The 277,800-nt window shown below is 32.2% G+C and overlaps 3 protein-coding genes and 4 long non-coding RNA genes across 9 annotated transcripts; 5 read left to right on the top strand and 2 right to left on the bottom strand.

Annotated features, from left to right (window-relative positions):
* Nucleotides 1-56,113: 56,113 nt before the first annotated feature.
* Nucleotides 56,114-263,122, bottom strand: LOC107993146 (titin). The gene is given in 136 exon segments (XM_062077058.1): nt 56,114-57,803; nt 58,059-58,364; nt 58,550-58,747; nt 59,543-59,647; nt 59,741-59,818; nt 60,365-60,515; nt 60,600-60,754; nt 60,929-61,228; nt 61,410-61,855; nt 62,137-62,406; nt 62,574-62,715; nt 62,876-63,166; nt 63,291-63,445; nt 63,917-64,295; nt 64,700-64,969; nt 65,108-65,544; nt 65,838-65,970; nt 66,079-66,147; nt 66,562-66,850; nt 67,154-67,469; nt 67,844-68,207; nt 68,348-68,500; nt 68,588-68,701; nt 68,809-68,856; nt 69,292-75,865; nt 75,958-75,983; nt 76,329-82,925; nt 82,928-83,716; nt 83,719-88,083; nt 88,909-99,288; nt 102,358-102,411; nt 102,949-103,015; nt 103,197-104,069; nt 104,248-104,317; nt 104,395-104,620; nt 104,745-104,933; nt 105,064-105,168; nt 106,836-106,910; nt 107,878-108,098; nt 108,365-108,459; nt 108,527-108,627; nt 108,797-109,256; nt 109,603-110,375; nt 110,785-117,705; nt 131,601-131,730; nt 131,897-132,063; nt 132,825-132,981; nt 133,057-133,395; nt 133,730-134,462; nt 134,707-135,046; nt 137,093-137,279; nt 137,471-137,642; nt 137,768-138,287; nt 138,560-138,961; nt 139,090-140,092; nt 140,211-142,912; nt 143,219-143,473; nt 143,555-143,698; nt 143,909-144,425; nt 144,647-144,786; nt 145,523-145,695; nt 145,795-146,017; nt 146,387-146,788; nt 147,548-147,949; nt 148,891-149,034; nt 149,437-149,691; nt 150,350-150,892; nt 151,312-151,892; nt 152,493-152,970; nt 153,228-153,773; nt 153,885-154,157; nt 154,454-154,597; nt 154,715-154,972; nt 155,163-155,306; nt 155,505-155,734; nt 156,096-156,334; nt 156,777-157,125; nt 157,513-157,850; nt 158,299-158,520; nt 158,923-159,140; nt 159,453-159,727; nt 160,105-160,147; nt 183,849-184,033; nt 184,123-184,318; nt 191,572-191,649; nt 192,168-192,348; nt 192,424-192,521; nt 193,672-194,190; nt 194,734-194,919; nt 195,753-196,496; nt 197,479-197,698; nt 198,384-201,359; nt 201,709-201,872; nt 201,948-202,151; nt 202,342-202,539; nt 202,841-203,072; nt 203,589-203,932; nt 211,631-211,805; nt 213,724-214,008; nt 214,587-214,801; nt 215,285-215,465; nt 215,907-216,191; nt 216,942-217,108; nt 217,202-217,504; nt 217,903-218,296; nt 219,541-219,983; nt 220,066-220,432; nt 221,010-221,459; nt 221,672-221,799; nt 221,884-222,067; nt 222,163-222,339; nt 222,420-223,028; nt 223,955-224,137; nt 224,366-224,557; nt 224,968-225,224; nt 225,862-226,109; nt 226,471-226,649; nt 227,047-227,169; nt 242,016-242,213; nt 247,132-247,379; nt 247,886-248,111; nt 248,221-248,374; nt 248,457-248,635; nt 249,224-249,743; nt 254,025-254,233; nt 254,404-254,595; nt 254,842-254,964; nt 255,049-255,290; nt 255,700-255,814; nt 255,880-256,065; nt 256,664-256,873; nt 256,968-257,068; nt 258,532-258,706; nt 259,258-259,371; nt 260,615-260,807; nt 261,438-263,122. Coding segments are annotated over 136 exon segments (74,361 nt in total). The 5' UTR covers nt 261,623-263,122; the 3' UTR covers nt 56,114-57,600.
* Nucleotides 110,277-131,078, top strand: LOC114576903 (uncharacterized). The gene is made up of 4 exons (XR_009830528.1): nt 110,277-110,398; nt 117,752-121,907; nt 122,537-123,979; nt 124,101-131,078. It is a non-coding gene; the product is annotated as an uncharacterized LOC114576903 (long non-coding RNA).
* On the top strand, nt 163,347-165,294 carry LOC133666420 (uncharacterized). The gene is made up of 2 exons (XR_009830532.1): nt 163,347-164,615; nt 164,783-165,294. It is a non-coding gene; the product is annotated as an uncharacterized LOC133666420 (long non-coding RNA).
* Nucleotides 170,606-174,465, bottom strand: LOC133666417 (ataxin-8-like). Its single transcript, XM_062077061.1, has one exon. It carries the CDS (start codon nt 172,760-172,762, stop codon nt 172,478-172,480), a length of 285 nt encoding a protein of 94 aa, XP_061933045.1. The 5' UTR covers nt 172,763-174,465; the 3' UTR covers nt 170,606-172,477.
* Nucleotides 216,191-217,644, top strand: LOC133666418 (uncharacterized). Its single transcript, XR_009830529.1, has 2 exons — nt 216,191-216,701; nt 216,968-217,644. It is a non-coding gene; the product is annotated as an uncharacterized LOC133666418 (long non-coding RNA).
* On the top strand, nt 242,413-246,825 carry LOC133666419 (uncharacterized). 2 transcript variants are annotated; one of them, XR_009830531.1, is made up of 2 exons: nt 242,413-245,450; nt 245,535-246,825. It is a non-coding gene; the product is annotated as an uncharacterized LOC133666419 (long non-coding RNA). The 2 variants fall into 2 exon arrangements; XR_009830530.1 differs by having other exon boundaries at nt 245,531-246,825.
* Nucleotides 263,123-265,821: 2,699 nt separating the features above from the next.
* LOC107993199 (muscle M-line assembly protein unc-89) lies at nt 265,822-277,307 on the top strand. 2 transcript variants are annotated; one of them, XM_062077060.1, is made up of 9 exons: nt 265,822-267,329; nt 269,884-270,281; nt 270,825-271,047; nt 271,138-271,425; nt 271,755-271,882; nt 271,976-272,148; nt 272,611-272,965; nt 273,411-273,837; nt 274,422-277,307. In XM_062077060.1, the coding sequence occupies exons 1-9, from the start codon at nt 267,248-267,250 to the stop codon at nt 276,620-276,622; spliced, it is 4,275 nt and encodes a 1,424-aa protein (XP_061933044.1). In that variant the 5' UTR covers nt 265,822-267,247; the 3' UTR covers nt 276,623-277,307. The 2 variants fall into 2 exon arrangements, with proteins under 2 accessions (XP_061933044.1, XP_016904994.2); XM_017049505.3 differs by having other exon boundaries at nt 265,825-267,329; nt 269,902-270,281.
* The last annotated feature ends 493 nt before the right edge of the window (nt 277,308-277,800 follow it).

Genomic DNA, 277,800 nt, shown 5'->3' with positions numbered 1-277,800 from the left:
ATGGTACAAAAGACCACTCATTGTTTCGTTTGAGCTTGAGGTCAAGTTTGAAATCGAAGAACGAATTTTATCCATTTAAAAATCGCTATATGTTTTTCATGTTTATATCGTGTCTATGATTCGATATCGGATAATATTGACAGAAAAGTAGCACGTGGCGCGATAATTAGCACGATCGTGCTTTTAACGCAAGGTGTATCGAGAAACGGTAGGCTTCGCTTTCAAAGTTCAGATTTATGCACTGGAAAGGGAGATAATTTTTATAGAACGTAACGCGGTAAGATACACTATGAAAAGTGATGAAAGGGAATTGTACCAACGGAAGCAACAATGGTGATGTAATTATGTTATTGTTATTTTCCGTTTTCTCAATCTCACTTTCATTTCCTTCTTTAATTCTTCGCTAATATTTGGCTAAAAGAATCGAATGAATATTTGAGTCAGTTTTAGGTTTTTGGCATTATTATTTGAAATGAAAATCTAATATTTAAAAAATATATTGTTTTCAAATGATTTTACTAAATGTTTGATTATTTTACAAACGATAATTGGATATAAAAGATTGTAAGAAACACAAGTTTCTTCTCAGATCTAATAAAATATGAAATTTCTTAATTAAATTCAGTAAATTGTAATCTTATTGATTAGTATCACTGTTAAAATTATAAAATGCTTTTATTAATCAATACAAATGAATAACTATCGTTTTCTTCGAAATCTTCAAAATATATAAATATTGATATACAAATTAATATTTTATGTGTATTAAAGATTACAAGATCGAAGAATATAGGAAAAAGGAAAAAAATATATTCGAAAAATATAATACATATAATAATAAAATAATTTTTTTAAGTTTAACTTATATTCTTTCCATGCTATTAGTTTTTAATGAAGGTAATTAAAAAAATAGAGATAATAATTAACGATACGGTTATTATGAATTACAAAAAATAACCATGCAGGTTTTCTAAGTGTAAAAAGTCCTTGATTTATGCTCTATATATCTACATTTATACGCCAAGGACTATACGTACTAAGGATAGTGTTTCTACATTTTCTAAAGTTTTTGAGAATTTTATTTTTAAATCTTTGAATTTTCAAATTGTTGAACTTTAAAAATATTCAACTTTTTAATTTTAAAACTATAAATTTAGAAATTATTTAATTTTTAAATTTTTAACAACTTTTCTGGATTTACATATTACATTTGAAAATTTTAAATTTCCAAAATATCTATAAAATTTCTTAATTTTGAAAATGATAAATTTTTTCATTTTCAATTTATTAATTTTAATAAATTCGTAAAATTTCAATTTTTTATTCAAGTGTTAAATTTTTGTTAAGAATAAATTCGTTTCCCTTCTTTAAATTATTACGAACCGACGTTTTCTCTGCAAATTCATTAACACAAATCGTTATGAATAGAAAGCCGAATGTCTGAGGTGATCCATCAACCAACTTCGATGAATCATTGAACGTCTTAATTATTTCTTAAGTTTTTGTGTTACACAAAACAAAACCGTATGATTGTCGAAATCTTTGCATAATCTTTCGATACGAAAGTGGGTATGCTTGTGAAAAAAGAAAAAAGAAAAAAAAAACAAGAAAATGACCGCGAAAATCATTACCGCGATCAATGATTGATAGAAGATTTATCGTTAATTTCATCATGCAATAGATTTATTTCATTTAAAATGAAAATATTTTTTTTAAATATAATCTCATTTATATTTTTTTTTACAATAAAGTAACGTAATATTAAAATCTGAAAATGTATATATTTAAAATTTTATTTTTAATCTATCATCACAAGATTACATTTAAAAAAATATATCGGAATTTTAAAAAACAGCTTCTGAGTGAAAATGAGTAAATTTACATAATTTAATCTCGATGCATGTATCTTAATTTATTGTTCTAATGTTAATAATTTTATTTACTATAATTTGAATTAGAATATTTTTGTGAATTATTATGTGCATAATTCCATGATTTGATGATTTCATTGAATGAAACTAAACGATGAAATTAAATTAAAATTATTAAAACTGCATTAAAAAAGTAGCGATTTGGAAAAAAAGAATTAATTACAACTTGGATTCAATTATTTAATTATTCAAATTGCATTGAAAAACTGTATATAAATCAGCAAATTAAAATTGTATCTCACTACTTAATTTGCATATCGCTTTATTTCAAGGTATGGATAAATTAAATCATTAGATTTTCTAAAGTACACATTCCATTAAATATACGTAAATATTACTTATATATATAATATTATAAATTATGTTTTTAATAAATACTTTATTGTTTTATATTTTTTTTTTTGAATAAATATAAGATAAATATAAAATAATTTTCATATAAATATAAATGGGAAAATTAGAATATGATAAATATCATAATTAACACCTAAATAATTGAATATCTAATCTAATTTATAATGATAAATCATACAGTGAATTATATATTATTATTATTAACATATTTTCAATATTGTGTATATCTCAACGATTAGTTTATATATTTAAATACTTGTTTTTTTTATGCTAAATAGTAGTTTCTATTTTACATAATCATCGGCCTCGATGTGTAATAATTATCCTGATGCACTCTCCAGTAGGAGGATCTATATATCTAAATTCTTATGATAAATAAATTGGAGGAGGATATGTGTATATCTAAAATCACAAGGCGGTCTTATATGATAAATCGATTTAATCGTTTATTAATTATTAGTATTAATATATGCACGAATAAGCACATAAATAATTTCATAATCAATCAAAGTGTTTATAAAACTTGTTATCTCGTATTACTGTTATATTACTGTTATATTACTGTTATTATATATAAATACATATATATACATTTAATTTTTTGATGTTTTCATGTGTATAAGTCTCAATTATTAGAAATTGCTACGAGTTTCATCATTGTAGACAATATTTTTCCCCTTCTATCGGAGTGTTTGGCCTCCACTTTTGCTCGAGGTTGAACATAGACTGTTCAAAGAAACGATCTAGAACAAGGGCAATATTATTGCGCCACGAGATATCCTTCTTTTCTCCAAATCTTTACGATATTGCTGGAAAACTTTTTAGACAAGTCTAATTTTCCATTGTTATTTTATTTTCATAAATGTTTTCTTGCTAATCGCACGTGTTTAATCAATTTGAATTATGACCTGTTTTTATCGATTGGAATCGATACAATTAATGCATAAAGATTAAAAAGTGATGAAAGAAAAAAATGAGAAAGGGAAGAAGGAAGAAAGATCGAGTGTTTTAGCATATAGGGAATTTTAGTTGAATGTACTGTATGCAATTTTTGAATTATTATTCGTGAACGAGCCGACCGATAAAGTTGTCGTTGTTCATATCGCGGCAACACCGTGAAACCAATGTAAAAATTATACTACTAGACCACACCTGCGATGCAAGGCTAGATTTTTATCTGATTGCCAATATGCCAATACGTTGAATTTATTTTGTTATATTTTATATTTTGTTATATTTTATACTTTGTTATATTTTATACTTTTTGTTATATTTTATACTTACTTTTATACTTTGCAAGTAAATTCTGTGACAAAATGATAAAATGATATACGATTTTAGTGGACTAATCTCAAAATTATATCTCAAAAAAAAATCATATGATTATAAATCAAATTTGATTCACTTACTACAAAGAAAGATTAATATATATGATACAGTTAACAAGAATGCTGGAAATTATTATTTTTTGACTATTTTTTTAAATATAGCAAAACTTGATATTTTTTATTCATTTATTTCTTTCCTAATATGATAGATTTTTGCGATTAAATTAAAATTCAACATATAAAAAATTTTTTATGTGAATAGATCAAATTTGTAAAAAAAATGAATAAAAATTATATGTATATAATTTGAATATATTGCATTAGTTTCGTGAAATATTGTCGTGAAAATCGTAGATTATCATTTTGTTATAGATTTTAATTTTGATGATTTTTCGCAATTATTTCATTCATCAACAATATATTATAAAAAAGATTATCATCAATTGTTTATGACTCATCGCGATTAAAATAAAAAAATTGAATAATTCATTTAGATTTATTCGATATACCATGAGTAATATACACCATTGTAATTTTAACTATTAATTTGATTAATCATCGTGTGTAAAATTAAAATTTATATCGATGGTTAATTGTTAAACACTTTTAAGTTATATGCCATTGTTTCTCTTCTAAATCACCATATAAAAACACGTTCCGCATAAAACAGGGATATGGTTTTAACGATATCCATCATAAACCCGTCTGTTCTTCCCAAGTGTGAAGTTCTCTCACGTGCTAGTAATTTATTATCCTCGATTTCATTCTACGTTTAGAGGCGTGACGAACGAACACATTTACATTGCATGTTTATTTTTACAATACAACTGTAGAATAACGAAAGTATCTCATTCAATGACAATATCACTTTAATACGGAGGTAAGATTAACTTGGTTACTTAAGTTAAACGGAATTGACAATATTAACAGGCTTCGTTAATGTGTTAAATGACTGAAATAAGAAATAAAATGAAAAATAAAAAAGTTAATTGTTGGAATAATTTTATATCAATGATTTCTTAACCTTTTTTTTATTGAGAATTTAACATCTTTGCAATCTTTCGGGTATAATTTCGTCCATTCGTTTTCACCCTCTTTCCGAGATCTTGAATCACTTTCTGGTCACGTGGCTAACCTACTTTCCAAGCTCTTACACGGTAAGTGATTCTGATTAAGTTATTCTGAAGTAAGTTTGCGATGTATTTATAAAAATCATTATGCTCTGTTGAGTTTAATAAATGAATTGATAATTAGTTTTGTAAGTAGTGTTGAAATTGAATATTTGACAATTAAAATTAAAAAAAATTCATATTTTAATGAACATATATATAGATTACATGTGGAATAATTTTTTTATGGAAGTAAAATCAAATTTTAAATACAAATTTGCCTAGTAATTTTTCTTTTACTTAACATTAAATTTTGAATATTTTTAATTCAAAATTTTAATTTAAAATTAAGAAAATTATTCTATATTATACTATTATAAAATTATATTTAAAAAAATTGAAAATATATATAAATTGAAACTTTCAGTGTTGATTTTCGAAAAAATTGCTCAATATAGATTCCATTATCCTATATATACTCACAAAATTTCATTAAAACTAAAAACTATCTATTAATATTTCATTAAATAATAAAAAATAATAAATTTAAATACTACAAGTCATCATACGTTTAATAAATATTTAATGCATAACATTATGCAGCATTAATAATATGTATAAATTTCTTAAATATTTATTAAGATTGTAATATAATACTTAACTTACAAAAAAAAAAATGATTTGAATACATATCGAGAAAACAATCGAAAAAACATCATTATGCATATTTACTATAATTATTCTATATCACGATACTATTCAGAATACTATTTACATTTTTATATAAAAATTAATATTGTTCTAATATTATTCTAATGTTAATATTATTCTAATGTTAAGGATTAAAATATTATTCTAATGTTAAGGATTAAAAAATAAGATTATAATTATAAAATACCGATTCATATGAAATTGGAATAAAAAAAAATTGAATTAATATAATTCAAGGTAACAGATGAAGATCATCACCTTTGGTAATTGTCGATTGGCAATCATGTGAATCGTTCATACCTATGGGCGTGTCATTATTTTTTTCTCGCGTATTACCAATTCAAATAAGATTGCCACAATATCATGTACCGGAGGCCTGTCTGGCTAAAGACCAATAAAATCATCGATTGTTGAAAAAAATCGTTCGGCTGAATACGCGTTAATTGTTCATTTAAGAATTATGAAAGATGTTTGTCACAAAATACATAACATTATCAGATATTAAAAAAAATGAATATCCGTATACATAATACATAATACATATTATATTTTATTTTATTGTTCTATTCATATATTATAATATATTAGCTATATATCACAGAATATTATATTAGATATATTAGTTATATATTAACAAAATAATTAATTTGTAAGAAATTGTATAATTATCGTTCTACAAAATATAATCCAAAAGTAAGTATGAGAACTATCCCTGGAAAGGATGATATCGAAAAGAAGGAATGAAAGAACGATAAGAGGATTTTCTTATGGATTTATTTTATTCCTGGCTTTGTGTAATTAAGTTCTCCCTAAGATATGACGTTCATTGTTTTATATTTATAGAAAGTGAAAAGTTCATACAGTTATTTAATCCATTTTTCAAGTTTCTGGAAATAATTAATATATATATAAAAATATTTAATTTATTAATTTAAATCATCGATAAAAAAGAATTTTATTTTAGTTAATATATTTTCTTTAAATAATTAATGTAACAAATAGAAATGCATATATAAAATTAAAATATATAAATCAACAAAATTGATTAATTATGAATAAACCTTGAAGAAATAATACAAAATAATTATTGTTAGCGTTGCACTATATATAATTGACATGTGAAGGTAATCTATCATAAAACAGCACAATTTCCATTCTATGTATATATAAAATAATTTTATGCAATCGGAAAAATTAAAAGTAAATAATATTCAAATAATACGTTAACTGTAAAAAACTAATCTGTGATATAATTAAAGTTTTTTCATTAAAAATTATATGTTTCATATATATTTTAATATCTTAATAATTAATAATATGTAAAACGTTGTTATAACAGTTCATCTGCAATCTAACAGTATATTTCGAAAAGTTAAAAATCTAAGCTCACATTTCTTAATTTTAGAAATCAAAATGAAGATTATATCGTAAATATAAAAAAATTTTATAAATATGTAAAAATTCTTAATTCATTTAATTAATAAATTAATATATCAAGTAATAGATATTGATTATCTTTTCAAAATGAGAAAATAGCAAATTAGAAAATCAATTTTTTTATATAAAAGTTTACTGATTTTCGAATAAATTTTTTTCTTGATAAATATTCAAATTTCTCATAGGAAAAAAAGAGAATTATTATGAAAAGTTAAACTTGAATATAAAATTTAAATTAAATTTTAAATTAATTGTATAATCTACTAATTCTATATAAAACAATATTTTATATTTTACATATATATTTATATATTTTACATATATTTTACATTTCTTGGAAAATAAAATAATAGGAAAAAAAAATTTATTAATTAGAAATAAATAAAAATAAATTACTTCTTATTTATTTAAATTCTAAAATCAATAAAATTAATAAATGTATTTTTTTGAGTATATAAGTTTATAGTTATATAAAATTATTAAATAATTATTATTTATAAGAATGATTTTAAGTAAAATTAATAAATTTAATGAATGAATAGGTTTATAAAAATCATTATATTAGTATTCATTAAATTAGAAATTAAAATTCATAATTAAATAATTGATTTGTTTTAATTAATAATTAATTTAAAAAATATAAATATTTCATACTTAAATACGTATTCTTTCGAATATCTTGTCTGTGATCATTCGATGCAAGTTAGAATAAAGATAAGAAATAATGTAACAAAGACAGAGATAGTAAAAATTTAGCAATTAGCGCCATCTTTAAAGTGTCACAAAATAATTAAATGTAGAAAAAGATACAAACAATAAGATAAAGATAAAGATAAAATAAAGAATCAACTTTCAACACCATCTCTTGAGTGTTCTGTTTGTTTTATTTGCGGCACTCTAGAGATGGCGCTAATTCCTTAATTTTTATTTTATATCGATCTTTTATTCATTATTGATTCTCTTTATTTTATCCTTAGCACATGATTATAGATGTATATTGAAAAATTTAAACGAACATTTGAATATGAAATACTTAAATATTATGATATTTAATTCTAATTTTTAATTATAAATAAAATGATCTAATGAAATAATTTATAAATCTGTTCATTCACTAAATTCATTATTATATAATTTGAAAAAATATATTATTTTTAATAATAAAAGTTTTATAATTTGATAAAATCATTTGCAAAAAGAAAAATTAGAAAAGTAAAAATTAATATAATTTAGAAGAAAGATTGAGAAAAATCTATTTAAAAAATTCATTCATAATTATTATAGATTTTTTTGAATTTTTTTGATAGAATTTTTCATCAAAAATTTGAGATTATATTAAATTTTTTCCAACGTTTACAATGTAATTTAAAAAATGATGTCATAGACTCTTATTAAAATATTTCTTTTATAATTAATTAAATTATAAAATTATAAAATTAAATTATAAAATTATAAAATTAAATTATAAAATTATAAAGAATTTAGAGAAAGATTTATTCTCATTTCCATTTTCTTTTTTATAATTTTTATTTTATCTTACATAAGATCATGTATCAATCATTATATTTTTATGATTGTAATATGCATAAATTTAAAAATCTAAAAATAAAAAAATAATAAAAATTTATAAATTGTTATAATTATATATTTATGGTTATTTTGTGGTATATTATGGTTTTTTCATTTTTCGCATAAAATAATAGATAGAATATTTTATCAAGAAATGTGAATCCGAAATTAATCAAAAAACAAAAAAAAATTTAATTTTAAATTTAATTTTACTCCATAAAAATATTAATTACAATATTAATTATTATATATAGCATTGTAATAAATCATTAGATTTATTAATTAACAATAAATATCTAAGAATTAATAAATTATAAATCATTATATTAACAAATTTGATTTTAATACAATCGATAAAGATCGTATTTTTTCGTTGACTTTCGACAGTTGCGTCGGTCGTCTATAAATACTACATAGGTCGCGCGAAAATAGTCATTCTTAATGGACTTTTCGTAACATACTGATCGCAATTATAATATATTAACTAAATTTTTATAACACAGCAATAAATTTTCAATATTTTAAAAATTTCTTTTTATATTTATTTTCAACAAACATTAAATATTGTTTTCATAAATTATATATATACTTAATGTTTATTTATTTTAATTTTTTATTAATATTTATTGTTTTAGTTACATATTCATTAAGTTAAACATTTATTTTTTAGTTTATTTATTTCTTTAATTACATATTTATACATATACATTTATTTATTCATTCTTTTTATATATTTCTTTATTTATAAATTTTATTTATTCATTTATTTTTAATTCTGTAATAATTTACAACGATGGACAACGATGGACAACGATGGACAACGATGGACAACGATGGACGATAATGGACGATGATGGACAACAATGGACAACGATGGACAAGGATGGACAATGATGGACAACGATGGACAACGATGGACAACGATGGACAACGATGGACAACGATGGATGATAATGGATGATGTTGAACAACAATGGACAACGATGGACAACGATGGAAAACGATGGACAACGATGGACAACGATGGACAACGATGGACAACGATGGACAACGATGGACAGCGATGGACAGCGATGGACAGCGATGGACAACGATGGACAACGATGGACAACGATGGACAGCGATGGACAGCGATGGACAGCGATGGACAGCGATGGACAACGATGGACAACGATGGACAACGATGGACAACGATGGACAACGATGGACAACGATGGACAATGATGGACAATGATGGACAACGATGGACAACGATGGACAACGATGGACAACGATGGATGATAATGGATGATGTTGAACAACAATGGACAACGATGGACAACGATGGACAACGATGGACAACGATGGACAACGATGGACAACGATGGACAACGATGGACAACGATGGACAACGATGGACAACGATGGACAGCGATGGACAGCGATGGACAGCGATGGACAGCGATGGACAGCGATGGACAGCGATGGACAGCGATGGACAGCGATGGACAGCGATGGACAACGATGGACAACGATGGACAACGATGGACAACGATGGACAACGGTGGACAACGGTGGACAACGGTGGACAACGATGGACAACGATGGACAACGATGGACAACGGTGGACAACGGTGGACAACGGTGGACAACGGTGGACAACGGTGGACAACGGTGGACAACGGTGGACAACGGTGGACAACGGTGGACAACGGTGGACAACGGTGGACAACGATGGACAACGATGGACAACGATGGACAACGATGGACAACGATGGACAACGATGGACAACGATGGACAACGATGGACAACGATGGACAATGATGGACGATGATGGACAACGATGGACAACGATGGACAACGATGGACAACGATGGACAACGATGGACAACGATGGATGATAATGGATGATGTTGAACAACAATGGACAACGATGGACAACGATGGACAACGATGGACAACGATGGACAACGATGGACAACGATGGACAACGATGGACAACGATGGACAGCGATGGACAGCGATGGACAGCGATGGACAGCGATGGACAGCGATGGACAGCGATGGACAGCGATGGACAACGATGGACAACGATGGACGATAATGGACGATGATGGACAACAATGGACAACGATGGACAACAATGGACAACGATGGACGACGATGGACAACGATGGACAACGATGGACAACGATGGACAACGATGGATGATAATGGATGATGTTGAACAACAATGGACAACGATGGACAACGATGGACAACGATGGAAAACGATGGACAACGATGGACAACGATGGACAACGATGGACAACGATGGACAGCGATGGACAGCGATGGACAACGATGGACAACGATGGACAACGATGGACAACGATGGACAGCGATGGACAGCGATGGACAGCGATGGACAGCGATGGACAACGATGGACAACGATGGACAACGATGGACAACGATGGACAACGATGGACAACGATGGACAACGATGGACAACGATGGACAACGATGGACAACGATGGACAACGATGGACAACGATGGATGATAATGGATGATGTTGAACAACAATGGACAACGATGGACAACGATGGACAACGATGGACAACGATGGACAACGATGGACAACGATGGACAACGATGGACAACGATGGACAGCGATGGACAGCGATGGACAGCGATGGACAGCGATGGACAGCGATGGACAGCGATGGACAGCGATGGACAGCGATGGACAGCGATGGACAACGATGGACAACGATGGACAACGATGGACAACGATGGACAACGGTGGACAACGGTGGACAACGGTGGACAACGGTGGACAACGATGGACAACGATGGACAACGGTGGACAACGGTGGACAACGGTGGACAACGGTGGACAACGGTGGACAACGGTGGACAACGGTGGACAACGGTGGACAACGGTGGACAACGGTGGACAACGGTGGACAACGATGGACAACGATGGACAACGATGGACAACGATGGACAACGATGGACAACGATGGACAACGATGGACAACGATGGACAACGATGGACAATAATGGACAACGATGGACAACGATGGACAACGATGGACAACGATGGACAACGATGGACAACGATGGACAACGATGGATGATAATGGATGATGTTGAACAACAATGGACAACGATGGACAACGATGGACAACGATGGACAACGATGGACAACGATGGACAACGATGGACAACGATGGACAACGATGGACAGCGATGGACAGCGATGGACAGCGATGGACAGCGATGGACAGCGATGGACAGCGATGGACAGCGATGGACAACGATGGACAACGATGGACAACGATGGACAACGATGGACAACGATGGACAACGATGGACAACAATGGACAACGATGGACAACGATGGACAACGATGGACAACGATGGACAACGATGGACAACGATGGACAAGGATGGACAAGGATGGACAGCGATGGACAGCGATGGACAGCGATGGACAACGATGGACAACGATGGACAACGATGGATGATAATGGATGATGTTGAACAACAATGGACAACGATGGACAACGATGGACAACGATGGACAACGATGGACAACGATGGACAACGATGGACAACGATGGACAACGATGGACAGCGATGGACAGCGATGGACAACGATGGACAACGATGGACAACGATGGACAACGATGGACAGCGATGGACAGCGATGGACAGCGATGGACAGCGATGGACAACGATGGACAACGATGGACAACGATGGACAACGATGGACAACGATGGATGATAATGGATGATGTTGAACAACAATGGACAACGATGGACAACGATGGACGACGATGGACAACGATGGACAACGATGGACAACGATGGACAACGATGGACAACGATGGACAACGATGGATGATAATGGATGATGTTGAACAACAATGGACAACGATGGACAACGATGGACAACGATGGACAACGATGGACAACGATGGACAACGATGGACAACGATGGACAACGATGGACAACGATGGACAACGATGGACAACGATGGACAACGATGGACAACGATGGACAGCGATGGACAACGATGGACAACGATGGACAACGATGGACAACGATGGACAACGATGGACAACGATGGACAACGATGGACAACGATGGACAACGATGGACAGCGATGGACAGCGATGGACAGCGATGGACAGCGATGGACAGCGATGGACAGCGATGGACAGCGATGGACAGCGATGGACAGCGATGGACAGCGATGGACAGCGATGGACAGCGATGGACAACGATGGACAACGATGGACAACGATGGACAACGATGGACAACGATGGACAACGGTGGACAACGGTGGACAACGATGGACAACGATGGACAACGATGGACAACGATGGACAACGATGGACAACGATGGACAACGATGGACAACGATGGACAACGATGGACAACGATGGACAACGATGGACAACGATGGACAACGATGGACAGCGATGGACAGCGATGGACAACGATGGACAACGAAGACCGCGATTCAGTTTATTATTTTAATTTTAATTGAACTTTTAAAGATATATTGTATTTAAATGTATATAATTTTTATGCTAAAATTTTATTTATATTTTAGCATTTTATTTCTAAGTCATGTATTTCTTAAGTTTCAGCTTTCATATTAATTTGTTTAACTTTTAATGTAAATATGTTTGTCATGTTCTTTTTTATATTAACTTTTTTAATATAATATAATATAATATAAACTGTTGATTATTTATTTAATTGTTGCTTGTTAATTTTTTTTTGTGGGTCTCGATGCGTAGTCACCTCCTCGTTGGTGAGACCCGGTAATTGGCATCATTTTATAAAGTATTGATTTTCAAAATTCTTTATTGTTTTATTTAAATTTTATCTCATTAAAAAGTTTGGAAATGACTTAACTTTAAAAATATCAGATAGATTTTATCAACAATGGAAAATGATGGCAAGCCAAGAACTACGCACATTTGCAGTCCAGTATAAATTTTGTACAATTTATTTAATTATTTTGATTTTAATTTTTAATTAATTAAACTGGACTGCAGATATTAGTTATAAGTTAATGTATTATATAAATTAGACTAAGTGTATTGTAATAAGTGCGTTCCCGTTTATTGTAACAAATATCAAGATATAGTAATTTCCCTAATTTAAAGCGAAAAGTAAAAATTTTTAATTCTCTTATTTATCTTTTATATTCTCGCTTTCCGTTTTCAGTATTTTTTATCTCGAGTTTTTAATCTTATAATTATTCGAATCGTTTTTCACTTTCTTCTTCAATTTATCCTTTTAGTCATTTTATATTTTCTTCTTTTCCTTCGTCGCTCATTTCAAGTCAATCTCATGTCATGCAACAGTGGTAGGAGTCGTTGGGCCGGTGCTCTACTTCCGGTGGCCAGTTAAGGGTCCGCGCTCTGATCGATTGGTACCTTCAGGTACTCGATTAGAGTTAGGTCTTGTAGTGGAACGTCGTCTTTGTAATTCGGCTATGGTGGTCAGGGTTTTATGCCTTGCTCCTTCCTATGTCGTTGGGACATAAGGCGTTCAACTATTAGGCCGCTGTCGTAACCCTCGACTGGTCACGACTGGCAAGTATCATCTGTCCATCGATTTTCGTAAGTCCATTGATGTAAGTCGTGATATAAGAGCGACAGAGTTGATTTTTTATTGATCTTGGCTTTTTCTTTTAATGCTTATTATTTTTTTGGCCTTCAATTACTTTTTGAACTTTTTAAATTTTCTTTTTTTATTGAAGTTTTGTTTAATATAAATAATTGCATTTTCTTCCTCATTTTATTCTTGATTATTTTATATTTTCTTCTTTTCTTTTGTCGCTTACTTCGAGTCAATCTCATGTCATGCAATAGTGGTAGAAGTCGTTGGACGGTGCTCTACTTCCGGTGGCCAGTTAAGGGTCCGCGCTCTGATCGATTGGTATCTTCGAGTACTCGAGCAGAGTTCGGCCTCGTGGTCGAACGTCGTTCTCGTAAATCGGCTCCGGTGATCAGGGATTTATTCCTTGCTCCTTCCTGTGTCGTCAGAATGTAAGTCGTTCTTCTGCGAGGTCGGTGTCGTAATCCTTGATTGGTCACGACTGGCAAGTATCATCTGTCCATCGATTTTCGTAAGTCCAGTGATGTAAGTCGTGATATGAGGGCGACACAGAGGGTCGATTTTCCATCGATCTTTCTTCTTCTAATACTTATTGTTTTTTTGGCCGGTATTTAGTTGCCTTTTAAACAATTTGACTTCTCTCTCTTTTATGAAGTTTTATTTATTATAAATGATTTAGTGTAAACGATTTTAAATTTTTCTTTTTTTCGCTTTAAGTTAGACCAGAATATTCTTGATACGAATAATATTAATAAAAATGTTGTAAATTTAAATGTACTGTAAATTGTAGATTTAAGATTAAGATTAGATTAAGTTAGTATTAAGCTATCATCGTTAGACAACGTTGGACGTCGTGGGACGACGATGGACAACGTGGGACATAGTTTTTAATTTTATTGTATATTTTTTATAATTAATACAAATTTTATATGTGATATACGTATATTACATACCGAAAAATGTAAAAAATTTTTATAAAAATTTTTTGCGTGTCCATTAATTTATATAATTAATATTTATTTTATGTTTCAGATTTTTTAATTTTTATAGAATATTTTATTGATATTTTATGTAAATTTTTGTTCACTTATTTTGTTGAATTTAATCATTAATTTTTAATGTTTTTTTTATTTGTTATTTGTTATTTGTTAGGTTTAGGTGGGTCTCGATGCGTAGTCACCTCCTCGACGGTGAGACCTGGTAATTGGCATCGCTTTCCAAAATTCTTTTCTTCAAAATCATATATCACAAAAATTACTTCATTAACATTCGAAATATTTTAAATTTTAAAATATCAAATATATTTAATCAATGATAATGTGGAAAGCGATGGCAAGCTAAGAACTACGCACATCTGCAGTCCAGTATAAACTTTGTATAATTTATTTAATTATTTTGATTTTAATTTTTAATTAATTAAACTGGACTGCAGATATTAGTTATAAGTTAATGTAATATATATATTGGATTAAATTTATTGTAATAAGTGCGTTTCCGTTTATTACAACAAGTATCAAAATATACTTCCTAATTTAAAGCGAAAAATAAAAATTTTTAATTTTCTTATTCTTCTTTTATATTTTTTTTATATTCTCGATTATTTTAATCTCATGTCATGCAACGGTGGTAGGAGTTGTTGGGCCGATGCTCTACTTCCGGTGGCCAGTTAAGGGTCCGCGCTCTGATTAGTATCTTCGAGTACTCAATTAGAGTTAGGTCTTGTGGTAGAACGTCGTCTTTGCAATCCTATGGTGGTCAGGGATTTATGCCTTGCTCCTTCCTGTGTTGTTGGGACATAAGACGTTCAACTATTAGGCCGTTGTCGTAACCCTCGATTGGTCACGATTGGCACTATCATCTGTCCATCGATTTTCCTAAATCCATTGATATAAGTCGTAATATGAGAGCGACAAAGAGGGTTGATTTTTCATTAATCACGTATCTTTATTCTTCTTCTAATGTTTATTATTTATTTGATCTGCATTTACTTAATTTTTGAACATTTTCAGTTCTCTTCTTTTAATTGAAGTATTTTGTTTTAGTATAAATTAATAATAGTTTGAATTTTTATTTTTTTTGCTTTAAGTTAGACGAGAGTATTCTTGATACGAATAATTATTAATTATTAATAAAAATGTTATGTATTATAAATTATAGATTTAAGATTTTAAAATATAGTTTAAGTTAGTTTTAAGCTATCATCGTTGGACAACGTGCGATTAATTAGCGAGCGAATGTAAAAAACTTTTGTAAAAATCGTTGTAAAGATCCATTATACATTAATTCAAATAATTATGTCATTTCATTAATGTATTTACAATTAATGAATATTTCTTTTATATTTCTTTTAATATATTTATGTATTGCTATTAATTAATCTTTTATATTTTATTTGTTATTTTTCATATTTAATTTATTTGAATTAATCATTAATTTTAATGTTTTTCTTACTTTTTAACCTTAGGTGGGTTTCGATGCATAGTTACCCACCTCCTCGTCGATGTAACCCGCAATCTGCAGTCCAGTAAACTTTATATAATTCATTTAATTATTTTGATTTTTAATTTTTAATTAATTAAATTGGACTGCAGATATTAGTTATAAGTTAATGTATTATATGTATTAGATTAAATTTATTGTAATAAGCGCGTTCCCGTTTATTGTAATAAGTATCAAGATATACTCTCTAATTTAAAGCGAAAAATAAAAATTTTTAATTTTCTTATTCTTTTTTTATATTTTTTTTATATTCTCGATTATTTTAATCTCATGTCATGCAACGGTGGTAGGAGTTGTTGGGCCGATGCTCTACTTCCGGTGGCCAGTTAAGGGTCCGCGTTCTGATTAGTATCTTCGAGTACTCAATTAGAGTTAGGTCTTCTGGTAGAACGTCGTCTTTCTAATCCTATGGTGGTCAGGGATTTATGCCTTGCTCCTTCCTGTGTTGTTGGGACATAAGGCGTTCAACTATTAGGCCGTTGTCGTAACCCTCGATTGGTCACTGGTGAGTATCATCCGTCCAGCGACTTTCGTCCACCGATGTAAGTCGTGACATGAGAGCGATAGAGAAGATTAATTTTTTAAATTTTTTCTTCTTTTTCATCAATCATCGGACTTTAGGTGTTTTTTAATACTTTTTATTCTTTTGGATCGCATTTGATACGTTTTTGAACATTCGTATTTTAAATGCTCTTTATATTGTAATTTTGTTTATTAGTAATGATTAATATTTTTAATTTTACTTTCTTCGCTTTAAATTAGATGATAGTATTTTTGATACTGATTCTATGTTAATAGAAATGTTATATATATTTTGGATTTAGTATTAACATGTTATTATTTAGATAATTTAAGATAACTTAATATCTCGATGGACAATATGGGACAACATGGGACAACATAAGATGACGATGGACAACATAAGATGACGATGGACAACGGGGAACGACGTTGGACAATGTAGGACAACTTGGAATGACCTTGGATGACGATGGACAACATGAGACTTAATTTTCAATTTTATTATATATTTCTTATAATATATACATATATAGTACAAAGCGAAAAATGTAAAAAATTTCTGCAATAATTTTTATAAAAATTTATTGCATGTTTATTAATTTATGTTATTAATCTTTATTTTGTGTTTCAGATTTGTTTAATTTTTATATAACATTTTTTAATGTATTTTGTTTTGTATTATTGTATTTTTTGTATTATTTAATGTATTTCTTAGCTTTAGGTCTCGATGAGTAATTATCTCTTCATCGGTGGTAATTAACATCGCTTTCCAAACTTTTTATTCTTCAAAAATCTTTCATTCTTCAAAAATTTTATTCTTCAAAAATTCTTCAAAATTCTTTTCTCATTTCTATGGGAATTGGAATCCTTTTCTCAATTTTATTTTTATGTTTTATAATTCGTTATTTTCGTCGCTTTTTTCGCGTCACTGTGAATCATCACAAAAAAATTGCAAGATTTCATCGGACTGATGTTCTACTTTCGGTGGTCAGTCGAAGGTCCGCGCTCTGATCGATTGATATCTTTGTATATTTGATCAGAGATAGGTCCTGTATATTAAATGTCGTCTTCGGTAATTCGACTTCAGTGGTTTTAGAAAGATTTTAGTTCCTTCCTGTAAGTCGTTAGGACTATGTCTTGGTAATTCGGCTCAGGTGGTCCTGAAATGATTTCTAATTCCTTCTCGTGGTCGTTGTGGACACTATGCATTTAATTACTAGGCCGCTGTCGTAACTCTCTGCTGATCAACAAGGTTATCATTTGTTTGATGATTCTTGTAAATCGACTATTATATAAAATTTAAATTTTCTTAATTTCTTTTTTTTCTTATACAATTTTTTTATTGTGTCAATAACTTTTCTTCGTTTAAAGTGGGTATCTTTAATATCAAGTGATATCAATGGGGTGCATGAATCTTTGATTTAGTATTATTATTAGGTGTAAATTAAGGTAGATTTAGTATTATTATTATTAGGTCTAAATTAAGATAGATTTAGTCTCATCGCTGGACATTGTGGGATAAATTTGTGGGGTAAAAAATATAAAAAAAAATGCTGTAAAGATCATTGTCAAGTTCTATTGTATAATAATTCAAATAATTATTTCCTTTTATGTATTCATAATTCATATTTTTTTTATATTTCAGATTTATTTAATTTTTATATTTATTTATAATTTATATTTATATTTATTATATTATATTAATATTTATATTTATTATTATATTTATATATTTTATATTTTTTTTAATTTGTTAAAGTTAATAATTAATTTTAATTTTTTTTTTTTTAGTTTTAGGTGAGTCTTGATGCATAGTCACTTCCTCGTTGGTGAGACCTGGTAATTGATATTGATTTTTGTATTAATTGGATTAATCTTTGAAAATTTTCTAAAAATTATTCTTTAAAAACGATACCAAACTAAGAATTACGGAGTGTCTACAGCTCAATTTAAATTATTAAATTCTTTTTGGATATTTTGGATATTTGATATTTTGATATTTCGTCTAGATTGAGCTATAGGTAGTATTAGGATTTTTGATATTTTGCAAAATATCAAAATCAAATTTATATTTTTATTTATTTGTTTTACATTTAAGATTTTTAATTTATTTTTATTTCATATAATTGTTTTTATATTTAATTCTTTTCAGATTCTTTTTTTTCAGGTTCTTTTTTTCAGATTTAATTTATTCTTACATTAAATTATTTTTTACATTTCATGCATATTTAATATGTAATATATATAATATATGTAATATTTGCAGTTCAATTTAAACATTCCATTTAATTATCTTGATCAATTGTTGATATACATTGTTGATATAGTTGATATATATTGTTGATATGGATATAGTATAATATGGACATATAGTATATATGGACTGCAAATACAAATAAAATCTGTACCAAGATATTATCGTTTTTATTTTATTCTTCAACAATGTAAATACTAAGTAAGTATGTAAGTATACTAAGTAATTTAAACATTCCATATAATTATCTTGATCAATTGTTGATATATATTGTTGATATGGATATAGTATAATGGACATATAGTATATATAGACTGCAAGTACAAATAAAATCTATACCAAGATATTCTTGTTTTTTATTTTATTCTTCAACAATAAATACTAAGTAAGTATAATAATAAATACTAAGTAAGTATAAACATAAATTTTTGAAGCAACTAAAATATCCCCGATGAAATTAAGTTGCAAGTTGTATTTACTATACGCATTTCGTATCAAAATATTCTCCCTAACTTAAAGCGAAAACAAAATTATTTTACTTATTCCCAAATGATTTCTTTTCTTGCCATTCCATCACAAATTCCCATTTATATTTAAAGTATTCGTTTATTTCTTCTAGAATATATTCCTTTTTATTTATTATTTTAAGATGTTTGCAAATTTTTCGTCGCTTTTTCTAAATCACTGTCAATCACAATATTGCACTGTCATGCAATAGTGGCAGGACTTCCATCGATTTTCGTAAGTTCATTGATGTAAGTCGTATGGGGACGACAGAAAAAGTTGATTTTTATCGATCGTAAGTTCTTCTTCTAATGCTTATTATTTTTTTGGTCTGTATTTACTTGCTTTTTGACTTCTCTTTTTTTTTTATTGAAATTTTATTTATTATAAATGATTTAGTATAAATGATTTTGAATTTTTCTTTTTTTCGCTTTAAGTTAGACGAGAGTATTCTTGATACGAATAATTATTAATTATTAATAAAATTGTTATGTATTGTAAATTATAGGTTTAAGATTTTAAAATATAGTTTAAGTTAGTTTTAAGGTATCATCGTTGGACAACGTGGAATTAATTAGCGAGCGAATATAAAAAACTTTTGTAAAAATCGTTGTAAAGATCCATTGTACATTAATTCAAATAATTATGTCATTTCATAATGTATTTATAATTAATAAATATTTCTTTTATATTTCTTTTCATCTATTTATTGTTTTTAATTAATCTTTTATATTTTATTTGTTCTTTTTTTATATTTAATTTATTTGAACTAATCATTAATTTTAATGTTTTTTTTTATTTTTTAGGTTTAGGTGGGTCTCGATGCGTAGTCACCTCCTCGTCGGTGAGACTCGGTAATTGGCATCGCTTTCAAAAATCTTATATCACAAAATTTATTTCATTAAAAAGTTTTCGAAATATTTTAAATTTATAAATATCAAATATATTTCATCAATGATAGTGTGTGGAAAGCGATGGCAAGCTAAGAACTACGCACATCTGCAGTCCAGTATAAACTTTGTATAATTTATTTAATTATTTTGATTTTAATTTTTAATTAATTAAACTGGACTGCAGATATTAGTTATAAGTTAATGTAATATATATATTGGATTAAATTTATTGTAATAAGTGCGTTTCCGTTTATTACAACAAGTATCAAAATATACTTCCTAATTTAAAGCGAAAAATAAAAATTTTTAATTTTCTTATTCTTCTTTTATATTTTTTTTATATTCTCGATTATTTTAATCTCATGTCATGCAACGGTGGTAGGAGTTGTTGGGCCGATGCTCTACTTCCGGTGGCCAGTTAAGGGTCCGCGCTCTGATTAGTATCTTCGAGTACTCAATTAGAGTTAGGTCTTGTGGTAGAACGTCGTCTTTGCAATCCTATGGTGGTCAGGGATTTATGCCTTGCTCCTTCCTGTGTTGTTGGGACATAAGACGTTCAACTATTAGGCCGTTGTCGTAACCCTCGATTGGTCACGATTGGCACTATCATCTGTCCATCGATTTTCCTAAATCCATTGATATAAGTCGTAATATGAGAGCGACAAAGAGGGTTGATTTTTCATTAATCACGTATCTTTATTCTTCTTCTAATGTTTATTATTTATTTGATCTGCATTTACTTAATTTTTGAACATTTTCAGTTCTCTTCTTTTAATTGAAGTATTTTGTTTTAGTATAAATTAATAATAGTTTGAATTTTTATTTTTTTTGCTTTAAGTTAGACGAGAGTATTCTTGATACGAATAATTATTAATTATTAATAAAAATGTTATGTATTATAAATTATAGATTTAAGATTTTAAAATATAGTTTAAGTTAGTTTTAAGCTATCATCGTTGGACAACGTGCGATTAATTAGCGAGCGAATGTAAAAACTTTTGTAAAAATCGTTGTAAAGATCCATTATACATTAATTCAAATAATTATGTCATTTCATTAATGTATTTACAATTAATGAATATTTCTTTTATATTTCTTTTAATATATTTATGTATTGCTATTAATTAATCTTTTATATTTTATTTGTTATTTTTCATATTTAATTTATTTGAATTAATCATTAATTTTAATGTTTTTTCTTACTTTTTAACCTTAGGTGGGTTTCGATGCATAGTTACCCACCTCCTCGTCGATGTAACCCGCAATCTGCAGTCCAGTAAACTTTATATAATTCATTTAATTATTTTGATTTTTAATTTTTAATTAATTAAATTGGACTGCAGATATTAGTTATAAGTTAATGTATTATATGTATTAGATTAAATTTATTGTAATAAGCGCGTTCCCGTTTATTGTAATAAGTATCAAGATATACTCTCTAATTTAAAGCGAAAAATAAAAATTTTTAATTTTCTTATTCTTTTTTTATATTTTTTTTATATTCTCGATTATTTTAATCTCATGTCATGCAACGGTGGTAGGAGTTGTTGGGCCGATGCTCTACTTTCGGTGGCCAGTTAAGGGTCCGCGTTCTGATTAGTATCTTCGAGTACTCAATTAGAGTTAGGTCTTCTGGTAGAACGTCGTCTTTCTAATCCTATGGTGGTCAGGGATTTATGCCTTGCTCCTTCCTGTGTTGTTGGGACATAAGGCGTTCAACTATTAGGCCGTTGTCGTAACCCTCGATTGGTCACTGGTGAGTATCATCCGTCCAGCGACTTTCGTCCACCGATGTAAGTCGTGACATGAGAGCGATAGAGAAGATTAATTTTTAAATTTTTTCTTCTTTTTCATCAATCATCGGACTTTAGGTGTTTTTTTAATACTTTTATTCTTTTGGATCGCATTTGATACGTTTTTGAACATTCGTATTTTAAATGCTCTTTATATTGTAATTTTGTTTATTAGTAATGATTAATATTTTTAATTTTACTTTCTTCGCTTTAAATTAGATGATAGTATTTTTGATACTGATTCTATGTTAATAGAAATGTTATATATATTTTGGATTTAGTATTAACATGTTATTATTTAGATAATTTAAGATAACTTAATATCTCGATGGACAATATGGGACAACATGGGACAACATAAGATGACGATGGACAACATAAGATGACGATGGACAACGGGGAACGACGTTGGACAATGTAGGACAACTTGGAATGACCTTGGATGACGATGGACAACATGAGACTTAATTTTCAATTTTATTATATATTTCTTATAATATATACATATATAGTACAAAGCGAAAAATGTAAAATTTCTGCAATAATTTTTATAAAAATTTATTGCATGTTTATTAATTTATGTTATTAATCTTTATTTTGTGTTTCAGATTTGTTTAATTTTTATATAACATTTTTTTAATGTATTTTGTTTTGTATTATTGTATTTTTTGTATTATTTAATGTATTTCTTAGCTTTAGGTCTCGATGAGTAATTATCTCTTCATCGGTGGTAATTAACATCGCTTTCCAAACTTTTTATTCTTCAAAAATCTTTCATTCTTCAAAAATTTTATTCTTCAAAAATTCTTCAAAATTCTTTTCTCATTTCTATGGGAATTGGAATCCTTTTCTCAATTTTATTTTTATGTTTTATAATTCGTTATTTTCGTCGCTTTTTTCGCGTCACTGTGAATCATCACAAAAAAATTGCAAGATTTCATCGGACTGATGTTCTACTTTCGGTGGTCAGTCGAAGGTCCGCGCTCTGATCGATTGATATCTTTGTATATTTGATCAGAGATAGGTCCTGTATATTAAATGTCGTCTTCGGTAATTCGACTTCAGTGGTTTTAGAAAGATTTTAGTTCCTTCCTGTAAGTCGTTAGGACTATGTCTTGGTAATTCGGCTCAGGTGGTCCTGAAATGATTTCTAATTCCTTCTCGTGGTCGTTGTGGACACTATGCATTTAATTACTAGGCCGCTGTCGTAACTCTCTGCTGATCAACAAGGTTATCATTTGTTTGATGATTCTTGTAAATCGACTATTATATAAAATTTAAATTTTCTTAATTTCTTTTTTTCTTATACAATTTTTTTATTGTGTCAATAACTTTTCTTCGTTTAAAGTGGGTATCTTTAATATCAAGTGATATCAATGGGGTGCATGAATCTTTGATTTAGTATTATTATTAGGTGTAAATTAAGGTAGATTTAGTATTATTATTATTAGGTCTAAATTAAGATAGATTTAGTCTCATCGCTGGACATTGTGGGATAAATTTGTGGGGTAAAAATATAAAAAAATGCTGTAAAGATCATTGTCAAGTTCTATTGTATAATAATTCAAATAATTATTTCCTTTTATGTATTCATAATTCATATTTTTTTTATATTTCAGATTTATTTAATTTTTATATTTATTTATAATTTATATTTATATTTATTATATTATATTAATATTTATATTTATTATTATATTTATATATTTTATATTTTTTTTAATTTGTTAAAGTTAATAATTAATTTTAATTTTTTTTTAGTTTTAGGTGAGTCTTGATGCATAGTCACTTCCTCGTTGGTGAGACCTGGTAATTGATATTGATTTTTGTATTAATTGGATTAATCTTTGAAAATTTTCTAAAAATTATTCTTTAAAAACGATACCAAACTAAGAATTACGGAGTGTCTACAGCTCAATTTAAATTATTAAATTCTTTTTGGATATTTTGGATATTTGATATTTTGATATTTCGTCTAGATTGAGCTATAGGTAGTATTAGGATTTTTGATATTTTGCAAAATATCAAAATCAAATTTATATTTTTATTTATTTGTTTTACATTTAAGATTTTTAATTTATTTTTATTTCATATAATTGTTTTTATATTTAATTCTTTTCAGATTCTTTTTTTTCAGGTTCTTTTTTTCAGATTTAATTTATTCTTACATTAAATTATTTTTTACATTTCATGCATATTTAATATGTAATATATATAATATATGTAATATTTGCAGTTCAATTTAAACATTCCATTTAATTATCTTGATCAATTGTTGATATACATTGTTGATATAGTTGATATATATTGTTGATATGGATATAGTATAATATGGACATATAGTATATATGGACTGCAAATACAAATAAAATCTGTACCAAGATATTATCGTTTTTATTTTATTCTTCAACAATGTAAATACTAAGTAAGTATGTAAGTATACTAAGTAATTTAAACATTCCATATAATTATCTTGATCAATTGTTGATATATATTGTTGATATGGATATAGTATAATGGACATATAGTATATATAGACTGCAAGTACAAATAAAATCTATACCAAGATATTCTTGTTTTTATTTTATTCTTCAACAATAAATACTAAGTAAGTATAATAATAAATACTAAGTAAGTATAAACATAAATTTTTTGAAGCAACTAAAATATCCCCGATGAAATTAAGTTGCAAGTTGTATTTACTATACGCATTTCGTATCAAAATATTCTCCTAACTTAAAGCGAAAACAAAATTATTTTACTTATTCCCAAATGATTTCTTTTCTTGCCATTCCATCACAAATTCCCATTTATATTTAAAGTATTCGTTTATTTCTTCTAGAATATATTCCTTTTTATTTATTATTTTAAGATGTTTGCAAATTTTTCGTCGCTTTTTCTAAATCACTGTCAATCACAATATTGCACTGTCATGCAATAGTGGCAGGACTTCCATCGATTTTCGTAAGTTCATTGATGTAAGTCGTATGGGGACGACAGAAAAAGTTGATTTTTTATCGATCGTAAGTTCTTCTTCTAATGCTTATTATTTTTTTGGTCTGTATTTACTTGCTTTTTGACTTCTCTTTTTTTTTTTTTTTAATTTTATTTATTATAAATGATTTAGTATAAATGATTTTGAATTTTTCTTTTTTTCGCTTTAAGTTAGACGAGAGTATTCTTGATACGAATAATTATTAATTATTAATAAAATTGTTATGTATTGTAAATTATAGGTTTAAGATTTTAAAATATAGTTTAAGTTAGTTTTAAGGTATCATCGTTGGACAACGTGGAATTAATTAGCGAGCGAATATAAAAAACTTTTGTAAAAATCGTTGTAAAGATCCATTGTACATTAATTCAAATAATTATGTCATTTCATAATGTATTTATAATTAATAAATATTTCTTTTATATTTCTTTTCATCTATTTATTGTTTTTAATTAATCTTTTATATTTTATTTGTTCTTTTTTTATATTTAATTTATTTGAACTAATCATTAATTTTAATGTTTTTTTTTATTTTTTAGGTTTAGGTGGGTCTCGATGCGTAGTCACCTCCTCGTCGGTGAGACTCGGTAATTGGCATCGCTTTCAAAAATCTTATATCACAAAATTTATTTCATTAAAAAGTTTTCGAAATATTTTAAATTTATAAATATCAAATATATTTCATCAATGATAGTGTGTGGAAAGCGATGGCAAGCTAAGAACTACGCACATCTGCAGTCCAGTATAAACTTTGTATAATTTATTTAATTATTTTGATTTTAATTTTTAATTAATTAAACTGGACTGCAGATATTAGTTATAAGTTAATGTAATATATATATTGGATTAAATTTATTGTAATAAGTGCGTTTCCGTTTATTACAACAAGTATCAAAATATACTTCCTAATTTAAAGCGAAAAATAAAAATTTTTAATTTTCTTATTCTTCTTTTATATTTTTTTTATATTCTCGATTATTTTAATCTCATGTCATGCAACGGTGGTAGGAGTTGTTGGGCCGATGCTCTACTTCCGGTGGCCAGTTAAGGGTCCGCGCTCTGATTAGTATCTTCGAGTACTCAATTAGAGTTAGGTCTTGTGGTAGAACGTCGTCTTTGCAATCCTATGGTGGTCAGGGATTTATGCCTTGCTCCTTCCTGTGTTGTTGGGACATAAGACGTTCAACTATTAGGCCGTTGTCGTAACCCTCGATTGGTCACGATTGGCACTATCATCTGTCCATCGATTTTCCTAAATCCATTGATATAAGTCGTAATATGAGAGCGACAAAGAGGGTTGATTTTTCATTAATCACGTATCTTTATTCTTCTTCTAATGTTTATTATTTATTTGATCTGCATTTACTTAATTTTTGAACATTTTCAGTTCTCTTCTTTTAATTGAAGTATTTTGTTTTAGTATAAATTAATAATAGTTTGAATTTTTATTTTTTTTGCTTTAAGTTAGACGAGAGTATTCTTGATACGAATAATTATTAATTATTAATAAAAATGTTATGTATTATAAATTATAGATTTAAGATTTTAAAATATAGTTTAAGTTAGTTTTAAGCTATCATCGTTGGACAACGTGCGATTAATTAGCGAGCGAATGTAAAAACTTTTGTAAAAATCGTTGTAAAGATCCATTATACATTAATTCAAATAATTATGTCATTTCATTAATGTATTTACAATTAATGAATATTTCTTTTATATTTCTTTTAATATATTTATGTATTGCTATTAATTAATCTTTTATATTTTATTTGTTATTTTTCATATTTAATTTATTTGAATTAATCATTAATTTTAATGTTTTTTCTTACTTTTTAACCTTAGGTGGGTTTCGATGCATAGTTACCCACCTCCTCGTCGATGTAACCCGCAATCTGCAGTCCAGTAAACTTTATATAATTCATTTAATTATTTTGATTTTTAATTTTTAATTAATTAAATTGGACTGCAGATATTAGTTATAAGTTAATGTATTATATGTATTAGATTAAATTTATTGTAATAAGCGCGTTCCCGTTTATTGTAATAAGTATCAAGATATACTCTCTAATTTAAAGCGAAAAATAAAAATTTTTAATTTTCTTATTCTTTTTTTATATTTTTTTTATATTCTCGATTATTTTAATCTCATGTCATGCAACGGTGGTAGGAGTTGTTGGGCCGATGCTCTACTTCCGGTGGCCAGTTAAGGGTCCGCGTTCTGATTAGTATCTTCGAGTACTCAATTAGAGTTAGGTCTTCTGGTAGAACGTCGTCTTTCTAATCCTATGGTGGTCAGGGATTTATGCCTTGCTCCTTCCTGTGTTGTTGGGACATAAGGCGTTCAACTATTAGGCCGTTGTCGTAACCCTCGATTGGTCACTGGTGAGTATCATCCGTCCAGCGACTTTCGTCCACCGATGTAAGTCGTGACATGAGAGCGATAGAGAAGATTAATTTTTTAAATTTTTTCTTCTTTTTCATCAATCATCGGACTTTAGGTGTTTTTTTAATACTTTTTATTCTTTTGGATCGCATTTGATACGTTTTTGAACATTCGTATTTTAAATGCTCTTTATATTGTAATTTTGTTTATTAGTAATGATTAATATTTTTAATTTTACTTTCTTCGCTTTAAATTAGATGATAGTATTTTTGATACTGATTCTATGTTAATAGAAATGTTATATATATTTTGGATTTAGTATTAACATGTTATTATTTAGATAATTTAAGATAACTTAATATCTCGATGGACAATATGGGACAACATGGGACAACATAAGATGACGATGGACAACATAAGATGACGATGGACAACGGGGAACGACGTTGGACAATGTAGGACAACTTGGAATGACCTTGGATGACGATGGACAACATGAGACTTAATTTTCAATTTTATTATATATTTCTTATAATATATACATATATAGTACAAAGCGAAAAATGTAAAAAATTTCTGCAATAATTTTTATAAAAATTTATTGCATGTTTATTAATTTATGTTATTAATCTTTATTTTGTGTTTCAGATTTGTTTAATTTTTATATAACATTTTTTTAATGTATTTTGTTTTGTATTATTGTATTTTTTGTATTATTTAATGTATTTCTTAGCTTTATTGCATGTTTATTAATTTATGTTATTAATCTTTATTTTGTGTTTCAGATTTGTTTAATTTTTATATAACATTTTTTTAATGTATTTTGTTTTGTATTATTGTATTTTTTGTATTATTTAATGTATTTCTTAGCTTTAGGTCTCGATGAGTAATTATCTCTTCATCGGTGGTAATTAACATCGCTTTCCAAACTTTTTATTCTTCAAAAATCTTTCATTCTTCAAAAATTTTATTCTTCAAAAATTCTTCAAAATTCTTTTCTCATTTCTATGGGAATTGGAATCCTTTTCTCAATTTTATTTTTATGTTTTATAATTCGTTATTTTCGTCGCTTTTTTCGCGTCACTGTGAATCATCACAAAAAAATTGCAAGATTTCATCGGACTGATGTTCTACTTTCGGTGGTCAGTCGAAGGTCCGCGCTCTGATCGATTGATATCTTTGTATATTTGATCAGAGATAGGTCCTGTATATTAAATGTCGTCTTCGGTAATTCGACTTCAGTGGTTTTAGAAAGATTTTAGTTCCTTCCTGTAAGTCGTTAGGACTATGTCTTGGTAATTCGGCTCAGGTGGTCCTGAAATGATTTCTAATTCCTTCTCGTGGTCGTTGTGGACACTATGCATTTAATTACTAGGCCGCTGTCGTAACTCTCTGCTGATCAACAAGGTTATCATTTGTTTGATGATTCTTGTAAATCGACTATTATATAAAATTTAAATTTTCTTAATTTTCTTTTTTCTTATACAATTTTTTTATTGTGTCAATAACTTTTCTTCGTTTAAAGTGGGTATCTTTAATATCAAGTGATATCAATGGGGTGCATGAATCTTTGATTTAGTATTATTATTAGGTGTAAATTAAGGTAGATTTAGTATTATTATTATTAGGTCTAAATTAAGATAGATTTAGTCTCATCGCTGGACATTGTGGGATAAATTTGTGGGGTAAAAAATATAAAAAAAAATGCTGTAAAGATCATTGTCAAGTTCTATTGTATAATAATTCAAATAATTATTTCCTTTTATGTATTCATAATTCATATTTTTTTTATATTTCAGATTTATTTAATTTTTATATTTATTTATAATTTATATTTATATTTATTATATTATATTAATATTTATATTTATTATTATATTTATATATTTTATATTTTTTTTAATTTGTTAAAGTTAATAATTAATTTTAATTTTTTTTTTTAGTTTTAGGTGAGTCTTGATGCATAGTCACTTCCTCGTTGGTGAGACCTGGTAATTGATATTGATTTTTGTATTAATTGGATTAATCTTTGAAAATTTTCTAAAAATTATTCTTTAAAAACGATACCAAACTAAGAATTACGGAGTGTCTACAGCTCAATTTAAATTATTAAATTCTTTTTGGATATTTTGGATATTTGATATTTTGATATTTCGTCTAGATTGAGCTATAGGTAGTATTAGGATTTTTGATATTTTGCAAAATATCAAAATCAAATTTATATTTTTATTTATTTGTTTTACATTTAAGATTTTTAATTTATTTTTATTTCATATAATTGTTTTTATATTTAATTCTTTTCAGATTCTTTTTTTTCAGGTTCTTTTTTTCAGATTTAATTTATTCTTACATTAAATTATTTTTTACATTTCATGCATATTTAATATGTAATATATATAATATATGTAATATTTGCAGTTCAATTTAAACATTCCATTTAATTATCTTGATCAATTGTTGATATACATTGTTGATATAGTTGATATATATTGTTGATATGGATATAGTATAATATGGACATATAGTATATATGGACTGCAAATACAAATAAAATCTGTACCAAGATATTATCGTTTTTTATTTTATTCTTCAACAATGTAAATACTAAGTAAGTATGTAAGTATACTAAGTAATTTAAACATTCCATATAATTATCTTGATCAATTGTTGATATATATTGTTGATATGGATATAGTATAATGGACATATAGTATATATAGACTGCAAGTACAAATAAAATCTATACCAAGATATTCTTGTTTTTTATTTTATTCTTCAACAATAAATACTAAGTAAGTATAATAATAAATACTAAGTAAGTATAAACATAAATTTTTTGAAGCAACTAAAATATCCCCGATGAAATTAAGTTGCAAGTTGTATTTACTATACGCATTTCGTATCAAAATATTCTCCCTAACTTAAAGCGAAAACAAAATTATTTTACTTATTCCCAAATGATTTCTTTTCTTGCCATTCCATCACAAATTCCCATTTATATTTAAAGTATTCGTTTATTTCTTCTAGAATATATTCCTTTTTATTTATTATTTTAAGATGTTTGCAAATTTTTCGTCGCTTTTTCTAAATCACTGTCAATCACAATATTGCACTGTCATGCAATAGTGGCAGGACTTCCATCGATTTTCGTAAGTTCATTGATGTAAGTCGTATGGGGACGACAGAAAAAGTTGATTTTTTATCGATCGTAAGTTCTTCTTCTAATGCTTATTATTTTTTTGGTCTGTATTTACTTGCTTTTTGACTTCTCTTTTTTTTTTTTTTAATTTTATTTATTATAAATGATTTAGTATAAATGATTTTGAATTTTTCTTTTTTTCGCTTTAAGTTAGACGAGAGTATTCTTGATACGAATAATTATTAATTATTAATAAAATTGTTATGTATTGTAAATTATAGGTTTAAGATTTTAAAATATAGTTTAAGTTAGTTTTAAGGTATCATCGTTGGACAACGTGGAATTAATTAGCGAGCGAATATAAAAAACTTTTGTAAAAATCGTTGTAAAGATCCATTGTACATTAATTCAAATAATTATGTCATTTCATAATGTATTTATAATTAATAAATATTTCTTTTATATTTCTTTTCATCTATTTATTGTTTTTAATTAATCTTTTATATTTTATTTGTTCTTTTTTTATATTTAATTTATTTGAACTAATCATTAATTTTAATGTTTTTTTTTATTTTTTAGGTTTAGGTGGGTCTCGATGCGTAGTCACCTCCTCGTCGGTGAGACTCGGTAATTGGCATCGCTTTCCAAAATCTTATATCACAAAATTTATTTCATTAAAAAGTTTTCGAAATATTTTAAATTTATAAATATCAAATATATTTCATCAATGATAGTGTGTGGAAAGCGATGGCAAGCTAAGAACTACGCACATCTGCAGTCCAGTATAAACTTTGTATAATTTATTTAATTATTTTGATTTTAATTTTTAATTAATTAAACTGGACTGCAGATATTAGTTATAAGTTAATGTAATATATATATTGGATTAAATTTATTGTAATAAGTGCGTTTCCGTTTATTACAACAAGTATCAAAATATACTTCCTAATTTAAAGCGAAAAATAAAAATTTTTAATTTTCTTATTCTTCTTTTATATTTTTTTTATATTCTCGATTATTTTAATCTCATGTCATGCAACGGTGGTAGGAGTTGTTGGGCCGATGCTCTACTTCCGGTGGCCAGTTAAGGGTCCGCGCTCTGATTAGTATCTTCGAGTACTCAATTAGAGTTAGGTCTTGTGGTAGAACGTCGTCTTTGCAATCCTATGGTGGTCAGGGATTTATGCCTTGCTCCTTCCTGTGTTGTTGGGACATAAGACGTTCAACTATTAGGCCGTTGTCGTAACCCTCGATTGGTCACGATTGGCACTATCATCTGTCCATCGATTTTCCTAAATCCATTGATATAAGTCGTAATATGAGAGCGACAAAGAGGGTTGATTTTTCATTAATCACGTATCTTTATTCTTCTTCTAATGTTTATTATTTATTTGATCTGCATTTACTTAATTTTTGAACATTTTCAGTTCTCTTCTTTTAATTGAAGTATTTTGTTTTAGTATAAATTAATAATAGTTTGAATTTTTATTTTTTTTGCTTTAAGTTAGACGAGAGTATTCTTGATACGAATAATTATTAATTATTAATAAAAATGTTATGTATTATAAATTATAGATTTAAGATTTTAAAATATAGTTTAAGTTAGTTTTAAGCTATCATCGTTGGACAACGTGCGATTAATTAGCGAGCGAATGTAAAAAACTTTTGTAAAAATCGTTGTAAAGATCCATTATACATTAATTCAAATAATTATGTCATTTCATTAATGTATTTACAATTAATGAATATTTCTTTTATATTTCTTTTAATATATTTATGTATTGCTATTAATTAATCTTTTATATTTTATTTGTTATTTTTCATATTTAATTTATTTGAATTAATCATTAATTTTAATGTTTTTTCTTACTTTTTAACCTTAGGTGGGTTTCGATGCATAGTTACCCACCTCCTCGTCGATGTAACCCGCAATCTGCAGTCCAGTAAACTTTATATAATTCATTTAATTATTTTGATTTTTAATTTTTAATTAATTAAATTGGACTGCAGATATTAGTTATAAGTTAATGTATTATATGTATTAGATTAAATTTATTGTAATAAGCGCGTTCCCGTTTATTGTAATAAGTATCAAGATATACTCTCTAATTTAAAGCGAAAAATAAAAATTTTTAATTTTCTTATTCTTTTTTTATATTTTTTTTATATTCTCGATTATTTTAATCTCATGTCATGCAACGGTGGTAGGAGTTGTTGGGCCGATGCTCTACTTTCGGTGGCCAGTTAAGGGTCCGCGTTCTGATTAGTATCTTCGAGTACTCAATTAGAGTTAGGTCTTCTGGTAGAACGTCGTCTTTCTAATCCTATGGTGGTCAGGGATTTATGCCTTGCTCCTTCCTGTGTTGTTGGGACATAAGGCGTTCAACTATTAGGCCGTTGTCGTAACCCTCGATTGGTCACTGGTGAGTATCATCCGTCCAGCGACTTTCGTCCACCGATGTAAGTCGTGACATGAGAGCGATAGAGAAGATTAATTTTTTAAATTTTTCTTCTTTTTCATCAATCATCGGACTTTAGGTGTTTTTTAATACTTTTTATTCTTTTGGATCGCATTTGATACGTTTTTGAACATTCGTATTTTAAATGCTCTTTATATTGTAATTTTGTTTATTAGTAATGATTAATATTTTTAATTTTACTTTCTTCGCTTTAAATTAGATGATAGTATTTTTGATACTGATTCTATGTTAATAGAAATGTTATATATATTTTGGATTTAGTATTAACATGTTATTATTTAGATAATTTAAGATAACTTAATATCTCGATGGACAATATGGGACAACATGGGACAACATAAGATGACGATGGACAACATAAGATGACGATGGACAACGGGGAACGACGTTGGACAATGTAGGACAACTTGGAATGACCTTGGATGACGATGGACAACATGAGACTTAATTTTCAATTTTATTATATATTTCTTATAATATATACATATATAGTACAAAGCGAAAAATGTAAAATTTCTGCAATAATTTTTATAAAAATTTATTGCATGTTTATTAATTTATGTTATTAATCTTTATTTTGTGTTTCAGATTTGTTTAATTTTTATATAACATTTTTTTAATGTATTTTGTTTTGTATTATTGTATTTTTTGTATTATTTAATGTATTTCTTAGCTTTATTGCATGTTTATTAATTTATGTTATTAATCTTTATTTTGTGTTTCAGATTTGTTTAATTTTTATATAACATTTTTTTAATGTATTTTGTTTTGTATTATTGTATTTTTTGTATTATTTAATGTATTTCTTAGCTTTAGGTCTCGATGAGTAATTATCTCTTCATCGGTGGTAATTAACATCGCTTTCCAAACTTTTTATTCTTCAAAAATCTTTCATTCTTCAAAAATTTTATTCTTCAAAAATTCTTCAAAATTCTTTTCTCATTTCTATGGGAATTGGAATCCTTTTCTCAATTTTATTTTTATGTTTTATAATTCGTTATTTTCGTCGCTTTTTTCGCGTCACTGTGAATCATCACAAAAAAATTGCAAGATTTCATCGGACTGATGTTCTACTTTCGGTGGTCAGTCGAAGGTCCGCGCTCTGATCGATTGATATCTTTGTATATTTGATCAGAGATAGGTCCTGTATATTAAATGTCGTCTTCGGTAATTCGACTTCAGTGGTTTTAGAAAGATTTTAGTTCCTTCCTGTAAGTCGTTAGGACTATGTCTTGGTAATTCGGCTCAGGTGGTCCTGAAATGATTTCTAATTCCTTCTCGTGGTCGTTGTGGACACTATGCATTTAATTACTAGGCCGCTGTCGTAACTCTCTGCTGATCAACAAGGTTATCATTTGTTTGATGATTCTTGTAAATCGACTATTATATAAAATTTAAATTTTCTTAATTTCTTTTTTCTTATACAATTTTTTTATTGTGTCAATAACTTTTCTTCGTTTAAAGTGGGTATCTTTAATATCAAGTGATATCAATGGGGTGCATGAATCTTTGATTTAGTATTATTATTAGGTGTAAATTAAGGTAGATTTAGTATTATTATTATTAGGTCTAAATTAAGATAGATTTAGTCTCATCGCTGGACATTGTGGGATAAATTTGTGGGGTAAAAAATATAAAAAAAAATGCTGTAAAGATCATTGTCAAGTTCTATTGTATAATAATTCAAATAATTATTTCCTTTTATGTATTCATAATTCATATTTTTTTTATATTTCAGATTTATTTAATTTTTATATTTATTTATAATTTATATTTATATTTATTATATTATATTAATATTTATATTTATTATTATATTTATATATTTTATATTTTTTTTAATTTGTTAAAGTTAATAATTAATTTTAATTTTTTTTTTTAGTTTTAGGTGAGTCTTGATGCATAGTCACTTCCTCGTTGGTGAGACCTGGTAATTGATATTGATTTTTGTATTAATTGGATTAATCTTTGAAAATTTTCTAAAAATTATTCTTTAAAAACGATACCAAACTAAGAATTACGGAGTGTCTACAGCTCAATTTAAATTATTAAATTCTTTTTGGATATTTTGGATATTTGATATTTTGATATTTCGTCTAGATTGAGCTATAGGTAGTATTAGGATTTTTGATATTTTGCAAAATATCAAAATCAAATTTATATTTTTATTTATTTGTTTTACATTTAAGATTTTTAATTTATTTTTATTTCATATAATTGTTTTTATATTTAATTCTTTTCAGATTCTTTTTTTTCAGGTTCTTTTTTTCAGATTTAATTTATTCTTACATTAAATTATTTCATGCATATTTAATATGTAATATATATAATATATGTAATATTTGCAGTTCAATTTAAACATTCCATTTAATTATCTTGATCAATTGTTGATATACATTGTTGATATAGTTGATATATATTGTTGATATGGATATAGTATAATATGGACATATAGTATATATGGACTGCAAATACAAATAAAATCTGTACCAAGATATTATCGTTTTTATTTTATTCTTCAACAATGTAAATACTAAGTAAGTATGTAAGTATACTAAGTAATTTAAACATTCCATATAATTATCTTGATCAATTGTTGATATATATTGTTGATATGGATATAGTATAATGGACATATAGTATATATAGACTGCAAGTACAAATAAAATCTATACCAAGATATTCTTGTTTTTTATTTTATTCTTCAACAATAAATACTAAGTAAGTATAATAATAAATACTAAGTAAGTATAAACATAAATTTTTTGAAGCAACTAAAATATCCCCGATGAAATTAAGTTGCAAGTTGTATTTACTATACGCATTTCGTATCAAAATATTCTCCCTAACTTAAAGCGAAAACAAAATTATTTTACTTATTCCCAAATGATTTCTTTTCTTGCCATTCCATCACAAATTCCCATTTATATTTAAAGTATTCGTTTATTTCTTCTAGAATATATTCCTTTTTATTTATTATTTTAAGATGTTTGCAAATTTTTCGTCGCTTTTTCTAAATCACTGTCAATCACAATATTGCACTGTCATGCAATAGTGGCAGGACTTCCATCGATTTTCGTAAGTTCATTGATGTAAGTCGTATGGGGACGACAGAAAAAGTTGATTTTTTATCGATCGTAAGTTCTTCTTCTAATGCTTATTATTTTTTTGGTCTGTATTTACTTGCTTTTTGACTTCTCTTTTTTTTTTTTTTTAATTTTATTTATTATAAATGATTTAGTATAAATGATTTTGAATTTTTCTTTTTTTCGCTTTAAGTTAGACGAGAGTATTCTTGATACGAATAATTATTAATTATTAATAAAATTGTTATGTATTGTAAATTATAGGTTTAAGATTTTAAAATATAGTTTAAGTTAGTTTTAAGGTATCATCGTTGGACAACGTGGAATTAATTAGCGAGCGAATATAAAAACTTTTGTAAAAATCGTTGTAAAGATCCATTGTACATTAATTCAAATAATTATGTCATTTCATAATGTATTTATAATTAATAAATATTTCTTTTATATTTCTTTTCATCTATTTATTGTTTTTAATTAATCTTTTATATTTTATTTGTTCTTTTTTATATTTAATTTATTTGAACTAATCATTAATTTTAATGTTTTTTTATTTTTTAGGTTTAGGTGGGTCTCGATGCGTAGTCACCTCCTCGTCGGTGAGACTCGGTAATTGGCATCGCTTTCAAAAATCTTATATCACAAAATTTATTTCATTAAAAAGTTTTCGAAATATTTTAAATTTATAAATATCAAATATATTTCATCAATGATAGTGTGTGGAAAGCGATGGCAAGCTAAGAACTACGCACATCTGCAGTCCAGTATAAACTTTGTATAATTTATTTAATTATTTTGATTTTAATTTTTAATTAATTAAACTGGACTGCAGATATTAGTTATAAGTTAATGTAATATATATATTGGATTAAATTTATTGTAATAAGTGCGTTTCCGTTTATTACAACAAGTATCAAAATATACTTCCTAATTTAAAGCGAAAAATAAAAATTTTTAATTTTCTTATTCTTCTTTTATATTTTTTTTATATTCTCGATTATTTTAATCTCATGTCATGCAACGGTGGTAGGAGTTGTTGGGCCGATGCTCTACTTCCGGTGGCCAGTTAAGGGTCCGCGCTCTGATTAGTATCTTCGAGTACTCAATTAGAGTTAGGTCTTGTGGTAGAACGTCGTCTTTGCAATCCTATGGTGGTCAGGGATTTATGCCTTGCTCCTTCCTGTGTTGTTGGGACATAAGACGTTCAACTATTAGGCCGTTGTCGTAACCCTCGATTGGTCACGATTGGCACTATCATCTGTCCATCGATTTTCCTAAATCCATTGATATAAGTCGTAATATGAGAGCGACAAAGAGGGTTGATTTTTCATTAATCACGTATCTTTATTCTTCTTCTAATGTTTATTATTTATTTGATCTGCATTTACTTAATTTTTGAACATTTTCAGTTCTCTTCTTTTAATTGAAGTATTTTGTTTTAGTATAAATTAATAATAGTTTGAATTTTTATTTTTTTTGCTTTAAGTTAGACGAGAGTATTCTTGATACGAATAATTATTAATTATTAATAAAAATGTTATGTATTATAAATTATAGATTTAAGATTTTAAAATATAGTTTAAGTTAGTTTTAAGCTATCATCGTTGGACAACGTGCGATTAATTAGCGAACGAATGTAAAAAACTTTTGTAAAAATCGTTGTAAAGATCCATTATACATTAATTCAAATAATTATGTCATTTCATTAATGTATTTACAATTAATGAATATTTCTTTTATATTTCTTTTAATATATTTATGTATTGCTATTAATTAATCTTTTATATTTTATTTGTTATTTTTCATATTTAATTTATTTGAATTAATCATTAATTTTAATGTTTTTCTTACTTTTTAACCTTAGGTGGGTTTCGATGCATAGTTACCCACCTCCTCGTCGATGTAACCCGCAATCTGCAGTCCAGTAAACTTTATATAATTCATTTAATTATTTTGATTTTTAATTTTTAATTAATTAAATTGGACTGCAGATATTAGTTATAAGTTAATGTATTATATGTATTAGATTAAATTTATTGTAATAAGCGCGTTCCCGTTTATTGTAATAAGTATCAAGATATACTCTCTAATTTAAAGCGAAAAATAAAAATTTTTAATTTTCTTATTCTTTTTTTATATTTTTTTTATATTCTCGATTATTTTAATCTCATGTCATGCAACGGTGGTAGGAGTTGTTGGGCCGATGCTCTACTTTCGGTGGCCAGTTAAGGGTCCGCGTTCTGATTAGTATCTTCGAGTACTCAATTAGAGTTAGGTCTTCTGGTAGAACGTCGTCTTTCTAATCCTATGGTGGTCAGGGATTTATGCCTTGCTCCTTCCTGTGTTGTTGGGACATAAGGCGTTCAACTATTAGGCCGTTGTCGTAACCCTCGATTGGTCACTGGTGAGTATCATCCGTCCAGCGACTTTCGTCCACCGATGTAAGTCGTGACATGAGAGCGATAGAGAAGATTAATTTTTTAAATTTTTTCTTCTTTTTCATCAATCATCGGACTTTAGGTGTTTTTTAATACTTTTTATTCTTTTGGATCGCATTTGATACGTTTTTGAACATTCGTATTTTAAATGCTCTTTATATTGTAATTTTGTTTATTAGTAATGATTAATATTTTTAATTTTACTTTCTTCGCTTTAAATTAGATGATAGTATTTTTGATACTGATTCTATGTTAATAGAAATGTTATATATATTTTGGATTTAGTATTAACATGTTATTATTTAGATAATTTAAGATAACTTAATATCTCGATGGACAATATGGGACAACATGGGACAACATAAGATGACGATGGACAACATAAGATGACGATGGACAACGGGGAACGACGTTGGACAATGTAGGACAACTTGGAATGACCTTGGATGACGATGGACAACATGAGACTTAATTTTCAATTTTATTATATATTTCTTATAATATATACATATATAGTACAAAGCGAAAAATGTAAAAAATTTCTGCAATAATTTTTATAAAAATTTATTGCATGTTTATTAATTTATGTTATTAATCTTTATTTTGTGTTTCAGATTTGTTTAATTTTTATATAACATTTTTTTAATGTATTTTGTTTTGTATTATTGTATTTTTTGTATTATTTAATGTATTTCTTAGCTTTATTGCATGTTTATTAATTTATGTTATTAATCTTTATTTTGTGTTTCAGATTTGTTTAATTTTTATATAACATTTTTTTAATGTATTTTGTTTTGTATTATTGTATTTTTTGTATTATTTAATGTATTTCTTAGCTTTAGGTCTCGATGAGTAATTATCTCTTCATCGGTGGTAATTAACATCGCTTTCCAAACTTTTTATTCTTCAAAAATCTTTCATTCTTCAAAAATTTTATTCTTCAAAATTCTTCAAAATTCTTTTCTCATTTCTATGGGAATTGGAATCCTTTTCTCAATTTTATTTTTATGTTTTATAATTCGTTATTTTCGTCGCTTTTTTCGCGTCACTGTGAATCATCACAAAAAAATTGCAAGATTTCATCGGACTGATGTTCTACTTTCGGTGGTCAGTCGAAGGTCCGCGCTCTGATCGATTGATATCTTTGTATATTTGATCAGAGATAGGTCCTGTATATTAAATGTCGTCTTCGGTAATTCGACTTCAGTGGTTTTAGAAAGATTTTAGTTCCTTCCTGTAAGTCGTTAGGACTATGTCTTGGTAATTCGGCTCAGGTGGTCCTGAAATGATTTCTAATTCCTTCTCGTGGTCGTTGTGGACACTATGCATTTAATTACTAGGCCGCTGTCGTAACTCTCTGCTGATCAACAAGGTTATCATTTGTTTGATGATTCTTGTAAATCGACTATTATATAAAATTTAAATTTTCTTAATTTCTTTTTTCTTATACAATTTTTTTATTGTGTCAATAACTTTTCTTCGTTTAAAGTGGGTATCTTTAATATCAAGTGATATCAATGGGGTGCATGAATCTTTGATTTAGTATTATTATTAGGTGTAAATTAAGGTAGATTTAGTATTATTATTATTAGGTCTAAATTAAGATAGATTTAGTCTCATCGCTGGACATTGTGGGATAAATTTGTGGGGTAAAAAATAAAAAAATGCTGTAAAGATCATTGTCAAGTTCTATTGTATAATAATTCAAATAATTATTTCCTTTTATGTATTCATAATTCATATTTTTTTTATATTTCAGATTTATTTAATTTTTATATTTATTTATAATTTATATTTATATTTATTATATTATATTAATATTTATATTTATTATTATATTTATATATTTTATATTTTTTTTAATTTGTTAAAGTTAATAATTAATTTTAATTTTTTTTTTTAGTTTTAGGTGAGTCTTGATGCATAGTCACTTCCTCGTTGGTGAGACCTGGTAATTGATATTGATTTTTGTATTAATTGGATTAATCTTTGAAAATTTTCTAAAAATTATTCTTTAAAAACGATACCAAACTAAGAATTACGGAGTGTCTACAGCTCAATTTAAATTATTAAATTCTTTTTGGATATTTTGGATATTTGATATTTTGATATTTCGTCTAGATTGAGCTATAGGTAGTATTAGGATTTTTGATATTTTGCAAAATATCAAAATCAAATTTATATTTTTATTTATTTGTTTTACATTTAAGATTTTTAATTTATTTTTATTTCATATAATTGTTTTTATATTTAATTCTTTTCAGATTCTTTTTTTTCAGGTTCTTTTTTTCAGATTTAATTTATTCTTACATTAAATTATTTTTTACATTTCATGCATATTTAATATGTAATATATATAATATATGTAATATTTGCAGTTCAATTTAAACATTCCATTTAATTATCTTGATCAATTGTTGATATACATTGTTGATATAGTTGATATATATTGTTGATATGGATATAGTATAATATGGACATATAGTATATATGGACTGCAAATACAAATAAAATCTGTACCAAGATATTATCGTTTTTTATTTTATTCTTCAACAATGTAAATACTAAGTAAGTATGTAAGTATACTAAGTAATTTAAACATTCCATATAATTATCTTGATCAATTGTTGATATATATTGTTGATATGGATATAGTATAATGGACATATAGTATATATAGACTGCAAGTACAAATAAAATCTATACCAAGATATTCTTGTTTTTATTTTATTCTTCAACAATAAATACTAAGTAAGTATAATAATAAATACTAAGTAAGTATAAACATAAATTTTTTGAAGCAACTAAAATATCCCCGATGAAATTAAGTTGCAAGTTGTATTTACTATACGCATTTCGTATCAAAATATTCTCCCTAACTTAAAGCGAAAACAAAATTATTTTACTTATTCCCAAATGATTTCTTTTCTTGCCATTCCATCACAAATTCCCATTTATATTTAAAGTATTCGTTTATTTCTTCTAGAATATATTCCTTTTTATTTATTATTTTAAGATGTTTGCAAATTTTTCGTCGCTTTTTCTAAATCACTGTCAATCACAATATTGCACTGTCATGCAATAGTGGCAGGACTTCCATCGATTTTCGTAAGTTCATTGATGTAAGTCGTATGGGGACGACAGAAAAAGTTGATTTTTATCGATCGTAAGTTCTTCTTCTAATGCTTATTATTTTTTTGGTCTGTATTTACTTGCTTTTTGACTTCTCTTTTTTTTTTTTTTTTAATTTTATTTATTATAAATGATTTAGTATAAATGATTTTGAATTTTTCTTTTTTTCGCTTTAAGTTAGACGAGAGTATTCTTGATACGAATAATTATTAATTATTAATAAAATTGTTATGTATTGTAAATTATAGGTTTAAGATTTTAAAATATAGTTTAAGTTAGTTTTAAGGTATCATCGTTGGACAATGTGGAATTAATTAGCGAGCGAATATAAAAAACTTTTGTAAAAATCGTTGTAAAGATCCATTGTACATTAATTCAAATAATTATGTCATTTCATAATGTATTTATAATTAATAAATATTTCTTTTATATTTCTTTTCATCTATTTATTGTTTTTAATTAATCTTTTATATTTTATTTGTTCTTTTTTTATATTTAATTTATTTGAACTAATCATTAATTTTAATGTTTTTTTTTATTTTTTAGGTTTAGGTGGGTCTCGATGCGTAGTCACCTCCTCGTCGGTGAGACTCGGTAATTGGCATCGCTTTCAAAATCTTATATCACAAAATTTATTTCATTAAAAAGTTTTCGAAATATTTTAAATTTATAAATATCAAATATATTTCATCAATGATAGTGTGTGGAAAGCGATGGCAAGCTAAGAACTACGCACATCTGCAGTCCAGTATAAACTTTGTATAATTTATTTAATTATTTTGATTTTAATTTTTAATTAATTAAACTGGACTGCAGATATTAGTTATAAGTTAATGTAATATATATATTGGATTAAATTTATTGTAATAAGTGCGTTTCCGTTTATTACAACAAGTATCAAAATATACTTCCTAATTTAAAGCGAAAAATAAAAATTTTTAATTTTCTTATTCTTCTTTTATATTTTTTTTATATTCTCGATTATTTTAATCTCATGTCATGCAACGGTGGTAGGAGTTGTTGGGCCGATGCTCTACTTCCGGTGGCCAGTTAAGGGTCCGCGCTCTGATTAGTATCTTCGAGTACTCAATTAGAGTTAGGTCTTGTGGTAGAACGTCGTCTTTGCAATCCTATGGTGGTCAGGGATTTATGCCTTGCTCCTTCCTGTGTTGTTGGGACATAAGACGTTCAACTATTAGGCCGTTGTCGTAACCCTCGATTGGTCACGATTGGCACTATCATCTGTCCATCGATTTTCCTAAATCCATTGATATAAGTCGTAATATGAGAGCGACAAAGAGGGTTGATTTTTCATTAATCACGTATCTTTATTCTTCTTCTAATGTTTATTATTTATTTGATCTGCATTTACTTAATTTTTGAACATTTTCAGTTCTCTTCTTTTAATTGAAGTATTTTGTTTTAGTATAAATTAATAATAGTTTGAATTTTTATTTTTTTTGCTTTAAGTTAGACGAGAGTATTCTTGATACGAATAATTATTAATTATTAATAAAAATGTTATGTATTATAAATTATAGATTTAAGATTTTAAAATATAGTTTAAGTTAGTTTTAAGCTATCATCGTTGGACAACGTGCGATTAATTAGCGAACGAATGTAAAAACTTTTGTAAAAATCGTTGTAAAGATCCATTATACATTAATTCAAATAATTATGTCATTTCATTAATGTATTTACAATTAATGAATATTTCTTTTATATTTCTTTTAATATATTTATGTATTGCTATTAATTAATCTTTTATATTTTATTTGTTATTTTTCATATTTAATTTATTTGAATTAATCATTAATTTTAATGTTTTTTCTTACTTTTTAACCTTAGGTGGGTTTCGATGCATAGTTACCCACCTCCTCGTCGATGTAACCCGCAATCTGCAGTCCAGTAAACTTTATATAATTCATTTAATTATTTTGATTTTTAATTTTTAATTAATTAAATTGGACTGCAGATATTAGTTATAAGTTAATGTATTATATGTATTAGATTAAATTTATTGTAATAAGCGCGTTCCCGTTTATTGTAATAAGTATCAAGATATACTCTCTAATTTAAAGCGAAAAATAAAAATTTTTAATTTTCTTATTCTTTTTATATTTTTTTTATATTCTCGATTATTTTAATCTCATGTCATGCAACGGTGGTAGGAGTTGTTGGGCCGATGCTCTACTTCCGGTGGCCAGTTAAGGGTCCGCGTTCTGATTAGTATCTTCGAGTACTCAATTAGAGTTAGGTCTTCTGGTAGAACGTCGTCTTTCTAATCCTATGGTGGTCAGGGATTTATGCCTTGCTCCTTCCTGTGTTGTTGGGACATAAGGCGTTCAACTATTAGGCCGTTGTCGTAACCCTCGATTGGTCACTGGTGAGTATCATCCGTCCAGCGACTTTCGTCCACCGATGTAAGTCGTGACATGAGAGCGATAGAGAAGATTAATTTTTAAATTTTTTCTTCTTTTTCATCAATCATCGGACTTTAGGTGTTTTTTTAATACTTTTTATTCTTTTGGATCGCATTTGATACGTTTTTGAACATTCGTATTTTAAATGCTCTTTATATTGTAATTTTGTTTATTAGTAATGATTAATATTTTTAATTTTACTTTCTTCGCTTTAAATTAGATGATAGTATTTTTGATACTGATTCTATGTTAATAGAAATGTTATATATATTTTGGATTTAGTATTAACATGTTATTATTTAGATAATTTAAGATAACTTAATATCTCGATGGACAATATGGGACAACATGGGACAACATAAGATGACGATGGACAACATAAGATGACGATGGACAACGGGGAACGACGTTGGACAATGTAGGACAACTTGGAATGACCTTGGATGACGATGGACAACATGAGACTTAATTTTCAATTTTATTATATATTTCTTATAATATATACATATATAGTACAAAGCGAAAAATGTAAAAATTTCTGCAATAATTTTTATAAAAATTTATTGCATGTTTATTAATTTATGTTATTAATCTTTATTTTGTGTTTCAGATTTGTTTAATTTTTATATAACATTTTTTTAATGTATTTTGTTTTGTATTATTGTATTTTTTGTATTATTTAATGTATTTCTTAGCTTTATTGCATGTTTATTAATTTATGTTATTAATTTTTATTTTGTGTTTCAGATTTGTTTAATTTTTATATAACATTTTTTTAATGTATTTTGTTTTGTATTATTGTATTTTTTGTATTATTTAATGTATTTCTTAGCTTTAGGTCTCGATGAGTAATTATCTCTTCATCGGTGGTAATTAACATCGCTTTCCAAACTTTTTATTCTTCAAAATCTTTCATTCTTCAAAATTTTATTCTTCAAAAATTCTTCAAAATTCTTTTCTCATTTCTATGGGAATTGGAATCCTTTTCTCAATTTTATTTTTATGTTTTATAATTCGTTATTTTCGTCGCTTTTTTCGCGTCACTGTGAATCATCACAAAAAATTGCAAGATTTCATCGGACTGATGTTCTACTTTCGGTGGTCAGTCGAAGGTCCGCGCTCTGATCGATTGATATCTTTGTATATTTGATCAGAGATAGGTCCTGTATATTAAATGTCGTCTTCGGTAATTCGACTTCAGTGGTTTTAGAAAGATTTTAGTTCCTTCCTGTAAGTCGTTAGGACTATGTCTTGGTAATTCGGCTCAGGTGGTCCTGAAATGATTTCTAATTCCTTCTCGTGGTCGTTGTGGACACTATGCATTTAATTACTAGGCCGCTGTCGTAACTCTCTGCTGATCAACAAGGTTATCATTTGTTTGATGATTCTTGTAAATCGACTATTATATAAAATTTAAATTTTCTTAATTTCTTTTTTCTTATACAATTTTTTTATTGTGTCAATAACTTTTCTTCGTTTAAAGTGGGTATCTTTAATATCAAGTGATATCAATGGGGTGCATGAATCTTTGATTTAGTATTATTATTAGGTGTAAATTAAGGTAGATTTAGTATTATTATTATTAGGTCTAAATTAAGATAGATTTAGTCTCATCGCTGGACATTGTGGGATAAATTTGTGGGGTAAAAAATATAAAAAAAAATGCTGTAAAGATCATTGTCAAGTTCTATTGTATAATAATTCAAATAATTATTTCCTTTTATGTATTCATAATTCATATTTTTTTTATATTTCAGATTTATTTAATTTTTATATTTATTTATAATTTATATTTATATTTATTATATTATATTAATATTTATATTTATTATTATATTTATATATTTTATATTTTTTTTAATTTGTTAAAGTTAATAATTAATTTTAATTTTTTTTTTTAGTTTTAGGTGAGTCTTGATGCATAGTCACTTCCTCGTTGGTGAGACCTGGTAATTGATATTGATTTTTGTATTAATTGGATTAATCTTTGAAAATTTTCTAAAAATTATTCTTTAAAAACGATACCAAACTAAGAATTACGGAGTGTCTACAGCTCAATTTAAATTATTAAATTCTTTTTGGATATTTTGGATATTTGATATTTTGATATTTCGTCTAGATTGAGCTATAGGTAGTATTAGGATTTTTGATATTTTGCAAAATATCAAAATCAAATTTATATTTTTATTTATTTGTTTTACATTTAAGATTTTTAATTTATTTTTATTTCATATAATTGTTTTTATATTTAATTCTTTTCAGATTCTTTTTTTTCAGGTTCTTTTTTTCAGATTTAATTTATTCTTACATTAAATTATTTTTACATTTCATGCATATTTAATATGTAATATATATAATATATGTAATATTTGCAGTTCAATTTAAACATTCCATTTAATTATCTTGATCAATTGTTGATATACATTGTTGATATAGTTGATATATATTGTTGATATGGATATAGTATAATATGGACATATAGTATATATGGACTGCAAATACAAATAAAATCTGTACCAAGATATTATCGTTTTTTATTTTATTCTTCAACAATGTAAATACTAAGTAAGTATGTAAGTATACTAAGTAATTTAAACATTCCATATAATTATCTTGATCAATTGTTGATATATATTGTTGATATGGATATAGTATAATGGACATATAGTATATATAGACTGCAAGTACAAATAAAATCTATACCAAGATATTCTTGTTTTTTATTTTATTCTTCAACAATAAATACTAAGTAAGTATAATAATAAATACTAAGTAAGTATAAACATAAATTTTTTGAAGCAACTAAAATATCCCCGATGAAATTAAGTTGCAAGTTGTATTTACTATACGCATTTCGTATCAAAATATTCTCCCTAACTTAAAGCGAAAACAAAATTATTTTACTTATTCCCAAATGATTTCTTTTCTTGCCATTCCATCACAAATTCCCATTTATATTTAAAGTATTCGTTTATTTCTTCTAGAATATATTCCTTTTTATTTATTATTTTAAGATGTTTGCAAATTTTTCGTCGCTTTTTCTAAATCACTGTCAATCACAATATTGCACTGTCATGCAATAGTGGCAGGACTTCCATCGATTTTCGTAAGTTCATTGATGTAAGTCGTATGGGGACGACAGAAAAAGTTGATTTTTTATCGATCGTAAGTTCTTCTTCTAATGCTTATTATTTTTTTGGTCTGTATTTACTTGCTTTTTGACTTCTCTTTTTTTTTTTTTAATTTTATTTATTATAAATGATTTAGTATAAATGATTTTGAATTTTTCTTTTTTTCGCTTTAAGTTAGACGAGAGTATTCTTGATACGAATAATTATTAATTATTAATAAAATTGTTATGTATTGTAAATTATAGGTTTAAGATTTTAAAATATAGTTTAAGTTAGTTTTAAGGTATCATCGTTGGACAATGTGGAATTAATTAGCGAGCGAATATAAAAAACTTTTGTAAAAATCGTTGTAAAGATCCATTGTACATTAATTCAAATAATTATGTCATTTCATAATGTATTTATAATTAATAAATATTTCTTTTATATTTCTTTTCATCTATTTATTGTTTTTAATTAATCTTTTATATTTTATTTGTTCTTTTTTTATATTTAATTTATTTGAACTAATCATTAATTTTAATGTTTTTTTTTATTTTTTAGGTTTAGGTGGGTCTCGATGCGTAGTCACCTCCTCGTCGGTGAGACTCGGTAATTGGCATCGCTTTCAAAAATCTTATATCACAAAATTTATTTCATTAAAAAGTTTTCGAAATATTTTAAATTTATAAATATCAAATATATTTCATCAATGATAGTGTGTGGAAAGCGATGGCAAGCTAAGAACTACGCACATCTGCAGTCCAGTATAAACTTTGTATAATTTATTTAATTATTTTGATTTTAATTTTTAATTAATTAAACTGGACTGCAGATATTAGTTATAAGTTAATGTAATATATATATTGGATTAAATTTATTGTAATAAGTGCGTTTCCGTTTATTACAACAAGTATCAAAATATACTTCCTAATTTAAAGCGAAAAATAAAAATTTTTAATTTTCTTATTCTTCTTTTATATTTTTTTTATATTCTCGATTATTTTAATCTCATGTCATGCAACGGTGGTAGGAGTTGTTGGGCCGATGCTCTACTTCCGGTGGCCAGTTAAGGGTCCGCGCTCTGATTAGTATCTTCGAGTACTCAATTAGAGTTAGGTCTTGTGGTAGAACGTCGTCTTTGCAATCCTATGGTGGTCAGGGATTTATGCCTTGCTCCTTCCTGTGTTGTTGGGACATAAGACGTTCAACTATTAGGCCGTTGTCGTAACCCTCGATTGGTCACGATTGGCACTATCATCTGTCCATCGATTTTCCTAAATCCATTGATATAAGTCGTAATATGAGAGCGACAAAGAGGGTTGATTTTTCATTAATCACGTATCTTTATTCTTCTTCTAATGTTTATTATTTATTTGATCTGCATTTACTTAATTTTTGAACATTTTCAGTTCTCTTCTTTTAATTGAAGTATTTTGTTTTAGTATAAATTAATAATAGTTTGAATTTTTATTTTTTTTGCTTTAAGTTAGACGAGAGTATTCTTGATACGAATAATTATTAATTATTAATAAAAATGTTATGTATTATAAATTATAGATTTAAGATTTTAAAATATAGTTTAAGTTAGTTTTAAGCTATCATCGTTGGACAACGTGCGATTAATTAGCGAGCGAATGTAAAAAACTTTTGTAAAAATCGTTGTAAAGATCCATTATACATTAATTCAAATAATTATGTCATTTCATTAATGTATTTACAATTAATGAATATTTCTTTTATATTTCTTTTAATATATTTATGTATTGCTATTAATTAATCTTTTATATTTTATTTGTTATTTTTCATATTTAATTTATTTGAATTAATCATTAATTTTAATGTTTTTCTTACTTTTTAACCTTAGGTGGGTTTCGATGCATAGTTACCCACCTCCTCGTCGATGTAACCCGCAATCTGCAGTCCAGTAAACTTTATATAATTCATTTAATTATTTTGATTTTTAATTTTTAATTAATTAAATTGGACTGCAGATATTAGTTATAAGTTAATGTATTATATGTATTAGATTAAATTTATTGTAATAAGCGCGTTCCCGTTTATTGTAATAAGTATCAAGATATACTCTCTAATTTAAAGCGAAAAATAAAAATTTTTAATTTTCTTATTCTTTTTATATTTTTTTTATATTCTCGATTATTTTAATCTCATGTCATGCAACGGTGGTAGGAGTTGTTGGGCCGATGCTCTACTTCCGGTGGCCAGTTAAGGGTCCGCGTTCTGATTAGTATCTTCGAGTACTCAATTAGAGTTAGGTCTTCTGGTAGAACGTCGTCTTTCTAATCCTATGGTGGTCAGGGATTTATGCCTTGCTCCTTCCTGTGTTGTTGGGACATAAGGCGTTCAACTATTAGGCCGTTGTCGTAACCCTCGATTGGTCACTGGTGAGTATCATCCGTCCAGCGACTTTCGTCCACCGATGTAAGTCGTGACATGAGAGCGATAGAGAAGATTAATTTTTAAAATTTTTCTTCTTTTTCATCAATCATCGGACTTTAGGTGTTTTTTTAATACTTTTTATTCTTTTGGATCGCATTTGATACGTTTTTGAACATTCGTATTTTAAATGCTCTTTATATTGTAATTTTGTTTATTAGTAATGATTAATATTTTTAATTTTACTTTCTTCGCTTTAAATTAGATGATAGTATTTTTGATACTGATTCTATGTTAATAGAAATGTTATATATATTTTGGATTTAGTATTAACATGTTATTATTTAGATAATTTAAGATAACTTAATATCTCGATGGACAATATGGGACAACATGGGACAACATAAGATGACGATGGACAACATAAGATGACGATGGACAACGGGGAACGACGTTGGACAATGTAGGACAACTTGGAATGACCTTGGATGACGATGGACAACATGAGACTTAATTTTCAATTTTATTATATATTTCTTATAATATATACATATATAGTACAAAGCGAAAAATGTAAAAAATTTCTGCAATAATTTTTATAAAAATTTATTGCATGTTTATTAATTTATGTTATTAATCTTTATTTTGTGTTTCAGATTTGTTTAATTTTTATATAACATTTTTTTAATGTATTTTGTTTTGTATTATTGTATTTTTTGTATTATTTAATGTATTTCTTAGCTTTAGGTCTCGATGAGTAATTATCTCTTCATCGGTGGTAATTAACATCGCTTTCCAAACTTTTTATTCTTCAAAAATCTTTCATTCTTCAAAAATTTTATTCTTCAAAAATTCTTCAAAATTCTTTTCTCATTTCTATGGGAATTGGAATCCTTTTCTCAATTTTATTTTTATGTTTTATAATTCGTTATTTTCGTCGCTTTTTCGCGTCACTGTGAATCATCACAAAAAAATTGCAAGATTTCATCGGACTGATGTTCTACTTTCGGTGGTCAGTCGAAGGTCCGCGCTCTGATCGATTGATATCTTTGTATATTTGATCAGAGATAGGTCCTGTATATTAAATGTCGTCTTCGGTAATTCGACTTCAGTGGTTTTAGAAAGATTTTAGTTCCTTCCTGTAAGTCGTTAGGACTATGTCTTGGTAATTCGGCTCAGGTGGTCCTGAAATGATTTCTAATTCCTTCTCGTGGTCGTTGTGGACACTATGCATTTAATTACTAGGCCGCTGTCGTAACTCTCTGCTGATCAACAAGGTTATCATTTCTTTGATGATTCTTGTAAATCGACTATTATATAAAATTTAAATTTTCTTAATTTCTTTTTTTCTTATACAATTTTTTTATTGTGTCAATAACTTTTCTTCGTTTAAAGTGGGTATCTTTAATATCAAGTGATATCAATGGGGTGCATGAATCTTTGATTTAGTATTATTATTAGGTGTAAATTAAGGTAGATTTAGTATTATTATTATTAGGTCTAAATTAAGATAGATGTAGTCTCATCGCTGGACATTGTGGGATAAATTTGTGGGGTAAAAATATAAAAAAATGCTGTAAAGATCATTGTCAAGTTCTATTGTATAATAATTCAAATAATTATTTCCTTTTATGTATTCATAATTCATATTTTTTTTATATTTCAGATTTATTTAATTTTTATATTTATTTATAATTTATATTTATATTTATTATATTATATTAATATTTATATTTATTATTATATTTATATATTTTATATTTTTTTTAATTTGTTAAAGTTAATAATTAATTTTAATTTTTTTTTTTAGTTTTAGGTGAGTCTGGATGCATAGTCATCTCCTCGTTGGTGAGACCTGGTTATTGGCATTGCTTTCCAAAATCTTATATCACAAAATTTATTTCATTAAAAAGTTTTCGAAATATTTTAAATCTAAAAATATCAAATATATTTCATCAATGTATGATACTGTGTGGAAAGCGATGGCAAGCCAAGAACTACGCACATCTGCAATCTAGTATAAACTTTGTACAATTCATTTAATTATTTTAATTTTTAATTAATTAAACTGGACTGCAGATATTAGTTGTAAGTTAATGTATTAGGTTAATAAATTTAATCAAATTTATATAAATGCATCCTCCGTATCGAGATATACTCTCTAATTTAAAGCGAAAACTAAATATTTTTAATTTTCTTACTCCCTTTTTGTATTCTTTTCGTTTTCATTATTTTTCATCTCGAGTTTTTATTCTTATAATTATTCGCATAGCTTTTCACTTTCTTCCTCAATTTATCCTTTTAGTCATTTTATATTTTCTTCTTTTCCTTCGCCGTGTATTTTAATCTCATGTCATGCAACAGTGGTAGGAGTCGTTGGGCCGGTGCTCTACTTCCGGTGGCCAGTTAAGGGTCCGCGCTCTGATCGATTGGTACCTTCAGGTACTCGATTAGAGTTAGGTCTTGTAGTGGAACGTCGTCTTTGTAATTCGGCTATGGTGGTCAGGGTTTTATGCCTTGCTCCTTCCTATGTCGTTGGGACATAAGGCGTTCAACTATTAGGCCGCTGTCGTAACCCTCGACTGGTCACGACTGGCAAGTATCATCTGTCCATCGATTTTCGTAAGTCCATTGATGTAAGTCGTGATATAAGAGCGACAGAGTTGATTTTTTATTGATCTTGGCTTTTTCTTTTAATGCTTATTATTTTTTTGGCCTTCAATTACTTTTTGAACTTTTTAAATTTTCTTTTTTTATTGAAGTTTTGTTTAATATAAATAATTGCATTTTCTTCCTCATTTTATTCTTGATTATTTTATATTTTCTTCTTTTCTTTTGTCGCTTACTTCGAGTCAATCTCATGTCATGCAATAGTGGTAGAAGTCGTTGGACGGTGCTCTACTTCCGGTGGCCAGTTAAGGGTCCGCGCTCTGATCGATTGGTATCTTCGAGTACTCGAGCAGAGTTCGGCCTCGTGGTCGAACGTCGTTCTCGTAAATCGGCTCCGGTGGTCAGGGATTTATTCCTTGCTCCTTCCTGTGTCGTCAGAATGTAAGTCGTTCTTCTGCGAGGTCGGTGTCGTAATCCTTGATTGGTCACGACTGGCAAGTATCATCTGTCCATCGATTTTCGTAAGTCCAGTGATGTAAGTCGTGATATGAGGGCGACACAGAGGGTCGATTTTCCATCGATCTTTCTTCTTCTAATACTTATTGTTTTTTTGGCCGGTATTTAGTTGCCTTTTAAACAATTTGACTTCTCTCTCTTTTATGAAGTTTTATTTATTATAAATGATTTAGTGTAAACGATTTTAAATTTTTCTTTTTTTCGCTTTAAGTTAGACCAGAATATTCTTGATACGAATAATATTAATAAAAATGTTGTAAATTTAAATGTACTGTAAATTGTAGATTTAAGATTAAGATTAGATTAAGTTAGTATTAAGCTATCATCGTTAGACAACGTGGGACGACGATGGACGACGTGGGACATAGTTTTTAATTTTATTGTATATTTTTTATAATTAATACAAATTTTATATGTGATATACGTATATTACATACCGAAAAATGTAAAAAATTTTTATAAAAATTTTTTGCGTGTCCATTAATTTATATAATTAATATTTATTTTATGTTTCAGATTTTTTAATTTTTATAGAATATTTTATTGATATTTTATGTAAATTTTTGTTCACTTATTTTGTTGAATTTAATCATTAATTTTTAATGTTTTTTTTATTTGTTATTTGTTATTTGTTAGGTTTAGGTGGGTCTCGATGCGTAGTCACCTCCTCGACGGTGAGACCTGGTAATTGGCATCGCTTTCCAAAATTCTTTTCTTCAAAATCATATATCACAAAAATTACTTCATTAACATTCGAAATATTTTAAATTTTAAAATATCAAATATATTTAATCAATGATAATGTGGAAAGTGATGACAAGCCAAGAACTACGCACATTTACAGTCCAGTATAAATTTTGTACAATTTATTTAATTATTTTGATTTTAATTTTTAATTAATTAAACTGGACTGCAGATATTAGTTATAAGTTAATGTATTATATGTATTAGATTAAATTTATTGTAATAAGTGCGTTCCCGTTTATTGTAATAAGTATCAAAATATACTAATTTCCCTAATTTAAAGCGAAAAATAAAAATTTTTAATTCTTTTATTCACCTTTTATATTCTCGCTTTCCGTTTTCATTATTTTTTATCTCGAACTTTTATTCTTCTAATCATTCGAATCGTTTTTCACTTTCTTCCTTGATTTAACTCTTTTGGTTATTTCATATTTTCTTCTTTTCTTTCGCCATGTATTTTAATCTCATGTCATGCAATAGTGGTAGAAGTCGTTGGGCCGGTGGCCAGTTAAGAGTCCGCGCTCTGATCGATTGGTATCTTCGAGTACTCGATTAGAGTTAGGTCTTGTGGCGGAACGTCGTCTTCGTAATTCATTGTGGTCCGGGATTTATGCCTTGCTCCTTCCTGCGTTGTTGGAACATAAGGTGTTCAACTATTAGACCGTTGTCGTAACTCTCGATTGGTCACAACTGATAAATATCATCTGTCTAGCCATTCTCATAAGTCTACTGACATAGGTCGTGTTGAGGCCTACAGTGAATTTTCCTTCATTTCTTCGTTATTTTCTTTTTTTTGGGGTTCTTATATTTCTTCCTTATTAATTCTTTGCATTTGCATTTCTTATATTTTGTTTGTATATATAATAGTATAAGGTATTTGACTATCTATTAAATAAGTAATAATTTTTAATTTTTCTTATTTAAATAGGAGTGTATCTTTGATACGAATGAGGCCAATGAGATAATAAGAATGGTAGATTTAATTTAGTATTAAGTATTTAGTATTATTTAGATTAAATTAGATTTAAGCCTCATCGATGGACAACGGTGAACAACAATGGACGACGTTGGGCGTTCGATGGAGGACGTTGGGCAACGATGGACAACGATGGACAACGATGGACAACAATGGACAATGATGGACGACGTTGGATAACGATGGACGACTTGAGAATCTTCAATTTTATTTTATATTTCTGTCATTAATACGAGTGTTATATATACATATATATGTTATACATATATTGCGAAGCGAAAAATGTAGAAATATTTTTGTAAAAATTTTTGTAAAAATTTATTGCATATTTATTAATTTAAATGATTATAATGATTAATATTTATTTTATATTTCAGATATATTTATTGCTTTATGATATTTTTATATGCTTTTTATTTTTGTTTAATTAATTTATCTAATTTAATCATTAATTTTATTATTTTATTTTTTTAGCTTTAGATGGATCTCGATATTTATAAGATTTTCTTTAGGTTATTTTTTGGTTATTATTTATTTATTTTATTTAGGTTATTATTTATTTAGATTTCATATATGATTTCGGAGTTAATATAGACATTGAAAACAAATTATACAAATTATAAACAATAATATAGACAATAATATAGGATTATCTTTAGAGTACTGCAAATGAAACACAAAAGTAAAATTAAAAATTAAAAAACAAAAGAAAAATTAAAAAGACAAATAAATAAAATAAAATAGAATAAAAATTAAACATCCGCGCTATCTGTTGATTATTTTGTTTGTTTCATCCACGACATTCTAGGTAGCCCTTATGTCACAATTTTTATCCTATTTCTGTCTTTTTTTCATTATTTCTAATTTAATAATTAATTATAAAAATAATAATATAATAATTTACAAATTTATTAAATTTTAATTATTAATTAGCAGTCAAAAAGAAATAAAACTCTACAATATAAAAACAAATTCAATATTGTTGAATGCTATTTATAAAAATAATTAAAATTTAATATAAAAGAAAATTTATTGGTTTGATATTAAAAAGTTCTTTCCATCAGAACAATTTTATCTTTCTATTAGTACAGATATTTACTTACACAGAAATTTACTTATATATACAACAGGGAGAGGAAAAGATATAATAATCAACAAAAATAAGAAACATCAAAAGTACCGTTTGCAATAATTTAATTCGCAAAAAAATTGATTTCTTACAATATAATGAAGTATGCGACACGCAGTTGGTGAACGTTGTTGTTGTTCTTGCACCTATATTTTGTTACGTCTCGCGACACCAACCACGCGTGGCATTCCCTCGTTTTCTCTAGTCTCTTCAAATAACCAGTCGTACGAGCATCAGCAATGATGCCGATCACATTAACGAACGATTTTAATTAATTAATAACGGTAATGGTAACGTGTAACAATTAAACATAATATTATACATTTACGAATAAATAATCCTAAAAGTAATCCTCGCAAACTCGGGTAGGAGTAAACGAACGTTTCTTTCCGTTCGTATTCATGATATAAATAGAAAAGGTGGTAGATAGGGTAACGAAAGGGATAATAAAGGATTGGTAGAGAAAGGGTTGTTCAATTAATCCTTAATCACTCTAAATCGCTTCTTTACATATGGTACTCGATTGATTCTGATCGTTTATCACATTCACCGACGAATCGAGTCTCGGAGAAGTTTAAAATTTTCTCGTCGAATGATTGATAATAGAGCTTCTCGTTTACCGAAAGGAATATCTCGAGGAAATCAGGATATTCTTTTTTTAAATACAATTCGATGCGACTGAAAATTCGTTCGTTTGATTTGCGTGATTGAAAGATAAAATTTTAATATTTTACCATCTTTAATAATTCAAAAAAAAAAAAAGAAGAAACGTTATACTGAATGTTCATGATATCGACTGATATTATTTATTATAAATTTAATTTAAAACTAATTAATTTTAAATAATGATTATATTTAACGAAATTTAAATTAATTAATTAAAAATGCTTACTTAGATATCATGAAAATTATCGATAAAGTTTCTTAATTTTTTTTTTTGACTTACGAATTTTCAGTTACATGGTTATTAAATCATGGCGATTATTTCGTGAATCGGAAGAAATAATTCTTCCATTTGTGTTTGATTCCAAGTATGCGTGAGGAAGTCTTGGTCCGTTAAAAGATGAGAAAGAAAATAATAATAATAATAATATCATTATTCTATGCTGACTAGATTCTACACCCATCCAATAGTGATCCTTAAAATAAATCTAGTCTCTATACGCGTGATTCTAAAAGAGGAACGATGTAACAATGTCATTAATCTTTCGTATATTATACGTATATACGGTGTTCACGCGAGAGATCAAACGTCGAAAATATCTGACGCTACAACAAAAAGTTTCGTTAAAGAGGAAAATAATTTTCGATTTTTATAGAAATATGATTCTCTCAAATTTCGTTGAAGAAAAAAAAAATAGAAGAGAAGAGAAACGAAATATCTCGAAAAACGCATTAAATTAATAAAAAAAATCTGTCCATTATTGTTTCGTTTTCTTTATCTCGCTAACGCGTTAAATTATATGGTCCTCGATAAAACGAAGAAAGAATGTGAATTTCGTTCTTAGTTTTTCACGCCGTAATCGTAAAAATGCTTATTCGAAAAGTTTCTTAGCATAATGCCAAATGCGGAAGAAGTACTCGTCTTGTCTAAGAAGTCTTGCTCTCGCGTACGAATGGATGTCGGCGTCCATGTTATGCTCACGTAACCAAGAACTCGTGTTCTCTGTACTGAAACTGACCGATGCGGTTTCACCCTTTTCGGTCATTTCTGCGATTGGCTCCACTACGGCTAATTCTAGAAAATTAAATGAGAATATAAACATTTGCAGAAATTTTTATACATTGATATATAAACTTTTAATATTAAAAAATTTTTCGAGCATCTTTTATTTTTGAAATTTGTGAAATTTAGAAATTTGAAAATGGAAATATTTTTCAAATAATTCAAAATTTCCTTTTCAATGTCTCCAAAAAATTTCAAATATTTTTTAATTCTTACTAAAAATATGGATTCTTAAAAAGTAGTAAAATAAAAATATTGGAAGCTCACCGGAAACTGGTATGATTTTAACAGGTTCATCAGACTCTAGAGGATCACTGAGACCGACTTCGTTTTTGGCAAAGATCCTGATCAGATACATGTGATTCTCCTGAAGATCTCTGATATTTAATTTCTGTGTATCTGCGTTCACTCTGCCTACTTCCATCCACATAGTCTTTTTTGCATCCCTAATAGCAATTTTGTAACTTTCTAATGGCGCACCGCCATCTGATTCCGGCCTGCCCCATGAAATAACGACTGTGTTTGCTGCAATCTGCCTGATTTCTAATGGTGCAGTTGGTGGTGATGGAACATCTATGAATATGAGATTAAATTTATACGTGATTTTGAAAAGCAATTTTGAAAAAAACGAAATAAAAATTTTAATTTTTATTTTTATATGAAATTATTTTTATATGAAATTAAAAAATTCAAACGGAAATTTTATTAAGTTTAAATTTAAATTTAAATATTATTCAAAAAAAGAAATAAATATTTACTGGCATGTGTCATCAAGGTAACTGGTTCTGAGTTTGTAGGTAAGCTGAGTCCCATGTTGTTCTCAGCGAAGATTCTGAAGATAAATTCGCTCTCTTTCAAATTCTCTATACAATATTGAAGTGTGGTAGCATCCAGAGTGACAACTTTTGTCCATCTCGCTCCTTTTCCAATCAATGGCCTCTTTTCGATTATGTAACCTGTTGAAGCAAGTGAACATTATATTATTTTTTCGCAATTCTATATGTACAATTTTAATATTATTTAATCATTGATTGTATGTATATTTATTAGTTGATATTTTTCAAGACATATTAATTCTTAATAAGAATGAATCACGGCATTGCAAATATATAATTCTGAACGATTTATACAATCGTTCCAAATTTTTATAAATATCTAAAAGTAATCAATATTGATACATTAGTAATTGACGTTTTTGCTATTTTGAAGATACAGGTATTATATTTTCGTTCTATCCTTGTTCCTCATACTTGATATCAGTATAAACATAACACGTGTCGACTTGTGATTTGATTCTTTTCGATTTCTTGTCTTTCGTATTAATTTAATGAAATTAATAATTAATATATTAATAATTTTTCGACATATATGGGCTAATTTTTGTATAGAAAATGTCGAATCAAATAAAACATATAAAAATATGTGATTCTATTTTAAAAAATGGGATTTGAAATCTTCAAATTTATAATTAGAAAAATCTAAAAACAATACAAAAATTCAAGTTCTTCTCAAATATTATTTGATTAGTCTACATATTTACTAAATATTAATATTAAAAATTTGACTACGATAACATTGATACAATTTAATATTACGATATTAAATAATATACCAATTTTAAATCCTTATTCTTTTGATATATAATCTTTAAATAAATACTTGAAGAATATTTAAAAATCATGAAAGAGATTAATAACATTTTATTTTATTACTTTTATTATATATATTTTATATATATATATTTTAATTACCTGTGAGTTCTGTTCCTCCATTGCTGGCTGGTGGAGACCAACTGAGCGTTACGCTCTTGCTGGTAACATTTATCACTTGTACATGTTGCGGACTCGATGGTGGTGCTACAAATCAAATGTTATTTATTAAATAGATCGAACGATGTTTAATAATTGTAAGTTTAATAATAATGAGAGTATGTTTTGTGAATAACTTACTTTTGCTGATAATTATTTTCGTCGGCGGAAATATACCAAGCAGAGCGTACATAGTGCTTTCGGTCATTTTTGTTATTTCTAAGCGATAGCGAAATTAATAAATAAGCAGTAGTAAGCAATTGAAATGCTGGATGATTTATATTTGAAATTGTTAGAAATGCTAATTAAAACATTTAATAAGTATAGAGTACTTCGAAGCTTTGCAAAATTATTGTATTATTTTTATATTATGCGTTATAATCCCTCGAGTGATTACGATTATTTATATCATTACGTAGCCAAAATAGGAATATATTTAAATTATAAAAATTATCATATTATTTATTTTATTCAATGTATATATTAGAACAATGTATGTATCAAATAAAAAAAAGATAGAATATGATAAGAAATATAATAGCAGTATAATATAATAATATTATATAAAATATTAAATATAAAAATTAAATAATTAATAAAATAATTTCTAACAGTATGAAATTCAATTTTAATAATGACTCTCGAGAGGTTAAATTTCAATTTCGAACAAAATCGAACAAATTAATATCATTATATATTTAATTAAGCTTAGGCAATTAATATTATAGTTTTCTACATGATTAATTTGATTGCTGCATGACTTACTGATTCGTCTGCCTGGTGCAATTGGTTCTTCAGCCACGTAAGGAGGACCAGTACCAACGCTGTTCTTAGCTGTTATCCTAAAGTTGTATGGCACATCTGTCTTTAGATTCGATACGCCGAATTGTGTCGTTTCGTGCTTTGTGCTGCCGATCTGTAAAATATTTTAATGTAAATAAAACAATTGAATTTTTATTTCTAAGAAAATATTCATTGAAAGCGAAGAATTTTTATCAACTTTTTGCCAAGCTTTCTTCGATTCTTCTTTAATCTCGATGATGTATTCTGTTATTGGTGTTCCTCCATCATTTTCTGGAGGCTGCCATTTTATCGTGAACGATGTTTTCGTCATTCCTGATACTTCCAGAGGTCCTCTTGGTGGTCCAGGTGGTTCTGCAAGAATTGTTAATATTTAAGCAAACAATTGCTGCTTTATTTTAAAAAATTTTAATAGAATTATAAAAAGTAAAGAAAAGAATGAATTAAATATAAAATAATATTTATGTGTGTAATAAAATTTAATCCATGTATCGTTTAAAAGTTTATTAATATGAAAATTCAATTTACCGAAGGAAGTCCTCATCTTGACCGTTTCCGATTCCAGAGGTTCAGAGGCTCCAACAGCGTTCCTAGCGATGATTCTGAACTTATACTCGGCATTCTGTTGCAATTTGTGCACGCAGAAACTTTCTACTTCTTTATCAATATCGACCACCTTCGTCCAAGTCTTGCCAGGTTCATATTTCTCGATCGTGTACTTCTCGAGTTCGATTCCACCATCGTCTTCCGGTGGTCGCCATTCGATAGTGACACGATCTTGTCTGATTTCTTTGAAGACCACTGGTCCTTGAGGCTTGCTAGGCTTATCTATGATAATTTGAAAGAAAGAAAAATAGGAAAATTACAAATTAACAATTCATATTTAAGATTAATTAATTCCATTTCATTTTTTTTAATAATATGATCAATGAGCCGAATTAATTGATAATTAATATAATATAATAGTATATAATATATAATAATAAAAATACTTAAATAACAATAGTACCTATAACTCTAAGGTGTAATTCAACTGAAGAGCTGCCAGCTTCATTCACAACCTTCACCGTGTAAGTGGCGCTATCTTCCCTGCTAAGCGAAGAAATAGAGATGGTAGATGTATTTTCCACCGTTTCAATAGACACACGATTGTCGACTATTTTCTTGTTGTTCTTCAACCATGTTACTTCTGGTTTTGGGAATCCGCTCATCTGAATCTCGATCTTCCATTGACCGTTCACGGGAAGATTTTGACTTGCCAGTGTTTCATCGTAAGTGATCTTAGGCAGCTCTTGCACCTTCAACTCGCACGTTGTCTCCGCTGTTCCTATATCGTTCTTTGCTTTCACAGTGAAGCTTGCCGATGAAGTTTCCGTTGTCCTCGTGATGGTATACTTGGACACACGGTTTTCGTACGTGATACTGATATCTTCGAAAATTTCTCCATTTCTTAACCTGATAGAAATTATTAATTTTATTGATATATATATTTTATTGATTTTATTGGTTAATTTTTGATATTGCCATTTTAAAATTTTACTTCTTTATGAAGGAAAAATAATTTTGATTGGTATTTCATTTCAATTTCAAAACAATAATTTAATAATGAGTAGATTGTCTGATACAGATGTATAATCAGATTAAAATATAAGAATACAGAATGATAAATAAATGAAAGAAAATTTAAAAAATATAAACTATAAATAAAAAATATATTTTCGACTCAAAATTCATACCAAGTAATCTCAGGAGCTGGTATTCCACCAATGACGCAAGTTAAACTGACAGTTTCTCCAAGGCCAACGACAACACTCTTCAAAGGTTCTAAGATAATTGGTGGTTCTGCAACCAATGGTTTTGTTATCTTTATGTATGGAGAAGTTGGTGATGTTTCGCCTGGTCCAGCTTCGTTTGCAGCTGTTACACGGAAGGTATATTCTTTGTTCGTAGTTAATTTTGTTACTTTATGAGTTGTTTCTTTTATCGTTTCTACAACTTTGGTCCACCTGTAAATTAAATAAAGGGATGTAATTTTTGCCATTTACGTTCATCATTATCAAAAATAATTTATAATTTAAAAAGTTCATTAAGTAAAATTAATTCATAGATTTATTTTATTGATATTTATAAATATTTTGAGGATAAGTTAAAATATTAATTAATTAACACTTACGTAGTTTCAGTCTTTTCTTGGTGCTCCAGAATATACTCGACAATAGGCGAGTTTCCATTTGAATCTGGTTTCTTCCAGTGAAGCGTGACACTGTTCTCAGTTATTTCCAGTGGTTCTGGTGCACCAGGTGCACTTGGTACCTCTGCAAATACATATATAAAAATAAAAATAAAAATAAAAATAAAAATAAAAATGAAAATAAATATATAACATAAAAACAGAATTTCTCGATAAAAACACGATTGTTTAATTTTAATTTCAAAAGAAGAAAAGAAGAAGAAAGCAGGAAAAAAGATACTCACGAACGATGACGACATTGATTTCTATGCTAGCCTCTCCAACATTGTTCATTAGTTTCAGAATGTAATCACCAACATCTTCTTCTTGAATCTTTCTGATAGTTAAGATCGCGGATTCTTCATCGATCGATGGCACAACACGTTTCGATTTCGTAACCACATGACCATTCACTGTCCATTCATCGTTTGGTTTCGGTGTCGCGGTGAATTTCACTACTATTTCAAGGTCTTCACCCTTTCTTACCTTGTACTTCTTGGGTGTGTCTGGACTAATTTTTGGTGCCACTTCAATGACTAAAATTTTAAAGAAATCATGATAAGTGTTATTTCGATTGATTAAATTATTTAAAAATATTAAAAGTGCCATTTGATAAAGAAAAAAATATTTAAATATTTAAAATATTTAATTCTAGATTACCTTCAACTCTTAATTTCGATGATGTTTTCACATTTGTTACAGCAGCTGTGTATTCTGAAATATCTTTAGTAGTACATTTTTTTACTATCAGTTTCTTTACTGTGCCTTCATCGACGATACTATATTTTGATGATTCCTTAATTACTTCCGATTTCCTGTAATATTATTATATTTTATTATGTTTGTTTATATATGTATATGTTTAATTAGTTTTATTTCAGTAAATGATATTTTCTGAATATATCTAAACGAATCTTAAATTTATTTATTATTTTTTTTTTTAATAAAATAATGTATTTCTTATCATTAATAATTCTCCATAAAAATTTTTTGTCTTTTATACGATAAATTTTACAAAATTCATTTTTTAAAATATTTGACTAAACCAATGATTTTTATTTTATGAACAAATTAATATTTATATATAAAATACTAGATCGATTAATATAATATATATACAATTTTATTAGAAAAAAAAGAAAACTAATTTTATCTTCAGTTAATATAAATAAAAGAAAAACTATCAATACTATCAATACATGGAATAATCAAATTTCATTTACGTGTTTTACATATTGTACATATTGAAATTGTTTTTTTATTTTTATTATAATATTTCTTCTTACCTCATCCATGTAACTGGAACATCTCGCGATATTTCAATGACGAAAACGGCATCTGCATTCAACGGTACAAGTGTGACATCTGGTAATCTAGTGATGAAGTCCACACCTGGTTCTTCCACGATCAACTTGGCAGATGATTTTTGTTGACCGACTTCGCATGAATAAACACCCGCGTCTTCCGGTTCCGTGTCATATATCTTTAATCTCTGCCTCTTGCCATCTATCGACAGTTGTACGTGTTCGGAAAATTGTAGTTCTTGGCCATCTTTGAACCATCGAACCAAAGCGTCTCCTTTTGTCAATTCTATCTCGAAAATCGCTCTCTCGCCTCTTGCTATCGTCACGTCTTGCATCTTCGTGATGATTTCTGGTGGTAATTCTAGAATAATTCATAAAATGTCGATAAATTATTATAAGAATAAATGATAATAACGACGGCTTTGGGATCATATTTATGAGAAGAAATTTTGTGAAAATAAAATGGAATTAATAATATTAGAATATTTATTTTAAATGCCACTTAAATTGTATTTATTTTTTGGAAAAAACAATAAATAAAATTAGAAATGATTAACGATTTTAGAATAAGGAGAAAAAGTTTCAAAATTTCTTTATTGTGAAATTTTCATTTATCATATTAAATTTGGGATTGAGTTTTAATTCTAAATTTTAGAAAAAATCCAAGAAGAATTTTAGTAATTACGTTGATTAATAAAAAGGCATAGACTTAATCTTATGATTCATTAATTTTTACAATAAATTAAATAGAAAGTTAATACTTGCCAATAACAGTGACTTCTGCTGTACATTTCTCATCCATAAGGGTGCACGTGTATTCTCCTTCATCATGGACAGATGTGCTTCTAATTAGTAATTTTCTAATGGTGCCATCTTTCACGAATTCTAATTTTTCTTTACTTGGTCCCAAGGATTCGCCATCCTTGAACCATTTCACGTCCGCTGTCTGCGACGTAATCTCAACTTCCAAAATGGCGATCTCACGCTCTTTTACTTCACAATCTTGTAACTTCTTCACGAATTCTGGTTTGGTAGCTGTAATATTATATATTCAGATCATATAAGTATTTTAATTTCTTTTGACAAAAATTATTCAAACAAATTGTATTTGTATTCCATGAAACGCGTATGTATCGATTAGAAAATATTTGTTTAATTAATTACAATTCTCACCTTTTACAGTAACTTTGCTGGATGTTGATTGATTCTTCACAGTGCATTTATAAGTTCCTTCATCAGTAGGACTAGTTCTCTTGATTATCAACTTGTGCACTCGTCCTTCTTGAACAATTTCACGATGATCCATTCCACTGATCTCTTTATCGTTGTGCCACCATTTTGTCGATACCGTATGCGATGTTTCGCAGATCAATTCCAAGGTCTTGTATTCGTCGACGATCATTTTCTTCTCCAGAGTTTTCGTGAATGTTACTTTTTCCACATCCACCGTAACCTTGGCACCATGAGAGGCTTTTCCAACTGGATTACTAGCGATGCATTTATAATCTCCTGCATCCACTTCTGAATCCGCGTTCCTGATCTCCAACACGATGTTTTCACCGTCATAAGTTTCAATGATATTTGGCGATTTTTCCAAAGGTTTATTATTTCTGTTAAAAAAAATTTAAATAATGTTTTTTTCTAACTTTGTATTCACGTATTTGTTATTATTTGAATAATTATTTGTTGCATATTTTATTTAGTGAATTTTCAAGTTTTAATAGAATTTTACAATGAAGAAACAAATCAAAATCACATTATATAAATTCGGGCTAATCTTTTAATTATAGTTTCTTATTTTAAGATCTTTCTTTTTAAATAATACTTTCGTATTTCTTTCTTTTTTCATGTTACAAAGGATTAAAAATTTTATCTTTAAAAATAATAAAATAAGTAATAATACCTTAACCACGTGACTTCTGGTACAGGATTTCCAGTAACCTTCGCGACTAATTTGAAGGTACCTTTTTGGGGAACAGTAAGCTCTTGGAATCGTTCCGTAAAAAGTGGCGGTTCTGGTGCTCCGCTTGGTATCTCTACAAAAAATTTATATATTTAAGATTTTCCAGAGTTATTCAATAAACGTAGAATTATTGAAATATTAAGATACACAGTGAATAAATGCAAGCAGAAGCATATCCTACCCTTGGTTAAAGTGTAGTGTTCGTACGCATGTTGTTGGAAGCTAATGGTCAGCGAAGGATTCAAGTTTACTGAAAAAATGATGTAGCGAAGCAATGAATTTTGCAGTATTAATATATTATAAGCATGATGTAATATTGTTTAGATTAAGAAAACATTTAAGATCGAGCAAAAAATGTTAAAGAAAATTTAAATAGACTCTCTAACAAAAATATGAACCATTCAATATCTAAATTGAGCAATTTTTTGATTTTTGTATCATAATATATGTCATGTCAATATATTTTAATTTTTTAAAAATCAAAGAAATTAATTTAATGAAAATTGATCAGTTTAGATATCAAGATTGTGAATATATTGTCATATATTGAAATAATTTTATTATATATCGTTTATTGAATAATTTAATATTAATATGAGAATAAAAAGCGAATAATAAGCTTTTTATGGCAGCAGGTTAACATTAACATATTCAATGTTCTTACTTTCAACTGTCAATGTAGCTTTCGTTTCAACTTTGCCAAGATCGTTAATAGCTATGACAGAATAATCTCCACTATCAGATACTTGGGGCTGAATCAACGTTAACGTATTCACGTGGTCATCTTGTTTCGGGATCAGATCCTTCAATGGTTTACCATTCTTATACCAAGTCACTTTAGGAGCTGGATTTCCTACGATTTGTGTCGACAATACTACGGTTTCACCTTCTCGTATTACGTATGATTGCAATGGTTCTAGAATCTCTGGTGGTTCGTGTTTATCAGTCTTCACCTGTGTGATGTTAAATTCAAATTATTTCAAATTGTACCTTTAGAATATAGAATTACAAAAAAAAATTATTATATATTCAAATTTAAAGAGAAATTAATTTAAAAATATTATTCTAAATTTTGTATCTTCAAAGAAAATTAAAAAAAAATATATTTTTGTGTATTGTATTTAAATAGAAAAAATTTTTAAAATATAGATACATAATAGATTAATAGATAGATATATAAAAAGATTAATTGGAAAAGAATAAATATTCAATAATAATATTATCAAATTAATAATTATTGTATTCAAATTACAAACCTTCATAGGAATCTCAATGGTAGCTTCACCTTCCCTATTCTTAGCGACGATGGTGTACTTTCCTTCTTGCTTCTTTTGCACTTTGGTAATTTTAATCACGCTGCAGTACATATGCATATCACTTTCAGTAGCAACTACGATGTTTTCTTTAGTTGTGATCTGCGTATCCTTATAGTACCACGTTATTTCAGGTTCTGGTACTGCTACCAATCGACATTCCAATATTACATCTTCACCCTCGTTGACGTATTTTGCTTTTGGTTTTCGAGAGAACGTCGGTGGTATTCCTTCCAAAATATCGGCGAGCGATGATTCTCTGCAGAAATTATATAAAATATAAAATTCAGTTTACATATACTTTCAAAAAAAAATAAAGTTATTGTATAAAAATTTTTAAAAAATATTATCAAAATAATAAATGTAAATAAAAAAAACTAATGTTTGAAAGAAATTAATTTTTATTTTATTATATATTTTAGATTAAAAAGAAGATTATAAAAATATTATAATATTCTTGTTACATTAGATGTAATCAGATGCATAAAAAAAATTAAATATTAAAGAAATAATGTAAAATGAAAATGATAAAATTTATTAAAAAAAATTTACTTTAAGAAAAAAATTAAATTCATAAAGAAAAAAGAAATTGATGTCTGAATTAAAATAATTTCCATTTATAAAAAAGAATACCTAGACAAACTCTTTCTGGATGGACCAGTCAGATCTGACCCATGATCAGAAAGAGGCGCTTCCACGATCAATTCCGTAGTACTAGAAGCAAAACCAGCAGCGTTTTTGGCAACACAGGTGAAAGTGCCAGCATCTTCAGGGAATACTTCCCTGATGATCAGAGTTGCTACGTTATCATCATCGTAGTACATTTGGAAATCAGCGGACGGTTTAATGATAGCAGTTTGTCGGAACCATGTTATCTGAGGCCTTGGTAATCCTTCCACTTGACATTCGAATTGAACTGTATAACCATCTGGTGTATGAATTGGCTGCAATTTTTCGATGAATCTTGGTGCTGATGTTTTCTCTCCAGGTCCAGGTTCTGCAACATTGAAGATTAATTTATCATCAAATTAATCCAATTAATTAATATATTATGCGTGTATTAAAAAAAGATAGAAATATTTTCAAAATTGTTTTCTTCAAATATATTTCTGTACGCATAAATAAAATACGACATACTTTCAAATACAGGTAATTTGTCAATTTTCTCGTGTAATTTGCGTTGCAGATAATGAGTATAATGGACTTCGTTGAGAAGATATTGCGCTGGAACCCAACCTTTTTCTTCTGTCAAATGTTTTTTCACGAACCACCAATCCTGATTCGTATGGTCTGGAAAAAAATGCACAACGAATAGTAAATGTTGACCCAGTTCTATGATATTATACCATTTTAACGCGTAAAAAGATAAATGCTTACCGATAATGTAAACTCTTTCTCCTTCAACGAGGTTAATGGCTTCGTCGGTTTCTGCCACATACGAGCAAATCGAGAACATTGTATCGCCATCGCGTACAACATATTCGATTTCTTCTATAACATTTCGATCGTTTTCAAATATTTATTAATATTCAAAATAAAATAAACTTGATAAAAATAAAGTGTTCCACATGTTTTATGCGGATAGTAAAAATACGTACCTCCCTCTGAAATATCTTCTTCTCTGGTGATACTAAGCGATGCCTCTTCTGCAACGCGTTAAACGAAGTATTATAATAAAGGTAAGTATTAATCATACAAATTGATTAACACAATCATCTATTGACATAACAATTAAAATTGAAGCGACGATATACTATACAATATTAATCATACTCGTTCTTGACGAGGTATAAATATCGTTAGATCTATAACTATTCTTGCTAGAAATTTATTACAATGTTCTAATGCTATTCAAGTACGTTATACAAAGTACCGATATGCTTTTCATTCGCAATGGATTAAGAAGCAGGAGATTTTTAGGCTTCTTTTCGATGGCATAGGGATATTAGGGGCAAGCATACTCACTAAAAGCACCTTATAACCTGACGAAGCATGTTAATGTTTCTATATTATAGCTGAAAGCACGTTACATCAGATTAAACGTTATCTGCAAAATCGGTAATTGTGAAATTCCTTCCAACCTTCTTCATAAGTGGATACGCGTCTTTTGGCCTTTAACTTCAACGCCAATGTTTCGTCAATTTCCTCTATGGAGTATTTTCTTTCATGTTTCAATTTCAGTTTCACGTCACCTTCCTCGACATCTTCCACTTTATATGGTTTAGGTACCTTCTTCTTCCTCTTTCTGAGTGGAAGCTTCATTTCGTCAGTTTCCAATTCCTCGATACTGTACTGATCTTTGGCCTCTTCATCCGATTCTATGATTTCTTCTATGATAGGCCCGGAATCATCTTCGATTTCCTGTATTATCTTGATCGTTTCTTCTCCAGCCTCTTCAGAATATGTCATTGGCCGTTTCTTGGGCTTCAATCGAACTTTACCGGACATCGAAATATCTTCTTCCTCATAGGTGTTCAATGAAATTTTGAATTCTTGTTCTACATCTTCTTTGGTCTTTGTGGACCGTGGTCGGAACGTTACGTTTTCTACTTCAGTCACTTCATTAATATCTGGCCTTGGTTTTCTCTTTGGACGTAATTTTCGAAGAGTAACATCTTCGTAAATCTCTTCGATCGGCTTAGGAGGCTGTTTCGGAGGTTTTCGTTTCACGGTGAATTCTTGTACCTCTTCTTCTTCTTCAGGTTGTTTCATTTCTTCGAACTTTTTAATAGTTAGTTCTTCAGTCGCTTCCTCTTTGATTTCAGGTTTCTTCTTCTTTATTTGTATTTCAGTTGATACTTTTTCTTCTTCTTTTGGTTCCTTGGGACTACGAAGTTTTTTTATGGTCACGGCAGTTTCTTCGACCTCTTCTGGGATCATCGGTTTCTTTTCTGATTTCTTTTTTTTCTTGATGGTAAATTCTTCGGGCACTTCTTCAGCCTCTGTAGAAATAAACTTTTTGATAGTTACATCGGCAGCTTCTTCCTCAACAACTGGTTTCTTCTTTGGCTTCTTTTTCAGAGATACTTCAACTTCTTCTGATTTCTTTTCTTCTTCGACCGGTTTTGGTTTTGTGATGGTTACTTCAGTGATTTCTTCTTCTTCTTCTACGATTGATTTCCTCTTCGATTTTGGTCTTAGTACAATCTCCTGAGGAACTTCCTCTTCTTTCTTTTCTTCTTCAACGATTTTTTTGATCGTTACTTTATCGGCAGCTTCTTCTACTGTCGGCTTTTTCTTCTTAGGTTTTTTCATTTCTATTTTTTCGGTTACTCCTTCAGGTATTTTTTCTTCTCCTTTTGGTTTTTTAAGTGTAAGTTCTTCCGTTACTTCTTCTGAAACCGGTTTCTCTTTCGGTTTCTTTTTCTTCAATGTCACTTTTTCTATTATTTCTTCTTCTTCCTTCTCTACAGAAATTGGCTTTTTAATAGTCACTTCATCGGAAACCTCTTCTTGTACTGATTTCTTTTTTGGTTTCTTTTCAACTTTTTCGATTATTTCTTTTTCTTCTTCTTTTGGAATTGGTTTTTTTAGTGTAACTTCCTCAGCTATTTCTTCAGAAACTGGTTTCTCTTTAGGTTTCTTTTTCTTTAATGTAACTTCCTCTATAATCTCTTCTTCTTCTTTTTCTATAAGTACAGGTTTTTTAATAGTAACTTCATCAGCTGCCTCTTCTTCTACAGGTTTTTTCTTTTTCGGTTTCTTTATCTCTACTTGTTCGCTTACTTCTTCCGGTACTTTTTCTTTTGCTACTGGTTTTTTCAATGTAATCTCTTCCTTCACTTCTTCTAGAACTGGTTTCTCTTTAGGTTTCTTTTTCTTTAATGTAACTTCCTCTATAATCTCTTCTTCTTCTTTTTCTACAGGTACAGGTTTCTTGATAGTGATTTCATCAGCTGCCTCTTTTTCTGCAGGTTTTTTCTTTTGTGGTTTCTTTATCTCTACTTGTTCGGTTACTTCTTCGGGTACTGTTTCTTTTGCTACTGGTTTTTTCAATATAATCTCTTCCTTCATTTCTTCTAGAACTGGTTTCTCTTTAGGTTTCTTTTTCTTTAATGTGACTTCTTCTATAATCTCTTCTTCTTCTTTTTCTACAGGTACAGGTTTTTTGATAGTAACTTCATCAGCTGCCTCTTCTTCTACAGGTTTTTTCTTCTTCGGTTTCTTTATCTCTACTTGTTCGCTTACTTCTTCGGGTGTTTCTTTTGCTATTGGTTTTTTCAATGTAATCTCTTCCTTCACTTCTTCTAGAACTGGTTTCTCTTTAGGTTTCTTTTTCTTTAATGTAACTTCCTCTATAATCTCTTCTTCTTCTTTTTTTACAGGTACAGGTTTCTTGATAGTGATTTCATCAGCTGCCTCTGCAGGTTTTTTCTTTTGTGGTTTCTTTATCTCTACTTGTTCGGTTACTTCTTCGGGTACTGTTTCTTTTGCTACTGGTTTTTTCAATATAATCTCTTCCTTCATTTCTTCTAGAACTGGTTTCTCTTTAGGTTTCTTTTTCTTTAATGTAACTTCCTCTATAATCTCTTCTTCTTCTTTTTCTACAGGTATAGGTTTCTTGATAGTGATTTCATCAACTGCCTCTTTTACTGCAGGTTTTTTCTTTTGTGGTTTCTTTATCTCTACTTGTTCGGTTATTTCTTCCGGTACTTTTTCTTTTGGAATTGGTTTTTTCAATATAAGCTCTTCGTTCACTTCTTCTAAAACTGTTCCTTTCTTTTTCTCTAAAGTCACTTCTTCTAGGATTTCTTTTTCTTTGTTTTCTACAGGAACTGACTTTTTAATGGTGATCTCACCAGCTGCTTCTTCCTCAACTGATTTTTTTTCTTTAGGTTTCTTGATTTCTATCTGTTGTATTACATCTTCAGACACTTTCTCTTTTAATTTTTTTAATGTAATTTCTTCTTTTATTTCTTCTGAAACTGGTTTTTCTTTTGGTTTCTTTTTCTTAAGTATTATTTGTTCAGGAATTTCCTCTTCATTCTTTTCCTCCACGATAGATTTTTTTATAGTGATTTCATCAATATCTTTTTCCTTCACGGGCTTCTTTGCCTTAGGTTTCTTTATTTCTTCAATTATTTCCTCAGCTATCTTTTCTTCTGGTTTCTTGAACGTTACCTCTTCCTCTTTTTCTTTAGGTTTCTTTAGTTTTACTTTGCGCTTCAGAATGATCTCTTCTGCTTCTTCTTTAGGTGCCGTAGGAGTTTCTTCTTCTTCTTCCTTCGCTGGAAACTCTTTGATGCCTTCATCTTCAGGTTTATCTTTCTTCCATCCTTTTAACGTTACTTTTTCCGGTTCTTTCTCTGGTTTTTCTTTCTGAGGTATTCTAAACTTAACTTCCGGTTCTTTATCTGGTTCTGGTGGTTTAGGTTCTCCTTTTATCAAAAGAATTTGTTCTATTTCTTGATCTGGTTTTTTCTTTTTCTCTCTTTCATATGATTTTGGTACTGGTTCTGGTGCCGGTTTTTCTGATTCCTCACGTTCTTCGGGCACATATTTTTCGAGCTCTGGTTTGTCAAACTCCAATGGTCTTAGTTCTTCGTGTTCTAATTTCATCTTTGGTTTTTCCTTCTTTCCTGGCTTAACTTCCTTTTCAGATTCTGGTTTGACTGATTTCTTCAATGGTTCTTCAATTTTTTCCGGTTTCTTTTCAGGAATCTTTTTTAATTTCATCATTTCAGATTCTGCTTTCTTTTCTTCTGGAATCTTGCCTTTTCCAATAACTAACTTTTGTGAATCTTCTGGTTTTTCTGCAGGTTTCTTTGGTGGACGTTCATATATCGATTTGTCCTCTATTTTTTCCAAAGGAACTTTTTTCAATTCTTCGAATTCTTGGTCCAATTTTTCTAATTCTGTGACTTCTTTCTTGGGAAGTTTAATCTTCTTCACTTTCCTCTTTAGAATTTCAAGAGCTTCTTCAGTATTTCTAGACAAAATACCCGTTTGAACTGGATTTTCTTCCAGTTCGCTTATCTTTGGATATTGTATTTCAGGTGGATAATCTCCGACAAATGTAATTCTGCTTCGTAACATAATTTTCGGAAATTTGGGTTCTTCAATTTCCTTCTTTTTCGGAATCATTACTTTCTTTAATTTAATTGCAGCAAACTGAACAGTTTCTGTAGGTTCTGAATACTTTAACTTCGTAGGTTTGATCTCTTTTCTTTCGATTTTCTGAGGTATCAGTTTCTGCAAGGATTCTGGTAAAGATTTTTTTACTTTCTTCTTTGGTTCCCATTGTATCTTCTCAGGCATAGGTTCCAGTACAGGTCGTTCATATTCTGGTTCTATCCATTCTTCGATATCATCTTTCTTAACTATTTTCTTTTTCTTCTTCTTCTTTATTTCCTTTGGTTTCTCAGGAATTTCTTCGATCGATTTCTCTTCTGGTATTTTTTTCTCTTTCTTTTCTAGAGCTTTTTCTATTGAGACTTCTTCAACTGTAATTTTTTCATCTGATTTTTCTTCGATAGATATTGCTTTATGTTCATCAGGTTTTTTCGTTGATAATTCTTCGGCAACAATTTCTGAAATAATTTCAATAGTTTCTATAGTTTCCTTTGATATAATTTCTTTCTTGGGCTCGATTTTCTTTGGCTTTTCTTCTACTATTTCTTCTATTCTTTCTTCGAACTGTTCTTCTTTCACAACGATAGGTTTCTTTTCTGGTATTTTTTTCTTTTTTAATTTCTCTTCCTTTGCTTTCTTTTCTTCTGGTTTTATTTCTTTTGGTTTCTCTTTTTTGAGTTTTTCTGCCTCTTCTTTTAATTCAAGTTTTTCTTCAGGAATTTCTTTCGGTTTTTCTCCAATCTCACCGTTCGTTACAATTTCTTTCTTTTCCTTTTCTTTGAGTACTTTCTTTATGGAAACTTCAGTAATCTTTGCCTCTTCTTCCACTTTTTCTTCTTCTTTGGGAACAGCTTTTTCTTCTTTTGATTTTTTCTCTTTTATCTCTTCTGTTTTAACTTCAGGAATCATTTCGGTTATCTGTATCTCTTCCTTAGGAAGGATAGTTTCTTTAGCTTTTTTCTTTTTCAGTTCTTCTGGTGTTATCTCTTCTATTATTTCTTCTATTTGTTCCTCTTCAGTATCCGTTGGTATAAATTTCTTTTTAGGGGCCTTTTTCACAGTTACTTTCTTCTCTTCTACTTTTTCTTTCTTTTCTTTGATTACAGCTTTATCTTCTTCCGGTTTTTTTACTTCTAATGCTTTTTCTGCAGTTGTAGGAATGACTTCGGTAATTATGATACTCTCTTGAGACGTGACTTCTTTTTTTGCTTCAGTTTTCTTTGGTTTTTCTGTAATTAATTCTTGTACTTCTTCTGGCTCTTCTTCTGTTTGAGGCATAGCTTCTTTCGGTGCTTTCTTTACTTTTACTTCCTTCTTTGGGACTTTTTCTTCCGTTTTCTTAATTTTAGTAGCTTTCTTTTTCATAAGTTTAACTTCTTCAGGAAGTTTTTCTGTTATTACTTCCGAAATCATTTCAGTTATCTCAACGCTCTCTTTCTCAGTTGGTTTAGCTTTTTCTTTTTTCACTTCAGGTTTTATTTCTTCTATAATCTCTTCTTTATCTTCTGTTTCAATCGTTGCAATTGGTTTTTCTTTTTTCTTTGGAACTCTTTTCATTTCTATCTGCGTCATCTCTGTCTTTTCTTCTTCCTCTTCTGAAGGCTTGGGCTTGCTCTTTTCTGGTTTAAATTTCTTTTCAGGTAACAGTTGTTCGACAGAAGTTTCAGTAATAATTTCAGTGATTTCTATGCCTTCTTGAGGTATGACATCCTTTTGGATTTTTTCTTTAACAGGTTTTTCAATAACGATTTCTTCAAGTTCCTCTTCAGGAGTTTTTCCTTCTGTGAAAATCGCTTTCTTCTTCTTGATTATTTTTTTTGTCGGTGTTTCAATGATTTCCACAATTTCACATTCCTCCATTGCCTTTGCTTCTTCTACTGTTTTTTGTATAACTTCTTCCACTATTTTCTTCTTTTTATCTTTTGGTTTCTTTTTAATAATCTTTTGCATTGGAGTTTCAATAATTTCAATTATTTCTTCTTCTTCTTCAACTATTTCTTCTGGTTTTTTGGGTGCTTGTTTCAGATCAATTTTCGTTATTTTGATCTTTTCCTTTTCTTCTTCCACGATAGATTTCGCTTTTTCTTTCTGTGGTTTTTCGATTACGATCTCTTCAATAATCTCTTCGGGTATACCGTCATCTTTTACTATCTCTTTTATTTTCTTCACTACTTTCTTTGTAGGTGTCTCGATCACTTCTACTATTTTTTGTTCCTCCATTTCTATGGTTTCCTCGCGTGGTTTCTGAATTATTTCTTCCACCACGATTTCTTCTCCTCCTTTCTTCATAGGACGAATCTTCTTCTTAATAATTTTTTGGGTTGGTGTCTCGATCGTCTCAAAGATCTCCTCTTCCTCCTTAATAATGACTTCTTTCTTTTTCTTCGGTATCTTTCGTACATCATGTTCAGTGATTGTCACTGTTTCTAGTTCCTCCATGATTGGTTGTGCTTCTTGTTCATCAGGTTGCTCTATTATTATTTCTTCTACTTCCTCTGTTACTTCATCTTTAGTTTTAAGAGGTTTTTTCTTAATAATCTTTTTGACAATCTTTGGTATTTTCTTGATTTCCTCAACAATTTTCTGTTATTTATAAAAAATTAATTTCAATAAATTTTGTATCTATAATTAAAATAAAAAATATAAATAATTTTAAAATCGATTATAAATCTTACCTGTTCTACAACTTCCTTCGTGATATCTGTGAAAAAAATAAAATGCTTTAGATTTGATCTTAAAATAAAATATCTCGTTCGAAGCTTTTCTTTATAACATATCATACATTATTTAACAAATAAACGAAGATAGAAAATAATAGAAGCGTATAAACAAAATGCTTATAAACATATATACCGATTACAAGTTATGTATATAGTATAACATCAAGTATATTTGTCCATCATGTCTTTGTTTTTTGTATTGTTTAAATCGTAATATCATTTATGCTCGATAAATGAAAACTGGCGTATATATATATATATATATATATAATATAATTGTAGGCTATGGTGATAGTATAATTGTAATAGGTAAGAAATGGGCTTACCTTCCGTCACTTTCTCGTCAGCTTTTGGTTTTGTTGGTCTTTTGTGTTTTGGTTTTTCGTGTATTTCTTGTGTAGTGTCTTCGTGAAGTTCTGTTGTTGCTGTTAATGGTTCTTTACCTTCCTCTTCCACGACCACCTCTTCGGTGATCTGTTCTTTACCTTCGCGTTTTCTTGTGACGCGCTTTTTGCGCACCATTTTCTTTGTTCCGTCCTCATTCATGATCTCGCTTGTTATTATCTCTTCTTTGATTTCTTCAACGAGCATAGGTTTCAATTCGACCGATACGGCTTCGAGTTTATCCTCGACAATTTCTTCGACCGTTACTATAGGCTCTATACCCTCTTCTTCTATCGTTATCTCTTCGACAACTTTCGGTTTCTCGTTTCTCCGTTTCGTTGTGGTTTTTTTCTTTTTAATTTTTCGTTGTTTCTTTTCTGGTGTTTCTTCCGTGTTCACGGTCGTAACAATCTCGACAGTTTCAACAACATCGTCGTCTTTGGGAACGAATTTTAGATAATACTTAGATTTCTTTTCTTGCTCTTTTTCTTTTTCAGATTTCTTCCAAGGTTTCAGTTTAATTTTCTCTGGCTCCTCTTTTAAAGCTTCATATTCAGGAATTCTTCTTTTAATTTCTTCTTCTTCTTGAGATTCTCTCGATTTTGGAACACCGGGTACTATTGGAACAGCTTCAGTTTCCTGAGCCGGTATTTTGTGTTCTTTCTTCAGTTTCTTAGTTAGCGTCTTTTTAGGCATTTTCTCTGGTTTCTTTGGATATTCTAATTTTTCTAGTTCTTCTAATTCTATTTCGGTTGTTTCTATTTCGTATGGTTCGAATGGTTTTAATTCAGGATATTCTTTCTCTTTTTTCTCTTTTTCAGGTCTATCTATTTCATCTTTTTTCTTTGCAATAGGAACAAGCTTTTCTGAAACACTTGGAACTTTTTCCGGTATTTTATTCAATTTGATTACTTCTGGCTCCTCCTCTTCCGCAGGCCGAGGCTTTCCTTTACCTATTTTCAATTTTTTCGGTTTCTTTTCTTCTTCTTCTTCTTTGAATTTAGGCTTACGTTCATACGATGCTATTTCTTCTTCTTTTTCTAATGGAATTTTCTCTAATTTCTCGAACTCTTGATCCAGTTTTTCCAATTCTGTTATTTCTTTTTCTGGAAGTTTTACTTTCTTGTGTTTCACTTTCTTTAGTTTCAATGCTTCTTCCATAGTGCGAGATAGTTCACCATTCTGCACATAATTAGGTTCAAGTTCAGTGATAATAGGATATTTGATAGATGGTGGCCATTCATGTTCCGTGATATGACTGCGTAATAAAACCTTAGGGAACTTGATTTCATCTTTATCTTCTTTCTTTTTTGGTTTAATAGGTGCTTTTTTTAGTTTAATTCGTGCAAACAGAGGAGTAACTGGTTCCTCAATTTTCGGTTTGATAGGTTTCTGTTCTTTAATGGTCATCTTCATCAACTTTGGTTTTTCACCTTTAATCTTTTCAACAAGTTTCTTTTTCTTCACTTTCTTTTCTGGTTTCTCTATTAGAGACTCTTCAAGTTTTTCCAGAGGTAATTCTTTTTTCAATTCCTCGAATTCTTGATCCAGTTTTTCCAGTTTGGCTATTTCTTTTTCCAAACGTTTTACCTTCTTCTTTTTAGGTTTTGATAAAATGGCAGTTTCTTCAACATTGCGAGATAAAATGCCATTTTGAACTTTGTTCGGTTCAAATTCCTCGATTTTCAAATATTTTACAGCTGAAGGCCATTCTATAGGTGTAATTCGACTTCGAAGAAGAACTTGAGGAATTTTTTCTTTCTTTTCTACGGGACGTTTCACAGTTGGAGTTTTACGCAATTTAATTTGTGCAAATTGAGGTTTATTCGTAGGTATTTCTTGTACTTCGAGTTTCGTGGCTTCGACTTTAGTTACTTTGAGACGTTCAAGTTTAACTGGTTTCTTAAGTTTTCCTAATGGAACTTCAAAAATTTCAGGAACTTCTGGAATTTCTTCTTTTTCTTCTTTAGGAACAGACACTTTCTTAGAAACTTTCTTAGGAATTTTCTTTTTAACGATTTTTGGTTTACTTTTCTCGGTAACAATTTCAGTTACATCTTCAACTACTTCTTTCACTTTTGTTGGTTCCACACGTTCTAGAGTAGGAAGTGCTCTTACAGTTTCTTTCACAATTTCCTCGATAGGACCTTTAGTGATAGTTGTGACAGGAGATTTGCCTTCCTCTTCAACTAGTACAACTTCTGTCACTTGTTGTTTCTTTCCTTTACGTTTTATTGTCTTTTGCTTCGTAATTTGCTTAGATTTACCTTCCACAGTCATTTCTTGTGTGACAATAACTTGTTTACGAATCTCTTCTAATTCATCTGATTTAACATATTCTGGAACAGATAGAATTTTCAGACTTTCTTCGATTATTTCTTCTGTAGGACCTTTGGTAATCGTTGTAACTGGAAGCTTTCCTTCCTCTTCAACAGTTATAGTTTCGATCACTTGTTGTTCTCTTCCTTTTTGTTTAATTTCCTTTTTTTTAATAATCTTTTTCTTAGGTTTGCCTTCCTTTATTTCTTCAGCAATAGTCACTTGTTCACGAATTTGTTCTGTCTCTGATGGTTTCATTCGTTCTAAAATTGGTGATAATTTTATCATTTCTTCAATCACTTCTTCAACCGGGCCTTCAGTGATAGTTGTAACAGGTTCCTTTCCTTGTTCTTCAACTGTAATAACATCAGTTACTCGCTGTTCTTTGCCTTTGAGTTTGATAATTTTCTTTTTAGTTGTCTTCTTTGGCTTATCTTCTTTAGTTATTTCTTGAATGACAGTGACTTGTTCACGGATTTCTTCTACTATACCTAGTTTAACAGGCAAAGCTTTTATTGTTTCTTCAACTATTTCTTCAATAGGACCATCAGTGATAGTAGTTATTGGAGGTTTGTCTTGTACTTCAACCGTAATAACCTCTGAGACTTGTTGCTCTCTTCCTTTTCGTTTGATTGTTTTCTTTTTAACGATTTTTTTAGGTTTACCTTCTTCAGTTACATCTTCAATCACGGTTACCTGTTCACGAACTTCTTCCACTTCTGTAGGCTTGACGTGGTCAAGCGAGGGAAGTGATATTATAATTTCGTCAACTACTTCTTCTACTGGAGTTTCAGTAACAGATGTGACCGGAGCCTTTCCTTGCTCATCAATAGTAACGAATTCAGTCATCTGTTGCTCCTTTCCTTTACGTCTAATTACTTTCTTCTTCGTGACCTTTTTAGGTTTGCCTTCTTTGGATATTTCCTCTCTAACAGTTACCTGTTCCATTACCTCTTCCATTTCCGTAGGTTTCACCTTTTCTAGAACAGGAAGAATTTCAATTGTTTCTTCTATAATATTCTCCATAGGCCCTTCTGTTATAGATATCTGAGGAGATTTCCCTTCCTCTTCAACTGTAATCACTTCTGTCACTTGTTGTTCTTTTCCACGGCGCTTAATGATTTTCTTTTTTGTAGTTTTCTTTGGTTTACCGAGTTTCGTTATTTCCTCGGTGACAGTAACCTGTTCCATTACCTCTTCTACTTCGGTAGGCTTAGCCATTTCTGGAGCAGGAAGAAGTTTTATTGTTTCTTCAACAATTTCCTCTAGTGGTCCTTCTGTTACAGTTGTCTGAGGAGCTTTCCCTTCCTCTTCAACTGTAACCACTTCTGTCACTTGTTGTCCTTTTCCATGTCGTTTGATAATTTTCTTTTTAGTAGTCTTCTTTGGTTTACCAAGTTTCGTTATTTCCTCGGTGACAGTAACCTGTTCCTTTACCTCTTCTACTTCGGTAGGCTTAGCTGTTTCTAGAGCAGGAACAGGTTTTACTGTTTCTTCAACAATTTCTTCTAATGGTCCTTCTGTCACAGTTGTTTCAGGAGCTTTTCCTTCCTCTTCAACTGTAACCACTTCTGTCACTTGTTGTTCTTTTCCACGTCGTTTGATAATTTTCTTTTTAGTAGTCTTCTTTGGTTTACCGAGTTTCGTTATTTCCTCGGTGACAGTAACCTGTTCCTTTATCTCTTCTACTTCGGTAGGCTTAGCCATTTCTGGAGCAGGAAGAGGTTTTATTGTTTCTTCAACAATTTCCTCTAGTGGTCCTTCTGTTACAGTTGTCTGAGGAGCTTTCCCTTCCTCTTCAACTGTAACCACTTCTGTCACTTGTTGTTCTTTTCCACGACGTTTGATAATTTTCTTTTTAGTAGTCTTCTTTGGTTTACCGATTTTCGTTATTTCCTCGGTGACAATAACTTGTTCCCTTACCTCTTCTACTTCGGTAGGCTTAGCCATTTCTGTAGCAGGAAGAGGTTTTATTGTTTCTTCAACAATTTCTTCTAATGGTCCTTCTGTCACAGTTGTTTCAGGAGTTTTCCCCTCCTCTTCAACTGTAACCACTTCTGTCACTTGTTGTTCTTTTCCACGACGTTTGATAATTTTCTTTTTAGTAGTCTTCTTTGGTTTACCGAGTTTCGTTATTTCCTCGGTGACAGTAACCTGTTCTTTTACCTCTTCTACTTCGCTAGGCTCAGCAGTTTCTAGAGCAGGAAGAGGTTTTACTGTTTCTTCAACAATTTCTTCTAATGGTCCTTCTGTCACAGTTGTTTCAGGAGCTTTTCCTTCCTCTTCAACTGTAACCACTTCTGTCACTTGTTGTTCTTTTCCACGTCGTTTGATAATTTTCTTTTTAGTAGTCTTCTTTGGTTTACCGAGTTTCGTTATTTCCTCGGTGACAGTAACCTGTTCCTTTACCTCTTCTACTTCGGTAGGCTTAGCCATTTCTGGAGCAGGAAGAGGTTTTATTGTTTCTTCAACGATTTCTTCTAATGGTCCTTCTGTTACAGTTGTCTGAGGAGCTTTCCCTTCCTCTTCAACTGTTATTACTTCTGTCACTTGTTGTTCTTTTCCACGTCGTTTGATAATTTTCTTTTTTGTAGTCTTCTTTGGTTTACCGAGTTTCGTTATTTCCACGGTGACAATAACCTGTTCCTTTACCTCTTCTACTTCGGTAGACTTAGCTGTTTCTAGAGCAGGAAGAGGTTTTATTGTTTCTTCAACAATTTCTTCTAATGGTCCTTCTGTCACAGTTGTTTCAGGAGCTTTCCCTTCCTCTTCAACTGTAACCACTTCTGTCACTTGTTGTTCTTTTCCACGACGTTTGATAATTTTCTTTTTAGTAGTCTTCTTTGGTTTACCGAGTTTCGTTATTTCCTCGGTGACAGTAACCTGTTCCTTTACCTCTTCTACTTCGGTAGGCTTAGCAGTTTCTAGAGCAGGAAGAGGTTTTATTGTTTCTTCAACAATTTCTTCTAATGGTCCTTCTATCACAGTTGTTTCAGGAGCTTTCCCCTCCTCTTCAACTGTAACCACTTCTGTCACTTGTTGTTCTTTTCCACGTCGTTTGATAATTTTCTTTTTAGTAGTCTTCTTTGGTTTGCCTAATTTTGTTATTTCCTCGGTGATAGTAACCTGTTCCTTTACCTCTTCTACTTCGGTAGGCTTAGCCATTTCTGGAGCAGGAAGAGGTTTTATTGTTTCTTCAACAATTTCTTCTAATGGTCCTTCTGTCACAGTTGTTTCAGGAGCTTTCCCTTCCTCTTCAATTGTAACCACTTCTGTCACTTGTTGTTCTTTTCCACGACGTTTGATAATTTTCTTTTTAGTAGTCTTCTTTGGTTTACCGAGTTTCGTTATTTCCTCGGTGACAGTAACCTGTTCCTTTACCTCTTCTACTTCGGTAGGTTTAGCTGTTTCTAGAGCAGGAACAGGTTTTACTGTTTCTTCAACAATTTCTTCTAATGGTCCTTCTGTCACAGTTGTTTCAGGAGCTTTTCCTTCCTCTTCAACTGTAACCACTTCTGTCACTTGTTGTTCTTTTCCACGACGTTTGATAATTTTCTTTTTAGTAGTCTTCTTTGGTTTACCGAGTTTCGTTATTTCCTCGGTGACAGTAACCTGTTCCTTTACCTCTTCTACTTCGGTAGGTTTAGCTGTTTCTAGAGCAGGAAGAGGTTTTACTGTTTCTTCAACAATTTTTTCTAATGGTCCTTCTGTCACAGTTGTTTCAGGAGCTTTCCCCTCCTCTTCAACTGTAACCACTTCTGTCACTTGTTGTTCTTTTCCACGTCGTTTGATAATTTTCTTTTTAGTAGTCTTCTTTGGTTTGCCTAATTTTGTTATTTCCTCGGTGATAGTAACCTGTTCCTTTACCTCTTCTACTTCGGTAGGCTTAGCCATTTCTGGAGCAGGAAGAGGCTTTATTGTTTCTTCAACAATTTCCTCTAGTGGTCCTTCTGTTACAGTTGTCTGAGGAACTTTCCCTTCCTCTTCAATTGTAACCACCTCTGTCACTTGTTGTTCTTTTCCACGTCGTTTGATAATTTTCTTTTTAGTAGTCTTCTTTGGTTTACCGAGTTTCGTTATTTCCTCGGTGACAGTAACCTGTTCCTTTACCTCTTCTACTTCGGTAGGTTTAGCTGTTTCTAGAGCAGGAACAGGTTTTACTATTTCTTCAACAATTTCTTCTAATGGTCCTTCTGTCACAGTTGTTTCAGGAGTTTTCCTTCCTCTTCAACTGTAACAACTTCTGTCACTTGTTGTTCTTTTCCACGACGTTTGATAATTTTCTTTTTAGTAGTCTTCTTTGGTTTACCAAGTTTCGTTATTTCCTCGGTGACAGTAACCTGTTCCTTTACCTCTTCTACTTCGGTAGGTTTAGCTGTTTCTAGAGCAGGAAGAGGTTTTACTGTTTCTTCAACAATTTCTTCTAATGGTCCTTCTGTCATAGTTGTTTCAGGAGCTTTCCCTTCCTCTTCAATTGTAACCACTTCTGTCACTTGTTGTTCTTTTCCACGTCGTTTGATAATTTTCTCTTTGGTAGTCTTCTTTGGTTTACCGAGTTTCGTTATTTCCTCGGTGACAGTAACCTGTTCCTTTACCTCTTCTACTTCGGTAGGTTTAGCTGTTTCTAGAGCAGGAAGAGGTTTTACTGTTTCTTCAACAATTTCTTCTAATGGTCCTTCTGTCACAGTTGTTTCAGGAGCTTTCCCTTCCTCTTCAACTGTAACCACTTCTGTCACTTGTTGTTCTTTTCCACGACGTTTGATAATTTTCTTTTTAGTAGTCTTCTTTGGTTTACCGAGTTTCGTTATTTCCTCGGTGACAGTAACCTGTTCTTTTACCTCTTCTACTTCGGTAGGCTTAGCAGTTTCTAGAGCAGGAAGAGGTTTTACTGTTTCTTCAACAATTTCTTCTAATGGTCCTTCTGTCACAGTTGTTTCAGGAGCTTTTCCTTCCTCTTCAACTGTAACCACTTCTGTCACTTGTTGTTCTTTTCCACGTCGTTTGATAATTTTCTTTTAGTAGTCTTCTTTGGTTTACCGAGATTCGTTACTTCCACGGTGACAGTAACCTGTTCCTTTACCTCTTCTACTTCGGTAGGCTTAGCTGTTTCTAGAGCAGGAAGAGGTTTTACTGTTTCTTCAACAATTTTTTCTAATGGTCCTTCTGTCACAGTTGTTTCAGGAGCTTTCCCCTCCTCTTCAACTGTAACCACTTCTGTCACTTGTTGTTCTTTTCCACGTCGTTTGATAATTTTCTTTTTAGTAGTCTTCTTTGGTTTGCCTAATTTTGTTATTTCCTCGGTGATAGTAACCTGTTCCTTTACCTCTTCTACTTCGGTAGGCTTAGCCATTTCTGGAGCAGGAAGAGGCTTTATTGTTTCTTCAACAATTTCCTCTAGTGGTCCTTCTGTTACAGTTGTCTGAGGAACTTTCCCTTCCTCTTCAATTGTAACCACCTCTGTCACTTGTTGTTCTTTTCCACGTCGTTTGATAATTTTCTTTTTAGTAGTCTTCTTTGGTTTACCGAGTTTCGTTATTTCCTCGGTGACAGTAACCTGTTCCTTTACCTCTTCTACTTCGGTAGGTTTAGCTGTTTCTAGAGCAGGAACAGGTTTTACTGTTTCTTCAACAATTTCTTCTAATTGTCCTTCTGTCATAGTTGTTTCAGGAGCTTTCCCTTCCTCTTCAACTGTAACAACTTCTGTCACTTGTTGTTCTTTTCCACGACGTTTGATAATTTTCTTTTTAGTAGTCTTCTTTGGTTTACCGAGTTTCGTTATTTCCTCGGTGACAGTAACCTGTTCCTTTACCTCTTCTACTTCGGTAGGTTTAGCTGTTTCTAGAGAAGGAAGAGGTTTTACTGTTTCTTCAACAATTTCTTCTAAAGGTCCTTCTGTCACAGTTGTTTCAGGAGCTTTCCCTTCCTCTTCAACTGTAACCACTTCTGTCACTTGTTGTTCTTTTCCACGTCGTTTGATAATTTTCTTTTTAGTAGTCTTCTTTGGTTTACCGAGTTTCGTTATTTCCTCGGTGACAGTAACCTGTTCCTTTACCTCTTCTACTTCGGTAGGTTTAGCTGTTTCTAGAGCAGGAACAGGTTTTACTGTTTCTTCAACAATTTCTTCTAATTGTCCTTCTGTCATAGTTGTTTCAGGAGCTTTCCCTTCCTCTTCAATTGTAACCACTTCTGTCACTTGTTGTTCTTTTCCACGTCGTTTGATAATTTTCTTTTTAGTAGTCTTCTTTGGTTTACCGAGTTTCGTTATTTCCTCGGTGACAGTAACCTGTTCCTTTACCTCTTCTACTTCGGTAGGTTTAGCTGTTTCTAGAGCAGGAACAGGTTTTACTGTTTCTTTAACAGTTTCTTCTAATGGTCCTTCTGTCACAGTTGTTTCAGGAGCTTTCCCTTCCTCTTCAACTGTAACCACTTCTGTCACTTGTTGTTCTTTTCCACGACGTTTGATAATTTTCTTTTTAGTAGTCTTCTTTGGTTTACCGAGTTTCGTTATTTCCTCGGTGACAGTAACCTGTTCTTTTACCTCTTCTACTTCGGTAGGCTTAGCAGTTTCTAGAGCAGGAAGAGGTTTTACTGTTTCTTCAACAATTTCTTCTAATGGTCCTTCTGTCACAGTTGTTTCAGGAGCTTTTCCTTCCTCTTCAACTGTAACCACTTCTGTCACTTGTTGTTCTTTTCCACGTCGTTTGATAATTTTCTTTTTTGTAGTCTTCTTTGGTTTACCGAGATTCGTTACTTCCACGGTGACAGTAACCTGTTCCTTTACCTCTTCTACTTCGGTAGGCTTAGCTGTTTCTAGAGCAGGAAGAGGTTTTATTGTTTCTTCAACAATTTCTTCTAATGGTCCTTCTATCACAGTTGTTTCAGGAGCTTTCCCCTCCTCTTCAACTGTAACCACTTCTGTCACTTGTTGTTCTTTTCCACGTCGTTTGATAATTTTCTTTTTAGTAGTCTTCTTTGGTTTGCCTAATTTTGTTATTTCCTCGGTGATAGTAACCTGTTCCTTTACCTCTTCTACTTCGGTAGGCTTAGCCATTTCTGGAGCAGGAAGAGGCTTTATTGTTTCTTCAACAATTTCCTCTAGTGGTCCTTCTGTTACAGTTGTCTGAGGAACTTTCCCTTCCTCTTCAATTGTAACCACCTCTGTCACTTGTTGTTCTTTTCCACGTCGTTTGATAATTTTCTTTTTAGTAGTCTTCTTTGGTTTACCGAGTTTCGTTATTTCCTCGGTGACAGTAACCTGTTCCTTTACCTCTTCTACTTCGGTAGGTTTAGCTGTTTCTAGAGCAGGAACAGGTTTTACTGTTTCTTCAACAATTTCTTCTAATGGTCCTTCTGTCACAGTTGTTTCAGGAGCTTTCCCCTCCTCTTCAACTGTAACCACTTCTGTCACTTGTTGTTCTTTTCCACGTCGTTTGATAATTTTCTTTTTAGTAGTCTTCTTTGGTTTACCGAGTTTCGTTATTTCCTCGGTGACAGTAACCTGTTCCTTTACCTCTTCTACTTCGGTAGGTTTAGCTGTTTCTAGAGCAGGAAGAGGTTTTACTGTTTCTTCAACAATTTCTTCTAATGGTCCTTCTGTCACAGTTGTTTCAGGAGCTTTTCCTTCCTCTTCAACTGTAACCACTTCTGTCACTTGTTGTTCTTTTCCACGTCGTTTGATAATTTTCTTTTTAGTAGTCTTCTTTGGTTTACCGAGTTTCGTTATTTCCTCGGTGACAGTAACCTGTTCCTTTACCTCTTCTACTTCGGTAGGCTTAGCTGTTTCTAGAGCAGGAAGAGGTTTTATTGTTTCTTCAACAATTTCCTCTAGTGGTCCTTCTGTTACAGTTGTCTGAGGAGCTTTCCCTTCCTCTTCAACTGTAACCACTTCTGTCACTTGTTGTTCTTTTCCACGTCGTTTGATAATTTTCTTTTTAGTAGTCTTCTTTGGTTTACCGAGTTTCGTTATTTCCTCGGTGACAGTAACCTGTTCCTTTACCTCTTCTACTTCGATAGGTTTAGCTGTTTCTAGAGCAGGAACAGGTTTTACTGTTTCTTCAACAATTTCTTCTAATGGTCCTTCTATCACAGTTGTTTCAGGAGCTTTTCCTTCCTCTTCAACTGTAACCACTTCTGTCACTTGTTGTTCTTTTCCACGTCGTTTGATAATTTTCTTTTTGGTAGTCTTCTTTGGTTTACCGAGTTTCGTTATTTCCTTGGTGACAGTAACCTGTTCCTTTACCTCTTCTACTTCGGTAGGCTTAACTGTTTCTAGAGCAGGAAGAGGTTTTACTGTTTCTTCAACAATTTCTTCTAATGGTCCTTCTGTCATAGTTGTTTCAGGAGCTTTCCCTTCCTCTTCAACTGTTATTATTTCTGTCACTTGTTGTTCTTTTCCACGGCGCTTAATGATTTTCTTTTTGGTAGTCTTCTTTGGTTTACCGAGTTTCGTTATTTCCTCGGTGACAGTAACCTGTTCCTTTACCTCTTCTACTTCCATAGTCTTAGCCTTTTCTTCTGCAGGTAGAGTTTTTATTATTTCTTGTACTATTTCCTCTATTGGTCCTTCTATTACTGTTGTTTCTGGAGCCTTCCCGTCCTCTTCAACTGTAACTACTTCTGTCTCTTGTTGTTGCTTACCTTTTTTTGTAATTATTTTCTTTTTTATTGTCTTTTTCGGTTTACCTTCTTTTGTTGTTTCTACTGTCACTGTCGTTTGTTCTTCAACTTGTACTCTAGGTGTAATATATTTTAATGTTGCGAATGGTTTCGTTTCTTCTTCTGGTACTTCTTCTTTTACTGGTATTTCTCCTTTCACTTTGATTTCAACTTTTTCTGATGTTTCAGTTGGCTTTGTTTCTATTGTTGTTACTGGTAACTTTTGTTTTTCTTCTAGCCTAAGTTTTTCTGTAATTTTTTGTGTTTTTCCTCGTTTATGTTTAATTGTTTTTGTATCTTTGTTAATTTCTATATCTTGAATCTGAATCTCTTCTTCTTGTATTTTTTGCTCTTCTTTTTGCACTGTTTCCTCTGCCTCTTCTATTCTGGTCGGTATAATTTCTTCGACATCTATTGTAGTCGTTATTTCTTCAATCGGCATAAATTGTTTCTTTGGTATCGTTGGTATTTTTGGCTTGATATCCTCTAATTCTTCCTCAATGACGACGACGTTGTCTTCTTCGTTCTGTGGCTTTTTCTTACGTATAATTGTTTTCTTGGTTTTAACTGCCGCGGTCTCATCCTCTTTGCTTCCACGTCTAAATTTCGTCGTATATTCTTCTATTACCTCAGTATCTGATTCAATCAACTGTGGCGTATCGTGTTTTGTTGTGTGTTGTGTGATTGTGATGTGATGTTGTTGCGCTGGTACTTCTGTAGTTTCTGAAATGTATACAAGAACAAGTGTGATATGATTAATGTGTCGTGATATAATTGTTTTTTCACTATTTGCTTTTTTTCTTTATATTTATCCTTTTGTTTTGGTTTGACTTCTCATATAATCGCGAATATGTTTCTGCCGAAGCTTCATTTAAGGGCTTTTGAAAAGTTAATTGTTAATTATTTCTCGATTTTAATACCCGTTACGTAATAAAACTGTTCGACACATACTTTTCAACTTGTAACAGGATTGAAGTATGTATATATATGTATATATATTGTGCATATATATATTGGCTTTGTATATGATATGTGTTATTTTCTTCTATTTTCATTTCAATTTGCTTCTATTCCCATTACTAGTTTCATGACATGTCTCGATATAAATCTCATTACATAAAGGATAGTAAAGAAAAATTTTTTAATACGATGCACATTAAAATTGTCTTATGAATTATTTGTTTTGTGTTTGACATGAATGAATTGTTGTGTGTTCTGTGTGTGAAGGATTAACTTGTGTTGTTTTCATGTTTTTTTCTATATATAGTGTTTGATTTTGTTGTGTCTACATACCTACCTTACACAACATTTTACTCTCATTCTACAATCATTATCCTACTCATCACGACCCTAACAAATTTACTTCGTAGATACGAATAATCATTTTCACCGAATTGATCGCTCTTTTTCGATTGTATATCCTTTGCAACCTCACGAATCAAGTCAACAATCGATATGTCAAAGCGTCTCCTGGTCCATTCCTAATTGTCTACGTGCTCGTCCGTCCCGTCGATGCCAATCGCATACCTTGATAACAATAATACTCACCCACAACATGTTCCAGGTGTTCTGCCTCGACAATAATATTCGCTAACTTCGCGGAAGGTAATACAGACTCGGGCATTTCTGACTCAATCTCACCGGCACTCAGTGGTTCTGTAACGATTACACTCTGTTGAATCTCGTCTACGTCTTTGGCTATCTTGCTTTCCGGTTTCATCACTTTGAATTCATCAACCACGTCTGCTAACTGGACTTCTGTTTTCAAAGCAACTTCGTGTTTAATCACGTCAGGTTGAGCAGAAACTTCTTTGGCAACGCCTTTAATCACCTCTTTTGATTCTTGTTCCGTAGCCATTATCTGTGTTACTTCCACGCTTTCAGACATGCGGAACGACATTTCAGCTGTGACTGATTTGGCTATTTTTTCCACAACGAAAATATCCTCGCTTTCCTGGGTCATTGCTTGCAATTGCTCGATACTCTCGAATGGTATCTGTTCAGGAATTATTTGTTTGGCAACTGGTTTTATCTCTTTTTGCAATTCTCCAGCCGTAACTGATGGAATTACTTGAGATTTCTGAGCAACTTGGATGCTTATCAAGCTAGGCTTAGCTATTTGAATGGTGGGTTCATCTGGAGTAGCAAGATTCTTTTCCATCTCACCAAATGCAATTTCTGAGACAGATAAAGAAAGCAATTCCTCTAATTGAGGTTTTCCTTTCTGTTCTTCAGGAACTTTAGATTTTGGAAGTTCTTCTGTAGTTGTTATTGTTAATACTTCAGACGTTTCTGCTACTTCAATACTATCCAATTGTGGAAGCGCTTTATGTTCTTTGGGAGCTTTTGGTGCAGGTAATTCTTTTTCTGCTTCTGTGGACACTACTTCGGAAATGGTGAGAAAACTCAGTTCCTCCACATCCGGTCTACCTTTTTGACCTTCTGGTTTCTCCGATTTCTCCAATTCTTCGACATTAGTCACTGTTAGAATCTCTGTTTTTTGAGCTACTTCTCTACCAGCCATCTGCGGTTGTGCGACCTTTTCGCTTGGCTTCTCAGGAGATGGTAATTTATCTTCTAACTCAATCGATACTATTTGAGAAACTGTTATGGATGTCAGTTCGTCCAATCTTGGTTTTCCTTTCTGTTCTTCGGGCAATGTACGTTTTTCTAGTTCTTCTATGCTAGTCACTGTAAGAACTTGACTAGTCTCAGCAATCTCTCTTCCTAATAATGCAGGAATAGCTGTCGCTGCACTTGGAGCTATCTGTTCCTCCAATGTCTCTTCGGTCTCATGAGACATCGTTTGAGAAACCGTGATAGAAGTCAATTCCTCCACGTTTGGTTTTCCTTTTTGTTGTTCTGGTAATTTATCTTTTTCTAATTCCTCTACACTAGCCATAGTAAGAATTTGACTGACTTCGGCGACTTCTCTACCTGCCAGTGTAGGTTTGGCAATCACTATATTTGGAGCTACTTGTTTTTCCAATGTCTCTTCAGTCTCATGAAACACTGTTTGAGAAACTGTGATAGAAGTCAGTTCCTCCACATTTGGTTTTCCTTTCTGTTGTTCCGGTAATTTACTCTTTTCTAATTCCTCTACACTGACCATAGTAAGAATTTGACTGACTTCAGCGACTTCTCTACCTGTTAATGCAGGTTTAGCAATCATTCTATTTGGAGTTATCTGTTTCTCCAATATCTCTTCAGTTTCATGAGACATCGTTTGAGAAATCGTGATAGAAGTCAATTCCTCCACGTTTGGTTTTCCTTTCTGTTGCTCAGGTAATTTATCTTTTTCTAGTTCCTCTACACTAGCTACAGTAAGAATTTGATTGACTTCAGCGACTTCTCTACCTGTCAGTGCAGGTTTAGCAATGACTACACTGGGAGCTAGCTGTTTTTCCAATGTTTCTTCGATCTCATGAGATATTGTTTGAGAAACTGTGATAGAAGTCAATTCCTCCACGTTTGGTTTTCCTTTCTGTTGTTCCGGTAGTTTATCTTTTTCTAATTCTTCTACATTAGTCACAGTATGAACCTGACTAACTTCAGCGACTTCTCTACCTGTCAGTGCAGGTTTAGCAATGACTACACTGGGAGCTAGCTGTTTTTCCAATGTTTCTTCGATCTCATGAGATATTGTTTGAGAAACTGTGATAGAAGTCAATTCCTCCACGTTTGGTTTTCCTTTCTGTTGTTCCGGTAGTTTATCTTTTTCTAATTCTTCTACATTAGTCACAGTATGAACCTGACTAACTTCAGCGACTTCTCTACCTGTCAGTGCAGGTTTAGCAATCATTGTACTTGGAGTTACCTGTTTCTCCAATACCTCTTCAGTTTCATGAGACATCGTTTGAGAAATCGTGATAGAAGTCAGTTCCTCCACATTTGGTTTTCCTTTCTGTTGCTCAGGTAGTTTATCTTTTTCTAGTTCCTCTACACTAGCTACAGTATGAATTTGACTGACTTCAGCGACTTCTCTACCTGTCAATGCAGGTTTAGCAATCACTACACTCGGAGCTACCTCTTTCTCTAATGTTTCTTCAATCTCATGAGATATTGTTTGAGAAACCGTGATAGAAGTCAGTTCCTCCACGTTTGGTTTTCCTTTTTGTTGCTCTGGTAGAACAGATTTTTGCAATTCTTCTACGTTAGTCATTGTAAGAACTTGACTAGTCTCAGCAACTTCTCTTCCCAATAATGCAGGCCTAGCTATCGCTGCACTTGGAGCTATCTGTTTGTCTAATGTCTCTTCGGTCTCATGAGATACTGTTTGAGAAACCATAACGGATGTCAATTCTTCTATATTTGGTCTTCCTTTTTGCTTTTCTGGTACACAATCAGCTATTAATTCCTTAGCAGCGATCATAGTCAATATTTGAGTTGTCTCTGCCACATCGTGACCAGTCAAACTCGATTGAGCAATTTTCTCTGTCGGTACTTTAGGACTGGCTAACACATCCTCTGTTTCCGTGGAAATCGTCTGCAATACGGATAAAGGAACAAATTCCTCCAAACCAGGAACACCTTTCTGTTCTCCAGGCTTTTTATCTTCAGCTAAAGTATCAATATTTGCCATAGTCAATATTTCCATTGTTTGTGCCACGTCTCTGCTTATAAGGCTGGGTTGAGCTTCTCTTTCGATCGGTATTTCCGGTGTAGGTAATGTTTCCTCTGTTTCTTGAGAAACAACTTGCGAGACAGTTAAAGGTGCGAATTCCTCCATTTGTAGCTTACCTTTCTGTTCTTCTGGAGCTTTAGATGCTATGAGTTCCTCGGCACTAGCAATAGCTAATACTTGCATGATCTCTGCAACATCTCTTCCGGTCAAACTTGGCTGAGCTGTTTTTTCTTTTGGAATTTCAGCCAATGACAATGTTTCCTCTGCTTCTTCAGATACCACATGTGAAACTGTGAGAGGTGTCAGTTCATCTAATTTAGGTTTTCCCTTTTGTTCTTCGGGTCTCTTCAATGTAAGGTTTTCTGTTTCTATTATACTGATCACTTGAGATGTTTCTGCGATTTCATGGCCTAAAATATTAAAGTTTGCTTTCTGATCTTTAGGCATGGTTTTCAAAGCAAATATATCTTCGGTTTCATTAGAGATTACTTCAGAAATTGTGACAGAAGACATCTCTTCCATTTCTATTTTGCCTTGCTGTTTTTTTAATTGAGTTACTTTTTCGAATTCTTCAGTAGTCGATGCAGCAATCACTTGTGTTATTTCCGGAACTTCTCTGCCTGTAAGAATAGGTTGAGCCTGTTGTTCTTTGGGTATAACTGTTACTGGTAAAATATCTTCAATTTCATTAGAAATAATTTCCGTAACAATGACAGTGCTGAGTCCTTCCATCTGAGGTTTGCCTTTTTGTTGTTCAAGTTTAAAATCTTTTTCTTCAAATGTGCCTTCTCTTTCGCTAACAGTTGTCTCTATTTTTACAGCTGTTTCTATCTCTGTTTGAGCCATTGTGGCTTGAGACGATATTCGTTTTTCTTCGTGAATTTCCTGAATACTCTGAACACTTTCTACTAAAGATCCAATCACGGTTTCGTGCAAATTCATATCCTGGGTAGCTTTAACTTCTCGTTTAGGTACTACATCGAAAACACTTTCCTTATCTTCCGTGATAGTTTCTGATACCTGAAGTGATGTTACTTTTTGTATGTCGATATCTGCTTTTTGAGTCTGAGGTTTGAACACACCTTCGAATGTGGATTCGCTTTCTTCCACTATGTTCTCGTTCACGATAATGCTCTCGAAAGTATCTTGTTCAGGAATAGCTACTTGAGGCTTCATGCTTACTTGTTCTATCTTATCCGGTATGCTAATTTGAGATTCAATCATAGTTGTTTCAACGATGTTACGTTCCATGATAAGAGTACTATTAGCTGTTTGCGAAATATCCAATTTCTTTTCTTTCAGCACAGACTCCACTTCCGCTGAAGTGACTTCCGTTATCGATATTCCATGACCTTGTTCGAATGTCTGCATTGCTGTAGAAAAAACTGTTTTTGGATATTTGTTAAAAACTCCTTCACTTTCTGCACTTGGAATTTCTTCCACAATAATTGGTTCTAGAGCATCCTGTTTATGATGAGCTTGTACCTCACGTTTCTCAAATGGCTGAATTAATTCAGTGCTCTGCTCAATAAATACTTGAGCTTTTTGTGCTACATCCATTCCAACTTTTGTCAAAGTCACTTCCGCTGTGCTCTCTTCACATTTTTGTATAATCATTGTATCTTCCTTATCTTGAGAAATAACGTGAGAAATATTAATGCTTTTTCCTTCAACGAAGCTCACTTTCGCACTTCGTTCATCCATTTTCATCCTTTCCTCAAATACTGCACTATGTTCTTGTGGAACAGTCTCACTGATATCAATGCTTTCCAATATCGTCTGCATTGGATGAGCTTCGAATGTTGTTGGTCGTTGCGCTACAGGTAAGTTTCCCAGTTCTTCTCTGAGATTTACTTCCATTTGTTCAGCAACTTCTTTACTCTCCATCGATGATTTTGCCACTTCTTCGCGAGGTTTCTTAATTATCGACAGTTCAGCCTCGACATCTTGTGCTGTGGTCGCTTCTGTGATAGCGATAAATCTGTTTTCGTCTACGGCAATTCGAGCATTAGTTTTCTGTAGTGATATTTTCTCGACCTTGTCTATTTCTTTTTCTGCCAGCACTTGTTCTATCATCTCGATCGTTTCGAATGGTTTTTGGCCTACTTGTGCAGTGACTGTAGTAGGTTTAATGATATCCATTTCTCCAGTACTCAAATGTGGTATAATTTCAGATCTTTCCGCTACTTCGTGTCCGGAGACGATAATCGGCACTATTGATCTTATTTTTTCTTCTTGGATTGTCTTTAATATCTCTTCTTTATCGGCTGCGCTAACTTCGATAACACTAGTCACACGTTTGCCTTCTTCAATAGATACTTCTACCTTTTGAATAGTTGGCTTGAACTTTCCTTCGAAGATATTCTCTCGATCTTGAACGATATCTTGCGTAATCAGCAAACTTTGATACAGTTCTTGACTGGTTAATGCTTTCTTGGTGTCTGGTTTCTCTAATTTCACTTCACTTATTGAATCCTCTACGGAGATGGTGGTTGTTTCAGCAATTCCATGAATGGTGTCTAATCCAAACGAGGCTGCACGCTTTGATGGCTGTTCTTCAGAAATATATAAAGATTCTTTATCTGCTGGAGTTATTTGAGACACAATTCCGATTTTCTTACTCTCTTCAAGATCTACAATGGCAATTTTGTTTTCTGGTAATTGGCCTGGTATAAATTTGTCTTCACTTTCTTGTATAATTGGTTGAGATTCAATCAATGAAATGAACGGAACATGTTCTGATATAGCGGTAGCACCTGATGGCTTTTCTTGAATGAATTCTCCAGTGCTGAAATCTACAATTTGCATAGTCGTTTCAGCTACCATATGACCAGAAACCAGGCTCTTTCCAGCAGTCTTTATCTCTGGTAAATTTTTAGACTTGTATTCTTCCTCTTTGTCTTCCATAATCACGGCTGATACTTGTACACTTTGTTTTTCTATTACAGATAAATCTGCTATAGCCTTCAATGGTCTTTTGTCTTTGATAAATGATCCTTCAACTTCAGTTGGTTGAATTTCCGAACTAATCACAGCTTCCAAGGGGATACTAGATGGCACTGCTAATGCGGAGACTGGTTTTACTTTCTCCAATTTACCAGCACTGGAATCGACAGTCACTTCGGTCTTTTCCGCAATCATGTGTCCAGCAAACTGTACACTAGCTTGTTTCTCAGATGGTTTCTCAAATATCTGAAGAATGTCTTCTTTATCAGCTGGAATCTCAGTAATCGTCGTTGCACTAATGATTTCATTGATAGAAACCTCTGCTTTATTAGTGATTACAGGTTTATCTTTGAATTCCTTCTCAGTTTCAGACACGATGGTTTCTGTTTGAACAATACTTTCAAATGGTAATCGTTCTTCTTTAGCAGCTACTGTGATTGGAGCAGACATAGTTAAATCTCCAGAAATAGCAGCTGGATTAATCTCTGTTAATTGTGCAACTTTATGCGCATCGAAGCTTGCAGTAGCTTGTTCTCCTTGTATTTCTAGTTTCTTGAAGTACTCTTTTTCTTTATCTGATGTAATTGTTTCAATGACTGTTATGCCTTTTTCCTCCTGGAAAGAAATATCGATCATCTTCTTGTCCGGTTGAATGAAGTCTTCCATCGGTTTTTCAAGATCACCAGTAGCTGTTTCAGATGTAATCACACTGCGGAATGTGATATGATCAGTTGTAGCTGTAGCTATATGCATTTCTTCTCGTTTAAACTCGCCTACATTGTCTGTAGTATTAGTCTCGATAGTCTGAGCTACGAAATGTGTTGGAATGTCTAAACTGGCGGATTTGGTTTTCGGTTTTTCAGTTTCTGGAAGTAGACTCTCCTTATCTTCAGTTGTAATCGCTGAAATAATCAAACCTTCGCCTATCACAAACTCGAGATTCGCTTTCTTATCGTTGGGTTTAACCTCACTGAATGGTGCCTCTGTTTCTCTGGTGTGTACTTCTTCAGCAACTGCAGCTTCGATAGGTAATATCGTGGTTTTAGGTTTCATCTCTTGAACTATTTCATTTGGCAAATCACTCAAGCCTGTGTCACTCAAAATTTCAAATTTAGATGCTACTCCTTGCGTAATAATATCTATTGTAGCTTCTACACCTTTTGGTTTTTCTTCTCGAGTGAATATTCCCTCTTTATCCTCAGGATGCGTAATACCTATCACAATACCTTCCCCTTCTTGGAATATAACTTCAACGTTTTTGATATCAGGTCTTATGTCTTTTTGAAGAGGAGACTCTTTCTCAGAAATTGATATTTCCGTCTGCTCTACAACTTCTAATCCACTTTGTTGTTGATTAGCATGCTCTTCTTTGATTTTTTCTTCCTTTAAAATGTTAACATTACTTGCTAGAACAGTCTCTTGTATTTCTGCCACCTCATGTCCTCCAGTAATACCCAGAACAACTTTTCTTTCCTTTGGTATCTTTTCTATTTCTAATTTTTCTTCTTCCTGAATACTTGTTACCTCGATCACGGTTAATTTTTCTTTTTTCGACTGAATTTCAATCTCTGCATTCTGGATAGTTGGAATAATATCCGCTTCTCTGGTCTTTTCAGTTTCGGCAATAGTTGTCTCTGTTACGATCAATTCTTCCAAAACATCTCGTTGCGGTATGGCCTTTTTTGATTGAGGTTTATCGATGCTTATGTTAATAGTGCTTTGTTCCACTAAAGTCTCAGATTTTAATGCAACTTTATGACCAGACACTAAAGTTTCAGCGGTGTAATCTTGTGGTTTTACATCAGGACTATACACATTCTCACGATCATGAGAAATAACTTCAAGAATAATTGGACCAGGTCTAGGTTCGGTCAATTCGACAATCGCAATCTTCTTATTTGGCTGTATTTCACTCATGTACAAATCTTCCTTTTCTGCCAATTCTTGTATAGCAATTGTTACACTTTCTAATGGAATGTGTGATGGTTGAGCCTCGCCGGAGATTGGTTTCTCTTCCGAGATATATTCTCCTGTCGGTGAGTGAGTTCTAACCTCTTCAAATACTGGCGCCACCTGCGTAGTGAATTCTGTAGTAGCATAAGCTCCTTTCATTTCAGAAATTTCAGTATATTCAGCTTCTTTTTCACTGGCTATCACCATTGTGGTGTGTAAACTCTCGATCTCATTCATCATCACTTCGACCATCTTGAATTCAGGAATTTTGTCTTTTTGAACCGGTGCCACGTCTTCAGCGATTACAGTTTCAGCTATTATGGTTTCTTGCAAAGCAATAGGTTCTATTTTAGCAATACTAGACGATGGAACTTCCTTTTTTATCATGCCTAAATTATCTTCCGGTTGAGTCATTTCGATTTCCAATGAAACAACAGGATGAATTGGTACTGTCTTTCCATGATGAGATTCTGGCATTTCGAAAACTTTTAAATCAGCTTCCTTCTCTATGGACGTAGTTTGGAATACTTCGACACTTTTAATGGCATCGTAGCTTGTCTCTACAACATGCTTTTCTGGTTTTACTAATTCCTCCATTTTTGCTTCACGATCATGGGTCATAGTTTCTTGGATCATTTTAGCCTCTATTAATTGTACAGCAATTGTTCCACTTTCTTGCACATATTTCAATTCTTCCTTAAAATCAGATGGATAATCCGCTGTTTGAATCTCAGATATTTGAACATATTCTTCAGGTTTGATGGAAGTCTCTGCCAATACTTTAGTTGGTTTTTGATCAGGATGATAAATTCCTTCAGACTCTTGAATAATAGTGCTCGCTATGGAACCAATTTCCAATAAGGAAATAGACGTCTCAGCTGTTTTGATAGCTGGTTTATCTCCGAGTTGATATTCTTTCTCTTTCTCAGATGGCACAGTTTCACTCGTCACTGCTGATGTGATCTCAATGATATTCAAGTCAGCTACTGCTTTCTTCATTTCTTCAATCATCAAATTGCTTTCAGTATCTTGAGCTTGAACTGTGGACACGGAAACTCCTTCAAGAACAGTAACATTGGGCGTAGCTTCAAAGGTGTCAGTTTTTCTTTCTGAAATATATACCCCTTCGCTTTCCTGTACAATATTCTGCTGAACTATAGCAGTTTCGTTTCCATAAGATATTCCAACTTGTGCTTTCTGACTAAGTGGTAATCTTCCAGGAACATATATGCCTTCCTTTTCAGGTGCGTACATTTCCTCAGTCACTCGTTGTCGTTGAGGAATTATGGTCTCAGTGGCGACCTCTGTTGGAACTACAAGTTCTGGGTAATATTTTCCTGGTTTGTCCTCTGCTCTAACTTCTTCCACAACCAATGGTTCAACCGCAGCGACATTCACTCTAGGCTTAGTCGGTAAAGTCTTTAAGGGTTCTAACTTATCTTCTGTTACTCCTTCCTGAATCTCATACACAGACAATCCTATTTGAGGAAGGATGGTATCTTCTGCTCTGACAGTCAATGGTGATACGAAATCTTCTGTTGGAGCTTCCTTTTGACTTACCATGGTTTCATAAACAGTCGTGGCTTCCTGAAGAGTCACACTAACATCTGCTGTTTTACCGATTTCCTGTTTATTAATGATTAAACTGGATAATCCAGCGTCGTTGGCCAGAGTTTCGCTGATTACCAAACTTTCGGATGGCACGATACCACGTGTCGCTTCATAGAATGTAGGTTTAAAAGTACTCATGAATTCACCAGTAGAAGCTTGGACAGTTGTTTCCATGATAGAATAAGGTTCCATTGGCGAAATGGACAAGGATGCTTTTCGTTCTATGATTTTAATTTGGCTAATATCATCGATTTCTTTCTCCTGAATAGGAACCAAATGCTCAGTTAACGGCGTAATGGTGTCCATTGTTAGTTTGGCTTTTTCTAATTCCGGTTTACCAGGTGCTTGCTCGATGGTATGATCCAAAGGTATTATCTGGTGTCGTTGGCTAGGAACATTTAATATGAGAGAAGGCATAGATCTATCTTCTTTTATCTCAAACTCTTCGATTTCTTCCATTTCAATCTCATCTCGCCTAATACGTGATCTTTTAGGTGTTAGTGTCTTTCTCTCTTTTTCTATGATTTCCTCTTCTTCTACATCTATGCGTTTCTTTTGTTTTTGAGCCAGTTTGCGCTTCGAGTCTGTCTCAACGATAATTGTTTCGATTTCTTCCTCAATCTCTTCCACGTCCTTTGTCTTCTTCCTCCCGGTTTCGGTTTCCTCAATTTCTTCGATCTCTACAACCTGAACCCCCTCGCCCCTATCTTCCTTTCTCTCTTCGATTTGTTCCTTCGGTTTCATTAATTTTCGTTCGCGCAGTGTCGTGTGTGCCTGCCGTGTGTCCTCGTATTCTGTGGAAAGTATGTGAGAATATTCGTGTCATAATCATGAACGCGATTGCTCTCTCTTTCTCACGTTCTGCCTTTCGCTCGTTCGCTCGCTCGCTCAATCTCACTTGCCGTTAGATATGAAAATATCATTCCTTTACTTTTAATTGTCTCTCTTTTTTTTTTTACAGCAGCGTTTCATGCGACGAACCATTGATGCGGATGCTGCTTGCTCAGACAACAGAATTCAACGTGCTTCAATACGATACAGGAGTGAGACAAAAACCTACTATTACGTACATTGCACGCCGGACGGAACTTATGTAAAAGGTAAAAAATAAAATAAAAAATAAAAAAATTAAAAGAAAACAAAAAAGAAAATAAAAATAAATGGATTACAGCGGATAAAGTGTGAACAGCGTGTTTTTTATTTTATTCTACGCGATTTCCAAAGGTATCGTATAATTTTCTTTCATTGTGCTTTCATTGTGCTGATACGAAGTGTTGGTCTTTTGAGGAAAATATTTAAATATTAAACCAAAAAATAAACACTTTTGTTATATATATAGGATATTTCGTGTGTATTCTTGAAATGAAATCTTTGAGATAAAAAAAAAAATATATTAAAATAAAACAAAGTTTTACAGAATGCAATATATTCTTCATTAATTTTTAGATATTCATTCATATGAATTCTACATAATTTTTGTCAAACTAGAATATTATCTTATTGTAGAATTATCTTCTACAATAAAGTTTACTATTTAGAGCTTCAAATTATTTAAAAATTATTACAATTTAAAATTTGTTAATTAATCAGTTAGTGTATAATAGAAAAAACATAATTTATATTTTAAATAACATATACAAAGAAGATATAAAAAATATTCTTTCACTTATACAGAATATCCTATATTATAATTTTATTGATAGCGCGAAACGAAATAATAGAAAATTATAATTCTTTATATCATCTTCAATAAGTCAGAAGACAAAATCTTATCTGGCAAATAGTATAGATTATGTGCTCGTTTGTACAGTGGACATGGATCGTTTTATAGTGTTTCTCATTATGTCATGGTAAAACTTATTCGAGAGAATTGAATATTGAGTTTTATTTGGTTCGAATTACGATGTCTCTGGAATGTTTGCTGCGGTATCTAAAAGAGTAATGTGACTAGTGCTTGAGTCGCAGGCACCCGGGGCATGCGTTGTTTAATAACAAGTGATATGCGGTGTGTAAATATTGTGTAGTGGCAGTAAAAATAAATATATATATAATAGCCGGCCAGAAGTCAAACCAACATAAAACCACAAAAAAAAAGAAAGAAAAAAAAGGAGACGCTTGTCTGTTACACATCGTGCTTTGCTACTACGGCGATAAAATTAAGAAAAGAAAAAAAATGCAAAAAATAAAAGGAAAAGAGGAGAGAAAATAAATTTTTGGTATAAAATAAATCGCTAATATATCTTGTATGCAATACTGTTATAGATTCATGTGAGTGTGTAACTTGAATGTGTAACAGTAACAAGAAATACGGTACATTCTAATATTACAATGCTAATTACTATATAGAGATATCAATACAAATGGATGACGTGTTATACGTTACATCTAGAAACTATGAAATATTACAAATAATTCGGATTACAAATAAATTTCTCAAATTGAAATTGAATAGTTTATAGCTAAATTCTTCACTTATTAATTAGTTTGATCAATTTTATTAAAAATTATAAATGAAAGAGAAAATTTAAACTTCCTAAAAAATATAAATATCATTATATAAAATTTTATCGCATGATTTCATAATAATGTTCTATATTTTATTTCACAGTTCCTGAAAAAGAAATGTAAAACGAAACACAGAAAGATACAATGAAAGATGAAATGAAATTAAATAGAAAAATTATGATAATTTCATTCCCAAATGCATATATGTGTTTATGAGATATAATGAATCGAAGTCGAAAACAAATTCTACTTACATTGCGATTAGCAGAGCGAAGCTCAAAACGAGAAGCTTTATGATGCTGGATCATTGATTCGGTCATGTGGATCGGATTACATGAATAAGGCGATTAAATAATAAGGAATAGGGAGGATTTATATATAATAGAATAAAGGTAGATACGGCGCGTGGAAAGCATAGCGGCATAAGCAGAACGATTTTACTGCTATTATTCGATCAAGTAAAGCTTCATGCATCTGAAAGAATAATAAAATATAATCATTACGTAGAGACCGTATCGTATAATTTGCGATCACGCACATTTTTTTCTCAACAATTTTTTCGATCTACAATAACCGATATTAGTTAGCGCAAATGAACTTAAAAACACAATATGAATTATTTTTTATCATTAAATAATTAAGATGATCGATTCAAGCTTATAGCAGAATGTTTGATGAAGAATTTGATATCCATTCAGAATCACCACATTTTTTTGATTTAATGAATTCTTGATTGACATCGTTGAATCGTGATATTCAAAGTTAAATATCACGAAAATAAATAATTTAATTATTTACAATTATGTTATTTATAATGGTAAAAATTAAAATGAAGTAATTTTTTTTTTTTAAGTAAGTACAAAATATTGTCGCAATAACGTAATTCAATTTTACATTAAAATTTATTAAAATAATATTTAATATTTGTTTTTATATTATTTGATATTTAAACATTTCATTTCGATGTTTATTTTGTATTATACATAATAAAAAATTCAATCTTGATTAAATATTCTAAAATTATATATATAATATTAATCAAGGATTAAAAATTATCTCTAAAAATGTTAATTTTTTCGTTGATCATATATAATATGAATCATAATATAAAACTATGAAAAAAAATATATATCATAAATTTAAATTCAATTCAATTTACAAGGAATATTAAATAAAATTAAAAATTGAAAAATAAATAAAAGAATTGGAATGTCGATGTGGTGTCGACTGTCTGGACACTGAAATCTTAGCGTTGAAGAAAATGATAGAAGATAATATTAATGATGGTATCCATTCGTGATTCGAATTCCGAATAATACGAATGTATATCCCATGCATTGAAACTCGTTGCTTCAAACCTTTAATGTCTCGAATATCCTGCGTGCGGACGGCTTTTCTTTCGTCCCTCCTCTCTGCAATCAGAAAATCCATAGTTTCTTTCGTAGGAATTTTTGGGATCGGGGTGAAGTGAAAAGTGCGAAAAAAACGTTCAAAAGAAAAAAAGAAAGAATACACACATAATTATGGCACGTGGTAAAAAACGTCTTTTATTCAATATTATTCAAGATGTACAATACGTAAAATACAAACATGAGAAGAAACATTCAGTTTCTTCTTTCTTATTAAATTATATTTACAAAAAAGAGAAAAAAGAAAAAAAACGAAAATAAAACGCATGCTTATTCGAGCTTATATTAGCCTTGGACTATATACAAAAAATTAAAGTATAAAAAAAAAGAAAACATATACAAGTTTGTATATAGGCAGCCACGCAAGCACACACCAAAATATGATAATAAGATGCTTTAAATGTTTATTAAAATGGAAAAGACAAGCTGCAATGATTTCGTAACATTGCATTGTTCGTGTTTTATAGTTTTTATTTATTTATTTATTTATTTATTTTTTTATTTATATGTTTCAAACTTCACACCGCATTCTCCACTTACCCATGAAATGAACTTCCGTTTTGTGAATGACATCCACTCGTTCCGTAATCCGTTCCTCTGTTTCAACCTATAAATAATTAGATCATTTTATAAATAATAATTTTTTAAATATTAAAAACAATTTACTAATTGATACAACTTTGAACTAGAAAAATATTTAAAAAATCCAAATCGAATTTCAAGCGATTCTAAAATTTTTACGCATAACAAATATTATACAGAGAAAAAAGTAAAAAACAATTCCTTACTTCTGTGGCTTCTGTAACCTCCCAAGCTCGCGGTCGGAAGTCCTCCGGTGCAAAATGAGTGAGAACTTCTTCAACGGTGACGTGTTGCAACTCGATCATTCTCATGAAGGCGCGGAAGCCGATGGTAGCAGCCACCACACTCTCATCAGTAGTTGTTTCTTCCGTCAGAACTTGGGTAATCAATGGCCCATGACCTTCCCTCTCGACCAATTGAACAAGCGCATTCTGAGCCTCGGGGGTTTTCAGCGCAGGGAAATTGTCCGTTCTATATAAGCTCTCATTGATCTCGTTCACAGAGACACCCTGGCGTACCAAGAAACCGATGGTGGCCAATTCTCGAAGAGGAGCCTCTCCTGGCCCGAATTCTTTCGCGTGAAGCGTTTCCATAATTTCTTCCACCTCTCTCGCGATATTCTCTTTCTGTCTTTCCACTATTTCCTCGATGGTCACCTCCTCTCTCACTTTCAGCTTCTCCTTCTTCTTCTTTTTCGGCTTCTCCTCAATCACAATTTCTCTTGGACGCTCTTCCTCCTCTGTCACCATGGTTTTCTTTGCTTTCCTTCTCGTGTCCACTCGTCTGATCTCTTGGACGCTGGCTTCCGTGTGCACTTCCGACACGGAGACAGTTTGCAATGTCTCCGATGTGACCTGTGCACGATCGACCACCGATTCTATCGTGAAATCACGGGCCGTATCCTCGACGGCCATTTCTGAAACTACTACTCCCTCTCGCTCCTCCAGCACCCTCTTCGCGTGTTCTTCCGTCTTCGGTATAATTTCCCGTGCTTTTTCATCGTCGATTTTCTTTAGTGACGCTGTTGCCTCTGTTATTAATGGCTCTTGGATCGGCATCACTTTCTTTGCTTGTGTTACCTGCATCGAATAGGATTATTTATCGATTTATTCGGTTGGGGAAGAAGGGAATTAATTAAGAAGAGGTGAATTAATAAGAAGAAGAGAAGTTGTGAAAGAAAAAAAGAATCGATTGGAAACTAAAGTTTTTTTTTTTAAATGATGTATAATTTTTATTGTACTTGATATTTTCATTTACCTCTGTCGGTTGTTCTTCAATAATTTCTGTCGTTTCAAGCGTTTGAGTTTCTTCGATATCTACAATTTTCCTAAATAACAAACTGTCAATGTAATTTGCATGTATTCATATGCTCATTATGAATATTTAATAAATAATTCAACTAACTTTTCTTCTGGCTGTTCCTTGGGAACCAATTTCTCTTTATGCAACTCCTTCTTATCTACCTTCACACGTTCCCCTTTCACTTTTTCCTTCGTCTCTTTAGCCTTCTTCATTTCTGGCTTCTTCTTCTTATGAGGCTTCTCTTCTTCCAGCTTCTTCTTAGGTTTCTCCTCTACCATTTGCTCTTCGAACTCTTCTTCGTCCATGAAGATTTTTTTGCCAGTTATTTCTGGATAATTATACGTTATAATTAAAAATATTCGTATGTTATTTATTAATATAATTATTAATATAATTATTTGTTAATATATTCGAATTTATTAAATTTAAAAGATGAATTTAAAGAATAGTACCTGTTACATGTAGTTTAGCTTTCGTCGTTGTTAAACCTATCTCACTTGTAGCTTTGCACACGTAAGTGGCGTCGTCTTCTTCGGTCGCATGTTTAATTGTCAATATTGTCTTTTTCTCCTCGTCCAAGAGACGTATTTTCACGTTCGGGGTATTGGTAATCATCTTATCGTTCTTGTACCATACAACATCTAGAAATTATCGATGTTAATCAGTAAAGATAAACTAGGAATTAAGATTAATATATTCATTTTTAGAAATATAAAAAAATATAAAAATCTAAATTATAGTAAAAAGTAAAATAAGATATTTTTATAATACCTGGAACAGGATTGCCAGAGTACATGCATTCGAACACCGCGGTTTCACCTTCCTTCGCATAAACATCGGTAATCTCTTGAATGAATCGTGGTACAGATTGCGTGGCTAAAAACAGAATACGTCAATTAAAACCATTAAAATGAACAAGAAGAAGAAAAAGAAAAAAGAATACATAATACACAATCTCCAACAAATAATTTACCTGATCTTTTGATTGGTGATTGTGCGACTCGCGTGACTCCAATGTCAGTAATCTGGTTAGAAAAAAGAACAAAAACACACATACACAAAAAGATTCATCATGCGAAAAAAAAAACAATCCCGTGAAGAAAACACAGAAAAAAATCAATATTAATGATCGTTAATGATTCGATCAACAATAATACCTGACATGGTGCCTCTTTCATCTTCGCTATGGTGCTCGTTGCACGATACCTCGGAAATTGACATATTTCCGGCCAGACCGAGGTTTCCGCTGCACTGACTTTCCAGCAACAAAAACTCTTGCAATTCCTCTTGGCTATCCGCCGTATGTAACTGTTGGAATGCCTCCAAATCGATCTCTCTCGGCTCCAAAGGATACATCTTCGGATCCATCATCAAGTTTCCGAAACGACGTTCTTTCGACCATCTAGCCACGGGTATCCTCGACTTTGGATAAGTGTGATACTTCCTTGCATGATCGTACTCCATGGAAGTTTCCATCATTTTTCCATAGTGTTCGACAACTTGTTTGCTCTGTCCACTTCCGGTTGAGGCTTCACTATTCTCCTCGATAGGCGAAAGATAAAAACCAGCCTCTTGGATGTTTGAAAGATCGGATCTAGTCTGATTTTTCCTTTCAGATTTCGGAGGCGGAAATTCGTCGAAATCTAACACAATCTTCTTTTTCCTTTCACTTCTATTCTCACTTTCAATCGATATTTTGTTTATGCTCTCCATTCTTCTACACGCGACCTCGTCACTACTTATAGAGACCTCTTCTTCTTTGAATTTCGCATATTTCACCGGTTTCGTCGCGATTAATCTATCATTGGATCTTACTTGCCTCGATCTCGTCGGTGAAGAAGATTTCACATTTCTATGTTTCTCGCTCGATTCGTTCATTTTTGAACATTTCGCCTGGTCAGGGGATGGAGATCTAGCTTTCATGTTTACATTCGTTCTCTTTATCGACTTTTCCAACGTTAGAGGCTTCAACGATCTCATCTTGTGTATATTGGAAGATTTGTTACTCGTATCACTTACAGAATCTCGCTTGTTCTTCATGGGATGCGATTTCGTCTCTGTGCATTTCTTCACGACATTCTTCTCCTCCGTATTCTCCAATTTCTTCTTTTTCATCATTTTACTCACCCTCTCAGTTCTTGTCTTTTTATCCATTTTGTTTTTCTGCTCTCCACTTTTCGATTCGTGTTTCGTATTTTCGAACAACACATTTTCTACGTATTCGAAAGAAGAAGTTTCTTTGTTAGATGCACTCATCTCCCACGAATACTCGGTGCTGGTGATCTCTTGCTCGATTTCCAGAGAGTCTGAGAATCTTCTCGACAGAAAGAATCCTTTTTGGTGAACATCTTCGTCCTCGAAACACCTCTTACCTTCATCGTCGATGTTCATCAAAGTTCTTGTCGAGGAGAATTCGCTGATCATCGTCGAACTGTCCCTTTGAGAACCTTCCTCCCTAATAGCTCGATCCAGGCTATCCGTGGAAAAGCTGCACTCCGCTTCACTCAACATGCAATCGATCGCCTCAAATTGGCGGCTCTTACCTTTTAGAGCTTCTTGCATCTCCTCCATCTGGGTGACCCATGATGGCTTTCTGTACTCCTTCGTTCCGACGATTCCTAAATAATAAAACTATTGTTAGATACGTGTGAAACGTTTCGACCCTTCCAGTTCCATCCTTCAAACGGTGCTAAAATTTTTTCAAGCTTTCAAGTTATACAAAGCATTTTCTCTCGTTTCTTGACTTTCGAATTGTGACGTGAAATTGTTTAATATTTCAATTTTTCATGAGAATTCTTTAGAATATATTTGTTAACAATTTGTGTTGAAATTTGGTTATTATTGTTACAATTAATTGCAAATCTCGAAATTTCGCTGGAGAATTTAAAACTATAATCAGATAACTTATTAATATTTTATAATTAATTTTATTTAAAGTTTGAAATTATTACTGTAAAAATTTTGAAAATATTAGGATCAGAGAGTATTTAAAGTTTGAAATTATTACTGTAAAAATTTTGAAAATATTAGGATCAGTATTGTTATTTTCGTTATTATGAAATTTTGCATGAAAATAATTTAAAAAAGTCTTAAAATTCTTCAAAATTTTTAAAAATTTATACGTAGAAATTTCATTGTACGAGATATTTTTAAAAATAAATTAAAATTTTCTTTTCAAATTTGAAATTTCTATTTCTTGCGAATCTTAAAATTTTTCATAATTGTAAAATTTATATCTTTGTTCACGATTCCATTATCGTTCAACAATCATCCAAGAATTAATTTTACGCAATGATTCGATGGTCAATAGATGGAACTTAAAGGATCACAGCGAACTGGCGGAAATTTTAACAAAATAATAGAAAGAAAAAAAGTGTAAATGATAGGATGTAAGTGTTCAGTGTGAGTTTCAAGATATTTATGAGGAAGGTTTGGGGAAGAGCGTTGAGGGATTCTCGATGACGATTCCGATCGAAGAAGAGCGCAGCTGAAAATAACTTTTGTCAAGCAGATTAGCGAAGCATCCACTACTTTTTTTTTTTTTTTTAATATCGTCTTTCACGTTCAGGATTAATGAATCGTTACCTTCTACCGACAGATAGGTAGTCGTGGTCGATACGCCGAGTGAATTGTGCACTTCGAACACAATCTCACCCATATCGTCTGGATAAGTTTCGGCTATGGTTAACACAGAAGTGCCATCTTCGAATTCCTCGATCAAGAATTCTTGGGATGGCACGATCTCGACGCCCTGTTTGTACCATTTTCCTTCTGGTTTTGGTTTTCCTTTCACTTTCACTTCCAACCTAAAAAAAGAAATAATAATTGCTGCAATTTTTGAAATTGTTTGGATTTAATTTAATTGATCTGATTATTAGGATAATCAATTTTTAGATATATTATATATAAAAAGTATTTGATAAATTATTATTGAAATAATTTAAGAAAGTTTTAAAATAATTGAATAGCAATTAAATATGTGTTAATATTGTACTAATGTTATTTTTTAATATATTTAGTAGTTATAAAAAATATTTTAATAATATGTTTTTTAATCTTTTTCATCTTTTACCTAGTTAATTCTCCGACTTTGATAGGTATTAATTGAGGAAGTTTTTTTACTATCTCCGGCGCAGATTCCTCATCCGTGTCGAACAAAGGTGTTTCCTAGAAATGAAAAAAAATAATCATGAGTAATTATGTATTGAGATATATTGAAATTCATATAAAATACCTTTGGAGATAAAAGATCCTCCTCCGAACCGCTTTGTCCTGTAGTAAGAGATGTTGCAACAATCGAAGAAGCGATCTCTGAATCCGGTACATACTCGTACGCTAAAAATCAAAATATTTCTCGTTATAAAATTTTTTGATATTCACTAATAAACAACAAATCCTTTTCTTCTATATATTTTAATACAAAATCTAATGTAATAAAATCTAGTCTAATGTCATAACTAATTAATTAAGAATGATCAAACAAATTCGAAAATCGATTTTTTACCTTCCACGATAAGTGACGATGTGCAAACCGCTTCCCCAACAGGATTCACGGCACGACAAGTGTATTCTCCAGCATCCTCTGGAAACACTTCGGTTATGGCCAAACTGCAAACACCTTCTGTGTCTTGCACGATCGTGATCTCTTTGCCCTCTTTGATCGGTTTATTATCGTGATACCACTCGACTCTAGGCGTGGGTTTTCCTTGGACGATGCACGTCAGATTGGCGCTTTCACCATCCATGACCCTGACCGGCGACAATCGTTTGACAAACGTCGGTGAAACCAGCTCCACGGTTTCCTCCCAAGGCGTATCCAATAGATTTATGGTCGCCGTGCAAGTGACAGATCCGCCAACATTCTCGGCACGACAAGTGTACGTACCCGAATACTCGGGCTTGATCTCCTTGATCATTAGGATTGATTTGTTCTCTTGCGTTACGATTCTCACTTGTGGTGTGGACTACGGAAAATTATTATATTTGCGTAAACTGTACAATTAAATCACACTTTTTGTGAATTTTTGACATTTTAGATATGAATATATCGGGACTTTTCATATTTTTTATTTTTAAATCAAATATCGTTTTGTTATATCATGTTTGTACATTGATATCTTGTACATTGATATTAAAAAAAATTTTTCGTTATTTGATTATACAACATTTTTGTAAATTTATAAAAGTGTTGTTGTAAATAAAATAAATAAACTCTAATGAACTACTGTTGTAGGTATATAAAAATTTTGTAAATAATAAGAATATCAAGAAGTAAAAAAAATTTATCAATGAAAAGAAAATTTGGAATACCTCCAGAGGACGAGTATCGTGGAACCATTGGAAAGAGGCTGCCGGATAGGAATCGACACGTGTTTCCATGATCACGACTTCTCCCTCAGTTACAATTTGTGGTTGCAGCGGCTCGATAAATCTCGGTGCTTTCACCTCGTCCGTCTTGTCCTCTCGTTCCTTCACCGTCACAGAACCAGAGCTTCTCGCCTCACCTACAGGATTTTCCACTCGGACCTCATACTTTCCTCCATCTTTCTTCGTTACTTCAGGAATGTACAACTCCGTCGTGTTTTCGTAAATCTTAATTACACGCTTGTCAGACGGTACGATCTCGGCTCCGTTGCGGTACCATTTCACTTCTGGTGTAGGTTTGCTCTCGAAATCAGCGGACAACGTCAAAGATTTTCCAAACTCGGCAACCAAAGCTGGCAGAGGTCTAGTGATCTTTGGCGCCCTCAGAACTTCCGGTTTGCTCACCCTCACTACATTACTAATGACCAGATTCGCTCTACATTCGGCGCGTCCAAATTTGTTCACAGCTCGTACGCGATATATTGTCTCATCTTCCTCGGTTGGCTCCAATATGTGCAACTTTGCCTCCCCAGTTTCCGGATTGAACGTGATCTCTCTGTCCTTTTCTGGTTTCAGCTCTTCTTCCCCACGGTACCACTTCACTTCTGGCATCGGTGTGCCGATGACGATGCACTCGAGCAGAGCTGGTTTATGTTCCTCCACCATGAGAGGCTTTATCGGTGTCGCGAAATGTGGCGCTATGCCCTCTTCTTCTTTTTCTGCAGAGAAAGAAAACGTTATGGTAAGTTTATGCCAATTATGGGGGAATACTTGACACTATAAAACTTCGTGCAAAATGTATTCTTGTACTTGGGATTACAGTTTATTATTTTGATTATAATATTGTTGCGAGTAGCTGGGAATTATTTTTATTTACAATTGAAACTGGAAAACAATTATCAATAAAGATTAATTTTTTTGTGAGGCGTGCAATTTTGACACTTGAAAATCTTTAATTTTAAAGTGCCGATATGAAGTATATAAAATCCTATCCTGTAATAAAAAAGAAAACACGCAAACGCAAAAAAAACAACATTTAAACATCTTCCTAAAATATAATAAATTTAAAAAACGTTAAAAAAAGATTGAAAACGATCACACAGACGTCACAATACATAGATCTAGTACCAAATATCACGAGATTGACGGTGGATGTAGCTACTCCAGCCGGATTCGACGCTCTGCAAGAATACATTCCAGCATCCTCTTCCTTCACTTTCGTTATCTCCAACGATGCGGTCGTTTCGTAGATGATCATTATGTATTTTTCACTCGCATGAAGCTCCTGCTCGTTTCTGTACCAGGTAATTTCGGGGAATGGATTGCCAAATACTGTACACGTGAATTTCGCAGTTGTTTCAGGTTGCGCGATAACGGGTTGAAGTTTCTGAATAAATCTCGGTGCAATTTTCTTATCTTTATCCGTGATAGATATCTCGACTTGCGTACGTTGCTTGTGTTTCCTCCTACGATCCTCGACTTGGACTTTTTTCTTCTCAACCTCGACTACATCTTCAACAATCTTTTCTAATTTAGTTGCTTCGATCACTTGAACTTCCTGCGCGGAAACTTCTTTTTCTACAGGTACAGGTACCTCTTCAGGTTTCTTTTTAGGTTTCCTCCATAACATTTCAGTCACTTTTTCTTCTTCTATCTCTTCTTCAAGTTTCTTTGGTTTTTCTAATTTTACCGGTTTCAATTCTGATATTTCTTCCTTCTTAGGTTTTTCCTCGAGTTTCTCTTTCTTGACAGGTTTCAAAGTCACTTTTTCGGGTACTTCTTCTTCTTGTGGTTTTTTGGGAACAGGTTTCAGACGAATTTCATCTTTCTTGACTTCTTCGGGTACTTTCTCTTTTTTGACAGGTTTGAGAACGATTTCTTCTATTCTTTCTATGAATTCCTCGTGTTTCTCGACTGGTTTCAATTCAACTACTTCTTTCTCTTCTTCCGGTTTCTTCGGTTTTCGCCTTTTTCTCCAAGAGATTTCCGATGTTTCAGTGACGTCTTCAATAGCTTTATCTTCCTTCAGTACCGTTTTAGGTTTAATTTCTTCAACTACAACTTTTTCTTCGATGATTTCTTTTACTTCTTTTATCGGTCTTCTCCACGGAAGTGCAGTTTCTTCCCGTTTTTCCTCTTTGATTTCTTTTACCTCCATTTGGACAATATTTTTAGCCTCCATTTTTTGCTCCACGATTTTTGTCTCTTCTTCGTGTACCTCTGTAATCACTTTCTCTTGATCGATTGGTACCACTGTAACTTCTTCTCGGAAATCGACGATTTTCTTCGTTTTCTTGCCACGACGCCATGGTAATATTTTTTCCTCCTCGTCTTCGGGTTTTTCTTCAACTTTTTCAGAAACAGGTTTTGGAACTGGTTCTAATTTCACTTCTTCCGGTTTCTCCTCTTTTAGTTTTTTAGGACGTTTAACTGGCTTTAATTTAACTTCCTCAGCTTTCTCTTCTTCTGGCTTTTCTTTCTTTACCGGTTTCAAAATTACTTCCTCTTTTTCTTCTTCTTCTTTTGACAGACGCTTGACAGGTTTCAATATAATTTCCTCTGATTTTTCTTCTATTGATTTTTCTATATGTTTCACAGGTTTCAATTTGACTTCTTCGGGTTTCTCTTCTTCTAGTTTTTCTTTCGTTATTGGTTTCAGAGTTACCACTTCTTTTTTCTCTTCTTCCTTAGGAAGTCGTCTTACAGGTTTCAATATCACTTCCTCGGATTTCTCTTCTTCTGGTTTTTCTTTCTTTATTGGTTTCAGAGTTACCACTTCTTTTTCTTCTTTTTCCTTAGGAAGTTGTTTTACAGGTTTCAATTTCACTTCCTCGGGTTTCTCTTCTTCTGGCTTTTCTTTCTTTATTGGTTTCAGAGTTACCACTTCTTTTTCCTCTTCTTCCTTAGGAAGTCGTTTTACAGGTTTCAATTTCACTTCCTCGGGTTTCTCCTCTTCTGGTTTTTCTTTCTTTATTGGTTTCAGAGTTACCATTTCTTTTTCCTCTTCTTCTTTAGGAAGTCGTTTTACAGGTTTCAATTTCACTTCCTCGGGTTTCTCTTCTTCTGGTTTTTCTTTCTTTATTGGTTTCAGAGTTACCACTTCTTTTTCCTCTTTTTCCTTAGGAAGTCGTTTTACAGGTTTCAATTTCACTTCCTCGGGTTTCTCTTCTTCTGGTTTTTCTTTCTTTATTGGTTTCAGAGTTACCACTTCTTTTTCCTCTTCTTCCTTAGGAAGTCGTTTTACAGGTTTCAATTTCACTTCCTCGGGTTTCTCTTCTTCTGGTTTTTCTTTCTTTATTGGTTTCAGAGTTACTACTTCTTTTTCCTCTTCTTCCTTAGGAAGTCGTCTTACAGGTTTCAATATCACTTCCTCGGATTTCTCTTCTTCTGGTTTTTCTTTCTTTATTGGTTTCAGACTTACCACTTCTTTTTCTTCTTTTTCCTTAGGAAGTTGTTTTACAGGTTTCAATTTCACTTCCTCGGGTTTCTCTTCTTCTGGTTTTTCTTTCTTTATTGGTTTCAGAGTTACCACTTCTTTTTCCTCTTCTTCCTTAGGAAGTCGTTTTACAGGTTTCAATTTCACTTCCTCGGGTTTCTCCTCTTCTGGTTTTTCTTTCTTTATTGGTTTCAGAGTTACCATTTCTTTTTCCTCTTCTTCTTTAGGAAGTCGTTTTACAGGTTTCAATTTCACTTCCTCGGGTTTCTCTTCTTCTGGTTTTTCTTTCTTTATTGGTTTCAGAGTTACCACTTCTTTTTCCTCTTTTTCCTTAGGAAGTCGTTTTACAGGTTTCAATTTCACTTCCTCGGGTTTCTCTTCTTCTGGTTTTTCTTTCTTTATTGGTTTCAGAGTTACCACTTCTTTTTCCTCTTCTTCCTTAGGAAGTCGTTTTACAGGTTTCAATTTCACTTCCTCGGGTTTCTCTTCTTCTGGTTTTTCTTTCTTTATTGGTTTCAGAGTTACCACTTCTTTTTCCTCTTCTTCTTTAGGAAGTCGTTTTACAGGTTTCAATTTCACTTCCTCGGATTTCTCTTCTTCTGGTTTTTCTTTCTTTATTGGTTTCAGAGTTATCACTTCTTTTTCCTCTTCTTCCTTAGGAAGTCGTTTTACAGGTTTCAATTTCACTTCCTCGGGTTTCTCTTCTTCTGGTTTTTCTTTCTTTATTGGTTTCACCGTTACCACTTCTTTTTCCTCTTCTTCCTTAGGAAGTCGTTTTACAGGTTTTAATTTTACTTCTTCAGGCTTCTCTTCTTTTGGTTTTTCTATGTGTTTAACTGGTTTTAATTTAATCTCTGGTATTTCTTTTTCCTCGGGTGTCTCATCCTCACGTTTAAATATTATTTGTTCCTCGATTCTTTTAGGTACTTCTTCTTCAAGTTTTAGTAATTGTTCGGGTTTCGGTTCTTCCTTTGCTAATTTCTTTATTGATTTTTTACCACGTCGCCATGGCAACTCAGTTTTTTCTTCAAGAATTTCACCATTTTCGAATGTTTCTGGTTTCTCCAATTTTGTTGGTTTAAGTGTCACTCCTTCAATTGTTTCTTCCTCTTTTGGTATTTTCTCAATCGGTTTCAATACTACTTCTTCTTTTTCTATCTTTTCATCCAGTCCTTTTTCTTTTCTTGCTGGTTTCAATTTAACTGCTGTAAAATCTTCTACTTTTTCTTTTTGTATTTCCTTTATCACTTTTTCCTGTGGTTTTCGCCAACTAACTTCCGCTTGTTCTTCTTCCACTTTTTTTTCTTCAATTGGGATTTCAGTAATTTTTTGTTCGATAGGTTTCCTTTTGTCACGTCGCCAAGGCAATTCTAATTCAATTGGTTTTTCTTGTTCGATCGGTTTTAAAGGTTTCTCTTCTTTCTCTTCGATCTTCTTCTCTGGTTTTAATTTTTCTACCGGTTTCAATTTAATTTCCTCAGTGCTTTCTTTCTCTTTAGGAATATGTTTCGCTGATTTTAATATGATTTCTTCCTTATCTTCCCGTTCTTCAGGTTTTTTCTCTCGTTTAACTGGTTTCAAAGCTATTGATTTGAAATCTTCGATCGTTTCTTTTTCCTTTTTGATTACTTTTTCCTCCACAATCTTTTCTCCTACTTTTTCAACAAGTGTTTCTTCAGGAATCGATGGTTTCTTTGGTTTTCTGCGCCATGATATTTCTTCAGTTTCCTTTATTTCTTTTTCTTGTGGTTTTTCCGAAAGTTTTTGTGGGATTACAGTTGACTTTTCTTCCGGTTTTTCTTGTTTGAATGGTTTTAACTGTACTTTTTCTTCTTCTGGTACTTCAGGTTTAGATTTCTCGAATGGTTTCAATTCTGGTTTCTTTGATTTCTCTTCTTCCTGTTTCGGTTTTTGGAATGATTTCAACGTCACTTCTGCACGTGGTTTCTCTTCAGCCTTGGATTTTGGAATGGGTTTTAATTGCACTTTCTCTTTCTCTTCTTCTTCACGTGGAATGCGTTTGACAGGCTTCAATGTTATCTCTTCTAATTTTTGCTTTTCTTCTGGCATATGTTCGCGTCTGACCGGTTTCAACGTGACAGATTTGATATCCTCAGCCGGTTTCTCTTTCTTTTCCGGTATCTTCTTTGTCACCTTCTTATCTCGAAGCCATGGAACTTGCATCGTCTCTAATTTTTCTTCTTCCTCTACTGGCTTTTCTTCCACTTTCTGTGGAACATCTGGTGTTTCTTCCTTTGCTCTCTTTCCTCGTGTCCATGGAACCGGCACTTCTTCCTGCTCTTGTTTCTCAGTCATCTTTTCAGTCTTTTCAACGTCAAGAAGAATAGTATCCTCTCCTTCATGATAAGGAACTTTTTCTGCGAGTTTTTTCTTACCTCTGGCCCAAGGTACTGGCACTTCCTTCTGTTTCTGCGTGAATTCGATATCTTTCTCTACGTCCAATATCATTTTATCTTCTTCTTCGTGATATGGTACCTGTTCCTTTAGTTTCTTTTCTTTTCTCCAAGTCGCTATTTTGTCTTCCTGGATCTTTTCTTCTCTGTCTATTTTCAAGACTTTTGTATCTTCTTTCTCTACGAATTGAGTCTTATCAGTCACTTTTTGCAAATCTACCTTTTCCAATATTTCTTTCTTTATTTCTCTTTTTTCTGTTTTAGTTGGTTTCAAAATTACTTCTTCCAAACTTTCCCTTCGAACTTCTTTTTGCTCGACTTTAGCTTTCTTCAAAGTTATTTTCTCTTCAATCCAAGATCTAGTTTCCGAAATTTTTCTTTCAATTTCTTCCTTTTTCTTCACTTTTTTATCAATCTTGACAGTACTTTCAGTATCTTTGGTGACCTGAAGAAGAGTTGTGTCATCTTCTTCAATAACTATCTCTTTTCCCTCAGGTTTTTTAGGAATTTCTTTCTTAGGAATAGATTTCAAATCTATCTCTTCGAGACTCGATTTTTCTATATCTGCCTTTTCTGGCTTGAATGGTTTTAATTGTACAGTCTCTAACGTTTCTTTCGATATTTCTTTCTTTTCAGGTTTGGCTTTCTTTAATGTTATTTTCTCTTCCGTCCAAGGTTTAGTTTGTTCTTTTTCCACTGAGATCGATTCTTTCCTTGTTTTCTTCACTTGCGTATCCTTGGAAATATCGAGCAATGTCGTATCTTCTTGTTCCATATAATCAGTCTTCTGCACGATTTCTTTCATCATTTTCTCTGTTTCCTTCTTGACAGCTTTAAGATCCACCGTTTCTAAACTTTCTTTTGGAATTGAAGTTTTCGTTATTTTCGATGGTTTCAATTCAACTGTTTCTATCGTCTCCTTTTCAACTTGTTTTTTTACAGGCTTAGCCTTCTTCAATGTGACTTTTTCTTCAGTCCAAAGTTTAGGCTTCTCTTCCGGTTTTTCTTCAACCTTGTCTTTCTTCACTTTCTTTAGTTCTTCAGTCTTTGATACCTCTAACAAAGCAGTATCCTCTTCTTCAAAATATTTAGATTTTTCAGTGATCTTTTTCTCGGTGATTTTCTCAGTCACTGCCGTTGGAACAGGTTTCAAATCCACTTTCTCTAAACTTGGTTTTCGATCAGGTAATTTTTCAATCTTCGATGGTTTTAGTTCCACAGTTTCTATAGTTTCTTTTTCAATCTCTTTTTTTATTGGTTTAGATTTCTTCAAAGTGATTTTCTCTTCAGTCCAAGGTTTCGCTTCTTCCATTTTTTCTTCTATCTTCTCTTTCTTTATTTTTTTCACTTCTTCAATCTTAGTCACATCTAACACCGATGTGTCCTCTTGTTCAAAATATTCACTCTTCAAAATCGTTTCCTCAGTCATCTTCTCAATCACTGTAGGAACAGATTTCAAATCCACCTTCTCCAAAGTAACTTTCTCGACTTCCTTCTTAATAATCTTTGAAGGTTTCAATTCCACAGTCTCTAAAGTCTCTCTAGGAATTTCCTTCCTATCAAGTTTCGATTTCTTTAACGTAACCTTCTCTTCGGTCCAAGGTTTAGCTTTCTCCTTTTTCTTCTGAATAGTTTCATCTATTGTTTTCGAGGTTTTGACAAATCTAGAGTCCTCTTCTTCCACATAAACTTCTTCCGTAGCCTTATCCAGTTGAGTGATCTTCTCTTTTTCAGTTTTTATTTCTTTTGTCATTTCTTTAACAACAGGTTTCAGATCAACCGCTTCGAGGCTAGCTCTTGCAATATCTTTCTTCTCAATTTTTGTTGGTTTTAACTCGACTTCCTCTAATTTTTCCCTCGGCATTTCACGAAGAACTTGCGGAGTTTTCTTCAACACTACCGCTTCCTCTGTCCAAGGTTTTACTTGATCTTCCACAGCTTGCAACTTATCCAAAGATGTATCGCGAGATTTTGGTTTCGTTTTCCTCCATGGTGTCACGTCGCCAAGTTGAGGTCGATGATGAACCCGTCCCCTTCTCCAGGGTAACGATTCGTCACCTTGCAAGGGTAAACTTTCGAGTGGCAATCCATTCTCATCTAGAGTCAATGGCTCTAGGATAATGTCTTTTCCATAATCTGTCGATGGTTTTACACCTGGTCCCGTCTCAGCAGGAACCTCGTAATACGCTCCTTTCCTCTCTGCAATGGTACACACGCGCCAAAGTAATTTTAAATCACATTTCAGGATGGCAATCGTTGAATCATCACTCGTTTGAGGGAAAAAGATATCTGATTATCATGCTAAAAACAAACTGGCAGACTGGTACGCGAAATGAAATGTGGATCGGGTAAGTGATTTATTATGTATGTTAAATTATCGTTTTAAAGATTTAATGATTCGTTTCTAGTGGAATATATGGTGTAACGAATTATCTTTAATTAATTATAGATATAATCATGTATTTATAATTAATTATAGAAATTAGTTTGTTATATTATTTGTATTTTATTGTAAGTTAATGCAATACATACTTAAGTTTAATTGATAATACGTAATAATGGTTTTCAATAATCATTTTGTAAATATATACAGTTAAAAGATTTAAAAGTTGTAATATTAATTGATTTTTGTAAAAACAATTTGTAAAGTTATATAAATATTTAAATTATTTACTATATAATAAATCATACAAAAAAAATTCAATTAATTAAGAATTACAAATCGATCATTTAATTATTTTATTTCTCCCATAATATCTTTTATTAAAACTAATTTTTTTTTGCTATAACTTTCTGAGAAATCAAAAATATTAAAAAATTATTTTATAGAGTAAAATTATTTCAACTTTGAAATATCACATATAGAAAAAATAATAGACATATGTCATTACATAAATCATAAATACATATGTCATCTAATTAATATTTCATAGAATATGCAAAATATTGTATTCATAATTACAATTATAACAATTACGTATCGTTTGTATAAAAATTCTTATTTAATATTCAAAATATCAACAGGACGAATAACGATTCAATTGAATTCAAAAATTGTAGTGCCAAGCAAAACGATATTAGGATTAGATACGCATAAAAACAAAAAATTTATTTCCATTCGTAAATCATGTCAAAATTCCTCTACGGATCCAACAATAAAAAGTTTACGTTTTCTAGTTCACAATTTTACGCTAAACACAACTTGTGAACTGTGAAATGGAAAATTGAAACGATCAAAAATGATTTATTTTCAATTTCTGTGTTCTTCTTGTATCTCGATTTCACGAACAATGCCGTCATTTGTGCTATAATATGCCAAACGAGAGCCCATCCAAGCGGAGGATATTTTTAATTATTACCACCACAGCCACTGTACAACTCGAATAAAATGAACGAGTCTGAAGGAAGGATGGAATAATTAGACCAACCGAGATTGCAAACAGGAAACGAATCATGTTTCATTTTAATATGATACATATAGTCAGTTACAGAAGTCTTGACAGACAAATCCAACTAATAAATTGTATTATCAAAACCAGCAATAATTTTGTTTCATATGATTGTAATATAATACTGTAAATAGATCACAATGATCTAAGCTCTTTCTTTATTTCTTTCTTCATTTATTAGATAAAATGTTAAAATTTCAATCAAATAATAATAATAATAGCTTTTATTAAAATTAATAAAATTTTTGTACATATAAATGATTTAATATAAAATTTGTCATAACTATAATAATAATTATTAAATTTAATAAATCTATAAGACGATGAAATTTTTGTTATATATAAAATTGCAACATAAATGAGATGAATAAATAATTTAACTGATGAATATTTGATCTTGGATAAAATAAATAATAAAATTAATAATCAAAATCTAATATTATTCATTAGAATCATTTTTATTCGTTTAATAACTTTAATAAAAGGATGAAATCGATCCTTATATAAGAATCGATTCTTAAATATTATTTTTTATTTCTTTTTCAAAATAATAAATTTTAAATTGAATCTGAAATCTGAAATATTCAAATTTTAATACCTCTTAAAAAATATTTCGAAAGAAAATTTTATATACGAAATAAATTGTTTCATATATGTAATTTTGTGCAACAATAAGTTTTCATTAAAATCCAATTTTTCAAAATAGGCAAATTCCCATTACAATATTTGAAGATACTTTTGTGACTGATTGTAACATAGAAACAATGAATGACGACACACGGCCGGTTTGCAAAATAAATTTGCGGATAAATCACAATTTCAATTAATCATAATATGGTCATACGGCAATGTAACCCGGGTCTTATAAATTTTCCTTGGTATTCGCGTGTAAATGCACTTGAAAATTTACGTTTCGCAACGTCTGGATGGCCTATGGACCAGGTCCAAGTCGACCTCGCAAAAGAGAAATCAAGGCACATCGCCAACGGATCGGCCTTCGAAAAACCGAGTTATTCGGATTGTTAATATTCTGATGTGAAATAATAATCTTGATGAAGCGAGATTTATTTTTAAAAATAAATCACATCTGATTCCACGATCTTCCATTTCAAAACAGATTATACTTTTGCGTAACGAATTTACAGCATCGTAGTTATATCGAATCGAATAAATTTCATAAAAAAATCGCGAAACTTGTTTGTTTTAATGTCATGATTTTTTCTGTTTTCTTTTCTTCTGTTTCGTTTTCTTTTTCTCTTTTTTTAAGAAAAGAGATTGAATTTATGACCATAGTTGTTTTCGAAAGGAAGAATTAACCAATTCTCAAAACGTTGAAAATGGTCGGTTCAAGCATGATGGTTACTTGATTTCTTTTTCATCCTCAGCAGGAGGCTTTGCCGTAATATCAACGAAATCGTGGAATACGGTCTGGTCTTAAACTTCGCGTGACTTTATTTTTAAACACAACAAGAAACGAACGATTCGTTATCGGTTAGGGAGAATCCAAATGAAACTTTTTTGCAGTTCTATATTTTTTTTTAATTTTTTGTCTTTTTTTTATGGGTTATTTGTATTAACCATAAACAATCTTTCCCCTATGGGAATGAATAATTAATAAGATTCTTTTGTTTTTTGTGTTGAATTAATCCAAATAAACAAAAAATATTAATAAAACTATATGAATGGATATTATTAATTTTATAAATTACGTTTCTAGTATAATTTACAAATCAATTGGATATAATACTGAAATACCATGATCTGACATATCATGGATATTGTTATTAAACTTTGTTATTTTCTAAATTATTTTTAAATTATTCTCTACTTTCTTCAACTATTTCAAAACTTCTTTGAATAACTTTTATTGACAAATTTCAAATTTCAAATTTTCTAATTATTCACTGTTTCTTTCAGTCATAATCGCAGAATTCTTTTTTAAAATTTTTAATCTTCTTAATTTTTTACAAAATTATTAAGAAGTCCTTCAGCAGTCAATTTTGCAATTCGAAATTTTCTTCAGAATTCCAACATCTGTAATTTTTTTACAATTTTTTTTTTTCAAACTTTCATATCAACATTCCTATCAATATCTTCCTTCTTCCAAAATCCCTTTCAACATCGATTCTCTAACTAAATCTTTACAAATATCAAAAAAAAAAAATTATTCAACCATCAAAATTCCAATAATTTACTCTTCCTTCTCCATCTCCAAATCAAACGAAACCAAAAATAAAAAATTCTTTTCCAAAAATTCCAACGAAACGAATGCATTCCAACAAAGTGCACAGTCAGAGTTGGACATTGATTCATTGAAAAAGTAATTAATTAAAATTATTTTAATCGTAATCACTTATTAAAATGCTTGAACTACATTTATTCATATATATTATAATTGATTTGCTTTTCGCATAATCTCGATCGTTTCTTTTTTTTTTTAATTATATTTTGAACAATAAACCGATTGAAATAACTTTATTCAAATTATTAAATTTATTTTCCCCATCACTGTGCATAGCGCTTCCAGCACACAAGTGCTCGGTCCCGTCTCTCGTCTGTTAGACACCAACGTTTCCACGAAGAGTAGGTGCAACGCGGAAGCACCGTCTAGCATTCCAAGCTCGCTAATAACCCGGCGGCGGGTCATTATTCTAGAAGGAGGTGACGGCGGTCGCCACGCAGTTTCCCACTCAAAATGAAAAACCCGAACGCGAACACGTGGAGGGGATGATGCATGCAGAGGCTACTTTCAGTGGCCGACGACTTCAGTATACGTTGGTGGGGTTGGACTCTCGTGTCTCACGCACGCACACTCTCTACCCCGAGCTTAGTCTAGCCTTAATAGTCATCCACTGGAAGCCGGAGACGATCGAATCTGTCCTCCGCCACAATCATGCGTCCGTCCTCTCTGAATTTTCCATCGTTTTTTCGCGCCATCGTCGACCGTCCAAGGTATCCAACGTTCGGTGAATTCGTTCGAAGAAATATCGTGCGGTGTTTCAGTGATACAAAGGGTGAATTAGTAGTTTCGTTGTATCAACATTCGGTGTTGTTGACAGCTGGCTGCCTTCGATCGGACCGCATCGGTTTGTTCTCGAGACGAACTCGAGAAAGAGAGAGAGAGAGAGAGAGAGAGAGAGAGAGAGAGAGAGAGAGAGAGTTGGTTCGATCGAAGTGCAGCCGCGATTGAACTGGACACATCTAACTCTTTGCTCGGATCGAGCGTCGCGAAGGTGGTGTGCTAGTTTTTTTTTTTTAATTCATTCGAGAATTTTGAGATTTTGAAATTTTCGTTCGATATACGTTGTATAATCTTGGTGAAAAAGTGAAGAAAAGAGAGAAACTCGCCGGGTGAAAATATATAAGTGGTGGTTGTTCTCGTTTTTTTTTGTGCATTTGTTAAATTTTTAATTTATCGTTCGTGAATGATATATGTATATATATATAATATATGCTTGTGATAATAATTATTCGCAATTGAGATTCGTTTTCTTTTGAGGTATGAGACTCATTTCATACGTAATTGCTCAAGATAAGAACAATTATGATTATTCTTTTCTTCTTTTTCTTTTTTTTTTTAGGAGAGTGATTCATGATATAGGTGGGCAAGACAATGGTTGTTGTTTATTATGCCGAGTCTCGTTCTTGGTTGACACGTGATGACGGATGGAATGATACAATAACGCTAGGATTTAACGGATGACACACGGAAATTTATTCGATGAATCATTCATACGATTGGAGTGGTCATGTACAGAAATAAAAATAAAATCAACGTTTAGCGAGACGTGGTTGTCCCTGACCTTCTTCTTTCCCTCGTTTACACTAATTTCATTCAATTTCTACTAATCTCTTTTATATATAACAATATATATTTCTAAAAATTTATGTTTAATTCAACAGTGTATCAAGGGATATAACATATCGATTTATAATATATTATAATTATATATTTAAATTCCTATTAATTTTTATTACTATTTACAATTGTCAAAAATTTATTAGTTATAGAAAAATATGTATTCTTATATTTAAAGATACAGATTAAGTTATCTAGGATAAAATTCTACAGTATATATCTTTATTATTTATTACTACAAAAATTTTTTTCCAATACTTTTTTCGAAACGATTGCCTATTTTAAAATTCCTTCCAATCACATCCCACTAAAAGTTAATTCCTCGAGGCAAGAATCGAGCCGATATATTTCACGATGTATCGTCGAAAATAATAAAAAATACAAGTTCAAAGTCGAGGTAACGATAACAAGGGATTAACATCGATTCAGCTCGAAGCCAGTTGGAAGCGGAGCCGGAATAAGCCGACCGATCCGTGACGACGGCCAACACTGTGACCGTGTATCTCGACGTTTCTCTGTTGAGTGTGAATCGAGGGCCTCCCTCGCCGCCACGCGAGGAGCGATCGAGGGGCCGTGGATCAACCAGAAATAATTCGTTCCCGTGTTCCAGAGTGCGCTGACACCCGCTCCACTGTATTATTTCTAGCGGATCTGAATCACTGAGGCAGCTGGGATGGCCGAAATAGTCGGCTTCGTCGGCGGCTTCTGCCTCCCTCCATCGACGCCTGGCCGAACGGGCAAACAGTCGTTAACGATCAAGCAACGGCTGGCCGCTGTGGGTGGAAGATGGAAAAGAAGGGCCCGAACACGCACGCACAGGATGAATCATTGCCCGTTTCTTTTTCTCCCTCTCTCCACCCCCTCCCTCCCCTCGACCGGCAGACAAGATGTTTGGCAGTTTGTCTTCTTCTTGATGGCGGTTCAGGTAGTTCGGTCGTCGTTGATTCAAGGTCGTGCGAATAAGTCGATGAAGGAGAGTAAATGATGTGGTTCGAACAAAAATAGGAATTTGTTCTTCTTGGAGAATCCTTTTGGAGAATGAGACAATGTGATTATGGAGGAGGGAGGGATGACTATTGAACATTTGTGAAACGAGGAATCTAGTTTTTATGGAATTCTTCGAGAATTATATTGGAGATGAGGAAGATTGAATTAATTTTTTTTTGTAGGAGAAAGATATTTTGGAATTTATTTTTTAGAATATTGGATTGTTGAATAAAATTTGTATTTCTGTTCTTAAAGATTTTAGATTTGAATACTTGTGTGTAAAGAGGAATTTGTTTTAGAATCTTTGGGGAATCGTTAATGGAATTCAAGGAATTAATCTTGAAAATGCACGATGAGGAATTTATGGATTTCTGGAATTCTCTAACGATGCGTTTTTATATACGAAAAGATATCTGGAATAACAAGATGGAAAATGAAGAACGAAGATCAGAGGATAAAACGAAGGGACTTTATTTTTCTTTTAAGGATTCTGGATTAAAATCAAATATCGTGTGTACAATAGGAATTTGTTTCGAGAATGAGAAATATCTGTTTCAGATTCAAGAGACTGATGTCATTGATTTTTCAGAGAATCGTTTTGGTTTTGTCTCTTTTATGATAATTAATGCAAATAAGCATAGAATATATTTTTCGTAAAAATTATAATTTTGAAAAATCTTATATCATAGTCAGTTTCTTGATCTTTATTCTTTGTGTACACAAAGAGAAATCTATTTTTAAAGAATTTTAAATTCGACACGTGGCCTTATGCTTCTTATGATCAAAGTAATGGAATTTTTCTTCCAAAGAAAAAAATTTCTACTTGATTTCTATTCAAATAAGAATCCGTTCTTCTTTAAAATTCATTAACGATTACATTACATTTTGTATAAACAAAATTTTAAAATTTCTCTTACATTACAATCTAAAAATTCATGTACACAAAGAAGAATTTTGTCCAGGACACGTAATATTATGGTGGATAGAAATCTTAAGGGTCTCTGAAATCCTTGAGAAAATATTTCTCTATATATTTCATCCGACAATCTTCTGTTGTTGTCAAGTCGGTTATTTCGGCATCTCGAATTCATTAGTGCACAGCGAGGGACGATAATTACCTCTCGTATAGCGGTTTAACAGCCTTGATCTCATAGCACGATCACTCACACACGCTCGAAATAATCTCATGCACGATATGTAATTTTCTTGGTTCTTACCCAGCTAGGCCGAATCTAACATTTATTTATGATCGACGAAGATATTGGGATTGTTTCTCTTTTTGTTCTCCCTTTTCCATGATTATTTCTCATCGATAATTATTAAAATTCGATTTTTTTAAAAATTCGTAATCGCCATTTATTTAAAACGAAATTTATTAATTGTTTATTCTTCATGAAACGTCCCCCATTACTTTCCTCGCTTTGTTCCATCTTCTTTCTTAAAATGAATTTTAAACGAAATGAATCTTTTCCAAATATTAAATAGATTAAATAAAAATGATCCGAGTAAATATGACAGATTAAATAAATAAAATCAGATTAGGAGAATAATCTATGCATAGAAGAATTTCTTATTCCATTCGTCATTTTTATAAACGATTTGCAATTTCAAGTTTAAAACAAATCATATTACAAATATATCATTATATTCCTTTCCCTCGTCTCATCGAATAGTATACGAATAGTAGTAGAAATATATATACTAGTTACAATAAATAACAATTTAATTGTAAGAAAAATTCTATAAGAAAATTACAAATAACGCCATAAATTTCTTGGTATTATACCAATTACAATTAAATTCCAGCTATCTAACGATATAATTCTCACGTTAAGAACAAAGTTAAAGAACGTCTTCGAGACTTTGGCACGTTGAAGAAGATGGCGGATTCATTACGATGGACCCGTCCCTACCCTCCCCGCGATTAATCAAACGGCTGTGCAGACCGGATTCACGGTCTAATTTTGCATCAGGTCGTCGGTTCGTAACGGTGTCGTGCGAGGACCGGTCAAGTAATATGACGATGATCCTCCTCGCGAGGCTGAAACGCGCTGGGCAACACGAGAATACCACTGTTCCGTACACGGAGCATCGTGCGCTGGATGCAGGCCTGGTTCACGTAATGGAACGCGAGGGAATCTTCTTTGTTTCCGGTCACGCGCGTTGATCATGGAGAGTTACGGATCTGCTCCAGTTTTAATCTTTCTTTAAGAATAATTTCGAGACAGGGATAATCTTTATTCTGCGCTTTCAACGAGAAGAAATTATGAAATTATTCTATACGATAAATTTATATTTTTAAAAAATGTATTAAAAACATATTATTATCGTCTTTTATTTTAAAATCAATTTTTAATTTAACATATTCATTGCTAGTTTGGATTTTTCATTATTTTTCATTATTTGTTATTACTAGATAATAATATAGTGATAATAATTTCAGTTTCATCAAAGAAATTAAAAAAAGTTAAAGTTTGAATTATATTATAGCATTAAATTTATTTCATTTAAACATCAGGAAAAAGTAAGCAATTACATAAATTTTCCAGTTGGTACTAATTATTGCTAGATATTCCTTGAATTTTATTTTCACTCTGCACTTTCTATAAATTTCTATAAAATATCTTTTCATACTTTAAAAGTTTAAAAAAAATTTCCTCATTTAATCTACATCTAATTTATACTATCCACTGTAACATCTAATTGTCATAATTTCATAAAATCTATTATGAAATAACTCGAGGAATCGAGGAATAAGCAGCGAAATTTAATGTCATGTTATCATTGAATATAACAGAAAATTTTGCAATAATACAATTTTATTTATTAAAAATCAAAAGCTAAATCAATTCGTAATTTCTCAATTTTTCAAATTAAAATAACAAAATCTAACTAAATTAATCTTCGAAAAAATGGTGTTGCATTTCTCTGCTATTATAATAGTATCTATCTTAATAATGTTACAAAACAAAATCATTTAAAATAATTGCAAGATATCATCCAATTATATTTATTTTTATCGCAGAATAGAATTCGACTCTTTCTCATACATCATAGAGTCGCATTATCTATTTAAATATGAATTCGCAATGACAATACCGAACAAAATTATAAGTTGCACTGCACCCTATCATTTAGATAATTCATATTTCAATCAAAGAAAAAAATTGAAATTCTTCTCACAACTATATATCCTCTATATCTCGAATGATAATATGAAATAAAATAATTCGTTGGATCGCATCGTATCGCATCACACTCGATGATGCTCAATAATGATACGACACGAAGAACCCATCCAATCGAATTGTCTCTCGAGCAAAATATCGAAAAGTGGTATCGTGCACTCGTGTGCACGATATCGAAGCAAGAAGATTCTAGACCCCACGTGAATTTTGCTGTATGTTCGCCGAGTTCTTCATCGGCGACCAAATATAGCCGGGTAATGTTATACACGTCACGTGGTCAGAAATAGCCTAAGAAGAGGGCCTAGCCGAGTGTGCACACGGCACTGTGTGCACCCTCCGCCGTCCCTCCGTTTTGAAACGAGGCGGACTACCAGAAGCGATGAGGAAAATACGTTTACCTCTTCACGCTCGTTAAACCAGTTACCAGAGAGAAAGGTGATACCGGGTACAGACAGAAACATGGATTGTAAAAGACGAGTGTATAAGCGGTATACGTCGGTGGAAATCCCTCGCGTCAGGCAATGACATATAACGAGGGAGACGAAAATTTTTTTTTTTTCTTGAGGCTTAAGGCAGCTATGATTCTCGAATAGAAAAATGAAAATTATACGGGGAAAAGATTTTTCTATGATTCTTTAAGAAGAATACATTTTTTTTCCTTTAAATTATTTTATTATGTAATATAATGGGGAAATATTGAGATAGAACAATGGAATTTGGAATCAATGGATCTTCTTTATCGTTTAAGAATTGTATAATAAATTTTTAACTTTCGTTGTGTTATTTGATTAATTTTAAAATTGATTTTAAGATTAGATTAGATTTATTACTGTATTTATAATTGGTAATACTAATTGATTTAACTATGCATGATTATAGATTTTTTTATAGATTGGATTAAATGATATAATTGAAATATATGTAATTAAAATTATCTTTTATTTAATTTTATTTAAAATATATTTGATAAAGAATTAAAAAATTCTGGATATATTTAATGTCCAAATTGTTTATTTGAATCAATATATAATTATTTTTATTATATATATGATTAATTTGCAAGCAATATGAAAATTATACTATTATTATTTTATTTTAAAAAAAAAATATTTCAAGAAAATTTATTAAATTCAATGTTAATACACAATTTTAATTACTCGATTTTTATTATCCACTACTGATTATTTTTCATCAAATTTTTAATTTTCTCTTTTTAAATTTCCCGCCTAAAATAAATGCGAACCAATAAAATTTCAATTTTTCAATTATTATGTGCCAAACATTTGTTATCAAATTCCTAATTTTATCTTTAATCTACTATTATTATCCATCCATGAATATTCAATTCCAATTACTAATATTCTCTTTTCAAAAATTCCCGCCTCAAATAGAAACGAATTGGTGAAAGGTGTTATATACTACCCCGGCCCGTAATGTCGTCTTAATATACACGGCCAACTCTGAAACAACTTGAACCTCCTTCCAAGAACCTCGCGAACCGCCTAAACTTCTAAACTTCACACGTTTCTACACTTTTCTCGAACGAAACTCATCAGATTTTGCTTTCGTTTTTCGATGTCAAATATAGCCCTGCATCTGGACTTGGTTTCAAAGCAAAGTAGCAACACTTCGGCTCCTTCTCTTCCCTTATTTTAGCCGTGTATAAATCTGCCAAGTGTTGCACCGTGGGGATCGCTCGTTAACAATCCTCGCGACTCATTGTCCGATCGATCGTCACGCTGATTAAGAACAGCCCGTTTCTATTTCTATCCACCTCGATTTCCATCCAACGATTCACCCACCCCGTTACGAAAGTTTCGCATTATTTTCAAGGTGGTGAGCCGGTTTACGAGCCGTGATTCATTCCGTGTGTACCGCGGTGTTTTCGGGTACACATTTCGTAAGCAAAACGCGGACGAATTTATGACGCGGGGAAACGTGGCTGGCAGCAATTACGTTGCGGACTGCAAAAGTCAATTTACATTCGCTGCTCCTATATTTGTCCGCAGCCTGGCGCATTCGTACATTCCGAGACGATAATCTTTTATGCGGGAGAAAGGCTTTCTTTTCTGATTCAGAGTTTTGCGATTATTTTTCTGATTTTTTTTCTTTTTTTTTTTTTATTTGGGATGTTTGATGATTTTGTTGTTGATGTTTTTTTTGAGATATTTAATTTTGATAATATACTATTCATCGATTTTGATTTTAATATAATTTTTGGTTAATTTGATAGATTTCTTTAGTTTAGAGTGTTGCATAGGAAATTCCTCTGATTTTATTTTTTTTTGTTGATTTTTGTTTTACATTTGTTTAGGATAATTTTTAGGATATTTAAGATCTTTCATAAAAAATTCTTTTGAATTTATACAATGATTTTTCTATTTTTGGAATAATTTTTGAGGTATTTAATGTGTTTCAAGGAAAATTTTTTTTAATTTAACTATGTTGATTGATTTTCTTTTGTTTGAGGTAATTTTTTAGAGTATTAAAGTCACTTGTGGGAAATTCTTTTCAAATTTAATTTTTTTTCGCCTTTTTTTCTGTTTCGAATAATTTCGAATCTTTAAAATATTTCATAAAACATTTTTTTATCCTCATTTTTCTTAAAATTGTATTTATAATATACTTTTTCAATAATATATTTTAATTTTGATATTTAGAAAAATTTTATAATCCAATTTTTCGTTACAATTTAATTTTTGCGTTTAACATTTCAAATTTTCACTCACATGATTATGCATATGTAACTATGAATTTCGAGATGCCATCAATGATAAATATTTCAGTAGACCCTTAATCAATCCTAATACATAATATATGCAATGCTAGATCGAATCGGCAACAAACGAGGCTTGTGCGTACTTAAAACATTGATTTTTATTGGCCTTTCCATTGTACAATAATAAATAATCGATTAGTAAAACGTTAAAGGAGAAATTATTTATGTGTAGGCTGTGTAACTAAATAAACTTCATCATCACGTCAGTGTAGAACTAACTAACAAATCATTCCTAATATAATAATATATTTAATGCATCATGTGAATAATGTATATACTTATACGTATATATTATATATATATTTTTTTACGATATATATATTTTATCATATTTTTTCCTTTTTTTTCCTTTTTTTTCAATAATGAACATCGAACGAGCTAAATCGAACGAGTAAACGAGTTACGTGTTCATTGTACCGTTTCCAAAAGATCCAAATTTCTCTTTTCACCCATATTTCTTTCATCACATTTTTTTTTATTTCGATTCCATAGTTCGATATTATTCAAATTTCCCGCCATCGAGATTTATATACAAAGCGGAGCAAAAGAGGAGAATTCGCAGCGATTCGTTCTCAAAATTCTCAAGCGATTCTTGTGTCAAGCACCACCTCATTAAATACCAAAATCAATCAAAAAGAATCGAATTCGACCATTCAAAAAGACGCTCGTAGTCTCATGTGTCTCGCTCTCGTAAATTGCATCTTGATGGAAAATCGACTACGCTTTTATAGGTCGAATCTCGACACGATTCGATTTTTTTCGTTTTCCACCTTAAACGAGTTCAATTCTACAAAACATTTTACCATTTTTTTAAATTGAAACCGATCTCATTTTCAGCACCACCTCCGCGATATTTCTCACTTTTAATCTTAATTTTAAATTTGTTGCATCTAATAATTCTTTCCTTCTATACTGATTATAATTATATCTATACTTCTCTATATAATTATCTATTTCTTTTTGTTCTATAAAACAACAAATACACTCGAGACAAAAATTTTTGCCTCTCTACAAAAACATGTATCACTTTTCTCGTTTCACTCGCTCGTCTACTATTTTTCTATATTTTTTTTTCTATTTTACTTATTATTATGTTTTTTTCTTTTTGAGAAACAAAAAGAACAAAAAAAAACACGACAAGTTAGTACAAAACTCCCCGGCCTCGCTCGTGACTTTGATTAAAAAAGGGTCGAGAGCGGGGAACAAGGGGTTGAACATTGGTAACGATTCGCTTGGTGGGTTAGGTATCTTCTTTTTTTTTCTTTTGTAGAGAAAAACAACAAAAAAGCGAAAAAAAAAAAAAATAAAAATACGCACGGGTGTTCTCGACGAACCGCAATCGACGAAGGAACATGTGATTTTTGAAACGATTTATTATAATTAATTCGTCACAAGGTTAATTATTTATATATATATATTTGTTAAATGATTCAATTATTATCAATATACACAATTATTCAATTTTTGATTTCAATAATTTTTTGGTAACAAAATTTTAAAAAATAAAAATTCTAATGAGAAGATAAAAAATTGATTTTAAATAAAAAAAACTATTAATGGATATTCAGATATTGATATAAGAGTTAAGTGAATTAAATTGAATCTTTTGAAATTAATTATCTCATCAGACTATCATTATTATTAATATTAGTAATTTTTGAATTTTTCTTTTTTTTATTTTCTTTCCTTCTTTTCTTTTTCTATTCATAATATGGAAGAGAAATCGTTTCACGTGTGCATGTGTTCCTTCGTAACACTCTAAAGGCAAATCCCGTAGATTCAATCGCGTCTCGTGTTAGCAATTGAATTTGTATCTTTTATTCAATTCTTACTTTTTACGATGAGTTTGGCGGACGTTTCTACGGTACCGGCTGAGGTGGTAGCCCGGCAGGTGAAGGTGCCAGTGTCTTCTTCGTACGTGGTTGCTATCAGCAACACGGCGTTGTTGCCTTCGTGAATCATCTGGAAAATTGAGACGTTTCAATTTATCGTTAAGTTCGAAATTGAATCGAAATTAGAAGAGAATGTATAATGAGATATTTTATTGATTTTATATTCAAATTTAATTATGAATATTTAATATCTCATTGTTTAAGAAGAATTAATTCGACTTTGGAGGTTAACTCACCTGGAAATCGGGTGATTGAGGAATTAGGGCACCTTCGCGATACCATTGGATCGTTGGCTTTGGTTTAGCTGGAGTAACTTGAGTCTTGAATTGTGCTGGCTGTCCCTCAAACACTATTTGATCTTTCAGTGGTGACAATTTAGGGAGAACATCAGCTGCATCAGGGGCTAAAACAAAATAATGATTATTTAATATATAGTAAATAAATGTATAATTTATAACGATTATTAAACTTATGATTTTTTCGATATTGTATTTATTTTGCATGTTATACATAAATCACGTAGTATGCCTCAATCACAAACTGTCTAAAAATTTAAGAAATAATTCTTTAAACAAAAAAAAATGATTTTTATAATTTTGTTCGATTAATTCTGAAGATAATGATCTCTGGTAAATCAATAAAAAATCATTAAAAGCGTGAAAACTTGCTCTTTAAAATGCCTTTTTACTTATTTAAATATGATTTTCGATTCCTGAGATATCGTCGTAAAAAAAAAGGGTAATTTTCAATCGTTTATTATATCTATACTTGTCTTTTATTCAGACTTCTCGCTTGCACTTTCGGACCTCTCAATGACCTACCTCAAACTCCAAACGAATAACAGCGATTCTTTAAAATAATATATATTTCCAAGAAAAAATATAAATCGCAGCCTATTCATAATATTCTAGCATTAAATACTATGAAAATTTTGAATATTTATCTCGGACAACCAATTGAGATATCGAGATAATAAGAAAATAAGAAGTTTTTTAATCTCTCTAAAAAGTATCATTTATGATTTTGCAAATGATGACCTATTATCTTAAAATATATAGAATCTCAAATTTATTTAATTTCACATTTTCACATTATTTAAGATACAGAGTTGAGTTAGAATGTTATTGAAATTTTTGCATTAATGAATAGTGTTGAATTTCTTACCAAGAACTCTGAGGTTTGCTGAAGTAGTGACATCACCGGCTGGATTCTTGGCAATACATTTATAAACTCCCTCATCTTCAGGGAATGCCTCAGAGATCCTCAAAGTGCAAAGGTCACCATCCTTCTGCATTTGGAAATATTTAGATGGTTTGATAACCTGCAACGATAAATCAATTTTAGCTTCCCGGATAAATCATTTTTTAATCCAAACGTATTATTTTATCATGCATACCTTGTCGCCTTTCTTCCATTGCACCGTGGGTACTGGTTTCCCAGTGATCCTACACGCGAATGCGACGGACGTACCCTCTCTGATAGTTTGATCTTTCAACGGCTCCAATACTTGCGGCGCCTTCTCGACGCCAGGTGTCGTTGGTTTCGCGGTTTTGGCGGGAGATTGAGGACCACGGACCGTGCAGTCGGCATCACAACGCGCCTCTCCAGCGCTGTTTATCGCAACGCATTCGTATTTACCTGAATCTTCTGGTATGGTTTCCAGAATCAACAGGGTATAAGTATTGTCTTCTTCGAGTGTCTTGTAACGAATGTCTGCCGTCACTTTCTTGCCATTCTGTAATTGATTACAATTGGTTTTAGTGAATAATTTCTACATTAGTGATATATAATAATATAAAAATGTTTTTGTATAAATTTATTATTTAAATAGTACTATAAGAAAAGAATTATTTGTAAAATAAAATTATAAAAATTTTATATAGAACTTTACAATTTGCAATTCTTGTCATTATTCATCAATTAACTAAGAGTCCCTAATTTCACCAATTAAATTATTTCTCATATTATTGTAATTTAGTTTCAATATTCGATACTCTTTAGATCATTTCAGATCATAATTAAAAATTATTCCATTATATTAAATCAAAAAAAGAAAAAACGCCTATTACCTTCAACCAATAAACATCCAAAGGCTTAGTTCCGGTCACTTTAGCATCAAATCTAGCCAGTTGGCCAGTGGTGACGGAGGTGCTTTGAATGGTGGACAGGAAGCTAGGTGGTACTACTCCACCTCTGCCCGGTTGCCTTCTACGCTCCTCGACTACCAAATTCGCACTGCATTTCGCCTTCCCACCACGATTTTCAGCGATCACGGAGAACACACCGGAATCCTCCATGAAAACTTGACGAATGATCAACACTGATTTCGTGCTGAATGTGTAAATCTGAAGATCCGGAGAATTCTGAATGGGGAAATCCTCGCGGTACCATTTAATGGACGGCAATGGATCGCCGTCGAATTCAACCTCGAATCGTGCTTGTTCCTGCTCGAATGCTCTGCAAGGTTGAATCTTCTTCGTGAACACAGGAGGTTTGGCAGGTTTCGTTGGACCTTGAACGATGCGCTCCTGAGTTTTCGCTTTGTGCTCCACCTCAGTCGTTTCCGTAGCCGTTATCTTTCTGGTGATTTCTAGATCTCCTTTGACTTCTTTCTGGATCTGTTTCTGCTTAGCTACGTGCACCTCGCGGCCGTGCACCGTGGATTCCGATGGCTCTGGAGGATACCTTCCTTTCACGCGCTCCATATCAATGTCCACTTCTGTCGTGTGTGGCTTCTTCACGAATTTCTGTTGGGTTGTTGTCTGTTGGATCTCCTGAATTTTCTCGTCCTTCTTGTCTTCCCTGGAAATTTTCAATTTTTTCATTTGTTTATTTATTTATTTTTGAATAATGGCTTCGTAAATTGAATTAGAAAATATAATTCGTGTCCATTTTTTAATATGTAATATGTCAAGAATGAGATATATTTGAATTTAATCAATTAACATATAATATGTAATATGTTATAACAAATAAATAATAATGTATATATATTTTTAATATTATATAAAATTAAAGGAAAATGGAAATGGAAAGCGTTACTTACAGCGTCTCCTCGTATTGTTGGGCCATTCCCTTCGCCACAGAATGGGCGACAACTTTTTCACCAGGAATGGCGAACTGGTGGCTGGATTCTCTCAATCTACTCTCCTTTAAGACTTGCTCCTCCTCGAGGGTCATCAGTTTGTTGTAATAGTCTTCGTTTTTCTTACTCTTCACAGATTTTTGCCATTCGGTTTCTGGTTCTTTGTAGACTTTCTGTCCAAGGTGTTCAGTGGCGATCTCGATGCCTTGAGAGATATTATGGTGCCTTTCGTCGAAAACTTTCTCGAGCTCTGTGTTCTGTCGCTCCGTTTGGTATTGGGTCAGCCCGTAATCATACCAAGCTAGGGGAAATACACGTTAGACTTCCATCCGTTTTTCGAATTTATGTCACAATGCATGCCAGACGAATTTCGGAAACATTCAATTTTTCGACTGAAAATATGGCGTCTTCTCGATCACTTTGAATTTTTATATCACTTTTATAATTGCAAGTAAATAATAAAAAGACGAAAGGAATAATTTTTCTTTAGAATATCCTAATATTTTATTTCATTCGAATATCAGCAAAAATTTAAAAAAAAAATGTTGAATGATGTATAATTCTGAATTTTTTTTAAATTATTAAAAATTATTAAAAATATGAGATAAATAAAACAAAGAATTAATTATTTATATGAAAATAATAAATAAAGATTAAATTATAACTAAATTATTATTTATCAAACTTGTCGAATGATATCGAATAAGAGACAAAGTAAAATCGAGGAGGAACGCTATATTTTAAACAAAAAAAATCACGGGGAATTACGACACAGTACTTCATTGGCGATGCAACACATAACGACGCCAGTTGCGCGAGAGGGACAGGACGCCCGGAAACCAGGCAACCGGAGACAGAGGTGGACATCCGGATGATTCAAGTTAGATCACGTGGAACCGCGGTTCCAATCTCGTTGGAATCACATCGAACAATCAACAATACTGAACATTTCTCATTGACAAATACAGAGAGATCCAGTAAATAGTTATTTCTAAATTAAAAAATTTATATTTTAATAAATTACGATGACTGAATAAAGATGATACTTCTTTTTCTTTTTTATAACACTGAATCTCTGCTGTTTGAAAATATCATTTCAAGGATAACGAGGGGTTTTATATACACGTTTCTTAAATAAATCCATCACGCGACGAGTATTATTTACATCGATGTTAAATAGCACTCTGAGAAATACGGATCCTGCTCATAACAAAATTAATAATAATGAAACCTATTAGATGAATAATGTTATGTAATGAATAATAAATAATACATTAAATAAAATTGATTAAATGAAATGATTTTTTAATATATGTATAAATAAATACAAAATATCGAAAATAATAGTTGAGCAATATACCCGTTTTCTCCAGTGCAATAAAAATTGGCCACACGGAGGAAAATATATCATGCAAAAAAAAAAAATACGAATTAATATAAAAAATAAAAATAAATTTGATGATCTATCGTTACTTCTACTAATGGTAATCAATATTTTTCTCCGTGTACATTTCATGTTTGATAAAACATGAAAGAAAATGAAAGACAATGACAATACATATGTGTGTATACACATACAGTATACATGTGTATATATATATTATATATACAAAAATAAGCAAAATAATCTATAATAACGACTTGGTTTCTTTTTGGTTTGTATTTCTCATACCTGAAAACGCCGAAACGAAGATACCTTTTAGCCGAGATTGCTCGAATATGCCCGTCGAAATCCCGAACCCCAAAGACGAACAGGAAGAAGAAGAAGAAGAAGAAGAAGAAGCTGCTTGTGTCGCCCGAGGACGATCTTTCGAATCCTTTCGTAACATTTTCTTTCTTTTTTTTTTTTGGCGGAAGAAGGAGAAAAGGGACAATACATGGGTAAGGTATATATGTTCGAGTGTTATTATTGTACTCGAATGGAAATGTATGTGTCGTATCGATATCTCATGTAGGTACTGTGTTGCGGTTGTCGTTTATATAATATCTTTCGATTGCATATATACGTAATACCATACTATTCTATTTAATTTTAATATTATTTTATATATATATATTTTTTTCGTGTAGTATTATATATAGTGCCATATGTTTGATATATCGATGAAATATATCTAACATTGTTCTTTGTTTTATGTGCGTGCATTCTTTGCGAAGTGGTAGATCAATTTATTTGTAACGAATAATTGATTACTGTCCCCATGTATTATAATATTCATGTGTTCAGAAGTTCATAAATAAAATAGAATATTATGTTTCAGTGAAGTATAAATAGATTTCATGAGACGCAAAGAATGCGACGACATGTTCATGTATTGGAATATATGTTTCGGGATAGGTAACTTACGTCTTGGCGAGTTCTTCAACACGCCACGATAATCATCGCTTCGTGGTTTCACTGTCAATGTGGTTTCGGTACGTGCCTCGCCTACTGAGCTTCTCGCGATCACTTCCACTTTTCCGTGATCATATTGCCTCGTTTTCGGGATGTCCAGATGATACATGCCGTCATAAGTCAGTTTATAACGTGATCCCTATGAAAATTTATGAATAAAGGGAATTCGTGAATTATAAAAATTTAATATATTATTACAATCGCAATTGTAATTTAATTTTAATTGTAGAATCTTATATTATAGAAGTTCGCAATGGAGAATTTTAACTTTTGATAAGGAAAATAATTTTTTTCCTTTAAATTCGAAAATATAAAAATATTGATGCTCACATTGACCACAGTGTGTCCATTGATGATCCACATGACACGGGGTCTTGGGTGACCAGTGACACGACAGCAGAATCTGGACCAATCGCCCTCTTCGACAGTCACTGGTTCTGGTTTGCTCACAAATGTTGGGGGCGCCCTCACCTTCTCTTCTTCACCTTCTTCCTCAGGTACTCTGTGCAGAATATTCACGCATAAGATAATGATTCAATGTCTCTGTAAAGTATACTATATATAAAACTTTTCTACACATTTCTTGAAAAAAAGAAATATTGATTAATAAAAAAAAATGTTTATTACATTTGCCATGCAGCTTCCATTTCTCTGATCTTTTCGATACTCTTCATGCCCTTCGGTAATTGGGACTCGTAAATAATTCCAGGTTTGCCAGCCGTTCGAATCACCGCCCGTGTCTCGTCCATTCCATAAAGATTCGTGGCCCTGCAAAGGTATTCGCCGCTATCTTCAGGATAGACCCAGCCGAAGTTCATGGCCACGTAACCAAAGTCGTAAATAGGGGTGAATCTGTTCTTGTGCGGTAAAGGTTTGCCATTGAAGAACCATTCGACTTTCATGTTTGGATCGCCGACAGGCGCCAATTGACATTCAAATTTAGTGCTGTTCATTTCGACTAGCTCAGTTTGATCTTGGATCTGGGTGACGAAACGAGGTGGTTGTTTCTTGTCCGCGTCGTAGAGATCGTCCTCCGTAAGATGGACTTCTGAGGTGTATTTTTTGATAGTTGCTTCCATCTGCATCAATGCTTCCGACTTTTTCATACCTTTTGGCACTTGGTTCTGTAGAATGATGTTTGGCAACTCTGTGAATAAAGGAATTAGCGATTTTTAAAACTATTCTATTGGATAAGTCTTAATAAAAATTTTTAATAGAAGTGAGAATTATCGAAAAATAATTATACTTTTTAAAAAGTTAATAGCAAACTTTTAAAGATTATGAAATATTTTATTTGGTATAATTTCCGACGACGAAAAAAATAATGAAAAATTTTTATAAAGTATTAGTAAAATTTACAAAAGATATACAATATATAACAAATTTAAATTTTTCTAAAGATAAAATCAAAACACTTACTTTTGCACGATACTGATGCCCTAGTGGTGTCTTCTCCGAGATCATTGATAGCTTTGCACACGTATTCTCCCGAGTCTTCAGGATAGACGTATAAGATATCCATAGATACGAATCCCATGTCGTACATCGTTCTGTATCTGTGTCCAGCCGGGATCAATTTTCCATTTCTGTACCATTCGATACGCAGATTCGGATCATCCTTCGGTTCCACGCGACACTCAAACCTGACCGCTTCTGATTCATCCACTGTTGCTGATTGAATATGCGTGATGAATTTCGGTGGTTGACGTGGTGGCTCTTCAACAGGTGATGGTTCGCTAACTGGACCACGTTCTAGTTCCTTCAATTTCTCGCCACTCATGCCTGAAGGCAGCTGCGAGTCGAAATCTATGGTTTTCTTAGCTGGAATATTTAAAAATTGGTTATATTATTATTTGAAACGAAATCTCGAATACTTTTAATATCTAGAAATGTTAATTTTTAAAAAAAGTCTAGAAAATAAGTGAGTAACTATTAATAATTTTACTTACATTTACAAGTTATAGTAGCTTTAGTGGTAGCAGAACCCCACTTATTGGTAGCTCTGCAAACATATTCGCCGCTGTCTCTAGCATAAGTATACGACATATCTAATGAGATAAAGCCAAAATCGTTTATCTGGTGCACGCGAGATCCAGTGGCGAACGATCTTCCATTGTGGAACCAATCGATGCGCATCGTAGAGTCGCCGACAGGTTCGACTCTGCAATCGAAATGACTGGATGCGCCTTCTTCTACCTCGATATCCTTTAACTCGACGGTAAACTTGGGAGGATTGGGCGTCTCTTCTTCGGTCAATATCTCATCCTTTTTGTACAAAGCCTCTTCCAACTTCTGGATACTCTCCGTTCCAGTCTTGAAATTGGTAGGCAGCTGGGGTTCCAAGATAATCCCTTGTCGTCCACGGACTTGAAGTTTACACGAAACTGTTGCTTCGCCATGGCGGTTGGTCGCCTTGCACGTGTACAGGCCTGAATCGCGTTGATAACAATTGGCCACTTCCAGGATAACAAAGCCAAAGTCGTGGATGGTCTTAATCCTGGTTCCAGCCAGAAGAGGTTTTCCATTATGGAACCATTCCACCCTCATGCTAGAGTCGTTGATAGGTGTCAATCTGCATTCGAAATGAGCCAAGGAATTCTCGGTTAGGGTTAAGTCGGACGGAGTTGTAATGAATTCCGGTGGTTTCCCCGTATCGTCGTCCGGGATCACTTCGCCTGGCTCGTTTCCAAGACCTTCTAGCTCGGCTATCTTATCGATGGTGCCCTCCATTCCCTTTGGCAGTTGGGATTCGAGAATGATGCTTCGTTTCCCTGTGCACTTCATGGTACAGGTAGTCACTGCTTCGCCATAGTCGTTTGTTGCTCGACAACTGTATTCGCCAGAATCCTCTGGATAAATGGGCGAGATCTCAAGGATCACGAAGCCGAAGTCACAGAAGGTGCGGAAACGAGTGCCTGTTCGCAGCGGTTTACCGTTCCAGAACCATTCGACCTGTGAACAGTTTTTGTTTTCTTTGTATAATTTATTTTCCTTTTTTGTTTGATGATACTTAGAATTGATTATTTTAAATATCGAGATAAACGAGAATAATAATGAATAATACAATTACCTTTAGTTTTGGATCGTCAGTGGGTGTAAGTCTAGCTTCAAAGTGCGCGCTCTCCCCCTCGCGAAGGCCATCGATATTGCTCAAGGGCACAGTGAAGACAGGAGCTTTTCCTCTTTCCTCGACGACCTTTTCGTCTCTTGTACGAATCATTGAATCCTCTAAAGTCTGGATCTTTTCCAATCCACCTTCCATTCCCTTAGGAAGTTGAGATTCCAAAATGAGACTCGATTTGGAGTAACATTTTAAGGTCGCCTTAGTCGTGTCTTCGCCGTATTTATTGAAAGCTCTACATTCGTAGACTCCAGAATTTTCCTCGTAACAATACAATATATCCAAAATAACGATACCAAAATCGTGGAAGGTTCTATATCTATGTCCATGAGGCAGTTTCTTTCCATTGTAGTACCATTCAACTTTCAAGTCTGGATCATTGACAGGTGTAAGTCTGGCCTCGAAGTGAGCAGATTGTCCTTCGACCAGTTTCGTGATATCGGAGATTTGCGTGATGAATTTAGGTGGTTCTGCCACTGGTGTCGTTGGCGTGGTAGGTTGTTCACCACCGTAACTCTCCAACTCCCTGATTCTGGCTAGAGAATCGGGTTGCAATGAATCGAGATACACTCCGCTCTTTCCAAAGCATTTCAACGTAGCTTTGGTGTAATCTTCGCCGAATTTGTTGCTTGCCTTGCACACGTACTCTCCAGTGTCATGAGCCATCACGCCAGCAATGTCCATCACGACGAATCCAAAGTCGGATACCATCTTGAATCTGGACGAATGTCTCAGAGGTTGTCCATTGTGGAACCATTCGACTTTCATGTGAGGATCCCCGACTGGGATCAGAGTGCACTCAAAGTGCGCCGATTGGCCATCCTTTAGACCTTCCAGAGATTGGATATGGGTGGTGAACTTTGGTTTTTGTCCTTTAGATTTATCCACGCATTCCAATTGCACGCTAATCTCAGCCTGGCCCCATTTATTGGTAGCCCTGCAGGAGTAGGTGCCAGAGTCCTCTATCTTGGTTCCAAGAACTTCGAGAACGACCATGCCAAAAGCATAGACCGTTCTCGTGCGATGGCTGGCCTCTAACGATTTTCCATTGTAAAACCACTCGACTACCATTGTTTGATCACCAGTTGGCGTAAGAGATGCCTCGAAGTGAGCTATCTCCCCTTCAGATAGATTGGTCAGATTCTCGAATTGAGACGTGAACACAGGTGGATGACCTTCTTCACTCTCCGGTGGAGCTCCTTCTTGTCGTTTTAATGATTCTTCTAAATCTTGAATTGCTTCGAGACCTTCCTTGCCCTTTGGATGTTGGGATTTCTCAATGATGTTCTCCTTAGTCGAGCAATAGATCGTGGTTGAGGTAAAGGCCTCTCCCGCTTTGTTGTAAGCTTTACAAGTATAAATTCCAGAATCACGATCGTATACATCGGTCAGATCCAAAGTAACGAAACCAAAATCGCTGGTCATCTTGAATCTGGACCCATGCTCCAGAGCTTTTCCATTGAAGTACCATTCGATCTTCAAATTTGGATCCTCCTTGGGCTCAACTTGGCCCTCCAGATGAAGAGGTTCAGATTCACCCAGCTTGAACTCTGGCTGCAGAGGCACTGTCCACACAGGTTTCGGATATTCTTGTTCCGGTCCAGCGTCCGGTCTTTTCAATTTGGATAGATAAGCATCTTCTACTTCTTTCACTTTTTCCAATCCAGCCTCTCCTTGGGGATGCTGAGTCTGTAGATAGATGCTCTGTTTGCTAGTGCATTTCAAAGTGCCTGATGTTTGGGCTGATCCCTTCGAATTCGTAGCCTTGACGATCACCACTCCTGAATCCTCCTCGTAAGCGTGGGTAAGGTCCAAAGCTACATATCCAAAATCATAAGTTGATTTGAATCTTGCTCCAGTTGGAAGCGGTTTTCCATTGATGAACCATTCGATCTTCATCGTCGGGTCTTTGGATGGTTCCACGTTACACTCGAAGTGCGCATTGTCACCTTCCACGCACTCGACGTTATTTAAATGAGTGATGAATACTGGAACTTCGTATATTGGCTCTGGTTGCTCTGTTGTGGTGACATGAGGTTGTTCCAAAGCATCGATCTTTGGAAGTGCGTCAGGATGAAGAGTATCACCAAGCAACCAATGGCGATCGACGATCTTCAGGCTGCAGGTGGATACAGCTTCACCAAGAAGATTGGTGGCTTTGCAAGTATATATGGCGGAATCGTCGGATCTGAGGCCATTGATGGATAATGTGACAAGACCAAAGTCGAAGGTACTGCGAAGTCTGGTTCCAGTTTGAAGAGCAATCCCGTTCTTGAACCATTCCACGCGCAGATTTGGATCTGCTCTTGGTTCTACCTGAGCCTCTAAGTACACGTGTTGACCTTCCACGAGTTTGTCGTAACTCTCTAGATGTTTGGTGAATACTGGTGCTTGTTGAGGTGTCGTGTCCACGAACATTTCCGGCACTTTGTTCATCTCTGCCTCTTTCAGTTGGATCTTTTGCCATGCATCCGGTTGCAAACTTTCGGCATCGATGGCCGAGCGCGCTTTCACTTTTAAGGATATCGAGGAAACTGCTTCACCGGCTTTATTAATCGCTTTACAGGTGTATACACCTGAATCCTCCGTGATTACTTTCAGGATATCTAAGGTTACGTAGCCAAAATCGTGGCTTACGTGGAACCGAGATCCTATTGAAGATATAAATTGATATTGAATTATTGGAATATGTATTTTGAAAAAAATATTTAAATATTTAAGTTTTATCTAATTTTTTAATAGTATTTTATTCAAAATATTTTGGATCTTTTTACAAAATTGATTAAATTAAATGGTCTCGAAAAAATAAAATATTGAAAGTTTGTAGAAAGTAATAATAAAATACAGAATAAAAAAATATAAGATATGTGTATAATAAAAAAATTATGCTTTTCAGAACATGATAGAACTTAATAGATTATTTAATCCTTTCTTATTGTTGCATGTAAAATTCTTACCCATTTTTAGTTCGACTCCATTTATGTACCACTCGAATCTTAAACTGGCATCACCAACTGGAACGACTCTGCATTCATATCTAGCCATTTGACCTTCCCACAATTCTGTGGGTCCAGTTAATAATTGCGTGAAGATGGGTTTGTCGAATACTTTTTCTGGCTCTTCAGTGCGACTCGGTCCTTTGTCGGCTTCAAGTTGGGCGATCTTACGTTGCGCTTCGGGATGTTGGGTATCTAATTGAATACTCGCTTTACCTAAATATGAGAAATCGAGAATAGAATATTAATATAGATTTAGTTAAAGATATATTGATAAACATAGAATTAAATACTGACTTCTGATCTTCATCGAAGCAGTTGTAACTGCTTCACCAAGTGGATTGGTAGCACGACACATGTAAACACCTTCATCTTCCTCTCTAACATGAGTGATATCCAATGATACATATCCGAAATCGTGAACTTTGGTTATTCGTGAACCTGAACAAATAAATATTCATATAAATTTTCATATTTAATTTTAATTTTACAATTTTAAATTTAATCTATGAATTTTAAATTATATACATATATCCAAATTTTATGCTTCGTAATTTTCTAATTCTAGTCCCAATGAATTCTTAAACTTAACTTAATTTTCAACTTCAATTCTCGAAATTTTAAATTAAAAAATGGAAGAATTCGACTTACTTGTCTCAAGAGGAATTTCATTTCTGAACCATTCAACTTTCAATGTGGGATCTCCAACAGGAATCAATCTGCATTCGAAGTGAGCTGTATGTCCTTCGGGAATGGCATCGATGTTCTGCAACGGTTGAGTGAACACAGGTCTCTGCCTGGTTTGCGGTTCTGGCACTTCTGGTCTTTTCCAAGGTTGCTGAGCTTCCAATTCGCGGATCTTGTCCATTCCTTCGGGCCGTTGCGAGTCGAGAATAATATTATCTCTTGGAATTACTCTCAGCTCAATCGAGGATACGCATTGACCTAAAGCGTTGATCGCTCGTACGGAGTATTCTCCCGCATCTTCGGGGACAGCATGGCCGATATCCAGAGCCACGTATCCGAAATCAAACGTCACGTGGAACCTGGAAGCTGATGGAAGTGGTTTGCCGTTGTGGAAGAACTCAATTCTCAAGTTGGCATCGTGAAGAGGCTCAACTTGGCACTCGAAGTGGGCTGTTTGTCCTTCGTAAACTTCAGTGGTACCCTGGACAAATTTTGGAATTTGGAATTTGAAAATATTCATCAAATACGCGAGATCGTATTCTGATTATATAGAAACAAAATTTATTATTGAATATTATAATTAATATATAATATTATAATATTATTGAATATTAATTTATTGAATATTATATATTTATAATTAACTATTACAAAAGATTATTGATTGAAAATACGAAAAATAAATTTTTGAAAAATATTTACCCTGAGTTCCGTAACGAATCTTGGAGGCGTTACTGGAGGCTCTTCGACTTCTAAGCGGGCTGGACGACCTTGGGCCTCGAGTTCACGAATCTTTTCAAGGCCATCTGGGTGTTGCGTATCTAGAAGTATGCTACGGCGAGCTATGAAAAAATAAATTATTATTAAAAACAATCTCATCAATAATAATAAAAAACATAAGTATATAAATTACTATTTCAATTTATCAATCAATTATATCCTTCTCTTATTGTAAGCATGACAAATATCGACCGCTTCTATCATATTTTCTACATTTACTTCTACATTCACTTCGTGGTCTGTCTTCCAATCCTTCAAACGTGACACGTCGACTAATATGACGATATCTCGGTTGTTTACACATATTACAAAATTCATCTTTCCTACAATCTTTATTATCTCGAAAATTTAATTCAGATTTTCTTCCCCTTCCAAAATAAATTTCATCACCGGGATATGATTTACATGAGGAGTTAACATACTCGTATTGATTCTTGTCGTATAAACGATTTTTATGCACTTTACCAGAATCCATGAATTGCTTGTCACATCTAAACGTGGTTAAAGAAAATGGGCCAAATCTAGGTTTAACGGTCGATGTGTCTCCTCTTCGAAAGTATGGCGGTGGATATATCTTTCTACTCTCGTAACGCTTAACATTGCAAGCTCTTTCGGGAGATTTCAAAGGTAGGAAACGAGGGGGGAAGAATCGTTCTTTTTTTGCTAAGAAAGCAAAGATACAATTTTTCAATTTTTGAATCTTTAAAATTTATAAATCTACGAATTTTTTTTAAATTTTTATTCGATATTAAATATTCCGTACTATTCCAATAATTATAAATTCAAAAAAATGCTTACAGCCAATTTTGATGGTGCATGTGTTGACAGCCTCGCCAGCCAAATTCGTAGCCTTGCACATGTAAGTGCCAGCATCTTCAGGATAAGTGTAAAGAATATCAAGAGCCACATAACCAAAATCGTGCGTTTTGCGGAAGCGATGCCCTGTCTTTACAGCAACTCCATTCACGAACCTTTGATTGTAAAATCAATTCAATTTTATTAAATCTAATATTTCCGCACGATTCGATTGAACGAATAATTTAATTAATTCGAAATACGAATCAAATTACCATTCTATTTTTAGATTTGGATCGTTGATAGGTTCGACGCGACATTCCAAGTGAGCGTGTTCACCCTCCTTTAGATGATCCAGATTGTTCAATGGCGTCAAGAATACGGGCTTTTGGTGTACAACCTCTTTCTCAACTTCTTGCTTCACCTCCACGGTCTCTAACTCGCGAATCTTCTGTAAACGCTGAGCGTCAAGCGTGTCCAAATATAGGCCTTGTTTCGCTGTTCAAAAGAGCAGATAATTTTTAGCTCTGTTATTTCTCACAAAATAATTTAATACATAAAAACAATTACTCGACAACTTATAAATTTGGATACGAATCGAAAGGTTATAACGCACGTTTTGACATATATGAGATTGTCAAATATTTATAATTTTTTAAAATTTCGAATAATTATGACAATAAAAAAAAACTATGAAATTATTTCCATATCATATTTCTTAAAATCTCTAGATTTTATTATTTCCCAACTTTTTTTTAATTTTTTTATCAAATTATCACGATATTTTTTAATTTCCAAAATTTTTTTCTAATTTATTTAAGAGAACGCTATATTTAATTTCATATAAGAATTTATTTAAATACTCACAATCGACGCTGATGACGCAAGTAGTAACAGCCTCTCCAACAGCGTTTCTTGCTTTGCACATGTAAGTTCCAGAATCTTCCGGATAAGCGTAAAGAATATCGAGAGCGACGTATCCAAAGTCATAGGTAGTCTTGAATTTGTGTCCTTGAGGAATAGGTCTCCCATCTCTGAACCATTCCACCACCATAGTTGGATCATTAACAGGTGTCAACGTCGCTTCGAGGTGAGCGCTCTTTCCCTCCGGCAAATGTTCGATGTTCTTCAATGGCCGTCCGAATTTCGGTCTCTCGGCGACGATCAGATCCTCTTCCTCTACCCGTTTGTAACGCGAGTCGTCTTCAAGATATTGTATTTTCTTCAGGGCGCTTTCGTGTTGCGTTTCGCGAATAATCGAAGAGCGAGCTGTAATTTAGCGTTTTTATTCAACAATCCTAAATTTCTTTTCTTTCTTTTTTTTTTATATTAAATATATATTGCGCTTGGAGGACAGAAGGGTCTAGACTAATCATCGAAAGAAGATTATTTGTACTTTGATGAATCGTAAATACAAGAAGTACATGTGAACGAATATAAATAAAAAAAATATAGAAAACAATAGGAAAAAAACAACACGATGAAACATTCAAAAACAAAAGGGAGAAAAAAAGGTGATTGTACATCGTGTATGCATGTGTGTATACAATTTACAAAAAAGCAGAACTATGTTTCGAAGCCACGTTTAACTAATAAGCATTACAAAAACAGGGATGTCTAGGTAATCACAAAGTGCCTGGTTATATCCACCTGCTGTCCCCGTGCGTGATTTCTTTCTTGGAAGTTCGTGGAAATATATAATCGATTTCAAATTGAATTTTATATTATATTCGTTTTATCACAATATAATAATAATTTAGATAATAATAATATACGAGAGAAGATATTCCAAGCGAGATTGGAAAAATATCTCTGCAAATTTTCCTAACTCTCAGATATACCAACAAATTTCTCTTGGGAAATAATATTTACATAATTATAAACTCACAAAAAAAAAATACTAAATCAATTTCTAAATTATGACCTTCCACTCCCTCCTCTCTTTTTGCCTCGACTTACACACGGTGTACGAAAATCCTCGAAGACGAGAAATCCTCGTTTCACAATTCCACAATTCGGCTTACTTACATTTCACATCGAGATTGATCGAACTCTTCGCCGATCCCAATCTATTGGTTGCCTGACAGGTGTAGGTACCAGAATCCTCCGCGTATACTGTGAGCACGTCCAACGCGGCGAACCCAAAATCACAAGTGGTTCTGTACCTGTGACCGGTGGACAATGGTTTCCCGTTATGGAACCACTCCACCTTCATGGTTGGGTCGGGGTAGGGCTCAATGCGGCACTCATAGTGTGCGCTTTGGCCCTCGACAAGGGCGGTGGGCCCATTCAGTTGAACTGTGAATGATGGCCTCTCCTTAACCATGATCTCTTCTTCCTCCCGCCGCTGATATTTACTTGTGTCCTCCAGCGCCTGGATCTTCGATAAAGCGCTCTCGTGCTGCGACTCGAATTGCAGGGCCGCCTTGGCTGTGTTTGGGAATAGGTTTTGTCAGCGTGTCATTGTACACGTGTCGTGGCATGAAATATATGGCGAGATATGGAGATTTATTTTTATAGTGCGTGTCTATCTCGTGGAAATTGGATTTTGTTAGGGGTGTCTTTGGCTCTGCTTAGATTAATTCTTTCGCTATTTGAGTTTGAGATTGTTTGAAATAGTAATGTATTGTTAGTTATTTCTTTTTCTACTTATATATTTTTTTTTTTGTAACTCTTATGTGTTTCGCATTAAATTTTTTATTGATTTATATTTAAAATTTGTGAAGAACATCGTCTTATTAGAAGTTGATATTAAGATTATTCATTGACAAAGATATTTAATAAGATTGTAGAATGTAATATTCTTGTAGAAAAATCACATTCTTACTTTAGAAGATATTTTTAGAAGAAATAAATAATAATTCTGAGGTAACAAGTTAGCATAAATTGTGAATCGTGAGTTTATCATAGCGAAAAGATTAATTACGATTTATCATATGTAATTTAGTTTTGTTGAAAATATCAATCAATCAACATTCGAAAAATGTTAAGTCTTTTTAAAACATGTTTATGTATATGAACGATATGATATATTGAGAAAGTTTTACATAATTGCGATGTGTGATGTACGTGAAAAAGAAAAAAGAAAAAATAGTTGAAAAATGTCTGTTGCGGCCAAGAGTAAAAAATCTTCTTCTGCATTTCTTCGCGAGTTTCGTCGAACGAAAAATCCATCGAAACGTTAAAAAAAAATCTAACACCAAAAAAAAGCGAAAAAAATCGCTGCACACAAAAAATACAAAAAAAATGTGATCTATGTAAGCTACGTTGCTCCTATGCGTTTCGAAAGCTGGCTCATAGCTTACGAGAAGCAAGATTGAAGCCTCATTTTCAAAATGATTCTGTAATTTAAGTAGATTTTTTCGACTTACATTGAACGAAAAGCGTTGCTGATGTTACTGCCTCTCCAAGATCATTCACTGCACGGCAAGTATAAGTACCTGAGTCTTCAGGATTGACGTACTTCATGTTCAGAGCGACGTATCCGAAATCGTGCATCGTTGTTACACGATTAGCTGTTAAGATAGTAATTTATCGTATTAGAAAAGATTTTTTAAAGATTTTTTGAAAAATCAAATCACTTCAAAGTTTTAAATTTGGCAATGTTAGCTTTGTAATGATATACTGTTCATTCAAATTATTAAATGATACATCTCTTGAGTTCTGAATAATTTATTTTTAATTACAAAATTAGATATTCGAAAAAGTTATATAAATTTTTTTATGTATGATTATTTTACCATATAATAATGTGAATCAATATACATTACACACTTAATATTATAGATTTTTATTTATTTTATAAATATGTAATGTTTAAAAAATAAAGTATAAAGTAAAATTTCTTAAAATTTAGAATGATCGAAGGAAGAAAAATAATTGCAAAATTGGAAAGTAATGTCTATTATATCACTTACAAGCTGCAATCGGAACTCCATTTCGAAGCCATTCTACTTTCAGCTTGGAATCGCCGACAGGGATTACACGAGCCTCGAAATGAGCCGCTTGATTTTCAGCGACTTTTAGGTCCTTGATGGGCATCGTGAATACTGGGGCTTGAGTAATGATCTCTTCAGTTGTGGTTTTGCGTTGGTATCGCGAGGTATCCTCCAAATAATGCAGTCTTTGAAGAGTCTCCTCGTTTTGGGACTCGGTGTAGATTGATTTTTTCGCTATTTAAAAAAGATTAAACATGTAATAATTGGACATTAATGCGATTAAAAATAATTCTGTTATCGAATCTTATATTTCTTGCAATTAATTCAATTTGAATAATATATATATAATTTCTTTTTAACAATTTAAGATTACAGAGCATAAAATTTAATTGAATTTTCATTATCTATATTATAAATTATAATTAAAATTAATCTAATGTTTGATGTCAAATTTAATATATGTGTTTTACTTATAAATTATTCTATAATTCAAATATAAGTACTTATATTATGGATAGACTACAAATTTTTATTCCAAATTTTTTTCATGTTATATATGTATATTTTACAATTGCAAAGCTTCGATTTCAAATTTTTTGATAGAGATATATTGATTCTTTTCTTTTTTATGGTCTAAAATTCAGAGTTTGAAAATTTGAGTTCTTTGTCAAATACAAAATGATTATTGATGAGTGAAATAGTGAAACTTTTTAAAAAATTATCGAACAAATCAAATTATAAATCAATTATACAATTATACTTGTTGTATTGCATTTTTAAATAAAATTTCCAAATTCCAATTTCCCATTTCCAAAAAAAGAAAGCTATAATAATAAACTTGCTAATGAAAGATTTAAAAATCACAAAATAATTAGATAATAAAGAAACTTACAGTGCACAACTGCGCTTGCCGACGTGATAGCCTCTCCTATAATATTCTTTGCTCTACAGGTGTATGTGCCGGAATCTTCAGGATAGGCGTACATGATATCCAACGCCACGAAGCCAAAGCTATTTGTCTCGACGAATCTAGAACCGGCCTTGACCGGTTTATTGTTGTGGAACCATTCGACTTTCATCGTTGCATCGGAAACTGGAATCAACCTGCATTCGAAATGCGCCCTTTGCCCTTCCTTGATCTCGACGTTGTTCAAAGAAGTGGTAAAAATAGGGGCTTGGGTGGTCGTCTCTTCGACATCCTCTCGTCGTTGATATCTGGATCTGTCCTCAAGATAATGAATTTGCTCGAGGCCAATCTCGTTCTTCGAATCGGTTAGAACCTGTGCAGTTGATCGACAGGTTAGAGTGCAGGATACTTCGTCGCTGCCAACCAGATTGACAGCGCGACAGGTGTAAGTGCCCGAGTCCTCGGCGATCAAATCAATTACGTCCAGAGCAACGTAGCCAAAATCGTGTATTGGACGGAATCGGTGTCCTGTAATGAAATTTATTGAAATGAATTGATGAAATTGAATTATTTTAAAAAATAATTTAAATTAATTCCAATATATATTACAATTGAATCATTTAATAGATGAATCAATAGATGAATTTAAAAATATTAGTGAATTATATATATTTTATCTTTTGAATAAATATAATTTAAATATTATAAATCTTGATTGTAATTATATTTTAGGATATCGAATTTTAATTATCCAAATGAAAAAAAAAATTTTTTTTATATCAAGAAAACCAGACTAGTCGAGATAAATTGAAGAATATCTATAAGTAAGACTAAAGGAAATATAATTTTATAGAAATTATCTTTTGCATGCTAAATTTAGAAAATTATATTACAGAGTTCTCACACAATTTTAATTTCCATAAATATACTTTAAAATTCTCGCATACCTATCGTAACCGGACGACCATTTTTAAACCATTCAACTTTCAAATTCGAGTCCGTCACTGGTTCCAATTTGCACTCGAAGTGGGCATGTTCTCCTTCGCGGAGATTCTCTTGACTTTTCGGAGCTGTGATGAATCTCGGTTTAACGGTGACAACCTCGTCGACCATCTCCTGCCTCTTGTATCTGGAAGCATCCTCCAAGTATTGTATTCTCTCCAAACCCTCAGGATGTTGGGACTCCAAGAGCAAATCTTTCTTCGCGTGTACCCTCACTGAACAGGATGTGACGGCTTCCCCCAATTGGTTCCTCGCTTGACAGGTATATACGCCTGAATCTTCCGGGTAGACGCCCAGGATGTCAAGGGCGACGTAGTCGAATTCGTAGGACGGTCTGAATCTGTGGCCTGTCTTCACCGGTCTCCCATTCACGAACCATTCCACTCTCATTGTCGAGTCGCCGACAGGTTGGAGACGACACTCGAGATGCACGTTGGTGAGCTCCACTGTTTCGATATTGTGCAGGGGGCGGGTAAATTGGGGCGCCTGCATCACCGTCACTTCTTCTTGTTGGGTCTTGCGGTATCTGTACATTGTTGAAAATGTGAATTTCGTTATTCAGCAGTTTTTTTTTTAAATCTAAAATCTAGAGATTGATTTCAACTGAGATTAAACTGTATATTTCATTATTTTTTTGATATCATAATCGAAAAAGTTTATCTATTATTTGTCTAATGGAAAGAAATCAATTGCAATGTATGGATGTATATCTTATTTTTGCACTAGAATTAAATATAACCAGAGATGATTGTAACTAAAATAGTACGATGAAAATAAACACAAGCGTATAATATATATTTTTATCGTGATAAAAATAAAAAATTAAAAACATTTGTATATTATATATATGTATATATTAATAATTGCAGAACAAGAATAAATATTATTTATCAATTACTTACTTATCGAAAATGATTAACCATTTCTCATTTCTTTCTTCTTCTTATATTTCACACATTACTTTAATACGATTTATATCATTCCAACACTTGTACAAATACTATTTCAAATACTATATCAAAGAAATAATTTCCTCCACTCCGTAAAAATATCATTCTCTGTCATTTTAACGAATATCTAACTTAATCTCAATTATTGGATTATTCAAGGTTTAAATATCACCAACCTTGACGAATCCTCGAGCATTTGAATTTGCTCGAGAGACTGCTCGTGCTGCGTTTCCGTGACGACGTCTGACTTTCCTATCACTCTAACACAGGCGGAAGTGTGAGCGGTGCCAAGATGATTGGTGGCTCTGACGGTGTATTCCCCAGAGTCGAGCACTGTCGAGTGCACGATATCCAAAGCGACGAAACCGAAGTCGTAGTAAGTTCTGAATCTGGAGCCAACGGTGACTGGGCGGCCATTTTGGAACCATTCGACCCTCATTGTTGGGTCGCCCATCGGTTCCAAACGACATTCCAAATGGATGTTCTTTCCCTCGCTCACTGGCTTAGGATCGCTCAACGGTTGGACGAAGATCGGTTTCGATTTCGATATCTCCTCGATGTGGTATTGGGGCTCGACGAATTTCGACTCCTCCAAACGTTGGGTTTTCTCGTAGGAAGTGCGGTGCATGCTGCTCGTATCGACGCTTGAACGAGCTGAAATTATTTGATTTGATATTTTTTTCTTGTTATTGAGAAATAAAAAATATTCATTGCAATTTATTCAATACGAAATTTTGTAAATCGTTGTAAATTTTGTTAATCAATTATTCCAATTAAAAGGAAGACTTTTAATTGATCTTAATCTATACGTCAAGTCTACCAAAATTTAAATATGATACGAGCAAAGAAGAATAAAAAAAAAGAAAGGCAAACTTCTCGATCTTTAAAAAGATCAAAGATGACGAACTTACTTTCTACAACCATGGTGGCGGATAATCGAGCCTCCCCAAGAGAGTTTCTAGCGACGACAGTGTAAGTGCCAGCGTCCTCTGGTCTCACTTGAAGAATATCTATAGCCACGTATCCAAAATCATGATAAGTTTGAATTCTATTGGCCGCGGTGATCGGTTTTCCGTTGTGGTACCATTCGATGGCCATGGTCAGGTCGCTCTGAGGTTCGACGCGGGCCTCGAAATGGGCACGTTGTCCTTCGACGATTTTGTTCGTGCCCTTCAGGGTGCCCAAGAATCGCGGCGCCTGCGTCACTTGCGTCTCCTCTTGGAGCTGCCGCGAATATCTGCTCGAATCTTCCAACGTTTGTATCTTCTGCAGTCCAGTCGGATGCTGACTATCGTAAATAACATCGTTCTTGCTTATCACGCTCAATTGAGCGGTTGTGTGTGCTTCACCGACGCGGTTGTAAGCGCGACACGTGTAAATACCGACGTCGTGAATCGTTACGTATTTGATGGTAAGTGCCACGTAACCGAAGTTGAAGAATGTCGTGATCCGTGAACCTGTTGAAACGATTTGTGATAAAGTCTTAAAACATTCAGTAAGATGTTCAATAGAAAGTAATCGAAGAATCGATTTTATTTTTCAAGCGTGAAAAGGGTACTTGGACTTACTCGCTTCTACAGGGCGTCCGTCCTTGAGCCACTCGACTCTCAAATCGGAATCGCCGACTGGTTCCAGACGTGCTTCGAAATGAGCGAATCCTCCTTCTCGTATGCTGTTCTGATCCTTGATAGGAGATTTGAATTCCGGTGGGCTTGTCGGTTCAGGCTGCTCCTGCACGTATTTCTGGTGCATCGCCTGTTGATAGGCTTCCAACTCCTCGGCAGCCTCGATATACCTCTGTTGCTCGGGGATTCCCAGATCTGTTGTAACGCTTGTACGTGCTGCGATAATTTCAATGCGAAATAATTAATATATTTCGAATTAATTGAAATACGATATTGATAAATTGTATTATTCCATCTCATCTTTCCAATTCTATTTTTATCGATTATAAAAGAGGAAAACAATTTAAGATAAATATTTATTATCTTATTTTATAGATACTTATTTTATAGATATAGTACTCAAAAATGCGAAAATGAATTATTGCATTAGTTAGAAAAAAATAAAATAGGGAATCGAAATACGTTTGTAAATAAATAACTGTGCATAGGAATAATTTTTCGAAGATATTCACCAAAGACACGAAGAGATGCGGAGCTGACAGCCTCTCCCAAGCGGTTCACAGCTCTGACAGTGTAAGAACCCGCATCTTCAGCTCGTAGGTGCAATATATTGAGCGAGACGTATCCGAAGTTGAAGATGGTTGTGATTCTTGAGCCTATGAGTAATCGTTATTTTATCAAACATTTTTCCAAGAATTAAAATGTTAAATATAAATATGAAAATTATAATAGCTAAATAAATAAAATTCGTAAGAAATTAAAAAGCTACTTACTAGCTGTGATCGGTCTACCATCCTTAAACCACTCCACTTTCATCGTGGGATCGCTTACAGGGGTCAGTTGCGCTTCAAAATGAGCGTTACGACCTTCCTGCAACTCTCCTAGATCCTGGAGTGGCCGGATGAAGACCGGCCGCTGTGGAGAGATGTCCTCCACACTCTCCTGCCTTTGATACTTGCTGTAATCCTCGAGCTGTTGGATGTACTGGAGACTGTCGGGGTGTTGGCTAGTCTGTTCGATTGTTGCGCGTGCTGGAATAAAATGGATTATCTCTCGAATCGAATATTCTTTTCAATAATTTCATTGAAAACTAATAAAAAACTTCGTAGAAAAATATATTTCGAAATATATTTTTTGCTGTTTCATTCCGGATTTAATAATAATTTTTCCAATATATAAGGATAGATAGAAAATAGTTTGGATAAATTAAATAAAACTCACGTGTCACGCTGAGGGTAGCTCGAGATTCAGCGACTCCAGTCGAACTTACGACGCGGCATAAATATTCACCGCTGTCTTGGAGAACGATGCTAATTAAGTCGAGAGAGATGAAGCCAAATCGAAAGATAGAAGTCGCCCGGGAACCTGAAAGTTTTTTATTTTGATTTTCGATTGAATTTTAAAAAAAATTTGTAAAAGAATTTAAAGAAGAATATTATATTCAAAAAAGTAGACGATTTCTTCGATTCGAAAAGATTTAATTTAAGATGTTGAATAATTGTTCCAATATTATTAATTATTAAAATGACTGATGTTATAATTAAGATTTAAGAAATTACTCACTCGCGTCAAGAGCTCTTCCATTGACGTACCACTCTACCCTCATAGTGGGATCACCCACCGGTTCGATTCTGGCCTCGAAGTGGATTCGTCCACCCTCGATCTGATGGACGTCCTTCAATGGTATGATGAAACGCGGCGGTGGATAAATTCTGTCCTCCTCGGGTGGAGGCAAGTATGGCTTGGCGCGTTCCACATGTCTCAAATAAATCACTTCGGGGCCAGGCGCTGGTCTGCAATCAATCTCATTTTTATCTCGTTTCCTCATAAATAGAAAATAAGTTTAATTCTTTCGTTTATTATATTATTCAAATAACACTAAATTCTGATTACTGAAACTTTATCGAATAATATATTTATACATTATAGAAAATATTGTATTGGTGTATTTCAATACACCATACGTTTTATTCGATAAAATTTTATTACTATTAATTGAAGATAAAATAATAAATAATCGATTCCTACCATCTTTATTCCTTCGGCTCGCGTAAAATGTAAAGTATTCTTATTAAGATTGTAATCATAACTTTGATATCGAATAATATTATGTATGATACAGATAATATTGAATTCAATCGTGTAAAAACTCACTCTGGTTCGATGACTTTCGTCGGTCGGGGTAAGTTCAGGCGTCTTGGTTCGGGGGCTGCTCCTTTCGGTGTTTCCACGAAAAGCCGCGCTCTGGTCGCAGTAGAGCCGGCCACATTCTGCGCCGTGCACTGGTACCAAGCTGCATCCGATAATTTTGCATAGGGTATATCCAAAGTCGAAGCTCCGCTGCCATCCGTTGATATACGCACATCCGGTCCAGGTGTAATAGGCACTCCATCCTGTACCAACGAATTTGAATTTATATCTTTTACATTTCGTTAATCAAAATTTATTTCTTATGTAAAATCGAACTAGAGAATTAAAATTCCACTATCTAATCGAACATTTTATTTAAAATGTAAGAATTAATTTTGAGAAATTTTCATCATTTTCTTCATACACATCTTCTCAAAATTCTTAAGATATTTATTGTATTCACTATTAAAAATTGAAAGATATTTCACACAAAGAAAATAAAATATAAGAAACTGATGATTTTATTGGATCAAAAATCCATATTAATCAAAATTCAATTTTAATTAGTGTGTAAAACATTAAAATTTCAATAAAGATATCCTTGTTGAGCTCAAATATATTAAAAGAATATAAATATAAATTTCATTCTCTATTAATCAATATATATATTATCCTTAATTTTATTTCATAAAATTTTCATCAAACCTTCTGCCAGGTGATACGAGGTACAGGAGTGCCAACTGCACGGGCCATGAAAACAACCGGTTCTCCTTCTTTCACGTTCGTAGTCGTGAATCGTTCCACGAATTTTGGCGCGACCACTTGTTCCTTCTCGATCACGTTCAAATTGCACTGAAACGAGGTTTCGCCGGCCTTGTTCCTTGCGACGCAGGTCACGACGCCGGCGTCCGCTCGGCTCACGTTCGTGATCATCAAAGAGTTGTTACCAGACTCGTTCACGAGGATCTTGTGAGTCAGATCGTTGGCCACTTGTTGGCCGTTTATGTACCATGTCACTTCGGGGTATGGGCGGCCCGTTACTCGACAATCAAACCTGAAAATCACGTTTACTTAATCGTTTATTTTTTTATCCATTCTTTGAGGGAAAAAATTGAAATGTTAGAACGAATTTTGTAATTTATAATTGATATTGTTTCGTCTATTAAAATAGTAATTAAAATAATAGCCTTTCAAGTGCAAGGAATTGAGACTTCATCTATCAGAATATTGATTTAATAGTAAAAATAATGATCAAAATATCAAAAAGTCAATTATTCATTATTGTCAATAATATTAATCAAACTTGATAAATTCTGATGAAAATTTAACATTTAGTGCACACTCTTAATTTCCTAACACATCTGTAATTATTTGACAGAGATAAAGACATGAAAAATAATAATTTGATTAAATTTAGAGAACTAGTTAATCGATCTTTTACCTGGTCATTTTTCCTTCGGTGGCATCGCGGTCGGTACAGGTGCGAACGAAATTCGGTGGCAGAACTTTTCCAGAATCGGTCTCGCCGATCGTTTCAACTTGCTGAGTTTTGATCGTTTCTCTCTGGGCCTGGTAGGCTTGATCCACCTGATCGCTCGATTCGATCGCCAAATATGCAGAGCTGACGGTGCATCCTTGAGGATTTTCCGAGAGCAAGGTGTAATGGCCACTATCTTCAGGCAGGGCGACTCTGATCCTCAAAGTGGCTTGTTGATTCGAGTAGCTCATCTCCACGCGTTGCGATTCGCGGATCCTCTGGCCGTTTTTGAACCAAGTTAACTGGAATAGAAAAATAGAGGAAGAAGTTGAATTTGCTTTTCTATTTTAAAATTATATTTTATTAGTTGTAATTGAATTAAAAATGCTCATTTAAAATATTTGACAAACGATCTTTTGTAATAAAATTAATAAATCCAAGTGCATATGGAAAAGCACATGTCTTAAAATTAAAAAATTTATTACTTAAACTTTCGATTTCTCTTCTTGAAATATTTTTTAATTCTTTGCAATTTTCACTAATCAATCGTAAATAATTTTAATTTTAATTTTGTTATTAAATTTTTCTAGAAAAACATATCGTTTAAATTATTTCTCTTTTCAACTCATCCATTAATTCCACTTATTTTTTTTCACGTCGAAAGAAAAGAAGAAAAAAAGAAAAATATACGAAGAAAATTTGAAACGTTACAGGAAATAAAAAAAATATATAAATTAAGAGTTTGCTTACTCTCGGTTTAGGATTGCCAGAGATTTTCGCAGTGAAAACGGCATCGGATCCTTCGACAAGCTTCGAGTTTCTGGGCTTCTGCGTGATTTGCGGAGGTGCAACCGGTCCCAGGTTACGATCTACCACCGTCGAAATCTGCACGTCGGATTCGCCCACGAAGCGGCGAGTGATCGACTCTCGAAACTCTGTTTCCCGCAATAATCTGTATTCGAACGTGTCCACCTGCAAATTAATCATGTTATTAATCCTTGTTCCAAAAAACAAAATTTCCGAAAAAAAATATTGCGATATGCGTCATTTATAAATACATCTCTGGATCTCCTTTTACGGGCAGTTGATGCATAATAATAAAAATCTTGTAACAGTCAATTTGCAAAAAAATGAAACTTGTGTTGGAGGAAAGTATGTAAAAATAATTTGAAATAAAGAAATTTAAAAAGTCGAGGAAAATGAAGAAAAAATGATATTTTCTTAAAATTGTAAAAAATAAGTAGAACGTGTTAAAAATTAGTGTGTAACTGAATGAACAAAAAAATATATTAAAAAATTGTATAAGAAAGTAATATGTAAAAAATAGATATTTTGTTTTGTATTTATTTTCTTCTATTTAAATAAATAAGAAACCTTGAAATCTTCGATGCTGACGGAAGTTCCATTAACGTAGCTTCGTTTATCGATTGTTTGTTGATAGCTACGGTGTTGAAAGCTCTGTGTTCCCGTTTGGGTCTTCTGTTCAGTGGATTGGAAAGTCTGCGCAAATTCCTTCCTGTAACCACCCATTTGTTGTTGCGGAGGAGGTCCAAATCCTTCTGGTTGAATGTAAACGGAGCAGATTGCTTCGCCTGGTCAACAGAAATCATTGTGTTTTTTTTTTTTTTTTTAATTTTATGAGATAGTGAAGTGACAAATTCTTAAAATATTCTATAATCTTCATTTAATAAGCGAAGATGGAAAACAAAATCAAAGACTATAAAGAACAAGAAACATTTATAGAAGAATAATAATCGATAAGCTTCGATTTTTATATTTTTGTTCTTTTTCTATTGAAAATTTCCAATGAAAATTTTAAATTTGATTTTTGTGAGTCACCAGTATTAATTATTCATGTTAAATAATAATTAATATTATTTTTAAATATTTGAAAAATAGTTTACCGTATTGATTTTTGGCACTGCACGTGTATTCACCCTCGTCTCCAGGGCCAATCTGGTTGATTTGAAGTGTGACAGCCCCGGTCTTCTCGTCGTAAGACATGTGAATTTTCCATGACTCCAACAATGGTGCACCCTTGTGCGTCCAACAGACGATAGGTTTTGGATTTCCTCTCACGCGGCCTTCGAAAATTGCGTTTCCACCCTGCGCGAATCTGGCATTTTTGAATATCTGTTCGAAGACCGGCGGCGATGGATCGCCGGGTCTGCCGGTAAATCTGTGATCAGAAAAAGGAATTCAAATTTAACCTTCTACGAATCTATTAAATCTCCAAGAGAAGAGAATTAATATTCTGAAAATTTTAATTTCTTTTAATTAATTAATTTTATTTTTGAATTCAAAATCTTTGATTCGATATAAGTACAAGTAAAATCAAAATTTAATTTTTCAAAATTTATTATATGCAAGATAAAAACATTAAATTATATTAAATTTTTTGATAATTAGATAATAATTTTTATGTAAATTAATGTATCAAATTATCTTTTGAAATTCTAGAAAATACAATTTGAATTACTTCTTTCCTTTTGTAATCTATTTAGAAGAAAAGCAAGAAATATATACCATAGGGATAGGAAATCGTTAAGTACTCACGTTGGTACGGTGGGCGTCGTCTGCATCACAATCTCCCCTTGAACTGCAAATAAGAAAACAAACGAGTCATTAATCCTTTTCGCACATCTCAATTCACGAATAAAAATAAACCTGATGACAGTCAGACTTTCATCGCATGATCATTGATCTGATATTTCTAATTTTTATCTCCCTTTCACGCACGGTGATGAAAAAAATTTTCATTTCTCTTTCGCGTAATAATAAAATAATTTCCGTATGATCTTCGATCATTCAAGAAAAATAAAAATATGCTACGAGATTCTATTCATTCGAAATTCGTCGCTTTTATTTCCTACTCGTTTATGGGATACTTCCTACTAATGCATTTCCTCTCGTTCTCCCTAACTGGGCCAGAACGAATCGAGGAAACGAACCGTTGACGCCGTTTTCTTCTGTCGTCGTCACGCCCCATGTCGACGTGCAACTTTTTTATTAGACTCATCCACGCTGGAACCTGACGCAATTAAGTCTATTTGCTAATTAAGCTTGTGATCCATATATTTAAATTAATATTTTTGCTATTATATTGCACGATTAATTTTATCCAAATGAATTATTTTGAATGTTAATTTAGAATACTTTTTAAAAAAAATTTTTTTTTTGAAAGATTCAGATCCAATAATAATTTTGAACACTATAAGACTATATAAAATTGAAGAATCCACAGAGGGAAAGAATGAAATATTTTTTCTTCCATGTGGAAACTGTCAATACAATAGAAATATATACAAAGATATATTGCATAATTTTGATTCTTTATCACATAAATCTAAAGAAAAGAAAAGTGTTCTTCTTTAAAGAAATAAAATTATAAAAATATTATTATCCTATACATAACATGAAAGAAAAAATATTAAAATCTTCTTTTTCCCCTTTCTCTAAAAAAGAAGTTTACATTCATCAAATCCAAACATCATATTTCATCAATCATTAAATCCTTGCTTATAACGCAAAATCTCGTATATAACCGATCTTTATTACCGCAAAGTTTATTCGCACGGATTCCTGGATTAAGTAATTTCGTCTTTTACCAAAACTCTCGCCGACTGAATCATTCGCGCCAACATCTGCGCCGCCTCACCACCCGTGGAAAAATAAAGGATCGATCTTCTTCTAGATCGTGTTTTCTTTCCGCCGTTCATCGACGAAGAGGCCAAAGGACCCTCTCGATCGAGATTGCGCGGCCAATATACTCGACGATTAATGGGCGCCAGCTACAGGAAATTAATTGACAGAGGGTGGAGGGAGGCGAGACTTTCGAAAATAAACTTCCGACAATAATCTCGCGCCACTCTCGTGTTATCAATGGTTTCAAAGAGGTCTGCAGCGGATTCTGGAGGCGGTGACGCGATCATTCAGAAATTTAAGCCTCGCGTGATAAATTTCAAGGAAAAAAGGGAAAAAAGCGAAAGGAAAAATGTTAAGAGTGTTATAAAGATGATTATACGTAATAATGGCAAGAAAGTAATGAAAGTAAAAATAAGGAGATGGATAATTTGTAAAATAATTTCGAAGAATTATAAAATATATAATGATAAGGTTAATGTGATAATGTATATAATAAATAATAATTTAAAAAAGAAATTGTTCTTGTTTTAAAATTTATCAGACATTTATCAATTTGGAGGAAAGTTGTATTGATTGAATGAAAAAATAAAAGGATAATACAACAAGTTGAACAAAAATTAATGATAAGTTAAAAATTCAATTATCTTTCAAGAGTTCTCCTATTTAATTTTTCTTTTAAATTTATTTCAATTAAATATTGCATTATTATATTCAGCAGCTAATTTTTCATAGAATATTGAGAAATCTTCCATTTTTTTTTAAACTATATTGAGACGACATTGAGCCTCCCGTACATTAAACCTTTTATACCCGATACCATTCCAAGACGCCATGTTAGTCATCCAACAATCAGTCAACCTCTATTAAGGATTCGTGTTAAGATACAATAAGAACTGTTGAACTTTGTGAGCCAGTAAAAAACGCAACTCGATTACTCACGCCACCCAGAATATGCAAATCGATCATACCGAAACCGAGGGAAGGAATCTATCCTTAAATCCATCAACAGCTCTGTTCAGCTCGTGACAACGAGCCATTCATAACCTTGCCAGGAAGAACTACTATGAGGTCACGTGTGCGAAATACATTCTCGGTCAAAAAGTCTTTGGAACATTTATTTTTTAATTTTAACTTTATTTTTTATCGTAATAATAATAATATCTATTTTTAATCCTCAGGTCAATCGTTGAATTACAGTGATCTAAATTAAATTGATTTTTGAATAATTTAATTCAGAATGATCAATTGGGGTAGTTTTAATTCATATTTCATATTTTGTGAAATGAATAATTTATAATTAATTTGTAAAAATATAAATTTGCTAAATTAAATTACAATTCAGATAAGAAAAAACAATGTTAATAAGATTATCTTTTTTTAGAAAGGAGATTTTTTTATTTTTTTATTTTAATTGAAAAATATTTTAATATTTCGTTAAAGTATTTTATAATATCAATAAAATATATTAAATACATTAATCTAACTCAAACTTTTTTATTTTCAGATTCATTTAAATATTCAACAATACTAATTAAGGAATGTCATATTAGATTTCATTAACTCTTTATATTAAAAAATACTATCGCAAAGATATAATATTTTCACAGTGATCAAATATATTTTTCAAATTGAAAACGAACATTAAAAAAATTCTAATACAAAGAAATAAAATTTTTTTCTTCGACGAACATCAAATAGTTTCCAAACAGTAACAAAACCTCGATTAACTAATTCCAATAACTAACTAATTCCAAAATTTATTTTTTAACAGGAATGTACGCATACGTGGTGCAACAACAACAAGAAAAGGACGATGTATAGACGATAGCCGAGAGAAAAGAAGATCGGTACCATTTTTGTTTGGAACAAACAAAATGGGGGCGGGGGGCAGACAAAGAGGAACACTACCTAGGGAACAGAGGTGTCAGAGAGAGAAGGATACACACGTAAAGAGAAAGAGAAAGAGAGAGAAGGACGTAACGTGGTCGGATAACCGCGGGATCCTATTTTTGCATCGAGATGGGGATCGCGTTACCGTGGGCCATTTTAGGAGCAACTATCTTTGCGCGGCGCCCAGCGCCGCGACGCGTCTACTACATGCACCTCGACCAATAGGCGGAGACGTTACGCAAAACCAGTCACTGACCAAAATAAAACAGCTCCAAACGCTGTATTACATCCCTCCTCCTTTCACCCTACCCCTCGCGAAATCTTTCTCCGATCTTGTCTTGGAAAATATTTATAAATCGTTTATTGCAAATAACAGTGGGAACAAGTTAGGTTAGGTTAGAGTGAAAATATAATATATACACGGTTTGGATGGATGTTTTTTTCGTGGATGTAAGGAGAGTTAATTTTGATGATTTTTCGTTGATGGCGTGGAACCATTTTTCTTCTGGTAGTGGGTTGACTGATCGATGGTTGGGTCAGGTTATTGTTTACGAGGTCGGCTGACTGCTTCCGGCACGATCAGCTGATTTCGAGTGGGGGTGGGGTTTCGAGTGATGTAAGAAGGTTGGTCGGTTTTGAGTAACGAGGTTTGAGTACTGTTGTGGTAATTAGACTGATATTGAGAAATGGATGGGAAGAAAGAGATTTCTTTTTTTAGGATTAGTAGTAGTATCAGTCGTGTCATATTTTTATGATATAGTATAATTGAAAAATCTTATGCAATGGTATTTTATAATAGACGATGTTTGTTTGGCTGTGAGATTGTGTAAGATGTTTAAAAAGATAAAGTGTGCTTCTCTTGATTATTTTTCAATTTAAACGCGTATGAGAAATTATAATAAATATAAAACAATTATTGTATACGAAAAATATTATAAATATTTCAATTTCAAGGAAATAAATGACAGATTTTGGAATTAAGATTAAATTTAACATGAAACTGAATCTATGTACATTGTGCATTTTGTGTTATTAAGTAGTTATTCTTAGATAATTACTTAATTATGATCTTTAGATTAAGTAGAGGAAGTGACACCTCGATGGATGCTTTAATTTATGGATCGATGATACTTAATGCTCTTTACATTTGATCTTTTATTACCATGTACATATTTAGCATCATCTGTATGACTGTATAATCTAAATACTGAGCAGATACAATTATTACTTGCTTAAATTAAAAATTCTACAATCTACTATCGATTGTCAAGCTACAAATTTTCATGCTAATTCATATTTATATAAAAAAAAACTTTTAAAAAAACTTGAAAGAAGAATTTATATAGACGAGAACGAAAATTTTAATTAACTCCACGTCCTCGTATATAAATAAACGTAACCAATCAACCGTATTTATTATACAAGTAGCATTTCATCGATTCGTTAATGGATTGTTAACTATCGAAGATTAACGATCGAAACTTCGTCGTTGGAACGTTCGCAGATTTTAAGTTCGTGCAACTTAACTCAAGGTATCGCTTTATTAATAACGATGATTTAGCATTTTGAGAAATACGAGTTTGCCATGGTTATGAGTGATCACGAATTTGTCAAAGTCGTCTAGGATCGTTTTTCGCGTGCAATTTCGCGCATCCCACACGCGACCAGTATTTTTCTTTTTCTTTTTTTTTTTTTTTAGACGTGATATTGTGGATGCCTTCTGGCACTCCTTTAATTCGACTGCGCGAGACAGATACGCTTTGTTGGCACACACAGAGGGAGTCAATGTCGAACGGATTGAAGGAACAATAAAGGGGAGATTATTCGTCCGTTGACATTGCTTTAGAACGATGCAATTTAACGAATTCTCGAGAAGAATTTGAAATTGTTTAAGATATTATATTTTGCGAAAAGATTATGATAGAAAAGATTATGAAGATTATATTATGTTATTTATGATTGGGTATAAATAAAATATTTATATCTTTTTAATTGAAATATAAATGGTATATTAAAAACTTACCCTCTTAAACACTGAACATTAATTATTGATTCTCTTATACTCTCTATTCTCTTATTCTCTTATATTTGAATGTTATTTCGAGCTCTGATACTTTGAAATTTGTTTATTTTCTAATGAAATGTTCTTTTTGAAAATATATATATATTGGTTTTAAATATATGTTTTATTAAATATGTTAATTTTATATATATATTGGTTTTAAATATATGTTTGATATTTGATATTATTATTTATCCATATATCTATTATTTAAAAAAATATATATAAAAATCATTCAATGAAAATAAAAATATTTATTTCAAAAATTTATTTTCCTCATACTGTTATTAAAAATCCAAAGTGAAAATTATTTATATCATAAAAACGATTGTTTGTTGAAAATTATTGTGTTTCTTAAGAGATATATAACCAATAACGTTATTTTCAACACATTTCAATTTTCTTCGCACGTATTTAACAATATTACTAAAACATCTTTGGCAATATTGCTGAAATGTTATTAACACATCGTTTAAAATTTATTTTAGATTTATTGCAACCAATTTGCGAATGAAAATTAATTTGTTTTTGATTTTGAAGTTGTAAAATTTTAGGAAATATTGTAGAATTTAAAAAAATTAAAAAATATGATCAAAAATTTGTTGCAGTTTATATAAGATGATTGAAAGATTTATTTATGACAATATATTAATAAATATGTAAATCATGATTTAATTTGCTTTTGCTTAAAAATTCGATTTCTAAATTATTGAAAAGAATTTATATGAAAATTCATTTAATTTCGAAATAATTCATTGAAAATTTTAATACGAAAATTTCGTTTCTTTCTTTTTAAAATTTTCCAATATAAAAAATTCCAAATTTGAATTCTTATATATTTATCGTATATATTATATATTTTTTAATACGTCATAACTATAGTTCATTCTTCTTTTGTTTCGAAATTCGATCCTTTATATGAAAAATTTCTAGAAAAAATTCATTGAATGAACAACGCAAAATGCTTCAAATTCTCAAGACGAGAATAATTATATATAATATAAAATTGCAGTCAATTCCTTTTTACCATCTTGACAAAATTCTCCGAAATTCTCCGAAGTTAACTTAAGACTCCGCTCATTCAATCATATCTTAACCGTCCAAATTTTATCATAAATCAAGTAAATTTGAAACGTATACAAGATTGATGAAAAGATGAATTCTCGACTTTCCAAAAATATTGTATACTAATCATAGTTAATGCTTAAACGTTTAAAATTAAGTGTTTCGAAGATGCATTATTATGTTTTTGAAAAGTTAGTCGAAAATTTATTATAATTAATTAGTTTGGTTTGTTCGAACGTTGACAATTCAAACGATGAATTCTAAATACGACTCGTTGGATCGCAAGAGGATGAATCGAATTGGCGAGAATATCACCTGTATAAGAATCTTGAGGAATGTTCAAATAAGATAAAAGAAAGCTGCTGGTGAATACGTATGTCATTGTTGTGACATTTGGATTGCATATTTTTTTTCTTTTATATTTGGACAGAAGAAAGAATTGATACGTAGTAGATCCGTATTTATCTTGAATGGTAATTTTATTAGAATGCACATTTGTTTGTTTGGTTAAGATCTAGTTAGAGTTTGGAAACTTTATATGTTGTTCAAGTTTGCACAAACATTTGTACATTCATTCATTTTGATGTTGAAAATATTTATCGAAGGAATTTTACGAATTTTACGAAGAACATTTAATTGATAAATTTATAAAGAAAATTATCTTTTATTTTCTATGTATATCCTAACTTTTAAATCACAAATCATTTTCAAATAACAAAATATAAATTAGTGCTTTATATTTTGATTTTATCTTCTTTGAAATATTCAAATAATGATAAATTACTATACTTACGACGAATAAGCAAACGATTTTAATACGCTGTATCCTGGCTATTTCCATTAGCTTGCGAATAAATTAATACACATAGATATAAAAAAATATCAATGCCTATTTTTAATGTTTGTCTCACTTTTTAATGTTTTATTATTTAAAAATTAAATTATTTTCTTTTATTCTTCGATCTATATTAAAAAAAGTAACGTAATCGAACTGTAATCTTCAATCCACAGGATGTGAATTGAAATTATATAAATAATTAGAATTCAAAGAATTTTTGTTCGTCAATAAAAAAGAAATAAATATCCATAAAATTTTTTCTAATTAAAAATTCATCTCGAAATTAAGGACGGTCAAACATATCGAACAACGAGTATCCATCTCTTCTGTTTGTATATAGCATAAACGTGAAATTCGTTTTTAAAACACGTTAATAACGAGGCCAACAACGTTTATATACGCAACACGGATGATGTTGTCGATAGCTACTATGATCTCTTATTAAACGAAAGCGCGCAGTTGGCACGGGCATTGTGGCTGAACGCCTTAAATCGCGTTTAAATTCACAGTCGTAGGCTATAACCGTGACTTGTGGAAAATTACGTTACTTTCTTCACGGTTGTTCCACCCGCGTGACCGGCGGAAGAAATGCGCAACCACTTGAAAATTCTTACATCAACCGCACCGTGTGCGTGTCACTCGATATTCCCTCTTGGCCGAGGCGGTTTCTCACGTTCGCTATCGATGGAAGCGAAAAAAAAATTTACACGAGAGCGTTACATAAAATGTTGTACAATTTAGAGAGATAAAACTTGACGAATGTATATACTAGACGTAGAGATCGTTTCAAAATAAATGTCACTTCAAGCATTTGTTGTAATAACAATGGCATTGTTATTTCCTTTTATTTATTTATTTATTTTTTCTTTTATTTGATGAAAGATGAGTGATTGAAATTTCAAATTGCATAAAATTATGTTGAAAATAGAAAGAAAAAGATAATTATTTTTCTATATTAATAATTTAAGAAAGTGGAATTTTAGCAAATGAATATGATATGTACAGAATTTAGTTTTATAATATATTTATATATTATATAGTTTCATTCTATTTTTTATGTATTCTGTATTAATTCAAGATCAAGTTTATTGTTCATAAAATATTTTTAATAAAATAAAATTTGATAGGTAAAGAACAGATTGTGAAAAGATTATTTTATATAAAAGAAAATATCTTTATCATAAATATCATATAGGAAAGAAGATAAAAGACACTTATTTTGAAACAGTCTGTATTCATAAGACCTTGAGGGAATAAATTTATGTCAGTTTTTATTGGCCATTTCATTATGATCTCTTAAATTTCCTGTCTTTTTATACTCTACCACTTTTATCAAATTTTTGACATTTATATAATGTCTCACAATATTTTCAAAATCCTTAAGAGAGAAAAATTTACAAAACAACCAATAAAATACTCATTTTCATTTTTTCTAACCTAACCAAACTATTCCTAATAAAAATATCTTTCAAATATTTGTTGTAATAATAATATAATATATAAATTATGAATTATGAATATATAATATAATATATAATATAATAATAATTATATAAATATTTAATAATATCAAATTGAAAATATATATTTTCAAGATTCAACGACAAAAAATACAAATAACAGATTTTTTCTGTATAAATAATTGTAAACTTTCTCATTAAATGTGCAAAATATCTTTAACAGAATTCTCTCAAGGTAATTATCAATCAAAATACGATTCTTCAGTTTAGAATGCAACACGAATCTATTTTCCTATCAATTGTCAGAACAAGGCCCAAGATCATGGACGAAGAATTGAAAAAAGTAGAGATTAGTGGCTCCATTGCTGGTGATTAAAGCGACGAAAATATTGCGTGTGAGACCAGCCCTATTTCGGCCAAATGATTCACTGAGAACGACACGTACACAAGTTCAACCATCCCTCCTCATCTTCCTTTTGTCCCTTTATTCGACTCACAGAGGACACTTCATTTCTCCTACATTTCCTTTTCCCTCGTATTTCTGGCAACTCGATTTTTTTTGCATGGGATCGCGCAACGAACGTAAACAGGGTAGCAATGAAAAGAGTATTTTCATCCCCATATTGGAACGCCTCCAATCTTGTCTTCCGCGGAATTCGCTTAACGGCAATACAGAATCGTCTTATATACAGTGATTCATGAAACTGATCATGTTACATTAGAAAAACATTAGAAAATTTAGCTAACTAGATAATTAATTTTTTGTTGCGAAAAATTCGAAAAATCCATTGAAACGCTGAATTCTTGATTAGTCAATGTTTGTAATCATAACATTAAGATGAGTTGAATTTTGACTGATGGTGTTTGTGCAAATTAAATTTTTGAACATACATATAAAAATAAAATTGAAATAAATAAATAAATAAATAAACTCTATGGATATAGATCATAATTTTGATTTTCATATTTTATGTATTTTTAGATTTCATTTAAATTTTCCATTAATAAACATTCATAATTTAATAATGATAATGCAAAATAATACAAACTCAATATCTGAAAAAAATTTTTCTTTAATTTGTATATACGATTGGTAGTGATCATGCAAGTATGAGTATTTCTATGTGAAAGAGGTTTAAATGGCTCCGTCATTAATTTTCGTCACTTGGAATAACGATCCTGCGTCTGGCAATACGAATTAAACACTACAGGGTGGCTATATTCGAAATGTTTTAAGATTTCACGTGCATGGATAGTTTGTGTATACGCTTCGCGTTGAATTCTCGTTGACGTTTTGTTGCAGACCTGTCAACTCGCGTTTCTAGCAACATGCGTCACGGTTTGTATTTAGAGTTGCAGAGGATGCAAAGTGAGAATATTGAAGGTATTAGAGTTGGTCGAATATTTGTGAAAGGAAACATATGTAAGTACTTACTTTAAGAGAAATAGGAAAATATGTTGCAACGAAACTTCTGTATTTTAAATATCTATAATTCATTCTAATCTCAAAAAATTAAGTAGCATGTTAATAAAGATAGTGTTATTGGAATATTAAATTATTATCGAAAGCATCGTTTATTGAACATCTTAAAACTCATTCTCGATGGAAATAGATGTTTTAATGTAATTTTTGAAAATAAAATATTACGAGAAATCTTTGTAAATCATTATATATGTTTATGATTATTAATTTCAAGATATATTTATAAAAATGAATCGAAAATTTCTTATGAAATTATTAAATGTTTGTTATTTTCTATCCTTATAATTTTTTGAAAAATTTTGTTAAATTGAATTCCGATTCTTCTAAAATTATTTTGTTCGATGATCTAATTTTCAAATTTTGCACGAACTTGTTATTTATGCGAAGTTGAAATATCCTTTCGAGTGTTTTACAACTTCCAAGTGCAGTAGAAGTTCTTTGAACTTTGCCTGTCTCGAAATGAAGTCTAATGGTGTGAATGGATGTACAAGTGTAAACTTGAAGTGAAGAGATTACAACCATAGAAATGAATAAGAATAAGTGGAGCAACGATAAGATTAGTAATTTGCAAGTAACGTGGTGTTCTTCATGAAATATTCTATGAAATAACCAAGACTTTGTAGAAATATCCACATTTTCCAATTTTTAATAATTATACTCCTATTTACTTCATTAAACACAAAAACATTGTAACAAATTATATCATTTATGACAATAAATCGAAAAAATCAGAAGAAATACGAAATTTAAATGATGTATTTTTCAGTCCTTGACCTAAGTATAATTCTTCCATTCGTTGAAACATTTCTCGAAAGAATCATGATCGATATATTTAGTTCCTTATCTCGATTTTGCTATACACATTGTTAAAATATAAGGGAATTTACGATACAAAATTTTCATTATCACCAATATCATTATCAGAATATTTATTGCTCTAGAAAACAGCTATTAAAGTTTACGTTCTATATCAGATGAACATAACGACAATCTACAATCCTTAAGTCAAAAAAACATATTTCATCAATTACTCAGCTCTTTTAATTTTTACTATTTTTAATTTTTTCCATTCGATTACATCCTTTCTTCCAGCATATTCTCCTTATTTCTCGATTCGATTTTAACGAACAATATAATGATTTATATATACAAATATTTCAAATAATTTCAAGATTCTCAATCAGATTCATGCAATAAAATAAATCATCAATATCTATAACAATAAAACATTGATAATAAATAAAATTATGCGATTTTGATTCAAAATTTCATTCAATAATTCTTCATTCTTTTAAATTTTACGATCATATTTAAAAAAAAATCTTTTGACAATAATTTTTTTTTACGTAATCCTTCAATTCCCGAAATTCACCATTTCGAAGATTTCATCTTCGATAGTCGCCCTATTTTCCCCAATTAGCCATCAGCCATCATCATCGAGGAGCACGATTGTCGAGGTAACGAGCGCTCGGCAAATGGTACCCCGTGAAAAGTGTGTCTGGCCGAATTTAGAAGCCGCATTTTTTTTCCTCCCTCCTCCCCTCCTCGCGCCGGTCGAGCACGCGCGAGAGAGAGAGAGGAACCAGGACGCGATCCACGGGCCAATGACAGTTATGCAGCCGAGCGAGATGGCCTCGACACGGCAACGATTTTGACAGCTGCACTGCGCCGGGTTTTTACACGATCCTCCGGGCAACCCTCTTCGGGGAGGGCTGCCCTTAGGCAGGAGGGGGAGGGCGCGTTTATGCGTCGCGCGTGCAGGAATTTTCGAAACGTTGGCGTCGAACAACGTGGAAAACTATCTTTAGAGCTCGCGCAGGGGCGGTGCTCTCGCTCGAAAATAGAATATTCGTCGAGGGGATATAGAGCCTCTGCTGAGAAATCTTACGGTTTCTCTGGATTTCGTTCCTCTTGTTTTTCTCGTCGAAAAACGTTTTCTTTCATCAAGGCAAATGAGATCGAAAAATTAAGAAGGATTAGATAGATAAGTTGAAATTTTTAATTTTTGTACCTTTGGTATCTTTTGTATCTTGGTATTGAACCTTTGGTCTTTTGTCAACAGCCGGTTCAGGCCGGTTATAGATATATAGATAGATCGTTAGATTTGATAATTGATTGATAATGGATGAAAGACAAGGAATTTTTAATTTTCGTATTAAGTAGAAAGATATCTGGATAAAATATGTTAATTTTTAAACTATATTAGATTGTTGCAGATGAAATAATCTTGATGAAAAAGAATTTTGATAATAACATTGATACATTTTACATAAAAAATTTTATCAATTGATTATTATTTTTTTGTACCAATTGTTTGTTCTTTTAATGTAATCGTTTCGAAGATTTTAATTAATATCATCATATGTAACAATCTAACACATTTCTACGAAGCTTCTAATAAACGAGTTCTTTTAAAATATATCCCAAATCTGTCAATCCTGTTAAACGAATCTTCGAATCTTCTAAACCTAGATTTAGACAACTATTTAAACGATTCTTGCCACTGATTCCCTTTGATGATCTGAGGAATCCCGAGTTCTTTTCCACTTCGAGCCATATTCTTTCTTATGCATGGAAATTTCGAAAGTGGATCGCGATAAATCATCAAACTGACCTCTCTGCTGACTGGTGATCTGCTGCCGAGTGACGTGTCGTTCGGTCCTCTGTTGCATGCTCATTTGCTGCTGCTGCTGTTGCTGCTGCATGATCGTCTGTTGCTGCTGCTGTTGCTGCTGTTGCTGCTGCTGTTGCTGGGACGTTTGTCGTTTCATCTTGGATCAATCGATGGAATCCAAGTCGTTCGGTCGATTCTTCGTGTGGTCGAGCACAAAAAAAAAAGATTGTACGCAAAAGGGGTCGGAATAATCTCACCCCGTACTTTCCTTCCCCCTCTTCCTTCCTTACTTCCCTCTTTTCTTTTTCCCCCCAGAAGAACTTACGTCTACGAACTTCCGTCACTGGCCACTTAACAACAACAAAAAGATACGCAACGCAGCCGAGAAAAAAATTCGAAGAAAAGGAACAGATCCTTGCGTGTCACTCGCGAATATATATATATATATATATATATAGTATATATATATATATATACTCGAAATAATTAAATCCTCTTCTTCTTCCTTATCCTTATTATTCCTTCTCTTGTTATCAATATTTCTCTCGTATTATCGTCTTCAATGTAACTATTTCTTCTATCTTCTTTCAGTGTATACTTGTGTATATTTGTGCTGCCTGAGGCCGCGGCTCACTCCAGTCGGCAGAAGTCAAGTCATCATCGAAAAGTCTTCTGTCCCCGAGACTCTTTAAACCAAGACGTCGGTCGAATGCGAATTGCCGGCTGATGCCGCCGCGGAAAACGAACACGGCCTTCCACGAGGACGTGGGTCGAGTTGGTGGGGGTGGGGGCTTGGGGTTTTTAGAGATGGAAAAGGGGTGGGGTGGACGTCGAGCGTCCCGACGCTTGCAGAAGATGCGCGAGTTCGTGGAACGAGGACAGGACGATACGAAATTTTTCACACCCTCGTCACACGTAGAGATTAATCGTTTGGATGGAAATAGAACGCTTTCCCTTTTCCACTTTTCTTTCCTGGTTCTTTCCCTTTTTTTCTTCCTTTTTTTTTTCTTTTTTTTTTTAAGTTTCTTTCTTTGGTAAATCTCTTAGTCTAGGTTCTTCTTCTTTTACGGATATTTCTTCGAAGGGAAGAAGAGAGTTTTGGGGGACACTTTTTTCTTTCTTCCTTCCTTTTTTTTTATGGAAAGAACGAAGAAAAGAACAGAGCTTTTGATGAAAATAGAACGTCGATTATTCGAAGATTGATTACTCAAATGATCGATGAATATCTCAATAAATGTCTAATAATTCTTACATTATGAATATTGTTTAATTTGTAATTGTTTCGTGACAATTATAGACAAATTTGATGATCAATTATCCAAAAATTAGATGAATTTGTTTCTCAATTAATTTGAATAATTGATATATAAGAAAAGATGTTTAAAAATTTTGTAAAAGATATAAGAAAATTCGTGGAAACATTATTCAGAGTTGTGAAATAGTAATTCATTATTGAAACTAATTATGATAATTATAATAGGGAATAATTTAATAGGCACGTATAATACTTATAACCTGTAATCATTAATTTGTGAATTTTCGTGTGATGAATAATTATTATGTATGCATACTTTATTGTATGCATTTTTTATTACAATGCTAAAACTTAAATATGCATTTTTCAAATAAGTGGTAGCAGCTTATGTAAAGCTTTTAAAAAAAAAATAATTAATTTATTATAAAGTTTATGAAAATAACTCAATCTATTTATAAAATTTATCTTCAATTTAGAATTAGAAATATTATTTTCATTTCTAAATATCCATTAATGAAAAAATTTTTTCCCTATAACGTGGTATGCTTGTTAGCTATTATCATATATAAAACAATAATATATGAATTGAATAAAATTAAATGAGATATTATATAAAAGCAAACTTTATATAATATTAAAATAAATAATTTGCTCTATTTTAAAACTATGTAAATGATATGTAAAATACTCTAATATTTTATTTAATAAATTTTTATAAGGATACAATTATTCCTCATTATAGATGAACTTATGAATGGATTACAATCAAAAATATATTTCATGTCTAAAAATAATTAAATTATTCATCTAGTAATTTAAATATTCATCGTTATACAATCGTTTGAATTCAATTTCTCGTACTCTATTTTCTAAAGTTATTTCGAGTAAACATCGTCGATGTTGCTTGATATATATTTTTTTGGCATGATGAGCATTCGATGATAAGTGTTTATATTTTCAGCGATTTAGATCACAAGATTAATTAATGATGTAAAGATGCTCAAGAGTTTTCCAAAGAGTTTAAAAAAAAGAAAGGGAAGTTATGACGATCTGATGATATGGAACTAAATCATTTTTAGAAATCTAGTGAAATCTAAAAATATACAATTATTCAGGAAATTTTGAATTTTATTTTGAATTTTATAAAAAGATTATTTTTGTTCAAATAATTAATAATTTTCAATTGTGCAATTAATTCAGGGTGCTCCTTTTAATTCTCGCCTGAAATATCTTTTTTTTTGTATGAATATTTTCTTTAAAAAAATTCATATAAAATGATTTATATATAATATTATAATTGAAATAAAAAATCAAATAGACAAATATTGAATAATTTTAAATTTTATAAATTTTTATTTCATCGTAGAAAATTAAATGGAGAGTAGTTATTGAAGAGTTTTAAATTTTAATAAAATAAATAATATAATTCTATATAATTTTTCAATTATTAAAACTTACTTATAAAAGTTTTTATAAATTTTTATATATAAATGTATTAAATTTAAATAAGAACTATATTAAGGACAGTAGATACAACGTAGAATATCATGAACTTAACTGTTCTCCTAAATTTCTTGCACAATATTAAAAATTTATTCATCAGACTTTCACATTGTGTCGGTCTTTTTAATAATAAAACGTGTATTATGCTAACAGTATCATGTTGTCCTAGTTATTTGAAACAAACGTCGCTCAAAATATACATTTCTTATTCAGGAATTCAAATCTGATAATCTTGAATTAATTAATCCTCAAAAAAATTTAAAGCTCTTGTATATATAATAATTATCTATTCAGATTGATTTGATGATATTGATATCTTAGAAAAATAAAATTGATATTATTATAATTAATATTTATAATATTTTTATTTTAAAATATATTTCTATATTTAAGTATATTTAGAAAGAAAATAAAGTAGAGAATCTATTATTACTCTCTTACTATTAATACACTCTTTGTTCATCAATGAATAATACTGAATAAGGTATTTATATAAATTCTCCTTGAAACAGTAAAGGTAATGATTCAATTGTCACCAACAATTGCTTACTTATTTCCCTAAATAACCTATTGAATTAAACATTAAATTGCAAATCAATTCTTTCTTCACAAAAAATATTGCAATACAAATGCAAGTCATAATGTAATTTCATCTTCAAATTGATTTTTATATTCTTAATGACATATTCATCTAACTTTCTAATCGTTTAAAACCAATATTCAAATAACAAATTCCTATTATATTTTATTTATATTATTATTTATATTACTAATAAATAACTGCATTTCTAATTTTCCAAATGAATCTAAGTATATCATAAATCAAATCAACTCCTTAATCAAATCAATTTCCTCAAAATAATTTATTTAATTATTAAATATTGATATTTCAATATGAAATATTTTTCTTTCACGCATTTTAATATTAAAATAAATTCTCACTTTAAATTGTTTATTAAATTATAAAAAAAAAGAAAATAAATAAAACAGAAATCCTCAATTAGAACAAACCACGATCAACAAAAATTTGAAACAAACATTCCTCTTTATAATACCAAACACGTAACTTATTTCAAAAGTTCACTGAATCACCCCCAATTCCAACCAGAATTCCTCGAATCAAAACTTTTCTAACCAATCCTCGTGGAAGACCATGATTCAAACAAAATTCGCATTCGAATCTCTTTCACCGTTCAAAAAATTCTTTCTTTTGAAAAAAAATCTCCTTTATCAACCATTCCATCTAATATGAATACCTGTTATTCGTACCAAATGAGAGGATGGAAAAATCGATTAATAATCGTCGTACTGCGATAAACGATTAATCGAAACGAGAAACCCGTGGCCCGAGCGGAGCCGCAAGTCGACGCGCGGCTCACGCAGCGTTCTCGCGCTCACTGACAGACGCCCACGCATCTACGCACTTCTCACACACCTCTGTCCCCTCGTTCCACGATCGCCCCAGCCCCTTTCTCCGCCGCGTTCTCCTTCCACCGCTACTCGTGTCTAGTGTATACAGGGTGTTGATATATTTTTGGGCACGCATTTCGAGGCTCTAAGAGGAAATATACAAAAATTGGTGCGTAAGATTTTGATCGATTTACGAAATTGTAAACCATTTAGTTGGATGAAATGGCCCTATATTTCCAAATTGGATTGAATATTATTTAATTTGAATAGAAGTTGAAGTAGCTATGGATTTTTAATTATCAGTATTGTATATAAAAAAGTACTATTGGCAAAATTAATATTGGTTCTATTTAAATCATTATTTTTATAACAGTGCTTCGATTTTATTTATATGATATTTTTAGATCAGTGGTTCTAGTGTTAATAAATAAGAAATTTATTTTAATCGATCGAAATTTTTGTATATGATATATTAACATCTTATAATGTTTTATATCATTTCAAAATAATATTTATGTCGGTAATGCATTATTTCGCTATTAAGATTTGGATAAAAATATATCTGGATAATAAAAATATGAAACGAAATGAGAAATATTAAAATAATTCTTTGAACGCGTTAAAATAAAATTTAAATAATCATAAAAATTTCTCAAATAATTCTAATGAATCACAGATACATATAAGCCAAAACAGATATAAAAATTGATATACAGAAGATTGAGGTTTATTTATTAAATTATAAACACAAACAATTTAAGCATTAGATGAAATGAAACAATACAGTGTTTCTATTTCTGTCTTATCTCATAGTATCTCTTATAACTCATTAAATAATTTTCCATGACATTTTTATGATACTTCTTTTTCTTGAATTTTTGTGGCTTTTAAAATTGATCTTTAAAAGTTATTTCACACTGTATAAACGTATCAACACACTATATAAAACGTTTCTCTCTTTCAACTGCTTCTCGTATTTTTCTTCATCTCCCTCTTTCTTTCCTTATTTGTCTCCCTCTTTCTTTTTTTCTTTCGTATAATTTTCTTGCTCGCACGACACCAGTCGACGACGTCTTATTCCCTCACAGAGCGTTGGCGTATGAGTTTTTACAAGTGACACACCAGAAACGCGTGTCGTATCGAGAACACCGTTGCTCCTGTGTCGAATCTGGGGCAATTGTGATCTTACAGATGCTAGGAATAAATAATTCTTTTTACAGTGAGATTGAGGGTTTTCTTGATTTTAATGATTTGATGAATGTTATATCTCCGCTCAATGGTTGAAGGAGTCTTAATTTATGTGCAGACGTAGGAACAAGTTCATGAAGAGAATAAATGTAATTGAGGAAGTACTTAAACTTAGAAAAGTAAAGTGTGAGATACTTCCCTAATGTTTTTATTGTCTTACCTATTATTTTCTTATTTGTGTATAGATATTAAAAAATTATTCAATGAAATGAATATGAGTTAACATCAAAGAATAGTTGTTCAAGATCGAATTAACATGTTTTATTTTTAAAAAATTTTCAATAACTTTGAAATTTCAAAATATTTTATAAATTTCTTCCTATCAGATACTTTCTATTGAATCAAAATTCCTTTTGTAAAAAGAAAGTGGAAGAAACAAGTTTTAAACCAAGTCAAATAAAGGTGGAAGAACAAATATGGAGCGAATTACTAGTTGATTGACTACACTACTTTCTTCTATTCTTCTTTCAAAATAATCTTCAAATGATTTTTTTGATAAATTTTTAATCATAAAATGATCCACTTAAAATTCATTATTGTCATACGTTTAAATTCCAAAGACTTCTCGTTTCATTCTTCTCTATTCAACATCTCGCGAAAATCATTTGTCCCACTCATAAACATTTCTCGCCTTTTCTTGAATTTGTACGTATAATACAAATCATTTAAACAGGTTAGGTTTGAACAACCTCTTGTTCTCATGCATCTGTGTTATGTATGAAATTTATGTCTTCTAAAATTATATAAGTTACAATCAACGATAATCTCAAGCAATATGAACGAGTTCACTTTCACATTATGAATAATGAATTGGTATGGACTCGTTTGATAAGAATGGTTACAATAAATATAAAAAATAAATGTGATACACATTTAAGTTTTCAAATGAAATGAATATATATATTATTTTTTGGTTAAATTTTTAATTAAATTTTAATTCTTTCTTATATAATATAAAAAAAATAATTTTGAAAAATGTACAATTTTAAAAATCATTTTATTTAATAAAATAATCAAATATTATATTTTTTGAAATTGCTAATTGCAATTTTGAATGTTAAGTTACATTCTAATAATAGAATCAATTCTGAATCATATATTTCTTATCAAGATTCAAGGTAATCAAAATTTCTATCGTAGCATTCCAAACATATTTTAATTTTACTGTTATCTCATGCATAAACTCAAAAAAAAAAAAGAATCATCTTTCAAGAATTTTAAAGAAGAACGGAATTCTTGTACAAGAAACAATTCATTACGTTTGAATAAATTTTGTCATCATTGAACAAATTTGAAATTTATTATCTTCACTTATTTCTCTCATAATATATCTGCACATAAATAATTAAAACGTAATAATTAATCGTTCCTTTTCTAATCATTTTTTCACCTATAATTCAATATTCAAAGTAAATGAAAAATTAAAAATTTAAAACTTAATTCTAAATACAAAAATTGATGTACAAAAATGTTGGTAATTGGTCATCGTTCATTTTTCAAATAATTTACATTTTACACCAAATAAATAGAGACGATCATACAGAGCAAAGCTGTTTTTTCTCTTCGAAACAAATTTTTTAAAACTATTTTAATGTTATTATTTGATTTTGTTGCTAGTGATAAATTACATAAATTTTCGCGAGTGAAACAGATCGAACGAATATATATAATGTCGAAGGTCAACTTGTCGAATATTTCCAACCGATATTCTCTCTTCGCTCCGCCAATAAATTAAAACGCGACAATGAAACGATTTATCGGTTTCGGGCGGGCATTGTACGTGCCAGACACGCTATTAGCTCGAGTCGAACGTTTAGATTCGTCGAAGCAACGGTCGTAAATTCGTTTTCATTCCTAAACTCTTCCCTAGAATTCTATCCCGAATAATATCACGAGCGACCAATTTGTATTAATTGTTCGTTACGCCGGCCACGTATACGCGAAAAATTCTGTCCAACCGTTATAGCGTCGAGACGAATCGGAGCGAGACTCGAGCGTAATAACGAAGGTACATATGTGTTTTTCGATGTAATACGAAATTTTCATATTAACAAGAATGGAAGAGAATACAATGTTCAAAGAAAATAACGTTAGAAAAATTTCTTTTCGATATTCGACGTTTATCGATAAATTTTATAAAATATTGATGTATAAATATGTAATAACAAAATGTCAGAAGAAGATAATACAATAGAAATAAGAGTAAAGAGTCCAAAGATGATAATTAAAATAATAGGATATTACATTATTCTAATTTTTCCCTATATATTTCTCAACGCATATATCTACCAAGACATAGTATTTCATGAAAATTAAACTCATATTTAATTAATTCATCATATTTTGTGTTATAGAATAATAGTATATCAAAAGAAAATTTTCAATTTCTTCATAATCTTCTTCCAAAAAGAAATATCAATCGATGAAGAAACAAAAATTACATACATTGAAAATAATATTAATATTTAAAGATTCTTCAAGATTCTTCAAGAAAATATATGAATGAATTCGACAAAGAAGGTATTTATATCGAGAAAGTATAAAATCGTAGAAGCGTAGATCGATTAGGGAACAGGAGAATGATCAAATGGTAACCTCTGCATAATCCGACACTGGAGGCGCGAGTTGTGGGTCAAATGCAAACCGCGCGACCGTGTAATTCAGACATTACGGCAAGCAAGAATCGTATAAAGCGTACAATGCGTTCGGTTTCACGTTACGAGGTGAGAGAGTGAACACACGCGTGAACACACGGACTTACGCGAAAAACGGTGATCTTTTGCAATCGTGACAAAATAGAATATACTCTGTCTCGTTTAATTGTTTGTGTTCTAAGCGTTTCTCCAGTGTTTCGTTGAAAGAAAGAAAGAAAAAAAACTTTTTATTGAGTTAATAAGTTTTCTCGTTAGATAATGATACTGGTATCTCGTTTAACGAGATGTATATTTAATTTCTTAAGATCTCTGTAAATGTTTTATAAATGGATAATGTTAAAAACTATTGAAGTTTGTTTATTTAATAATTACTAAATTTTTTATATAATTTAATTATTTCTAAATACAATAATGTACATAACTTCGTTATATCTATAATTTTTAAAAGATAAAATGTTATGTATCGATATGAATATTTAAATCTCTCTTTAATTTAACATACAGTTGATAATTTCAACAATTATATATGCACATGGAAACATTACAAAATATGGAATTATAATATTTGGAATTAGAAAATAAATTCAAAAAGTAATATTTATTTCTTTGCGAATTCACAATAACGGCTATTTGTTCCTGAAATTACGAGTTGAATAAATATAATTTCTAATTTCATATAATATTTCATATCTTTCACTCGTGAAACTATCATGTAGAGATTAGATCATGAAAGATCGAGGAGATGAGACTTGGATTTTGTTTCGTTTATTTCTGGTTTGTAAGTACGCGTAACTCGTTGAGAGTTATGTTCACGCAGGACTTTAGAAACTGGCAGTGTTCACTCGATAGAAATATTCGCGAAACGTTTTGATGCTTGTTTGTCCTCGCGCGAAACTTTGGAGGTTAGGTTACCTTAGGTTAGTGAGTTTAAAAAAATTATCGGGAAGGTGGAAGTGAAAAATAGAAAGAAGGGAAAGGGAAAAGAGATAAAGATACACAGCTCGAAATTCTCGATGGATGGACAACGAAGACGATCCACTCGAAAGATGGGTCATCAGATGAATCATCGCGTTTTGCCAAGGTAGCGCATAGCGACGCGTCTATTTTCGAGTTCTCGATGGATTTCTAGGGATGGAGTGGCGGAAAGGGGTGGTCGTGGTTTGTGATTCAACGATCACGCCTCACCAACAGAAAACTCGTGCATCGTACACACCATCTGCCCTCTGTATATACGCGCGAAATCAGCAATGATCGGAGGATACCCACCTGGCCACGACACGTATGCTATTTTCGCGGACGGCCGAGAGTAATCGTTCGAAGGACCCTGAATGTGGGTTAGCCAGCTACTCTGCAACGTTTCCTCGTGTTCGAGGCAATGGAATCGAGATTAATGGACGCGACATCGCGAGCAGGTTGACGATGCTCGATGTCTTTGGGAATAATTGTTTCCTAACAATTGTTTTCCTGTGGTCGATGCTTGAGAACGAATGGCATCGAACTCTTTTCGTTTCGATTATATTACACAAAAATGCATTTTTAATCATTTCGAAATTGAAATGGAACAAATCGAGAATAATAAGTTTGATATTTGGTGAAAAGTTGTGTTTATTAACCTCTTTCATTGGTTGAATAATCTTTGATCTAATGGTTAGATCACAAAAATCCATTTTTAATTATTTGATAGTATAGTAAAATTACGAAATTATGAAATTAATGGAGATTAATTGATATTTCTTGTTCGATGGTCAAATAATTTTTGACCATCTCTTTCTCTCATAATTACGTAAAATGTAACTATATTAAAAATTAGAACTAGCATTTGATTTAATATTTTTGCCTCGTGATATTAATGAACAAAATTTAAAATTTTCTACATATAAATAATTAAAATGAAGAATAATTGTGATTAAAAAATAATCATCGTTTATGATTCAGATTTAGAATCTATGGAATAAGATTTAATGAGAATAGATGTTGTTTGAGACGTGGGTGGATGAGTTTGCTCGAATTTTTTCGATTCCAAGAATTATTCATTCGTTATTAAGATTTTGAGAAACAAACAAGAAAAAAAAACGATTACGCGAATAAGTGTAACGCGTTGAGTGGTATCAAAGTATATTTTTAGATCTTCTGAATTCGATTCGCCATTTTGCGGACGCATTGAATCTCTTTTATAGATTCGTAGTCGGAAGGAATGCGTAATGATTTAATAATATTAAGATTTTTGATGAAATTAAGGAATTTTCAAAGAATCGAGGATTTCTCCACTTTCTTCGAAGCGAGCATAATTTAGATCACGTTCGTACTTTTGCAAATATTTTGCTTGGATGAGACAACTTTCTAATTAACATAAATATATATTTGTCGAATATTTTTAACTGAACAAATATATGTGCTGTTGTAGGTACATTATCTTTATAATATTGAAATAAAAAAAATGCATTCTTTTTTAAGAATGATTAATGGAATCTAATTTCGAAAATTAAAAATTAATGAAAATCCAAACGAATAATTATTTTTCTCAAATCGTATTTATGTATTTGTGTACTTTATAAATATTATAATTAAATACGGAATAAAATATTTCTTGTTCCTTCTAATTAAGATTATAGAAAAGATACATTATGCAAAGATTATCTTTTTCAAAAAGTATTATAGATTTTTTCAAATCAAAAAATCTATATATGGATTTTGCATATAGAAATGGAAAAGAATACTATTTCTTATTCATCAACAGTTATAATTTTACATTTATGAAAATCATGAATTACGTACAGTTCATAAAAATCTAATTTAATAAAAACATGATAAGAACCTGATAATAAAAAATATCATCCTGTTTCTTCAAATCGAGATAAAGTATTCGAGATAAATTTTTGGTAAAAAATAAAAAAGAACAAGAAATTTTACACACGTCAAAATTTTCCAAAAATCGAATTTTCAAAAAAAAAAGTTTTTTCACAAATTTAACGATAAGATATAAAAATAATTTCATAATCTCGTTAAATTTAAATAAAATATCACAGAAAAATATACAAATTCAAATCGAAAAATGACAATTCCATAAAATTGAATCGTGAATGAAATCAGGGTACACGTAAAGATTGATCAATAAAATACAACGAAAATAATAATAACACGCAGAATGGGAAGCGGATAAATAAAAAGCTTACCTCCGTCTTCCGTCCTCGGCTTCGCGGAGCGGGAATACTCGCGATCGAAGCAGAAATCATCGCGAAACGAATCGTTCGCCTCGAAATCGGAATACCCGAGTCGCCGCGCTATCGTATTTCGATCCGTTATCTCCTCGCATTCTTCCGTCGTAATTCGCCTCTCGCGATAGCCGCCACCTGCGCAACTAGAAATCAACCAGAACATGTCTCGATATTAGTCGAATGGACGACGACAACGACGTTCAACGATCGATCGTGTTCGATCGCCACCTACCTGGGATCCGCGTTCAAATTCCACGGGACCGAGTAATCGTGTCGCGTAGAATGTTGACGATCCGCAGGTATCGATTTCACGTCGTTCTCTTGCGGAAGAAATAGGTCTTTGAGAGCCACATACCTGGGCGGGCTCTCCATAGCCCTCTCGTTGATGTTTTGGTCCCTGTACGTTCCGTAAAATGGCGAAGGTACTCCTGGAATTTAGGTTCAGGCACTTGTTGTGAAACGAGAGATTGAGAGGTTGAAAGAGAAAAGATTTTTGTTATTTAATTTCGTGCGAATATTTTTGTCATTTTGTAGAATGGAAAAGATGAAATTGGAATTAGATTGAAATTATTTTATAAAATGGAAAGTGCTTGTTGAGATGTGGTTAAAAGAGGTGGAATTTTTGTAATAAGCATTGTGTGCTGTGTTTGGAGGTACGAATGTGTATATTGTTTGTTTGAATTGAATTTTGAAGTAAGTACTAGGATAAGTATTTTTTTTTATATTTATATTTTAGACTTCTATGAGTGATTGAATTGCACACTATATATTTTGGCATACAGGAAAAGATGTAATACAAAAGAATTTATATTGTAAGAATAATTAGATTGATTATAGTGGACATGTATGAAAAAGTTAACTATCTCTATTTGCGTTTAAATAAGATATTACGGATATTTAAGAAAAAATTAATTTGTCACTATAAACCAGATTATACATTAATTTCATAATAACATGATAACAATTATTTTATTGTGAATGTATTATATTTAATATTCTGCTTTTAAAAAAAGGAAAATGTTTTAAAAAATAGACAAATTTGTCGATACAATATATATATATATATGTAAATTGTAACAGAAAAAAATAAAAATTCTTTATACCATTGATTAGATAAAATTAATATATATTATCCTTGACACTCTTTTAAAGAAAAGTGGACAAACTTATTATTTAACTTTTTGAATGTATGTAAATATATCTTGTGAATTATTTACAAGTTTCCTTCATAATATTTTCCTTATTATTTCTATTACATTGGTGCAAAATAAGAATACATGCAATGAAATCTAACATATAAGCAACTACAAGCAATAATATTTATAGAAAACAAATATAAATTAAGAATACATATAACAACATTTGAAGCAAATGTATAAATAAACATGCATATTTTTTCATTCACACACACACAGATTAGTTAATATAATTATAATTATTAATAAATAAACCATAAACAAATATTAATCTGATAAGAAATCCATTTCAGCACATGAAATATAATAGTTTTACGCTTTTTAAAGTTCACAATAATTGGATCATAAACTCTTATTTTCATTTTTATTTAAAATTCAATTATACAGCAATAAAGTATAAATAAAATTAGATAAAGATGTTTGTTTCATCAAAATATCGAACGACGAAAACATCTTAGTCGATAAGAATCGTATCAAGTGTTGAATTAATTGTCATTTCATTGGAATAGAAAATTTTTATTCGCAGTTTCCGATCAAACGGAGCAAAGAAGAGGATGCAACAACGTTTTCGCTCGATGAACAAGCGTTTTCGTAAAATTTAGTCGAACCAAGACTATTTTTATCCAAGTGTTGCATGCCAGACTTCCCGGAGATTTGCGATCGCATCTTATTACGTTTTCTTGAATTCCGTGCGGAACGATTAAATGAAACTTCTGTTTTGTAATTCGAACAATGACTTCCGCTTTCGTTACGTCACTCATTTAACGAGAGAATCGAAACGAGACAATCTGTCAACATGACATTTCAATCAATATGTTTTTCGAATTATACATTAAAAATGTGATACGAAAAATTATTAAATGATTTTATAGGTTCACTCAACTGAATGTAATATTAGATACGGACAAAATTTTCAAGAGGCTAGTTGAAAAAAAATTGTAAAGTTGAAACTTCCATAAATCTTCAATCTTTTTTTATATGTATTTTTAAATTTATAATATTCTTTAGCATAAAATGTATCTTGTGTATTCATTTTCTTCGCTTGTCTCACTTTTGAGCATTTATTATTTGTGTCATTTTTCTACTGAATCTTTTAGACAATATTGTATCATTTTTAATGTAAAGATATGTATAATTACTGCGTAATTTTTCTTGGATAAATTCTTTATTTATTTTGTATTTATATGTTTTTGTTCTTTATATTTTATTGGCCTTGCAAAAAGAATTGCATATCAATCAATTGCATATCATTTTTTCAGTTAAATCGACTTTGATGTTAGTTCGATCATAAAGTATCTATCTATGAATGTACCTATTAAATTTAAAAGATTGGAAATTTTTTATGACATAGCTTTATTGTTAGTACATATCTTTAAGCACTCTGTTATCTTTATAGCCTTATTAACATTCCTTAAAACAGTTTTTAAATTATATAAGGTGTTTAAAAATTCTTCTACTATATTTTAAATATTTCTTTTTTTTTTTTGCAAACATAAAGATGTTAAAATATTTCATATCCTCTTCATCATCTTCATGAAAGTATTACATCTCTTAACTTCATATTTCTATACTATTCAGTTAAATAATAATTCTTGTATAGAATCAATTACTAGTCCAATAAAAAGAATAAATATCATATTAATTATAATAAATATAAATATTTTAATGCTAATAATAATAATTTTCACGCACAACTAATTAATTCAACAATTCCTTGAAAATCAGGAGGAAAAATTTGACAAAAATCATGCAAAAATCGAGTAGACGAGATTTAATAACACGAACGAACAGTTATAACGCATTTTTGTGAAAAAAGAAAGAAAAAAGAATAGTAACAGGATCTTTAACAATCGCAACCGCTTGTTTTTCTCTCGTTTATTCTTGGATCGTCGACTCATATTTTCCATCGCATTCCGGGATTACCTTACCGTCTATTTTCATACCGCATCATCCAACAATCGTTCATCCTGCATACGAATATTCGAGCATTCGAAAATATTAATTTCTCCAAATCTCTAAAAATATAATCTGTCATTCCATTATGCAATTAAATTGCAGTTTATGACATCATTTTTCTGATTATCTTCTTCCATTATTTATTTATCGAATTTTTATTTTAGTAATTTTTTTGATTTGGAAGAAGTATTTTTATATTTTGAAAATTTTATTAATTTATTTTTCATTTTTTTTTTTTATTAATTTGATATTGAATATTATCTTGCCATGTTTCATAAGGAGCGCGTGAATTTCATCACTTTTGAACGTAATAGTATCCTGCTTTACATATTACGAAATTCGAAGCAATGCAGCAGAATAGCGTTTTCAAACTTACGAACAATGTAACGTATGTATATATATTGAACGTTTCTAATTTTAAAATTAGATGTATTCTTCGAAGAAATATTACGATTCGATATTAAAAATTTTATATAAAAATGAAATTTATCTATTAGTGATTTTAAAATTCTTTTTTTTTTAAATTATTCCCTTATATTTCTATTTTTAATAAAAGTAATATAAAAATTATATTTTAAACAAATTTTTTAATTTTACGAATTTTATAAATCTAAATTTTATATTAATTTTTTTCAAAAAAAAGAATGAAGGCAGATCATTGATTATGAATCAATTATAATTTTTTTTTTGAAAATATACTTAAAAATAGATTAAATTTCGTTTCTTTGAAGATATTTAAAATATTCCCAAATACAATATTAAATTTCATCAATTACGAATCAATTACGATTTTTCCAAAAATATTCAACTTCAATAATAATATTAATTTTATAATAAAAATATTTTTAGATAATACAATCATTCAGAAATACCCTCGATTTTGTTTTAACGAATATACATGATTCCACAATGTGTGTGATTAACGAAAAGCTCAATTAACAAGCTCTATACGAGGCCACGGTGATGTTAATAATCCGAATGTTAAATAGTGATGTTGCGTTCTATATATTTCTTTTACTTTCCGAAAATAAACGGATGCCTGAAATACGTGTGACTAATCGTGCAACAAGAACATGGAGACGGAAAACAATGCTTTTCGATACATTATTGCGACATGTTCTGTTTATTTACGACATTTTATTTTCTCGATTGTGGAAAATGAAAGTTACAGTTCTAAACTACGTTAAGAGTTCTGGAGTAATTTTTAATTCTTCTAACGCAATATTTTGTCAAAAAAGGTATACATATTGACAGTTTATACATTTGAGAGTTTCGATAATTAAAGTACTTTTACTTAAAGTACTATATGCAAATGGCTCGCAAAATTATTTGAACATATTTTATAAGGAAATTCATTCAATCTGAAAATTTTGACTTATTGAAGTATGTAGAGCATATGTAGAGCATAATAAATTATATATGGAGCTATTTTTTTCTTTATCGATGAAAAATCTTTTAGAGAGGATGAAATTAAAAAAAAGAAAAACCTAGAAAGTTTCTTTCTCTATTTTACAATACAATTTTATTTTTTTTATTTTTTAAAATGATAGAACAATATAAATTATGAACATTTCGTGATTTTATTTTATTTCGCGTCATTGCAAAGTTATATTTAAGAAACTATATATATACTATACTAAATATATACTTATAAGATTTTAAAAATAAATAAAATTCGAATTTCATTAAAATGTAAAAATGTTTAAATAATTTCATCAGCCAATATCAATGCTTATTCTTCGAATTAGAATTGTTCGTAAATTTTCCACGTATATCACAGAATAATACGAAAACTGTGAAATTTACGTACGATTTAATGTAATCAAGCAATGATTATTTTTCTTATTATTTTTTTTCTTTCTTGAGAGAGGATACTTCAGTTTATTTGATCCGAAAATATTTTCGGTTATTTATGAATAAGAAATTTCTGGAAAAAATTTGATTGCTTTTTGGTTTCTGAGAATTTTTATTTGAACTCTATTTTTAATTGTCATTTTATGAATTGTCGAGAGAAACGATTTTAGAATTTTTAGAGGAGCCACTCAGTAAATGTAAATTATGATTGAGTAATAGCTTGGAACGAATTATTTTTGTTAGTTCCAATATCATGATTAATTTGTCATTATTTAGAATATAATATATATTATTTATACTATTATTACCAATTTATGACTGTACTTATATTTATTATTAGTGGTGATTACTTGTTAATGCTTTTAATAAATTTTATTAGATTTCGTGAAATTTTATCTGTTATCTGAATATTTTAAGTGTTTTTAATGTACTGTAACTGTAATTTAATGAAATTTACATTAAATTAATTTTTTTTCATGCAAAAAAATATATAATTATATAAATAATAATTATAATATTATAATATCATATTGCAATAGTTTTTCTTTTTTTTTCTTTTTGAAAAATATTCAAAGTATAAAAATTCCTTTAATATGAAAAATTAATTATTGTCACAATATTAGAACGAATTTAAAAATAATACAAATACATTATAATTAGACTATAGATTATATTATTATAAATAAATGGATCTTAAACAAAGATTTGACTTATTCCTTAAATCTTTAAATAGAATACATTATTTCTGAATATTTTATGGATATTTCTCTTCTCATATTACCTTATCTATTCCACGAATCTTTGTGCATTAAATTTTTGCATGGATTAATAAACATCCGCGATACACTTATAATTAACAAATTAAAAATAAATTTGAAACGGAACGAGAAAGCGTTAATTACTCCACTCCCTTACGGCTATATCATGCTGATACCCAGTTAAATTAGCATAAACACCTACCATTTCGTAACCATAGCCAACGATGCTCAATCACGGCATCGTGTGTATAAAAAATCGCACCATTGCCATAAGAAATAACAACCAGCCATAGAAATAGAGAGAGAGAGAAAGACACAGAAGAGGAGCAGTGGGAAATAACAGGGATGAGAAAATAATTCGTTACACCATAGTACCCAAGTTTTTTTTTGTATTGCAGAAGAAGCACACGTTTATTTACACATTATACCAATAAATTGTTTGCTGCGATGAATGACAAGTATATGATAACAATAAACGAATCTTTTCGTATCTTGTGTATATATATATATCTTTATTTCAAAACTGAGCAATGAAGCGTTTTTTCTTCTTCTTCTAATCATAATAATAATAATAATAATAATAATGCTATATATCTCAGACTATAGTTGAAAGAAGATCGATAATCGATACCTTTCCTTGAACGTTTCTTTCGCTCGTTCGATAAATAAATTAATCGTTCTCTTGTCGAGGACAGTTTGACTAGCATCTGTTTCGTGGAGAATCACGGTGTATATTGAATAATTTAAAATTTAACATTAACATCGTACATTAATCGATTCAAATTACTTCGAATTATTATAATTTATAAAAAATTAATTTCTCGTTGCAATTATTCGATTCATAATAAATTAATTCTTGTATCCATTGAAAAATTTATATACTCTTACGTTTATATTATATTATATATTATATTATAAATTTGTCGTCACGATTTAAATTTAAATTTACCGCGATTCTAATCTATAGACAGGGCGGGCGAAAAAATTTCAAAAAAAGAAGAAAAAAAAAGAAAAGAAAAGAAGGAAGAAAACCGGAGAATAATTATAAATATGTATGCTACATGCCTAGTAGAGAATGATAGATAAAAAGGATAAAAATGCTCGAGAATGAAAGAGGATGAAAAGAGGAGATGAAGGAGTAAAGAGTGAAAAGAGGAGGGTGTAGAATAGAATCAGTCAAAGAGAAACGACCTACTGAAAGCGTGTTCCACGGCAACAACGACAGAGAAAAATGCATTCGAGAAAGCTCACTACGCGCTGATCAAAGAAAAGAAAGATAAAATTAAAAAAGGAAGAAAATAAAAAGCGTATCCACCAGCGTTCGCGAAATATATTTCTTCGACTTCTCACTATTCGATTATCGTACTTTTGACTAGTTCTCCTCGCCCCTGTCGTAAAATTATCTCGTGTTTTCACGTAAAAAAAATGCAGGAAAAAAAAATGTCGCACTCTTCGAAAGAATAATAATATATACGCGCTACTATATTCTTGCTTTGAAATAAAAAATTCTTATTTTTTTCTCTTTTTTCTCTTTTTTCTTTTTTTTTTTTACGCTCGAATTTTATCTCATCGACGTAAATAATTTTTTGCTTATATACGAGCGTATATTTTTATTTTCCTCAATTACTTTCGAATAATTTTTTTCATTCAAAAATTGAAAACTTTCTTCTCTCTGATAATAATGCATACGATAATAGGAATATACACGTATTCGTTGAATTCGTTTGTTCGATGTTCATCGAAGATGGAAAAGATCGATTAAGCGAAATGATGGAGAGTCATGAATTCGCTTGAAGTTAGAGGCTTAATGTTCCACCACCTTCATATTAGATTGCTCTATTTTTCTTTTTTTTTTTTTTACTTAATCCCTTCTCGACCGTTATATTTAAATAGGCGCGTATACTGATCGTCTGTTACCTGGCACCTGCAAGGTGGCAGAAGTTACTGTCGAACCTAAGTTATTCGTTGCGGTGCACGCATAAGTGCCAGCATCCTCTGAAAAAAGAAGAAGAGAAATTCGTTTCGTAATTAATCAATAATAATTAAGAAAAATTCATAAATGTTTTACATAAAAATCCCTAATTAATCCTTAAAATTCTAAAAAATTTATTAATTTTGTTATTTCGTGAAATTTTTTTATACTATTTTGTATTAAAAGAATTCTAATACTTCAGTTTGGCTATCATTTGTAAAATCACAAATCTTTACTCTGTTTATGTTAAATTCTTATCATAATGATTTTCACTGTCACATAAGTAGTCACATTAGTAGCACTTGCATTAGAATTTTTATTTTAATATTTCTCATTATTCTCTTCAATTCTTGAAAATGGAAGTAAAAAAGTAAATTTTTAAAATGCCAAATCAAACAATCAAAAATCATCTGTTCAGATAAATTTCCAGAATCAAACTTTGAATACTCAAAATTTCTCAAAATTTTACAAAATATAAAAGTTTCTAATGTAAAATTAATTCAATTTCTCTATTCATTATTTCATAATATTAATCACGTACCAGGAAAAGCTCGCACTATTGTCAGACGACAAACGCCATTTCGATAATGGATTTCGTAGCATGAAGAATTCTCAATAATCCTCCCGTCCTTAGACCAAAGGATGTTAGGCTGAGGTTCAGCTTGAACGATGCATTCGAATCTTGCTGTTTGCCCGCTCACCACTGCTATATCTTTTAAAGGCTAAAATTTGGTGAATAATTAATCAACCGTTGAGTCAACGACGAAAAATGTCTCGTTTAATTGTGGATACGGTACCGTGATGAAAAGGGGTGCCTTTTTCGGTAGTATTTCTAGGTAAGGCTGAATCACTTCTTTGCTCGAGGCCACTCCATTAGTGGTTGGCCACGGTGATCCTAGAATAATCAGCTCGATTTAACTCGATTAACTAGAACAACGTACGAATATATATCTCGAGTATAGTGGAAAAAAAGTAGTGTTCACTGTATCGAGATATTCAAGAGTTGGCAGGAATTGGAAGAATTGCTTTAAAGAGAGAGAGAGAGAAAGAGAGAGAGAGAGAGAGAGAGAGAGAGAGAGAGAGAGAGAAACTGAAATTGTTTTGCACGTGTATATTTATGCACGATACTCTTTCAATGGAAAAGAGAAAAGCAGAAGAAAAGATAAAGATTGGAAGATGCAGAGGAGGAGAAAATAAAAAATGGTTGGTCGAGAAGCGGATCAAAACTCGAATTTTTCAACATGAGGGAAAACATCGAAAAGCAAACAAACAGAAATGTAAAAGAAAAATAGAAGTAAAACATTGTGTTCCATATAACATTTCAAATTCATACATCAAGGTAAATCCATAAATATTTTTTTTCCTTTCTCTCCAAGTGTAACACAGAAGAAATTGGAACAAACAATTTGAATTTCGCAAAATCATTTGGGGTAACAAGAATAAGATGAAACGAAAAATAGAAATAACACCCCAAAAGAACCGTATTCCATGTAACATATCAAATTCATACCAGGATGAATCATTAAATGATACACGTGAAATCAAATCCTCGCAAGCGAAGCCTCAAACAAATAACAAATCCAAATTTTCAAACCCAAAAAACGATTTAAACCAAAGCCAACATAAAATAGTACATATTAACTGTAACACATTCAATGCAGCAACACATTCAAAAATCGAAATAATTCTGCCTCGTGGTAGATATTCAATTTTGATAAATATAAAAAAAACAATAATAAAAAGTGAAAATGAAATTTTCATGTATCATATATGACGTGACTATATGCATTAACCGCCACGGAATAAATTTCTATGACGCGTATGTTCATGTCATCCATCATATAATAAGAGATCTCCATAAACTCGCGTCCCATTGAATATGTTAAGTTGGAAGCAAATACAATTACAATCGAAAGATGCAAAGGCAAAGTGAAAAATATCCGAATGCGCAAGTGATGAAAAGAGATAAAGAGCTAGGTAAACGCAAAACAAACGCGAAATGAAATAATAGGCTGATTAATATCGGCGCAGAAGCAGGTGAATACCTGCGGAGTCGACGTTGCTGGGTGGTCCTGTGGCACTACTGTATCTGGGGGAGAGACTTGGTAAGCTTGGGCTCAGGGAAAGCGGACTGGGCGTCGTATGGTCCCATCTGGACGGCGATGGTGAACAAGGTATAACGAGGCTGGGTGGCGCCATTGCGCTACCGCCATCTTGCTGCCTTTTTCTCGCGTTTCTCGCGTCTTCCGCCTCGGAGAACTCGCTCTCGGATGTTGGTTCCCATTTCACGGTCTTCGAAGTGCCAAATTTTCCCGTCGGTTTGCCCTGACGCGTCGAGGATGATATCGAACTGCTCCTCTTCGCGAAACCGTTCTCCCTTCTGGTTGTAGTGAACTCGTGGACGATGGGCACTTCGATGTCACTTGCTCGTCGTTGACCTTGGATGGTCCTGTTCGTGCTGGTCACTGTTCTCTTGCCTTCGCCAGGGAGCACAATCCCGAACTCGTAGCCGAAGTCGTATTTGAAGTATATGAGGCCGGTGTCTGGGTCGATATGCTTCGTTCCTGCATTTTTTTTTTTGGTTTTGGTTTTGATTTAATTTTTGGTGATTTTTTTATTGCGCTGTTTATGATATTTTTGTAGATTGCTAGCGGCGAGATTGGTTCTATTCGAAGATGTTTTAGTTTGAAGATTCATTTTGAAGAATCGAGGAGGAAGGGGCCATTGTTGAACTTCTTTTTTGATATAACGATATATAACAATGTAATAAAGATTCTTTTTTCGAATCATTAAGGGCATCGTTGAGATTTCTTTCTAAATATTATTTTAAATAAAAATTTAACGTATTCTTTGATAAAGGAAACTTCATTGAATGGTTTTTCAAGATAATATTTCCTGAATCGTTTATGACAGGGATTCGATTGTACTTTCTATTTTTCAATAATTTTAATCGTACATCATAATCTTTTATAAATTTAATTTCTCATTCTTAAGCAAATGCTTATTCGGTTTCATTATAATCAAATAATTTCTATTACATTAATTAAAATTTACACTTAATTTCTACGTTGTAATTGGAATTATATTACAGAGTCTAAATCGATTACCATGTTCCGAATGTCGAGACTCCTCTCTGTAAGTTCTGGGCTCGTCGCCATCACTTGCTCGACTGTCGGCCGGATGTTTCAGGATCGGCTTGCCTTGCTTCAGATCCGACTGGATGTCGCTGACGAATTTCTCGGTTTTCGACTTGAAGCTGGTGGTCATGTCGCTCATGTGTCGCGACGCGACGTCTGCGGATGTGTCAGATTTTTCGTGTTACGGGATAACAATGCTCGCCAGCGGGATATTCTTTATTTTCGTTCTTTTAGAAAGCGCGCAAAGGAAGAGAGACGGTTAGAGAAGAATGATCAAAGACAAAATGAAATTTTCTTTGGATATGAAAATGAATATGAATTTTAGATAAAGAATTATGAAAATATGAAAATAGATACTTTTTAATTATTAGAAACAAATATTTTGTTTCGATATCAATTAATATTTGTCATATTTTTTTATTCTATATATTAAGAATGTAATATAAGATATGAAAATAAATAGATAAATTTAAAAATTAAATTTTCGCGTCAAATGATAAAGTTATTAGACAAAAGCCCCAAATTTCAATAAATTATTCAAATATTCCTATCAAATAAACTCTTTCCTAATGTTTATTTCTTTAAATCCTCTCACAACAATTATTTTTCACAAGAATTTTAACTATTGCTTTCATAAATTGAAGCTTTTACAATACATATGTATACATCTAATCATTTATCAAGTATTTCCACAACAATAACTATTACTTTTCAGAATTTCTTTAATCTCTTCAGAAACACTATGAGACATCATTAAAACAACAAAACGGTGTCAAGTGAAATGAAATATCTTATTATTTTATAGCGATGATTCTTCAACAGATTTCAATTTCCTTTTCTCCCCTTTTCTACTAAAAATAATTTCTCCCTGAAGAAATTAAAAGCAAAAACTTTACATATACGTGTACAAATTCTCTCCGGTCAAATAACAAAAGCAACCCCCGCCGGCAAGCGTGCGCAAAAATATAGACATCAATCGTGATCCTTACGAGTAGCCGCCTTCTTCACATCGCTCCTTGAGATAAAACCGAATTCCGGAGGTGAGCCGGGCTTCAGCACCTCCTCCTGTCCCGAGCCAATATCCCTCGTCACCTGAGTTATCACCCTGCCCTCGTCCCGAAGTTGGGTCATCGAGGTTTGCCTCTTCAATATAGGTGGCCCAGTATCAAATTCCAACGGAGACACCACGTATTCCTGTCTGACAGGGGCGCTGGCCGACCTTGGCACCTTCATCGTGGGAGCTTGGACCTTCCTATACCTTGGTTCCTCAGTGTCGCTCTCGGGCGGAGCCCATCTCGCCCTGATCCTCGTGTCGATATCGCTCTCATAATCCGATTCCCTGAATTGACCTTGAACGAACTTCTTCGGGGTCGGCACTTTGAACGCCGTCTTCTGCCTTTGATCGGAGCTCTCGAAGCCTCTGAAGTCAGTGGCGGTGGATTTCTGATCGCCGAACTTAATCACCCGACTCGTTTGCTCGACAGTGACGATCCTTCTGCTGTTCTCGGTCGACTCATCCATCCTGACCGTCTTCTTCGTCTCTGTACCGATCGCGTTGTGGAAAGGTATGCCAGATCGAGCCTCGTAGTATGTCGGTTGAGGGGGTGCATAGGCTATCTCCGGCGGAGAGCCGGGAAGAAGAACTGTTTTCGGTTTGGTCGGCGTTGCGACTCTGTCCTCCTTCTTCTTCTCGAGCTCCTCGATGAATGGCACTCGAGGCTCCTTGGGCTTTCCTATTGGTACAAAATGAGTGACCCCAGCTGACCTCGTCGACGAGGCGAAGACATAAGCGGACAGAGGGCGCGCCGACTTTGGTTTCACTCGTCGTTGATCGAATTTTTCCTTTTTCATTCTCGATGGACGATCGAGCTTCCATTATCCAACGGTGTTGTAGTTTGAATTCTTTTTTTCTTTTCTTTTTTTTTCTAATTTTTCATTTCGTTTTGCGCGAAGCATCGTGCGAAACGCGGGTGTGTCTTGAAACGAGGGTGAAACCAGCGTGATATAGAGTGGAAAAGAAGAAGAAAAAGAAGAAGAAGAAAATGAAGGTTAGCCACAAAAGATGATGGGAGAAAGACTCGGAGAGAAAGCTGGGATACACAAAGTACGTACTTCGAGTGGCCGAGAAGAAAAGAGAGAAGCAAGCGAAGCAGGAAGAGAGGAGAACTTGTCTTGCGAGGTAAACAACGAGAAGGGAAGAAAGCTTGCCAGGAGGACTACTTGTTGTAAGCTGGAAAAAAGTCGTAAAGAGTGAGAGACCCATCGATATTGGCCAGTCGATTGTGTTCTGTTTGACGCTGTTGGAAAGCAATTCTTATTTTGACATTTCCCATAACCAATGTTTTATAAATGTTAAGTTTCGTTTACACTAAATAACAAAATAGTATTATTTTATTATATCGTTTATAATTTGGATACTCTTATAATAATTCCAGATATGCAGAAATATTATTTAACACAACATATTTTGAATCAATTTTTGGTAACTTGTTTCAGTCAATACGAATTATACATATCCCATTTATAATTAAAATTTTATATATACTTTCTTACACAAAAGATTTTGTTACATAGTATAAACGTAACTTTATATAGTATTTATGGAAAAAAGAACTACTAGTGTGATTGATACTAAGCACAATTTTTAATAAATTCGTGTATATTCAATAATATCGTAAGAGGAAGTTCTCGTTTTACGTCAGGATTTATAAATACCTGGACCAGCGAGATTCGGTTTCACGGATCTGAAAGATTGGTCGTCGCTTTCATAGCCTCGCGGTTTCCAAAGGGGTGGTATTCTGCCGTCGTAGTCGCTCTCGTAGTCGCTTTCGCGAAATTCGCCCTTCACGAATTTGGAAGGACTCGGAGAGGGCGGCAGAATTTTTTTCGTTGTCTCTAACTTCTTGTGCGATTGATCCGTGGTATAAATAGTTTCCTGGAAAAAAGTAAATATGTTATTTTCATGTAAATACATTTCAATCGTTCACAAAATAGTAAACAGTAACGAAAAACACAAAAACATACAATTAGTTCTCAATCAGTTTTTGCACAACTAAGTTTAGAAATATTTTGTTTATTATTTTCTATATTATTATCTATATTATTATCTATTTTAATTTTTCATTATGTATGTTTCAATATGAAATATTTCGCTATATTGAATTTATATATGCGAAATAAAATGAAAGCATTCAAAACTTAGAATCCACTTTGAGTAATAAGAAACTCGAAGGATGCGTTGGAAATTATTATAAAATAAAAAATACGTATCAAAAATCATTTCAAACTTGAACAATTCTGTTAAAATTAATATTCTAATATAAATTTCATTAATTTAATAAATGATCAAAAATGATCAAAATATCTACCGATTGAGAACTAGATAAAGCAACAGAACTATATATCCAACTCTTCATGTGTACTTATATAAATAAATTAGTTAAAAGTGCACAACATTGCAAATATTAGCTTAACACAAAAAGTTAAGAAAAAAACGACATTTGTTAGACGCATCACTTCATTCGATTAAACAAAGAATCGTTCTTCTTCGTTCCAAACAAATCCACTCCGATCACACTGTCCTCTATGTAGATCAAGCGGTGCAAACACACTTCTCGAACCTTCGTGGAACTGAATCTCGATGGGGACGCGGAAGATACGTAGCTCTTCTCAACGAACGAACTACGTTGTTGTTGAACCGGTGGTTGTACAGGTTGTTTCGTAACCAAGGGAGCGGATGGCGCGATGAACGATTCTTTCTTCTGTTGCTGCTGTTGTCGGCTATCGTAACTTTTGCTCTCGAAATATTCCGATCGACTTTCCGAATACGAGGTACGAGACTCCATATGCGAGGTCATAGACGATGAAGATTCGTGTTTGCCAAAGCTTTTTTGCATCGATTGAATCGATGACTTCTGTTGAAAAGGCTCATCCGTGTCTGCCATGTAACCACTTTCTTGTTGGAACGTTTTTATCTTGAATTTAGGAGATTCTGGCTTTTTCATGGGTGGACTCTTTGGAGTTGGACTCTTCGCTGGTTGGACGTAGATAGGTGGAGAGCCTGGTTTCAATTCGATAGCAGGTGGTTGGCCTACTTGGAACTTTTGTTGCTGCTGTTTTATCTCTCTTTCTTGCCTCTTAACAGTGGTAGCGATAGTCTTCTTGCACACTTTTTCCTGTTGTTCCTTGGTAATCACCGGTCTAGGTGGACCTACAGTCGATGGAGGCACTTCAAATTTAGATGGAGGAAGTGGTTCAGGCTCGGTTGATCTAGGTCTGGTTGGCTTAGGTACTGGAGCTTGGACTCTTCTATAACGTGGCTCCTCGCCATCACTCTCGTACGGCCTCCATTTTGCTTTCATGTGACCGTCCATATCCGATTCATAGTCGCTTTCCTGAGTGAAACTTCCTTTGATGAATTTCGTAGGAGTTGGTGGAGGAGGCACCTTCTTCATCGGTGCAGATGTAGGAGAAGGCTTGAATGGAAATGGTTCCAGAGGTTCGATAGGTGTAGATTGTTTGGCTGGAATCGGCGGTGGAGTCATTTTGACGTCTTTCGGAGGCAGTGCTGGAGGTTCTTCCTTTTTCGGCACAGGAGGAATAGTTCTGATTCCTCCTGGAGGGATCTTAGCTGGCTGATGCTCCAACGACACTTCCAAGTTCTTTTCTATCTTCTCGATTTTCTTCTCTTTGACTATCGGTGCTGGAATATATCCGATTTCCGGAGGTGGGCCAGGTTCTAAAATAATTTGCTCAGTAGGTGGAGTAAGATGGTACAATTGGATCACGGGTCTTTTAGGTGGTTCCACACTCCTGACAAGACCAGGAGCTTTTAAATCATCCGAGCCTGTCCATTTTTTCGAATATTTCTCCTCGAACTTTTCAGACTTTTCCAGCTTCTTAATATCGCTCTCACTAGTGTACTTCTCATACAGAGATTTCTCTTCCATCTTGTTCACCACGTGATCTACTTTAATTGTTTCCGCGTTGTAGATAATCGGTTGCGTTTTCGGTGGTGACGGAGCTCTTTTCGAGATCTTCTCCATCGATTCCTGTTTCGAACTCCAGGATCGCCTCTCAGTCGTGCTGGACGATTCCATGCTGGTTTTTCTGATACCACCTTCAGGCGTCTCTTCGACTTCCTTTTTAAACTCCTTCGACGAACTCTTGTACTCTTCACCAGGAGTTTGCCATTCTTGTTTGAATCTCGACTCTTCTTGCGGAGGCCACGATTTCCGGCTAGACTCGGCACACTTCTTTGCCCAAGATTTTTCCATAGCCAAGGCGTCAGCCGATGGTCTGGGCGACGTAGATCTGAGTATCTCTTGATGACTTGACGCTGCAGAGTGACACCTGTATTCTGACAGATCAGTGGATATATGTGATCTAGTTTCCACATCAGACGACGATGACCAAGGTCTGCTAGGAGACATAGCTCTGAACGAAGACACATAGTCCCTTTTCTCGTGGATTTCCTTTCTCACGCAAGGCTCCTCGACTACCTCTTTCTTCTCGAGCTCAAAGGATAGTGGTGGCGTGGAAAACATTGGGGCTACCTTTGGAGAAGGCGTGGGGAAAATCTTCACACCGCCAACAGGCGCATCTATTGGGGACAGAGTTCTATCGAAGGATTCTTGGAGCTGTTTAGCCTTGATCGATACTTCAGGGCGTTTTTTTTTTAACTCTTCCGGCTTCGGCATGTAACCAATTTCCGGTGGAGGTTCTGGCACCAAATTAAAACCCTCCAATAATTCTGACTTGCTTTCCATTTTACTTTCCACTTTACTCTCCATTTTTGATGACATTATCAGAGATCCTTGAACAGACGATGATCCTGAGCTAACTGTTTCTTTCACGATTGTCTTTTTGGTTTCTACCGAAGGTGGCTTATACGGTTCGTACGGAAAATCGAACAGTTTATTGTCAACTCCACGAGAAGCTGTACTCCCTTGCTCCAATTTCGTGAATATCTCATGGACAGCTTTCTTCGTCGTTTGAATCTCTGCAGGTTTCGGTTCAGGTTTCTTTACCTCCTGGAACGTAGTGGATCTCTCGTAGTTCTTCGTCAATTTTCCAACCTTCACTTCGTGTCCATCAGCATCGTCCACTAATTTAATCATCTCTTTGGGACCTTTAGGCGTAGTTTCCGTTTCCTTCGTCATCGATTCGAAGAAGCTCAATGCATCCTTTTTGGCTATTGTTGATGTTTCTATATTTTCGTTCTCGATCTTCGTCCTCTCCTCGATCACTGTAGCCTTCGGCTCAGCGCCTTTCTTCTCGACTTCTTCGCGAATCACTTCCCTCGTTACTATCTTTTCTTCCTTCCTTGGCTCCGGTATGATTGGCGTCTTGTGCTCCAACTTCATGTGGAACTTTTGTTCCGATTTTGATTGCGATTGATGTGATTCAACCGTAGACGAGATTGTTTCCGAACGACTCATCCTGCTTTCCGGCTCCTCTATCTTTTCTATGGTTTTGGTCGTTTCTGATATCGAGGTGGATGACACAATAGGTGTCGTTTTTAACGGCGGAATCTGTTGAATCGTCGTTGTTGAAGGAAGTTTGCTAGAAGGAACCTCTCTCTTCTCTTCGTCGGACTAAATACGAATACAGTGCTTTATACTTTGTCTCGTATCGAAAATTTTAACAAAATTTATTATTGTGGATTTTTAGGGCATCCGAGTTTTGTTAATTTTTTTTTTTTTTTTTTTTTGATAAATAATTAGAGGGATTTGATCTTATATTAGGAAGTTGTTTGTTTTATTTCAAATTAGATATTATTTAGAGATTGTATTCTATATTTGGAAATACAAAGTTGACTCGAATCTTTCTTCTTTTTTTTTTTTCTTTATTAAAAAATTAATTATATTGAAGATTGAATTTTATATCGAGAAATATTGGAAATTTTTATTGAAAGATTAATTATTAATCAGAGAAAATAATTACCTGAGTAACTTTTTTGTCTTGCACATTCTCGTAAATAACAGTTTTATGAACTTCCGTCATAGTGTCAGGCGTTGGCTCGAAGACAGCAAAGTCTGCTATACTTTGGGCTTCACCACCGGCATTTATTGCTCGAACCATATATTTTCCTGCATGCGCTTTTTCAGCTAAAAATTCATTTCATTTAAAATTAATAACTTTAAAATTATTAACGTAAATAATTTTTTAAAGATAGAAATTACCTTTATCGATAACGAGCATGTAACAATTTCCTTGTTGCTTAATTCTCAATTCAGGTGGACGTTCTTTGATAGGCACATCGTCCTTGAACCATGTAACCGTGGGTTCCGGTGTTCCTGTGATTTCTACCTCCATATTGACTCGTTCTCCACGTTTCACAACTTGAGCTTGCAATCTTCTGCCGAATACCGGTGGGAATATCGTTTCTGAAATTTATGGAATAACGTTAATCGTGTTGCAGAAATTAAATTAAATTGAAATATAAAAAAAAATAAATTTATCAATAAATTATATCAAAAAATAAGTTCAAGTTCAAAATATTAAGATAGAAATATTTTTAAAATCCTTTAATGAGATTTCTTTCGATTGAAAGTTCGTAATCGTCAAATTGTATACTTTTTACGACAAGATCAGCCGTGCTACTAGCAGAACCGACTTCGTTGCTCGCCGTGCAAGTGTATCGTCCCGCATCCTTAACATTTACGTTCTTCAGTTCCAAACGGACATGATTATGAGCGTAAGTGATCGTCATTCCATCTTTCGTTTTCAATTCTTGCCCGTTCTTCGACCAGCTAATTGAAGGTTGAGGGAATCCTGTAATTGAAATAAAATTTCCTAATTTATCATTCAACTTGCCAAACTTAATCTGTTAAATCCATTTCTATTTTTCAATGTAATTAGAGAAAATATTAGTTCAAAATTAAAACTAATCATATTAATTAATTAATACAAGATGATACTTCCACTTTTTAGTTATATAATAGTGAAAAGTAATAGTGAAGTTTTCACGGGCAATTTATGAATTAAGATTGCATATATTTACGATATACATTTATATATTTTATATAATTATTATTGCAAGTTAAGAGAATATGATCTTTATTTTCTCTTTTACCATCGATAATTCCTTCGAGGATAATATCAGTGCCCTGATCCACGATCATCCCTGTGAGAGGCGAAACGAATCTCGGCGCAGTCGACTTTCTGGTTGGTTTCGATATTTGCGCAGCTTTGACATCCCTTTGTTTAATCCCTTCCTCGTCTTGAGATACCACCACAGTTTTTTCTTGACGAATCTCGCCTGGTTGGTCTTGAATGATCTTTTCGTGTTCCTCGACTTTGTACGACTGTTCAAACAAAGTAACATTCACTGTCGATATTCCTCTCTCCTTCGCAATTTTCAATTCTCTTTACTTCAAAATATATATATATATATTTCCAAAAGTAATAAAATTCACAAAATAAAATATCCTTTTTACTCGAAAAGAAAAGAAATTTATATTTTTTTTTTATATATTATTAATTTATACATTAAAACAAAATTTAACGATCCACGAACAGAATATTGTTTTTTTCTTATAATTTCCTTCGTATAAATCTTTTAAATTACTTTTATTAAAAATAATTATTTATATATATATTTATATATTTCCATCTCATCTCAATTTAGATATCAACAAAAATTTCACAATCGCATCGATTGAAAATCCAATATTACTATTTTGTACAATTTATTTACAATATTTTAAATTTTTCTGATTAAAATCGAAATAATTATTACACAAAGTTAATATTGAAACATTCTTATTTCATTTATATCGCTCATAGAATTATAATTATTGTATGCTTTAAAATTAACAAACCTGCACAACAGGAGGCGCTCCATTCTCCGAGGACAATTGTTCCGTGCTATGTACAGTGGTCTTCACGGACACGCTAGTGGGTTCTTGTCCTGGTTTCGCCAAGGTGGAGGATGTAGTGGACGAGATGTACTCTTTCTTAGTCGTCTTATGGGTGGTCGTAGACTCGGTGATGGTCTGCGACATCTTGGTCAACACCTGGCTCTCCCCCTCGCCCTCGGACTTCTCTGAGGAGAAGTGTTTCTCGCTGCTGCTCGCTGCGTGCATTTCGTCGGCGGGCAATCTTTCGATTAAGTCGACCACCCTCTTTTCCCCAACTTTTCTCACCTCCTCCACCGACCTGCCACCTGACGAGCATGATTAATTCGGATATCAATAGATCGCCCTCTGATTCTTTCTTCTTTTTTTAGTTCTAAGACTAAGTGTAGCTCTAAGAGTCAGAGGATACGTCAGCTCTTCGCCATCCGGAAAAAGGAAATTTGGTGTTTGAATTTTAATTAGTTTATGTATGGAATGTAATGGTGGTGAATTGTCTATGTAATTAATTTATGATGGATAATTATTATTTTTATATTTTATTTATTAATTTAGGCCAAGTTTGATTTTATTTTTTTTCCTGCTTTATTGACTATATATAAAGTATCACGTGAAAGAAGTGAGTCATTGAGTTCTTGTCATGCCAAAAATGACCTGGAAAAGTTGATATATTTGCTATTTTATTGTTAAGATAAGATAGATATTAATTATTATTTGTTTCATGAAAATAATAAATATTTATAAGTAATATATAAACTATAATACGATAATTCAATAAATGATATATGATATATAATAATATATGATATAAAAATTTATATATATTTTATAAGTATCTGTCTTATTAATCGATCTCATCAGAATAAAATTAATTCTGTATATACATAGAATTTATGTAATTATAGTAATGAGTAAAAAAATAATGAATCTACTCTTTGATTTAATTGTATAATCTATATATCTAGTAAATATAATAATTTAAAGTAATAAAAAATTAAATGATTATTAAAAATACTATAATAAACAAATAAAAAATAGAGGTACAAAGAATCAATTATAATCAATTATTGTAATTAGTGTATATGATTTTATACTCCGAGATCGTCATTACACAACAGATTGTATGAAAATAACTTAGCTACAAAGTGAACGTGGAGTATAAAGAGTATATATTTAAAATATAAGGCACAAGACGAATGTCATCGAAAAATGTCCCGAATTTCATTCACGTTCTGCGGTCAACCTAAACTCCGGACAATTTGGCATCGAAGGAAGGCACGCATACCAAATATAATTTCACTCAACAAAATGGAGCACATTTGTCAAAGGAAAAAAAACAAGTATGAAATATACAAATATATTATACCGTGTTATAGAGGCACGAATAAAAGGTCACTAAAAAATATTGAATATTTCTTTGAATATTTTAAATTGTTAGATTTTGATCAATTTTTATTTTTGTCATTGTCATGATTTGAGAAATATTCAAGGCAAGAACGTCAATTTTTAACTTTCCACTGAAAAATAGAATAATAAATTCATATTACAACTTTTTAAATATTTTTTACTATTTTGAAAATTTTAAACTTGAATCTTATTGCATTATCGATTTGAGAAATTAATACGTATTATTAAGCTAAAATAATGGAAAAATTCTAGTTTATCTCAATCTTCAAAAAAGTTATAAAGAAAAATAACAAAAGCCAGAATTATTTTAAAATTCTTCTTAATTGATTGATTGAAAAAGAATTTTTAATAATATAAATTAACAAGAAAAAAATCATAATAGATCGATCAATTCAATTCAATTTATATAATTGAAAAGAACCCAGAATTTTTATAAGATTACAAAGAACTTTCTTCTTTATTATTAAAAAGCGATGTAAATATATCGATCGAAAATCATGAATATTCGCAAATCGAGTCACATTAATATATTGAATCACGGATGTATTAATAGTTGGCCCGTTTTAATGCCACATTAGAATCGTCGAATTTGAATCCGCGTGGATGGTGCAACAAGAAATTGCCCTGCAGAAATTCCGCGTCTATTCGATTCTAAGCAGCAACCGGAAACGGAACTTGAGGACGTAGACGTTACTCAAACGTGAGCGAATGAAAAAAGTCGTGTCGAACGTGGGAATAGACACGATCTTCGATCCCCTTTTAGAAATATCTTCGCACCTTTCTCTTTTTTTTCGAAAGATAGGAAAAAGGTGTAATTGGCGTGTAAACGAAAGAAACATCGAAGAATCTTAATGAGAATCGCGTGTTTTATGGGCATGGTTATGGAGAATACTAGTTTTTTTTTTTTAAGGAAATTTATTTCTTTGAAATTTTGAGATAATAAGAATGACCTCGATCTCATCTTTTTCTTCGAAGAAAGAACCAGTTTAGTTTCCTATTAAACTTGTTGTTGCTGTTAAAAATGAATGAGACTCGAGATTTTGATTCTATTAGAAATAAGTTAGATACAAGCGAATATTTTCTTTTGTAATATTAAGTTACACTTAGAAAATTGTGATTCCATAAGATTGTATTTATAATGAAATTTAATGCTGCTTTGCTAATTTAATTTATTTGCATTAATTTGATCTAAGATAAACTCTTAGATCTAAGAGAAAAAGAATTACTAATGCATGCATATTTATATATTATATTACACAAAGAAAGAATTATTAATATATATATTGTTATTATACTATTAATAAATAAATAAATATTATTATCAAAATATAAAGCAAAATGTTAAAATTTTTATCTTTGCTCGTTCAAATAACATAATATTGTTATTCATACATATCTGTGATGTTATATAAAATTAAATTTTTGATACATGAAGAAATAAATATATATATTTAATGAAAAATATATAATTTTATAATTATTATCCATATTTATGATCCCACTTATAAATTGATAAAATGAATTTTCTAACAATTATTGCATTCCTTTTTTAATTACGATTAATAAAAAAATATGAATAAAAACTTTAATTAATTTATAATTTCCTAACAAATCTAACTTATTCCCAAAAAAAGAATTGATTAAAATTTGCAACAAGTTTCACACCAATCGAAAGAAGTGTGTGTACATTGGCCAAGAACCAAAAAGCGATACTCTCGAACCGAGAATTCATCCCGACATATCTGGACCGCGAAAATTCGGCACAACTCGTCCTGAATTTACGCACGAAATCACGAAACATCCGAGTTCGAGTCATTGGTCCAGCGAAAGCGTTATTTACGGAGGATCTAAAATTTATTCCCTCGCGTTCATCGTTGGATATCTCTCTCTCTCTCTCTCTTTCTCTCTCTCTCTCTCTCTCTCTCTCTCTCTCTCTCTGAGAAATTACACGATTTCAAACTTTATCGATTTTGTCGAAAGGTTAAGTTGCATGTTTCAACTCGAATCGTCTCTTGGTTTTTTCTGTAGAAGCCCTTCGCGCGGGCCGACAAAATATCTTGCCCACGAATCAAAGACAGAAATAGTTCACCTAGCAGACGAGATCGAAATCCACCGGGACATCCGACTTATTAATCCGAGCGCGGGATTTCGAATGACATTTCGAATTACGGTCACCTGTTTCGGCGTGAAAAAGATTGAGTTAAATTCGAGTTTCGAATAAATTTGACGAAAGCTTTTGCAAATAAATTTAATAATTGTTGAATTAAAAATTCAGAAAAAAAAGAAGACTTGGCAAAATTCTCTTCTATAGAGAGATAAATTTGTTCTAAATTTGCAATAGTTAATCGTCTGTAAAGTTATTATATATTTTGATCTATTAATAAAATTTTTAAAACGTATTTTGATTAAAATTCAACTATACATAATTCTATAATTACAATATTATTTTTTTTTTATAAGATCACAACAATATTCTTCTGATCCCCAAACACTATATTAATAAATATTATATTACTTACAAATTAAATCACTAAAAGTTCAAGATTAATTGAACAATTTTTGAATTTACATCAACTACATAATCTAGCTCAAAAATTGCGACGATTTACAATGTACACTTAAAACATCACAATCGATCACAAACTCCTCGTTCCATTTACCTCGAGCACAAGTTCCAGATTCGTAAATCACCCGCGGCTCGAACAAATCTCGTGTCGATTTATGGGGTGAGTCGATGGTCGAGTCGAATGGGCACGATAGGAGCGAGGCTCCCCGAAGAAGACACGCTCGAATTCCCTGGGTTAGCGACTCTGGACTAGGCTACGCGCCGGGTATTCGTGCCGACAAAAATAACGCGCTTTATGCGTGTGTGCACCGACTGAGAGAGAGAGAGAGAAAGAGAGAAAGAGGGAGGATGGAAGGGAGAGAGAAAGAGAAAGAGAGAGGGAGGGAGAGAGAGGGAGAGAAAGGGAGAGACAGGGAGAGACAGGCCTTCTCTTCGTCACACGGGGGCTAAGAGAACACGGAAATCGAATAGACCTGACCTGTCCTCGAGGGGATGGTGCACCTTGTTCAAGTGGTTTCATTGATGATTTGAAAGGAGATTTTTGTGTTGATAATAGGAGGACTGTGTGTTTTTATCGTTGATGAAATTCGGGGGAAGAGGAAGGGTGAATGAATTTCGTTGTATTTTTAATTTGTCTAATTTCAATTTTATCATTCGTCACGGTTTTATGATTTAATTAGATGTGCATTTAGATTATTTATAAGTATTTTAATGTGTTACAATATGTTTATTAAAGGAAATTTAATTCATTAAAGAGAAATTAAAATGTTTTAAGAATTGGCAATGATCATATACACTTTTCAATTTTGTTATTTGTGTTATCTGAAGATTATATGAAAATTAAATATTGATAAATTGAAAGAGTAGAGCTTGTTATATTTCTATTTTAAAAATAAATTTCGTTGATATTACAATTTTTAATAAAGATTAGAATTAGATTAGATTAGAATTAGAATTTGTCAATATTTTTTTAATTCCTATTAAAAAATTAAATCTCACATGATTTAATCTTGTTATTTGTGATTTTTGGAGATATATGGAATGATATCTCATTAAAAAATAATAATGTTTTATAATAATCAAATATTTTAATTTAGTTCCATCAATTTTCATGATAAAATATTCAAAACAGTTAGATTAATGAAAATAATAACAAATGATATGATATATTCTTGGGAAGATGTTAAATTCATCCTTATGTTTTCCTCTGGAATGTTGAATCATACTGAACCATAATGATGTTATTTCTGGAGTTCAAACTTTGAAGGTACACTAGCAGTTTGATGGTCACGTTGTTACTAATTCGGTAACATTGACTGTTTACATTACAGAAATTAATCCTGATCCATAAGCATTAATTTTCTAAATATTAAGAGTTCGATGTAATCAACGTGAAACAATCTTACTCTGTTATCGATAAAAACTAAAATATAGAGAAAAATACATATATTCACATGAAACTGTGCACATTATTGAACAAAAGGATTTAGAATCTAACATTTTCCATACAATCGGAATAAAAAATTTAAGAAGAAGAAGAAAAAAGAATCAGAATTTTGCTAAAAATATAAAATCTAATAATAAAATTAGCAAAAGATTCGATATACCTGTTACTGGAAAAATAATTCAACATTTTTAGCAGTGTCAGAATTCGTAATAAATAACGAAATTGTGAAATAATATCATTATAATCGCAATACACAAACACAAGTTTTCTTTATCATAGATCGATGATCTGTATACACTTACTCAAAAGTATTACAGGATGATAGATATTTGCTGGAGATCATAAATATTAAATTGGATGAATATTTTCATAAAATTATTATCACAGAAAATTATATAATTTATTATTACTAAGATTATTATTAAGAAAAATATTTCTTCACATCTAACAGCTACTTAAATTTCATCTATTTTAAATGAATAGTACAACAATTTTTGAGTGAGAATGTACATATAAGTGTTTATATAATAGATTGCACACATACAATATTTTGGCCACTATTTTACCAAATTGTAAAAACATATGAACTATATGTGAAAATTACAAAAAATTATTTATATAAAAATTTATGTATAAATACTTTATTGCAAAATTATAGGACGATATTAAAGTAATCTGTATCTGAATCTAACAGTGTAATTCTGTTATTGCATCAGAGAACATGAAACAAATAAAAATATAGTTCAATATTTGTCTATAATACTCAATAACAAATCATTTACTAACAAATTTGTATAAAACACGTTTTTCTTATTTTCACTTATACACCGTGCTCCTATAAAGTTTGCAAAACATCCTGTACGATATACATATCAATTTGAAATTAGCACTTTGAACGAACGAAAAATCAATCGAATCGAAGTCATTATTTTCACCAAACTGTGAATTTTGCAAAAATTACGGATTTCACGGACAATTTGGTGTACAATTTGCGGAGCATATGTTATAAAATCAGGAGTAAAGCGAATCGATCGGGCAGACTAATGTTTCTACACGGATCGCGTTCTACATGGACACGTACAGGTGGGCGTAGAAACGTCAGATTTAATTGCCGCGGCATGTGCACCGACCTAATATTAGTCGTGACTCAAAGTGACTTTTCGTCGGTGAAAGAAGAGAAAAGAGTTTGTTTAGTCGCCCTGGTTAAAAATAAGACCCTTCCCTTCTATATTACAGGCTGGTTCGCGGTAATGGATCATGGGATACGGGCGTACCCCGTCGAAAAGAGTTTACTCGATGGCGAAACGGAAACCAATATTTACCATTTCGGTCCACGCACGAGCCGAGAAGAAGAATGGCGCTACCGTTCGTTCATATTATTTCGATAAAAAAGTTATTTCCCGTGAGAAGATAAAACATTGTTTGGAAAACAAATGTAATGCGTAGAAAATATTAAAAAAAAAAAACAAAGATTTTTCTATGGATATAAAATATAAAAAACAACCTAATTATATTATCTTGCAAGATAAAGTATTTGATGTTTAAGTATTGAATTTATTTAAAAATACAACGTTTGATTAATGATAATAAATGTCGTGCTTAAAGAATCTTCTAGAGAAATAAAGAATAAATGCGGCCCTGAATTTATAAATAAAAGAAAATTAGGGGAGAGGATATGGAAAATATTCGTATAAAAAATCGAAACACAACATGAATTCTTTCAAACGGAAGAAACTTAAAAATTTCGAAACCGAGGAAACGGAAGAGATATTGAAAAAAAAAATTGAAAAAAAATCTTAACAAAAGAAACGAAACCGAATTTTCAAAGCCGTGGGTGGTCGAGCCAATTTTTCACGCCACTGAGAGAGAGAGAGAGAGGTGTCGAATTTCAGATAGTTCGTCGCTGTCGCAACATCTTGCCGCTGCGTATCTCTTATCCGCGCCTACGTGAACTATCCATCCCTTTCTCGATCATCGAGGTTTCTCGCTTTCGCTATGACAGCGCCTGAAGTCGCAGATCGGCCAGCTTGGTGAATGAAGCTGCCATTCGACTTGGATAAACGCGTATTAATAACTCCGTGGCACCGTTGCCGGTCTCGACCGATATTTTGGCAACGTGTGCTAACCAATTTACCGTAAATTGCGGCTGGCAATAAAAAAATCGTAATCGTCTCGCGCGAAAAGATCGAAATCGGATCGGGGATATTTCTATATTGTATTTTGGAATTTGTTGATGTAATCGAGAGGAGCATAAATTTCAAAGATATTACGGGAGAATTGGTATTATTTTTATTTTCGAGGGAAGCGCGTTCGATACTCGTCCACGTGGAAAAGTATTTATAAGTTAATGTAATGGACATACGAAAAAGAAAAAAAAAATTATTAAATTGAGAGAAATAAAATAAAATAATAATATTAAGTGATAATTATGGTAAAAATATGGTGAAATGATGAAAAGTAAGTGGGAAAATAAAATGATAGAGACAATAGAGAAAAATTATAACGAAACGGAAGAATTTTTTTCCTTCTTAATGAAAAGCAACGGTTGTTCGAAATGATTTTCTAGATTAAATTAGATTAATTGCTTACCGATCTCTAGACGAGCACTGCAAATCGCTTTTCCAGCAGCGTTCTCCGCCACGCAGGAAATCGTACCGGCATGCGTACTTCCGGTCTCTGGAATCGTCAGCACTTGTCGATCCCCGCTGACCGAGACCAAGAAGTCCTTGCCGTGGACGGGGCGATCGTTAAATAACCATTGAATCTGAAATTACATTCTACATCAATTAATATTCGATATATTTGTATCAATTCCAAATATATATTATATATATATAAAATTACATATTTTCACGATTAATACATTACATAATTAACAAATATCGTTGCATCGTCACTGCGAATCACAAATTAAAAAAAATTTCAGAGCTTTTTTAATACTTCGACGCACGTGAAAATAAATTACAGTTAAGGAAGATTTCCCTAACTGCTTCGAACGAGAAAACGCGTTCTCTTACAGTTACAAATGAGAGCACGTACTCCAAACGGATTGCATCACAAAATTCTGAAATATAAACTACTACGATACTCGACCCACGAATGGCACAGAAAATTCTACGAAATGGTACTCGACGAACAAACCAGTTTCCACGTACGTCTTCGAACTACGTACAACTTCTCGTAGAAGATCGTATCACGAGAAGTTCTATCAATACTGCACGTACACAAATTTATTATTAATATCACGAAAAAGAAAATGTGTCTCCTCCTTAATTTTCCTTACTCGTGAAAAGTATATTTCAAATAGAAAAAAAAAAAATTCGTTTCCTGTTATAAATAAAATCGACAATTGTTGAAAAGATAAAATGACGCAAAGGTGAAAGTTCACGTACGAAATACGATATATCGATACCTGTTCAATTTCTGATTATCACTGAAAATTTCGCGGAGAACCTCGCGGCGCGGCTGCACCCGCGAATTTCCACATCAGGTACATTGTTCCCGTTTAAATATAACCCGGAGGCTAACGAAATTACTCTTGGTTGGCCACCTCCTGTCAGGCTGGCCAACTCTGCGACCCATCTTCCCTCGACACCTTCGAAAAACAATTCAAGAAATTCAAGACGCCTCGATTCGATTTAATCGAATAATTATTGCTCATCGATCGGTAATTGTGAAATGTTTAGCGATGTTTAACGCGTTGGTGCGAGTTTGAACGCATGTTTTGAAGGTTGGTGACGTGATGCGTGTTTGTTTGACAAAGAGTTTGAAGTTTTTATTGGGTATCATTTTATTCGGATTACGAAGCTTCGTTCGTCCGGAATAACGTTCATGGATTATGGTATCCTCGTTTCGTGAATAAATTTTATAAACTGTAATTGTACGATCTCTTCTGTTTCGAAGATTATCGTTTTTCTTTTCTCCAGAAATTTGCTTGACAGAAACTTCAACGTCTCTCTTGTGATTTTGCTTGTTTTTTTATTGTTGTGAATTTTCTTATTTGGGGAATTGTATTCTTTCCTCGTTTTTACTGTCAAGTTTTGCTTTTTCTTTGATTGATAAATAATTTTTCTTTTTACAATCGAGAATGATATATAGTCAATATTGATGCTTGATATTGATCTTATGATATTGATGCAATGAAATCGATACCGAAATGTTTATTATTTTGTCCAAATAAATGTGTTAAATTGTAAAAATAAATATTTAATTTTATAACAGCTTGTAATTAAAAAGATTCTTAGTTATATTAATTTGTATATCATCATGCCTTTGTATTAAAATTCTTTAGAAGCAAAATTTGATTAATACATAAAATATAAGACTTTTCTATGAGCCTTAATATTCGTTGATAAATTGAATTTAAAAAAGAAATAATAATTTCTATGTTTATACATAAAAATTATTTTTATAAGTATTCATTCTAATATAAAATATAAAATATAAAATATATAGAAATTTAAAAGTTGTATTCTATGTTATGCATCTATATTCTCTATACTTATGCTCCACATTTATTTCTTATGCATACAGTCCACATCCATATAGCTATTATCTATTTTCTACGCCTATATCCTATATTCTTTTATTCCACATATATTTGTTGTTTACCCAAGTGTCCCATTATTAATAATTATGATTTGCACGATCGAAAATAGAACGGAAGAATAATAATATCTTACTTTTGGAGATGGTTTTCCAACCACGATGCACTCAAATTTCGTGGAGACACCCTCCATCACTTTTCTGTCCTCGAATCTCTCCTTGAATGTAGGAGCAATCAGTTTCTCCTCCATCTTTACAAATTCTTCCTTCCTCCTAAAATCACCCAACGATCTGACGACCAATCGAGCGAAAGCTTTCGCTTCTCCGTGTTCATTGAACGCTTTGACCACGTAATTTCCTTTATCCTCGGGAATCGCCGAAGAAATCTTCAGGATGCTCGTTCCATCCTCCTTTCGCTGGATCTGAATGATAAAACAAAAATTATCAATTTAATCAATTTAACGACTATCGTTATAGATCTTCGAAGAAAAGCGTTGGAGATCGAAGAAAAATAAATTTTGAATAGTGGAAAATAAATATGTTATTGCCTTTTCACTTTTCAATTCTTTGAAAATATTTTGAACATCGTTTAATTTTCCAAAGTTTTCAAAGTTTTGTACATATACTGATATAGTAATCGAAAATTGATTTAAAAATTATGTATAATATGTATTATATTCGAGATTTCATCATGCAGTTTTGTATCAATATTAAACAAATATACTATTTTTATAAAAAGATTTTCATATAGATCGTAAATTTTAAATTGATAAATTTTTTTAAAACTCGATTAACATATCAATTACCACGTGTTTATTTTATTCTGTCAAAATAAGTAAATATTTTTTAGAATGATTCACACTTTTCTAATTTTAAAAAAATACGATCCTTCGTTCTTTCGTTTTTAAATTGTATAATAAACATACATTATCTGTTGCGAATCATATAATTCAAAGGAAAAAGTAGGAATCTTATGAATTTTATTTTAGAGAATACTCACCAGAATACGTTCGTTCTCAGTGACCTCGCCACTGTCGGAAAACCATCTCAGTTCCGGTTTCGGCTCTCCAACCACCGCGCACTCGAAAATGGCGGTCTCGCCTTCCGCTACAAGAGAATCCGTTGGAAGTTTGACGAATCTTGGTGGCGAACCCGCGATGAATGTTTCTTCGATTTCTGTTCGCGCTCTGTCCAATTTCTCCGAAACAGTGACCGCTGAAATATTTTATCGTTATTTGTTTAAAGATTGAATAATTATATATTATAAAATTAAAAATTATAAATTAAAAAATTAAAACGGATATGAAATTTTTAATTTGTAAAGGATAATTATTTCGTTTCTAAGCTCAGTAGATCGAATTTTGAAAATTATTCTATGGCATACGAATGAATTTTTTATTCTAATCGTATATATAAGTGTGGGTTATTTCATAAAATTAAATTTAAATTTATTTCTTGAAAAATATTTCAAATATAAAAAATTGATACAGGTAATCAATGCATCATTCTTTTCTCGTTCTTTATTCTTTTTTAACAGTTTAAAGCATTTTTACGAGATTATTTCCATTTCATTGAAGAATAATCTAATAATCAAAATGTATTTACGATATAAAAATAATAAATATAATAACAAATTTACAATTATTGTAATAAAGATAATTTCAAAATTTATTAAATATTTATTCAATGATTACTTACGTGTTACTGTTAATGTACACTGACTAGATGCTTCACCGCCAGAATTAATGGCGACTACTTTGTACACACCAGCATCGTCTAAGAAAGCTTCGTGAATGACCAAGGAACACTTGTCACCCTGGAACAACAGCTGGAAATCGGCCGATTCTTTCACAGGTTGATCATCGTGATACCAAATCACCTGTCCCAACAGATTTACAAATTTTCTGTTATAAAAATAGATTCAACGAATAATTCAATAATAACATAAATTTCTCTCGAAAATCGCAAATTTAAAGTTTATTTTTTCCGACAAATATCGAAAAAGAATTCTCAAAATATCTTAATATCTTTCTATAATGAATATACAATAAATTACATCAAATCCAATTTTCAAAATAATAATTCTCATTTCTAATGGAATATTATAATGATATCTGAAAAATTGTAAAATTCTCTAAAGTTGTTTTACTTTTTTGCTCTTTTCTTATTAAGAATCTTAACCCAATCATAAATAAAGACTTTCGAGAAAGAGACTTCCAAATCATTTTTACTCTTGCCAAGAATTCGATCGTTTCGATATACCCCAATCCCCAATAAAACAAATGGAGAATAAACCTCTTCGAGCTAACAAAACACTCACTTCCGGTTCAGGTTGTCCAACGATCACGCAGTCAAGGCGAACGGAGAGGCCCTCCTGAACTTTGAGGTCCTTCAACGGCATCTGAATCTTGGGCACGACGGGCTCCATGTCGCTACAGGCGAATTCCGAGTCGCTCGTCTCGTGCGGAAGCCGCCCCTTCACGGACACGTTGCAAGAAACCGTGGCCTCACCCGCTTCGTTCTTGGCGACGACCGTGTAACATCCGGCATCCTTGGCGAACGCCTCCGAGATGACCAAACTGGTCCGTCCACCGTCCATTTGTATCTAAAACAGCGAATCCCTGAGCGCACAAGTTTCAATTCTTCGTTTTCGGATCGCGTTGCTTTATTTCGAATTCGGCGCGTGCACAATCCGGCTATAATTAACGCTGCTTCGTTAGGTCGCCTCGCCTGATCGTGGAGAAGATCGTGGAAGTGAGAGAAGACGAGGAAACGAAGACGATGTTTCCGTTGAAAAATTGCGTCGTTTTGTTTTTCTTCTTCTTCTTCTTCTTTTTTAAGATTGATTGGATTTGTTTATTTTTGTAGATGGTATTGGTTTTGTTGTAAAATTGGATTGATTAATGGGGGAGTTGCTTTTATTATCGTGATAATATTAAAATAAGTTGAAAGGGGATGGAGATGTAAGAGATTATTGAAATTAGAAGATCTTTAAATTGAAGTGAAATGAAAAGTTTGGTGAAATGGTGGCTGAAGAATATTATTCTTCAGCTCGTCAATTGTTTTTGGACTATATTAAGATTGCAAGACTATATTAAGTGCTAACTAATTAAAGGTATTAATAAAAGAAAAATTCAATGTCTAATTTCATGAGAAGAAAAACAGAAATTCACATCAGTAATAAAAATGAAAGCAAGTTTTACATTACGTTCAATTGAAATGAATATTATAGAAAAAAAAAATATTAAAGAAATTTTTATATTTTGCTTTTGAAATTAAAGATATTTATTGCATGTAAATCAAATATAAAATTTTATGTAAATTTTAATTATTATTATTAAAATGAATACATTACCTTCAAATTCATACTTTCTTCAACAGGTCTTCCATCGTGATACCAAGTTAAAGCGGGCATAGGATTCCCTTTTGCTTCGCATTCGAGTTTCACCCTTTGACCTGCTCTTCCCATGGCATTCGAAAGAGGTGTGACAAAATATGGTTTCTCCGAAGTGAATTCCGCAGCTATAAGTAAAACAATAAAGTGAATCTTGCTTCTGAATATACAATTTTTTCTTCAAACATTATTATTCAGCAATAAAATGTATAATTCCTCACGTTCAACGTCGAGAAAAGCGGAAGTGGAGGCTTGGCCCAATCTATTCGTGGCCTTGCAAGTGTAAGTAGCTTTGTCTTCTAAGAAAACTTCCTCGAATTTTAACACAGCCTCGCCATTATTGTAAGTGATAACGTAATCGGGAGAATTATCGATGTTCACGTCGTTCTTGAACCATTGGACAGTTGGCAGTGGATTACCTTCGACGATGCAGTCCAATCGATGAGAAGAATTTTCTAAAGCCACTGAGGCCATCAATTCTTTCACGAAAACTGGAGGACTCGGTTGCTCTTCCGGTGCAGTTTCTAAAAATCAAATTTTATAAAACGATGATAAATATGTAATACTAAAAATCAGCAAATGAAAATTAATTTTAGATTAAAATTAATCCCTGAAAAAAATTGTAACATAGCTTAAATTTAGAAAAATAAATTAAAATGAAACACTCTCGTTTACTTTCATTTTATTTTATGATATAAATATTTTTCTTCCAAAAAGAGTTTTTATTATTTATATTTTTCATATAATATTACAAAGATAAAATTTTAAATTATAGAAAAAAATAAATTTTAATAAATTGATGAAAATTTAAAAATATTAGAAGCTATGGTTTAATATATAATATTATTTCATATCAAAAGTTTCAAGTTTAAATAGACATTTAATTTCTCATAAAATGAAATGTTAAAAATTGCAAAATCACCTTTGACAGTCAATGTGGCGGAAGTTTCCGCTGATCCAGCTATATTGAAGGCTTTGCAAGTATATTTCGCAGAATCTTCGGCAAAAGTTTCTTCGATAGTCAATGTGCAAATTCCATGAATGTAAGTGGTCAAGTAATCAGGATTATTCAAAATCGAGATTCCATCCTTGTACCATATTACTTCCGGTGTTGGTTGGCCAATGAGATTGCACTGGAAGGTGAATTTCTCTCCTTCCTGAACGGTGGCGTCATGTAAAGGAATCGTAAACTCTGGTGCCAATGGTGGAACATTTTCCTTGTGCATTCTTTCAACTGATTTTTCGCGAGTTTCTTCGGTGATGATTTTCTTTTGTGGGCTTGGTTCGCGAGACGGTACTCTTTTCTCAATTTCCGTCTGAAATGCAAATTCAATATTAAATTTACATGAAATAATTACAATATCATCACAATTATCTTCAAACATTATGAAATCAACATAATTAAACGCAAATTAAATACAAATTAGGTAAAACAATAGTATAATTTATTTCAATCGAATGATATTTTTTTTAGAATCTTCATATATCATTGATAAAATAATTGTGAGCAATATTCTTCCAAAAATTAACATATTTATACAACGTAATTTACTTCAAAAGTTGATTAAATCTTATTAAAAATTAGAAAAACTTCAAACCGTTATAACTTCAAAGATAATGACTTCCAATCAACAACTAATGATCATTAGAATCGCGAAAGCTTGCCCTTTAAAATGCTTTTTTATTTATCTCGATACGACTTCCGGTTTCCGAGATATCATCGTGTAAACAAAATGATGATTTTTAACCGTTTACCTTAAGCTTGATAAAACGGTATTAAAATTAAAAAAAGTTTAAGTCGCTATAACTTCAAAGATAATGATTTTCTATCAACGAGCGAACGATCATTAGAATCGCGGAAGCTTGCCCTTTAAAATGCTTTTTTATTTATCTCGATACGACTTCCGGTTCCCGAGATATCATCGTGTAAAGAAAAAGGTAATTTTTGATCGTTTACTATCTCCTACTCTTTTCCCTTATTCGGATCTCTCGCTCGCGCCTCGTCTCACTAACCTATCCCAAACTGCAGACAAGCGACAGATGCAATTCCTGGAAAAACGTAGTATGCATTTCCAGGAAAAAAATATAGGTCACTGGCCCATTCATAATCTCTGCGCCGTATTAAGTATTACGATAACTTTGAGTGCTTATATCTCAACGACCGATTGAGATATCGAGATAAAACAAAAAGGAGATTCAATGGTATGTATTTCTCTATTTCTCAAGTGGGTTTTGGTGACAAAATTCCTAATTTCTTTTCATATTTTTTTACGTGAAAAATTGATATTTTGTTTAAAATTTTGTGTTAATGGTATGTTGTAAAGATATAATTTGTCTTATATAATGTTATACATTTTCTTTATATTATTTGAATAATTGGATATGTTTTAACTATATAAAACATTTAACTATATTTTATGTAATATTGTATAATAAATTGAAAATATATTATTTTTCTTTTAGATTTCTTGAAAAAATAGTTAACATTTACTTTATGAATCTGAAAGTCGTATTGGCAATTAAAATTGTTCAATTAAAATAATTTATTATCGATTGTCACCTTTTGTAAGATGTGTATCTCTTTTTTGATGGTGGCGGAAGTGATCATTTCTTTGACGTAACTTTCATCGGTTTCGATCTTTTCCGTTTGTGCCGACACCGAAAACGATGGAGGAGCAGAAACTTTTTGAATCTTCCTCTCTTCCTTCAATCTTTTCGCTTCTATTGTTGCTTTTTCCAATGTTTCAGCTGCTAATTTCTCGGCAATTTTCTTCGCATTCTCCGCTTCTTCTCTCGCTGCCTCCGCGGCAGCCATTTCCATTTTTGCGGCTTGTAATTTTTCATCCGCTTCCCGTTTTTCTATTCTTAATTTCTCTTGTAAATCTTCGGCATTTTTCAAATTTTGGGCCAGCGTTCGAAGCTCGGATGAAATGACGGCGAAGGAATCCAACATCTGCCGATTCTCGACGACGACTTCATTGAACTGTGGTAATCTATCCGTGTCTAATAATAAAAATAATATAAAAAGAAAAATGTGAAAATTTTTATATTTTTCGAATTTAAATCGAACATTTTTCTCACTTACCGAAAACAATTGTCGACAATTCTTTTAATTTTTCGATTCTCTTTTCCTGCATCTCTTCACCTGGCTTCAGATAACTCTCAATTTCTTGAAGCAACACCATCGCGTCTTTAGGTGTTTTTACCGTGGTTGCCTTCCTCGCTATCACTACCAACAATTTACTACCCTCCCTATTCCATTCCTTGGCTTCCTCTAGGAGCAGAAAATACTCTATGGCCAAATTCGTTCGTTTCTTCGTTTCTTCGATCTTCCTCTTCAAATTTCTCCATCTTTCTCTCAACGAGGAAATATCCTTGATGATTTGAGGCGTCAAAACATTGATCGACTCTTCTGTTGTTCTCACAAAAGTCTCGATCCTCTCTTCCAAAATCTATAAAATGAGAAATAAATTTAAGTTATCTTCCAATTATTCCATCAATGAAAAAAATCGAAAATATATAAGTTGCATATACTATATTCGTTTGATTTATTTTAAACACTTTTTGCTTACCATTCCCATGTATTTTCCTACGATAAGCGTAAAAAAAATTTTGATATTATTAGTTAGATTAAAAGAAAAATAGTTATTAAAATATTACTTAGCAAAATGTTTATAAAATTTATTATAGTAGAACTGCAAACTTAAAAATTTTAGATAATATCTAATCATTGTTAATAAATATTTTTATAATATAATTAGACATTTTTTAAATAAATTGACATAATAAAAGAATCAGTTCATTAAGTATGAGATGATGAAACATTATTTCCAAATTTAAAGTATCTATTTGGATAAAATATTTCGTGAAATCTCGATTTATATCTCAACGAAGAGAATTAGATCGGATTTCTACTATGTGAACAACTTGATCGTATAACTATATCCAAATATCAATTACAGAAACAATAATTTAAAAAAAAACTGCTAAAATTGTCATCTACCCCAAAAGAATTGCAATAATTCTTACCGTGACAGTTTTCTCGAACTGCACGAACGAAGAAGCGGTCGCCCTCGCCGTCTGAAGATTCTCACCGATCTTCGTATCCACCTTTTTCAAATGTTCGTTCAAATCTAGCAGCTCATTGTCGATCCTCTCTAAATCCTCGGCGAAGGTACAGGTTCGCCGATACTCTTCGATTTTAGTAGTCGTCTGTGACCAAAACACTTCGAAATCTGTGGACAACGACTCCAAGGCGCGTCTCAATTTCTCGATGTCGTGAACACCAGCCTCTGGTGGTTCCTGCCGCTCGATTTTAACCATCGTTTCTCGCACCTTGGATCCGATCTGGCTCTGCCTCTCAGAGATTGACCATCTCATCGCGTCGAGCTCGTTGAATAGAGCTTCCACTTCGGATAATTTTCTCAGGGACGTTACACGAGATACTTGATTCTTCAGCTGCTCGATTTTGTGCTCGACCTTCCGTAAAAAATACAAATTTTGTCGAAATTAATAGATAATTTAAAATTTACTGTTCATTCAATTTTATGCTATATGGTATATATATGTGTGTGTGTGTGTTTTTAAATAGAATGGCTAAATTTGTAATCGCAAATTAAAAATGTCGTGACGAATTCTTAAGTATCGTTATAAAATTGTAAACGATATATTTAATTATTTCAATCATATACCTCTTCGATATTCTTGAAGATAGAGATCAACGATTCGAGGAGATTTTCGTAATCCCTCGCGGTCGTGCGAAGATTCTCGTGCATCTGACGAAGTCTCTTCAAGATTTCATCCTCAATTTGCACTTCGCCTTTTCAATATAAAATTTCATTTAAGATTTTCGAATCATCAGAAATATTATTAATATCGGTATCCCTGGAATTTAATCGCGTACCTTTTTGTGCCAAAGCATTGAGTCCTTTGATCCTTGAATCCAACTCGTCCACAGCTTTGTTCAACTCAGGGAGGATACGATCTTTGGATCCTACCAAATCTTGAAGAATGTTCTCTGTCTGATGAGAAACAGACGTGATCACTGGATACAATTGTTCGCTGAATTTAGACACCCATTCCATCGTCTGGAAGAAATAAACAATTAAATAATATTTGTGAAATAATAAATAAATTTTGATAATAAAAATAAAAATATTTTTATTGAATTCGACAAATTTACCCTTGTGCTTTCTTCTATTTTTCGTTCATGCTCGATCCGTTTCTCCCTCAAAATCTCGATCGTGGTTCGCCATTTCTCCCACGATTCCGTCACTGTCAACTGTTTATTGGCAAACTTTTCTAAAAGCATTTGAACGCATATGCAGGCCCTCGGCACATCCAAATAGGGATCGTCGATCTGGAAAATAGAGCGCTTTTTTAAAGAAAAAGAAGGTAAAAGATTAAAAAAAGTCGTTAAAAATTAAACGAATCTAGTACCTTAACAGCAGCATCCAAGAACGCCTTCCCTGTGCCAGTTAATTTCACGTAAAGTGGTTGAAGATCCTTCCAACGTCTTCCAATCAGTTCGATCCTTCCTTCATCTAAAACGTCAACGTGCCTCTTCAACTCGGCTTCGATGGACTCTATCTCCTTCGTCAACTCCTCGACCACCAAGTGGAATTGAAGATAAAGGGATCCTAAATCGATTCTTCCCGCCACCAAATCCTTAGTCTTCGACCAGGAGTTCCTCAACTCCTCGACCTTCGATTGCAATTCCAACTTCTGCGATTCGTCGAGCCGTTCCCTGATTGGAAGAATTTCGAACTCGAGGTGCTCGACCTCGTCGGTTCTCTGCTCGAGATCGGTCAACAGCTGGCGATGAAGCCTGCAGAAATCCTCCGCCATTGTGACATCGCTGCCCATGTCTTGGTGACCCTGAAGAAACGCTTCGGGTATGCTCATTAACCACTTTCTCAGCTCGTCGTGCTTGTCCAGGAACGTGTTTATGATCCTCGATATCTCGAGATTCTCCTTCTCGTGGGCCGTGCACCGTTCTATCAACCGGATCTTCCGGTTCTCCAACTCCTCCACCGCCCGTTTCACACCCTGTCATGAGAGAAAATTGTGAGATTCGATCGTTGAAGTTGAGTTAAGTTCAAACGAGAGCAAGAGTAAGAATTTTTGAAAATTATACTCAATTGTTATTTCATTTAATTAAGATCAATATTCGTGAAATATATTTTGAGAATCAATTTTAGAGATCGAAGATTCTAGGAGAAGAGTGCAAAAATCGTAGATTGACGTTTATTTATCGAGTTAATAAGCAATTTAAGCTTGTGTTGTTTAAACTCTGTCTTCGTCTCGCTTTATCTAAAGCAAACATAAAACGTATTTATAACTTCGTAAATAAGCCTGAATCGGAATTTTTGTACACCAACTTTTCGCGTTTGTTTTAGAATCTACTCACCAAACCTGTGTCCTTCGAATATATTAATACCCTGTATATTTTCTTTAATCTACCTTTCATATTTATTGTACTTATTCTGTATTTCTATATTTCTGTATCTCTTGAAAATTATATAATTTTATTCGAAATATACGCTTTTTTAAGAACGGTAAAATAAGATGTGTAATTCAATTTTCATCCTCTGACATTTCTTTCGTCTTTTACAATTTTAATAAACGTGAAAGAATTCTCATAATTCATCCATCATTCTCGATGATGACTATCCTCACGACAAATATATTCGATACCGGATTAATTAGATTCAGAATCTTAAATTTGAAATTTAAGAAAAGAAAATATACAAATTCTTTAGAATTTAAAATAAACTTTTTAAATTACTTAAAAGTTATAATGGAAAAATAAAAAAATGCAGTCGTTGCGACTCGAAAAATAAATGCTGATTAAAGATTGCCAGGAAAACTACTAGTAATCGATTGAAAATTCATTCGCGAACGATTTTTATTCACTGCATGCTGCGCGTGTGTCGCAATTTCAACTGTCACGGATTAATCTCTCGATCTCTAACCTCAGCCCCAGGCGCTCCTCTTCCTGTGATGTCCAAGAGGGCGTATCCTTCCACCAGAGGTTTCGCTGTAACGTCTTCGATGGTGGCGACGGTCTGGGCATGGAAACGAGCTAATCTCGTCGAATACGGGGGATGCTCTGTGGTCACCAGTTGAATCTCCAATTGATCTAGCTTCGTGATTGCCTTAGAAAAAAAAATAATCGCAAAATTTTTAACCAAAAGAAATATTTTCCCCATAAATACGATTTTTTTTAATAAAAAATTGTTTTCTATTATAAATAATTCTACCTTTTCTGAATAACAAAATTATTCTTTATATTTGATGATAATTATAATTCAAGTATTTCCTTTTTTTTTCTTTTTGTAGGCGTAGTATTTAAATGGAACAAGCATAAAAAGGTCAATGCTCACCGATCTTGCCGAATCAAAGAAGGCCACCGCTCTATTCAACAACGACTCATACTGATCTAAATCATTGACATAATCAGCCGCGGCGCCAAGGATCGCATAAGCTTGTTCTGTCGCCTGTTCACCGGCAAAGTGTCCCGATGACACTAATCGTTCGGTCGATTTCGTTATTTTGATCGATCTGTCTTGAAATTCCTGGTCATTACATAAATGGAATATATATTAAATATTTTTTTAAATCAAACTTTTCGAATCCAAATGTCTCTTTCAATTTATATCTGTATGTAAATTTCAATATAATTAAAAATTAATTGGACTCATGACAGAAAATTAATAATAATATTTATATCTTTAAATAAAATATATAACAATAAATTCAATAAATTAATCAAATATAAATCTATTCCTTTCGTAGAAAAATATTATCTCATAATTTCAATTAAAATAAATTTAAAAATAATTACTAGGAAAGAAATTATATAAGATAAAATATGTACTAACAATTCGATAGATCTTTTGCATCAGATTGTAAAATAAATAAAAAAAAATTAATTTATCGATTGTATATTAATGAAGAAACTAGAAACGTGGTTGTAAGAAAATACCTTAGCCTCAGCCTGTAATTTTTTCAATTCGAATAGGAGCAATTCCGCGCTCGACGCGGAATCTCCTAGCTGATCGCAGCTGCTCGACAAAGCAGCGATTCTATCGTTCAAGATCTCTTCGAGATCGCGTAGATCGGTCGCTAGCAGAGCTAAAGCCAGACATTGCTCCAATTGTGTCTTTCTACTGCGGAACGATGCCTCGATCAACCGTCTCCTATCGTGGAGCTCTTCCAACCATTTCTCAACCTTCAACACGGCTGCAAGATACGAAGAGATTGACTTTATTATTTAAAAAACAATATCCGCTCGATAATAGATATTGCTGGAAACAAGAATATTTTAATTATAAAATGTAATTATCGAACGTTAAATATACGTGTCTCTGAATAAGATGATTCATAGATTTATTATTAAAAAATCATTTTATTATTTTATTGTTTAACTCTACAAAAAGAGAAGTGATAAAAATAATCACGTTAACAACTCTTATCTTAAGAATGAAAATATAATCGTACTGATTCAAAAACTCGTTAAGTATCTCTGTAATTATAATTCTATCTTCTATCGATCTTATGAAAAATATAAAGATTCTTAAACCGTATATATTTAAATTTTGTATACAGATTTTAATATATGTATTAGACTTATCTTTTGTTTAAAAAAAATAAATATTATTTTTCATGATGTCAACGAATCTTATCTCGAAAAATCTCTAACTCAATCTTTGCTGATTGTTATTAAGTATTCGATCTCACGTTATATTACTTCTCTCGTATACCAAAACGGAGGCGAAAGGAACACACGTCGGTTGTGTCATCGGTTAAAAGCGAAAGGTGTACGTACAATGGGTACGTGTAATTGTGTTTCACGTAACAATTAATCGCAACAACTAACCGTGATCAGCTTCGAGTTTAATTCTCTCAGGCCTGGAGTCCAACGTGCCTTCGTTCGCTATCTCCTTCAGCCGGTCCAATAAATTCTTTCCCTCTTGCAACGCGCCCATCAACGCCTCGAGCATGTTCTTTCGAAGATCGTGGATTTTCGACAAGAAATTCTTCACCGCCTCGATCTCGATCGGCAGCAACGTGTCGTTACAAGCCATCTCCAATGCTCTCATGCTCTCTCGACACTCCTCCGCTCGACTGTATAATAATTACGACGATCAAATATTTTCTTCCTTTTATTCTACACTTGTATTCAAGGAAGAATCTGTCTTTTACCTTGTGCGTATAAAAGATTTAGAATCGATCAAAGTGAAAGTGAAAATAGAATTTCTTCAGAACTTCTTTCTCGTGAACAATTCAATTGATCAATTTTGAGATTATGAGACATCTCATTTTCAAAAATTAGTAAGCCATTTTTAATTAATTTATTATTATATCGTGTATCTTATATCAAATATTTCAATAACTTTTGTGTAACAATGTTTAATATATATTACATGTAATTTGTTTTATAATTAGACTGTTTATATATGTTTGTATTCAAGACGATTGTACGAACCATTGGAATAATACGTTCGAATCGAGGATTTGTTTTCGACGTTCCAAAAGCTCGTTCACATCGCGCCAAGCTTGGCCCAACGTTTCCGCCATCGCGGCGTACACTTCCGCTCTTGGCCTTTGGTTCGAGATCAACTGATCAGCCTGCCGGAGCAATTCCTCCACCGGGCTCTGTTTGCTCTTTTGTCGAGAAAAAAAAATTTATTTATTATTTATTACTCTCTGTACACGTGCATAGTAATCACAAGATCCGTTACGATCTTCATTTCATTGAATTTTGCATTTAATTATATATCTCTGCGATGAATATTTGAGGTGTAAAAACAAAAATATTTGAAAGTTGAAATTCATTAGCAAGGAATATCAATTCGAAATTGTTGAAGATAAAAATTATCTATAAGAAATTGAATTTGAGAAATCTTTTTATAATTTTGTAATAGAAAGTGTGAAAACATTATTTTCCAAACAATAATACAATTAAATATTAATTTTGAATGATTAAACTATATATAGATACAATGAAATTAACAATAAATTTTAAAATACAAAGATGATACGAATTTTTTAGAAAAGTTACCTGCAATCGAAGCAGAACTTCGTCGTGCGCATTCGAGAGCTCGGTGGCTTCCTCCACCGTGGCACCGAGCTTCGTTAGTTCTGGTTGAACCTCCAGGACCTTCAATCTCAGCCATTCTCCGCTCTAAAAAAAAGCAAACAAGAAAACGAAAAAAAAAACGTAAATTATTAACATAATAATGTAAAAATTATTATCACGTGATTTCGTTATTGACAAATAATATTTCTCAATAATTCATGGTCGTAATAAGGCAGATCATACGGTGGGAGGCGCAATACCGAACGAGATGTTATTACCATTTTAGGAAAGCTCAACGCAAGATCCAACCTGCAAAAACCAACTAGTCGTTGGATCGAATTGGAAAATGGGAACGCGTTTCATTGAGCTCTACGAACGACCTCGTTCCAACGTTATGAGATTCGATTTTTCTTTTTAATCCCTTGCGAAGCGAAAACTATAATATATGTATGTGCACGTAGTTCAAATCATTTTCTTTGATAGAAGGATCTTTTCGAAAAACGTATAAAAATTACGATACTTTAATTTTCTAATTGTAATAAATTTTCGTTTTTCCTGTCTTCTTTTAAATTAAATGAATTACGTGCTCCATTGATATTTAGATTTCTAGCTATTTTCCAACTATTAAATTTCATGTCTAATTATCTAATTAAAAATTATCGTGTATAATATTACAATACACGACTGATATTTAAAAATAGAATTAAGTTGATATATAATAAAAAGTAGGATAAATCGTTCTAAGAGACACGAGACGCGTCAAGAGTCCGTGGAATTTTCCTTTTGTATCCCGGATCTATTTCAAATCGTTTTCAAGAGACGTGAACGAGCATCCAGAAACCATCTTGACGACGTGTTTGTTTATTCAATGTGCTGAAATATCGTCGACCTAATTTTTTTCTGCCTCGAGGAGCGAGACCGGGGAGATCAATCTTTCGCAAATCTCAAGGAGGACCGTAAAATTTCGATCGTGTTTGCACAAATTCGTGTGCGCACAGTGACGGGTTAACGAACGATAAGATAAGCAAAAGAACGAATTAACAACGATTCACATTAAATTAAAATATCGTTGTTTGAAAGATGATTTTAAAATGATTAAAATAGAATGGAGTTAAAATAATATAAAAAAATTTTAATAATAAATTGTGTTAACTCTATTATATATCTGAAATTTGTTGTATGTATAATAAAAAAGGTGTTCGTGTGTCTATTATATCTATATGCAAATAAGTTTATTTGTAGAGTCGAAGGTGTACGTTCTACTTCGTTGCGACAAGAAAAAATATGACAGCTGAGTATCTATTTTTATTTGTTTTCTTTTTCCTTTTTTTTCAAATGAATAACGTTACGTGATATAAAATATTGGTAACGATGAATCTTACTTAAAACGCATAATTGATTTTAACACAATTTAACTTGTGAAATTCTATAATATATATTATAAAAATTATAATTTTATCATTATAATTTCATAAAAATTTATTATATATACGACTTAGCAAATTACGTTTAAAAATTACGTTTAAAAATCTCTACATCTTCTTTTAACTAACCGTTTCTCTGTTTCTATACGTAATCATATGAAAATGAAGAATTATGAGATTTATAAGCAGCGACAATCATACACTTGAGAATAACCATCAAGATTTACGTGCAGTCGGTTAAAATGTCAATGATTTCTAATCAAATGCATCGTTGATCGAATTGTAAGGCTTTCTTGATTTTAATCCATCAAATTATGAAGAATTTTTTTTTAATTTTCATTTACATTAACGGTAATTTGATGAGATTTCATCGTTGAAGGTAAAAAGCATCGATAAGAAAAAAAAAGAAGATATGAATTATGATAATTGTATCAAAAATAAACGAGCAGGAATAAAACTTGAGATCTCATGTTCTGCAGACTTCGTTAAAAACGAAAGAGTTTCTTTTTATTATAATTTTTTTTTTATAATTCATTATCGAGAAAATTTAGCATTATATTAATTATAATAATAATTTGAATTTTATATTTGCATATATATGTAAATTTATTCGTTGTTTGCAATGTGATAATTAACGAGAAAAATTGTTACAATATTCGTTCATTATAAAATATTTCATTTAAATCTTAATTATAAACTAGTTTTAAAAATATCCAATAATATAAATGCAAAATTTATTTTATCTTCCTAATCTCTGTTACACTTGTTGAATTAGCAATCAACATGTTAGAATCATCATGGTGATCAAAGGTATAATTAAATAGGTAGATATAGTTAACTTTTACGTGTGGAAGAATTGAGTAGAAAATACGTACGTGTTTGTACTCTTTATGATTAAAGTCCATCGTTTTTTGAATGTATTTTGAATGTAATTTGAAACATATGAAAGAAAATTATCTGTTTGTCTATAGAATATGCAAAAGTTTTATACATAGATATACATATATGCATTCGTAAAGTTTAATCTAAAAAAAAATATATTTTTATGAAATTAAAAGATAAATTTAATAGCAAATATAAATTATTTACAATTATTCAATATTCCAATTATAAAATTAAGAATTTTATCAATCCCAAAATAATCTATCTGCAAAAATAATTAATATAATAATCCAAGATATATTCTCATATCAAATATCTAAATATCTAAATACTGTAAATAAAAATATCATTTTATTCTTATATTATAATATATTATAATCCAAAATATTTTATTATTCAACTTTAATTGGAAATTAAATTATTCCTAAACATAAGGAATAAATATAAATTTAATAAAATAAATTTTATTTTATCGTTCACCATGTTATATATAGAATCTTTTATGAATTGTATAATGTGTTTTTACAACGAATTACAATTTCGTTCTAGAATCTCGTTCTTCACAGCATACATTCGTCATAGCACACATAGATATTCACGTACATGGATAGATACATGGTATTTAAAGATACATACATTCCAAGCCAAACAGATTACAACACAGTTACTATACTGAATACAATGATTTCACATAAACATAAGAACATATAAACATTTTAGAAATTTAATTCATTATGTTTAAATTTCATACATTGTAAAATGTGAAAATTTATAGAAGCTGGATAGTAATACCAGTATGCATTTAATCCATGTTAATTTTAAATATTGTGAAATAAAATGTAAAATATTTTATTATACTTGGAATAAATTATAAACATTTGGACTACTTTTTATTATAATCTATTTGCAAATTAAAATTTGTAAATTAATTCGAAATGTGAATAAGATTTAATTTGTTCTAATCTATAATAGTTCATTAATCTAAATTAGAAAATTAAATTATTTTCAAAAATATTCGATAATCAGAAAAATTCTTTGAATTGCAAATACTAATATTTGAAAATATTTTTTAATATGCAAATATATTAATTACTTAATTAAAATTATCCAAAAGATACAAATTTCAATGCAAGAATTAAGAATTTATATATTAATTCGTACATATAATGTACTTTGATACATTACTGTATTATAAATATATACACAACTTCAAAACATCAATATAAATAATATACGTTTGAAATATTGTATCTTTGCTTAAATGCTATTTCATTTTCACTTGGCCATTTCGACAAAGCTCATTTTCTTTTTTTTTTGTGCAATAATATTAATAAAAGTTAATCTTCAATATCTAAAAATCCAATATCTATGACTAACTAATTTCGTTTCATCGCTCGGATAAGATCCCCATGGCGCTACTTTCTAATTACATTTTAAAATTAATTAAGAGACATCTGCTCGACACAATTCAAATGCAAATTTCTACGGATGAAACGTGTATAACATTTTTCATACGAGATAACGGAACTTTCCACAGAAGACAGAAGAATAGAAACTGCGGTTATCCTCGCGCTAGGCTAGCCGCGAAATTTTATTACGCGCAAACGACATTGGTACTCGTTCGGTGGTGACATCACGCATCTCTGCCTCTGCCAACGAGTTTATTTGTAGCGAATCGTCGTCGTCGTCATTCTAAATCCTTCGTTTACGCGCCGCTCTCTCGGAAGAATTCTGCCGCCCACGATCCCGCCACTTTTTTTCCACGTCCAAGTTCAACCGTTACATCCTCCACCTCCTCCTCCTTCTTCGAGATTAAGTTTCAAAAGAGGGAGAGGGAGAGGTATTTTCAATTCGCCTGAAATTTTCTCACGTATGCTCGACTCGAAGGAATCACGTCGTTCGAGTGATAATCGAGTTATTGTTCCATCATAATTTTTCTAATTATCAATCGTGACTTTCCTGTATTATACATTTACACGTATTCCGAGTTTTAAAACATAGATTCTATTCAACTTGTTTATAATGATCGAGTAATTTTTTTAATTCTTCTTTTTTTCTTGGAAGCGCAATCATGGAAATCTGAACAGTTTTTCATCGAAAAATAATACCTAATTTCGTTTCTAATCAACTTCGTTGAAACTGGACGATCGTGCATGAGAATCGTTCGAACGATACAAAATATATGATCAGAGACTTTGTCTGGTGGAAGAAACATTTGGAACGAGAGCGACGACGGATTTCCGGAGCGGCCAGGGATGGTTCTAAATCTAAATGCGAGCTCGCGGGTAAAATGCGCGGAGAGAAAGAGAGAGAGAGAGGAGGAGGGGAGAAAGGTGGCGCAGAAACTAGAGAGATCTGTGCTGGGTTCGTCGACCCGGCAGTTGGGCCACAGAAAGACGAGATATGCTTCCATTTTCATCTTTGGCAGCCTGCCAAAATTTCGTCCGGGCCGATCTCATCTCTCCAAACTGTCATCCGTTTGCGACAATATTTCTTCCCTCCTTCCTTCCCCCTCCTCTCTATTTTTTTCTCTTTTCTTCCCCTTTCTTTATATCGGCCCCCTATATGAATTTTTAGAATACAGGCTAAAGTTCGGTTACCTCTTTACCTCTATTTATACTAGAAACAAATACAAGCAATTTCACGTATAATGGAAATCCATCTAATTCTTATTAATGATTTTTCGTTAGCTTGATGATAAGGTTTTGTTCGTGGTAATCGTAAAATGTATAATAATGTATCATTACTCGTCATGATCGATACGTAAAATTTGTTGATTTAATAAATCGAATTCGTAACATTAAAGAATTAGAGAAAAAGAGTCTTTAAATTATTTAATCTTGAGAAAAATTGTATTTTTGTTTATTGTATTTATACGAATCGTTGTAATAAATGTTTCTTCAATTTCATTTGATATAAAAAAAATTATATAATTAAAATTGCCACGTATTAAAAAACGAATAATTCCTTTTCAAAGATTTCTTCTAAACATTGTATGAGATTCATAAGTAAAACCTGGTAATATCTGTACAGAACTGAAAACCGCGTTTATCTCTGCCAACGAACTTTCTCACGATCGAATAATCAATTCAACTCGCTAAACCTCCATAATCCCCTATTACTTATGAGGAACGCATCTCTTTAGAAACATCCATCACGAAAGAACACATCTATCGTCTGGTTCACGCGAGAAACCACGAAACAAATTACTCGAGTCGCAAAGAATAAACCGAGGTATCCTTATCTAAAAGCTAAACGATCCTAATCCATCATCGTGACGATCTCTCCTTGGTTGCGCAAAAGTGATCCTTGAAAATCAGTTCTCGCGGCTCGATTTTTCTCAAAATGGCCGACCTCTTCGTCGAAAAGAGAAAAGTTTATCACGTCAACGTGATGGATTTAATTTAAAAATAATTTATTTCACGATTTCGAATTTTCAATTTTCTTTCTTTCTCTCTCGAACGAATCTTTTTTTAGAATTTCATTTCTTTTTTTAGATAAAAAAATGTTGAAGATAATTTTTGAACAGATCATTGATCAATTTGACAGAAAAAAAATTTTCAAAATTTGTTTTAGAAAGGAGAAAGTGGAGTAAGAAAAATTTTTAAAAATCTATAATTTAATCATCATTTATTTTAAATAATAATAAACAATACACTACGTTTTTTAATAATAAATCTTCGATTGATTTATTCAATAATAATATTAATAAATTCGTTATATTCGATTCGAAATTATTTCGATAACAAACGAATGGTGTAAAAATCTATAAATCTTTGATATCTCTTGCTCTGTGCATCCACGCACACGCGGATGCGAGAGAGATTTCAACAGAGGAGCATGCTACAGGAGGTAGTTCACTATGGACACTAACTCTTCGGCAAACCACCGCAATTTCTCTTCCAAAGGCGTTGGCATGCCACGACGAGGAGCCCGATCGAGATACCCTGCCGAGATACTATCGCAAAACGAGTTTTAATATCGGCCGATTCGGATCGCGCGAAAAACCGAGCGAAAAAAATTCTGCGGGAAACACTTAACACTGTGACGTGTCCACGAGCTGTTTCTTGTCATGTCGCGTTATCGTTCCTTCTTATCTTCTTTGGAAGTTGTTTGTGTTGTGACTTTGATCCGAGTTGTAAATATCGTGCGTTGTCAATTTTCTTTTTTTTTTTGAATATGAAAAATCGTATCATTTGTTGCAATGTTGTTATAACATAAAAATTATGTTATGTTATTATAACATAAAAATCAAAGGATAAAGATATACGATAGTGAAATTAAAATTTCAGATAAGCTTATTAAATTCTATTGACAAAAGGTATAGGCGAAAAGGATTTTTTCTTTTGTATAAAATAATCAAAATGTTTTATTCTTTCAATTATTTCATTATTGCAACAAATGAGTGATATGCGAAAATTATGTCTGCTTGTGTAAAATTATAATTTCGAAAATAAAAGGATGTGTATGTAATCATTTATATATGTATTATATGAGAAATATTCGTTTTTCTTCTTTCTTCAACGTGACTATGAAAAAAAATAGAAAAGAAAGAATGAAAATATCGTTATTTATAAATATGTAAATTTTTTCTTTCTTTCTCGAAAAGAAAATTGTTTTCTATCGTTTGAAACGCGTAAAACTTTCTTTATTCCTTCTTGATTGTTGTTTATGACGCGACATTGATTAAAACAAAAAGAAAAAAAAAAATAGTGTTTGTTGTCTATAAGTATGCAAAATTTTTCTGTCTTTTTTTTTCTTTTTTTATACGCTTGAATATAATGTTATATCATTTACAGGTTTGTGGAATTTTTTTGCAATTGTTTTTTATAATTCAGATATTAATTATTATGCACGCGGGTCAAGGTAAGAGTTAATAATATCTCTCGTGAAAAATAAGTAATATGGCGATCAAACGGAATATTGAATTACTCCAGTTTATACTTCGTAAAACAGTAGTGAAACTAGTATTATCAAATTACTCGTTATTTGACATATTGAATACTAAATCATAGTGCATAGTATCTTTAAAAGAGCAGATCCAGATCTTTAAATTCACGTGATATTATAAAAAAGTATGATTAAAATATTGTAAAATCATTATTATCATAATTAGTAAAATCAAAATTTTATCCATTCCATTTTTTATCAAAAAACTTTTTCAAGTAATATTCAATTTTATATAATTTTTCGAAAGAGCATAGAGAATTTTACAGATTGAGAAGCAATTTTAATATTTTCATTTACGAGGAACATACATATAAAACTTATTTAAAAAGGAAAATTATATAAACATAAAGAAAATAATTTTCGTACGAATTATTATATAAATAATATTCGTTGTAAAATTAAAAAAAAATTATAAAACGATATTTATATAAATTATTACATGCATTTATTACAATTGTTGAAAAATTATTCACAAGGATAAGGTAAATGTGATCGTAACTCGACATGGAGAAATCGGGTCACGTGCTATGCGTCAGTATAATATGTGTATATATATTATAAGAAAGAACTACAGAACTCGAAGGATTACAAATCAATAGAAATCAAAACTTCAACTATCTCAGACTACACTATAATCTAATATAATCAATATTACTATTCATCTCGTATATAATTTTATCTTCATCCACCTGTTATTATAATAAACGATGCTCAAATAGAGATCTATTATAATACACATAATTTCCCCTTTTATATTCTTCTCTCTCATGCAAAACAAGAAACAATATTATTAACCATTAAAAGAGATCAATAATTATTGTTGATGATCAAATTCCACGAAATTCCAAATTCTTCAATAATTAAAAAAATGTACATATTTCTCACGAAATATCCATTAAATTCCCCTCCTGAAAATCTGTATACCATTAAATAAATTTATCCGATCCAAATCCAAAATCATCTCCTCTTGATACCTCTTGATCTCAAGAAACGAAACCCTTGGACGACCAGCTCAACCTTGAACCCCGCGAATTTTGTGTTCAAGCGCGTCGAAACGTAAGTGTGCATATGCATACATCCGCGTTTCCACGCGACGGCGATGACAATGAAAACGGATTCCACGGCGGGCAGAGTGAAAGTGAGGGCTTGCAGCGAGTCGGATTGCGCGCGGTCTCGCAAAGTCACGCGTGTACGCCGCGTATACCGCGTACAGCCGCGCGTGTCCTCTCGAGAGGGAACGATGGAAGACCAGTCGCGCTGGACCGCGGCCATATTCGGCGGCCAGAAAATTAGGACGAGCGAGCCTGCGTGATTACCGTTCGAGTTCTTTTTTATCCACGCGGTTTCTTTAAGAAGCGGCCCGGAAATCGAGCACTTCTGGTGACACGAATTCCTCGTAAGATTGAGAAAGATTCTTGCTATGCGAGTGAAAGTGAAGGATCTTTGTTAATTTCGTTTAAGTTTATAGAATATTTTAGTTGATCTTGTTTTAATTGTAATTGTGAGAATATGGATATCATTGTCTATAGTAGATTTATATTATTTGAGATAAAAATTTATTCTATTGTGACTTAAATGAATCTAGGGATAACTAGAATACTTTTTCTTATATATTATTATTAAATATTCATTTCTTATGTGAAAAATTTCTATATGACTTATACTACTTTTCAGGATGAATCAAAATCTATATCTTTTTTTTCAATCAATCTAGGGATAACTAGAATTCCCTATATCAAATTTTCTATCTACATGAAATAAATAATCCAGAAAAAGATAATCTAAATCCTTTCTTTTCAAAATACTTCAATTTTCGAGAAATAACTAATCTACATATAAAATACTAATTTATAAATAAAAAACAACGAAAACCATCCAATTTAATTTTTCGAAATATTCGAAAAATTTTCAAGAATAATTTAGTCTCCAACCAAGGCTAAATTAAGACAAAATTCGGTTTTCGCGACGTGGGAAACGAAATCTACGGATGAATAAAATGGAGTTCGACGATCAGGTTGTAAGGGACGAATTAACATCGAAAAGAGGCAAAGGTACAACGTCCTCGAGCGGCAGCACGAGGTTGGAACCCAGGCTCTATCTCGATCCCAGATCGAAGGCGGTACTTGAAGATGACTGTACCGCCACCATGGGGTCCCGTCTTTGGGCCGTCCACCTTATTTCCCTTTTTCTTTTTTTCTTCGGCCCCTTCGGAGGCAGGAGTCAGTGTCGTAAGGTCGTAGCTACGATATAGGCGGAGGTGCGGAGGAAGGATCACGCCCGCCGTCTCCTATAATACCGGTTTGTTAGATTACACGAGAACGTACAGGGGATCCATACCACGGTAGATCCTCCTGGATCGATCTCCAACCACCAACTAAACGTGTCTTCCTACCTGTCCGCCTGTTCTTTTTTTTTTTTATTTTTTTTTACGTGACAAGTTGACAGAATTAATATACCAATGGATTACCGTATATTTTCACCTTTTCTTTTTCGTGAAATCTAAGTTTTTATACGGAATTAATATTAATATTATTAATAGTAATTGATAATTATAATTACTGCGTTCTATATATTTTTTAAATTATTTTTGTTAATTCGAAATACGCTGTGCTTTTAAAATCGTAGTTTCTCGTCCCTGGTTTCTATGTATGCTGTGTATACGAGTCACGTTTACATTCACTTTGCAAATTTTGTTTAAAATAATATATTCATTGTTTGTCTTTGAATCTTTGATTTTTTCTAGAAAAAAAACGTTATAAATGGGTAAAATATTTGTACAATAAATCATTACGGTACGATAAATCGTATGAAATAATGTAAAGATTGTTTCATTATTAATATCTGTAAAATAATTAAATGAAACGTTGATAAGAATCAGAATAAATGTAACAAATGTAAATGTCAAAGTACGTGTTGATTACTTCACTCAACGGAAGGAAGTTATAAATTAACGCTGATTTATGTCGAAATAGACACGTTGTTATAAAAGAGAAGAAAAGTTAATAAATACAATAATTAAGAGGGTATAGCTTTATAACACTTCTTAAATAGTTATACTACACTGTTATCTATATAAGTATAATAATAGGTAATATAATTAACAGTAGGTATTTAACTTCGCCATAAAAATATATATGAATAACACCGATTTCCAATCTTCCACAATTCTGTCTTTTTTTTCTTCTTTTCTTCTTCTTCTTTCTCTTCCTCCTCTTCTTCTTCTTCTTCTTTTTAATACTTCTTCGAATAATAGTTAATAAAACATCGACTATTAATGCTAACAATCTTGCTAATCACCATTCCAAGATCATCCAAACAATGACCAGCTAATTGCTCTTCATAATCATCCAACAATTCGTAAATTACCCAAGCAAGGTAATTAACTGATCCACGGCTAATCCGGCAAAATCCGCAAGAACGAGCGAAGTCGTGAAAACAATGAGTCATTATTTCGACACGAGGAACTATTCTGGCTCGAAATGCAAATGAATATTCCGAGAGGCGTATAATCGATAACGTCGTGATGTAACTTTAACCGTGATATAATATCGTGATGCGAAGCAATGAACCAGTTATGCTATTATCACATGTTTTCACGATAAGATCGTTTATTGTAATCCATGAAAGGCGAAAATGCAGAGAGATGGAAAAAAAGAGAAGAAAAAAGAAAAGGAAGAAACGGAAAACATAAAGAAAAATAAAAATAATAAAAAAGTGAAGAGGAAAAGAAAGAAGAGAAAACGATGAAGAAACGGAAAATAGAAGAAAGATGAGAGAGCGAGGAATGAAAGAAATAAGAAGAAAAGTCGAAGAAAAAAAGGAAGAAGATCCCTTAGCTGTCGTTCATTGCGAGTCACCCTTATCCTTATATCGTCAGATAATATCTCTATCGAGGCTGCGAATCAGCCGCCACGAAACAAATTGCTAAATTGCTCGGCCGTAATCCAGTGCGTCTTGGACTAACTATTCGAATAAACGGATGCCAGTTCTTGGTCTGACATGTTCGTTTCACGAATCAAAGTTATCTCGAGAGTCAAGGAAATCCTCTCGATGGGAGGTGGTACGCGTGACAGACAGATTCTGTTGGTAATATTTCGTATACTTCGAAACGACAAGCGGGTAACGATCGAATATAAATTTCTTTCTTTTTTCTTTTTTTTTTTTTTAACTCCACCCCTCACGATTTATTTTACGGCCACGGCCGTTAAACTTATCTACGTATTTGCATTGAAAGCGCTGTGACTAACACGAAAATCACCGAGATACCGTATTGTAATGTAATTTAATGCCGAGTTTAATGATTTTCAGTTTTATCGACTGAAACGAAATTTGAGAATAAAGATTCAATTGGTGTATAATTTTTGTTTAAATACGTAAGAATGAACTATTACGATTCATTTTATAAATACGATGAAAACCTGTTGCAACTCGATCCGTTTCGGATCTGTCCGTCTCCTTAAAATTTCTCTGAATAAATTAAAATCTCCGTACGCCTCGAAAAAGGGCGATAATTAAAATTAAAAGATCGAATGGGACATTACCCCGGACAGAAACGAAAGATTTAATTCAAACCTAATTCAAACCAAAAAAAAAAAGAAAAAATACTCGGTTCGACCGGTTCCAGGTCGACGCGGAGAGATAAAACGCCGACTTTCCAAATCCCCTTCCCCTCTCCCAGCCTTCCACAAACCTCTTCAAACCTATTACAAAATTAACCACCACCGTGTTCGACACCATGAAACGACACGAAATCCTTCGAACCGAATCCCTGTCCATTCCTGAACGTCGATAAAGCGCCTCCAAAAAAAAAAGAAAAAAAAAAGAAAGGTAACCATGCCTATAAATACCTGGAGCAAGTACGCATACGCAACTCTCGAGTACCTACCGTACTCGATCGTAATCCCCCCCAGAGAATATTACATAATCGCGTGCAACAAGTGCGTTTTCTCCATACGAATCCTTTCGACGAGCGATACACTGTTGGACGAGAGAGTTCTCTCGCGCGAAACGCGCCCCAGAGGCAATTATTTTCGGTGGCGTAACGAAGACGAGACCACGGGTTGGCGGCCACGCTTGACGATATGGCGGCGCGATTTCACGAAGGGTAGGAACCGTAGCGGTTAAATTTATCCCTCGCGGGGTTTCCAAGAGCTCGTTTTGCTCGATGGGATGCCTAAAACGCTCACGGTTTCGAGAGGACTCGGAAATAGCTATGGACTACGGGCTCCCGAAATATCTAACGCCATAGATCATGGACGCGTGTGACCGGCCACGTCTTTCCCCTCTTCTATATACTTGAATAGATCGCAATCGAACGGGGCTCGAGATCGCCCCTTTTGAGGGCTGATATAATGCCGATAACGTGTCTTTCCCAAATACGATCAATAAGGAAAGTGTTCCGACTCGGAGGATTTGATGGGTTTCGTGTCGATTCGAGGGGGATGAAACGTAGGAATTTCTTTTCTGAATAATTTCGAATTGCATTTTGCAATAATAACAAGCTGGTGTTGATTGTGAAATGATTTAAGAAGAATTTTGAAGGTTAGGTTATTTAGATTTTTGCATATTTGTGTTTTGCAGAAATGAATAAGTGTAATAATAAACAGATTTGAATTGTTGATTCTGAGGAAACAATGTTTCTTATTATGTAATGTTCTAAAAGAAATTTTAGAAGAAATGTATTAAAAATTGATGAAAAGTATGTTGTGATATAATATTTCAAGTGGTTTTAAAGTAAAATACACATCGATAAAAATAAAATGTGCTTGGAGAACATTTAAAATGGAACATTAAGATAACAATCGTAGAAAGGAGAATGGACTTGGTATAGAGTTGTTTAATTGCCTTTACGAAAATTAAATCGTGAATCATCATTACATTATCAGGCATTATATTCCATCGTATATGTATATCTAAATTTGATACAGAATTGATCTTTCGTTTGTTGGTTTTTTATCATCGTCTATCAAAGGAATGATATCCGATACTAACAATAAGCTATTTTAAATGGAAAATGTTGTATTGTCTTCTTAATCGTTTATTTCTATCGTGAAAAGAATATTTTCTATTTTCATATACAGATAATACGCAATGGTCAATAAAATTATGAGTCATTGCATTAATACACGATACCTAAAGATATGCAAGAAAAATAGATTCTAATTTTATTTATTGAACACTGATGCAAAATACGAATAAACAAGACATCAACCTTAAAAACAAATCTACAATTGTTATTCGTAATTTTATCCCAATTATTTAAAAATGGATTAAATTAAATATAAAAAAAAAACAAGGCTTGTTAATTTTCATCTATTTCCAAAAGAAGAAAAATATAAATCGTTAACAAAATTTAAATTTAAAAAAAAAAATATATATATATATATATATATATATATTCATTGTATAAACAAAGACTGTGTTATTTGTAATTATAATTGGAATTATATCTAATCGAATCGCGAATTTATGGATGGATTTTATAACCGAAATTGAACAGAAATAAGAGCAAAGCAATAAATTTTCGTTCGATCTAGTTCACTTGGAATACACTTATTATTTCTTCGTGGAGATCAAAATCTGACGAAACTGTGTAAACGGATTTCATTACCATATTTTCGCACTTTTGATGGACAACGACTCATCACGATGCAACGTTTCCCGTATACACTTGACGATACTTAACCATGCGATATGATACCATGATACGCAAGTGCAGACGTATCTTTATCAAAATTGCGTTTTCTGTTTCGTATAAAGTAATGAGGGTACGTGCAGAAAATCACAATGTATCATATCTCTGCTATAATGGTATACTTTGTCTTTATGATTCATTCGAGATTGAGATAAAACTTATATATTATAATAATATATGTAATAGATTATAGAAATTATTCAAATCTATTTGCGTTTAAATATGTTAAATTTGAGAATTATTTGTATAAAATAAGTTAAAAAATAATAAACTTAAAATAATTCAATTATATATTACGAGAGATAATTTTTTAATTTTTATTTTGGATAAAAATTATATATTAATCTAGAGAATCTAATAAATTTTAGAATAAAGAAAATGATAAGATATGTTTATCATTTGTTTTTTTTTTCGAAATGTATAATAAAATGTCTTCCAATGAAATATAAGTTTACTTTTATATTCATGTTTTTTTATGACTTTCTTGTTATTATATCATATTATAAAAATGTAAATTACTGCTGATTTATCTTGAAAATAAAACACATTGAAATTCAATCTTTAAAATATCCGTATGTATCCGTATTTCATCCAATTTCAAAAAACAACAGATAATAACACTCAAATAATTAATCTTAAAACGAGGGAAAAAACTAGCAAAAAGCACACAAAACTATTCTACATAAAAATCAATCAAAAATTAATCAAAAAACCCATAAAAATTAAACCTAAGCAATATTTTTGGATCCATTTTCAAAATCTTAAATTATATATACTATCTTTTCTCTAGATTTTTTCTAAATTTTCGAAATCTTAATGATATATAAATGAAACGAATCCAAGAATATTACAGAAAAAAAAAAGATTAACGAGCAAATAGATTGTTAGCTGGTATTAATTCTCTATTTAAAAATATTCCAGGAAGAAAGATTTTTTTTTTTAAAAATCGTGGAGAGACATTAATACATTAGTCGTGTACGATAAGGTACGATGCCCCTTACTTGAAGTAGAGCGATCACCAGACGCGTTTCACCGCTCTGCACTGCTATGGTGCTTATGGTGGTGGTCGGGCTGGTGGTTTGTTGAGTTCCATCCTCGTTGCTCTCCACCATTGTTCGTGATTCCTTCTCACGAGGACCCTCGCTATTCTCCGCCGTTTCCATCGAGTCGTGCCCGTCTACCATTCTCGCAACTCTTCTCTTTCGCGGTAAAACAAAATCGTTCGAGATATCGGTGTGGATCGATTCGGTGATCGACTTTCGTTCTTTTCCTGACCTCGTTACTTTAATCGAGAATGGGAGAGAATAATATAGGAAAAGGATTAACAAAGCAAGATTTGGATTTGAAAGGATGAATTAATTTTTTAAATGTTTGGACAATTAAAGCCGAACCTTTTTTTTTTGTAATTCGAATTTCTGTAACTCGACAATTTTTGTGAGAGAGAATAGCGATGAGATTAAAATTTCGAAAATATAAAGTTACGATGATGCAAACTATTTTATGTTCGATTTATAGACTCGTATCTCGAGATTTTTATTATATTATGAAGAGATGATCTTATTATAAATGAAACTTTTATCATTGATGTTTCGTAGAATTCGAAGTAATTATGTGTCACAATTTATTAATATTTATTCTTTAGAATCGTCTCGAATAAAATGAATTTTCCTTTCTTTGAATTACAGTTGAAAAAATATTAATTTTGTGTATAGATGTATGGATGTATATATCAAAATTTATTGTTAAGCATGTGTTATATAAAAAATATAAAAATGTAACGATTGGAAATTACTTTCATAATTTTGAAAAGATATTAAACAAAATATGAAATTTAAAATTTGAAATTTCGAAAATATTCAAACATCTGAAAATTTAGGCTTCATTTAATACATCGAATCCAATTCTCACTAACCTTACAAACGTTACATTATCGACTCGAGCAGGACAAGTTATTTACGTAACTCAATCCGCCATTATAACATTAATAAATTGTTAATTCGCTGTAATGATATACGATATCAATTTTTCTCCATTTCTCGCAATATGTCAACTATATAACCAATCTGCTAACTTGAAAGCAGAAAACAAAATTAATAATAATCTCTTCCTTCTCTCTCTTTCTCTCTCTATATATATACATTTATTTCCCTCTTGTCCAACTAAATTCTAAAACATTATTCTCGAACACGAAGGATAAAACAGACGAGATAAAATTTAAAATCGAACAAATTTCCTTTACTTCTTTAAAACTACTCCCCGTACGACGTATTATGTTACACAAAGAGGGCAGACATTTTACACCCACGAATCGCAGTTCCGACTTTCTACCTTTGAGATATATCAAAGTTCGTGGCGGGGGAATTCAACCGGCAGTATTTCAGCGAAAACACGGAATTCGATTGGCCTGTCTCCAAACGGTCGGATGGATATGCAAAAGGAACGGGCGAAGGTTTAATAGCCAAAGCGTCCATCCACCACCGAATTAATTTTGATCAACGTTCCGCATTCCGTTGGGAGGCCGCCTTTATCACGCGGAAAACGTTTCGAGACCGAGATCGAACGCATCTTCCTTTCCTTTTCGCGATCGGCGAATCGTTTACGTTCTCCTCTGATTAACGTTATTTTTGGCGATTCGCCAAACGCACCAAGAAAGTATCGAGTCGGTCACGCCGACTCGAGTTATCTCTCGAATTCTCGAAGAGGAAAAAATCGTCTGGGCGGTGGGTGATTCGATTTTATGGATTCGAAACGACGACGGAGGAGAAATGCATTGAATCATCGAGAATTGATGGAAGAAATTTTTTGAAGTGGAAGTCGAAAGAGTTTGGAAATTTCTTTTTAGAAAATATCTTTATTTAAAGAAATATTTGATTGTAAATTTTAAAAAACAATTTAAAAAACTTTCATTTCGTAGAATTTTAAACTTTTGTACTCGGTTTTTGAAAGTGAAGAGGTTCTCGAATATTTAAAATTGAAAAAAATTGAAGGATTTAGAAGAGATTCAAAATTTTTTTGTCCTTAAGAATACTTCCATTCAGAAATATTTTAATTTACTTTAAGTATTGAAATGAAAGTTTGACAGATGAATGGATTTATTCATGAATCTTTGAATTTATTGATTCTATTTTAAGATTTATAATGAAGATTAAGAATTTTTGAAGGAATTATTTCAATTTTTCCAGTTTAAAATGAATGCTTTCGTTAAGAAAATTTAGAACTTATTGTTAAGAAGAAGTCATCAAACAGTCTTTTTCGATGTTTGAACGAAGAGTCAGAATTTTGAAAATATTTTGAAATTCTGCTATTTTAAAATGAATGCCTTTGTTCATTATTTAAATGTGGGAAGCATAAATGATTGTACATTCAAACAATCGACGCTTTTAAATAAATCTTGAAATTTTTTTATTTTTAAGATGAAATACCCTATTCAAGATTTTTCGATTTTCCTTGGATATTCAAAAATAAATGTCTCTCGAGTTTCAAGATTTCAATATTCTGAAAGAAAAGTTTGTTCGAAAGAAACATTTTTCCTTAGAATTCTTCCATAAATATCTCTACTTCAAATTTATGTTCATATTCTCCTATTTACCTATCAAACGAAACTCAATGAAAACAAGTGTAATTCCTAAAATTAACTCCAACTTCTTTCAACGAAAATAGGATAATCCATCCAGAAATCAATCTTCCATCCAAAAGACTCAAAATTGAAACGACTGATAAAACCAGTAACCCATTATCGTAACTATATCGTTGCGATCCGTTTTCGATTCTGATCTAATAGTTAAATATATCCGTTACTCATCCCAGTCCTCCCAACAAACTACATCAATCTGCCATCTTTAAAAAAAAGAAAAAAAAAAAGAAAAAATTAAACTTCATCCAAAAACCAAGAACCGGAGGAACCTCTCCGGTTCATCACCTCCGGTTATTAGAGGCGCGCCACTAATCACCGTGGCGTGTACGATTAAAACGCGTTTCTTGGATTAAAAAAGCAACGAGCGTATAGTACCACGTTTTCGATCGAACGTCAATGTGTTTATGCCTCATAGGTATCTTTGTAAGGTGACGTCACCGACACGGACGAACGAATGGTAGGATAAAACCGGACTGACTGGTGGCGTTCTCCGAACGGTGAGGTTCGCCACACCGCGACCCACGGGGATCGGAGACGATCCCTGATGGAAAAAGAGGAGACGAGAAATTAAGCGAGATCGCGCGTGTACAGTCAGGTTAGAATCGTGATTCACGGTTCGCGGATTTCGCGGACCCCCCCGGAAATCGCGTGTACCTCCCTTCATCCGTCTCTTCCGTATAACAATGCGTGATGCCATTGTTGCTGTTTATGGTATTATCGATGGCGTTATGTCAGGCTAATTACGCGTTATCTGGCAACCAAGCAGTCAAAGTGCTGCTGAGAGATTAACGAGTGGAGAACGGTAGTTACGGTAGTTACGTACATATTATGTATATTATTCTCTTTCCTTTCCTTTTCTTTCGATGTTTTTTTTTTCTTAAGTTAGGTAAAAGTGCAAAGACGATGACCACTTTCGCCGAGCTTTCTTTCGAGATGGGAGGCACATAGGAAGGAATTTATTTCGAACGAGATGGGAATTGGTTTTGAGATGGATTACGAAAGAAAGATGATATTACGAACAACGTTTTTCAAGGTAAGACGAACTCGTGAGCAGCATACGTCCAAGGACGGGATGAAATCGAGGTCGAGGGAAAATCCTGACAAATCGGACGGGTTTTGGGCAATGTTGCTCTCGAGTATAAAAAAATCCATTCAAACCGAGTACGTAACATTGGGGAGAAAATGGGATACTACGATTCGTGGGATTAATGATAAAAAATAAATTTTACTTCGTTGATTAATACGAGTCTCGATCTATTCTAAGTGGTTTATATAAAAATTGATATCTACGATTACAAAAAAAAGGCGTATATATGGGACACGAACAAGTTTCGAAAAATATAAAAGATTCTCTTATGTTATTTTATCTGATTAATTATCGGGCAATCACCTAAATCGACCCACGTTCAAGCAATGACAGCCACAACGTAAACCGCAGCAGCAACAACACTCGCGTGACACATGTCACAATCGTGTCACATCACCGGTCGATCGGTCGTAGAAGCCAGTCGACTCAAGACTGACGGATCATCCCGTTTCGAATGCCGCCCAAGTGTTTTGCCGCGCATGCGCGTTGTTGAACGCGCACGAACGTGGCCGAGTACCGCCGATCATGCGCGAAGAGGTAACCGATTACCCGTGACCCGCTACATTCGAAAAAATATCAATGCGATAATAAGAATCGTCTGTTCTAATTGTCGATAATTTTCGTTCCTTTGAAATACGACGAGTTTCCTTTATGTTAGGGTATAAAATACATGTTTCCTGACTCTTGGATAACGCTTTATTTACAAACGTAAGCCATGCACGCAACGTATATGTTTGTTATAATGGTTATACACACTTTAGCCTAAGAAATTTTGATTTTCTAGTATTAATTGTGAATGAGTTAAAATAACAAGTTTTATATATTATATATTTGTTATCTCGTATAACAAAGTAAAAATTGTGTACACGTATTCGAAAGTAATTTTTGGTTCGTTATTAATGTAATTATAGGAATGTTTTTATACTTCGGGATATTTTTGATTATGCATACAATATTACTTATCAATACTTTATAGATTGCATTTAACAACATTTAACAAATGATAAAATATCACGTATAAACTATAATTAATTGGTAAAAACAATTACAGAATAATGTATACTTTCATAATAAAAGATATTACAACTTATTCGTTCATTCTTTTATATAAAAAAAAAAAAAGGAAAATCAATTGAAAGTTGAACGCACGAAACATACGTAAAAAAAGAAAAAGATATATTCAATCCAAAACATAGAAACACATAAAACACACAGAAAAACACAACTAGCTTGCATTAGGTAATGGCAAACAACGATTGTCATTGACACTGTTAAGCTCGATAAGATTCTGTTGTATGGAAAAACGATCGAAGCATGCAGCTTCGTGGTTACAATTACAGTTGCAATATCCGTTCCTTCGATCACCATTTATCGAGATAGCCTCGATCGAACTCACCTTCCTCGCCGCTTCGAGGAAATCTTGGCCCTCGAGGTTTTCGTCTTTCTTCGTCGGCGACATCTCGATCCCACTGTCCTCGTGACGTCGTCTGTACTCCTTCAAGGATAGAGCGATATCCTTCGCCGATGTGTCGACAGGGATCGTGCGTGATTCTTGATTTATTTCGCAGATCTTCGCGAATTTTACCACGCGTTCGGTGTCGTCTGTTTTCGTGGATAATTCGTCTCTGCGACTGTACGACTCCGCTGTTAAACAATATAAATTTTTAATAAATATTATAAAATATTAATCTTATGATAAACGTATTTGTTATTATAAATATAATATCATCTAAATAATTGTCTTTTGATCAAGAGATTTTCAAATCTAATTGGATCATTAAAATTCCAAAATTAAATTAAATTAAAATCGAATAATGTAAACAATTTTGAGCATAGAGACTAAATTATTTTTTAATGATTACAATATAATATTACAATGATTAGTTATGATATCAGTGAAATAAACACCAAGAGAAAACACCAATGCAAATTTGAGATTTTAAAAATTATACAAAAGATTGAAATTAACAAATTTAAAAGATTGAAAGATTTTAATTTGAAAAATTCTTAAATCCTAACGTTTAAATCGTGTGCAAAAACTTCTTTCAAGATATTCGTGTTAAAGAACAATATAATAAAATAATTCACAATATATATTAAAATTATTGTTCTTAATTAATAAAAAAAATATCGATGATGAAATATCTCACATTTACTAACGGAATCCATCTCGTAGTGCGATCCATTCGTTTTCTCGTGGACATCCGGCAACACGATGCGTTCGAGATCGTTGATTTCCTTAACATCTACGTTTTCTCGATGATCTTGCGTGGTGTTGGATATCACCTTGTAAGACGCAATATCTAAACGAGTATCGTGAGACACTCGTAAAGTCGTCGTTTCCGTAACTTCTTTCACTATCTTCCCGGATTTCTCCTGAATCGACGAAAGATAAAACAACGCATTAAAAAAAAAAATATACAAAATTCAATGCGCCAAAACTCATATCACTGTATAATTAATCTGCACATTCTTTACTACACACTTCGACTCTTTTTTCCATCGACACGAGCTTTTCACTCTGCCTTCCCTCGTTCTCTGTCCCCTCGACTTCCGGTTTTGGAATATCCATAGAAGCCTCGATTTTCTCTGTTTCCGAAGTTTCCGTCCGTTTAAGTTTAGTTTCTTCGATGTTCCACCTTTGTAAATTAATGAAAAAAAAATTGAAAATTACAATAAAATTTAATTAATACATTTGTTTTACAATGATACGTTTCTCACCCAGTATCGCAATGTGTCATGGATGTTGGAGCAGCAAGATCTTCCCATTCTGGAGACGTAACGAAAGATTCACTCCTCGAACGAACTGTCGGAGTGATTGAACATTCAGTCGCAGTTACATATTCATCCATGTTCGAATCTTCGGCTAGATTATCGTCGAATGACTTTTCGATCACGTCCTGCACCCAAATCAAATATAAATACATTATTGCATAAGATATTATATAATATATACATCGTAGAATATCGTCTAATATTTTAAACTTATATGAAGCATATTTCTTTTTTTTTTCTTCCTTTTTTCTTTTCATTATATGAATTATATAAGCTATTATCATCAAGACGTATAATATTTTGTATTTAATTTCTTCTTTTTCATTTCTCTACTTTTTACTTTTTACAATTGCTGTAACTGTAAAAATGATTGTAAAAAATATACCTATGAAATTTATAATCATAATCATAATCAAAATTAAGTTATTGCAGACCGAATTAATTAACAAAACTATTAATATTGATCAACAAGATTAAACCATCACAATTATAATTGATCGTTATTAATAACTTCTTGATTCATTTTTGATATTTTAAAGCCTGTTTCGAAAACTCTATTACTATTCTCCACTGACCATTTTACTATACTAAATTTCTTCTTAACAACCCATCATACTGTCACCAGATCATACCATACATCTTTACATAAAATAAATTTCAAAAAGGAATAGAAATAAAAAACTATCTCTCTATAATAATTAAATTTCACTCACCTCTTCCTTCAACTTCTCATCATTCATCCCACCCAAATCATCCTGCCTACTCTCCTCCCCTGTTCCATCCTTCCCCTCATCCTCTACCTTGCTCTCCACCTTTTCACCACCAACACCCGTGCCATTCACACTCTGCGCCGAATCTTTGGTCGTCGTGCCAACGTTCTCGTTGCTCGTCGCCGAGGACAGTATCGTGGACACACATTTGGGCTGAAGTTGCACCGTCGAGGAGGTGATCAACGGTGCGGTGATCCCGATCGACGAAGTTGTGACAGCGGAAACCGTGTGGATTTGACTCGAAGCGGAAGTGGGGGGTGTGTTCGAGGACGAGAGAGGGGAGGGGGTGGAGGAGACGGCGGACGACGACATTGGGACTGGACGAGTCCTGGCACCAGCCTCGCAAAGTTTCGCGTCCAACTTCTCGGCGAGACGAGTCACTTCCGCCAATCTCGCCGAGATCGCCTCCACCGCTGTCAGGTTACTGCCTTTGCCCGAGGAGGCATCCTCGGCTTCGGACATTCTAGAAAAAATAAATGTTCCTCGTTCAAGCTATTAATAAACTTTTTCCGGACCGACTACTGGCACATCGACTCTGTCTGAAAGAAAGATTCGAGTGTGAGGATAGCAATCAATCGTTGGAGATCGTTTTTCTTCTTTCATTGACAATCTTTTCTTTTTTTTTTTTTTTTCGTCATTATTAAGTTTAATCAAATGTTCGTGGGTTTATGTATATTTCAATGTGTGTGAAATATTAGATATTATTGGAAGATAATTATTAGAATTATTATTGAAACGTAATAAATCTTATATATTTAAAATTAGGATATATTAGGGTTGTGATAGATTGAAGGAAAGTATATGATATTCTAATTAATGTTATAAAATTAATGTTATAACAATTTTGTAATCTTTGTAAATCTTATCTTGGAGTGTATTGTATATAAAATATTTTGAAACTTTCAAGATATTATTATGATGATTTTATATGGTATATTTTCCTCTTTTTTTTTTTGTATTTAAAGAAGAGCGAAGAAAAGTGGATTGAGTTGATAGAATATTGAGAATTTATCGCTGTTGTTATTTTTAACTTTGTTTGTGTTAAATGTATATATATTTACAGAAATATATATAAGGGATGGATGTATTTATATTGGCTTATGTTGGAAATACTAAAAGCAGAAATAAAACTGATATGTTAGAAAGTTAATATAACATCTCTCTTTTGCTTAAAAATAATACTTTTAACAGCCTGTTAAAAGTACCATTTTACGACCGTGTTTCTTTTCTTAACTCAACCTAAAACTTGAACCAAGATCGCTTACTACGAATTATTCTTAAGCCATCAGCACACAATACAGAATAAAACCTATTCATTTTTATTCACTTTTCTAAAAAAAAAGAAAAAGAAAAAAGTGAATAATTTGATTTTAATAAACCATAAATAATTACCAATATACTTTTCAATTATGTTCAAATATTGTTCACAAAATTAAATTTTTATATATATTATAACAAATGAGAAAATAAAAAATAAAATTATTTTCTCTCTAAATTTTAAAATTAATTCATCAACTTGTTTTACGTACTAAATAATGCTACTAAATAATCATCATCCAATTCTATCCAGTTACATAATACAAACAAACAAATAGTCAACAAGCATCAAAATATGCGCGATTCCATATCAATATACCAATCAATCTCGTTTCGCTTGGTCGCAATAAGAAAATACAATCGGTGCCAAATTTCTTATTCGCGATGCATCGATGCACAATATCGATTCTAATGCATCGGCAAAATTAGCGTGGAGAAAACGTCAAAATTTCTAAGGAATTACGTAATCGACAGTGACAGCGCCACGACGAATGGTCGAAGACCAGATGGTGGCTTCAATGTGGGGCGAAGTTCTAATTTCGGTGAACCAAGAGCCGGCGAATCTGCAAAGCGTCACTTTTAACCGGTATTTTCAATCTTTGCCGCACCCGTCGAACCAATTTCGAATCAATTTAACGTTAAGTTATAGGGTAGAAGAGCGACACTTTGCCTTTTCTTTCACGAATAATGTGAAATAGATAATTTGATGCACAATATATTGCGATAAGATACAGACTTTTAAAGAAAATCCAATTGCAATTTATAAAGTAATGGAGAAAAATATATTTTTAATCCTTTGCACGTGTTTAGATACCAGAATTATATTTTTGATGTCAAAATGATGTTGTGATGAATATTATAGTTTGGATATTTTTCATATTACATGCATTCTGTATATTTTTATTCAATAATATCTTTGTTCAAAATAAATTGAAAAAGACATATCTTCCAAAATATTTAGTTGATGAAAAATGCATCATTACATAACTTTTCTTTCAATTTATGTAAAAATTTGATGCATTAACACGTCAATTGAATATTAAATAATGAAGAAGAAACATATCGACATTAAAAAACGAAATAATTTTTATTTCAATTTTAATTTCTTTCTCTTAAATAAAAGGAAAAGAAACTTTAGACAATTAATTCTAAATTTCCTTTAAAATTTAACCTTAGTAGGATCGAAAGGATAATAATGTAATCGATTAAAAATTTCCCCTCTAAAATAAATAAATCAAAACATACGGAATTTCAAGAAAAGAATCTCCAAATACAAAGTTCAACAAAATGATCGATAATCCTTACGTAAAAATTACGCGAAACAGCATTTCGAAGATCCAAAAATAACGAGCGGAAATCGAGCTTCGACCGATCGAACCTCGATTCTGCCCCCGATCAACATTTCGAAGTTCGTGGACCGCGGCCAACCGCGTTTCACTGACAATGCTTGTTGAGCCGCGCACGTGCGCGAAACGAGAAACATTGGAGAAACGTTGGAGAAACCGAAAACGGCCCTTCCCGATAACAATGTTCAACAAACAGGCCGATATTAAGCAAGAAAAGGTGAAAGGAAATAAGGGAACGTTTTGGGGCGAGATTTATTTGTTTTGGCAGAATGCCGGATGATTGCATTTCTTTCCAGCAATCGGAATCTATCCTCGCCGCTTTTCGGAGCGCGGGATCTCGAAACGAATTCTCGTGCGCGAATATTCGAAGCGATGTACGAGTTACAATTTCTTGGCCCTGACCACAAGTCCTCGTGTGGGTGAAAATAGGATAGTATTCGCATCTACGTGTCTGCACACGCAACTGACCCATATTTAACATGTGGGTGAAGCTCGAATGAATTGCATATTTATAAAATTTCGTTGAAATAGAAAAAAGTAGAAGAAAGATTGATTCTTTGAAATTTAATCTTTTTCTTGCAAATGTGATAATTGATTCTGACACGTTCAATGCATAAAGTATGTAACAAAAAAGATATTTCTCTATCTGGTTTTCTTCCTGCGTGTACATTCATTCATTATATCGAAACATTTCAGAAATTATATCAATAACGATAAATATTTATTTTCTTCACTTATTATTTCTTCGTGGCTCGCTCGTCGGATTCCTCCAATCGGGCACCACAATTATTTACACGTTCGCGGCCAGAAAAACGGACGAGCCATCAGCGTGCCATCAGCCATTTTGGATTTTCATTTTCGTTTTACAACATATCGAAAATCAAGATCGAATCATCGAATCTCTTGGATTTTTTTAACGTTGAACGTGTCGATCGAATTACCCACTCCATTATTCAATTTTACAATTGAAAAGTGTAACGTTGTTGGCGCGAGATTACTTTGGAAAAGGGGAAAAATTTTATCGATTATTCGATTCGTTTCATAACGATCGACTTGGAATCGAGTCTCGATCGAATTGGTACACGGTTCTAGGAACAACAAGATCGAGAGCAGGGCCGCGTTTATATCGTATTTCGAAACTGACTTACATGCAGCGATATCAAAGTGTAGGTATCTGGTCGACGTGCAGCCATGGACTGACACACCGCCTCCGTTAAAAACGGAGGTGGCCGTCCACGTTACAGTGCCCTCCTCGCCTCTTATATTACTCGATCTTTCTCTCGACAACTCCGTCTCGAACTCTTATCCTGCTCTTGCGATGCCCGACCGAGGTGCGCGCTGTTTTATTGCCCGATTGCACCAGATATAATGGCGGAGGAAACGCCAAGGACGTGTTAGAGGAAGCGGGAAACCTTGCCAGAAGTGGGTTCGATAAAAAGTGGGTTATAAACTGATTTCCTCAACGATGGATATAGTATGAGATTATTATGTTTTTGAATTTTTTAACAGAATTTTTTGCGAGAAGATCGATAGCTTTGATTCCATTGAAAGAAAATCATTCTATAGAGAATCTAACTAATAAACACAAACTTGTCGTAATTGATTGGTCAATGATAGAACTTTGAATTTTATACATAGATCATATTGTAAGTAAAAGTATAAGAGAATTATTATCCTTCTCAACGCGAATTGAGTCCAACATGTGTCTGGACGATGCTACTGCCTAAACATTATGGCAATGATTCAATGTTTTTGTATACATTATTGTATACAAAAGTTTGTCTACGAAGAGGAGTAAAATTGCTGGCTATATTTGTATTCACAAACATTTACAACATCTAATAGGGTCATCTTCGCGATATTTAAATGACTGTATTGATTTCAAAGTCGATAGAATTAGCTTACATCCGCAAAATATTATTGTCACGTTGATTTATAAATAAACAAACTAATTCCAAAATGATATGATCGTTGTAATACAATAGAAAAAGAAAGAAAGAAATGCGGATTTTTTATTGATTCACTAATTCTTTTTTATCCTCGAACCCAATCTCTTTCGAAATAATCGCCATCGTACTTGCCGTTGATGACATAGTGGCTCCTTCAGGCGTGTCCTCAACAGACGACCAAGCCTCACCATTCGACCGACTTCGAGGAGGAGCTTTTCGCGATTGCCCAGGATGTTCCTTATTTCGGCCTTGGCTCGCGCCTCCGCTGCTAGATCCTCGAGTCTCAACGAGCGACGCAGAGATACCACGGTCTCTATCAAGTCGTGCAGCTTGGAACAATGCTTGAAGAAGAAGAAGAAGAATAAAAGTTGGAGATTGTAGTGGAAATAGATTCTTGAATTTTAAAAAAATTGTAAAAACAAGAAGCTTATGTATAATGGAATTCTGTGATGAAAATTTAATGTTTTGTAATTGAAGGATTAAATTTCTAAATGACGGTCACCGTGCGTACATCTTCGACGCTTCTGTGGAAAACGGCGCACACTCTCAGTCTCGTTAATTGTTCCTGGCCAACGGATCGAAGCCGTTTCCAAGCTTGTCTCAGCCTTGAGAACAGACTCGCGTTACTTTCCAACGGCAGTCTGCACGATAATCTCAACACTCGTGCACCATTCACCAATTGACAACCATAGTCGTACGTTCCCTGGAATGTTTTAATTTAAATAATTCGTAATTTAAATTCGTAATAATTTTTTACATTGTTTTTTACTTTGTAAAATAAATTTCATCTTTAGTAAAAAATCTCCAACTCATTTCATTGAGAATCTAATAATAGTTTGTATGTTTTATAGAGAATGTGATATTATAAATGCATTGAATTTTAATTGATTCTATTTTTTAAATAAATTTTAAAATTTCAATCACGAATTTATATTATTTTATTCCTCACCTTAGCAGTTTCTTGAAACGATTGATGCTCCTCTTTCTGGGACTGTATCTCGATCGCGTTGCATCCAATCTCCATATGATTTTTCAATAAAACATTGTACAAATCGTTCAACCATTTCACAGCCTGAAAGTTGGAGGAAAAATTTTTTTTTCATGATACGTCGAGAATATTTTATTAGAACAACAATTTGTTCTAAATTACGTTCACCTGTTCGCCATCGTTTTCGTAAATGTATATCAATGCTGTCTGCTTTAGGGAGAGTTTCTGCAGCTCGACGCTGTCATTGAAAATATTCTTCCTGGCGTTCGTCGCATCTAAAATATCTCTGACATTGACTATATCTTCGCCATAGTCAACATGCACATCGCGTCCAAGCGCGTCCTTCACTGGCATCGACAAAATGTCCGATAATTTTTCACCTTCCTTTACCAACTCGCGTTCCAAAGATTCTAAAATAAATGAAATATCGTCGAACATTCTTCTCTTCTATCGTTATCTGTTATTGTATTCAATGATTTTCAACGTAAAGTATACATCCAATATTTCTAAATTTTCCAATATTTTACTTCCACTTTCGAGCAAAAATGAAAAAAAAAAGAAATATTATTTTTCTTGGATAATTGGAAAATTTATATAAATCATTTTCAAATTTCTAAATTCTAAATTCTTTTATTTTCATTATAAAGCAAGCAACGAAAGAGAAAACGATTTCTTTTTGGAAATTAGACAGAAATAAAATTTTTAAAAAGTATAATATACGTACTTTTTGGCGTGCTGCAGAATTTTAGTGAAATTTAATAATTAATATTAAGAATATTGAAAATCATTAATTATGCACAACATTATGAAATTATTTACCCAAGATTCCTTGGCTTTGTTGCAACTTCAAAAGATTGGCTCCAGCTTGTGAAAAATCGTGAGTTCTATTGCCCATCACTAATTTATCGAAGACCTCGCTCGTTTGGTCAAAGTACTGTAAATAACGAATAACAGGAGATCATAATTCGTTCGTAAATTCGACTCTTCGTTGCTTAATACCTCGGAAACTAGTCTGAAAAATCTTTGCGAAGTGATTAACACGTTTCGCCGTCTCTCGAGTCTATTTGCAAAACTTCTGCACACGAAATCCATAAAATCCCTCTGAGATTTCAAATCCTCGGATAAACGCGTGCTTGGTAAACTGTCAATCTTGTGAAGCAATTCCGCGTATCGTCCATAAGTTTCCTAAAATGTTGAAATTAAAATTGAAATTTCACTTTCTTTCTCGCTTCAATCGAAAATTTTTTTAAATTCTTCGAATCTTCTTTCACAGAAAAGTTTGACATATTATGATTAAAAAATTGCAAATATTTACAAGATTTTTTTTTCACAGTTTATAGTTAATTCCCTCAAATACATTAGAAATTTATCAGTGAATAATTATGATTGAAAATGTAACAGGATCAATTAGTTGAATTCATGAATTTGATTCGAGATAACGAAATCATGAAATATATATATAAATGGAACTAATGTAACGAATATGAAAAATATAAATAGATATTAAATATGTAAGATAAGAAAATACAGAGTAAAATAATAATAGAGTTAATGAAAATTATTTAATTAATAGAGAAAATTTGTAAGAAAATTTGAAACTGAACACTAGAATGAATATTGAACAAAATCGTTAAATTTTGGTTCAAAAATTTTTGTATTATATATTCGAAAAATTCTATAATTCGAACAATCATCTCTTGCTTTGGTTTGGATAATAGAGATTCCGAATAATTTGAATGATCAATATTTTTTATATTTTTTATATCGATTCTTTCGCCTTTACCCTGCATTCTAATTCGAGTTCCTCGTGACGTCTGCGAAGTTCTTCCGAGGAAGAAACGTCAAATCCAACCTGGCAACAAGAGTTCAACATGGCGTCAGCTGGTCCCAAGATCCAATCTGTAACACGTGACACACCTTTCTCGAGATCACCGATCACCCTGGCCGTATCCAAATTCTTCTCCATTTCTGACCAAGAATTTTCGATATCCAACTAAAAAATACAAACGTTATTTAATCCTCTTTGAAAATATATCTTTGTTCTTTTCCTTTTGCTTTTCATTTCCTCGTTTTTTCGAAAACGATACCTTCTTCAGTTCGACGGAGTCGATAAGCTCGTGAATTCTTTTTGTACTGTCCAATGTATCTTTCGAAGATTCTCTGGCCATCGAACCGACTAAATTTCTTCCTAAAATCATACGCATGATCTTAATTCCCTATCTGAAAAAATGCTATCAAAAAAATTTCTTCGATTAATTTAAAATAGAAATTAAAAATGTGTAATGATTATAAAGTCTGCATTGTTTGATCATGTTTCTTTTTCTTTTTATAAATAAATCTATTTGCTAGAATCGAAGAGAATTATTTTTAAGAAATTATTTAATAACAATGTTACCAAATTAGATAGATTGTTCAGCTTTATACACAGATAATATAATAGGATTACTTGTATCATTTCTATTATTCTCTGGACACAAAAATAAGATTCGCTGTGAAACTCTCTACTACTATTAATACCATATAATTCACTGTATTAAAATATTAAAATTCAACGAAAATTCAAATTCTTTAAAATAATTGATTTATGAACTCTGTAAAGTTTCTTTTATTTTTCAATTATTATTAATTATACTTATCCGTTCATCCCCTTCGATTCCCTTAAAAATATACACAACATAGAAAACAATTATTTATTTCTTCTATATAAGTTCTGCCATCCAAAAATCTCTGCCGATAACGAAAAAGATACATCCCTATAATGAGGTTCATAGCGGTATCCTATGCCAGAAAAAATGACAAAAAAAGTAAGAGATAAAAATGTATACGACACGAGCTCGGCATTGTCAATGTTTTTACTCTTGCGCGATCCATCGAGCACGCGACTCGATTCCAAAGAAATCCTGTCTAACATCCGGTTAAGCCGGTTTTTCAATTTTTCCGGCCAATCTATCCATATCCGAGTGTCGATCCTTCTGCACAACTGGTTGATTGTATCGTAAGCCAGGAAATAGACGTTCGAGCGATCGATAACGATGACACGAGTCAACCTTTGAGTGAGTGGCAGTGAATGGGATTTTTTTGATCGATAATCGAACGGCGATGGATAAATGGATAAATGAAATTAGTTGGATTCGTGATTGATCATAACTTTAGATTATTCTGTCGATTAAAATTTCTTCTAATAAGAATTTTTGTAATAAATTTGCAATCAGTTTCTGTTTAAAGTGTTTATAATTTAATAAATAAAATCTATAATATTTTTGTATAACAATTTTTGTGCTTGATTTAGCTCCTAGAATTGATCCTTTAAAAATGTCGAATATAATTAATATTCTGTATATATGTATATATTATATGTACAAACATAAGTTTATTTGTTGGTACATTTTATAAAAATATTCTGTGTTTAAATATATCAAAGGAAATTTTAAGAAAATATATAATGAATATCTCATTTTTTTCTTTGAATTATCTATATTGGTAATTTTTTATATTACAAAATATAAAAAATCACTGATAATTATTTAATTATTTAATTAAATTATATATCCATAGTTTTCGATTCTTCCTCGTTTCAATAATTCATTATATAAATCACTTCCATTATTTTATTACTTTATTATTATCGAACAGTGCGTAATCTTAACTTACCTGATTGAAGAATGTGTCGTGCATGAGCTGTTAATTCGTTGCTCATCCCCCAATAAGATTCCAAATCGTCGTCCGATTCTGACATTCGAAATCCATCCAAACTGATCAATCTTCGGTGCAGATCTGCCATTTTAGTGATGAGATCCGATGCATCCTTGGTATAATCCTCCACTTTCTGTGAAATCGGCACAGAAAACGTGTGATAGAAAAGGAAAATAGTGAAAGCGATATAAAACTTCCGTTTCCTCGCAAGAAACTTATTAATACAATGGTTGCAAAAAGTAATTGTATACCGATTAATTAATTAATTGAACCATAACCAATTTCTATAATCATATTCGATTAAACTACATTAAACTACAGCAAAATTCAACATATATTCTACATATACTTACATATATATACTTTCATTTCATAATATCATCATTGCTATATTGTCTTATATTTATAGAAAAGAAAATAAATCATAGAAAACCCATATCCATTCCTACATCCACTAGATCAAATATTCTAAATTTATTACATTATAATTATCCATCTAATACTTCTATATAATAATTAACACTATCATTCTTATTATATATATTTTTTACTATACATTATATACTTAATACTTAATATACAGCTATAATCGATAAATGAATGAGTTCACACACCGAATTTCTACAATTTAACACGGATTCCCGGTTCGTTTGAGCGTGAATTATAGATCGATGAGAAGATTACCACGCGCTTCTGGATCCAATCCACGTGATCGTAAAGTTTGTTGCCACCCAGCTCGTACGGCAGCTGTGCAAAGTCGACGTGGAGCTGGAGTCTCGTCAGGGTGAGGTACGTCGGCTGAAACAACAACTAATTAATTCACGTCACGTATATATATGTTCACAAGCACGCTTGCAATTAAACCCATCGCGGGAATATATGTACATTTTCGTCACACGGAACGATTTTGACAAGTAAGCGTGAATATTTCACGCGATAATCGAGCGTGAACATGTGCCTCGAATCGGCCAATGCACCAAGCGACTCTTGGAGTCCGAGGATTGATTAAATGGCAGGGAATTATGGTTGGAAGGAAGGAAAACTAGTTTGTCGGGTGGGTGTATATACGATTCGATAAAAAAGTCGGGAATTATGTAAATAAAAGTAAAATTAGAAACGTTCCATTTCATGGTGATGTTTGAATGATATCTTTATATCTCGATTCAAATAATACATGTGTATAACGTGTTAGTTTCTTTGCGTGGCACGATCGATTTATGATAGTGGCTTCTTAACATTTTGGATTTCGAAGAAATTTATGCGAACATCAGGATAAATGGATTCTGGATTTTTTTTTATGCGGATTACGTGATTTACGTGTATGGAAATATGTTTTTTTTTCTGTTTTGCATACATTATTTAAACAACCATGAATGGATCAGATATTTTTCTTCTTATGCTAATTTATATATATTCGTATGATAATTTAAGAATATATTTGAATGTAAATTATACGTAAAATAATTGTAATTCAAGTGTATTATGTAATGAAAATAAATAAGGATACGTTTCGATAATGCATAATCGAAAATCATAATCCGATCGTAAAATTATGAACGAAAATATATATGAGAAATATCCACGAATATTCCTTTTGATAAGTATCGTAGTAATATCCTAGCTAATGCGCCGCTTTCGTAATTTCGTGGAACACTTGTAACAAGCTACGTTTACTCTACTATTGTGACAAGTTCACGGAATACTAATGTTCCAAGGAATATCAATCAAGAATCACTAGCTTAGTTATCTCAAGAATAATTTGCACTTTAATTAAATTTTTTATCGAAACTTTTAAAATATATATATATATATATATACACGTTAAAAATTGAAATGAATTCCAATCACAAACTACAAAATTTATCGATAAATCGAATAATAAAACAAATCAAATTTCGGAAAAAATAATTTTATCAATTATAAATTACAAGTTATATAATGATATATAATTTAACACTCGACTTTCGAAGTAATAATAAATATTTGGTGTACATTTCGAATATAATTCCATTTATATTCTTACTCTAATTTTTTAACGAACCTCTCCTTCCTTGTGCGATTTCGTGCAGCTATCCACCCTCTTGTCCCAGAAGCCATCAGGGCGCACTACAATGACGGATGCTGCAGAAGCTCCCAGAAGTACAGTAGACAACCTGATGCAAGACCTTGCCACCCTCCATGCACCCTTTCTCGCGTCCACTATCAAGACCAATCCATTCTTCTTCGTCTCCTCGCTAGGCCATAAAAACACACGTGTCACGACAAGTCATTTGCATTCCAATTGTGCAGAACGTCATCTTATATCTGACAAAGTATTTAAATTTGATTTTAATTAATCGTAAAAAATTATTGTTTGTATTAGAATCGTAATAAATGTATATATATATATATATGTGTATTAGAAGTTAATTTCTGTGACTGTTTCATTATGTAAAAAGAAATCGTACGAGTTTTGTTCTTTTAACATTCGAATTCAATATTTAAATATCAAATGATGTCGAATGGATTGATTTAATGGATGAGAATCGAATAAAGTTAGGTTAAAGTAATCTCCATGGATTTCTTTTTTTGATTCCATGAAATAAATAAAATGTTTTATATCTCTTTGCAAAGTGAAAAATAATCTTTTGCTCTCAAGTTTATTGCTTTTTTACCAATTGATGCTGGTAACGATACGCCATTGGAATAAATCATATTCCATTCGTATTTTGCAAAAAAATGCAAATATTGCAAAATTTTAAATCAAGCTTATATAAAGATTTAATGTAAAGACACTAGATTAAGACTTCTAGACTTGATACATTATAATAAATTGATAAATATTCATATCTGAATTCCAAAAAAAAAAAAAAAAATATAGTTACCTAAAAATGGACAAAAAATAAGCGATCAATACTTCCAACCTTGGCTTCGTGGTCGGTTGAAGTTCTGAGGGAACATTGACCACCATCAAAGGTCTTCCTTCCCGATCACGTCCTCCTGGAATGTACGCGAGCTTCGATTCGAGGGCTTCCAAAATATCCACTACCTCCAGATTCTTCGTGGGCATGGCTGAATCTCTTACTTCATCGTTCAATTTTCGATTAATTAAATTTACATCGAGGAAATAATATCTCGTCCCAACGATTATACAAGAGGCCCAAAAATATTAAAATAAAAGTGATATCAAGGATATCTTTTTAATTCACGAAAACTAAATTAACGTCGTTCAATATATACTTTTTATTGCATCATATTTGATACGATATCAAACATCCTTATGTTTCCTCACGAAAAATATATATCGTCCAATTAATTTTCAATAAATTAATTAAATTCCATTAATTTGCATTCCAACAAATTCCATGGAGAAAATAACTCGACTGGATAAAATGGATCGAACGAGACGAATAGTTTTTTTTTCTATTGAAGATAAACACGAGTGTAACAATTGATTCTCGTGATTTATGGAAAGTAGAGCATCGTGTAACACGTAACGCGAGATGTATCGGCCGGGTGAACGATCGATTTCACAAACGATCGGCAGAATTGTGTTACGCGCGATCAGGTTCGTTGACTGCGTAAAAAAAAAAAAAAGGCAGCACCTCGTGGTTTTGCATACCGCGGCACGTTCACAGTAACACGATCCTGATTTATCTCGCCTGTCGGGGAGACATTTTGTTGCTCCCCTCCTCCACCCTCCCCTCCACCCTCGGATTAATAGTGCGTTTCGAATAGTGCGTCTCGAGTAATTTGCATGCTCGAAGAAGCATAGAGCACAGTGAAAGTTGGAACGTGGTTCGTGATTCTCCTTCCCTCCAAAACCTTGACCAACAGATCCTCCTCAGACTTACATATTAGCAGTTTATATATCGGATCGAATCTTCAATTGAAAAAAAAAAAAAGAAAGAAAGAAAGAAAAGAGAGCGAGCAAATAAATTGAAATCGGGTCCCAATTTGTGAAATTGTGAAATGCGAGAAATATCAGTGACAAAACTAAACGATAAAGCGCGGGTTAGTTAAACCACCGATGAGAAACGACAAACGTTTGTCAAACGACAAACGAAACCATTTCAAAACCGGCCACGTCGTATCACCTTACGAAACCGCGATCCTTCACTTTTGCACTCCACTTTTATCCTTCACCTTTCAAAATTCAAAAACTCACTCACAAACATCTCGAAATTATTTCATCCATCCTTCGAACTTGGAAATTTAACGCCTTCAAACCCGATGCAACAAACATCGCTCCCCGATGATAATAACGAATATTTCCAATTTTCGAAGATCGACGGCGATGCACAGTCGTTGACTCACGGACAAGGTCTTTACAAGGCAAGTGGTAAGTCGGCCAAACGCGCTAGCAGCTGTTGTGTCCCGGGTGCAGGTGCACGTGGTTGCCAACCCTCGATCGAAAAAACGGAGGCGGAAATGCGATTCCTTCGCTCGATTCGGGGAGTGAAAAAACTGTGGCGCGCTTTCGCGTGTATACACGCGCGGCAGTCACGTGTTCCGGTTGAAGTCGCTGGTCGAAGAGAGCGGAGCTGCAGCTGCGACGGAGGCTGCAGGGAAACCGAAAGCCATCTCGCTGCTCCATTCAGGTACAACGGTACTCTGGCACCGATTAACCGTCTTCCCCTTCTCCTTTCTCTTCCTCGTGCTCTTCCGTCTCTTTTTCCCGCCTCGACGACCTCTTTCTCCGCGCGCCTCGTCCTCTTTTGTATTCCACAGAGCGTTCGGCCGCGAAAATGCCGGGTAAAACAGCAAAAAATGGCTAATCCTTTGTAAATTTTATTGGACGCACGGGATCGGGTTTCGGAATTAGACGTGTGGTTGAATGGAGTGAACGGTAGGGAATTTTGTGAAGGTTGAATGTGGTTTGAAGGTTGGTTGGTTTCGTTTGATTTGGTTTGACGCTGTGGTTCGCGAATGTGGTATTCGAAGTGTTATATATTTTTGTTTTTTGTTTTTTTTTTTAGAAAAATCTTTCTCTGAGAGATTTTTGTTTGATTTGGTTCGATATTAGAATGTGTGATTTAATAGAACGATTTTTATCAAAATTTTTTTAAAGAGGTGAAAGTTTATTCTCAAAGCATTCGGTATTTTTACAGGAAAATGATAGAATACTAGTTGGAAGAGGAAATATTGACTAGTTATTTATCAATTTTATTGGTTGCACGAGATCAGATTTTAAATTAGATGTATAGCTGATTGGAAAAGGATTCTGAAATGACCGAGATTTGGAGATGTTTTCATTTGTTTGATTTGGTTTAATGGTTTAATGCAGTATAATATAATAATGCAATATAATAGATTATACAAAAAGTAATTTTTTTTTTCAAAAAGAATTTTAATCTCTTCGTGTTTTGAATATACGAGTTTGAAAATATTTATTAAGAAAAACATAGAATAAAATATAGAATAAAATTTGAATATTTTATAATTTAAAAAAAAACATTAAAAATTTAAAAATTCATTTCAACATAGCAATCATATTGATGACTCATTATATAAATAATTTATGTCCATTTTTATTGAACTTTGAGTTTTTATACGCAACAAAAAGTTGATTTGATTTTTTTTTATTTTGTATAAAAACCACATTACTTTATAAATTTGTTAAAAATAATATTTTGGTTTATTTTATATATCTGAATTAATATTTGCATAATCTATCGATATGTACTTGAAATTAAAAATTAAAAATCCTTCCGAATATTATTTAAAAATTGTACCAAATTTAAATATTGATAAAATCAAAAATTATCACGAATTCCATATAATTATTTTTTTATTGAAAGCTTGAATTTTATTTTTATAATAAAACTGTGTGTATCTTTTACAACATTTTCCTTTCTATAAATTTTATTTCTGTAAAAACATTAAATTGCAAATTATTTTATATTCATTTTAATTATTGTTACAATTGAAATCATAAATTTCTAAAAATTTTGTCGACTTACTTCTCTATCGAAACTACGAGAAGTCAAAGAAAGATGGAAACCATGACGTTCACAAAAAGGAAAGATCGTAAACGATGAAATCACCACTATCCAAGTGACGATATGTTTCTTACAGTCGTGGAGAAGAATATTTCTTCGCAATGTGATTTATAGACGCGATTAACCTCTCCTACTAAGGTCACGTTACTAAAATATTTCCACTTTCAGACAAAACCTCGAATACCTCCAAATCCATTGTGCATTTGACAAAACTTAAAATCAAGAAACAGAGTAAATCAACATCTATCATTTATTAATAATTATTATATCCGTAAAAATATTAATTAAATAGTTAAATCAATTATAGAAATAAATTAATATCTCATTACTTATTAATTAAATATATTATATGATTAAAATAGTAATCAAATAATCGTAAAAATGAATTAATTTTCGATTAATAATTATCGTGACAAGAAGAGAAATTGTGATTTACCATAAAATTAAAATAATCGTGGTCTTTAAAAACGATTATATTCAAGTCACGCCTGATTGAAATTTTATCAATTTGCGAATTGAGCACAAGGACAAATCAATTTTTTTTAATATTGATTTCAACGATTTTTTAACTCGAAGAAATTAATTTTGTCTTTTTTTTATCATCTTTGTTTATAGGTACGAGATACCACTTCGAGGCATACAAGATGACCACGAAGGACGATCAAGGCTTGTTCCCATATCCAATACGAAACCTCAAATTCTTTCGACATTATAGAGAGAAGCATGTACATCGATACCTAACTATATATCGTAAAATATCGATATCCCTATATACTTTTCACCAATTTTAACCTCGCTTCTTCCTCTCAAATATTTTCTTGCCAAATTTTTTAATAAAAATCAAATATAAATTGATCCAATAAATTTTGAAAATTTCTGAAGGAAGAAAGAAAAGATAATCAAAGATCAATTTTTAAATAACAATTATATTTTATATAATAATCGAAACGAAATGACTAATTATATAATTATATAAAATTATATAATTATATAATTATATAATTATATAAAAAATAAGATAGAAATGAAGAAAATATAAAAATAATCAGAATTTTATGTTTCAAGAAAAGGAAATAATTAAAGATTGCCTTTTAAACAACGATAATACGAATATTACATTACAGAATGATTAAAGTTATACGTATAATTAATTGTAAAAAGAGTATATATAAAAAAAAAGAAATAATCAGAATTTCATGTTTCAGAAAAAGGAAGTAATTAAAAATAATTTTTTAAATAGCGATAATGTTATTTTACATCGCAGAATGATTGAAATTACGATTCATTTTAAGCAGAAGATAAAAATGGTAGAAAAAATGATAGAAGTAATTATATAGTCTCGTGTGTTACTTTGCGAGATAATTAAAATTATGAACGGAAGAGGAATGAATATATTCTCGTTATTTCGTATTGTTCCTTGATTTGAAATCGTTTAACAATTAATGCATAATGCAAAAGTATCATATCTGTTTGATGGCTCGCGCGAGCTGCAAGGTCGGTGACCGGCGTTGACCAAATACCGTGAAAAGCAAGGTGTGCCTTCGTAAATATAAGCATATGATACATTCCAGTGGGAGTATCGGAGAAAACGAGAGAGACAAAAAGATCAGATAGTTAGAAGAAGAAATATCTGGCGATGATGACATCACGATCGGGTCACATCTTTTCACCGGAAATTCGAAGACCTGCTACATTTCAATACGCCATTTTTCTTCACATAATTTAGAGTTTTCAAAACTCCAAATTAATTCTACACTTTTTTATGCCACCATATTAACCAACGATTATTATATTTATTCTTTGAATAAAAATCCTTTCCCACGTATGCTCCTCTTCAATCAGACTTTATTTAATTATGATGCATTTGGAAATTAATTTCCAAACCTGATACAAACGAATTGTAATCTTCATCCATTCCATTCGATTCGATAAATAAACTTTTCATTCCGCAAAAACAAATAAACTGTACTTTGGTACATATACATATAATAAGAAATTTATTCACACAACAATAGTACTACAATCTTCAGACAAACTTCGTTTCTTCTTTAACTCTCTTATTTCGCAGGAGGTGTCAGCAACGGTCCATTCCGACCGCCATCTTCCCAAACCACTTACATAACCCCAAACAACAACAATGAAAACAAAGTTAAATTTCAATCATCCCGGGCGCAAAATCAACGACAGACGGGCAGACAGACACGTTTCCCTTCACGTCTACGTGTATTTCGTGAAATTTAGGAAGCGCGCCCGTTTGAGGCGGGACGAAGCGAGCGAGAGACAAAGATAGCTCGACAAGAGGAAGCCCAAAGAGGCTGGCGTCGCCACGGTCGTCGGCCACGAAGAGGTCCGCCAGTACTGCACCGAGCCTCGTGCTATATCGAGCCGAACACGCTCTTTCTCTCTCTCTTTCTCTCTCCCTTATTTATCTCTCTTTCTCTTTCTCTCTGTCTTTTTCTCTCTTTCTCTCTCTCTCTCTCTCCCTCTTTCTCTGTTTCGACTTCGGTTCAGCCATCATCGAAGACAGTTCGCCGTGGATACACCTCGAGGCTTTCCTCCGATCGATCCATAGGATCCGGTGATCGATGAGGATATTTCGAAGCTCGATGATCGTGGAACGGTGGAAAAGGTGGCCAGCAACGGAGTGATCGTCGAGCGAGGCTCGACGTGGAAGAGGAAGAGGAGGAACGATCATGGGCAACGCCACCACGAAGAGCCACTACTCGAAGAGCCAGCCTCTGGCCGCCACCAGGAGGCCACGTTGGGAGGGATCAGGTAGAGAGAGAGACAAACACACACACATACACACACTGATTTTCGTTTCTGCTCGTTGTCGTCCGATATTTGTCGACGCATCTCGATCCCGAGGGATGATCAGGGTTCGATGCGTCATCCGGGACGGCCTGTCGATCGCCATCTTGATCAAGGCTTCGATTCCACTCGTCAAAGTTTCGGTTTCGCGCGAATAACTATATTATATACATATATATATATTATTCCCTATACATTTGTTTCGCCTCGAATATTTTTTTTATCTCAGAAGAAGAGGATATTATTATTTTGACTTGATCTCTAAAGAGTATGGGATCGAAACTCGTGGTTCAGCTCGTGTAGGAACGAAGGGGGTATAGGTGAGACGTGACGATCGTAGGGCGCGTCTCTGATGGCACAGAGTTTCCTGTATAGAATGATGTAGATGCCTCTTTCGTGCCTGTCTCTTGATTGGCTTGCCTCGATAGTGGGATGATATCTAAAATTAGGCTGCTTCTGCCGACATATCTATCAAGCCCGCGCAACGTTTGAGTGATCGTTAATGGACGGGGAACTGGGGTAATCGGCAAGTTCATTGGGTCAGTGGGAGATTTTCGTTCTTCTACGGGAGATGGATCTAATGTTGAGGGGTGAGAGAGGGAGGGAGAAGAGAGGGATGAACAACGATAGAGTTATTAAATCAGGAAATTAGAATTGGAACGATCACGTTGGAAATTTTCGTGGTAAAGTCAATGAGGGACTGTATTTCTGTCAGTGGAAGATGGTTCTATGGTTTATTCGAGGAGATCGTGGATTTATTTACTATCAAATCAACCGGTAATCCAAAATTAACTTCCTCCGCGTTGGGGGCGTTTATTTTAATAGACGATTGGTTGGTCGGTCGATTGAACGATGGAACGTTGTGCCGTTTGTGAAGTTTATTCGGATTAAAAATATTCTTGCATTACATTTCCATTGTATTTTACTATGGTGGATTCGATATAACTCGTTTATTATCATTCTTTTTTCATCAAATATAATCATTTGCTGGTTCAAATGAAAGGAATATTATTAGAAATAGATATATATATAATTGCAATTATTTTTATTTGGTTTTGATAAAAAAAATTGGAAACAATCCTTCTTTCGCTTTAATAGAGTTCTTCTTTTGAAGATATCATATTTTTATTTTTAGAACGATTAAAAATATTCAAAAGAATGTTGGATTCTAGATTTTAGACTCGTAAAATAATTATAATACTATTGTTACTATTAATCTCTTGTTATTAGATATTTATACGTTTATTTGAAAATTTTCCTATTTTTTAATTAACATTTGTTAATTAAAAAATTAAGTTTTTTATTAAAATAAATTTTTTATAATGTGAAGAACATAATAGATTATATTATAAACAATTTTCTTTTTATTGAAACATTAAAGAATTGAAATTAATACTAAAAGTTTCATTTTTTTAAAAATATAATAATTTTACAGTATAACCCAAAATTTTAAATTACATTTAAAAATATTCTCAGGCAAAATTGTGTATTCATAACAACACACAATTGAAAGAATCTTACATTTCTAATTTGATTTCATTCTTTATACTCCATATTCGTTAAAATCATAATTTTCTAATTAATTTCCAATAAATTTCTTTATAAAATAATATTAATGTAAATACTTCTTTGAATCTATTATGAACGTCTATTACAAATAATTTTTTCTTCCATTCAATGCACATGTTCGATACGTGATCGATTGGCACAACTTTTAGATACGAATCAAAGAATCGATTCAGAAATGATAGGCACGTTGTAAAAAGAGTGACGAAGACATGTCGGGCCGGTATCTGATATCGAATTCTCACATAGTGCCCTCAGAACAGCGAGGCAGCCGCCCTAGGATTGCCAAAGAGTTTCAAATTTTATTTTGGGAACGCCACCTGCGTGCCACCGTGTATTTCGTTCGCGTGTGAGCATCGCCCTGGCACGTGCTAACTTTTCTGTGAACTTATTAACCAGTTAGCCCCATTTCACGCCATTTCTCGAGTCGAATCGACGTCGTCTTTCTAAAATAGAACATATCGCCTCCAATCTTTAAACATATTAAAAAATATATCGAAAATAGAGAAAAATTAAAGATTGTTGAGTGAAATAATCGGTGAGAAAATGGTTCGAGATGTTTGTTCGTTACCCATACGGAGCTGTGGTACGTTCGAAATTAAATAAACAGTAGTCTAAAACTGGATGTCTTATTGGATTCTTTTCGTATCCGAATCTTTGAAAATCGAGAAATATGAAGGAAAGTGGAAAAGTGGATTTTAAAATTCTTGATTAATATAAATATAGAAAGAATAATTACATCTATAAATATAAATATTGAAAAAAATTTAACAAATTTTATTTTTATTTATTAAAACAAAGAAAATATTTTGAGAAAAATATATTATGAGATTGATCGTTCTCGGAACAAAATAAAAGAACACGAGATACCTCTGTCATTGTCACCATTCCAGTATCCAAACGAATCGCGACAAAAAAGAAAATAAATAAATATCCAAAAAAAAAGGTGAAGCATTTGATTCGGCTACAGGACTTCCGGCGCCACCGGGGAAGCCAATTTTGATACCAGGAGCGGACGAGTCTCAACCGGATGTGGTCGCGATTCGTTGGGAGAGGTCACCGAGTAACGGTGGCTCGGCGATCGTTGGCTACCTGGTGGAGCATCGAAGACTGGGCTCGCAGCATTGGGTGCGCAGCACGTCGGGTCTTTGCACCTTTCCGGAACTGACCTTGAGCGGCCTCGAGCCAGGATGGCGCTACCAATTCAGGGTCAGGGCCCAGAACGCGGTTGGCTTGTCCCGGCCCAGCGAGATCTCCGATCCTTTGACCGTCACCTTGCAGAGATCCGTTGCGTCCGCGCCCCAGTTTGACCTCGAGGTCAAGGACACCACTGTTTTCGAAAACGAGCAGGTAATTTCTCCCCTTTTCCCCCCTTTTTCGCGTTTTTAAGGAATAGAAATGTTGGAATAGCAGCGACAGATCATTATGTAGATACTTTTCTTCGATAAGTTAATAAGTTTAAGTGTGAGTATGATGAAACAGATTATCTGGAGAAATTTTGGAGGATAAATTTATTCGATTAAAAATTAAATTCAATTCAATTAAAAGTTAAGCAACGTAGCAGGTAGAAAAAGAAATGTGTTGTGAGAGGATAAATTCAATAATAATTTTGAATAATCGATGTTTTATTATCAATTAATTAATCGATTGAATTCCATAAATATCGATTGTGTTAAACGATGTTTCACTTTGAATATACAAATATTTATTATATTTCTTGTAAAAAATGGATAGCATATTCCATGAAATGATTGAAATATTCGTACACAATAAATTATAATAAATTTTACAGAAACTAATCATCTAATTTTTCGATTTCTTCCTCTCATTTACATCTATATAAAAAAAATGATAATTCTCTTAATCAATTCTTTTATTTCATCTTAAATCCAGGCCGAATTTGTGGTGCGATTTACCGGATCGCCCCTACCAAAAATCGCATGGTTCAAGGATGGTTTCGAGATCTTCAGCAGTAGACGAACGAGGATCATCACCGAGAGTGGGAAAAGCGTTCTTCTCATTCATCAAACAGCGCTCAACGACGAGGGAGAAATAAAATGTACAGCAACGAACCGAGCTGGCCATGCTAGCACCAAAGCGAGATTAATCCTGGAAGGTTTACAAATTTTCAATTTTTAAAATTTCTCACCCGCTCGATGATGAACGATGAAAATTTCCAATAATATTTTCTATTATTTCGGAGCAGCACCTCCAAAGATACGACTTCCGCGCCAATACGAAGACGGCCTTCTCTTCGAGCAGGACGAAACGATCAGATTAAAGGTGTCGTTAGCTGGAAGGCCTCCACCATCTGTGATTTGGTACCACGATGGCGAGGTGGTTTTAACCGACGAAAGACACGTCTTCGAGTCGATGGACGGTGAATCGATCTTAAAGATACCCGATGCCAAACGAGTCGACAGAGGAGAATATGTGGTTAAAGCGATAAATAAACTTGGGGAGGACACATCATCGTTTCTGGTGACTGTGACAGGTTATTATTATTTGCGAATAAAAATTAATGAAATAATAAAATTTAAGAAGATATGAATTGCATGAACTTGTTAAATTTAAGTAACAATATTTTATTATATTCAAATTGCAAAACAAAAGTTTTAATTTTTTGATAAAATTTTATTTAAATTGATAAATAGACGTTTCTCCCTCGAATATTACAACTTTCAATTTCTTGAAATTTTTCTATTCTTCTTTGCAATATAAGCAGATAGTTTTACATCGTGAAATCGTATTATCGTATAAATACTTTTTGTATTATAATCCAAATATAAAAATAAAATGCTCCGTATTTCTTCTTATTTGTAGATCGACCTGCTGCGCCTGGAAAAGCGACAGTCACGATGACGTTAGGAAGATCGGTGTCATTGACGTGGCAAGAGCCGGAAGACGACGGTGGTTGCAAGATTGGCACATACATCGTCGAGTATTATAGAGTTAGCGATAAAAAATTGCAATGAAATTCTTCTTTTCAAATTTATATTCTTATTCTTCCTTTTTACTGATTATTATCTTTGAAATTTTTACAGATCGGTTGGGACGTGTGGTTGAAAGCGACCACGAGTAGGCAAACTAAAGCGACGTTGTCCGAGCTGATCGAAGGATCTGAGTATAAATTTCGAGTGAAAGCAGAGAATCCGTATGGAGTAAGCGAGCCAAGCGAGGAGAGTGATGTAATATTCATTCCAGATTTGAAAAGAGGGTATGTTTGTTATTCGATTAAATAACGTATAATCGTGTGATATAGATATCGATACTTTCTGATACTATATATTTTTAAAATAATATAAATGTATTTGTCAATCTTTTAATTTTTGAATTTAAAAAAAAGTTTCTTCAACAAAACATTCATTGTAAATAATATATATTATTATTCGTTAATTATATCGCAAAAAAATATTATATATAATTAAATCACGAAATCATGGAAGACATTTTGATTGAAATAAGAATTGTTTTCGTTATGTAAACTCTCCAATTTTTCCTAAATGTTTCAAATTTTTGTCATATATTTTATCAGGATGAAACTATTAATATTTTCACGTTAGAAAAAAATATTTATCAAAAAACAAACGTGTTAATTTTATATTTCTACTTCATAATATTTATATCTTACTTAATTTTAAATAAAAATAAATAATATGATATTTCTTCGAATATTCAGTATAGTGGCGCCCTTGTTGAGCGGAAAATCTCAGAGTCAAAGAGAAATTAGATCGCGAGAGAAACGAGAAGTGAGTTTCGCCGTTCCAACTCAGAGAACCAGAAGTTTGACGAGAGAGGAAGCCCGGGATGACGATATTTTTGGACCGGCTAGTCGATCGATATCGGCTCAAAGACTAACAGGAAGGCCATCCAGAGCTGACAGCAGGGTGACTTTTGCTTTGGATACAATGGATAAGTCGAAGCCACCTATTCCACCGGCCAGATCGAAGGATCATTCCAGTTCGAGGCATGAGAATCAGGTTGGAAATCACGTGGATCGTTCAACTATTAACACGAATCTACCAAACATTGAGGCAAGTAGTTTTACTGTAATAATAAAATTTAAGTAATAAAGAATATATTGATTCAAAATCAATATCAACAAATCATATATTAGATTTTAATATAAAGTTCAAAGAAAATAGATACATAGAGACTTGAATTTTTTGAAATTTTAAAATTTAATACAGTGTAAATTTCTTTTTCTTGATATTAGATATAATTAAATATAAATGATTAAATAAAAGAAAAAAAAATTTTGCATTTAAAATCATTTTCAATTATATCACTATTGAATCATTCATAATATTAAATATATGTTTCCTTCCTTTAAAAAACTTTATTTTTCTTCACATACAAGTTCAATTAATCTTCGAAAATCAACTTCAAAAAGAGACTTGTCATTTTTTCGCATAAACGTTTCATAAACATTATAAAGTTTAATATAAACGGAATATAACAAAATATCGTTGTAAACAGGTTTTAATTCAAAATAAAGAACCTCCATCAATACAAATACCACTGGCAACCGTGACAGTGACCCCACCTACAATAGAAGAATCCAACAAGCGTTCAGCGTTCAGAGAATCGCGTTCGCGATCAGTTTCCATGTCCAGAGAGCGCAGCATGTCGCCATTGTCGATGCCCAAGATTCAAGAACAGCACGAAGAGGAAACATTCAACTATTCGCGTCCATCTTTAAGTTTAACTTCGAAAAAGCAACAAGCCGACGAAATTGAAATACCGCGAATAACAAAAAGTGATACTTTGTACGACAAATTAGGATTGCCTATCTCCCCTAGAGAGGATGATGTCACCGTTATGCATGGAAGTTCGGAATTTATGCTGGTTTTGTACCCAGAAGATCAAGCGAAGAAAGTGGATGATACGACGCAAAAAGATTTAGGTATTACGATATTATTTAATTGGAAAAGAATATTCAATTGTTGAATTCGCCATAAAATCATATGAAACTATTATTTTTAAATGATCATACATAATCAATAATACTAATATTAATATTTTGAAATTAATAGCATTACATTACTACGAAGATTTAAAACTGATGAAAAATTTGCAATTGACATAAAATTGACACAAATGTATTGTAACAAATTTATAATCAAGATTCGATTTCATGTTGAAAATATTAATTTTCTATAAATAAATTGAGAACTGAGGGGAAATTTCAATATTAAATTATTAACGAAAAAAGTTTCAAGTATTTCATTTAACAATTATTCGTACACTGCGTTAGAGACTTCGATAAATATTTCAGAATTTTTTCAGAACTCCTCGTTATGAATAAATACAAATAATTTATAATAGACAATATTTACAACTGAGAAAATATTAAAAAAATTTGTAAACGACCTCACCTCGTTTCGACCAAAAAAACACTGAAAATATCAATAATACATTGCTCCCATTATTAGAAACATTTGAAACGAAAAATATTAATTTTCTTTCCGATAATTTCCCAATTTCCAGAGGCAAAACAAGGTGCAACGGAGGGGGCAGAGGATATCGAAGACCTGATACCACCACCTATGTCCCTTTCTCTCCCGGAACTGTTCAGCGCGGAGCACCAAGTGGTAGAAACCCTGAGAGAGGCGGTCAGCTCCACTGAGCTCCTTCACGAACGTGCCATGGAACGTTTCTATCGTGCAGTGGCGGCTGAAGAAGCATCGGAACTAGCTAAGAGGAAAAGCCAACTCGAGAGAAGAACCGGGGAGCTGGCGACAACGATAGCGAACAAAACAGGTGCCGAAGACATCTCAGACAGCCAAAGATCCTCGTTCAAACGGCGACTGTCCAACCCGAACGTTCCATCCTCGAACCTGATCACCTGGCAGTCGAAGAATCGTAGAAGACTGAGCGATAGCCAAACGGAAACCGTCAAAGCACCTCAGAAACTCTTGACCCCTACCACCTTTTTATTGGACGTGGAGGCAAGGTCTGATCCCAATATACCCAGCGATTCAGAGTCACCGATTGCGACGCAATGGGGATTGGAGAATAAACCAATTTTGGAAGACACGCCATTGCGCAGATGGCACGACACCAACGTCTCCTCATTGGTCGAGGAAGAAAAATCGATAGCCTGGCAATCAGCGAACAACGAGGGTGTGCGCATCGAGGAACCGCCTCGAGATCAAATTCAACCGACTCAACAATCTCAACCAGGAACGAGGCGAGAAGAGGAGGAAAAGGAGGAGGAGGAGGAGGAGGAGGAAAGCATAGAATCGTCGGAAGAATCCTCGGAGGAAATCAGCAGCGCCGACAGCGAGGATTTGAAGCTTCTGAAAGCAAGAATCCTTGCCAGACAGGTGCTTGACGAGGAGGACACTTATCATCCAAGGGGGAAACCGATTCTTCACGTTGAAACTGAGCCATCCTCGCAACCGATTCGATCTATAGCCCTCGTCTCTCCCAGCACCGTGGTTCCAAAATCGATCCTGAAGAAGCCCAAAGAGGAGCCGATCCCCGTGAACAGTTTCGGCAGACCTATACCACCCGAAAAACCTATTAGAAGATCATTACCTCCAAACGTTCATCCGTTGAGCAGGAACGAGCAGGAGGAGGAAGCGAGCGAGGAGAGACAGGTCACGCCAGAGCCTGCCAGGGTACCGGTTATGTCCGAGTCCGACACCGACAGCGTGTTGTCCGCGGGCGAAGCGGCTAAAAATCGCAGGATTCAGGCAAAGATGAGAACAGCGACACCGGAGGAGGAGGTGGACGAGGAGGACATCGAGGCAAGGATGGCGGTGGTCAATCATTATACCGAGATAGTCAGGGAGCACTCCTCCCTCGCTCGTTATCATAATTACAGAAATTCCGAGGAGAGGAGACAGTTTGGGGAGATAGCTTCGACTGGTTCTAGGAGATCCTCGATCTCGGACGATCAGGAGACAAGTAATCAAGGGAGAGATCGTTTCGAGGGTTTCGAAGTGTCAGGAAGGCAGGAAAACGTCGAGGGAAGAAAGAGAGTCGAGGAGAGGCAACAAACGAAAGTTGTCGCGGGTTCTCGAGGGACGACTCCAGCCAGGGATACGAAGGAGAAACGATCGAGCAGACCATCTTCCAGGAATCAGTCCCCGGTTTCGAGATCGAGGAACGTGTCCACCGAAAGAGGAGGAGTTTCCTCGAGGTCCTCGTCGAAGAGCAGGGTTCGTGCACCGTCTCAAGACAGAAGGCCACCTTCGAGGACTGGGTCAGAGGAGCAACGATCCGTTCGAGAGTGGTCCGTGGAGGAAGGTAGAAGTGGTGGTCGATCGAGGAGATCCTCTTCGAAGACACCTTCCAGATCTAATTCGAGGGACAGGAACAGAGCGGGAACTCCCGTCGAGTCGAAGATGGAACGTCTGCAGAAAGCTTTGGAGAGCAAGAGGTATCGATCCTATTCTAGACGTGGATCGAGCTCACGTGGAAGGGAGTATCAATCTGAAAAAGGTTGGCGGGAGAGTCGATTGAACGAGGAACAACTTGCTATAGAGGCGAAACATAACGTGAGATCGACAGTGGAATATATAACCGATCTAACATTGTTGCTTGCCGCTGTCTACGTTTATCTGTTCAAGAAGGAGACCCTGGCGATTCCCTTCATAGCGCTTCTGTTCTATAGAAGAATCCAGCATGAGATCAAGGGAAGAGTGTCGAAAGGATGGTGGTCGTCGAAACGAAACTCATGACGAGGACACGACGAATCTTACATTTTGAATGGGAAGATAAAAATGGGGAAAAATATTTATGGAAATTTTGGAAATTGTACGTAGGATCGATGTATATGTGTCGAAGAGATATTTTTGAACCTTTGATACTGGGGATCATTACGATCATCGTCGTACTTACTCGTGATGATCGCTCGAAGAACAAATTCTTGACCTTCAATTCGACGGCATTGCAACGTGCCGATTCTCGACCTTTAGGGTTGTAGACTTTGAGATGCATTCGTATGGCAATCTGTCAAGTGCAATCACGGTGCGATCATCGATTGATGGCTTGTTCGATGACAGGCCAATTGTTGTATTTCATTTGAGAATTTCACGCGGAACGAATATCAAAAATGATAGTACATGTTTTACAAGAGAGATATATTTAATAGTATATGAATTATAAATTATTATTATTTGTTGTAACTATTATTTATTCCTATTTATTATGGATATTCTTACGTGCAATAAATATGTACATAACTGTTGAATTTAAATTTATTCTTCTTTCTGTTTTATTTTTAGATTTTTCTTATGATTTTGAATTATATTCGTGTAATAATTACGATAAAAATTTAAGAAGAAGAAATCTTTCACGATGTTTATTATTATTTAAGAGTTAAGAAATAAATTGTAGAAATAAAGCGATTGCTTTACAATTTTAGCTAAGACGTTTATTGTATAAGCCTTACATTCTATTTTAATTTCATCTAGATTTTAAACCTCTCTACCGATATCATGACCACGACAATTACGTTTCTGTTGGCCAAGAATCTACTCTGTTCCTTATTTAAGTCTGACGCTCCACTTTAACACAAAAGCAAGTCTTAAGATAATAATCATGATAACGGAATTATTAATATCCGTATTTGAATTCATTAGTTTCAAATTTTTGATTACCGATCAAATTATCAGATTTTTCACTTTGAAAAATCTTGCAAAAATCTATCAATCGTATTATTAGTCAAGAATTTCGAATTCCTCCTGTTCCAAAATTAACATCGTATTTCATCATTAAACTATATATTAGCTGGCAAATCAATCATTCCATTTTAGTCAATTAAATATTATCTCTTCCAAATTCAAGAAATTCATCCCCTTCGTTAGAAGATAAAATGGTAAAAATAGTTCGATTAGAATATTAGCTTTAATCAGAA

The sequence above is a fragment of the Apis cerana genome, linkage group LG7 (assembly GCF_029169275.1).
Source record: "Apis cerana isolate GH-2021 linkage group LG7, AcerK_1.0, whole genome shotgun sequence".
Classification (NCBI taxonomy): Eukaryota; Metazoa; Arthropoda; class Insecta; order Hymenoptera; family Apidae; genus Apis; species Apis cerana.
This window is presented reverse-complemented; position numbering and strand designations above follow the sequence as displayed.

Excerpts from the sequence above, each read along its gene's own strand:
- LOC133666417 (XM_062077061.1), bottom strand. The coding sequence starts at position 172,762 with ATGAAACGACAAACGTCCCAGCAACAGCAGCAGCAACAGCAGCAACAG.
- LOC107993199 (XM_062077060.1), top strand. The coding sequence starts at position 267,248 with ATGGGCAACGCCACCACGAAGAGCCACTACTCGAAGAGCCAGCCTCTG. Across the intron at positions 267,330-269,883 it reads GCCACGTTGGGAGGGATCAG|CATTTGATTCGGCTACAGGA; the intron begins GTAGAGAGAGAG and ends AAAAAGGTGAAG. Across the intron at positions 270,282-270,824 it reads CTGTTTTCGAAAACGAGCAG|GCCGAATTTGTGGTGCGATT; the intron begins GTAATTTCTCCC and ends TCTTAAATCCAG.